General features: G+C 50.7%; 2 protein-coding genes and 1 long non-coding RNA gene across 16 annotated transcripts; 2 read left to right on the top strand and 1 right to left on the bottom strand.

Moving 5' to 3' along the window:
* The first annotated feature begins 25,226 nt into the window (after window positions 1-25,226).
* On the top strand, window positions 25,227-101,269 carry Grip2 (glutamate receptor interacting protein 2). Of its 8 annotated transcripts, none has more exons than XM_040737862.1 (24): window positions 70,477-70,553; window positions 77,007-77,087; window positions 77,330-77,465; window positions 78,095-78,240; window positions 78,860-78,946; window positions 79,545-79,620; window positions 80,561-80,706; window positions 81,452-81,599; window positions 81,684-81,853; window positions 82,268-82,390; window positions 82,711-82,854; window positions 85,231-85,417; window positions 85,831-85,976; window positions 86,554-86,634; window positions 86,861-86,927; window positions 87,039-87,184; window positions 88,252-88,396; window positions 90,212-90,351; window positions 90,861-91,040; window positions 91,784-91,955; window positions 92,917-93,022; window positions 96,599-96,742; window positions 98,139-98,285; window positions 99,133-101,269. In XM_040737862.1, exons 1-24 carry the CDS (start codon window positions 70,514-70,516, stop codon window positions 99,289-99,291), a joined length of 3,117 nt encoding a protein of 1,038 aa, XP_040593796.1. In that variant the 5' UTR covers window positions 70,477-70,513; the 3' UTR covers window positions 99,292-101,269. The 8 variants fall into 8 exon arrangements, with proteins under 8 accessions (XP_040593798.1, XP_040593797.1, XP_040593800.1 ...); XM_040737867.1 differs by adding an exon at window positions 75,175-75,523 and having other exon boundaries at window positions 70,505-70,553; window positions 98,139-99,276; XM_040737864.1 differs by lacking the exon at window positions 70,477-70,553 and adding an exon at window positions 25,227-25,455 and having other exon boundaries at window positions 98,139-99,276.
* A 2,610-nt stretch (window positions 101,270-103,879) lies between these two features.
* On the bottom strand, window positions 103,880-179,653 carry Slc6a6 (solute carrier family 6 member 6). Of its 7 annotated transcripts, none has more exons than XM_040738468.1 (16): window positions 179,447-179,653; window positions 163,829-163,872; window positions 151,401-151,517; window positions 140,100-140,339; window positions 138,699-138,833; window positions 136,904-137,138; window positions 127,822-127,954; window positions 122,893-123,027; window positions 121,969-122,072; window positions 121,723-121,847; window positions 118,097-118,209; window positions 114,554-114,691; window positions 113,523-113,625; window positions 112,957-113,057; window positions 110,729-110,899; window positions 103,880-107,937 (listed from the first exon to the last, which is right to left on the bottom strand). In XM_040738468.1, the coding sequence occupies exons 3-16, from the start codon at window positions 151,417-151,419 to the stop codon at window positions 107,791-107,793; spliced, it is 1,899 nt and encodes a 632-aa protein (XP_040594402.1). In that variant the 5' UTR covers window positions 151,420-151,517; window positions 163,829-163,872; window positions 179,447-179,653; the 3' UTR covers window positions 103,880-107,790. The 7 variants fall into 7 exon arrangements, with proteins under 7 accessions (XP_040594402.1, XP_040594404.1, XP_040594403.1 ...); XM_040738470.1 differs by lacking the exon at window positions 179,447-179,653 and adding an exon at window positions 171,943-172,203; XM_040738469.1 differs by lacking the exon at window positions 179,447-179,653 and adding an exon at window positions 165,770-165,946.
* A 35,656-nt stretch (window positions 179,654-215,309) lies between these two features.
* LOC121137096 lies at window positions 215,310-219,756 on the top strand. The gene is made up of 3 exons (XR_005874320.1): window positions 215,310-218,013; window positions 218,245-218,438; window positions 219,579-219,756. It is a non-coding gene; the product is annotated as an uncharacterized LOC121137096 (long non-coding RNA).
* The last annotated feature ends 24,921 nt before the right edge of the window (window positions 219,757-244,677 follow it).

Genomic DNA, 244,677 nt, shown 5'->3' with positions numbered 1-244,677 from the left:
AGAGAGAGAGAGAGAGAGAGAGCTTATTGGGTGCAGTGGCATGCACCTATCATTCCAGCACCTGTTGTTCCTATCCTTCAGAGGCTAAGGCAGGAGGGTTATCTTAGCGTTGTGAGTTTTTCCACTATTGTGTGCTATAAGCAAGGGGTATCTACACTCAGTGTCAGTAGTGGGACTGTGCCTGGGCTGGGAGTGGCCACCACATCCACTCTAGACAACATACCAAGACCCTGCTCTTAAAGATAAAAGGGGCAAGGATATAGCTTGGTTGACAGAGCGCTTTCTTAGCATGCACAAAAGGCTGGCACCACATAAACTAGACACGAGGATCAGGAGTTCAAGGTCATCCTTAGCTACCTAGAGAGTCCAATGCCAGCCTGTGCCATATGAGATCAAAGAAAAAGAAAGGGAAATGAAAAGGAATAAAGAGGAGAGGGAGGGGAGTTAAAGAGGGAGGGATGGGCTTTTAACTCCCCTCCCTCTCCTCCTCCCCCAGGTCTGTGTTGGGTGACACACGCCTTTACAGTGAGCACATATTTAAGCATCCCCAGGGCACACAACATCTGCTGCTGTGTGCTCGGCTTCCCTCTGCAGGTGCGTGGTTCTGAGTGGGTGAGACAAAGTGGCAAAGACACTATAAATGCCAGAGTGATATTCACACCCAACTGTCTAAGAATTAACAAGCTTGGCAGAACGGTGAGGGGCAGACGCGCCTCCTGCAGGCACCGTCATCTATGTAGCTGGCCTGGGGAACCATGATGCCATGTTGAGCCCTGTGTGAACGTGTGGTCTGTGAATGTGACAGCACACTCATTTGTAACTGACTCCCAGTGAGAACATAGGGTCCTTGCCTGGCAGAGCTGAGGGGTGAGTCATGAACAAGAAGCATGACGATGACATTGATGGGCTAATGACTTTCCTTCAGATGGGATGCTGCTGCCTACTACTTAAAGAAAAAAAATCCTTTTGCTAATTTAGAGAAGAAAACCAAAACAAAATCAAACTCTGCCTCTTCCATGCTATAGGGAGACTTATTAGTGGGAGAAGTTATTTCATCAAAGAAAATGGGCTCTCTCTGCATAGAGTCAACACAGAAAACTAACCACACCATCAATCCTGGACAACTGCTACAGTCCCAAAGACTGTGTTCCTCAAATTCATATACTGAAATTCTTACTCGCTGTGTGACAGTTCTAATCACTCCTTTTCTGTGACTGGCTTCTAAGCCACTATGTTTATGGTATTCTTCTACAGAAGCCCAAAAGACTATCACCTAGCACTAAGGCCATATGCCTTCCTACCCCAAGCCTTTGGGAGAGGCAGCTCTGATGTCCTCATTGGAGGTTCTCAACTACCCATCCACCTAGTTGTCCTGAAGTGAGACAAGATAATTAGTGTCTTCTGGGAACAGACTCAGGACAAGCCCCTGGCGGCCAGATGAAGGGGTTCTCAGTGCCCTGGCTTACTATGGGGAGCCATCACTTCCTCCTAAGCTGACAAGGTTAGGGAAGAGAAAACTTGCATTATGAAAGCTGAGGACAGGATTTGCGGACTTAAGAAGGGTCCTGCCACTTTCTAGCTCTCTAGAGACAGTACTCTAGGGATTGCCCCCATGTGTACTGTGCACTGACCACACGAAACACACAGCTGCCACTGTCTGGCTCTTCCTGGAAAACACTGAGGTTCTGCCTGCGTGGGTTTCTCCAGCTGCAGGAACACTTAGCAGACAATTCAACACACGAGGGAGAGGAAGCATGTGCGGGGTGTCACCGTGGCAGATCCTGTATTACTCCAAGCTCAGTAGCAGAGTATCTGCCCAGCACACACGAGGAGGCCCTAGATTCATTATCCAATGCCTCAGATAAGACCTCTCCCCTTCAAAGCCAATATGGACAGGACAGCGGCATCTGGATGTGTAGTCACCATGTGGCTACAATACAGTTACCCCACCTGCCTGCTGGAGAGACAGGACACTGCCTTTGTTCCACTTCTTGAAATGCACCTGTGCTAATGGGCTGGGGGAAGGCAGAGGGAAGAAGATCTGGATCATTTCTAGCTTTACTTTTAAAATGAGACTTTATTAATATTTTGACATAGCAGCTTCTCACAGTCAGTTAAAATGTGGCACACACACCTTCAGCAGATTGAATGGGTGAGGTCCTCATGTGGCGGCTTGAAAGAAAATGCTCACCAAAGGGAATGACTCTATTAGGAGGTGTGGCTTTGTTGGAGTAGATATGACCTTGTTGGTGGAAGTGTATCACTGTGGAGATGGGCTTTCAGGTCTCATATATGCTCAAGCCATGCCCAGTCACAGACCACTTCCTGTTTCCTGCATATCAAGGTGTAAAACTCTCATCTCCTTCTCCAGCACCTTGTCTGCCAGCATATCCCACCATGGTGATAATGGACTAAACCTCTGAACTGTAAGCCACAGCAATTAAATGTTATAAATGTTCCTTTAGAAGAGTTGCCACAGCCAGGCGGTGGTGGCGCATGTCTTTAATCCCAGCACTCGGGAGGCAGAGGCAGGTGGATCTCTATGAGGTTGGTTCGAGGCCAGGCTGGTCTACAGAGCGAGTTCCAGGACAGCCTCCAAAGCTACAGAGAAACCCTGTCTTGGAAAAAAAAGTTGCTGTGGTCATGGTGTCTCTTCACCTCAATAGAAATCCTAACTGAGACACCCCATGAATATGAATGGGACAGATGACCACCCCTGACCCTCTTACAAGTCCTACAAGCTACTGTGTTCACTTGTCCACACCCAGCACTCTCACTGGGACCATCCTGGACATGGAGACATGCAGCCAGAGTGTCTGTTTCTTAGCACACATGCAATGTGCCACACAAACCAGAGGGCACCTTCCATGTTACATACAATGCCTGGAGTACTTCCTCATCATGGTCAAGTACTTGCTCTCAGCTTCCAAGTAACTCACATCAGTTTTGAGTTTGGGGTCTTGATAATGTCAGGGACTACCTAGTTAGTCAAACAATTGATTCGCATTTGGGGGCATTTACCACAGGCTAATGTAGCATCCCTGAGTCCATGGAACACTGTCTGGAAGTTGCTGTCCATGTCCATTCTGCATGGGACATCCATACAGAATATTTGGGACAGTGAAGAAATAAAGGCTCTGGCACACTAATCTTCCTCCCCACTCCTCCTCCTCTCTGTGTTCAGAAACAGTTTGAAAATTGGATAAGAAATAGTGGCACTGGAGACTGGCTGTCCACTTCCATATGTCACAGAGCTATTGCATCTGTGGCTTTTCTAAGCCCATCACCCTGTGCAGTATGACCTCATGGCTCTTCTTGTTGAAAGAGGGAATAGTCACCTGAATGTGACCCGACCTCATAATTTACTTTGGTGGAAAAACAGTGTCCAGTTCTAAAGGACGGGCACATACTTCCTATCACCTTCCATGGGCTCTCCTGCTAGGGGATGTTGGGGAGAGCCCAGGAAGCCCGACTTACATCCTGAAGAGGTAGGTTCAGCTTGCAATAGCCAAGCTCTCTCTCCAGCCTGGGGAAGCACCATACACTTAAGAGTGGTTCCATATGGATGGCCTTTGTCAATCTAAACATTGTATCCTGTTAAAAGCAGTGAGAACTAGTTAACGTGTGTTGTTTCCCAACTCCCAGGAGGCTCTGGCTCCAGGCCTAGGTACCTTTATAAAAGACATAGGAAAATAGCAGAGGAGAAATCACAGTCCTGGACCTGCCATGTGACCTTGGGCCTTGAAGCTACCACAGGCCTCATAGCCTCTGCCCCTGAAATCCACCAACACTAAGCACTTGGGGTGGCTTGATTTTTCAGAATCATGCCCTCCTTTCCTAGGAAGAATGGAATGGTTCTCCCGAAGCTTGGGAGGAAAGGCCTCCCCTGCCTACCCCACCCTTAGATCCCTCAGCTTCAGCAGGCCAGAGAAGCCCTTCCATCTGGCAGAGCCTGAGGCTTCCTTCTCATTGCTAGATTTGCTGGCAAATTATCACCCCTGTGGAGCAGCTTCAACCAATGGCTGACAACAGTGAAAATACAAGCATGCCAGCGCCCTCAGCATTCAAGTAGGACAACTCATGAGTGCTTCTGCCTTGGGTCTCCCAAGTCCCTGGCCTTCTGTTCCAGTTGTTCAGGCAGCATGTGAACCCAGCGCTCTGTGCCAGCTGCTTGCTCTCTGTTCTCAAGAGTTCACTGACCGCTCCAAACCACAGCTGGACCTCCCACCTCTCAGGGTTCATCTCTGAGGAGAATCAAACTAAGAGGTACATTTCCACAAGGCTCCAAAGGGGATGTGGTAGTATAACTGAGAATGTCCCCATAGGCTGAGATGTTTGAGTTCTTGGTCTCTACTTCGTGATACTGTTTGGGTATATTTAGGAGGTGTGCTCTTGCTGTAGGAAGTACATGGCTGGTGGTGGACTTTGAAGTTTGAAAGGCCGATATCATTCCGATATATCTGTGTGGTGCTTACAGTTCAAGGTGTGAGCTCTCAGCATCTAGTTGCTGGAACCACGCCTGCTACTTGTTGTCACACTTCCTAACCATGACAGGCTCTTATCCCTCTGGAACTGGAAGCCAAAGAAACCTTCCTTCTAAAATTACCTTGGTCATAGCCTTTTATCATAGCAATAGGAAAAATACCTAACACAAGATTCTAGATTCTAGATCTTCCTCCTTGACCCTTGAAATTGAGAATACTCCTCTTTAGCAAGCCATCAAAAAGTTCCAGAACACCAGCCTCTCTACTCAACAGCACAGGGCTTCAGGAGGAGATTACGATTCTGCTGGCTCTGTCACCTGGGATAAGAGCCTTGAAGTCCTTAGCCATGTTTTCCCCACTCATCCACCCTCGAAAGAGAATCAGAGTCTATGAGACACATAGGTGCTCTTGCACTGACACTGACACTGAGCCAATCTCATCCTGTGACACTCCAAATGTCAGGACACATTCCTCAATACACGTCACACAAAAAAGATCTGTGTCACATTCTGCTGATATACTCCCCAGTTGACCTACATAGCAAGACATTTGCATTAAAAGTAGTTTAATGGTCATTTATGAAACTCCTCAACCCCTTGTCTGGAATGTTGTTCTGAAATGACAAACCAGAAAGACACATGCTCCCTTCATAGCTGGGGGAGAACCAGACACAAGCCACAGTCATGGGTAAGTTCCCTAAGTACAAGGCCCCTGAGGGCCTGGCTTCCAGAACTCAACCTCCACTTGGAGTCCCTCTGGTCCAGTAGTAGCCATATGAGCTGAGCTGTATCAGTCATGGCTGGGTATTCCCCTAGTCACAGAAATTGAAGTAAACATCAGCACATGACTCAGAGTGGACCTAAGATATTCAGTTGTAGGATTTTGCTGGGCCACTGAGGAAGTGATGACTTCTGAACTCGAATGAAGGCAAGGTGTGGAACTTGAGATACTTTCTGAGAGAGAAGAGGCAGATGAGGAGGCAGAATCCATTCTTGGAGAAGGTCCCAGAAACACAACTTAACCCTTGATCTCAACTCTGGAAACCTAGATTTCCCTGTTGTATATTAATTCTCCCTTGTTTGGTCCTAAGCTGATTGCTCCCCAGAGTGTGCACCTTATATATGGTGAGTTCAAGACACAAGGAAAACACATGATGAGGTTAGCCCTTGCAAGTAAGGGACTTGAAGACTTGTGAAACAGGTGGTCTCTGATCCAGGTTCTGAGGGATGGGGGGACACTGGTTCTGTTGGGATACCATCAGGGAACAGCACGTAAGGATGTTCCTGTTGGATCTAAAGCATCCCTCTAAGAGACTCATGTGCTGGAAGCTTGGTCCCCAGCTGGTGTACCTAATCATTGAAAAGTAGTGGGATCATGGGGGTTCTTGTGATCAATGGATCAGCCCATCAAAGGATCAAAGGACTCATAACCTGTAGCATTTCTGGGAGGTAAGAGGGTCAAAAGAAATCTTTCCTCTCTCGGGTGTTTTGACGTGGTGGCAGAAAGTTGACCAACACAGAGACAGAACAGATAACTGGACAGAGACACAGAGGTGGGATCTGGAAGTCCTTCAGCTCAGCTGCAGCCCTGAAGATGAAGCAAGGGCATTAGGAGGGGCTAGACCCTGGAAGGGTAAATGCCAGGCTGTGTAGGTGGGCAATAGGCACGTGCCTGTTCATGGTAAGTGAAAGAGAGCGAGGTTAGCTTTGCTGGGGCCCAGAGAATCAATGAATAGGTGCACCCTACCAGGTAGATATTTTATAGATTTATAATAGAAAATTTTAGCCAGAAACAGGCAGTGAGCCTGGACTGAGGCTGAAGGTTAGCAAGCTAGCTATATGGCCCACCATAGTAGCTAGCATAGTTTAGCTTTGATAGTCAACTTGGCACAGCCTAGAGTCATCTTAGAGGAAAACCTCTAATGAGCAGTTGCCTAGATCAGATTAGCATGTCTTGGGGCAGGGCAGGTCGTTATGCGCTGTATAAGAAAGCTAACTAACCCTGAATCTGTGAGTGAGCCAGCAAAGCAGTGTTCCTCCATGGTTTCTGCTTCAAGCTCCTTCCCTGACTTCCCTCGGTGAGGAACTATGACCTGGAAGTATGCGTCAGATAAACCCTTTCCTTCCACAGTTGCTTTTGGTCAGGGTGTTTTACCGGAGCAACAGAAAAGCACTAGCCAACCTATTTGAACCTGAACAGACCATTCATATGGGTGCTGAGGAAGAAAGGGTGAGGGAGGTGTGGGGATAGCCTGTGCTTCTGTGCCACATCCTGAGCAATTCTTTGGGGCAAGCTTGAGTCCTGCAGTGGTTGGACCTCACTCCTCAGCCTCAATTCCTGGGGCCACACTCCCTCTGGAAACTCCCTCTGGAACAGACTACCACAGGTCTCTTGCTTTAGTGGCCTCTCAAGATTGTCTTTCCAAAGTCATCCAATTCTCCCAGTTGTCCTGCAGTGGCACTTAGACACCTCCTGACTCTGTCCCTTTAATTTAACGAGAGCCCAACTGAGACCCCTAAGAACTAGTATTCACAGAGTGAGACAAAAGCTTTGAGTGGGTTGCCCGAGGCCACATAGCCTGGCATTGGTCTGGCTGGGCCAGGCTCACTCTGAAGTTTGAAACTGTTTGCCACATCCTGAAGCATATCAGATATACGCAGTGCTGGTGACATCCACACCCATTGAGTCACGTGTTGCATTAAAAAAATCCCTAGGGACCTGTGTGTATTTCCACATTTTGAAAGTGGCAGTGGGATCACACTGCTTGGAAGCAGCCACATGGCAAAGTACAACAAACCTAACTGCAGTGGGGGTGGGGGTGGGGAGAACGGGAACATTATAGAGAGTTACAGTTCTCTTCTGCACATTCCAAAAAGGAGTTTTATGACTTTCATAATGAAAAAACAAATACTTAAAATTGAAGAAAGTCGAAACCACAAAATTATATGGTATTATAAAGCCAGTAAATTATGAAATGCTTATTTGTATTTAAAAAGTAGGTCCATTTACAGTTTGTTATTGCTTTTTGTTTTAATTGTTCTTTCTCTGTCCTCACCCCCATCCTTTTCCTTCCCTCCCTTTCCTCTCCCGCCTCCAAAGCTTGAAGCTTGGGTGCTTTTTGAAAGCAGCTTGGGCCTTGCTCTCCTGAGCTGGTCAGAACAAGAAGACCATCTTCTGCATACACAGGGAGTACATCAGAGCATAGGTCTTACCACAACTGGATACACATGGCCGTTTCCATGTTTACTGAAACCGAAAGCAGGGACTGACTTGAGCAGTGGGTGTACTTGTGACTGGCCCCATGGTGACTGCCCACAAAGGATGAATCCAGATATTCCTGAATCCTTCACGCTTTTCAGATCCCTAAACTGCTGAGTTCACACATAGTCTCTTATCTCCTTTTTTTTTCATGCCCTTCAGTGCTCAGCATGAATGTCCCTTCTCAGGGTGGCTTCCACGACCCTTTAGTCCCTCAGCATCTGACTAAGCTCTCAATTGCAGTAGATGGGAAAAGAAATTTAGTGAGACTTAAGAAAGGGTGATTGCTGGTTCAGATAACAGAAAAGCCTGGGGGGGGGGGGGGTGTCTGACTTTGAGTATCACTGGATGTAGGATCTCAAATTTCACTGCCAGAGTCTGCATATGACAGGTCTCTCACCTCCCCTCTTGGGCTCCAGGCTTTGGTGAACTCTCCCTAGGGTCCCAGAGTGGCTCTAGATTTTTGACCTTCCAGTTTAGAACCCCCACCTGAGTGAGAGCTTCATTCTCTCTCAGTTGTCTTTACAAAAAACAGACTTAGGTCACATTGACATCTCTGACCAATCATCAGAGAGGTCAAGGAAAAAAATGCTCTGATTGGCTAAAGCCAGCGCTTACCTGAAGCTGCCCTAACTTCATCCTGCCTGGATCATGTGGGCTGATAGAAGGCAAAAGTGTCCCCAGAGGAACATCCAAAAGGGTAAGAACATGAAGCTAGGTGGATGACAACAGCAGTTTCTGGGTTTTGGATCACCCTCAATGTGCCTTGTAAGGCTGACTGACTTTGAAAGGTGCATATTAATTCAAGTGGTTATTTGATTAACATATGTCTCTCTCTAGCTAGACCAAAACGTAGCACAAAGATTCTGTGTGCCTACAGATAATGGCTGACATGCTCATCAAATATTGAGCTCTTTCCAACTGCCTTCCCTACAGCTCTGCTCACCGGCCTTTACCTGAGGTGAGCTGGGACCACTGGTGAACAGGCTTCTCGTTTTAAATCAGATATGCAGCCACACTATGCCCAGAAACATCTGTCTAATGGCCAACAGCAACTAGGAATGACTATCACATGCCAGGCCCTTGGGTGCTAACAATAGACAGGTTAGGGGGTTATAAATTCTGCAACACTGTAGGATGGGCATCCAAACTGGGCAAACTCCAGCCGCATCATCCTAAAGAACAGTTAGGTCTGCCTATTTCAGGGGAGAGTCTGAGGTTTTCATAGTGGTGCATAAGGTCAGCAGGCTCCCACTCAACAAAGCCAGTTCAAGCTGAGTCTTTATCTACTGAGCTACCTTGTCAACCTCTAAATCAAGCTTTGCTAGTCAGACAGACAGACAGGCAGACATACATACAGACACACACACACACACAGAGACAGACAGACAGAGACAGAGAGAGAAACACACACAGAGACAGACAGACAGAGACAGAGAGATAGAGAGACAGAGAGAGACAGACAGAGAGAGAGAGCCTCCTCTTTTCTGGAGTCACACTCATCCCAACATATATTAGGCAGGGAAGAATAAAGAGCAGGAATGTAAGTGGTGGTAGGAGAAGACTGGGGAGTTTTTGTTTGTTTTTAGAATTACTTACTTTGTGTATGTGTGTGGGTGTGGATATATCACAGCATGTGGATGTTAGAGAACAGTTTTCTGAAGTTGATTATTTTCTTTCCATCCTGTGTTCCGAGGATTGGATTCAGGTCATGAGGTCTGGCAGCAAGCGACCTTACCCACTGAGCCATCTTGCCAGCCCTGAAATCTCAAAGTCTGGATTTTTCATGCAATGGTTTTCAAATGATAGGACTTTAAGTGCCAATGCCATGTTTGAGGGTAAAATGCCATTTGATTTTCCTGAGTCTTGCCTTCCGATGAAGCCCTAGATCTGACCAGAGGCTCCTGTACTAGGCAGTGGGCTCAGCCAGAACAGAGAAGAGCCATGCAGAATACAGAGCAATCTTCTAGACTGAGGAAGCAGGAGGTGGGGAGGCCAGGTTAGTAGGTCTAGACAAGCTTTTTAGTGGGGGAATACTGCTTGCAAGTGACAGGAAGGACACCATGACCTGGGGTATTCATTCCTTAGCTCATGACTTTTCCTAATGACATTCCAGAGCCCTCTACTCCCTGACAGCCTCTGAGGTCAAAGTGCATCCTGGCTTTCAAGTATGCTAGGCTCCTGCACTAAGGAGGTTTTGAGCAATAGGAAGCCCAGTCACTCTATTGGACCTCCATACCCAGAACCTGTGTGTGAGCCTGTGTGTGAGAGACACACAGATTTGGAGACAGTACAGTTAATGCCTGATCTCAATTTCCCCATGTGGATGGGGTACAGTCACTGATTCATTTAACAGACAGACTGCCTGAGCCCAATCTGGGGCAAATGAGATTGCGGCAAGCTGGCCCTTGACTGGGGTAAATTGCCTTAATCCTTTATCATGTAGCTTTGTCATCCTTAAAATCTTAACGAAAGAGCCAGACAGTGGAGCCCACGCCTTTAATCCCAGGACTTGGGAGGCACAGACAGGCAAATCTCTGTGAGTTCAAGGTCAGTCAGTTCTACAGAGTGAGTTCCAGGACAATCAGAGTTGTTACACAAAGAAACCTTGTCACAAAAAAAGAAAGAAAAAAGAAAGAAGGGACAGAGGCAGGCGGATCTCTGTGAGTTTGAGGCCAGGCTGGACTGACAGCCTCCAAAACAATACAGAGAAACCCTGTCTCGAAAAACCAAAAAAAAAAAAAAAAAAAAAAAAAAAAAGGAAAGAAAGAAAACAAAAATAAATCAGGATGAAAGAAAACCTGTTTCTTAGAGTCATTTTGATGCTTAGAAGAATTAGCCTATGCTATATGTCCCTGCTTCTTGTCAGACCAGTGACAACGGGGGACAAATCCATCAGCTCCACAGGGCTACTGCCCTAATAAGAAACACTGATAGTATCAGAAGGAAGGAAGGAAGGAAGGAAGGAAGGAAGGAAGGAAGGAAGGAAGGAAGGAAGGAAGGAAGGAAGGAAGGGAGAGAGAGAGGGAGGTGAAATAGGATAAAGTTGGGCTCCTTCACTCTGGGAGCATTGGGCTGTAGTCAGTCTTTCTCTGTCCCACCTGCCAGCTCCCAAATAACCACATGGAGGTTTCTTATTAAGTATGAAAACTCGGCTGATAGCTTAGGCTTGTTTCTAACTAGCTCTTATAACTGAAATTTATCCATTTCTATTAATGTACTTTCTGCCTTATGGGTTTTTGCTTGTTTGTTTGTTTGTTTGTTTGAGAAAGGGTTTCTCTGTGTAGATTTGGAGCCTGTCATGGCATTCACTCTGTAGACCAGGCTGGCCTCAAACTCACAGAGATCCACCTGCCTCTGCCTCCCAAGTACTGGGATTAAAGGCGTGTGCCACTACTACCAAGTTTCTGCCTCCTGGTTTTATTAACTCATCTTCCTAGTACCCATCCTGCTTGCTCTGCATCCCTGACATCTTTGCCTTCTTCCCAGCATCCTCTCCGGCCCTGAAAATCCAGCCTAGCTATAGGTCATTAAGCTTTTTATTTAAACCAATCCAAGAGTCACATCTTTACAGTGTATAAAAAGATTACTCCACAACGTTGATTCCTGGTTGAATGGAGGTCCGTGGTGCTGTGTCCAGTACTGGCCTGACACTTGGCTGGCACTCATTGAACTGCTCTCCCCAGTATGCTAACATGGGACATGGGGCATGATATTTCTAGATCTTTCCATGGAATTATTTCTGAAAGATGAGCTACAACAAGCAATAAAAGTAAAGAAGTATCATGCCACCAAGGGTCCATGGTGGCAGGCCCAGGGCCAGTGAGGGAAGTAGGAATATCCACTCCTAACTCACACCTCTCTCCATCCCCCTACGTTATCTTTTAATTTTGCAGGAAATGGGATGTGAGATGTAGGCAGATGGGGCATCCTCAGAGCCCTAACATCACCATCACTTGGTCCTCCTAGTAGAAGATGTGAGCCACACAGAGCCATCCTATGCCAAGGCAAAGGAACGTAAATCAACCAACATCCAGCCACTGCCATCCAAGTCATGGGCCTGAGTACGGAGCCTGACTAGCAGAGCAGCCTTGCCAAAGACCAGCTGTTTCCCTGTCTTCTTCTTCCATTCAGATCTCAACTGAGGGGCCATGGGGCAGATCAGTTTGCCTGGAGCAGTCTCCTTCCCTGGCCACTCATTTTTCTCAAACAGTGTTCAGTCCCCCCCCCCATTCTCCTCCCTCTTTTCCTTGGGAAATGACCAGCTCAGGAGTGTAGAGATAGCTCAGATATTCTAATTCCTCATCTGTATCAGTTACTTTTCTATTGCTATGACCAAGGCAATGTGTAGAAGAAAGAATTTATTTGAGCTTACAGCTCCAGGGGAAGAGTCGGCTGCCATGGTGGAGAGGCGGCAGCAAGCAACAGGTATGGGAGTGTGAGCAAGCTGTGAGCTCGCAGCTTGAACCAAAAGCATGGAGCTGAGAGAGGGCATGGGGGAGGACAGAGAGAGAGAGAGAAAGGAAGGGAAGGCTAGAGACAGAGAGGCAAAGACAGATCCAGAGAGAGACTCATAAAGCGAGTGGGAGTGAGAACACACTGAGGATGGTACAAGGGTTTGAAACATTAAAACCCACTCCTATTTGTTAGTCTCAGGCTGTTCAATATCCAAATGAGCCCAACCTGGTCTATTGGAGGATTTTTGGTGATTAGATAAAAGCCAGGTTTCATCAGAAGCTTGTGAAACTGCCAAGAGGAGTCACTTCCCTGGCCTCTGGCTCTCCATTGATCTACACCTGTGGCTGCTCTCAAAAGCCCATGCTGGCCTCCCTCTGGGCTCCCTTAGTCCCTACTCACAAGCACTTTTATGCATTTTAAAGCCCCCATGCCAATGGCCCTTCCTTCCCCACAGCTACTCAGTCCCCTCCTTATAACCCACTGTTCTCTCTCTCTACATGTGTGTATGTGATACACACACACACACACATGCACTTGCACGCACACACACACACACACACACACACACACTTTCTCTTATTCTATTACTGTCCCCCACTGTGCCCTAGTCTCTCTCTCTACATGTGTGTATGTGATACACACACACACACACACACTTTCTCTTATTCTATTACTGTCCCCCACTGTGCCCTAGTCTCTCTCTCTACATGTGTGTATGTGATACACACACACACACACACACACACACACACACACTTTCTCTTATTCTATTACTGTCCCCCACTGTGCCCTAGTCTCTCTCTCTTGCTGTCTTTCCTTCTATCTCCACAGTTCCCTAGCCCGCCATGTCCAATCTACTGGGCATGTTCAGTCTACTTCTTTCTTTCTCTGTATGCTCTGGACTCTTCCAGGAGCCTCTGGCTGTTCTCTCCCTCACATCTACAATAAGAAGCCTAAACCGTATCATGGATGGTCATGTCGGCGGTTTCTTCACTGCGCCCCCCACAAACACCAGTGACACATTTCCTCAAGCCAGTCTCCGCTTTCCACCAAAGGTTCCTTGAACAGCGCCGCCAACTGGGGGCAAAGTGTTTAAATGCTCTTGGGGACATTTCTCATTCAAACCTCCACACCACCCTTGGAGCCCCTATCTCCAGATTTTCCTCATTGAAGACTGCCTTCCTCTCCTGCTGCGGAGGACACAGCCTTTACCCTACCCGTGCCATTCGCTGGGAGTGTGGGCTTCCCACTGCCCCAGGCTGCCCTTCACTGGAGACTGGAGGAAGTCAGGGAAGTGACACTTCTACCATGGGGTGGAGGAAGGACATTTTTAGCCCTATTCCTGTCCCAGAGCTCACTGGGGCTCAAGATGAGGCCAGACTTCTCCTGAGATCTTGTCCTGGCTCAATTCTGTTCCCCCATCATGCCTTGGATTGGGGGTGGTGGCCAGAGGACACTGGGGCAGATTCCTGGGAGTAAGGGGTTCATTAGTATAGCTTTAATGGACAGATAGGCAGAGGACCAAAAGCATGGCAGGGGCTCCGAGGATAGTTCAGGCCCCAGCACCAGTGACAGACGGCATCATGGGATCTGAAGAGCGTGTGTGGTAGAAGTGGAATCCGAAGTGGAATCCTCGGGCAGCTTCTGAACCCCAGGAAGGCAGGGAATGGGCTGGGAAGCAGGAAGTGTGGCTTTGATGCAAACTCATTTCCCAGGTAGGAGATCCTGGCACCAGATAGTCTACTGACTAGGCACTCACAAAAATGTCTCAGTAGGGTGGCTGAGAGAGGGGGCTGCTGCAGAGACTGTGGCCTGAGCAGGGGCTGGATTTTTCCCTTAGTTCTTCCACTCTGAGAGATTTCCCCTTTAATAAGCACTTACAGAGGGTCCCTGAAGCTTGGCCCCAAGGGCACCTTATCTAAGGCAATGCATTTTTATGCACTTCTCTTTTAGATGGTGTTCACTGACTCCAGGCCTGAAGTGTAAACACCCCCAAAGCCATCCTGTCTTCTGGCTCACCTCCTGTCAGCTAGCTTACATGGGTATGTTAAAACGGTGGCCACAGCATGGAGGAGGTTTGGGCCCTGAGTGGCTGCATGGAGAGGGTGACTTTAGACTTCACATGAGTAGAAACCAACTTCTGTCACTGTCTGCCATTGTGTATTTGGGGATCTGTTGGCTACAACAGCCAGCTATCCCACTGTTAGAGCACTGTTTTGTAAAGCACCTCCATTTTGGCTAAAAACGACAAAAGAAATTAGGTTTCCAGAAATAAAGCAACTTGGTTTTGTTGTTGTTTGTTTTTTGTAGGGAATTTTTTTTGAGACAGGGTCTCACTATGTAGCACTGCCTGTGCTGGAACTCACTCTATGGACCAGACTGGTCTCAAATTAGGAGAAACACCTGCCTCTGCCTTGTTTCTTCCTAGACGCTTGCCCTCACCACCCTACTGACCCCTCCCTAATGGCTGACTACAAGAGACACTTATCTGTCACCTGACATTCTTTAACTTGCAATTCACCTTCTTCCCTTAGTTACAGCGAGAGGCCAAAAAAGGGGGGAGGGCTTTGGGCCCCCTTCTCTTTTCTGCCCTGTCACTACCACACCGTGCCGGCAGGGGGCGCTGTTTGTTACACTACAGATCTCTTCCATGGGTCTCCCCTTCACAAAGCATGTGCTTTCATCAAGTCACTTGTCTGTTCTGGAAAGTGGCCACATCATACATGGTACCTGTATGCACTTGTTCCTCTCCAGCCACCTCCACTAGCCCCTAACTGTCCCTTGATTCTAGTGCTGCTGTTTCCAGTCTAACCTCCCAAAGGCCACAGAATGAGTGCTCTGCACCCCATATCAGCTGTGTTATAGTCTGTCTGAGTTTGAGTGTAATGTGTGCCTCAAAAGACTCGTGTGCTGGAATAAGTGGTTCCAAGCTGGAGGCACTGTTCTTTGAGACATGGTCTTATATAGCCCAGGCTAGCCTCAAAAATCAATATGTAGCCAAGGATGACCTTTATCTCTTGTTTCTTCCTCCCAAATTCTGGGATTACAGGTGTGTGCCACCATACCAGGCTGATAATGGCACTGTTTGGAGAAGTTGTGGATCTTTGGGGCATGGGGCCTAGCAGGCAGGTGTAGCACCTTGAGGTCGGGGCTTATAGTCTGGCTCTGCTTCCCCAGTTTTCAGCTCCTTGGTCTGCCAAGATGCGAGTGAGCATTCTTCCACTCTTGTTGCTATGAACCCAGCTCCTGCAGCCACCATGCCTTCCCCACTGTGATGGCGAATTTTTGTTGTCAATTTGACTAGACTTAGAGTTACTAGAGAAACATCTTGCTATATCAAAAGGTTTGACTGAGGTGAAAGGTTTGACTGAGGTGGGGACATGGGCTGGGATCCTGGGCTGAATAAAAAAGGAAGAAGTGAGCTGAGCACCAGTGTTCATCTTTATCTGTTTCTTTACTGTGGGTGCAGGGTGACCAGCCACTTCAAGCTCCTACTGCCGAGACTTCCTAACTGTACCCCAAACTGTAAGCTGATGAACCCATGTCTCTTAAACATTTGCTTTCATGACTTTGGAGCTGAATAATCCTATAGTCTCCATTATGCTTTTCCTTCATAATTTGCATACATAAATACACGGTTGAACCATACTCTCCATTTCCCACTGCCACTATGTCTTAGTTAAGGTTTCTATGGCTGTGAAGAGACACCATGACCATGGCACCTCTTATAAAAGAAAACATGTAATTGGAGCTGGCTTACAGTTTCAGAGGTTTAGTCCATTATCATGGTGGTGGGAAGCATGACATCCTGCAGGCAGACATGTGCTGGAGCAGAGCTGAGCATTCTACATCTTGATCTATAGACAACAGGAAGTGAACTGAGACACCCAACAAGGCCACATCTCATAATAGTGCCACTTTCTATGGGCCTATGGGGCCAATTACATTCAAACCACCACACACTACCTACAAATGAAAATCTTGTGAAAATTTCACCTGACATTAAAAGCCCAGTTCATATGCCACTTTCATCAGAAAGTCTCACTCCAAAGGCAACAGCATATTACTGAATCTCTCTCTCTCTGTCTTTGTGTGTGTGCGCACATGCGCACACACGCATGGGTCCATTTTTGTATGTATTTGGTCTGTGAACATGTGTGTACAGGTCTGCTTGTCCATGCAGGTTCATGTGAAGGCCAGAGGTTTACACTAGAATGTCTTCCTCAGTCACTCTCCACCTTATTTTTTTGAGATCCAGCCCTGCCAGAACTGGGGTTACAGGTGCATGTTGCCATGCCAAGTTTTTACGTGAGTGCTGAGGATCCCACATCAGTCCTTATGCCCACAGAGTAAGCTCTCTATCCATTGAGCTATCTCCCTAACCCCTATCTCATCTTTACATCCTTACTATTTTGCATGGCAGAAGAGACTCTGCTTTTATTACCAAGCCCACTCCTTGCTCTAAGTACTTAACATATTCTCTGAACTAATTCCATTTTACATTTACCTGCTTAATATTTGTTGGTCCTGCCTATCTTGCTTGCTTCCTCCCCTTTCCTTACTGGGGAGAAATTAAGAAATAACTGTTACTACTTTGTGTGTCTTGTGTTAGGATATTGACTACACATCACTTGCTACCTTAATTGTTACGTTAATATCACACTCTCCTGCTGATTTGAGTCCAGTGCAAATTTGTTAGAGTCCTAGACTATTTTAGTTTCATTTAAACTTTTCCCATTGTTGTCATGAGTTTGAATCCCAGAAAACATAACATTTTTTGTTTGTTTTGAGACAGAGTCACCCTGTGTATCCCTGAGTGGCCTAGAACTTGCTATGTAGACCAGGCTGACCTCAAACTCAGTGACTGGCCTGCCTCTGCCAGTCACTCTGGTGTTAAAGGTGTGTACCATGCTTGACAGGATTTTTCAAACAAATAATACATTGTTATCTATAGTCATCCTGCTGTGCAACTGAATTCCTAAATCTGTTCCTCTATTTGATTCAAATTTTGTCTCTTTAAAAAAAACTTTATGCCTGGTGTTGGTGGCCCACGCCTTTAATCCCAGCACTCGGGAAGCAGAGGCAGGCAGATCTCTGTGAGTTCGAGGCCAGCCTGGTCTACAGAATGAGTTCCAGGACAGTCTCCAAAACAACACAGAGAAACCCTGTCTTGAAAAACCAAAAAAGAAAAACTTTATTTTTATGTGCATGCGTGTTTTGCCTGCATGTCTGTGCACCATATGCTTTTAATGCCAGAGAAGGTCAGATCCCTTGGAACTGGAGTTACAGATGATTGTGAGCTGCTGTGTGGGCCCTGAGAATTGAACCTAGGTCCTCAGCAAGAGCACTAAGTGCTCTTAACTGACAAACCATCTCTTCAGCATCCATTTTGTCTCTTTTAACTAAGATTCCCCAGTCCTGACATCCCAGCCCATGGCACCTACCATTCTATTCTCTGCTTCTGTAACCTTCATTTTGCAGATTCTACACACAAGTAAGATGATGCTGTTTTGTTTTTTTATTTTGAATTTTAGGAATTTTATTCTTATATGATTAAATATGATTTCTCTTCCACATATCCCACGTAAAAGTTGATGTCTATTTTCCTCACTAATTTTGAAATTTTTTTGCCATTATGAAAAATACTGGTTCTGTTCCATTTTATTTTTTCTTCCCTCCTGCGATGAGTTACATGAATAGTAGATTTTTTTCCCCTGGTCCCCAGGTTTCATTTCTATGTTTTTTTTTGTTTTGTTTTTTGTTTTTATGAGACAGGGTTTTTCTGTATTGTTTTGGAGGCTGTCGGTCCAACCCTGTCTCGAACTCACAGAGATCCGCCTGCCTCTGCCTCCTGAGTGCTGGGATTAAAGACGTGGGCCACCACTGCCCGGCGCATTTCTATGTTTTTCATTAGTTCCTTAAATAGATCTCAGCCTATCTAATGAAGGACTGTCTTCCAATCCACTAATCTTCTGAAGATGTTTATTAATCTATCACTCATAACTCGTCCTTGATGTCAGAGGATTTGAACATTTTCTTTTTTGGGTTTTGAATCTACATTGATGACTTCTTATAGATCCTGGTTCTCCGATGAAATTCTCCATCATGTCAAAGTCTCTAGAATGCATTGTACTGGTCCATTCCAAGCCTGTGCTTGAGAACAACCAAGTTGACTTATAGATCCTGGTTCTCCAATGAAATTCTCCATCATGTCGAAGTCTCTAGAACTGCATTGTGCTGGTCCATTCCAAGCCTGTGCTTGAGAACAACCAAGTTGACTTGAGTCTGGGCTGTAACTACTATCAGTTTGGTTCCTCTTAGTTCCCCCCTGATTCCTGGATCATAAGCATCTAGTGGTCCTAACTGAAAGCCTAGACTACTCACTAGTAAGGCCTCACCTCCTTACTGGGCAGTGCCCTCCATTTTTGTCTCCCAAGTGTAATGAGATTAAAGATCATTTCCTACTGCTTTTTCAGGGGTGACAGATGTGTAACCAAGCTCAAGGCCTTTCACATGCTAGGAACCTGTCCAGCTATTGAGTCACACCCCCAGCCCTTGGTTTTCAGGACAGGGTCTCATTATTTAGTTCAGGTTGGCCTCAGATGTGCACTGCTCCTGCCTCATCACCTCCAAGGAAATTTCTGCCCCACCCCTCATCCTCTTCTCCTACAAGACTTGTGAACTGACAAACATCTGGAAGGAACAACAGTTCATCCATACATACCTTCCCCTCTCTGGGATCCTTTCTCTGTTGGCTTTGATCTTGGAAAGCAGCCCCTCAAGACTATTCAGAGCGTGTCTGGCTCCTCTGTTTTGCTCTGTACTGCTGATACCAGGCACATGGCTGAAAGGCATATCCTGTGGCAAGGCTCTCTTCTTGGATCCTGGATGCCCACCCCCGCTGCCTGCACATGCCCTGATCCTGTTGCTTTAGGCTTGGACTGCACAGCTTTTTGTGGTGGGATAGGCATGGTGGCGTGCATCTTTAATTCCAGAGCTGTGGAGGTAGAAGCAAGTGAATCTCTGTAAATTCAAGGCCAGCCTGGGCTGCAAAGCAAGTTCTGGGCCAGCCAGCCCTACACAGTGAGATCTTGTCTCAAAAACAAACAACAAAACCCCTGATTTATCAGGATGGGGCCCCGGAGGCAAGGAACTGTCCAGGAGGAGGTGAATCAGAGAGGAGGGACCATGTTCTGACATTCCCTCGGGACATGAAGGGGCATGTCCAGTGACCTGACTTCCTTCCATCAGGCCTCACCACGTAAAGGTTCTAGCACCTCCCCGCAGTTCCATGGGCTGGCAATGATGCATTTAAACACTCGGACCCTTGGGGGACACTTATTCAAACCACATTAAAAAGATCGGGACCTGGAGCCCTCTAGGAATATGCTCCCTAAACGGTCTCTAGGATGCTGAGATGGGCTTGGGCTGCAATCTGGCTGAGGGAGGTGAGCAAGAGGTAGCCAGGGCCAAACTGCAGGGCTGAGAACAGGGAAGCCAGTTTTCACTATTCTCCTCCCTTCACCCCACCCTGCATCGGGCCTGCGCTGGATAACTGCAGCCATATTGTATTCAAAGAATAAAAGTATTGGGGCTGGGAAGATGGCTCAGTCAGTAAAGTGCCCATGGCATGAGCATGAGGACCTGAGTTCGACTCCCGGTCATTCACATAGTAAAGCTGCATGTGGTGGTGTTTGCTTGTAATTCCAGCATTGGGGAGACAGAAAGAATCAGCTCTCTGGAGCCCACTGGCCAACCAGCTGAGCCCCAAGTCTCACTGAGAGACTCTACTTCCAAAACAAGGTGGACAGCTTTCAGGGAACAATACTCGAAATTGACCTCTGACCTCCACATGCTAGTGCATTTGAACACACACACACACACACACACACACACACACACACACACACACACACACTGTAAGACTTAAGTGCTGAGGCGACTGGGCCTCCAAGTCTTTGTTCCATTAGATGCCACTGTTTCTATCAGGTGCCTGGGGTCCATTTCCCCTGGTGACCATGTGATAATGAAGAGTGAGGAGAGGAGTCAGCTTCTAGCCTCTCTGGCTAGCAGGGTAAAGCAGTTTCTGGGGCTAGAGAAGCTCCCCTCGGTTCCAGAATGTCATGCGCTTCTTTATCCGTGCCTGGATAGTACAGAGAGCCTTCCACTCAAGGAGATAGTTCCTGCTCCACACACCTCACTGTATGGACTTGGAAGAACCCCTGTCCCTTCATCATCTGTACTTGTCAGCAGCTACAGAAAACAGGGTTAGAATGAGGCTCTTTGTAGCAGGTCTTTCTTTGAACTGCCAGCTCCTGAATAATAACACAGAGACTTTTTATTAATTATGAAAATTTGACCTTAGCTTAGGCTTGCTCCCAACTAGCTCTTAAAACTTAAATTAACCCATTTTATAATCTACATTCTGCATGTGCCTCTCCTCAGTACTTTATGTCTGACTTCCTCAGTGTCTGACTGGCAGATCCCCCGCCACTCAGATTCTTCATAGAGTTCCTATCTAAGCCTGGAAGTTCTGCCTATCCTCTCTTGCCTAGCTATTAGCCATTCAGCTCTTTATTAAACCAATCAGAAGGTGCCTTATGGAGGTGAGGTAAAACAAAGACACATCTTCACAAAGTGTGATCAAATATCCCACAGCAGCTCTTTCTGGAATTGGGCACAGGGAATGACTCTACAAATGCACCGCTTACCTACTTTTGTCAGAGCCACCCTGCAAGGTTGGGGAAGGGGGAGCTATGAGCTCTACTTCCAAGGTGGGTAAACCGAGGCTCAGAGAGGTGTAGTGATTTGTCTGGGGTTGTGTAGCTGGTGAGTTGATCTGTTGGCATACTAGCTCATCAGAGCAAAAACTTCGGTCCAGTCACTGATGTACTCTAGTATGGGATATGGTGGCTTGCACTTAGTAGGTGCTCAATAAGTATGCACATAGCGAACGTATGAAATGATGGTGTGGGATTTGGGCTCTGGTTATGTGACTGCAAAGTCTGTGCTCTTTTGAATGCTCAGCACTGTCTCCAGTTAGACCAACAGAAAGATCTGGATTATGTTGCAGAAGGCAAAGGGCATAAGCATGTAGAATACCAACTGTGTGGTGGCAATCATCAGGAAAGAATGAAGAACAGCCAGGAACAATGGGAAGGCCGGGCCACACTCAGTTCCGTGTGGTGCCTTGTACAGGAGCTGCAGTGAGAGCACAAAGGCTGCTGGGAGCCTGCTGGGTCCTGCAGTAATTGCAAAGCAACTGTTAGTGCTGACTGCAGGTATACTCACCCAGAAGGCTGGCCTGTACTGGGGTGATTACTTTTGCCCAGGGTTCTCTGAACTTCCGGGTCTTTTGTGGGCAAAATGGTTTGGAAGTACACACCCCAAAATGTGCACACGGTTATAAATTGAACACATGCTGCTGTCAATCCATATCAAATACAAGGAAATCTTCCTGTTCGATTTTTACATTTAAAAAGATAACTAGCAACAGTACCTTCCTCTGTCCTGGTGTTTTGTCTCAGCCCCTTCCACCCACGCCACCAGGCCTAATTCTGTCTACCACCATCAAAGGCTGACATATCCCCTAAACTGCAGTCAGTGTTTGGAGCTCTACAGTACCTGCCCCTGGCCACCCAGAGCCAAGTACCTTCCTTATCTCCCCAGAGAACCCTGACCAGAAGGCCTGGGAGCGAGTCTTGGTCTAGGGTCTGTGTCTTCTAGGAAATGACCTTGGTCTGGTCCCTGTCTGCAGCAGGTCATGCAGCTGTCACCAGCCTCTGACAGGCACATGCTGGAACCTCCCTGCTCAGAAGCCTAGGTTATACAGGATGGGCATGTGCACCATGTAGCAGGTATGCCAGCTGCATGGGCTGGGCACACTGGAGTGCCACTGAAGTAGTAACAGTCAGCTAAGCAGGCTTTTTGATCAGCTGGCTCCTGACAGCTTCTCTCAGTGGCAACTGTTCTTTGGGGGTACCTCACACTTCCATAGCACCTTCTCTGTGAGTCCGACAGCAGACACTTCATTCACGTGAACTCATTCAACCCTCATGCTAACCCCTGCAGGCAGGGATGACTCCCCCCCCCCTTTTTTTAAAGGAGGAGACAACTGAGGCCAAATTGGAAAGTCACCAGTTTAGAGGACAGGTAGAACATTGTCCCATTACTTTCCCTTCCATTTCTGTTCCTCTGAGTGCAATGTATGCCATAACCTGGAGGACTAAGATGCTTCTGGGTAATCCTGGGCTGCTGGTCTTTCTGCCCCTATAACTATGTGCATTGCAGTGGGGCTCTATTCACAGAAACTCACTGTAAGACAGAAGTACCCTGGGTTAAGAGCCTGTGGTCCATCATAGCTCAGCTGCAGCTCCATGCAGATGTCAGGTCATTGCCCTATGGCTGTCCCCAGCAAAGAGCAAAACTGATTACTCTTTTTTTTTTTTAACGAGACAGGGTTTCTCTGTATTGTTTTGGAGGCTGTCGGTCCAGCCCGGCCTCGAACTCACAGAGATCACCTGCCTCTGCCTCCCGAGTGCTGGGATAAAAGGCGTGCGCCACCACCGCCCGGCAAAACTGATTACTCTTTTTACCGAGTAATATATGTCATTTTCACAGCCTCACCAAGGCATGAAGTCCTGAGTCAGCCCATCCTATCACAAGGGCCATCTGTGTATTATCATCCTGCTGCCATTTGGATTTTGAGTGACCCCCGCAAAGACCCACATTTTAAAGCTTGGTCCCCATCGTGGCATTCATGGGAAGTAGAAAGACTTCAATGGGTGGAGTCCAGAGGTCTTCAGGTCATTAGAAGCATGCTAATCTTGTCCTGCTTCCCACCTTTCACTCTTCCTTCCTACCCCTGAGAGCTCATGCCAAGATGTGTGTGTGCCACCACAAGCCCAGAACAGCCTGGCCAGATGATCATGGCAGAACCCTCCAAAGCTGTGAATCAAAACCAGTATTTTCTCTTGTAAAGTTAAAGACTTCAGCTGTGTTGGAGTAACAGAAGGCTGACTAGCCCTTCTTCCAAATTGGGGAAGGGGCAGTCTTCTCCCAAGCCACCTTCAAGGACAGTCTCGCTCAAGTTAAAGATGCCAGGAACCAGCAAGGGAAGACTCCAGAAGATTCCAGTTGTCATCCACTCTGTACATATCCTCTATGCCCAACCATGATGAAATGTCTGTTTTATATGACACTCCGTGGCCCATTCAGCACCTATAGGTCACTGAAGACCCTTCCTATACACAGCCTGTTCCTGCACCCTGCCACTGCCAACTGGGCAGCACCCTGAGTGTCACTGGCCTTTTCTGGGGTCCCTGTCTAAGCATGGGGATCTTTACCTCTTCCATCAGCAAATCTACCCCATCCGCCTTGGCACTTTGGCACTCTAGCCGTAGAGACCGTCATCCTGGGCACAGATGGGAGAAACCGCTGTCCCACTGTGAGGAGACTCACCCTCCTGTGGGATACACAGTTATTGGGCCTAGTTCTGGAGCTCACTTTGCAAACTTGAGTCTGGCTGGCCCGCCCCTCCCTGATTCTGCCTCAGGCCTGCTGACTAAAGTGATTAATGGTTCAAAATGAATACCAGGCTGTGATGAGTTCCATCAAGGGTTGTTAGCAGCACAAGTAAATGACAAGCATACATGTCAGTCTTTGTGGGTCGTGCTTACTGGGCTGCCTTGGGGCTGGGTAGACCTGGATTTAAATGTCAGTTCTGTTAGCTCCTGGCTGTGTGGCCTTGGGCAGTGTACTTAATCTTTCTGAGCTCTAGCATCTCCATATGCTAAGTGGGCCAATTATAGCAGTCATGCACAAAGGTTGAGGCAGTACTTTTGAAGGCCAAAGTTCAAGTGGCTGGGCTGATAGGATCAAGTTCTTGGTTCTACTGTCCAGTTCCCTCTAGAACACAAACTCCTGGCTCCAGCCTAACTTGACTGCTGGGACATGACAGTGTTCTCAGATTTGTAGGTTCAGAGACTGGGGAAGCTCAGAGAGATAAGCGATTTTCCTACAGAACCACACAGTTAAGCTCTGACAGACCGGGGCTCCAGGTAGAGACTGCTTACCTTCCCATCACTTATTGGGATAGGCTGCTCTGAGCAGGCCCCCTCCCCACTGACCAGAGAGACCCTCTTGTACCCGTCATCACCTCTGAGGACGCACACCTGACTACTGACTATTCTAAGCTGTTCCTCGGAGCTGAGATCTGCTGAGCTCAATGGCTGCCAACTTGGCTGGTTGGAACCATCCCTAGGTACAAAGTCAAACCCAGCAGACACCCTCCTACTCCCCCGTCCACCCCCCAGATCCAGCCTTAGCAAGCTTCTTACAAGTCCTATCCTTCCAGAGTCTCTCAGGCCTTACCTGCAAGACACACGCCTCAGGCTTCCTGCTAGAGCGGGAGGGAGGCAGGCCTCAGGGCAGTGTTCTGGATGACTTTTGTCTGCCACAAGAAAGGCTGGAGGACATTGATTCATTTAACAGCTACTTATTCCCTTCATTAATTTCCTCATTGATTATGTTATGACCTCATTCGTCTAGTCAGTCAGTCACTTATTCGCACCCCTTCTGTCTATATTATCATAATTCCTCATTTATTCACCCATTCATTCCTTCACCCGTTCATTCATTCGTTCACCCGTTCATGCATTCATTTTTTTACTAACCCATTTATTCCTCATGCATTCATTTTTTCACACATGCATTCGTCTACTTTTATCCATTTATTCATGATGCAATCATTCTTTCATCCTAGTGTTCATCTATTCATTCCTTTACTTACTGATCTATTCATTCATTCATTCAGCCAGCCAGTCATTCATTCATTCATTTATTCATGCACATATGCATACATTCCCCCACGCATTCGTTCATTCATGAATCCTTGAGTGCAGAGCGCTGGGGCGGGAGGACGGTGCTGGCAGGTTGCGGGTGCGAGGCCCTCCTCCTCCGGGCTCCCCTCCCGCCTGACTCCCGCGCCGCGCCGCCCCGCCCCGCCCCCGCCGGGAAAGCGCGCGCTCTCGGGGAGCCGCTGCTCAGCCGCGGGCGGGCGCGGGAGTCGGAGCGGAGCCGGCGGCATCTACGGAGCCGGTCGCCCATGCCCCGCGCGCTGGGCCCGCGGCCTCCGGAGCGCTTCGCTGCGCCCGGCCCGGCGGGGGCAAGGCCGGGTGGAGCCGCCCGGTGGCTGTGGGGATGCGGGGCTGGCGCAGGAACCTGGCGCTCTGTCTGCAGCGGCTGCCGGACGAAGGTAGGACGCGGGTGCGGAGGGGCCGGACATCCGTGGGGCTGGAGGGTCACCGCGGGACGCTCGCTTTGCACAGAGCTCGATAGGACACTGGTGCGCACAGCCGCAGCGGAGCCGGGCCATTAGCCGCCACGTGCCTCCTCCTCCGCGCCGCCCGCGGGGCCGGGAGCGCAGGACCCCGATCCTTCAGAGCTCAGCGCCCAACTTTCCTGAGCACTCCCGGCCTGCGGCGCTGCGCGCACCCGGGGCCCGCAGCCGCCCAAGTTACAAAGAGACTGGTGCGATTGAGGGTCCCTGCTCGGATTCCCCTGCCGCAGCGCTGCGACGCGGCACCTCCAGACTGCCCCTCCCCTTACCTGTTGTCTGGACGGCCCACTGGGAAGAGCATGAGGGTGAGGCGGCAGTGGGAGGTCCTGCACCGGCCTGCCACCCCCAACCAAAGTTTGGGTTTGATGCTAATTAGGAATTGCTAGGACCGCAAGTCCCAGACCAAGCGAGGCAGAAGGCAGCTGCCATCCCCCACCCCCATAGCTCACATTTGAGGGCGACACTGGGTGACACCGGCACTACCTCACACCTGCCCCTGCCTTTAACCTTCACAACCACCTTTCGGGGGCGCTGTGATTCTTTCCACTTTTACAGGTGAGAACGGCCTCAGAGAGGTGAAGCCCAGTTCCCAAGGTCACACAGCCCGGAAGTGGGGATAGTTAGGATGTGAACTTAAATCTATGGGACCCAAAAGCTTTAGGTGGCTTTCGGGCCCCCAAGTTGAGTCTTCTACAATCTCATGGGGACGGATCCATTTCTGAGGCTTTTTGGGGAGGAGTGGGCCTGGGGTTCTGCCCATCCGTTCTGCTCAGACTCCCATCAAGCCTGAGTTGGTGCCTTTGAGGTTTATGGGTCTGGCATTCAGAAGCTGAACGGCAGACCTGGGCACCTTAGGGACTCAGAAGAGGCAGTTTCTTCCCTAAGGCAAAGGAGGAGGCACATAGTAGGGCAGTCAGCTAGGGGTATGAAGTACCCTCAGGGAGCCAGCAAACCAGGAATTCTAGCTCAGACAGGTAAACAATGCCCACCTTTAGACAGATAGGGACTTTCTGGAAACAGCTGCTTTGCCTAGGTTGCCCTCACTGAGGCCTCAGTCCTGACCAGACACAGCCCAGAGCCAGCTTTGCATGGAGAACTGTAATGTCCTGCTGGGGAAAGCGATGCCCTCCTGTTCAGCCCCCCTGCTGAACAAGATGTGCACACACAGGCCTGTGGCATGAATCCCATGGCAGGTGTGCATGGTACAGGGTATGTGCATGTATGTACAGGTGGGTAACACGTATGAGATACAGATGGGGTGCATATGAGGCCTGTGACAGCAGGCACCTGTGACAGTTTTGCCTGCCATGGGTGCCATCTGTTTTGACAAAGGCCACTCCCTTGGTGACAGGCAGAACTCAGCCTTGGAGTATTTCCTGGAAAATCTTAGTTGGGATGATCCGTGACCTCAACGTTCCAACAGAGAGTGGCTGGTGCAGCCATCTCGAGGCAGGAAATTACTGTTTAAATAGACAAAAAGTCTCTGGCTTTCTCTGGACTACAGGGAAATTGGTTCTTGTGGGCCTGCCACTGATGAGAGGCTCTGAGATATGGGTCCCACTGGACAAAAGACTGGGTGCTGGGAGGTCAGCTCAGCTGAGGACAGGACCCCTGGTGTCTTTCAGAGAGGGGCTTTACCCAGACAAAGGGATGCTTTGAACAAGGCTGACTCCTCTGGGTACCATTCTGGGTAATGTAAGGCCTTGGGGAAGAGGAACAGGCTTGGGGACCAGACTCAAGTCTGTCTAATACCTCTATTCTAGATTGCTTATCTATTGCTGTGACGAGCACCATAACCAAAATCATCTGGAGGAGGGAGGAGTTTGTTTTGCTTATAGTCCATTATAGTGGGAAGCCAGGGCAGGAGCTCCAGGCAGGAACTGACAGAGACCACGGAGGACTGCTGCTTCTTGGCTTGTTTCCTGGCTCATGTTTAGTTTGTCTGTTAAAATATAGTCCAGGCTGACCTGCCTAGGGATGTTATTGCTCACAGTGGGCTAGGTTCACCAATGTTAACAGTCAATAAATTCCCCACAGACATGTCCATAGAGGTGATTCCTTCATGAAGGCTCCCTTTTCCAGGTGACTTTAGGTTTGTGTCAAGTTGACAGCTGAAGCTAACTATAACAGCTTCTCTAAGTGCCAACTGTGTGACCTTGGGCATGTAATTTACCCCCTTTTTGCTTTTCCCCCTTTTAAATTTAAATTAGAAACAAGCTTGTTTTACATGCAATCCCAGTTCCCTCCCCCCATTCCCTGCCCCCCTTTCTGCTCCCCAGGGAGGGTGAGGCCTTCCATGGCGATCTTCCCCTTTTTGCAATGCTGAGCATTGAACTCATGCATGCTAGGTAGCTCTCCCCCCTGTTTTGGAACTTTAGTTTTTTCATTCTGCCCTGAAGGTGTCGTGAAGAGTCTCTGCTGTACTGTCCTCGTGTAGGGACCAGCACACAGTAGAAGGTCGTCCTTTCTGATGGGTACAACTGACCTGACCTTAGATTTGGGGAAAGAAACATGATTGGCAGAGAGCTCAGGACCCAGTGTGGATTTTGTGTTGACTAACCTCTACTAGGCTCTCCATTGCTATGATCTGGGGGGAATCCACAGGGTAGTGTCTATGGCTAATTAGTCCACTACCTTACACTCTGATGTTGACTTAAAGTGACAGACTACTCAGCACCAGTTCTAGAACCGGAAGTGGTAACCAGGTTCTTGGTTCTTGGAAGAGGGAAGCACATGGCCATGCAATTTCAGGGAGCATTATGTGATTCTTGCTTCAAGATGCTCTCTCTCTCTCTCTCTCTCTCTCTCTCTCTCTCTCTCTCTCTCTCTCTCTCTCTCTCTCTCGTGTGTGTGTGTGTGTGTGTGTGTATGAGAAAGATGAATGTGCCAGTGAACCTTCACCTTGACCTTCATGCTCCTATAGATAGTGACACATTCTCTTTCATTCATTGCAGCAAATGCTTCATGAAAGACCCCCCCCCTTCACATGCATACAGACATACACACACATGGGCCAATGACTGTGCGGTTAGAAAAATAATAGCTGGTCTTTAGCTAAAAGTTGCTCCAGTCTTCAAAACAACAGACATCCAAGGCGCCCAGTGCTTGGAGGATAGTACTGAGAGACAAGAAGAGGCCCTGTGCAACCCAACTGAGACGATGAGATGTTTGCCAGCAGCATCTTCCCAGTGTCAGCTTGATTTGGGTTGCTCCTTCCTGCTCTCTGACAGACTTTTGCAATGGTAGCTAGGGGGGTACCAGAAGTCATCATGCCCTACCCTCTCCAAAGAGATGGGGAATGAAGCAGCAGCAGTCAGTATGTTGAGAGCCCTGTTCTGAGTGTGAAAGGTCCCACCATAAACAAAGACAGGGACGGATAAAGAAGCGTCAGAGTCAGTGTGGAAAGGACAGCTTCAGAATCTTCTCTGAAATGAGCTGACTCGTGGGGGAGATGTACTGCAAAGTCCCAGGGAAAGGGATTTCTTCAGGCAGGGCGCATGCAGTCAACGAAGGTGACTTCAGGCCCGGCCAGGCCCAGAGCGGAGCAGCAGTGATTTGGGGCCAGGATCAGTATGTGCAGAGAAAAGCATGGGTGTCCAGGTGCTGTGCATGTTGGACAGTGTGACCTGAAGACAGGAGAGGAGGCAAGAGGGGCAGTGATGAACTGTAATGCTGAAGGAGCCCAGATCTCGAGATGCAAGGTGTCTAGCCCCTGTGGCAGGGACTTTCTGGTGAGAGCCTTGGGGGGACTTAACCCAGGGCTTGGGCTGGTTCCACAGATAACCAGGATCCTGAGTAGTGTGAATAGCAGCCGGGAGAAACATCCTGAACAGAGGGTTGACACAGCACCGGGCAGATGTGGGAAAGCAGTGCGAGTAGAGGCTCTTACTGTAGTCCCGCGGCTGCTCCGTGAGCTGTCCAGGGTGCTGACAGGCGCGTGCCAAGTGTCTGGAATCACAGGCTGTTAGGATGGCATGCTAGTGCTTGTGCACGCACACGCCTGTGTCCTGTGGTACCCAGCTAGCTGATGTGTCCCTGTGTCGGTTACCTAGGAGACAACGGGAAAGATGATAGGATGGAATGTGATTGGCTACTCACTCCTGCTGCTCATCTCTCTGTCAGACCCGCAGGCAGGGGTTACAAATGGCCCTTGTGGGTATGCCAAATGCCGGGGAGAGCCTCGGATGCTCACAGCCCCAGGCCCTCTGCATGAGTGTGGCTGCCAGTGCGTGCCATGCACTCAGCTTGAACAAAGCGGCATCTGGAGCTGATGGACATCCTGCTGTGAAACATCTGCTCAGGGCTTTAAATCAGGTAGCGGGGACCCGATAAATTTAAGAAGAACTAGCCAGACTCAGGAAGGGCTCTTTTGTTTGATTTTAATAACTGCAATGTCAACACACAAGCTGATTTTAAATGCCTCCTTGGGCCTCCAAAAATGCAAATAAGGCTTTGAATGGCGGAAGTTATTTCCCATGACGAGGCTGGTGATGTCAGTGAGTGGCTGCCCCGCCCCCACCCGGCCCGCTGGGTGGCGTGAAGCTGTGACTGGCCCTTTCCTTCGCTCCCCGTCTTTAGGACATTTCTTTTTCTTGTATGCTGTGAGTGAAGGGGCATAAGATCCACATTCTGCTTAGAAAGGTCAGGGGAACGAAGCTATGGGCAACCTTTCCATAGCAGTCGGGGGTGGGCAATCATTTAAGCAACCCGAACAGACAAAAGAAAACAAAACAGACTGTAAGGCCACAGAAGGTTAGCTCTGTTCATCTTTCCTCCCAGTGCATGTTTCAGACCCGGCAGGCGATGCGGCCATGAAGGAAGGCAGCAAAGTTCCCTCATGTTCCTGGCTTCTCTGTCCTAAGCTCAAGTTCTCATGTGCTCAGATAGAGATTGCGCAGCCTCTTCCTTATTTTTAGTGAGAACAATAACAAAAAGATTTCTTCCTGTAGAGCTGGCATGGTTGTGCATGCTTTTATTCCCAGCACTTGGGAGGCAAAGGGAAGCAGATCTCTGTGGTATTAAGGCCAGCCTGGTCTACATATGGAGCTCCAGACCAGCCAAGATTATATCGCATAGCGAAACCTTCCGTCCTCTGCCTTCTCCCCAGTACTCACTTCCCCTGTGGTCCTCTCAGGCTGTCTGATAGGCTCCATTTGAACAGCACACCTTGGCGACTCCCACTGTTTAAAATCATCCCTGGGGCCTGGGCTTACTCAGAGGCAAGACAAGAACCCACAGAGAGTGAAGGGAGCCCAGGGCTTCTTCCCTCTTGGTCACCTCTATCGTGCTGATCTTCCACCGTTCTCTGATCACTTCCTTGACCTGTGCAGCTGTCCCTTCCCTGCCACCAAACTAACACAGCAGCCCTTCACCTCTGCAACTTTCTCCCTGTAGCCCACTAGGGGGCTGACTTCTGTCACCCACCTTTTCCTCTGGTATGTGTCCTCCACATACGTCTGTCCTCCACTCTGTGAGGTCCTCAGCTGCTCCATTAACAACACACAAGAGGGAGGGAAGGCAGAGGAACTGCCCCCAGTGGGCACCTGTTGTGAGCTAGGGCCTGGGCACCCTGTCTCACATTCTTCCTGTGACATGATGCCCACAGGGAGGACCGGGAAGCTTGGTTCCTACTCAGACCTCTATTCCAGACTACCACATAGGACTGACCTCAGTCCCAGCAGCTGTCCCTCAGCTCTGTGGCTTCATTTGATGACTTTGCCTCTGACCTGTCTCCCCCCCCCCCGCCCCCGTCTTCTCTGTAAAGTGGGAGCGTGAGCAGCCTCCAGGCAGAGGAGTGAAAAGGTGGGAGAGGGAGAGTAGCAGAGAAATGAAGTCAGAGCCTAGTGAAGGAGAGCAGAGTAGGACCAATGTCCTCCTGAGCTCCAGGGCTACAAGTCTGAGGACCAGAGACCAAGCAATGCATGCTTCTGTATTGGAACGGGATAAAATCGTGTCCTACCACCTTTAAAACTTATAATCAAATCTTTAAAAATGGTGTGTATGTGTGTATGCACATGAGTGCTGGTGCCCATGGAGGCCAGAGGCCTGGAATCCCCCTGGAGCTGGAGTTGCAGGCAGTTGTAGGCTGCCCAATACAGGGTGTAGGAATCAAACTCTGATCTTCTGTAAGAGCAGCCAGTGCTCTTATCTGCTGAGCCATCTCTCCAGCTTTTTTTTTAAAAAAAAAGATAATTAAAAAAATCTCAGACAGAAACCCCTTTTCTTCTATGAAAAAAATGGATAAAATATTCTGAACAAAGTAAAAACATTTTTAAAAAAAGAGTGCTTCGGGCCAGACAGCACCCTATAGCTACTTGTTTAACCCATTTGGGCCCCAGTTTCCTCCTTAGGGAAAATGAGCAGATAGCGCTCCCCAAGGAAGTACGTGTGGATGCAGTGAAATAAAGCAGCAGCAGCAGCAGCAGAAGAAGAAATGGTTTGAAAATCACAGACCCATCTTGTGGGGTCTTTAGGAAGGTGGTGGGGGGATGCTGTTGGTGACCCTGGAGCAGGGACCAGGTGAGAGGAGGTCTAAGCAGCAGTGGCTCCTGAGTGTGCCGCACACCACGCTCTGTGTGCTTTCCACATTAACTATTAGTTTTCATAGCAACCCGATGAAGCAAGAACTTGTTTTGGCTCTTTTGGCAGCGCTGGGATGGAAGCCAGGGCTTTGCATACGGCAGGCAAGTGCACTACCAATTGGCAACATCCTCAGACTTTGGTTTCACGAGACAGGGTCTCATTGTGTAGCTGGCCTTGAACTCTCAATTCTCCTGCCTCGGCCTTCCTTCTGCTGAGATTATGAGAACTCGGCATCATGCCTGACTGAAGCAGACACTATTTTTCAGACGAGGAAACTGAGGCAGAGAGATTGAATGACTTCCAAGGGTGCGTACAATGAGAGGCAGGTCTAGGCCTGAACCCAGGCTGCAGGGGCCAGGGTTCGGTTTGCACTGCACCACCTTTGGATGTACACATCCTAGAGCACCTTTCCTGGCTTGGGGATGGGCTCCCCTCCCCAGGACTGTGGTCTGTAGAGCTTGATTCTAGGACAATGAGTCCTACCTTCTGGCTGGACCCTGTAAACAGAGCATGGTTCACCAGGCCAGAAGAGCAAAAAGGCAATCCTGACTACAAGGCGGGGCTTGTTTGGGTCTCTGTGGCTTGAACTATCAGTTGTTAACTGTAAACGGGAGGAGAGATTTCACACCGCTTCCCTTCAAAGACACAGTACATGTCTTTAAACTTGCACTCCCGCTCCCCACCCAGCCCTACCAGCCACCTCTCATCTGCTCAGCTAACAGCACACTAGAGGAATTTGAACTTCATTCTTCCTCAGACATTTGACAGGTGGGAGAGGGGCATCTTTAGGCAGCTTCCCCTGGCTGCTGGAGGGCTGGAGGCAAGCAGACTTAGAGAGAACCCTGAGGGACCACATTAAGAGTGGTGCTTGCAGGCGGTGGTGGCGCACGCCTTTAATCCCAGCACTTGGGAGGCAGAGGCAGGCGGATCTGTGTGAGTTCGAGGCCAGGCTGGACTGACAGCCTCCAAAACAATACAGAGAAACCCTGTCTCGTAAAACCAAAAAAAAAAAAAAAAAGAGTGGTGTTTGCAGGGTCTTATTCACATCCACAGCCTTGCCAGACTGAGTTGTCAACTTATTATCAGCTGAAGGAATAGAAACACCAAAGGCCAATTTCACAAGGCAAACAAACTGAAAAAGAAGGGGGTATATATATAACAAAAGAAACCACCTACAAGGTTCGGGCCACCGCCCCCCCACCAGGCCTGGAAGAAATGTTCATGGCGCAGGACACTGGCCGAGGATAATACCCTGTGTGCAGGAAGATCCCTCCAGTGAAGAGATAAGAAATCTGCACGGGAAGTTGTCAGCAGCAATATGGAGAAATGCGAATGGCCAGGGTGAGGAAGAAAGATGGCTGCCGCATCGTCTTTGGCGATTGTTATGGTAGCATGGGGGAGACACAGAGACAACAGCACATCACTTTTCTTTTTTCTTTTTGATTTTTCGAGACAGGTTTCTCTGTATTGTTTTGGAGGTTGTCCTGGAACTTGCTCGGTAGACCAGGCTGGTCTCAAACTCACAGAGATCCGCCTGCTTCAGCCTCCTGAGTGCTGGTATTAAAGGCATGTGCCACTAACGCCCGACAACATCACTTTTCTTAAAGGCTTCTTTAAAAAGTTTTGCTTGCAGGTCTGTCTGTGCACCATGTGCATACAGGGCCCTCAGAGACCAGAAGAGGGCATGAGATTCCCAGGAACTGAAGTTATCTACAGTTGTGAGTCACCATATGGGTGAAGGAACTGAACTTGGTGCCTCTGCAAGAGCAGCCGGTGCTTTTAGCCACCGATCAATCTCCAACTCCATAATATCATTTAAAATTTGTATTTATTATTGTGTGTGTGAGTACACATGCCAAATCACATGTGTAGGCTAGAAGACAGTTCTGGGAAGTCAGCTCTTGCCTTCTGCCTTTACATGGGTTCCAGGAGAGGAACATAGGTCATCTGGCCTGCACTATTAGGTGACAAGTACCTTTAACCACTGAGCCATCTTGATAGCCCCAGTACAATATCAGTCTTAAGAGGAAATATACAAATTCACAGCACCTTGTGTTGGCGAGACCCTGGGGGAAGCAGATATTGACATTATATTCAGCAGAACTATGTTAGAGAGGATTGGACAGTTACCTTCTAATCTAGAAAGTCCTGGCATCCTTTGGTCTTCCCTTCCTTTCCAAAGGATTCTTTCTAGAGAACTGTTGAGCACAGGGGCTGGGAGGAGGAGATCTGTTTTCATGTGTCTTAGTTACTTGTCCAGTTGCTGTGATAAAATGCTCTGCCCAGAAACATGTCCTTACCTCTCCAATGCTGGGGAACCACAGTTAACCATTTCTCACATGCCTTTCTGGAAATTTCTTTACCTCAGTAAGCCACTGTTGATACTTTCTTTCCCCATTTTTCCATCAGTACCAACATGCTATCCCATGCTTCTACATTCTGCTGTAAGATCTACTGTGCACAGGAAATGGCTAAAACAAGAGAGTGCACCTTTGGGCTGGGTGTGGTGGTGCTAGCACTCAGGAGGCAGAGGCAGGTAGATCTCTGTGAGTTTGAGGCCAGCCTGGTAGAGTGCATTCCAGGACAGCCAGAGCTACATAGTGAGACCCTGTGTTAAAACAAAGAAGAAACCCATGAGCAAGTGAACTTTCGAGAGGACGCTGGGTGACCAACTGTATCCCACCCCTGCTTAAGCAACAGAACCACCAGTACCCAGTACCACACAGTTCTCTGAAGGCTATTTGACCTTGCCCTGCCTCTTTTTATTTTGTAATTTTTACTTAAAAATTGCTTTCACGCAGTATGTTTTGATCATATTCTTTCCCCTCCACCAACTCCTAGACCCAACCCTCCTCCCTATCCACCCGATCAAACAACAAAAAAGAAAACAAACAAACAATTAAGACAAAGAATACCAAAACAAAATACAACAACACAAAATGAGCACACAAAGAACATGGAGTCTGTTCTGTGTTGGCCAATTGCTCTTTGGCCACAACTTGACCTGGAGGGTGATTGATTCATCCAGTGACAGTCCATTAGGTTGTCCTGCCTCCTGAGAGTGGTTTGTTTGGTAGGAAGAGGACTCTTCTGTTGTTCAATGTCCCTGGTTATCAGTGACTTTGGATCCCCTGTGGCTAGTTGCTCAGCAAGGTGGGAACCTCAGACCCATAACAGGGGATGCAGGCAGTGAGATGGGATTTCTCTAGTCCTGAGAGCTGGGGAATCCCATCAGGCAGAGAGCCATCCAAACAGCCACTCTTCAACCAAATGAACAACCGCTTCCCCCTTCCTGTCCTGGGAGGTAATTTATCCCAGGATGAGGAATGAATTCTCCCATGATGCCTCCCTGCCAGAGACCCTGCAGTCTGAGATTTACAGCTTGTCTTCTGTGCAGAGCTCTGGGCTCCAGATTGATATCAGAGGTACAGAGTATCTGCTTGGGGTTGGTGAAGTCTTGGACGGCAGGCAGCAGAGGCAGCAGTATTTCACTGTGAGGCTGGATCAGGCTATAAACCATCAGGCTAAGACTGTCTCCCCCCAGTGATGCAAAGGGGCCCAGGGAGATCATGCCTGAGGGCAGCACTTAAGACCACCCTCAAAAGCCACTTGCTTTGACTTGATGGGGGATGTCCTTCTGTATAGATGTTTCTCTTATTGGTTGATGAATAAGACACTGGTTGGCCAGTAGCCAGGCAGGAAGTATAGGTGGGATTATGAGATGAGAATTTTGGGGAGAGGACACAAAGAGAAGCTGCCAGAGGAGATGCCATGCAGTGGTTGGGAAGACAGGATGCCGGACGTTCTCCGGTAAGATAAGAAATGTATGGATTAGTAGTTATGGATTAATAATTAAGAGAGAGCTAGCCAATAAGCAGCCCGAGCCATCAGCCAACCGTTTGTAATTAACATAGCCTCAGTGTATTTGTTTACTTGGGGCTGAAGGGCAGTGGGACCAGGTGGGAGAGAAACTGTGTCTACAAAATGGCACCCAACGTGGAGCTCTTGGGTTCTGGTTGGGGAAGTAGGGTACTGAGGAGAGGAGCAGTGGCCAGAGGTCCTCTAAGTAGATCCTTCAACTGTTTTGTATTTTCCAAGCAGAAACCCACTGAGCTGCAGACCTCACTCAGAATAACTGCCTTTTGGTTTTTGGTGTCTTGAGACAGGGTCTCACTGTCTAGCACTAGCTGACCTGGAACTTGCTGTGAAGTCCAGGCTGTCCTCAAACTCAGAGATCATCCTGCCTCTGCTTTCCAGGTGTTGGGATTAAAGTTGGGTCACCATGTATGGCCAACTTTGGGTCAAGAGCCAGTGATTTGCTGGGACCATAGCAATGACTAAGAGCTTGGTGAACCCTGTAGGTAGGAACGCACAGGCTCAGCTAATCTACTAGGGGGTGGTAGGGACACGCCCTTGACAGGGAGGAAGGTGGAAAAAACTATCAAAAGCTTCCATTGGTATTCGATGGTTTGTTATGGTGACACACTATGAAGGGATGTGTGTCTAGTTAATAACGTAACATGTACATGGGACTGTGGAAGCATCACAGATATCTTTTACAGGTGAGGATCTGGGATGGTAGAGGGTGGAAGATGGGGCTGGCAGGAGATGGCTCAGGACTGAAGTGCATGTACTGCTCTTGCAGAGGACCTGGGTTGCGTTCCCAGCATCAGGGTCATTGTCAGGGTCAAAAGAAATAGGGCAAATGGCTGACTGTGGTGCCTATCAGCAAACTAAAGTGCATGCTGGCCTCCAGGTTTTCTCAGTACCACAACTACCCAGGCCTAAACTTCTGCAGCTCGTGAACTTGCCTTCCCCCAGCTTCTCATTACTACATAGCCCTGCCATCTCAGTCATCTTGGTTCTCCGTTTTTGTCTTCCTCTCTTGCCTCTCCCTCTTGGTCTCCTTTGCCACACTGTCTTCTCTTCTCTCTCACCCACCCCCTCCTGTGTGGACAAGGCCCGTCTGCTGGCCATGTTCAGTGTACTACTTTCCCTCTGCTCTGGACTCTCGCAGATACCTTTGGGCGTTCTCTCCCTCATATCTACAATAAAAGCCTTCCCCTCAGCCACACCTTGGGGCGTTCCTGTCCTCAGTTTATACATCTAATGTCAAAACCATCAGTTTATAGACCCATGTGATTCTTAACTGCCTATAACTACAGCTCCAGAGGATCCAATAAATACCTTCTAGTTCTGATGTCATTTGTACACATGAGCACATATTCACACATAGACACATACATACATATTTAGTTTTTAAAGTGTAAAAAAAAAAAGAAAAAGGTCATTTGGGTATTGAGTCCATGATTAAATCCTAGTGCCTTTATAGGAATGAACACACACACACATACACCTATATGTCCTAGTTGCTTAATAAGAAAGGGAATGAAAACACACACACACACACACACGTCACATGATGTTCACACATACCCATATGTCACACGATGCTCTTTGTAGCAAAAAGATAAGGCTCCTAAGACTTTATACCCAGAACTGTGAGGTGAGCTAAAATGAAGCGTGCTCTCTCTCTCTTTTGTAAATAAGGTGGGTAGCCTCAGGAATTTTATCATAGTCAGGAAAAATCAACTAATGCCCTATATTATGGCTGAGGAGCTGGAGACTCAAAAAGGAAAGAGATTCGCCTGAGTCCATCTTGCCGGCCAGCCACATGCCTCTTCCTTTTCTTCTTTTTCTGATGAGGAAGGAAATATCACCTTGCAAGGTGTTTTCTGGGCATTTAAATCTTTTAAACCATGAAAAACTGTCAGTAAACAGGCCTGAGTGCTAACACAACCATTTCCCATAAGATAGGCAGGTGCATGATTCTCTGACCTTTGGCAAACATTAAAAACAAAATATTTTGTCAAGGTGCCTTTCAGATTCAGGATTTAACTGTTGTTACTGAAGACCATCTTGATAATAAAGACCCTGCACTCCCGGGCCCTCTAGTGGATTCTCTGTCTGTCTCTGTCACGCCACATGCAACCCTCTTACTTTTGCTGTGCCTTCACAGGCTTCCCAAGGGCAGCATGTTCCTGGGTTATTAAAAACCCTTCTTCTTGTAGTGTTCCCCATCCAGTGAGCATACCAGGCATAGCTTATTTACCAGCTCCCCTACAGTTGGGCACCGAGGTTGTTTGCAGTCTTGCTTTATGAAAGCCGTGAGAACTGCCGTCGGCCTGGCACGTGGCCCCTCGAAGCTCTCCCACAGATTTCTTGTACTTGTCGTTTTTAATGGCCACATAATCTCTGGGAGCGTTGCTGTTCCTCATGTTCCAGGCCGTTTCTCCCTCCCATCCCATGTGGCCTCCCCTTCCCCTGTGGGAATGGGCCCCTCGCTCCTAGCACCATTGAGTCACCTCAAGTAGGGAGGGAAGGCTGCAGATCTGTCGCCAGGACATTTGCTGCCTCCTCCTACACTTGGGCTTCAGATGCTGTATCCCCTCCCTCCCCCACTCTCACACTGCCCAGCTAGCTTGGCCTGGGCATGGGGACAAACTAACTGAGTCTCTGCCCTTGGGGAGCAAGACAGAGGAGCTGGGCCTGGAGGGTGCCAATGAATATTTGTTCCCAGAGGGAGATCTGCTAAAAAACAGGGAAGGTGGTCCGTCACAAAGGGTGGCATTTGTGCCATCACCAGCTGAGGAAAGACTTGGAAGAAGGGTTTCCAGCAGTAGGATCACTAGTCCTGGGACAGGTGTGTGCACCCAAGTCTTTGCAAGATGGAGGAATGTGGCCACCATGTGTTCTAAGGCGCTGGAGTGTGCTCTAGGGGCTTGCCTGCCACCTCCCCCTGTTGCCCCGTCACTGGGTGGACCTTCCACTTCCTCACAGGGAACAGCAGTGTGGTCCTCGGAGGAAAGCACTGAGGGGTGGAGGCCAGCCCTGCCTTTGGTACCTGAGAGCAGCTGCAGTAACTGCCTGTGAGGGAAGTCAGGGCTGAGGTCTGTGTGTTGCGTGATGTGGCTCACAGAGCCTCCTCCGACAGGTGCCTTAGGACAGGGTGGGTTCATATACTTTCCGCCCCTTTCCCCGCTTCCCTCAGTCTAAGCAAGGTGCCCAGAACTGCACTTGTACTGACTTGACCCAGTGAGACACAGCCAGTCCTGCCTCTCATAGCTGTGGTGATGATGGGCACCTATCGGGACTCACAGGGGGTCGGACATCTTGAAAAATACTCTTACCTTGAACTCTGTCCTGTTGGCTGGGGATGTGAGTAAGCCCTGCCTCAGTCCCTGCCTGTAGGTACCCTGGAGGGAAGCAGAAAGTGGCCCCTTGAGGACAATCAAATGAAATTGCCATGGATCCCCACACTTAATTTAATGAAAAGGCAGTGCAGGGAGGCAGAGGCAGCCAGGCAGGGCCTGTGGGCTGAAGGCAGCATGATTCCAGGGAGATTTATGGGGCTTCATAAAAGATTCAGCTCTGGCTGATCTGGGACATAGCCACGCTCAGCCTCTGGCTCAGTGCCTTCAGCCTGGAAGGTGGTCTGCACTCCCGAGGGTTCCAAACGCTGTGTGACGCTGGGCCAGTAGCAACCCCTCTCTGGGCTCTGCAGTATCCGCTTCCTCTGCTAGCCCATTGTCTTTGGCTGACAAAGTGTGTTTTCAAGCGTTTCACAGCCATGAGGCCTGCTTGTTGAGAGCCTTCGTGTTTCTCCCAAGGTGCTATTCCATTTCACAGAGGAGGAAACTGAGGAAGTTCAGCATCTGGCAAGCCTGGAGCCAGTGCCGGGGTTGAGTGGTCCTTGAAGGCGGGAGGAGCCTCCACAGTGGGCTAGAAGGTCACCTGGCTCTTCACACGGCCTTGGCATCTGCTCTATCAGACTTCATTTTCCTCTTAACAGAGACATGGCCAGGGCAGCTAAGGAACTGGTGGGAACCCACAGCAGCTGGTGCTAGGGTAGTGCTGGGGCCCCGCCCTCCTCTGGCACACTGCACAGGGCTTTGGGCCTCCCTTCTCTGGGACTCATCTCCACTCACCCGCTGTGTGGCTCCAGGCAAGCGAGCTGCCTTCTCTGAGACTCTACAACGAAGATGGCAGTCCTCGGCTTTTTCAGAGCGGTGACGTGGATACCTGCATCAGGCATTGGCCAGTAGCTTCTACTTCAGAGATGCCCATTCCAGGGCTGTGCGCACCACACAAGGGGTCCCACGCTCTTCTCTCAGTCGTCAGCTCTGCTGTTGCAGTCTGCATAGCTCCCGGGGCAGAGGAGGGAGGGAACTCAGCGTGGGCTATGGTGCAGATGGCAGGCAGCTAATTTATTTACCTCTTCCTAATAAATATGCACACCACATAAATAAAATATTCCATGTGTCCCACTCCACCCGCACCCAGGCAGGCAGCAGTAGCTGGCTGTACGACACAGAGGCTGCCTCTGCCTTTGGAGGGTGGCCCAGGTAAGAGCTGGGGACTCTGCCTTAGCCTCCTTCCTGGCTCAGACTCCTGTGAGTGCCACAGATCTTCCAGTTCCTGCCTCAGATAAGTGAAGCCTTGTGTTCCCCCTGGAGTGGTGCAGGACCTGACCAGACTGTCCTGGGAGTGTCCGTGTTGGTCTGACTTTCACTGTTGGGATCAAATTCATTTTGACTCACAGGACCGGAGGCTCCAGTCCACAGTCAGCCGACCCCATTGGTTTGGGGCCTGTGAGGAGGCAACATCCTGGCTGTAGGACGTGGCGGAGCGAAACTGCTCACCTCATGACAGCCAGGGAGTGGAGAGATGGGAGGGATGGTAACCAGGCATAATCCCCAAGGGCATGCGTCCAAGGACCTAACGTCCTCCACCCAGACCCTTCCCTCCGTGTTTCCATAATACCATGGCATCAGGAGTCCACTGGTGGATGAATCCACAATTGAACCAGGGCCCTCACAAGCCGCCATCCAAAGCCCCACCAACAGCAACCAAGATATCAAACCATGAGCCTCAGATCCAAACAGCTGTTATCAAAGCCTCTGCCATCCTGTGCTTCTTTGGACTGGACTGCAAGACTGTAGGGAAACACTCCAGAGGGTCACATCAGGAGGGACCCAGGACTGCAAACTTTGACCTGTCTGCCCCGCCTCCACCTGCTCCCTCCTCCAGACAGCTCTCCTAGCTGGCTCTTTCCCTCCTCTGGCTGCTCCTCGTATCCTCATCCCGGAGCTGAGAATCAGCTCTAAGACAAGGTAACGATTCCAGGAGCTGCTACTCTAGAGCCCAAAGCAGTCTAGGAAGGGTGGGGAGCAGGCACAGGCTGTGAGCCAGAAGCCTGGCTCTCCCTCTGCTGCAGGAAAGGATTCTTGGAGTACCTGTGTCTAGAGGGGTTTGGTGAGACTTACAGTTGTTTTTCCGAGCAGCAACTGCACCAGGCTCTGCCACAATACCCTGGTGGTTCACTGGTGAATGGGGGCACACCAGGACTCTGCCCAGTGGATCAGCAGACAGATGGGCACACTCATGACAAGTTGTGAGCCGCCCCACATGGTGCTGAGAACGGCACTCAGGTCCTCTGTGGAAGCAGTGCGCACTGTTGACTGCTGAGCCATTTCTCCAGCCTGCATTTTCACTCCTCACGTCGGAACCAGACTCTGTGGTATCTGCTGACCAGCCCTTCTTTATCCTCTCCTCTGGTGATGCGCACCTAGGCTGGCTGTGGATCTTGGCTGCTAAGCAAATGCTTCCATAATGTTCTGGGACCATCTTCTGTTGGTCAGTACCAAATCACTTGTCTGTTCCTCGCTTGAAGAATGGCTTGGTTGGTTGGAGTGGATAGATTTAGCTAGTACCTTTCTTGGGAGCAAGGTCAGTCATTTGAACTGCCCATGAGCCTGAGGTAGGGAAGAGGTTGCCCCAGGACAAAATAAGGTGTGAGTACCAGGAGGTCTGGATAGTTTGTAGGCATACAACTTTTCATTTTAATGAGAGGAGTGGAGCTTGAATATGCTGCAGAACTCTACCAGTACCTGCTCTGTCTACCCATCCACCTACCCACCCACCCACTTTCTATCCATGTGTCTGTCTCTGTCTGACTATCATTTTAAAGAACTGGCTCACATGACTGTGACGTCCAGGCTGGGCTGAGGGTTTCTCTGGAGGAGACTTGTTCTTCTATTGAGGGCCCCTTGCTCTGTTATTAAGGCCATCATTTCCACATTAAGGAGAGGCGACAGGTTGTTCTCAGTGTCCGTACAGTGCATGCTCCCAGATACCATTTAATGTCTGACTAACCTGCTGGCCACTGTGGCTCGGCAGTTTCAGGATCAGAGGAGGCACAGGCTTCCTGACACCTGGAGGCAGGTTGAACATGCTGTCCTTGTCCTTCTGGGGGCTGTGAGGAACTGTTCAGGGAGGGGCAGAGGAGGCCACAGCAGAGGAAAGGGGAGGGGGAACAGAACGTTATCCAGCTATTAGTGTGTTACAACTCTGCTTGGGCTGGGTAGGAGGTCCCCAAGTGTTACAGTTCTGAGGGGAAAGGTGACCTGGTAGTTGGAGCTGAGGGATACCACAAAATCACATCACACAATAAACCTCACACAAGAGATTTACTGGGAGGGGAACCCCAGGAAGAGTGGCTGCCTCAGCTTGGGTAAGAAGCAGTGGAGAACTGGGCAAAACATAGGGTTTATATAGGGTTTCTTGGGGAGAGGGCAGAGCTTTCCAAGGTAGGGTTCGGTGGGCTTTCAAGTACTGAGCTTGGACTTTTTATTCTGTAGGATAGAGCTTAGCTGCCTGTGTCTGGAGGGGCTAGTGCTTGCTTTTAAGGCTGTTAGAGTGTTCTGTGGATGGAAGCTGGCCATTGGAGGTCCTCGTGAGTAGGGCTGAGGCAGGCTTGGAGACTGTGGATCAGTCATAAGTGAATTTTGGTGATTGCCAGCCACACCCAGTCTAGCCCTATAGGAACCCGAAGCAGGCCCTGATCCAGCTGAAGTCTGAAGCCCTGGGAGCATTCTGGCACAGGACAATTTATCCATTAGCCACTGTGCCAGAAGGCATGATGCTATGATAGTGACAAGAATCACAATGATTAATGGCAGGGGGACCACGACTTAAATGTGGAAGACAAGCTCCCTGCCTGGCAGCAAGCATGGCTCAGAGTCCTGCCCATCAACAGCCTGAAGTCAGGACACTGGACAACCTAACCAGAAGCCATGGGGAGGTACTTGCCTCTGCAGGCTAAAAGACAACTCGGCAACTAGTAAAGACCACTTGCACATTTGGTATCCAACCTAGAGCTAAGGTGAGAGGAATATACTAGAAACTGAGACTCAAGGAGAGAAGTAGAACAAATTACTAAAGTGAAAGACTGATGTGTAACCCAGGTTGGCTTGATACCAGAGCTAGAGCTGCCTCATTTTCATGGGCATTTCCATAGAACTTGTGCCTTCGGCTATGATAGTAACAGCAGTCAGTTTTCAACACAAAATATAGAAGTCACTGCAGTCCACAGAAATTCTCATAGTCTATAGAAACCGTGCTCCACAGAAATCTACACAGTCTATAGAAACCATAGTCCACAGAAATCTGCATAGTCTATAGAAACCATAGTCCATAGAAATCTGCATAATCTATAGAAACCATAGTCCACAGAAATCACTAGAGTCCATAGAAACCACCACAGTCCACAGAAATCTGCATAGTCTATAGAAGCCATAGTCCACGGAAACCACCACAGTCCATAGAAATCACTATAGACATCACCACAGTCCACAGAAACCACCTCAGCCCCTCCCATCTGTAAAGTGCTTACCACTTTAACAAAGCTCCCAGTTAGTATCCAACAACTTACTGTTACATCACAAAATACCTATGGCACTCGTGGTTTGGAAGTTGTGGCTCCTGGTATTGGCCCTGTGCTGAGGCATCAGATCATGCCGAACATGTAGCAAAGCCACTAACTTCACCTGCCAGCAAGCGGAAACCAGGGCACACAATCTCTTTGGAGTGCACACCCATGGCCTAAAGACCTCCCACTTGGCCCAGGTGTGGAGTTTCATTACTGCCCAGAGAAGTGGCTTCTAGTCTGGGCTGCTCTGAACCCCCATGAGTGCTGTGTGTTGTGTGGTATTGATAAGGGAGTTTTTGGCTGGCTTTATGGTGAAGAAGTCTAGGGACAGAGCTACAAAGCAACTGGTCCCTGGATGTGGAACAGCCAGACATATCAGAAAAGTCAGAAGAAGGCAGCCCACCCCTCCATCCTTCCCAGACCCTCCGTAGGCATACCACTCAATCCTCCTGGTGACACATAACATTGTCCCCATCTCTGTGGTGGTTTAAATGCGAATGTTCCCCACAGGCTGCGGGGAACCCAGTTGGTGGTGCTGTTTGCTGGGGGAAGCACATTGGTGGGAACGGGCTTTGGAATTAAAAAACCTTGTGCCAGTTTCTAGTTTGATCTTTCTGTTTTGTGCTTTAGACTGAACATGTAAGGTCTCAGTTTCATGCTACCACACCTACTGCTGCTGCCATGATGGATGCTTAGCTTCCTAGAACCATAAGCCCAAATAAACTTTTCTATAAGTTGCCTTGGCTATGGTGTTTTTATCACGGCAATGGAAAGTAACTAAATAGAATCTCCCTTAACCCATAGGCTCTTGGGGTGAGGATCAGGCTATTGTTTTGTTGCAAATGCAGCCAGGGCTGAGCGGCTGTACCATACTTGGCTGGCAAGTGGTTACCAGAGTAGAGGCATCTTACCTGGGGCCTACTTACCTGGGCCCCCAACCTCACATATACCCTGCAACCTTAGTCTGGGTGAGGGCTGGGGCTGGTCTAACTTGAGCCTGGGGTTTTGTTAGCTTCCTAGGTCATATTTGCTGGGACACAGGCAAAGTGAGATTTTATTTGACCTAGATACAGTTTTCCTCAGCAACTCCATGAGTTCCAGGGCAGGACCTCCTAGACTGGGGCCACAGTATGAGCAGCTGTTGGAGGTAGGGATGACCACAAAATGTCTGGAGAGGAATTGGGACAATGGGACTACTGCCATTTTATACTGCTGGGTAGTCAAGAACATAAACCATGTGTTAGTATGGTTTCTGCCACTAAAACAAAATACCCAGGGCTAGATAATTTGCAAAGAAAAAATGTTTTACCTCAGAATAGGGAGGTCCAAGACCACCAGAGCCAGCTTCTGTTCCCCTGCAGGTCTCAGAGTTGGCAGCACCATAGTAGAATTGTCATGTGTATAAGAGTATGAGTGGGTGAGTTGGGAAGCTAGACAGATTTGGGATCAGGTTTGCGCTTTTCTGATGACCCACTCCTGTAGAAACTAACTGGTTCCTCAAGACTTGCAGGAATTCTTTTTTTAAGGCCTGCCGACAGGTTCCACCTCCTAAAAGTTCCACTGCTTTTTGTTCATTCTAGACTGTGGCCCTGGCTGTCCTGGAACTCGCAATGTAGGCCTTGAACTCACAGAGATCCACTTGCCTCTGCCTTTCAAGGGCTGGGGTTAAAGGTGTGTGTCACCACACTCATCCCATTTCTCCTTTTTTTTTTTTTTTTTTTTGGTTTTTACGAGACAGGGTTTCTCTGTATTGTTTTGGAGGCTATCGGTCCAGCCCGGCCTCGAACTCACAGAGATCTGCCTGCCTCTGCCTCCCAAGTGCTGGGATTAAAGGCGTGCGCCACCACCACCCGGCTCATCCCATTTCTTCTTAATACTGTCATCCTGGGGCCTAACCTTCCTACATATAAACTTTGGGGCGCAGCCCATCCCCAAGGCATGGCAACTCTCTCTGTGTCCCTGTCTCCCCAACTCTTCCTGTCACTTTTGTCTCTAACTTTGTCTTTGGTCTCTTTTTCTGACTCATAAGCATGTTTCAATTTCTGGTGAATAAACTTGGGCCATTTGTCTCGTGTCCAATCCATCATGGTCATTGCTAGCAGAAGTAATCAACACGAAATAAAACTGACATCGGCTAAAACCACGCACAGGAGAAATAGCCATCGACTGAAAATCGACGAAAAGAGTCAAGCCTCAATGCCAGTTTTAAAGGCTGCGCAAATCTGACATGTGAGAATTAGAGCTGACAGAAATAATGGCCCGACAGGGAAACGCAGCAGTGGAAGCGGCCTGCAATCAGTAGTGAAGGATGAATCAAATCTTCATTACAAATTTTAATTAGACAAGACCTGATCGCCATGTAATAGATCTCAATAAAGCGAAAGTGGAGAGGGGAGATGTGGGGCAGCTGAACCGCGGTCTTTGGAGGATCGAGCAATGGCTTACGTACAGCTGATGAGGCTCATGCCAGCTGCCTTGGGCATCCCGGCCAGGGAAATTCAAGCTTCCTTTCTAACGATGGGGTCATAGGGACCCCGCCCCTATCTGGAGGGAAGATGCTGGTGCCTGCCGAGAAGTGTTTGTAGAGGCTGAAACAATAAGCAGGTAGCTGTGGACAGCCAGTGTCACTAGGCCGTGTGGTTGGACATTGGTCAGGCACATGCTCACAATCCCAGTGCTGGGCAGGTGAAGACAAGCCGGTCTAGCCTTACTGGTGAGCCAGGCTAACAAGAGACAAATGCAGCACATCATGTAGATAGATGCCTCTACACGAGAGTGTATGTGCACATGTACATTTGAAACAAGTCCTCTTTGTCCCCAGAACTAGTGAGGATGTGGGTTCCGAGACAGTAGCTACCCCTCTGGTGGTAGCGGGTGTTAACATGGGGGCTGCCTCTCCACATTGACGGAGAGACTGGCTTTGCTTCTAGAGTCTTGGGCTCCACACAGTCTGTGTCTGCTAAGGCTTATCACAGAGTGTGGGCCTGCAGCTTCCTTGTCTCCCACCTGCCTCCCTGGCTCTAGGGAGACGCAAAGAGCCTGGCAGATGTCTGAGCAGACGCCAGCCGCCTCCCTGATGACAGCTTCTTAATTGTTCTCTCCTTGCCTTTATTTATGTTTTTTACCTTAAAGGGTGTCCAGGCCAGTCAGAACACTTCCCTTATGAGACCTCGAGGGGCTCACAGTGCACCATCCCCTACCAACAAGCATCCACACTCCTGGCTCTGAGCATATCATTCCTTTGGTTTGCTTTATGGTGTGAACTACCCCGCAGGTATTACTCCCTAAGGTGTGGTTTCACCTCTCCTGAACCAACGCCTGCAGCTTCTCTGTGCAGCTCTTCACAGAACATCATGTGTCTGATATCCATCCATGCCGGTGAGCGAAGCAGTGCCTGCCTTTTCATCACTGTGTAGTGCTCCACTGCATGGCTGAACCACATTTTAGTTTTTTTTTATTCTGATGCTGAGTCTAGATGGTTTGCTGGTTTTTTGTTTGTTTGTTTGTGTTTTGTTTTGTTTTTTTTACTAAGGAAAGTGCTGCTGAGTCTTTCACTTCTTTTTTTTGAGACAAGGTCTTGCTGTGTGTCCCAAACAGTCTAGAACTTGATGCAATCCTCCTGCCTCAGTTTCTCAAATGCTGGGATTACAGGCATGCACTTTCTTGCCTAGCTTTGCTGTGAATATTCTTAAATATGCCTCTCCTGGTAGCCAGGTACACACGTATCCCTTGGGGCTGTGCTTTCTAGCAGGTAATTTAACATTTTTGTTGAAGTGCATTTTAGGACACACACACGCTTCAAAGTTTTGATAAATGCTGCCCGGTGTCTTAAAATGTAGTTGCCCCTCTCTACATTCCCACAGGCAGTGCATGAGGCTTCCAGTTGCTCCTCATCTTCACGCCTGGCACTGTCAGGTCTTTACTTTTTGTTTTAGGCATGAATTTACAAGCATAAACCGGGCTTCTAGGGGATTCAGATGTGTTTGGCGGGAGGCTCAGAATCATGCGGTGAGCTTTGAAAGTGCAGCTCTGAGGCCTGCTGGGTTATTCTAGGGCAAGCCCCAAGTCAGAGCTGCTGGGCAGGTGTGTTGACCCAGTGAGCTGCACTCCTGGTGTCCCTTAGCTACCCACAAGTGTGCCAGCTTCTTGTCTATTCACACTCTGTGTCCTCAGCGTAATGCCTTGGGTCCAAGGTCTTCCTCTGGCTGGAGTCTCACATCTGTGTCCCAGAGCTTGGGAAGAAGAGGGAGAGGAGGTCCAAGAGAGGGAGTGATGGGCACCAAAGGAAGCTTTACCCCAAAATGAACAGTGGTACTGAGGGTCCCCTGGTTTCCATGGCAACCTTCATGTACTGCTACTCAGTGACAGCGTGCCTACCCTATGACCTGGCTCTAAGAAAGAGAGATCTGGCAGGTATTCTAAAAGTAACGGTTGACAGCACCTGGGGGCAAACTCAGATGCCTAAAGATGCAGGGGATGTGAGGAAGGTGGGGCAGGGAATAAAACACACATAGTACACACAGAGACGCCTGTGCACACAGTACACACAGACACACACGCACACAGTACACACGGAGACGCCTGCGCACACAGTACACACACGGAGACGCCTGCGCACACAGTACACACACAGAGACGCCTGTGCACACAGTACACACGGAGACGCACACAGTACACAGAGACGCCTGCACACACAGTACACACACAGAGATGCCTGTGCACACAGTACACACAGAGATGCCTGCACACACAGTACACACGGAGACGCACACGCACACAGTACACAGAGAGACGCCTGCACACACAGTACACAGAGACGCCTGCACACACAGTACACACGGAGACGCCACAGTACACACGGAGACGCCACAGTACACAGAGAGACGCCTGCGCACACAGTACACAGAGACGCCTGTGCACACAGTACACACAGAGACACCTGCACACACAACACTTCTTAACTGGGCGGTGACTGTGCCCTAGGGGACTTTTAGTAAAAAGGCCTGGAGGCGCCTAAGATATCTTGTGGATGAAGCCCCGGAGAAGGGGTGCTGACAGCATCCTGTCAGTGGCCAGACCTGCAGCTCAGCACTCTGATGTCCAATCAGCTTCATGTTCACAGCTCTCCCACCTCAAACGCTGACAGTGCGGGGACTGGGGACTGTCTTGTCCTTTCAGAGCAGAGCACTGGCTTGGAATGCCCTTGCGGAAGTTCTGCCTTGTACTGGCCAGGGAAAGGCCAGTGTCTCCTATTTCCTATTCATTGAGCCTTGGTACATTTGAAAAACTAAACTGGCAATTATTTCTTAAAGGAAAATATAAATCCACGAGAAATACAAGCCACAAGTCAGAGGTGTGGATGCCTCCGCAGGGTCAGACTGAAGCCACAGGCTCTAGCCCACAGCTCTCCGGCTGTTGCTGCCGTGGATGACAGTACAAGTGAGTCTGGGTCTACAGCTTTGCTCCAGAACAAACTCTGCACCCCACGTGGCTCAGATGCCTGTAAAGGTCATGCATCCAACACAGCCCCCTCTCACCCTCTCACCCCTGCCCTGGACAGTACTACTGCACCTTATCTCTAGTGGCTGTCTGTCTGATGGGGTCAGATGGGGACATGTTCTGCAGGGATCGGCTGACTCAGGCAAGACACCGGCAGGAAGCAGCTGGTGGAAAGGGCTAACACTCCTGTTCCCAGCCATTCTCCCCCACCCTGACGATTTCCCCTGCACCCACTGCTCCTCTCTCCTCTCCATTAGGTTGTGAGTCAGAGATTCTGGTTTCTAATCCCAACTCAGCTCTTACCACATAGGCAGCTACCTGGGTCAGGGTGGTCACTCTGCCTTTTCCCGGCTATAGATGCAGATGAGTAATAGTCCCGGAGGCAAAGGTTTTGGGAGAAAGTCCAGTGAGGAAAGAGATTTCACAAGCATAGAGCAGGGCCTGGCTGCACTCCTTGCTTTGGCACATCCCAGCCAGGAGAACCTATGGGAGTCACTCTTGTGTGGGCCATGGCCACTCTGGCTGCTGGCAGACTCTGAGGCGAGCGCCCATGAGGAGCCAGCACAGAGCCTGACCCTGAAAGCAGCATGGAAGGTGGTGACAGCTCTACCTGGATGAAGGTCACCCCCAGTCTCATCCCCGAATGTCTCCAGGCCTCTCCTCCCCTGAATCTTCTCAGCCCACAAGATGTCCCTTTAGAGTAAGGGCGAGCTAGAGGCAGGCTATCTCACTCGCAGTGACCTGGCCCTTTGCCTGCCCCTGATGCCTTGGTTACCACATTTGGGACATGAGAGCAATCACAGTCCCCACCTCATTGGGTGTCAGAGAAAAAAAAACATATAAAGATCTAGAAATGATTTATAAATCACCAAGTCAGGATGTCACTCACTCCTAGCTCTGTTTTTTTTTTTCAGAGAAAATTCTGGAAGTGAATACTTAACCGTCATCTTGTCAGATCTGTTATCACAGGGTGCTTATGTTATTCCATAGGCAGGCCATAACGTGTGGGGAAGGGCCTGGACAATGTCATGAGTGACCTAGCATCAGAGGATCTGGGGTCTAAACTTCCTCCCCAGATGACAGGCTGCCCTCTCCTTATAACCCTTCAGGTGCTCTAGAGAGGCAAGGACACAGCAGGAAGGATTGGCTGAAGGAGGAGAAGCCCAGCCTGGCCCAGACTCTTCCAAATGGCACATGGGGTCCCTAACTACCACACGCAGGCCACCTCCTCCAAATGCCGCACACCATAATCTGCACCTTCAGTAATGGCACCTGCCCAAGTGTTCGCTCCTAATTATTGCCTATAAAGACAATGCCAGGAGTATTAACAGTCTTGCCACCTGTTTCCTGGCAGGTGGCCCTGTGGTGCACCTGTCAGCCAGCTGCCTTGGTCCCCAGTGAGAAAGGAGCTGTGTCTTTTTCATCCTGAGCTCAGGGCCCTAGCCGTCAGGTGGCTGGGTCAATTCCTGGGAAGTCTCTGCCTCCCTGGGGGCTGCTTCCTAGCTGTGGCATCAGGGGCTCTGGAGAGGGTAGAGGGCTTGGGAATTCTCTGTCCTCTGAGTGCTGTGTGATGCCGGGTTTCACTTTCTCTTTCGGATGGCCAGTGTCCAGTTCTTCCTACAGGGCACAGATAAGGTGGAGGCTCTCCAGTCCCGGGTCAGGGCCAATATCAAAACCCCTGTCTGTAGTGGTGGTGCACGCCTTTAATCCCAGCACTTGGAATGCAGAGGCAGGTGAATCTCCGGGAGTTCGAGGTCAGCTTGGTCTACAGAGCGAGTTCCAGGACAGGCTACAAAGTTACAGAGAAACCCTGCCTCAAAAAAACAAAAACAAAAACAAAAAACAAAAAAGAAAAGAAAAAAACCCTGTCTCAATTCCCCCAGGGGACCCTAGGTGACATCACTTCGTGGGTACTGTAGCCTGTAAGGTGAAGTCACTTTTTGGGTGTCATTTCCTATTAGGTAAATGATACTTCTTGAGTGTCATCGCTTGTAAGGTGACATACTCATGTGGATATCATTATATAAGTGATGTCACCTCAGGGTTCAATCATCTGTGAGGTAAGTCACCTCGTGGTGCCATTGCTTGTAAGGTGACATCACTTCCTGGGTGCCATCACCTGTGAGGTGAGCCATGGCCTGCAGTGACTCCAAAGTTCTGCCAGTGCAGGCATTCTCCGTGCCGACACTTGGTGTCTGTGTCCATGTGGGCTCCTAACTGTCCTCGTGTCAGTTGCCAATCATCTGACAGAAAGGGCTGGACTTCTGACTCAGTTTGGGGGTTCAGGACTGGCCCAAGATTCTGGCCTATGGCGACTTGGAGCATCGTGGCTACAGACATGGCTGTTCACCTCAGGACAGGAAACAGGAGACAGGAAAGGGTGGGATTGCCATCATCTGAGGATGCACCTACCTGATGTACTTCCTCCAAGGCCTCACCTCTTAAAGCCATACAACCTCTCAGTTTCTCCAAGGACATGGCATTTGAGAGACATCACCAGTGCAAGCTGTAATGACTGAATTAATGGTGTTTTATACTGTTGAGGGGGAAAGTGAGGCCCAACCTGCTAAACTCCTTGAACACTGCTCTGACCCTGTGAAAGGCGCTGCCAATCTGGCCACTCAGTCTTCCACGATCCACAGGCTCTCCTCCCTATTCCTCATTTCAGGGACTGTTAAATCACAGGGCAGTTGGGCCCCCTCTGCTGCAAGCACCACCATTTCTCCCCCGTCCCTCAGAGGACTGCCATACCTCCAACTCTCTTGCCTCTAGCCTTTCTGCTAGCCCTACTGCCCTGCCCCCTCACAGCCTGTACTCACTCAGCCTGTGTCCCTCAGCAGCCCCCCACCCCAGTGCTCCCCCATCCCAGCTGCCACCACAGCGCTCCCTCTTCTAGCCTTTCTTCAAATGCTACCATCCAGATGTGGCATTGATGACCCTCCTCTCCCCTTTCTTGTTTCCATGGCTGTAGATTTTCATTTACTTTCCAATGGCACCTATAGGGCAGGGATGTCTTAAGGCACTTTACAGGCAAATCAGAGCTAGTTGGTTGTTTGGTTTCATTTGCGTTGTTTTTGTTTTCCCATCCATATCTCTAACAGATAATAGGGTTTTTGTTTGTTTGTTTCCCATAATGATGATTACAATAATGGCATCAACCCAAAGGAATTAACTATAAATCTTAACATCATCTCAGGCTTGGACCTTGTGAAGCCCCCCAGTCACCACCCACCCCCTGCGTACACATCCTGTAGTCTTCAAAACATTTTTACACATGAGTCACTCACTTTGGGATACTGCCAAGGCCCCTGCACCTCATTTGACCCATTAGTCTCTCTAGAAAAATTCCTTCTCCCTCTTTTGTTGGGAGAAACCAGGTCATCTACCTATGAGATGTTTTCAGGGTATTTTTTTAAATGCATCCCCATGTGCTATGTGTGTTCTGCCCACTGGTCCTCAGGATTTGAGGGTTTCCCACCACTGTCTGGCATCCAGTCTGTGTCTGCCCCCACACCATTTGAGGATTGGAGGAGCTCCAACTGCAACCCCCACAAGCCTATGGAGCACCCATAAATGTTGAGGGACCTCAACTCAGGCCAACCATAATCTTTGGTTTCTGGGCGGAAAAAAAGAATTTCAGAGATAACCAGTATAGTGAGACAGAGTTGGAAACATTATTGAAGATTTTTTAATATAGACTTAAACACAAGACTTCAGAGAAAGAGAGGCACTCAAAAGAAATGAAGATAACCCAAGTGGGGGTGTGTGCTTCCCAAGGGGGAGGAGGGGAAGGCAAGACATGCCCAGGTGTGTAGGGATGTCTTGAGGGATTGAAAGCAATGAACAGTCTCAGCATCAGCCATTTATACCATTTTGGTGACTATTAAGTTGCATCTCAGAAGGTTGCAAACTCCCCTTTTCTCTTTGCTTTTATAAAAGGTTATGTGAGAGATGGCTGTGGAGATGCCTTGGACAGAATTACAATACAGGAAAACCAGAAGCTACTAGGGCCACACAAGGGATTCATAACTAGACCTTTCCCTGTAAGCTGCTGAGAATCCCAGAAAATTGCAGGCTCATGGCTGAGAAGGCAGAAAGGCCTTAAGCAGTTGTTAGCTGTGCTGGGATTTTTGCTCTGCTGCTGGCAGAGGCTCCAACCAGATCCACGATGAGGGCTCTTGTTCCCATCTCACACCCCCGAGGCTTCCCCTGCCTTCCCACCCTCCCCATCAGTCTTTGCCACACCTGTGACATCTAAAATACACCCTGCTGGGGACAAAAGTCAAGGTTGCTGCCTCATTCTACACCAGCATTTGTGACCGGGAGGGTGTGTGGCTCTTTCCCCTTCTTTGGTACATCATTATGCAAGCATACGTGGCACCTTACAATTTTCCAGTCTTTCTTCTTTGTCCAAGCTGTCCCAGACTTGGCCAGTGGGTGCCTAGTGCTGGCCTTTGGTGTCTTTTTGGCCTTCCCCACCCAGGAAAGATCTTCAGCTTGTCCTCTCTAGCCCAGCCTGAGGCCAACCCTGGGAGCCCTTTCAGCCTGTAGGAGCTGTCTCATTTCCAGGAGACAATGCAAACTGTACGGGGATACCCTTCTCCTTGCTCTATTTATTTTACCTTCCGTTACACTGCTTACTTGTTTATTATATTGTTGTTATTCTCTCTCCCCAACAGAAAGTCTTGATTTTGTTCATCACTGGGCCTCTGAGACAGCGCACAGATGATGCCTAATACATATTTGTTGAACGAGAAAGGGGATGAGACTGATGGATGTCCCACGTGCTCACCCTTCCCCAGCCTGAGGGAGTTGTGCAGAGGGTCCCTCCCCACCCCGCCTCTCTCTGCCTCCACAGACCCAGCCTTGGGTCTTATTTACAGAAGCAGAGCTTAGGCGGCAGAAATGTCACCACTGGGCCTGTGGGAAGGAAAGGCCAAGAAGATTAAAGGCATCTCTGATGAGATGCTAATTTGTTTCCGGAAGCAGGTAGGGGTGGCGGCGCCCCTGGGCCTTGGGGGCTTTGTGAGGCTGAGACAGGCCTGGGGAAGGAGGAATGGCTGGCAGAGGCTGGCCTGGATCCTGTCGTGGTCTTTCCCTTCTTTCTGCCTGTCTTTTGAGGTCTGTAAAGCGTGTGTGCTAAGGGGAGTGAGTCAGTTTTGTGTTCAAATCCTGCCCTCAACACTCTCTGGGTCCTAATGATTCACTGTGGTTTTCAACTGCCACTGTCAGCTGGTACACAGTGGGCAGGGACAGGTGTGACCTGGTTCTTAGTCAGCCATCTCACCCTGGACTCTGGTCCCAGCTCTGTTACCTGACAGTTTGTATAATCCGAGTGTGAAGCAGCCTCTTCTGCCTGTGCTGAGCTGGCAGGACACATGGCACGCAATGGGGCTTTTCTCAAAGGCCCAGTTGTGGCAGTTGACCTGGTCTTATGGCTAAGATCTGAGACCTCGTTCTACTGCTTGCATGCTGTGTGACCCTGGTGGAGTTCTGCACCTCTCGGAGCCTCAACGTCCTCATTTGTAAAAGGGGAATGCTCCTCAAACCATCCTGGTGCACCTTAAAGATTAAATGAGATAGGTTGTGAGAGGCAACAGGCTGTTCAATTTCCCACCTTGACTTCCATTGTGGTTTGCACACAGGGATGCGCTCCATGTAGAACAATTGTGCTAGCGGCTGCCACTTATTGGCTCTTGAGCTCCTTATGCCAGACTCAACTGTGCACACTGCTCCTGCAGCCCACCTCAGGCACAGTCAGATGGGAAAATGGGCTCAGAGGGATATACTGAGATGATTTGCGGTCTGATCTGCTCATCCCCGAAGACTCATGCTCGATCAAGAGCCCACCTTTAGCTCCCTGGGCTTGTGCCCACCTAGGGCTCCACCATGCCCCCCAAAGACGGAAGAACAACATCTCTCATAGAGCTGAACAAGGAACCCAGGACCCGAGCCTCCCACCCTACCCTGCTGTTGCCAGTGCTCTCGCTTCTCTTTCCTGTAAACAACAGGAATCCCCTGCCAGAGAGAACCAGGTCAGTTGAAGCCTGGTCGTGATGGTGGTCAAAGGAAGTCCTAAGAGCCAGGCAGCCCAATGGGAATGGCCTTCTGGGAGACTTCTGGGACCCTTCCTGCCTGGGCTTTTCATTCTTCACCCACTCCGTTTACCCCTCATTGCCCTCCACTCCATCTTCTCTGGCAGGAACGCAGCAGCCCTTGGGCAGACTGGGTATCCAGGCCTGGCGGGAGGGACTGCTGCAGAGCGATGGGACAGACTTCATCCTACCTGGCTCAAGGCCTCGCTGCTGCTGACTCTGCAGCAGATTTCTTCTGTTGCCTTGACTCCCGAGCAGTCCTTCGGGCTCCTCCTGAGAGTGCAGACGGGGCTCTGACCCATCCTAGGGGGCTTAGAGTTTAAAAACTGAGCCTAAGCAGCCCACTTAGGGGAGAGGGTGGGAATTCTTCTGCCACGTGCCTGCTCTGACGTAGCTGTTCCTCTGCCTCAGTCTCCCCAAGGGTAATACTGCCTGCCAAGCCAATGGGAATGAAGTATTACATGTCTACTGAGCTCTTTTCAGATTCCTGACCCTGTGAACTCCTGTGCCATCGATTTAGGTACCCACTAGGGTTTTGGGACATGTTGTCAATGATCTGTGCCATGGCATAGCAGATCAGCCCATCCAGCAGCTAGCTAGTTAGAATGAGCATCTGAGGACCAAGCAAGTAGTCTCATGCAGAGAAGTTTCACAGAGCAGTTCTAGATGGTGGGACCCACCCAACAGCTGGCAGAGGAAGAGGGGAGGAGGCTGGCAGAGCTGAGCAGAAGCTGGTGTGGGCTAGGCAACACTTTTGGCGGGAAGAGGGAATAGAGGATGGGGGTGCTCAATATAGATTCTCCACACCAGAACTTGGGAAGATAGATCTGCTCTGGCGCCCTGCTTGCTGTGGAGGAAGGGCCTTGCTGCCGGCTCTGGGGAGGATTATCTATTTTAGCAACTCGGAAAGGGAGGAGGCCTGGAGCGCCCAGCCTCCACCAGTCAGGCGGCTGGGGCGCAGCGCAGAGGCGTGCGCGGGATCTGGGCTCTGAGACTGCGGGTGGCTGCGGGGCTCCAGGCCTGGGACGTACCGGCGGGCAGTAGTGATGTTGGCGGTGTCACTCAAGTGGCGGCTGGGCGTGGTGAGGCGGAGGCCCAAAGGTACTGAACAGAGGCTGCTGAGGGAGTCACTGGGGGAGGCTCCCTTGTTACCCTTGGTCCCCCTGTCTCCTAGCTGGCTTTTGTCTGGGTGCTTGGGGTACCTCTGTGCCATCCCTCCTGGGGTCTAGAATCTGGGTCTCTCCCCTAGGCACTTGTCAGTTGTTCATCTCTCTGAATCGTCTCTGGGGCCCCATCTCCCTGTGTTCCCATCTGTCTCTCTACCCTAGCTCTCTTTGTCTGGTCCCCTGGGGATCTCTTCCTTTCCCTGGTCCTCCTCCCTGCCCTGATGGCAATCCTGTGCCTCTCCCATAATCTCTGTCCTATTTGCCCACTCCTGCCCTCTCCCTTCCTCACTGTCTTTGTTCAAGGGTCCTTTTAGTGTTTTTCTGTGTCTTCACTTTTCTGAGCTTCTCCTCCCCACCCCTCATGGGATGTGTGCTCAAAGAGCTTTTCTTCCCTCCCTATTCAGACATCATCTATGGGGCAGCCCAGGAGAGAGAGAGAGAGAGAGAGAGAGAGAGAGAGGGAGAGAGAGAGAGAGAGAGAGAGAGAGAGAGAGAGAGAGAGAGAGAGAGAGAGAGAGAGAGAGAGAGAGAGAGAGAGAGAGAGCATCCACACCTCTGCTGCAGGCTGGGGTTGAGGGTTGTGGGTGAAGCCTGGGCCTGGCTCTGGTCCAAGCTGAGTCAACTCTCTTGAGTCCTGGTTTCCACTGGTCCCATCCCTGACACAGGTGTAGCCTCTTGGAGAAGAAGAAGGACCCCAGGTGGGGACAGGTTGCAGTGGGCTGGGGAGAGCAGTGTGGAGCTGGGTTAAGAGTCTGGAGCGGGGCCTAAACATCACCTGTGACCATGCTTCCATTTTCTGCCTATAACACAGGGGATGAGGATGGCAGGGATTCGTGGTCCTGTGCTTCAGGGTGAGAACTAAGAATAACCAACCAGACCGTTAACAACAGGCCCAGACCTTATCAATGCCAGTGTGTGTAAGAAAAGGCCTCTCGCAGGGCTGTGGTGGCGCTCGCCTTTAATCCCAGCACTTGGGAGGCAGAGGCAGGCGGATCTCTGTGAGTTCGAGGCCAGGCTGGACCGACAGCCTCCAAAACAATACTGAGAAATCCTGTCTCATAACCCCCCCCCAAAAAAAGAAAGAAAGAAAAGGCCTCTCTTCATTCAGTCCCCACTGCACCCCTAAATGCCAGTCCAACCTTACCTTGCCTGTATAGCAGAAAACTGAGGTCCAGGGAGGTTAAAGGAACTTGCCCTTAGGCTACACAGCTCACCCACAGATGAACTGTTGGTGAGCATTTTGTTAACATTTGAACGACCTTTGTGAAATGGAGCTGCTCCCCTGAAAGTATCCAAGGGATAGTGGGTCCACGGGGCAGCAGAGAGCTCCAGGACCTGTACTGGCCTGTGGGCAGTTGGGTCCCTGAAGAGGCAGAGGTATCGGGAACGGGGTTATCCAGGAACTCTCTGCTGGGCTCCCAGGATCCCCTCTGCTCAATGCTGTTGCTCAGATCTGTGGGTCCTAGGGATCCTGTAGATGTGATAGGTGACCACATCTTAGGGCTGCTCTCTGTGGAGACCCTGAGATCCAGAGTGAGGATTCCCTGTATTTTTGGACATTAAGGAAGTTTTTGTATCTGCCCAGAAAGGCCTGGGTTCAAATCTCACTCTCCGTGTGGTTATGGACAGAGTCAGACATCAGTTTCTTCAGCAGTAGAGGGGGACCAAGAAAAGCCATCCTCTTCAGATTTAACTTAGAGTGTGGATCAGGGCCCAGCACATAGTAGGCTCTTTAAATGTGTGTTTTATCGTCCCACCCTCTTCCACATTACACCTCTGCCCCACAGTGGTCATGCCTTTGAATGTTAAGCTCCTCATGGGAAAAAGGTAAAGAACATTTAAAAAATGTATCCTGGCTAGCTGAGGACCTACTGTGTGAAGGCATAGCCTGACTGCTGCTGTTAGAGGTGTTCTCGGGGAGACACAGAACTGCATACCATTGCATAGAGATATTATTTGAGGGAGGATTCCTGAGACCTTGGTGGGAAGCAAGAGGTTGCCCTGGCTTCATATTCAGGGTTTCGTATTTTTAAGATTTATTTATGTTAGGTTTCGTATGTGTGCTGGTTGCATGCAGGTGCCCACAGAGGCCAGAAGAGGGCGTTGGGACCCCTGAACTGGAATTACAGGTGATTGTGAGCACCTGACATGGGTTCTGGGAACCAAACCTGGCTCCTCTGTTTCCTTCCACAGAAGCAGAGCACATGCTTAGCCACTGATCTGTGTGTCTCCAGTCTTCAAGGTTTTACTTTAATGTCTGTGGACATGTTTCCTTACCTTCAGCCAATGGTCTTGCTGTTTAATTGGTATCTATTTACGTTTTATTTAGTGTGCGTGCCCACATGGGCCAGGGTGTATGTGTGGAGGCTGGAGTAGGACTTGCAGGAGTCAGTTGTCTCTTCCCACCATGTGCGTTCTAGGAATCTAACTCATGCCAGGCTTGTTGGCAAGGCTCTTTACCCATCTTACTGGCGTTCCAACCATGTTTTCAATTGGTCTTCCTGTTTCTCTTCTTTTCTGAATAAGACCTCCAAGTGCCTCATCCTTTGAGCTCTGGAAAGTGGAAGTCACAGGCTACGTGGCCATAGGAGACCCATAGCATATTCTGTAACTTGAGTTTTTCTCTGTCTCGCCAGCCAGCTCTCAAATAATGACATGGAGACTTCTTTTTTTTTTCCAGACAGGGTTTCTCTGTATTGTTTTGGAGGCTGTCCTGGAACTCACTCAGTAGACCAGGCTTGGTCTCGAACTCACAGAGATCCACCTGCCTCTGCCTCCCGAGTGCTGGGATTAAAGGCGTGCACCACCACTGCCCGGCCAACATGGAGACTTCTTAATAATTATGGAAGCTTGGCCTTAGCTTAGGCTTGTTCCTAACTAGCTCTTATAACTTAAATTAACCAAATTATATTAATCTATGTTCTATCATGTGGCATCATCTCTCTTCCATCTTGTATCTCCTGTTTCCTCTCTGTGTCTCCTGGCATCTCCTGTGCACCTAGATTTCTCCTTCTCTTCCTTTCTCTCCCTGAAAATCCCGCCTGTACCTCCTGCCTAGCTATTGGCTGTTGTTGCTGGAGTAACTTTCCCACCTGGTCCCGCAGTTGATTTGCCCAAATAAGCACACAAAGACTTATATTAATTATAAAACTGTTGGCCAGGGGCTGGAGGGATGGCTCAGAGATTAAGAGCATTGTCTGCTCTTCCTGAGGTCCTGAGTTCAATTTCCAGCAACCACATGGTGGCTTACAACCATCCGTAATGAGATCTGATGCCCTTTTCTGGCAGTAGGCATACATGCAGGCAGAACACTGTATAATAAATATGATAATAAATCTTTTTTAAAAAATGTTGGCCGATAGCTAGGGATTCTTATTGGCTAGCTCTGTCTTAATTATTAACCCATAACTACTAATCTATGTATTTCTACATGGCCTTATCTTGCCAGAAAACGCCTGGCATGCCCTATCCTCTTGGTCCCTACATGGAGTCTCTCCTGGACTCTCTCCGCCTACCTTTCTCAGAATTCCCCTAGTTCCTCCTATCTTCCTGCCTCTATTGGCCAGTGTTTTATTAATCAACCAATAAGAGAAACTGTATATACAGAAGGACACCCCCACCAGGCTGTTCAGCTTTTTATTACATCAATCACAGCAATGCATTTTCACACAACATACAAATATCCCATAACAATGTTCCTCAACTGAAATGCAAGGGACCAGTTAGTGTCTGGAGAAGGAAACAATAGTTTTGAGAAAGGCTAGGGGGGACTCTTGGAGTAGGAATTTGCTAGATAAGTAACAGAGGGGACAACTTGTGCAATCAGGGCTCTAGAGCACAGCATCAATAGATGCTGACACAGGGTATACTGCCCCTGCCTCATTCAATGCTTGTTGAGAACCTTCTGTGTGCCAAGTACTGTCCTAAGTCTTAAGGGAGTGTGAGGTAGGATAGACATCCTCATCTGTGGGCGTGTCCACACATTATGGTGACTTCTTTCTCCCTCTTGCCCCTGAGGAAGGGACCCACCCTGGTCACTACAGCCCCTCTCACTCCACCACAGAAGCATGAGGCTTGACTCTGACCCCCAACTCAAGCTTGTTCCTTCCCTCCTGTGTTCATCCACTGGTCCCTCTCTCCTGGACTTCTGCCCTCCTCCCGGTCTGGGACACCAGGTGTCTTAGATACTGTGCCAGAGAAAAAGTCATCCTGGGATTGTTCTGGAATTGCAGAGTCCTGGCAGGCTGCTGTGAAGCTCTGCCTTGTTCTGTGTTCTTTGCTAAGTGCTTGCTGCTTGTTAGCTACCACACTGGGTACTTGACAAGTACTTCTTGTACTCTTCGAGGGCTAGGGAGCTGTGATCTAAGTTGCCCTCATTGTACCTGGGGAAACTGAGGCTCAAGGAAGAATTGATTCACAAAAGCCAGATGTGTAGGAAATGATGGAATCTGAGTCTGCCCAGGCAGGATAACTAGCCAGCCCAAGCATCTTATCAGAGTATCTCGTTCCTCAGCGGTCAGTTAGCGCATGCGTTTTCTCGGAGCAGTGTCCTTTCCAGGATGTCTCCACTTGTGACCTCACATGTACTGCTGACCTGACTTTTCCAGCATCACTGAAGTTCTCTGCCTTCTGGAGCTCTGCCTAGGGGACCTTGGCAGCCTTGATGGGCCCTGAAGCTTCTGGCTGCTTCAGCTTACTAATATTGCCCATGCCTGGCCACTGCCTCTGCCACACCCACCCCTGTCTGTGTGTGTCCCTTGTATGGAGTACAGACGCTGCTGGGACTCGGGGCTTGCAGTGCATGAGAGTCATAGAGGGGGCAGAGGCAGCCATAGCCCTCCCTCGCCTAGCACACACTGAGCGAAATGTGCCTCCGCCTACCCACCTTGCTCACGTCGCTGCCACCGGAACCTGTGCTGATCTCATCAGCTAATGCCCCGTGCTGTCTCCGTTTGTCAGCTTGAATGCTCAGTCCAGCAGGACCATCTGCCTGCTTTAATTGCCCAGATAATTGTGAAGGCCGCTGTCCCTGCCTCCTTCACTGATGGTCTGATGGGGCGGAAAGAACATCTGTCAGTCAGGAGGCCTGGACAGACCCAACCCCCAATTCCTTGCAGGTCCTTGGGCAATCCCCTTCTCTCTGGCCTCAGTTTCCCTTCTGTGTCCTGGTCCTGCCCTCTTATAAATAAAAGCTCCTTGACACAACCCCCATTTATCCATGCAGTGCCCTTGGGCTAACCTTTATCTCTGCAGCCCCCACATTCCTGTTTTGGCCGAGGTACCAGTGACTCAGAGCAGATGTGGGCAGGTGGGCGGACATGGCGGCATACAGCCAGCAAGTTCTGATTGCTGCACAACTGGGGCAGCTGGAGTCCCCCAAGAGACGACCTTGGACAAGGTCCTTATCCTTCATAGAATCTGGAGGGGGGGGTTACAGAATGAGTGTATTTGAGGCAGGGAGACAGCTGCAGATCACTTGGGATTTATAATTTAAGGATAGAGATGAAGGGACCCCAGATTGAGGCTGAGCTAAAGCTGCCCCACAGGCTACAGGTCTCCCCTTTCTCTCCTGGCCCACATGTGGACCCCATTTTACACACGGGAAGGCCAAAGCCAGTCAGAGGTGGGGGTGTGTGGGGGTTAAATTCAGAGCCCCCAGAAAGTCCCAGAATGCTCCCTTACTTGTTACCACTTGCCTTGACCCCAAGTTCTTTTGGGGGTAGCTAGGCGAGGAAGAAGAAGACCTTAGGGAGTAGGTAAGCTTCCTGGAGGACAGAACAGCAGAGTTGTGTGGACTTACAGGACAGAGAGTACTAGGGACAGGCATGTCTGGGAGACTATGGTGCGAAGGCTGGGAGCTGGGTTTTCTCTAAGTATTTGTGCCAGAGGGAGGCTGCAGGGGAGGTTGCCCAGGTTTGAACACTTCCACTCACAACACTCCTGGTGTGCCATAGCTGGAGTGTGGAACCCTCACTTGTCAGGTATCACAGGTCACCTAGAAATCCCAGACTCCAGCTCCTGCCTCACACAGTGGTTCCTACAAAGCTTCCACCTTCCAACCTCTCCAGGGATAGGTGCTCCTTGACATAGGTGTGAGGACTCCCTGGTGGTCCTTTTCATACCCTCACATAACAGTCACCCACTATCATCAACTACAGAGCTGTCTTTTCATGCCAGCCCATCCCAGGCACATCCAACTGTGACTTAGTTCAAGGTCCTTCTAGGACCTTCCCTCATCTAGTCACATGGAGCTGCTATCCAAACCTCATGAAGGCAGAGGTAGTGCCACAGAAGGTGAGGTACTGTCTGGAATATGGGGGTTGGAAGAAGCCAGCTGATGTGGCCAGTGGTGCAAGCTCGTGTGCATTCTCTCAGAGCCTCAGTTCCCCACCCCCCTTGTAAGTACTACTAGGCACTGGGTATAGATTTCGGTCTGACATGATCAATGAATGCTTTGGCTTCTTTCCTCCTCTCTCAGGGTGGAGAATCCCCCAGGAGGTCTCAGAATGGCAGGTGAGTGGCTATCACCTGGTCCAGCCATACACAGGGGCTAGTGAAACCACATCCAATTCAGAACTGTGGCCAGGCCAGAGGCTGCACTGACTCCAGTGAGGAATCGAGAGTGCCTCTCACCCACTAGACATTCCAGAGCAAGACAGGCTGTCTAGGAGGCGGTGAGCGCTCGGTGGAGGTGTCCCTCATGGCATGGAAATTCTAAAGTAACAGTGATTCTGAGACCTTGCATCTTAATTATTGATGTCTTAGTCACTCAGCCACACTGGTATGGCGCTTCCTACATGTAGAGCTCTGGGCCTGGGGTAGATTTCCCTCTGAGAGGGAAGAACAGGGTTAGCAAATGGAAAGAAAACTAGAGTCAGGGATGGCTACTGAGAGGAACAGCTGGAAGCTGGGGTGAGGATGAGAATGAGAACATTCTAGGAAGAGAGAGGAGTGTACCTTCATAGAGGACCCATTAAGGAAGCCCCTGATTCAGATCCTCAACCAGCCAAGCTGTGCATGCCGGGCCACATCTTTTCTCTCTCTGGGCCCCAATTTCTCCTCTTTTGTAAAATGGAAGCAGCAGTACTCACCTCATGAGGCTCTTGAAAGAATCCATGAGACACTGTGCATATAGTATGGCCTATACAGCAGGTGTTCAATAAATGCTGGCCCCTGGCTTCTACTTAGGGCATTTGCACTTAGAGAGTGATGCCTGATGCAGGAATGGGAGGCAGGACCCTGGCTGACCCAGATGCATGTGCTTCCCCCACAAGCACTTGTGCCTTTGCTCTCTGCACCCCACTCCAAAAGTCAGATTTGGAACGCAGATGTCCAAGGGCTGCCCTGCAAAGCAACTGCTCATGTCCTTCCTAGCACACTGGCCTCTGGAGCCTGTCCTCCCCATGCTACCTACATAGCAAATCATGCTGCCAGGAACGACACTCAGTGCCTTTTACCCCACACCCAGCTGCCCAGCACACCTGCCTGCTCCTGACCCCAGACCAGTCACGCTGGTGAGGGCTTCCCTTAGACACTCCGGGCACTTCCCACACTCTGTGCTGGCTACGTCCACTACCATCTCTGTGGGTTTACACCCTCTGTAGCCCCCTGAATGTGATCCATCCTGAGAAAGATGCTGATGCTCCAGTGTGTGTTCTGCTTTTAGCACACAGTAGGTCCTTGGTGAACTATAGCTGGACCTCAGACCTAGATCTTTCCACTCCTATCTTTTTCATGTTGACATGATTCAAGTTTTGATGTTTTGTTTGGGAGCACAGTGAACGGTCAGGGAGGGAAGGAGAATAATGATCCCAAGTTCATCTACAGGTACAAAATGGTCCCCAAGGGCAGGAAAATGGGTGGGGGTGGCATTGACTGAAGTCTTCACCTGCTCCCCAGGGACTCTGTCCATTCAGTTATTTCAAGACCCTTAGCTGGCCTCGCCCCCTCCATACTCTTATGGCTGCCCAAGTGTCCCCAGAGGTAAGTTCTTAACATGGCCCTGGAGAAGGCTATTTATTTCATCTACCCCAGGCTCCAAGGGTACAAGGTTCCTCCACTCAGAACACATGTGCTCCTGAGGCAGCTCAGCCTCTGGTCTTTACAGGGAACTGCGGGCTGGCAGGCTCTGTGGCCTTGTCAGGTCTCTTCAGGCAGAGCCTCACCCTGGGCTCTCATCGCAGAAGACTCCCGGGGCCAGGTTTGAGGAGGATGTAGACACCTTTCCCTCTAGGGTTCATATCATACCCTCCAGGGGTCTGTCCAGGTGCTGGATCATGGGGTGACAGGTTATTCCTGTAAACACTGCCTTTGTTTACTCCTCCCACACTCCAGCAGGGCTACCACTCCCATTCCCCACAGTCATACCATTTGCTGAACAGGAGAGTCAAGCAGGAGCTTGGATTTCCATCTTCCAGTGGGCTGGGCCAGTTGTCTCTCTGCTCTGTCTTCCTCTTTCTTCCTACTTAGCAGCACCCCCGCCCTTCCCCACCCCAGTCCTTTCCTTCTCTCCATCAGAGACCAGGTCTTGCTGTCTCCCCCAGGCTGCCCTTGAACTCATGCCCTTTCCAGCCTCCTAAGTTCTGGGATTATAAATGTGTGTCCCCCCCAACATCTGGTCCTATCTCTCACTTTCTAGTCTCTCCTGCCTGGCAGGTCTCCAAATAATATGCTACTGACCTTCACAAAAAAGGCTTCAATGTGCCCCAAAAAAGAGAATGAGGTGCGGAGCAGGAAGGGGCCTCGAATCCAAGTCCCTGATTCATTTTCCCAACCCGCCCTCAATCCCCAAGCCATCCATTACCTCATACCCTATGTGGCTGTCATAGGCTCCCTTCAAACTAGGACACAGTTTAGCTCTCTTCCAGGGACCCTTTAATCTGTTTCCCTGAGGCCCTGGCTCCTGTCTGCCCCCCAGCCACCATAAGCATGGCCCTCCTGCCTGTCCAGAGCCTTCTTCGTGCTTCTCATCTGTCTCAGCCTGAAGATCACCTCCTCCAAGGGGCTCTTCCTGACTACTTGCCCTGACGCTCAGCATCATTTCTGTGTATGACACAACCTCGGATGTGTATTTTCTTGATTCCTCTTTGGTCTCTCCTGGTTGGGGAGGTCTGTAAGTATTTGGCTTGAATGCTTCGCTCACTACAGAAACAGCGGATCCAGATTAGTGTCTGACAGGTACTGAATGCTTGGTAAATGTCTTCTGAGTGAAGTACTAGGTGCCTAGTAACTGTCATGAGTGGGGTACTAGGTGCTTAGTGGAGTCCTTAGTGGAAGAGGAAACTGCAGTGGGGTGGGGTAGGACTATGGATATAAAAACCTGTACCAACCATCTCTATACGCCCCGTGCCCTGAATTTCTCAAACTCTACAGGAACACACACTTCATTATCCATCAGCCTTCTCCCTCCAGGAGGGAGGAAATTACTGACATCAAGGGAGGCATGGAGCCTATAAGAGCAGGAACCTGAGGAAGCTGCCTCTACCACGGCCAGGCTCTGGCTTATGGCACCGTGACCCGCCCTGGTCTCCAGAGGCTCCTTAGGTGCAGCACGGTCTCTAAACACTAGATCCTTCTGTCTACAGTGCTGGGGCATGGGCTGCTGGGAGCACTTATGTGTGCTTCCAGGCCCTCTGGGCAGGTTAGCGCTGCCGGCAGATGGCTTGGCTTCCAGCCTTGGCTCACCCCTTAGTCCTGGGGAAGGAAAGATATGGGGTTCACTTGGTTCCCTGTCCACACATGGGGCTTCCACAGAAGATGCTGGATGGAGTAGGTCAGGTGTGGTTCCCATTCTGCCTGGGTCAGTTGTGGCTCTTCTGAATCTTCTGGAACTTTCCTCTTCCTGGTCCTTCTACACTGGCTGTTACACTTTGCCTTTTGCTTTCCTGAGACACTGAGCCAGTGACCCCTTCATGGTCTGCTGTCTGTATCACAAGGAGCAGGTGGGTCTGTAAGCAGCACTGTTCGTGAGGTACCACAGGGATTGGGAGGATGTGGACACCTTGAATAGGTGTGACATAGCCAGATAACATGCAAGGAAGCCCGTCTCAGTTCTCTTTCCCTGTGGCAGGCGGAATGGCAGGCTGGCCTCTGCTTCCCCCAGGGCCCCCACTTTCTGGAAGTGTTTAACAGGAGCAATGCAGAGGTCCCTGCCCCCCACCTGGTGAGGGAGGAGAAGGAAGCCACTGAAGCCCATAGTAATGAAGGGTTTATCTCACTGTCCTCTATTTCCATCTCAGCCTTCCTCCCCGCCAGACTTAATTTCCGCCTGTCACTTGAAGGGCCTGAGCGGGTTCATAACTTGCTTATGTCGTGGTGGACTCAGCTCTGGGTTGTGAGAAGAACGGCGAAGGGCCAGGCATAGCTCTGTGCTGAGGGGGCCTTGAAGGTCCCTTTGGGTCTCTGGTTCCCATCATAGAGTGGGTTGTCTGCTGGCTGTTGTGGTCACAGCCCCTGGATCTCTAGGGATCAGCACGAGAACACCAAGGGACATTCCACCTGCAGGGCCAGGGAGAGCCAGCCACAGCAGAACTGTCCTAGTCTGAACAGCTCTTCCAGGGTCCCACCCTCCTCCTTACAGGTGTGACATCTAGCTCCACTCGCAGCTCGTGGGTAATGAAGCTTGACCATCCTGAGGCAGAGCAGCTAGTCCATATCACAGTCTTGCTGTGAGGTGCTTGGCAGGGGGTGATGGATGGGTGTTTTCTCTGGCCATTAGTACAGGTGTCTCTGTAGTCAGCAATGGAATGAAACACCAGGGATTTGTGCAAAGGAAGAAGCCTGCTTTGGCCTCATTGTACTGGACCCCAGAGTCCAAGGTAGGTCAGCAGCTGGTGGGGTAACAGTGCAGTCCCAAGAGTAGATAAGGCTTCTGTTTCAGAACCCATACACTGCTGGCTACTGTGGTCATGGTCCCTGAGTCTCTGAGGACCCTGTGAGTCCATCACCACAAGGACACCAGGGAGCATCCCACCTGCTGCAGGGCCAAGGTGCCTGTGAGGAGCCCTGCTCCTGCCTTATCGCACCCAATGGTATTCCCAAATTTTGAGATACATCCTTATGCTACCATTCTACAACTTGGGAAGCTGAGATCAGAAAGGCTGAATGAGCAAAACCATCCCCTGATAATCACACACAGCCGCTGGGCTTGGAAACACGGAGTTTCTTGCCAGCTGAGTGGTCCAGTCACCCTCTGGGCTAACCTCACGGGCTGTCCAGTGTGTCAGAACACAGATAAGTCAGATGCTATCTCTGGGAACTGCAGGAGGCCTGGCTCCCGGCCACTGCATACACCCTGCAATCTGTCTCCCCTCTCCTCTGCCTCCCTGAGGCTGGCAGCATTGGGCTAGAGGGGTGGTCGCTGGAGCAGGTCCCAGAAGCAGCTTGGACTGCACTTGGCTCCCAGGTGGGACTTCGCAGCAGCATTCCAAGATGCCTGAGTTCCTGGCAAAGACTCCTCACCCTCTTTCCCTACAACCATCTGTGGCACTCCCATCGCCTGCAGGAGGAAAGCAAACTTAGACTTCAGAAGCATTTGTTAACAGATAGGTTTGGCCCGAGAGACCACACTTCTAGCGAGTCTCCAGTGGTGGTATGAACGATGTCCCTCAGACCTTACTTGGAGGAATGAGACTGTACAGACCTCCATCTGCAGTTTCTCCCTTATCTTCCAGGAAAACTTTGCCCACAGGTTCACATGGTAGCTGCCTTCTCATTTCTACTTCTTCAAAATCGGGCTCAAAAACTTCTTCCTAGTGGCTTTCCTTGTTCCTAGGTAGCTACACGCCATCGTCTGCACCCCCAGACCTTTTTACTAGCTCTTGAAATCCTGAGTGGTCCCAGACCTCAGACTCCTGGGATGGAGATTCAGCCACGCCCAGATCAGTTTCGTGACCTCGAGAAAGTTGCTTAGCCTTTCTGTGTCAGAGTTCACATTTAGACCCCCTTTGTTCCAAGGTCGACCAACAGTCACTTCCTCGTATATGTATGGATAAAATTAAATAAAAAATGTGTGGTGGGGTGACGGGGTAGAGCAGAGGCAGAACCTGTTTCCCTTCCTGTCTGGTTTTGTCTCCAGTCCCCAGCACAACAGGCTCTCCTGTTAATCCATGGGGTGACCTTTTCAAGGGCTTCTCAGCCACAAAAGTAAATTCCAAAGGAGCAGCAAAGGAGCCCAAGAGCTCCAGCCGAGCTTCCCACTGCCAATCAGAATCGCTCTAGAAATGCATCTGTCAAGAGAACAAATGTTTTCTTAAAGAAAGAGCAGATGTCATGCCAGACACCTGTGTATCTTTCGCCATTTTGTCCTCAAGGGGTCGCAGATGGGGGTGGGAGGGGGAGTTTCTGCTAGAGGACCTCTGGCAACTTCCTTCCCACTGGTGTGGAGTTGGGATGCCCAGGTAGCCCTCTGTGGCCCGGTGAAGGCCCATGTCTTCTTGCCGTTTCCAGTCAGGGGGACACTTGGAGCCTGTGTTCTCTCTCTCTCTCTCTCTCTCTCTCTCTCTCTCTCTCTCTCTCTCTCTCTCTCTCTCTCTCTCTCTCTCTCTCCTTGGTATGACTCATCCACTTGGGATTCAGGCCCATCTTTTCCATCCTCACTAACTCTCCCATGGCTGCACAGTGCTCCTAGTGTCCCTAGATCTTTGACCTTGGCCTCAGTGCCGATCCGGGGAATTTGCCCAGTGCTTGGATCCTCCCCCTCCCCTAAGACCCTCTATTCCCCTCCCTACTTAAGGAAGGCCTCCTAGGGTGTGAGAGCAGGGCAGAGACTTGAGCCTGCAGACAGAGAATACAGATTCATCTAAAGGTGCCACCGGAGCTGTCCTGCGGTAGCCTGTGAACATAATCTGACTTCCATAGTGACTGGGCAGCCGAGAGTTCCTTGGGAGCAAGGACCCTGTATCTAAATCTCTGCTGTATTTGTCTGGATGCCCTGTGTAGCTGCACAGGTTGTGGATAGCTCCTGTTGGTGCCTTGTGTCACTAATACTCTGCCCTTCTTCTCAGTACCTGTGTGTAGCCCTGGGAGAATGGAATAGGTTAAGAAAAATGAGTAGGTACCACTGCCCCATCTGGAGGGGTCCTGGGGCTGCATTAGGATCTTCCTGGTTGGTCTTGAGCCCTGAGTGAAGTAGGCCTATCAGAGTGCAGATTGGGACCCGGCTGGGATAGGCAAGGGGCAGCCTGCCAGCTGTGACTGCAGCCCATGACCAGCTGCCTCTGCCCATCAAGCTGAGATGTGGGAGATCCTCGGCCTGACACACTCAGTCCTCGTGTGGTGTGGACTTGTGGACACCGTGTAGGCTGTTAGGTCATGGTCCCTAAGTCCCTCCTTCCAGAAGAAAAGTGAGGCAGAGAGAAGAGGGAATCAGTGCCAGGGTCCTGGGAAGGCTGTGGGCACCGGCAGAGGTGCTGGAGGGAGGGTGTGTGTGTGTGCAATGGCCAGAGAGGCTGTATTTTGCGACTTATGGATGGAATCCCTTGCCAGTCCTGCTGAAATCTTTTGCTTACAAGAATAAAGTTTAGAAAGTCCTGTGAAAACTGAGACCCAGCGAGGACAGTCATTGGCCAAAGCCCTGGGGCACTCTAGGAGCAGAACCTTGTGTCCAGGACACTGTGTGAGGACCCACGGTCATGCTCTTCTAAGAGCCTGGGTGCTGTCATATGCCCCTGGGGCCGAGGGGGCCTCAGATACTCATCTTGGAGCCACAGTATGAAAGCCTTGTCCCCTTTAAGTAGAGAGCGGGCTGCAGTGGGTGGACTATGCCCAGCCAGTGGGAGGGAGCTCCTGAGCCCCTCCTTGGGAGGGTGAGGGAGGGACCTGGTGTGTGGCTGGGAGCTGAGGGCAGTGCAGAGACCGCAGACATGCTGTGTGGGCTCAGCCGGGACAGCCCTGCAGAAGCAGGTAGGTGGAGCATGCAGACACCACACTAGCTGAGCTCTGTAGAGGGGGCCCGGATGGTAGGAATGGGGCCGCCACTCTAGGAGACAAGGACTTTGGAAGTTGGGTGGGAAAGAAGGCATGGGATTCCTAGCCAGGCAAGTGCTGAGGGTTGTCTGCTCTGGAGCTATCCTGTCACTGGAAAGCTGCCTCCCAGGGCTGTCCCAGGGGTACGGGTCACAGGGTGTTTAGCCGGAGACCCAGGGAGGCTGCCACTCCTGCCTCAGTGGGGAGTGTAGTGTTGCCAGTCTTTGGTAGCATGGAGTTATCTACTGGGACTGAGTCTTCCCCAGACCAGGGTCGGTCAAGGTTTCTGGGAACCCTGGGCTCTGGAATTCAGAAGAGGGGTGGGGCCCAGCTGTCACATTCCTAGGTGGCAGTGGTAATGTCTGGGACTTAGGAGGAGCTGTGGGGTGAGTATAGTGATCCCTGTCTCTGTCCATCTGTCTGTTTCCTAACTTCAGCTGGTTGAGCTAGCCTGACTCCACCCCAAATAGTGTGGGTCACCCTACTCTCTGTGCGTTGGGGTCACCACCCTTCAGTGCTCCCAGTTCCTTCCATAATCTACACAGCCCTCAGGGTCTATGCCACTGAGCACCACAAGTCTCCTTCAAGAGACACCTCAGTCATAACAGTTGGAGTTGGAGACCGTGGAACTTCTGAGCTTGGCTTAAGCCTAAGCCTGCCGGGCTTTCAGCCCACTCTCTTCATGGCTTTCAGGCGTCCACCCCTGGCAGAGCCTGTGTCCCGGTCTTCAGGACTCTGGGCCCCCACCTCTAGCGAGGCCTGTGATCTGGCGCTCTGAGTTTCCAGGAGGGAGCGGCTAAGCCCGAAGTCTGATAATAGCTCCTGAGCTCTCAGAGCCTCTCTTGGGCTCTCTGGTTTCGACTCCGATACTTCCCTGACTCCCTCACCACTGCAGCCCTTGGGAATCCCCTCCTTAGGTCACAGGACCTCACAATCACACCTGCATCAGTACTGGTTGACTTCCAGGAACACAAGATCTAGGTGTTCTGTATTTCTTTATCCCTCCCCTATTCCTCTATAGGTCAGCTTTGTTTACAGTTCCTTCTTCTTGATCAGAAGAGCCTATTTCCAAGAGTTCCCCCAAAAGTCTCAGGACCCAACATGTATCCCACGCCCGTTGCTAAACCAACGACAGGACTTCTCACTGGCCAGACCTAGTTGTAGGACCTCTTCTAGGCTGGGGAAGGTGACCAACAGGTGGTCACTGGGGTGGGGGCTGAGGCCTCTGTATGAGTGGAATTGGGGTTGGGGTCTGTGGAGCCGGCATCCTGGCTCTCTTTGGCTTGGATGGACTCTGCCAGAGTGGATCTTTCCTCAGGGACTGCCCACGCTCTCTCCTGGGAGTCTCTAGGGTATCTACAGGGTGGAAGATAATATACAGTAGGTCTGACTAAAATGTCTGAGAGCCCCACCCACCACCAGTCCCAGCATGTGCATACTGCCTTCGAACTCCTGCCTGAAGGAAGGGCATGTCCTCTGACTCCCGACCACAAAGATGTCTTTGTCACCAAGGCTCGTCAGGCTTTAGTGAATACTGGCCACTCAGCCAGGCTTGGGACAATTGAGGCAGAGTGTGTGCACAATGGAGGATCCCTGCCGGCAACCCCCTTCCCAGGGGCTTCATCCGAGCCACTTCTAGTCCTGGGCTGTGGCCATCAGGGAGCCTTAGAGGCCACCCACTTGGGGCTCAGCCATGAGCCTGGAGCCAGGGAGAGGTGGGCTCCACCCAGGCTCCATCCCTTCCTATTCATGGCTTCTGGCCACTCATTTTGCTTCTTGGGTGGACGTTCTCCGCACCCACAAATGGGGACTGAGTTCAGAAGCTAGGTGCTTACAGAATACTAGAAAGTCCTACTCACCGCCATACCCCGACTGGAAGCACAGTGAGGTCTCTCTGATCGTGTTGAGTGCTGAAGAAAAGATGACAAGAGTTGATAGGGACTTTAGAGGTATTGGGATGAGTCTGTACACAGACTCATGGGCATGGTCTTCCTGACTGGGGACATTTCATCAGGTTACTGCAGGAGGTAAGACGGGATGTCTGGACGTCTAGATAGTCTTCCAGGATCGGGAGGAGTGACTTTAGTCATGGCTCCAAGGAGCTTTGCCCTACCTAGCCAGCATTCCTGCAACCTCCCTTGGTGCTCTTGTGAGGGGAATGGGTCAGGGAGGCTGCCCCCTTGCTTCTCGGTGAAGAGCAGTTTGTGTGGATGCTTGCGGTGGGTGGGCCCAGGAAGAGCCCTGCAGGGTTGCCAATCTGTGTTCTCTCTGGCCACCTTGGCACTGCACTATGAGGATTCCTGTTTGATGTGTGGCTGCTGGGCTCATGCCATTGAAAATGTCTTATCTGTCTTGTCTTATCTGTCGTCCCATGCATCTGCCTGTGGCTTCCTGGAGGCCTATTGGCTGTGGAGACCAAAGCCCACATTTCAGCTCCTTGGTGATTCAGCCCTGCAGGGGCAGGGGTGTCACTGTGGGACAATGTCTCTTTGAACAGAGAGGTCCAGGGGCTGAGGTGTTACCATGTTTAGAGGGAGGGAGCACAGGGGGCAGGACCAGATGCCCTGGGAAGCCATGTGGCCTGGGCTTGAATGCATGGAGGAGCTGAGTGTCCTTATTGTGGTTCCCTTAACTTCCCCATCTATCTCATGATAGTGACAGTGGCACTTTGGACTCAGGCATATCATGGAGACAGACTGTAGTGACTTTGAAGTTCTTAGAACCAGGCCTGGGGCAAAGGTTGCTCCATCTTTTGCCATGAGGTAATACCCTCTCTGTGCCTCAGTTTCCACCCCACTGTGCATCAGTATTACCAAGCTGGCCTGACTCCAAAGTTAATTCTTCCCTCTGCATACCAACGGTGTCTTCCGTGTCCTGGTGGTGAAATCAAGGTTGGACAGGGATATGATGCCAAGCAGTCACTCTCCAGGAATTGTCACTGAATCACCACCATCAAAGTGGGATACTAAGGGACCTGGATCCAGCTATCATGGGAACACATGGATCCCACTAAGGGGTCTTCATCTTCAGCAGATGGCAGGCCTCAGCTAAGCTTACAGCACCCCCCTGGCCCCATGCCCCCTTTCTGCCATTCTACTTGGGCGGCACCCTGGCACAGCAGCCTGGCAAGGGGCAGACTTCCTTTTCCCTTTGTCAGAGCTCCCTGGGACTGCAGAGGGAGGGAGATGTAAAGCGTATCACCAAGATTTGTCTGAGGAAAACAAGAAAAAGGGCTCCCCCACCTCCAGCAGCCTAGCTGCAGCAGCCAGGACCAGGTGTCCAGGCCTGTGCCCTGACTCCCCATGGGCCCCGGAAGTGAATTTCCCTCTGAAACAATTTCTACAGCACCAATTGACTGAAGCAGTGCTTATAATTGGCCATTGCTGGAAGGAGGAGACTAGAAAAATGCAGATAAAAATATCCCTGTTTTTTCATGCATGTTTCCAGCTGAAATTGGTGGGAAAGATGTTTTTTGAAAAGCCTTCATCTCTAAGCATGTAATTACTAGGTCCAAGAACCCCCCATCAAAAAGAAAATACAAGAGGACAGGAGGATGTGAACATATTCCCTGAGGGAGGATGCTGGGGGCCAAACTCTACAGAGGCATCTATAAATAAAGTGGTCCCCTAATTTCTCACTGTCCTCAGTGAGGGAGACACCTCCCCCACTATGGAGAATAGAAACTCAGGCATGCAGCCAGTTGGCAGTTCTGACCCTGCCTTGATTCTTGGTTTGAATTCTGCCTCAGTCTCTCCCATCCCAAGGTTGTCCTGAGTGAGGGGAGGCATGGTGTTCTTCCTGAAAATGCATCAGTAGATATCATCCATTCCTTATGGGGTTATTCTGAATGTGACTGGGAGAGGTCTTAGATTCAAAAGCCTCTTGCCCAGTAGATCTAGTCAGTATGACCTCCTGACCTCCAGTGGAGCTCCCTGGGCTCAACCTGAAATGTCTGCCCTTGCTCTGACCTCTCTCTCTCTCTCTCTCTCTCTCTCTCTCTCTCTCTCTCTCTCTCTCTCTCTCTCCACTCTCTCTGTATATTTGTATAGGTGTTTGTGTGCATACGTGTGCACATGCCTGGCTTTTTATGTGGTTTCTGGGAGACTTGAACTCGGTTCTCATGCTTGTGTGGGCAGCCCCTCTTCCCAGTTCCTGCCTATTGACTCGTGAGCTCACTGCCATTAACCTGTTTGTGACCTCGGCCCATCAAAACCTGGAATTGCATAGCTGGCAGCCAGTGCCCAAGGCTAGCAGGATTTGTATGAAGGATAAAATCGGGGCCACTCAGTGTAACAAATAGAGGACCCATGTAACTTAGCTGCCCCATGAAGTTACCATTGCTAAGTTCAGCATCGGATAAGATCTGAATATTGGGATGAAGAAAGCAGGGAGAGTCATCTTTAAAGATGGGTAGTAGGGACACTCTAGGAACAGAGTCCCCTCCTTCAGCACCTAGCTTCCCAACCTTGACTGCTGAAAGTATTAGGGGATGCCCGACCTTCAGTTCCCTGTTCTTTCTATTTCATCTTCAGTTCAAATCTCTGCCTTCAACCCACAGGTATTCAGGGCTGCATCCCAAAGGAGTCACTGCTCTGGTGTGGATAAACTTGGTCCTCAGCTTCCTTGAAACACAGGCCCCCACACCCTTCCCTGCAGACGCATAAACCTTGAAGCTTATCTCTCATCTCCCCAGCACAGCCCAAGAGGGAGGAGTCTATGAGGCGGGATCTGATTTGTCTGGATAAGACACATTTCAATTTCCGAGTCGTCCTGGTGAAATACTAGAGACATCTGCGCCACATCGTCGATGGAACGCAGCCTTTCTAATTTTATTAGCTCAGAAACGTCTTGTTGGAGATAATGAAGGACATTCGAGGGAGCAGTAACGGGAGGCATTATACTAAATGGTGTGTTGCCGGTATCGGCGACGGTTGTGAGCATGGGTCTGGAAAGGAGGGTGAACACAGAGTTGCTGGGGACCCCACTCCAGGAGTCCTAAAAATGCTGCTTACTTTAACTGCTGTTTGACTGGTTATTACCAGCTTTGGAGGAAGTAGAGGGAGCCTGGGCACTCAGCAGAGTAAATGTAACCCAGAGAGTTTCTCATGGGTTACAGCGAAGATGATGAAGGTTTTCATAGGCCTCAGCTGTGGCCCTGACCCTGGTCAAGCATTTCCCCTATGTAGGCTGAGCTTATCCCTGACCATAAACAGTGATCGTCTGTAGGGGCTGATATGGCTCCCTCAGGGAACACTTGGTAATCCTCAGAATCATCTTTACTACCTAGGGAATCTATTGGTGTCTGGAAATGGAGACCAGGGGTGTTGTGAGCCTTCCTACAATAAAGAGACCCCTTCCAAAAACAGGAAAGAAAGGAAGTAGAGTTGAGGTTGAGAAACTCACTGAGCCCTGGATAGTTCAAGCTGTCGTGACTTAGGCTGATTTGCCCAGGCTGACCCCTAATACAGCAAGACCTAATTGAAATGAGGCATGTGGCCTTTGCCACCTGCAGAGGGACTGTGACTTCTGTCTGACACCAGCCTCAAGGCTTAGGGAGAAGATTCCTCCTTACAACTGTTGAATGAAAGACAGGCACAATCTGCTTAGAAGAATAGACTTTTCTGCTCTGAGCTGGACTTGCTAAGGGAGATGTGCAGAATCAAATCAGGTCTGAGGAAGGCGTGGGAAGCCGCAGATACTCCTGGTACCTAGGAAGGATGCCCCCTCCTCAGACAGCACAGGGAACCTGCCAGCTTAATGACTGTCTGTCAGTCGGGTGCTGAGAAAAATGAACCTTGGCAGAGCCTGACGTACAGCTTGGTCAAGAGGTCCTGGGCCATGGGGTGGGGATGGGGGCACAAAGTCTGCCTTGGAACTGCCAGTCTGAGCCTCAGTTTCCTTATCTGCCAGTGGATGTGAAGGTCTCACCTCCCTCCCCCTGGTTCACAGTGAGCATCAAACGAGGGTACAGCTGGGTACAACTGTAGGCACAGGAAAGTCCAGAGAAGGAATTGTGTAAGACATAGGTCCTGTAGGAAGGGAGAGGCAGTGGCTTCACCACCGAGCAGGGGACCTGGACACCCTGCAACGTCAGAAACACAGATGCCGGTGAACCTGGGAAAGGGTGGAGGGGGTCATCCGTCAGCACACAGGGTAAGGCACAGCTCTCCCAGGCCAGCGCCCACCACTGAGCCATTTGAGCTCCCGGCTTTATGCTTTATGCAAGTGCTGCTGTGCTGGGGTTGTCCCCAAAGAGGCCCCCAGGACACTTTTAGGGGACACCAGGTGTAACTGATGAGCAGCATGAAGTACAAGAGCTCCCCGAGTGGAATGCAGATGGAAGTGGGGCCTGGGCAGTTTCTGATTCCAGTTTCTACCTTTCTCCCCCAGACGATGGTCCTTACTCAAAAGCGGGGAAGGACACAGTGGGGCCTGATGGGGCCCTGGTGTGCCGCCGACAGAGCATTCCAGGTAAGGCGGGTTGTTCTTCGCCTGGAGCTCTGCCCTGAGAATCCCAGTGACTCATGAAGTGTGGGCAGTGCCACTAACTGGCCCTGTGCCCTCCGTGTGTGACACTCATCCTCTCTGGTCCTCCCTGGTGGAGGGTGATGTCACTCAGTGTAAAGAGGCTGAGTGCCTCCCGCCCTGCCCTAACCTGCCCAGTCTCGATCCCTGAGTGGACACTGCCTGCTCAGCTTCCTGTCTGCCTACAGAGGAGTTCCGGGGCATCACCATGGTGGAGCTGATCAAGCGTGAGGGCAGCACTCTGGGCCTGACTATCTCGGGAGGAACTGACAAGGACGGGAAGCCCAGAGTCTCCAATCTGAGACCCGGGGGCCTGGCAGCCAGGTGAGAGGTGTGGCCAGTAGATAGGGCACGGGGAGTCAGAGAAGTGAGGAAGCTTGATGTCCGCCACAGGGAAGCCTCTAAGTGGCTGAGTCAAAGCCCGGTCTCTTCCCTTCTCTTCCCCTGGGGCCTAGCACCCCACCCAGGCAAGGCCATGCACCTTTCCATGCCATTCCCTCCGGGGCCCCACAGCACTCTCCTGGCAGACTCCCATTCGTTCCTCCATATGCCACACTGCTTCCAGGAAGCCCTTCAGGTTTCCAACTGTCCTGAATGTTTCCTTAGACAACAAGGGCTGGAAGTTGGCCCAAGTGTCCAGATGAACCAATCAGAAGACCGTGGGAAGAAAATAAGAGAGGAGTGATGGATGGGACACTATGGCTCTTCTTTGGGCTTATGCAGGATGGTCAGAGATATCATCATGATGCTGTCACCAGGCCAGCACAGTGGGACAGGCTGGGAAGTTCTGTGTGTCACACCAGCCTTGGTTAACCAGGTGCTCGTGTGGCCTTGGATAAAGGAAGGACCGCTCGGAGTCTCAGCTCTCTGAGGATCCTGTGGGAGGGTGGTGTGAGTTTTGGTACCCAGAGGCTAGCACTGATCCAGTGCGGGCCCTGGCTTTCTTGCTGTAGGAGTGATCTACTGAATGTAGGCGACTACATCCGCTCAGTGAATGGGATCCGTCTCACCCGGCTCCGACATGACGAGATCATCACACTCCTGAAGAACGTGGGCGAGCGCGTGGTGCTGGAGGTGGAGTATGAGCTGCCCCCGCCCGGTGGGTGCCCTTGGACGGGGAACTCTGTCCACTGCCTCAGGCATGGGGGGACACAGCTGCCTCCCTGCCCAGGCCTAGGGGGTGTTGGGGATCACCTAGACAGGGTGGGTGATGTCTGGAGGCTGGCCGCACATGCTAGGGCATGTATACAGTATGTTGTCACCAGGAGGTGGTGGGACCCTATTCATACCTGTCATTTTGCATAGTTGGATAGAAAGGGAGATCTGGGGACATGGACTCAATAAGCTCCCTGTCGCCATTGCTCCTGACCCCACTGCCCTGCACTGAGCACAGTGACCTAGGACTTCTCCCAGCTCTGAATTTTCAATGTTGGCCCAAAGGCTTAACTGGAGTGACTGGAAGCAAGCCTAGCCTAGCCCCCAGTCTCGCTGCATTCTGTGTTCTGCTGTGGCCCTCAAGAGCATGGTCAGGTCCTCTCCACTGTCTGTGGTGGACTAGGTGTGGATAGAGAAGCTCCCAGTGCCCCACCTCCTCTGCCTGTAGAGAGAGGTCAGCTGTCACTGTGATTCTGTGACTGGTCACTTAGCGAGCCTTGGGCACATCTACCAGCACAGAGGTGTGGCAGAGAGACTCAAAGGAGGCCTCCATTTCTCCATAGCTCCCGAAAACAACCCGAGGATCATTTCTAAGACGGTGGATGTCTCCCTCTACAAGGAAGGCAATAGCTTTGGCTTTGTCCTCAGAGGTCAGTGTGACAGTCATCCTTGGAGCTGAGATGACAAGTACAAGTCATTGAGACTCCATGCATGCTCTGTGTCACATTAGTGTGACATCCATTCTGCTTGGAACTTTATCCGCTTACTTAACTTTATGTCAGTGTGTATATGCAACATGACATGTGCATAAGGGTCAGAGGAAAGCTTGTAGGAGTCAGTTCCCTCATTTCAGTGTCTGTGTGGGTTCTACCTGCCAAACTCAGGTCATAAGGCTTGGCAGCAAAGATCCTTCCCTGAACTATAACTCACTGGCCCTTGCCTAGGACTTTAGAGGACCCTGGACCACTGAGTCAAACATTAAATGGACAATTGTGAGAAGCAATGAAGCCTGCATGGCTGGTGAGAGCCCAGCAGCAGGGGTGGTGAGGAAAGATTCATAGCAAAGTTTGGCGTTACTTAGTGACCAGAGCAAAAAGGAAGAGAGGATGAGGTCACAGGAGATGCACGCTGTTTGAGAAGATGTGGTTGTGTTTCCCATCCCTCATCCCACCTGTGGGGAGGGAGGCTGCCCGAGCTGGCGTCAAGGACTTTGCTTACCAGGGAAACTTCCTGTTGAATTCTGTCCAGGAGGTGCCCATGAGGACCTGCACAAATCCCGCCCATTGGTCCTGACGTACGTGCGACCTGGAGGCCCAGCGGACAGGTGAGTCTGCCTGAGGCAGAAGCATCCGCATCCCCTGGCCACTTGACAGGTGTACAAGTGGACACTGTGTGGCCATCTGAGACCCTGGGTCTTCACATCACTTCCCAGAAGGGAGACTGAGGCCAGGAGGGGACAACCTACCCAGAGTCACTCAGGGAATTAGTGGAGGTGGCCAGGGGAAACCCCAGCTTTCTTCTTCCCAAGGTCCTTGTGTGACTCAGCTTGTGTCAAAGCGCTGAGCCTTGTGACTGGCCATTGCTGGGACTGTCTGTGAAAACCTCTTACGACCCAGCACTGCCTGGCTCTGCCCACCAGGGTTGGGAGGACAGGGTGTGGGAGAGGAATATGCCCAGGCCCTGCCCCATCCCCTGACCCCTCACCCTTGACCTCTGAGCAGGAGACTCCTGACCATTTTAAGAGACGCCTGGACCAGACTTGTTGTAGATCTAAATTTGTCCTTGGTTTGAGGCCCTGAATGAGTCACTATTCATAGAACCTCCTGGAATAGCTTTGGCACCTGTCAGGGGTGACATTCCAGGGCAGGGATTGGGTCCAAACTGGAGCCTTGCTGAGTTCTTTCCCAGGCTCATTTGTCACTAGGCCAGTCACCACTGGGAAATCAGGGTGGAGACAATGGAAAGAGACTCTATAATGGGCGGCAACATGGTGCCCATAGACCACCCCCGTCTCTGATGCTGTGTGTCCCCAGCCAACTGAACACCCTCTCTGGGCTATGGTGCTCTCTTCTGCCTCTGATGCAGGAGGTGTGTGAGGAAGAACATCCCCAGCTCAGACATGCTGTGGGGTAGAAGGCATCAGAGCTGGCCCGGCACATTTTACTTTCCCTCTCTGTCTGTTCAACCCCGACTTCCTCAGGCTTCCCTTCACACTGTCCCATCCCTGTGCCCTTCAACTGACTGGGCTTTCGCCTCCCCCACAGGGAGGGCTCCTTGAAGGTGGGTGACAGGCTGCTCAGCATAGATGGGATCCCACTGCACGGGGCCAGCCACGCTACCGCAATAGCCACCCTGCAACAGTGCAGCCATGAGGCCCTTTTCCAGGTGGAGTACGACGTGGCCACCCCAGGTATGTTGGAGTCTGAGGGTAAGGGCGGGGGCAGGAGGAGGTCCCAGATGCTCAGCACTACAGAGGCTGTGTGATCTTAGGCTAGTACCTGAGCCTCTCTGTGTCTCTTGACTGTGCCAGGCATCTCCTGATTTCACTGGGGGTCTTGCAGGGACAATACAGGTGACATCTCTGGTCCTTTGGGGGAGGGAATGTCAGTTAGCATACTAGGTAAGGTAATGTGTGTTAGATGGCAGAGAAAAGGGCAAAGAGAGCACATGCCAGAGCACGTGTGTGCACACACATGCACGCACACGCAGCCTGTGCATAGCTTCTAACTAGGGCATGAAGCGAAGGAGCGAACCTTTGGGGAAGCTCTGGGCAGCATGGACTGTAAGTGCAAAGGACCTGGGGCAGGAGTATTTGACCTGAGAGTGCGGGGCCAGGCTGCCTGCAGCAGGTTAAGATGCAGGGAGAATCCAGGACATAAGGGGTGTAGGTAGAAGCCCCAGGTCTACAGGAAGTGACTAGCTGTCTCAGGGAGAGCTGGTCTGAGACCAGGATGCTTGGGGTGCAGATAGGGGGTGTTTCTAAAATATGATGGATGTCTGGCCTGATTTGCTGGTGTCTGTATGGACCTCTTCCCCTCCATGCTACCCCTTTCCTCAGTAGTAAGGGTTAAAGGGCAGCGGGCTAGTCCAGGTGGACAGTGAACATGTTTACTTTCCACGATTTTTTCTTTTATTCCCCCTCCCCATCATTCCAGACACTGTGGCCAATGCTTCAGGTCCATTGGTGGTAGAAATAGTCAAGACCCCAGGATCTGCCCTGGGAATCTCTCTCACCACTGGCTCCCACCGGAACAAACCAGCTATCACCATCGACCGCATCAAGCCGGCCAGCGTGGTGGACAGGTGAGGCAAGGCAGGGGAGTGCAGGGCAGAGGCAACCCGTGGCTCTGTCCACTGGACCTGCCCCTCTGTGCCCCTGTCCCACAGGAGTGGTGCCCTGCATGCTGGAGACCACATCCTGGCCATCGATGGCACCAGCACAGAACACTGCTCACTAGTGGAAGCCACCAAGCTCCTGGCCAGCGTGACTGAGAAAGTACGGCTGGAGATCTTGCCTGCACCCCAGAGTCATCGGCCCCTGAAGCCCCCAGAGGCAGGTAGGCACCTTAGCGGGTCTGGGGACCCAAACCTGGGATGGAATAGGGAGAATGAGAGAGGCACCAGAGTTCCAGGATGGAAGCCTGGAGCAGACAGGAGGACTGCGTGAAGCCAGTCAGCTTGGCAGGGAAACAGAAGCCGCTGTGGAGGCTTCTGTGGGCAGCACTCATCTGGAAACCTCTGGACCCATGGCCTGGCCTTCCTGCCTGTCACTGCAACTGGTACCTGGGCGCAGTGCTTGGCATATAGTGGGTGACAATGCATGTGAGCAGGGTGTTCCTTGCCTCACTGGCTTGGGCAGTACAAAGATCTTAGATCTCACCATCAGTGGGAGGGAGGTGGGGGGGGGGACGGGACACTAGTCTGCTGATGGCTCCAGACATCTGTGACATTTTCCTCTTCCCATGCCGCAGTGAGGGTACAGAGGAGTGAGCAGCCGCACCGCTGGGACCCATGTGGCCCCTCTTGCAACAGCCCAAGGCCAAGCCACTGCAGGGCCCCGACCTGGGCACCCGGAGGCCAGGAGCAGAGCCGATGTAATGTACCCGCTGCTGCAGCATTGCTGTCATGCCTGCATCCCTTCGGTGGGCGGCGTCTGTTGTACGGGGAGGAACTGACACTGGAGCAGAGGAGGGCTGCCCCTTGCCACTCAGCCTGTCCCTAGAAGCCTGTGGAAATCCTAGTCAGGGAGTCCTAGAGCAGGAGAGAGACCCGTCCAAGGTCACACAGTAAGGGGCTTTGGTGAAGAGGAGAGGGGATGCCTGTCTCTGTCTATGTGACTGCATGGTTCTCCAACCCCACCCCTGCAGACCAGGGCCCTGCTGTGGCTCACAGGGCTGTGCTCTGGTCTCCCCAGCCTTGTCCTCAACTCCCTTCTCCTCACCAACCGTGAACCCCGCCTTTCCCTGTGCTAACGCCAGCACCCTGCCCCGAGGACCCGTGAGCCCCAGGACCACAGCAGGGCGGAGGAGGCAGCGAAGGAAAGAACACAGGAGCTCTTGTAAGCTGGGTGCTGTCCCCTTGGGACACCAGTGTGGCTGAGGATGGGGCTGGGGTGAGACCTGGGGAAGTGTGCCAAGTAGGGTGAAGGATGGATTAAACATACAGGGCTTACCTTGGTCTCCTGGGTGTGGGCCACACATTGGAGAGTCCCAGCTGTGACAGGAAGGAGCCTCTGAAGCTGCTGTGTTCAGTGTCTGAGGTCTGTCACCAAGAACCTCATCAGATCATTCCCGTGATGTGTCCAGGGAAACCTGCAGGGACAGAAATAGGTCGAGGATAGATTGCCTGTGGCAAGATGTAGGTTCTGGGGCAATGGGTGAGGAGATGGTGATCCCTTTCTTTTTCTGGTTTGAGACAAAGTCTCACTGTGTGGCCCAGTCTGGCCTAGAATTCAGTCTCCCTTCCTCAACCTCCTAAGTGCTGTGATTTCAGCCATGCACCACCAGACATGGCTAGGGGTTCCTTTGGGAGGGAATGACAATGCTCCAAGACATCAAATTATACACTGAATGGGTGGCAACTATTGTGTGGGGACTGCATATTAATAAAGCTGTTACTAGGAACTGGAGAGATGTCTCAGTGGTTAAGAATGTTTACTGCTCTTGCAAAGATCCCAAGTTCAGTTTCCAGCACTCATGACAGGCAGGCAGCTCACAACCACCTGTAACTTTACTTCCAGGGGGAGCTGACAGCTGATACCCCCTTCTGGCCTCTGCAGACACCTACACACACACACACACACACACACAAGGACATACACATGCACACAAAGACATACACATACTTAAAAACAATAGAATAAATCTTAAAAAATAAAACTATTACCAAAGCAAAGAGTCATGTAGAATATAGAACACAAAATATACCGCCACCCCAATCTGTGGTGATATTTTTGTTTATAAAATAAAACTTGCCTGAAGATCAGAGTGCAAAGCTAGCCCTACTAGTTAGCCATAGAGACCAGGCAGTGATGGCACACATCTTTAATCCCGGCACTCAGGAGGCAGATGCAGACGGATCTCTGTTAGTTTAAGGCCACCCTGAAATACACAAAATTGATCCAGTCTCATAGAGAAACAGCTCACACAAAGGTGATCTCAGCTCTTGGTATCCCACACCTCTAATTCCAGCACTAGAGAGGAATATAAGGCGGGGCGGGGGAAGACAAGAGAGAGATGCAGTCTAGGGAGAAGGAAGTCTGAGGTTTGGTGGAGAGCAGAGCCGTCTGGGGTTCTGTGGATCACCCCTTCAGTCTGAGCATTGGTAGAGATGCGAACTCTCTAGTGGCTGGCCGCTTGGCTTCTCTGATCTTCAGCTTTAATCCCATATCTGTTTCTGGGATTTTATTATTAATACCAATTAGAATTTGTGCTACACCAATCCAGTTTTATTCTCCAAGTGCTAGTTACCCACAGTCAACCACAATCTGAAAATACTAAATAGGCAGATCTGGAAATAGACCATGTGTTTTAAATTGTATACTGTTCTGAGTAGCACAGGAAAAGCTTATGTCTGCACCACTTGGTACATCCTGGGATGTGAAGAGCATGTTCACCCAGCACATCTATCATGTATGTGCTACTCAGCTGTCAGTCACTCTATATCATCTCTGTTGGCCAGGTTGGCAGGTGTCTGCTGCTCAGGCAACACTTAGTGTACTGAATAATGCCCAAAGAGCAATAGCCATAGGGCTAGGGATGTATCTCAGGCAGTAGATTGCTTTCCTAGCATGTATGAAGTCCTGAGTTTTACTCATGCAAAGTGGTGCATGCCTGTAATCCCAGCATCCAGGATGGGAAGGTCAGAAGGTCAGAAGGTCAGAGGCACGCTCAACCACACAGAAAGATCAAAGTTAGTCTGAGCTGCGTGAGATCCTGTTTAAACACAAAACAAAAGATGCTATAGTAGTGATTCTGGTAATTTTCTGAGAACATACTGGTATAATAATTATATTTTATCATTAGCTATAATCTCTCTCTTCCTGAGACTTGTGTGTAGGTGAAACATCATCATGGGTGTAGGGGTGTCTATGTAGACTTCAGGGTTATCCACAGTTTCGGCATTTCCTGGGGTCGGGGAACACATGCCCTGTGGATATAGGGGGTTCTGTAATATATAATAAATAATACAGGCTTCTAGAACCTCTGTCTTACAAAATCATAGTCCCTAACACTATCTCTCTTAGCCACTGGTCATGCAGGGTAAATGCCATAATGCCCCTGCCCAGACAGAGAAACCCAGGTCCATCCCAGGTGGCCCCGGGACTCCTGCACCCCTGCCTCTCTGGCTCCCAGACCGCCTGAGGACTCTCAGCGGGCAGCTCCAGAAGGCCTCATCAGTGTTCATCTGAGAACCAAACCCTCCTTTCCCACAGTGTCACTGGCCTCCAGCACGGTAGGGCCAGGCGGCCAGATTGTTCATACGGAGACCACAGAAGTTGTGCTCTGTGGAGACCCTCTCAGTGGCTTCGGCCTCCAGCTCCAGGGAGGCATCTTCGCCACCGAGACCCTGTCCTCTCCGCCGTTGGTGCGCTTTATTGAACCGGACAGCCCCGCTGAGAGGTGAGTCTACTGCCTCTATGGGCCTGCAATTTGGGGAGCGCACGCCCAGTCGTGAAGCTGAGTCACATCTATGGGTCCCAGCTTCACAAATATACCTTTCTTAGTCACCATATTGTCCCCACCACCAGCCCCATTTTACAGTTAAGGAAGGGGAGGCTCAGAGAGGTGGGTACTTTCCTAGAGTAACTCAGTACCTAAGCCCTGTCTGCCTGTCTGCCTCTGGGACTCTGTTTATCTTGTAAGAACAATGGAACCATCCCCAGTGGACAGGCAGAGAAACTGAGGCCCAGCAAGCTTAAACCCTTAGCTGGGATGCTGAATAACAGAGACCAGGAGCTGAGAGTGGGCCCCCACCTTGTACCACAGCTGGGGTGCAAGTCATTGGCTTCTTCCCACTGGGCTCTGGGGGTTAGGTGTGGTCTGCTGCAGGTGGGGGACCGTGTCCTGGCCATCAATGGCATTGCCACTGAGGATGGAACTATGGAAGAGGCCAACCAACTGTTGCGGGACGCGGCACTGGCCCGCAAAGTTGTTTTGGAGATCGAGTTTGATGTGGCAGGTGAGTAGGCCACTTGGCTACACACACCCTGGGACCCTGCCCCTCTCCCCTTTATGCACAGTAAATGCCTAAGCCCTGCACAGGGAGACACGAGTACCACACAGGAGTCAGAAGGACATGGTGGATTACATGCAGCAGGGACACAGAGTGAGCTGAGGGTCTCCAGGCAGCTAAGTCAGGGTGTTGGTCCTGGGAGTTCTACACTATGCGGATGGGACACTGCCTCCCTCTGCCCTCTGTTTCCCCATCTGTCAAATAGCAGAAGACGGGGTATGGTGTGAATTAGTGACAAGCTGTGAAAATGCCTGGATCCAAATGGGCCAAGTTTTGTTTCAGGCCCCACACTGGCTAGCAGACCCCTGTCTGGCCTCTGGCCTGTCTCTGTTCTGAAGACAGCACTCATCTGTTTGGAGGCTGGCTCTCAGTCCTCTAGGCCTCAGCTTCCTCCTCCACCAGGCTAGAACGGTCACTTTCTGAGATCGCCCCCTCCCAATCCGTGAGAAGCCAGAGTGGGTGCAAGGTGCAGATCTCTGAGCCCTTCTGGAGTCTCTCGTCACCCTTGGCTGTTGGTTCACAGAGTCTGTCATCCCAAGCAGCGGGACCTTCCACGTGAAGTTACCCAAGAGGCGTGGCGTGGAGCTGGGCATTACCATCAGCTGTGAGTCCTCTCACCACCTTTCTGGTTTACCCCACCACATCTCCACAATAGACTGCAGCCCCATTTTATAGAAGGGAAACTGGGGCACACGGAGGTGAGCTGATTTGCTCACAGCCACCCAGACAGGAAGTAACGAGATCAGGAGTCAACAGCATCCTCTCGCAACCCCACCTTAAACAGAGGCCCTTCAAGATTCAATTCACAGCCTGTCTCCCCTGCTCCACAGCGGCCAGCAGAAAGCGAGGGGAACCTCTGATCATCTCTGACATCAAGAAGGGCAGTGTGGCGCACAGGTGGGGCCCCACACGGGCAGGGGTGCGGCCATGAGGGTGGGGCAGTGCCCATCTGCACCAGGCTCCTCCCATCCGCACCAGGCTCCTCCCATCCACACCCCACTCACACAGGACTGGCACCCTGGAGCCAGGCGACAAGCTGCTGGCCATTGACAATATCCGCCTGGACCACTGTCCCATGGAGGACGCTGTGCAGATCCTGCGCCAGTGCGAGGACGTGGTCAAGCTGAAGATCCGGAAAGATGAGGACAACTCAGGTATGTGCCTAGGAGACCCCGTCTGCAGGCCACCGGCTCAGGAGGGCTGGGAAGGCTTGTGCAGGGATCCCTGCTACCCACATTCCCCTGCTCCAGGGCCCTCAGGAGCCACTGCAGAGCTCCCCAGAGTGTGAGATATTGACAGGACGGATGTGCAGGGCTGATGTCTGAGTGGCTTGCAGGTTGCAGGGTTGGCCCTGGCGTAACAGAGGCAGGCCTGAACTGGTAGACGGGGAAAGAAAAGAGGAAAGAGGCGGGAGAGGCATAAGGGGGTGGTGAGGGGTGCGGTAAACGGAATGTGAGCCCCACAGTCAGAGAGGCAGTGAGTATGGGCCCTCACCCTGGAGAAGAAGCCGTTGGTGGCCAGTCTTGTTTTCACTCTGCCCGCCTCCCCCCACCGTCTCCTGTTCTTATTTCTTTCCTGCTTCTTTTTTTAAATTATCTTTTTATTCATTATTTTTGTTTATTTTGTTTTTATGTGTATGGGTGTTTTGTCTGCATGTGTATCAGTGCACCACCTGCATGCCTGTTGCCCAGGGAGACCAGAAGAGGGAGTCAGAGCCCCTGGAACTGGAGTTACAGGTGGTTGTGAGCAGACATGTGGGTATTGGCAGTTGAACCCCAGTCCTCTGGAAGGGCAGCCAGTGCTCTCAGCTCTTGAGCTATCTCCAGCCCCTCCTTTCATTTCTTCCCCCGTTCCTTCTCTTTGCCTTCACCCTCCTCTGTCCTTCCTCCATAGTTCCTCCCTCTTTCCTTCCTCCTCCCTCTCTCCTTCCCTCACTTCTCTTTGCTGTAACTCTTGAGTTGCTGTGGGTGGCCTGTGAATCTGTGTTTTCAAATCTTGGTTCCATGTCCCTGTAGGTTTTTCTTTTCTTCCCTTCATGGCACCTGGGCAGCAGGCTGGGGGCCTGAGGTGACCGCCAGGTCCCCAGGTTGTACCCCTGAAGGCCTGAGCAGGTGTGTGAGGGGTGAAGTCGTAGGTGGTTGGAGAGGGCTGAGACTGGGGAGGGGTGGGTCCCCGCCCTCCCCTTCCTGGTCCTCACCCTCAGGAGTCTGTCCACTTGCAGATGAGCAGGAGAGTACAGGTGCTGTTAGCTACACTGTGGAGCTGAAACGCTATGGTGGACCCCTGGGCATTACCATCTCTGGCACTGAGGAACCTTTTGACCCCATCATCATCTCTGGCCTCACAAAGCGTGGTCTGGCTGAAAGGTAAGCTCTGTGGTGACATAGGGAAGACCAGGGAACACCCAGGGAGCAGAAGGTGGGCTTGGGGACCAGCCAATTGAGATTCTTACTTCTGCTCCAGCATCAAACAACTCAAGGATAATCACTTCCTCTCTGAGCACCAGCTCCCCATCCTTCAGAGGAATTTCGGTCCAGTGCAGAAACCAGGGCAGAGGAAATGATGGCAGAGGGGACCAGGGGGACCACAGCTAAAGGGTCCAGCAGGGCAGGGCTGGACTCACTCTCAGCTGCCTCCAAGACTGTGTTCTCTTAATGTCAGCACCACGAGGCCTCTATGTGTCTGAATATCAGGGGTAGTGCCCCATTGCTAGAGCCCCTGTGAGGCTTATCCTGAGGCCCTGGGGCTTCTAGACTGTCTGCCACTCAAAGTGTCTCTGTGGCTGTGCCAGGGAAGGAGCCTTGGGAGGAAGGTATCCTGACTGCCCTCAGTGGGGTGGGTAGAGGTGAAGTGGACCCCAGGCCAGCGAGTCCCATCTCTCTGCCTCAGCTTTGCAAGGGCGAGTCACCAGGAAGTGTGAGTTGCCCTGCACAGCAGGGCGATGCGCTGGTGTGACGGGGTGAACTTCATAGGGCGCAGCTGCTAGCCAGGGTCCAGACTCAGGCTGGACTGCTCCTGGAGCACCCTCTACCGGACTCTAGAGAGACTTGCAAGGGTCTGGTGGGCCATGCTGACTCCAGACGGCTGGCTTGAATGGTGGGTGGTTCACAGCTTTCTAGGCAAGGCAGGGTAGCCCAGAGTAGCTGCAGGCTTGCACTCCAAATCAGCTTTCTAGCAGCCACATTTAAAAAATCCAAGTGAGAAGAAATTACTCTTTATTTGTTTAATAAATAAAATTTCAACATGTAACAATATGCATTTTTTAAAGCTATTGTGCAAAGTAATGGATTTCATCATGACATTTTCATATGTATATGCAATCATTTGTTCTTACTCCTCCCCTTCCCCCACTGCCAAACCCCTATCCCTCTGCCCCCCTCCTCCTGATCTCCTTCCTTCCCATACAAAGACCCCCTCCTGTTCAGGTCCTAAGTATCCACCCATTATCCTCTATTTTCCCGTGTCCCTGCTCCTTTAAAACCTGGTCCCTGTCATGGTCCTCTTATAATCTTCATAACCCCTCCCTATATATAATATTAAATCCAGCTTCCACATTATGAGAGAAGACACACATGATTTGTCTTTCTGAGTCTGGCTTATTTTTCTCAACTTAATTATTTCCTACAAATTTTGTTTTACCCTTTAAAGAACTGTTATCTCGAACTCACAGAGGTCTGCCTGCCTCTGCCTGCCCCCCAGGGCTGGGATTAAAGGTATGCACCACCACATTGGACATCTATTGTCAGTTTTTTGAGAAGCATCAACATTGATGCCCTTAGAGAGCTCCAGGCCAGCCTGGGCTACAAAGGCCTAAGACCTGTCTCATAATAAAAGAGGAGGAAGAGGGTGACCTTGGGCTGAACTAACAGAGGTACACAGCCTAGAATCTGGGGGAGAATTGTGCAGCAGAAGCTCTGAGGATGACTTGGATCCCTAACCCTGTCTTCCACTCTCCTATCCCTTCATTCTCTCTCTCCGCATCTCTCTGAGGATCCCCCTCTGTCTCTGGAACACTGAGAATACCAGAGTGTGCCACTCTGCCCAACTATCCTTCCTCCTACACAGCGGGGGCTGGCCAGGCCAGTGCCTTGGGGTCTCTGTGGGGCATTTGGAGTCAGGACCAACATGCTCTGAGGCCCTGAGCATCTGGATCTAATGTGTGCTCTGTGTCCACTCCTCAGGACTGGTGCCATCCACGTGGGGGACCGCATCCTGGCCATCAACAGTGTAAGCCTCAAAGGCCGGCCCCTGAGCGAGGCCATCCACCTTCTGCAGGTGGCAGGGGAGACTGTCACACTGAAGATCAAGAAGCAACTAGACCGTGAGCCTTGCTGCTTCCTGGGGACTTCCTGGCCTACAGGGGAAGGGCAATCCTGGACCAGGCTGTGTGCCACCAATCTGGAGAGGGGATGGGGTCCTTGGACAAGCTGATGAGGAGGCTTAGAGAGAGGGGCCCTTTGTCATGATGGCACAGTGCAGTATGGGGTACACTCTGGGTCTAAATCATGCTCCTCATTGCTTCATATCTCTTCAGTTCTCTACATGTTCCTGTATCCTAGTTCTATGTTCCTATGTTCTATGTATGCCACAGCTTACCTGAGTGTTGGGGTCTTCTTTTTAATCTGGCTTCCATTGTCATTCACCAGATGGCCTATTGTTCATCCTCACAAGCCTCAGTTTTTCCATCTTTGTGATGGATTCACTTACCAGTATGTCCCATCCATGTGGCATCAGTTGGATTGTCAGGTGCCTGGGAATTCTGAAATGGGGAAACTGAGGCATACAGGACATCTGTGTCTCTGAGGTCACAGGTGATACTCCTCTTCCCAGGTCCCTTCCTCCCCCGCCAGTCAGGCAGCCTCAGTGAGGCCAGTGATGTGGATGAGGACCCCCCCGAGGCTCTCAAGGGAGGCCTGTTGTCAGCCCGCTTCTCACCTGCTGTACCCAGTGTGGACAGTGCTGTGGAGTCCTGGGGCAGCTCTGCCACAGAGGGCGGCTTTGGGGGCCCAGGTAACGAGCCTGGGACCTTGGACAGGCTTTTGTGGAGGTGATCCTGCTGCCTGCCCCTCTGGCACCTCCAAGGAAGCTCCCGAGGGTAACCTGACTTACTCCACCCTGCCCCTGCCCCTCAGAGGGATCTGCAGGCCCATCTTTCCTCGCCATGAGCTGGGGACAGAGCAGCTTCTGTTCTGTCTCTCTCCTTATCAGCATGCCTCGCACGTGACAGGTGTCAGTTCATGTCCATTGCACCTTGCTGAAGGTGAGAAGGCAGACAATGCCCTCATTGCCCATGTGGCTGGTGCTGCCCTCTGGCCTGTGGTTGAGGCTTAGGGAATTAGCAGAGAAGCATCTGGGGGGTTCTTGGTGGATCCCCACTCGGTTTCAGTTAGGGCATTTCGCTCTCCCTGAGTGTTCCCATCCCAAACTCCAGGGAGCTCACTCTCAGGGCTTCCAATTCATCTTCAGGGCTCCCGCAGGTCTGGGAGTGTGGTCCAATCAGAAACTCTCTTTCAAGGAGTCCCTTGAGCAGTCCATGCCTGTGGAGCTGACCATGGTGCTGGAACTTCAGTGTCAACGGCTGGATGGCTGGATGTTCCAGGGGCTTGCTAGGGTGACAGGGACTCCTGGGTCTCTCAGTGGTCACTTGGGCCCAAGAAGGGTACAGATCTGCCCAGTGGTATCCAATTACTGGGAATGAGGGAGGGCTGGACAAGGATAGAGAGAAGGCCCACATCCCTCTCTCCACCCGCCAGGCTCCTACAGTCCGCAGGTGGCAGTTCGGAGTGTGACTCCCCAGGAGTGGCGTCCCAGCAGACTGAAGAGCAGCCCCCCACCCATTGAGCCCCGGAGGACAAGCTACACACCTGGCCCTGCTGACAAGAGCTTCCCAGAGGAAGAGGAGGGGGACTGGGATCCACCGATGAGGTCTGTGATGGGAACACTAAGATTGGGGGTAGCCAGAGGGTAACGACACTGGGTCGGGGTAGCTAGGAGGACAGAAAAGTATCCCTAGCCTGAGGAACAGATCTGGGATGGAAAGGGTGTCCTGTGGAGAGACAGCAAACATGTCTTAGTGAGGCAGCAGCCCTGCTTGTTCCACCTGGGTCTGTGAATAGCTGTGTTAACTGCAACGCCAGACTCAGAATTTGAACCCAGACTCCTCCTCCTATCAGGCTGCACGGGGCACGACCCTCAGTTCACAGCCACCAGCCCTGGACTGTGCATGTTGTCCCCATGCCTCCTCTGCCTGGGCTCACCTCTGTATCTGTGCTAACATTGTTCTCCTTAAAAGCAAAGCCAGGCCTTTGAGAAATGAGGACTTTGTAAATCACAGTGTGGCAAATGGCTAAGGGCTCTGAGAGCTGTCAGGGGTCCTACAAGCTAGGTGTTGGCTGTAGATGGGCCACCAGGATAGGTGCCGCCCACCCCTCCCTGAGCACAAATATCCCACCTTCTCCATCCATCTGTGTCCTGGCTGGTTCTGGCTCTGTCCTGTCACTGTCCCGTGGTGCCATGTGTCTGGGTGGGATCAGAGGCTGTCTTCTGGGGCTATCCCATGGATCTTTCTGTCTGTCTCTGTCTTCTGTCTGTCCGTCTGTCTTTCTTCCCAGGCGTCCTGTGTCACCGCTCTCCACCCCGTCTCATCTGCCCCTGTTCTAATTGGCCACCAACAGTCTTGGTCACCCCTAACTGCGTCTCCCCCCATTCTGTGTCACCAACCACTGCCCTGGGGCCCCAGCACTGCCACCGAGGACACCCGCCTGCCTGCCTGCACGCCCTATGGCCCCTGGAACCCAGCACTGGGCCCTGGGCAACGAAGACTCCTCAGGCCCAGACCGCCCACCCTCCTGCCTGCCAGGAGTTGACGCTGTGGTTCCTGTTGCAGCCCAACCCCTGGCCCCGCCCGAGAGGAGGGCTTCTGGAGAGTGTTTGGAGAGGCCCTTGAAGACCTGGAGTCCTGCGGTCAGTCGGAACTACTAAGGGAGCTGGAGGTACTGTCACCTGGCCAAAGGGCCTGCGGGGCACCATGTCTGGACACACTGGAGGGTTGGGGAAGGCTACACATCCATAGGGTCAGGCTTCTGTGTCACCTGGGGATTATATAACACCCATATGTCTTGTTGCTGTGACAAAAGCCACTTTAAAAAGGAAGGGTTGGGGCTGAAGATGGCTCAGTGGTTAAGGCACTTATTCAGATCCCAGGAAATCCATGTAAATGCAGAGTGGACATGACAGCCTGCTTGCAAATCCCAGCCTCTGGAAGGAGAAGTCAGGGAATCCCCAGACCAAGCTAGATAGCAAGCTTAGCTATTATTGACGATTGAGAGAGAGATCCTGCTGCAATGAATAAGATGAAAGCAATTAGGGAGGGGTAATTCTAGACGTCAACCTCGGACCTCCACATGCGTGCAGACACACATGCCTGTGTGCTCCCATACACGTGCACATATACCCATGCAAATATGCACACCCACATATGCATCTCACATACACATATGTGATGAATTGAAACGGGGAGGTTTGTTTTGGTCCACACTTCCAGGACACAGTCCATCATGACAGCACATGAAGCCACAGCACCAGGAGCATGGGAGAGCTGGTCACTGTATCTGCATCAAGGAAGCAGAGCCTTGGATGCCATTCTTGGTTCTATTTTCCCTTTTGTTCAGTCCAGAGCTCCAGCCCACGGGACGGTGCCGCTCACATTCAGAGTGAATCTTCCCACCTCGATGAACCCATCTTTTTATTTATTTATTTATTTATTTTGGTTTTACGAGTCAGGGTTTCTCTGTATTGTTTTGGAGGCTGTCGGTCCAGCCTGGCCTCGAGCTCACAGAGATCCGCCTGCCTCTGCCTCCCAAGTGCTGGGCTCAATGAACCCATCTTAATGGGCATGTCTCCTGGTTCACCTCCTCACTGGTTCTGAGTCCTGACTGGTTAGCAATAGGTATTAACTGTATGTGTGCTCGCTCTCACCTGGGCACCCTGGCTGTAAGGAGTCTTTATACACAGACAGCTGTGAGGGACTTGCACACACGTGCATATATCTAGGGCATGGGTGTCTGAGTGTGTGCATGGAGGCGCCCTGAGGCCATCCTGCTGTCTTTGTGGATGTGTGGCATGTGCACACATGGCATGGGTGATGAGGGCTATAGGGGCCAGCTTTGGGTGAGACACATGAGACAGGAGGATCTGGCAAAGCCATTCTGTGCTCAGTTTGGAAACAACTGAAAACTCTGTTTCATCTGCTACCCCCCCCCATTTTACTCTAGCGTTGTTGACTGGGGGCACTCCAGTCTTAGTCAGGGTTTCTATTGCTGTGATAAACACCAGGACCGAGAGCCACTTGAGGAGGAAAGGGTTTATTCCACATCATAGTGCATCATCCAGGGGAGTCAGGCCAGGAACGCAAGGCAGGAACCTGGAAGCAGCAACAGATGTGGAGGCCTTGGAGCAGGGCTGCTATTGGCTTACTCCTCATGGTTTGCTCAGCTTGGTTTCTTACACAGCCCAGGGGTGGCACCTTCCACAGTGAGCTGAGCCCTCCTCCATCAGTCTTCAAACAAGAAAATGCCCTGTAGGCTTGCCCGCAGTCCAATCTGATGGAGACATTTTCTCAGCTGGGGGTCCGTCTTCCCACATGACTCTAGCTTGTGTCAGATTGACATAAAAGTAGCTGGCACGTGGGGTTTTAACTGCTAATTCCCTTCTTTAATCTCACTCCCAACCCACCACGCCTCTCCTTGGCTGTATTTATCCCAATATTTAACCCAGTTCCTAGAAATTGTTTCAATTTCTGTATTTTTTTATTTCCCTAACATCTCTGCTTTTCACATCTTGAGATTTCCTTTATTAACATCTTTTTAGCTTCTTACTTTTCTGTACATTTTAGACAGACTTAAACTTTCTCTTACATTTTCTATTAGTTCTAGCCACCAGATTCAGGTTCACCTGTCTGTTGTGTCTACAGTCAGAGAGTGCGTTTCAACTTCATTGTTGCGGTGGCTTTAGCTGCCATTGCCCATGCACTCTATTCTCTGTTGTGGTGGAGTGTCTCTAAGGTCTCAAGTCTTTGAACTTCACTAGTTCCAAACTAGGTCCCACAAAGGCTGGAAAAGGGCATCAGACCTCCCGTAACTGGTTATATAGACTGTGAGTGCCACGAAGCTGCTGGGAACTGAATCCAGGTTCTCTGCAAGAGCAGCCTGTGCTCTTGACCACTGAACCATCTCTCCAGCCCCCTCACCTTCTATTTTGAGACAGGGTCTCTTATTGAACCTGGAGCATAGCATTTTGGCTAGACTATCTGGCCAGTGAGCCCCCTATATCCCTAGGATCACAGATGCACACTGACATGCCTCTGCAAGGCTCTCGGCACCTTGACCCAGGTCCTTACGCTTATGCAGTAAGCACTCTCCAAATTGAGCTACCTCTTAAGCTCTCTACTCTCTAAGGACCCTTATCCCAAGATCCCAAGTCTCTGGTCTTGCCTGGTGGACACCAGCTCCCCAGGAGGTGAGGACTAATCGTAAGAAATGTGCAAAAGTCACCTACATCCACTCCACCAAGGTTCTCCCCATCTCCTCCATGACAGTTTGCTTGGCTGGCCCTAAAACAGTCACTTTCTCGGTCTTACTGGCACTTGGACATCAGTGCCAGACAGAATTATCCACCAGAGTGGAAACTCAGATACAATGATGGACACAAATAGAGAAATGTCTGGGCTGGGGAGATACCTGTGTGCCTAGGAAGCCGAGTGTCACCGTGGGAGAGGGTCCCCCTGCTCATGTGGCCTGTGGAAGTCCCTTTCTGATGCTCTCAGCTCGCACTCACATGCTGGGCACTTCTGACTCTGCTCACTGCCGCATCCTATGGCACAGCTCTGCTCCTTTCTCGTCTCCATCCTTGCCCAGATGACCCCTTTCCTTTGACTTTTGCTTGGCAACTCCATGGTCCCACCATGTCCTTCCTGACCACCATTCCCTCCTAAATACACGCATCTGTTCATGTTACCTTCTTCACTAATTACTTGCTCCAGAGTCACCCTCGTGTCACCGTGGGATACAGAGTCACATACTTACTGTAGGTTGCAGGGTACTGGAAGACCTTACCCTCCAGGCTTTCCCACAGCCCAGCTTTGCAGTGTTCCCTTTGCCAGGGGTGCTCATGTCTCCCCTTTCTGTTGGAGACAGCAGCTCTGGAGGTATCGCTGACTCCTCCCTCTGGCCTAGACTCTCACTTCCCATGTGGCTTGATAATATGAACTGAGGCACGGAACCCCAACTGTGGAGTCAGATTCTGAGTTCAAATTCTCTCACTAAACATATTTGTCTGTAAAATGGCTCGGTACTACAGAACGTAAGATGAGTTAAACTTGTAATTGCTGAGAACCGAGCCTGGCACAGAGTAGACGTTAGTCTGTCGTTAATTCCCAGAAGTTCTCGTTTCTGATCCTATGATTGGTTAATGACCCTCCTCTTCTGTGTTCACCCTGTGACCAAGCGCCTGCCCAACAGAGCCAGATGGAGTAAGTATATGGTGTCTGAGTGACAACCGTGTCCCCACAGGCTTCCATCATGACAGGCACTGTACAGACTGTGGCTGTGGATGGCAGGCCTGGTCCTCGGCCCTGGCGCCGGAGCCGGGAGGTCCGAACATCCTCAGAAGACCTGCAGGAGCTGCTGTTGCCAACGCCCCTGGAGATGCACAGGGTGGGCACTGGGGTTGGGGGCTGCAAGCAGGCACAGAATATGGGCACTGGGGGCCTGGCACCAGAAGGAGCTTGCTTGCTTTGGATGCTTAGGGCCTCTATGCCTTGTTGAGCGCCTCCCTGCCTGGTTGAGCTTTATTCTCCCTCACTGACAAATAGGGACTTAGGAGCTGGAATGATGAATTAGCAGCTAAGAGCACTGACTGCTCTTTGAGGGACCCAGGTTTGCTTCCCAACAGCAGCTAGAAACCATCTGTAACACTAGTTTCAGGGAATATGATGCCCCCCTCTGGCCTCCAAGGGCACCAGGCACACAACGGGCACACAGACACAAATACAGGCAAAATGTCAACACATAAAATAATAAAAACTTTAAAACCCAAACCAACCAATCACCACCAACAAAAACACCCAAGGGTTTTTATTAGGTTTTCTATAACCCTCACCATTTGCATAATTACACCCCACACCTGCATACAGACATACCTGTGAACTACTCATTTTTTCAGCAAACTTTTTCCCTATATGCATGTACACATATACAAATATGCATGTTGCATGCATACATACACACACACATTAAGGTTACATTACATATATGTATATGTGTGTATATACAGTTAGTCCTCCATACCTACAGGTTCTGAATTCAGTCTACCAACCACAGATCAAAAGTATTCAGGGAAAAGCTGGGCATGGTGGTTATAGGTCATTAATCCCAGCACTTTGGAGGCAGAGGCCAGCAGACCTCTGCGAGTTTAAGGCCTGCCTAGTCTACATAGCAAGTTCCAGGCTAGCCAGAACTACATAGCAAGATTCTATCTAAAATAATAATAGTAGTAGTAAGTATTCGCAGAAAAAGGTCTGTACTGAACATGGACTGACTTTGGATCTCATTCCCAGAGCAGTGCAGCACCCACGGTGAACTAGGTCTCAGAAGCCCTCTGTAGAGGATTCGAGCACTGGGTAGGCAGGCACTGGTTCAATTCAAGTCCTACGCCATTGAGCATCTGCGGATTGGGGGATCCTCATAGGGGCCAGGAGCTGGTACTCTGCAGACACCAAGAGACAACTTTGCATGCCACCGTAGGCAAATGACTGACATCACCTTCCCACACCGCCTGCGTCTCTTAGATCACCTGTGTGTATATATAGAGGAGCCAAGACATCAGAGCACCCTGGGTTTGTTCAGGGTGATGAAAACACTAAGATCCCCTACTCCACTTTCTAAGGGACCCCTGAGCACTGGGACCTGAGGGTTGCACATGGCAAGGTCATAGGGCACAGGCTCAACAGGCTGCTGAGGGCAGCCTGGAGTATGGCCAACCAGTAGGCTGGGCCTGGATCCCAGAGACATCATGGGGGTTAGAGCAAAGGTCACCTCCTCCTCCCCCCAGGTGACCCTGCACAAGGACCCAGTGCGGAACGACTTTGGCTTCAGTGTCTCAGACGGCCTCCTGGAGAAGGGTGTCTATGTCCACACTGTGCGCGTGGATGGGCCAGCCCAGCATGGAGGCCTGCAGCCCTTTGATCGGCTTCTGCAGGTAACTGGGGGGCGGGGCCCAGCACTGGCCCAGGGACAGAGCCTGATTCCCACTGTGAAAGCGCATGGAAAGGCCAGTAGGATGAGTCCAGAGAGGCTGCTCACACAAGAGCTGAGGGTCCACTCACTGCTGACTCCCTGTTCCTCTGAGATTCATGACCTCCTTAGACTTCATGGTGTAGGATGTCACTTTCATTTCTTTTCCTGCTTTCAATCCTAACCATTATGTGACAGGTCTCTTCCCAACCTATGGCCGGAACCAGCCACATGATCTCACAGAAAAGGAGTCTGGGAACAAAGCTGTTCCTAACCCAACCTCCAACACTGCCCTTTCCTTGCTCTGGCTACTTTTGTTCCCTTGCTGACTTGGTTGTATTTGTTCTAGGTGTACTTAATGTGTGTTTTCTCCTAAATCTTGGTGGGAGCAGGACTTCATTTCAGGAAAGTCGAACAGTTTTGATCTATCAATGAAAAAGCACAGTTCTCGCCTCAAAGGGGATGAGAGAGTTTACTCTGGAGCCATGAGTGATCAAAGCAATACAATTTTAAAAATATTGGTGGAAATGTCAGGTAGGCTGGTTACGGCAAGCCAGAAATCCATGCTTTAGGCCTCTGATGCCATTCTTGGGAAGTTGGTGGAACTTAGTGGTCCCTTGATCATTGAAAGGATGTTAGGTCAGACATAGGTGGACAAGCTATTCAGTGGGAGCTGAGATAGCTCAAGGTAAGTTTTAGGCGTTGGTCCTGCCATGTTCCACCATCTCTCCAGCTCATCAGTCTTATAGGTACAGGTTCTTTCTAGAACTTTCCTTTCCGGGGACTCTGTCCCTCGGCTGTGCACTGTGCAGGTCAACCATGTTCGCACTCGGGACTTCGACTGCTGTCTGGCGGTTCCTCTCCTGGCAGAGGCTGGGGACATCCTGGAGCTGGTCATCAGCCGTAACCCACTGGCACAGAGCCGCCGGACACCCCGGGCACCAGGCCCCAGCAGTCCCCAGATGCTCTGAGGTCATCGTGTAGCTCCGCTGGAGGAGTGGCCCTACTCATCCACTTGTAGGTCTGCAGATTCCACACCCGGTAGAGTGGCGTCATCAAGCTGGATCTTCAAGATGCTCAGAGAACCCCACCTAAAAGGGGTCAGCCCTGCTGCTCATCCAGGAGAGAGCTGGGGTTCCTCCAGATCCCTGCATGGTCACCTCAGAGCAGTGACAGGAGTGGGGACAGCCCAGCTCAGTGTAGTAACTGGAATGCGCTGCCAGTGTTTCCCATCATGGAAGGCAAATAAACAGGAGGACAGTCCTGGACTCCAGCAAGAAGTGTTCGGTGATCCAGCTGTACAGGTGGTACCCAGTCACACAGGGACCCTGCCATCAGGAAGGATGTGGCACAAGGAGAATAGGACCCTCCCTTGTTCTGAGAGCCTCCAGCATCCAATGGCCACACTGGGAAACCCCAATTAGGGACATCTGTGGTACCAGGGAATGCTAGCCCCTTCCTTCAGGTGGATGGCTCAGTCATTTCAGCTTCCTGAGTGGTTCTGAACCCCAAAGCAGAGGTGTGGCCATCACCCCTCCTGCTCCACAAAACCTTAGCCCAAGTCACTACTTGGTGTGGAAAGGTCCAGGAGCATCCACTCACCTGCTATTCCAGCAGATATGGAAACAAGGCTGAGTCACAGCTCTGCCATCAACCCTATCCACGGAAGGGAGAAGAAAGAGGAAGAGGGAAGAGAGAAGCTGACTGAGATGGAGAGGAAATGGCTGAAGGACAGAGCATGGCGAGAGGGAGCAACGTCCAAAGAGCCTATTCAAGGAGGTCCCACTTCACAGATGGGGACACCAGCATCCCTTAACTCGGGCTCCCTCCATCTCTGCCAAGCAGAACCCTTTCAGCTTCAAGAAGGACATTAGCCACCTCCCAGTGGTCTGGGTTAGTCTGCGGATTGGCTTTGTGTTTGCCCGGATCAGGTCTCAAGGACCCAGGGGTCTCCAATCCAACCCCATCTCCCCTTCTCTGCCCTTGAAACTCATTGCCAGAAAGACTCTGTTCAAGAGGACAGATGGGGACTCAAGAAGCCATTCTTTACCCCTGGTTCCCTTCTTGGGTGAACCTGGGCAGACACAGGGCCATCTCCATCTACCCACTGAGACCCCCTGGCTCTCTGCTCCTCCATGGCTTCCCCCATACCTTGCCCTTTGTGATGGCCTCCCCAGGGTCCCTCATGCCTGGGTCCAGGTAACCCAGAGCCTCTGCTTTCACTGCCCTGGAGTGAAAAGATACTGCCCACCCATCACGGCAACAAACAAATCAAGACCTTCAGCTTTGAGGGCAGGTAAATGACACAGCAGAGAGGTGACTCCTGGCCACCAGCACCTGATACTGTGTGACCCTGGGCAGATGGCTCAGTCTCTGGGTTTCTGGTATGTGGCATGACTGACTGTACTCTAAGGGCCTTTTGGCTTAGGAAATCTGTATTCCACTCAAAGACTCCAGGCTCTGAAGAAACAACTACTCGACCCCTGCCCTCCCCTCGGGCTGAGGCTCTCCCACCCTCCCAGACATATGCAACTAGGCCAAGCGGGTGGACCTCCTGGCCATGGCCTGAGGCCTTCTCATATGCAATATCCCCCCTGGCTTCTTTCTCACAGGGGTGTTCACCCCACACAACATCCCTAGCTCCCTCCCCAGTGAGCATCCTGCCTGCCTATGCATTTTGGGTACCTCTCCTGTGACACCCCCACCCCACCCCCAGAGCTGTATTTTTCTCTGGCTAAATTAGAACATAGTCCTTGTAAAGTATTTTTCTATGTGGGTTTTCTTAGGGCTCCCAGGAAGCACCCAGCACATCCGTGGCTCCATTGCACAGGCTGGTCTGTCTGGTCTGTCTGGGGTCTATGAATAAATCTTTGTCCCACCAGGTATCACAGTGACTTGGGGGAGGTGAGTGCTATTGGGACGAATTTTTAATAAAATCAGTTAAATGCACGTAGTAGGTTGTTTGCTTTATTAAAAAAAATAACAGGTTGGCAAGGTTCAGCTGCTGTGTGACTCTTGACGGTCCTCAACTTCTTTTCATTCATTCATAAAGTGGTCCATGGAGCTGAAGAGATGGCTCACGGGTTAAGAGCTCTTGGTTCTCTTGCAGAGGACTGGGCTCTGGTTCCCAGAGTCCACGAGGCAGCTCACAACCATCTGTAACTCCACTTCCAGGGGATCTGACACCCTCTTCTGACCTCTGCAGGCATCAGGCACACACGTGGTATATGTACATACACAGACAAAACACTCATACACATAAAATGATATCTTTAAACAAAAAATACCAGGCTATTTTGGGGGTTGGAGAAATGGCCTAGTGGTTAAGAACATTTACTGCTCTTCCAGAAGAACTAGGTTCAGTTCCCAGCACTTGTATTAGACAACTCACAACCCCCCCATAACTCCAGCTCCAGGGGATTGACGCTCTCTTCTGGCCTCCATTAACACTGCACTCACATGCACATACCCACCACACACACACACACTGAATAAAAACTTTTAAAAAAGTGGCCGTACATCCTTGTGAAGAGGTCATAGAGTCTTTTTAGAAGGCAAAAAGAACAGTAAAGAAAACACAACCTATTGGAACAGAGTGGCCAGCAATTGATAGTCATGGTAAGAACTGCAGGACAGAAGCCAGCCAGTAAGACCTGGAGGAAGTATCCCAGGTATGTGTGGTGTGGGGGGGGGGGGCAGCAAGTGCAGAGGACCTGTGCTATGAATGAGTCTGGCAGGTTCTGTGGCCCAGAGGCATGGTGGTACTGGAAACTAGACCGAGAGATGGGATGTGTCAGTCCGTTCATCCAAAGAATCTTTGGCATTGCAGGAGGGAGGTGCCAGGTGGGTAGCCTGGTGGTCTGGCTATTGCTCATAAGTCTTGAGGACCTGGGGCAAAGTAGGCTCACTGATTCTGGGGTCTAGAGCACAGGGCCAGGCCTGTGATGGGGGGGCGTGCTTGCAGAAATAAGGGCAGAGAGAAGCTGTTCCCTTGGAGTGTCAGTGAGCTCACTGTCTGGGGAGGTGGTAGGAGCGTGGGCCACCACCATCCACACAGCTCAGAGCACTCAATGGGTAAAATCCTCCTAGCAGCCTCAGGGAAGGACTCTGACACAGTACAGAGGGACCACCAGATCTGATCGGGTAAGTGACCTGCCTAGAGGCACACAGGATCCAAACACAAGCCAGCTGGCTGAGAGAGATGAAGGGAGGGAGGTGGACACCGAGAAGGCCATCAAAAAAGGCAACGGGAACACAGTGGCGAGGTGCTCTTTTATTCGGTCACGTCTATGAAACCAGCCAGAGCAGAGCCATAGTCCCCACCCACCCAAGATCTGGCTGGGAAGTCTTGTACCCTGGAGCAAACCTGGTCTGGGAACTTCCTGTCAGGGGTTTTTACCTCTGCTAATAGAGGGGACATCCCTTGTATGAAATAAAATCAGAAACTGGAAGCATCAACACCCATTCCACACCTGATGTCATGCAGCAACTAAGCTAAGACAAAGGTGTTGTTAGACCTAGGGGTGGAGTGTGTGCAGTTCCAGGACAGTCTGACTAAAGCAAGCTGTGCTTAGAACTGGCCAGTCGACTGCCTCTCCCAAAGCTGGAATTACAGAGAGCAGCCCCTCACTGGTTTTTGAGGTTCCTTGTACAGGGAAGGGTTAGGGTTGATAGAAAACAGTGATTGAGAAAATTGGCTGTTGGCACCTGGACAGAAGAGTCGGGACTCAGGGTTCAAGGCTGCCTGTGAGGTAGATAAGTGCCAGAACCCACCCCATGGAAGGGGAGGCATCAGGGCAAAAGGGCAAAAGGGCAGTCATATACCACAGGTTCAGGTGTTTAGCAAGGCAAAAGGGGTAGGTATGCATCATGGGGTTACAAGTTCTGGGTAGGTTAAAAACATAGTTTGGAGGAAACAGACACTTACTCTTCTAAGGTATGGAGACTTAATAACAATGTGTAATAATGTGGCTCTTGCTTTGGCTTTACAGTGCCAGGCTAGGGCCTGGGGGTGGCTCAGCACAGGTGATGTTCTCGGCTTTCAAGCATGATTCAACTTTGATAAAAACAAAACAAAACAAAAACAATTGAACTTGCCATGCATGGGCTAGGGAACAATTTAGGGTTGAGAGCTCTTAGGCTTTCCGAGACCAGGTTTGGTTCCCAGCACCTACATGGCAGTTCATAACCACCTGTGACTTCATCTTCCCGTGGCTCTGATGCCCTCTTCTAGCCTCTGTGGGCACTGTACTCACATGCACATACCAGCCCACCACATCAACTCCCCCACCCCCAATTGTTTTTTTTTTTTAATGCCAGTTCTTGCAATCCCCTAGATGGAGAGGAGAGATCGGTGAATCCCTGAGGCGCACAAGCCAGCATATTCTAATTAGCCAGTCCCAAGCTAGTGAGAAACCCTGTCTCAAAAACCAAAGTCAGCAAATGCTCTTAACAGCAGAGCTATCTCTTCAGCCCCAGTGAAATCCCTTTATAAACTATACAGTGCCTGCCAAAATGTAGAGGTGAATATACCACTCCAAAACACACCACCACACGTTCTTGGATTTTAAAAAGGAAATGTTTATTGTTGTGTTACAAGGTGATTATAAACTCCTCTAAAAAAAGCAGAGATGGATTTAAAATATCAATATACATATTCATCTAAAAAGCAAAAGAGGAAAAAAAAACGAAACCCTGCAAAATGCAGGGGCGTCATCATTAAACACCAATACACAGAGCTTATACACTGCAAGACAGGTCACACACCACGGATCCTTCAAACACGAACGCTCCTCCCCTTGTTGGTTGGTTTCAGGTTTTTCTGTGTGTGTGTGTTTGTTTTTTTGTTTTTTATTTTTTACAAAAGTTTAAAATATCTTAAAAATATTTTGAAGTTATTAAAAAATGTCCTGATGAGCTAGACATATTTCTGAAGGAGGCGAAACCCACGTTCTCAGCTTTCTCTTGTGCTAAATACAGAGTCACAGTTGTTAGAGATTGGAAGGATTAATTGGGTTTAAAAAAAAATGGAGCTACCATCTCATTTTGAAGCCAAATATATAACAAGATGCTCTGCCCTTCAGGGAACATGCCAGAACATGCCTGTAACGACACCACAGCCCTCCTAAAGAACATGGAAAACCAGCTTCCTGTGAAGACCCAACGACTGGGAGGTCAGCGTGGAGGAGGGGAGGCAGGAGCACTCCTGGCTTCCGGGACGCCCCTCTCTATCTTGGTGTATCTGGGGTGTGTGTGTGTGTGTGTGTGTGTGTGTGTGTGTGTGTGTGTGTGTGTGTGTGTGTGTGTGTGTGTGTGGTTTTAGACTTGATGAAGGAGGGGTGTGCACACAGAGGTATTTACAGTGTCCATAGAGACAGGGGTCTCGGGATTGCATGGGACTGAGAGGGGCCTTCTCTAAGGGGCCTTCCTGGCTTGTGTCTGCGTCTTGGAGAGAGGAACGCGACCGGTGCCTATTTAGACTGGTTGCCTAGAGCATTGCCCCGTCCATCCAGAGGAGCAGGGCTGGAATGCTGTCGGCCAGGGTAGTGACACCCTGCGATACAGAAAGCCCTTCCTGTGCAGAGGGAAAACATGCTGCTTTCTCCTCATGCTTTGCCTTGGTCTGCATGGTCTTCCAGGGTGTTAGGATATGAGGACTGGGGCCAGAAGCACAGAGGGAACCTTCCCCACCAACTCCTTAGGCTACTTCCTGCATAGCCTTGGGCTGCATGGAGGCCGAAGGCCTGCCATTACATCCTACCTAAGGCTCTTCACACTGGTGTGTCTTTGGCCCTTAGTTTCCTGGATGGGGTGTATGATCAATTCCTAGCTCCTAAAGGCTTTGGGGGGACAGAGGGTAGCATGGGGCTGGGGTGAGCAGGAGACTGAGGATGGGCAGAAGTGGGTGCCGCTCTCTGCTCCGTGAGCATGGGCAGAAAGCCCTTATCAGTCTGGCCTTTGGCTGTCAGGGTAGGCCTGACAGTAACTCAACAATGCCCAGGTCCTACTTTCCTTCTGCCCAGACCTTGGAGAGCCTAGAGCAACAAACGACTCAATTATCCAGGCCACTCAGCTCCCAATGCAGGTCTCTTCTACTCCAGGCCTCAGTTTTCCTGTTTACAAAAGTGCCTTGGATTGGGAGACCTTTGGGACTGTCCACCGTGCCTACCAGGGATCCTCCACTTGGGGACTAACATACCTCTTGGGACCAAATAACATCCCCCAGTTGAGTCCTCCCGGGCCCACCCTGGTCCTCATCTAAAACTGACATTGTACCTTGCTTCCTGCCCACATCTAACAGGCAGGCAGGGCGCAGTCTGACCTGTTCCGGGCAAGGGCTGGCTGGTTGGCGGACCGCTTAGCCCTCTCTCCAAGAGGCAGGTGGACCAGAGTCACAAGCTCTACTTCAAAATGTTACTTACATGCAGACATAGAAACACAAGCATCACAGCAAGGGCCATCAGGGCCAGGGGCTGGGTGAGAGTGGTAGGCATTGAAGACAAGTACAGGGACACTTTTGGGGAGTGGGTTCTGGAGGTGACGGGCCTTCCACCCAGGCGGGGCCTGGGGACTTGGCCGGCTGCGTCTTTGGTCTAGAACTTGATCTGGGAATGATAAAAAGGCCTTCTCAGGCCATTTCCAGAATGGTGCCATTTGTCCGCCAACCCAAAATACTGAAGGCTCACCAGAGTGGCGTGCCTGGTGGAGGGGAAGCGTAGACAGGCATGACCGTAGATGCTGCCGCAGCCGGATGAGCCCCCTTCCCCTTACACGTTACCTGTCTTCAATCACCCACAGTGGTTACTTTCAAGGTTCCATAAAACAAAAGAAAAACGGGGCACATTACAAGTTGGTAAAATCGGGGAAGAAAAACTCCAACAGTCACAATAACACAAGAGCAACCAGAAATACACAGGACAATAGGAACACGGTAGTATCCACGGGTGGCTGACTCAACAACCACTGGAAGAGGACTAGAGGGTCACTTGGCAGAGTACATTGCTTTGGAGACAGAAAAATGTGTACATTTGTCAAAAAAGAGGTTCTGGATGGCACAGTTGGGCCCAGTGGAGGCTGGGGTGAAGGTGTAGCGCCCTCTACTGGTTCAGAAGGAAACAGCCCTGTCTGGGGCACTGGTCTCTGTGGAGACAACCTCAACCTACAAATTTCCCTTTGTCTTCTCTCTTCAGTTCCCTGGGGGAGAGGAGGCAAACACCTGTCCAGCAGCCACTGTGGTGGCTTGGAAACAATATCTAAGGTCACTACCAAGTTGGCTCTTCACTTTAGGTTAAATCCTACATCTACAGCCACTCTGAGCATTTTGTGCTGGGAGCTGGATGGCCCTCGGGTGGCATCTTTAACGAGAGCTTGTTGAGAGACAAGGAAGGAAAGTGCCCTCCTGGGGTACACTTGCCAGTCTGGGGTACACTCAACTCCCTGGGCTGCTAATATCCTTTGGTCCACTGGCTTCCCCCTCCTGGCCCTCACCAAAATGCATTCTGCTTGGGGAATGCCCTGATCCCTACCCGCCATGACGCCATTCAAATACAACAGCCCCTTCTTGTGTGTGATCCTCACCCCAAAGCCCTGGCAGCTCCTGGGGACGGCCGAGGTTTCTGCCTAAGCCAGCCGAGGCTCCCAGCCCCCAGGCCCATTCTCATCTGCCTTCTAGACTTCCCATTCCTGCCCCTAAGACCAGCGGTGATTCAGACAAGCCCACTGAGTCCCCACCCTCTACTTCAAAACAAAAGGGAGGGGGTTTGGCCCTGGTACAATAGCTTCGGCTACTCTTAAAATCAATCCTTCATGCTGAGGGTGGGATTGTTGTTTTGGCATCTTTCTTGTTGGCAGGGAAAGAGCGAGGGTTCTCCCCACAGCCCTATTCTCTCCTGCTCCTCAGGTCTGTTCAGCTAGCGGGGCTCCCTCTCCTCAGCTGCATTCTTCCTCCTGAACCAGCCCAGAGGGGACTAGACCTTTCTTGAAGATATATCCACCATCATAGGAAAATTCCACCCAGCATTTAGTATTTTTTATCTCTTTCTCTTTTTGTTTGTTTTTGGGCAGAACTTTCTGCCAGCTATATAAGCACCGAAGAATTGCTTTTGAAAATCGCTGGCATGACCAATTCAAGTGGTAAAGTGTATAACAGACTGTAAGTATATATAATTATATGTTAAAAAAATACAAAGAAAAGTTTACCAAGTTCCCATAAAATACATCAAAATCAATAAGAAAGCCCATCCTCTCCCCAGGACATAGGCCTGTAGGTTCTTTTTGTACAAAATATCCCCCAAATCAAAACAAAGTACACTTATACAGACACATGATACACACACATACACATAGAGTAACATTTTCTGTGACAATTAAAAAAAATCCTAGTACAAATATAAAGCTCTGTAAACCTGGTCCTATGAGAATCTAATGTTAGTAAACAGCAGGAAAGTGGCGCCTGTCATATGGCCAGGACCTCACATCATGGTCTCCACGATGACGTGACTGGGTTTCATGAGTGCGCCGTTCCTGACAAGGTTTGCGCGGGAGTTGAAAGGTGTGGCCCCCTCACGCTCCACAGCCCAGCGGTTGGGCTCCCTGGGGGTTATCAGGTATTTGATTCTCTGTAGAAAAAGAGGAGGAGGGGTCAAGAGGGAACCAAAAGGGTTCCTCCTGGTGCACCTCCTGAACGCCCTAGCGTATTCAGGTATGCTTGCTATGTGGCACCCGGCCAACTGCCACCCATTCTGGGCCTTTGGAGATTTTTGAAAATGGAGGGGAAAAAGCCTGATATCCTACAGTGGTTTCCACAGCCAACTCCTGTGCATGTGCTTAAGACAGGGCCTACGCATAGCCTCCACACGCAGGAGCTTTTCCTGAGGAGCCAGGTCCTGTCTCCCTGTGGTTTATTCACTCTGGTTGCTCCAACTCTCTGCTTCTATGGCAAGTCTTCCGGTTGGGTAACTAACCTAAGCCCCCCCCCCCTTCTCCAAGGAGACATTTGTACTCCTTGGCCTCCCAGAGCCTCTGTTTCCTGCCTTCGTGAGGCAGTTCCTCACAGGCAGCTTCTTCTCCTGCAGGGTTGGGAGCTCATTGCACGGAGGGTCCTGCCCTTCCAGACAGGAGACAGTGGGAGAATCCTCAGACCCTCTAGGCATGGAGCCCAGACTTCCCAGGAATTGGTGAGAGACAAGCCCTCTCCAGGGACTCCTGGAAGTCACCAGCAGAGCTAGGAATGGAACTTGGCTCTCACTTCCCGCCTCCTGCCCACTTCCTGCCAAGTGCCTGATGAGACTGAAATGGGCCAGCAAGGAAAAAAAAAATCAAGAAGGGAGCAAAAAAGGCCCTCATAGGTATTTACATTCAACTATGGCGTATTACAGCTGGAAAAACTGCTCAAAGCCTGCACGTGTGGCCTTGAGTTTTCCCTGGCACTGCCAAGGGGCTGGGGCGAAGCACCTTATTTAAAAAAGACATTATTTCACTTGAGGATCTACACTCTTGGAAGAGCCCACAAAACCTGGTAACCCCAGCTGTGTGGTTCCTAAGCAGGTTAGCAGACCTGCAATCCTCCCCAGAGACCTAGCCTGCCTCTCCTACATCGGGACATTGGGTTCCACGTGCAAAGTGGGGAGCTGGCCCCCATCACTGGTGGCCACCAGCCACCAGGGCTGTCCACATGGGAAGTCTGGAACCCTGGTCCGGTTAGAGATCCAGGTGTGCCACTAGATACCTTGCAATGGGGAGGCCACCTGGACATCTTGTGCTGCCGGAGGGGCTTTGACTTGATCTGGCTGAGGGGAGATGTCTTTGCCCCCACTGCTCCTCCCTCCCCCCAGCAGCTCACTCGGAATGAACCTGTCTGCATATGGGCCAGGCCAGCCTCTTAAAATCAGGCCTTGTGTCGGGCAGTGGGGCTTCCTGCACTAGGGAGGCTGAGGCAGAGTATTGAGTGTTTGGGCCAACTTGGGCTATATAAGAGGATGAGTTTCAGGCCAGCTCAACCTATAGATTCAGACACTGTCTCAAAAAAACAGTTGGGTTTTCAAGAGACCCTGCCCCAGCTTTAGCTACTGCTACAGAAGCTGTCTAACCTGAGCAGATGTCTAGAAACCCCTAGGATGGTAACCCAGGTTGGCTCAGGGCACCAGGAGCCACCTGAAGGGCTCAAAGCGGAAGCCTGTCTGTCCTGGGATCCAGTGTTCCCATACAAACAACAGAGAGACTTAGACTCTGGCTTAAGGTGGGGGAGCTGGGCTCCTAGCCCCAATCCTCTATACTCCAGGAGAGCCTCAGGGCCCCAGGCCAGTATGTGCCCCCGGCTCCTTCCCTGTCTGTCTCTCCTCTCCTCTCCTCTCCCAGCCAACACAGCCCCCTCCAAGGGAGGAAGCCTGGGCCAGCTCAGGGGGGAGGCAGAGCCCCAGGACATCCTGGCTCCAGATTCTTTTTGTAAGAGAATAAAAACAGCCCAGAATAAAACTGGGGCCTTGGAGCCGGCCCAGGCACAAAGGTTAAAGTAGATTCTAAGAAAGGGATTTCGTGGAAAGAGCAGGGGACTGCCAGGCCTGGAGGCTCCTGCCTTGTGGGAAGAATTCCTGGGGAGGCTGGGAAGGGAGGGGGAGGTGCCAGGAGGAGACAAGCAGCCCTAGAGGCTGGGAGCAGGGCAGAGGGGCAGCACACCCCAGCACAGAGGGGCAGCACACCCCAGCACAGAGGGGCAGCACACCCCAGCACAGAGGGGCAGCACACCCCAGCACAGAGGGGCAGCACACCCCAGCACAGAGGGGCAGCACACCCCAGCACAGAGGGGCAGCACACCCCAGCACAGAGGGGCAGCACACCCCAGCACAGAGGGGCAGCACACCCCAGCACAGAGGGGCAGCGCACCCCAGCACAGAGGGGCAGCACACCCCAGCACAGAGGGGCAGCACACCCCAGCACAGAGGGGCAGCACACCCCAGCACAGAGGGGCAGCACACCCCAGCACAGAGGGGCAGCACACCCCAGCACAGAGGGGCAGCACACCCCAGCACAGAGGGTAGCCCCGTGGGGTGGTGCTGGGTTTCCTCTCCAGAGCCCATCTCCTGTCCTGACTCAGAACACAGTTCCCACACCCTTTAGCTTGGCACGTGAGGCCACTGTCCCCTCTCTAGCCTGGCCATCAGCACTTTGTATCCAACACCAAGGCCACATTCTACCTCATACTCTGTTGGACACCTCCTCTTAAGCCACTTTAAATGTCATCACAAAGCCTTTTCCCCTGTGAATGGCGCCTGTCCCTGTTCACCCACAGCGTACTCCTGCTTTGGATCTCCTGGGTTTTGTGCAGTGACAGAAGACCTGGGACTTGGAGAGGGTCCCGTAGGAACTGGCACTGGCTCTCCTCCACCCCCACTGCCCATGTCTCATACTCACCACGCGGAACGGTCCCTCCGTCCGGCAGAGGAGGATGCCAATGACCAAGGGGATACACACCATGGAGGAAAGGGCCAGGCCCCAGCCCAGCCCAATTGCCCAATCCGGGTACACGTAGACTTTGTTGTAGGTCAGGGGTACATACTTGACAAGAGAGAAGACGAAACATCCCTGTGGAGACACGCACAGGGCAATCAGGGGATCCCTAGGCATTTGAGAGCAGGGTGGGCATTATCTGGGGCAGGGCCTCTCCCTTATCCTTACTACAGAGATGGGATGGTATTATGCTTTATAGGTCGCTCCAGGGTAAATCACCTGTTCAACACCCTTCCATGGCTCCCCAGGTCCTTTGGAATACCAACCACATCAGCCCATAGCTATGACCTCCTTTGTCATCTGCCCCCACCCCTCAGGACTCTTACTAGCTCTTTAGTGTGTGCTCAGGGCCTTCCCACAGGCTGTCCCCCTGTCTGTCCCCTCCCTCCCTCCCTTTCTTTCTTTCTTTCTTTCTTTCTTTCTTTCCTTCTTTTTCTTTTTCTTTTTCTCTCTCTCTCCTCTCTCTCTCCTCTCTCTCTCTCCTCTCTCTCTCTCCTCTCTCTCTCTCTCTCTCTCTCTCTCTCTCTCTCTCTCTCTCTCTCTCTCTCTCTCTCTCTCTCTCTCTCTCTCTCCTTTCTTTCTTTTCTCCCTGCTTCCAATCCAGTGCACTGGCTTGCCTAGGTTCCATCTCTTCTTTGCAGAAGTCATGCGACTCTGATACCCAAAGCTCAGCACTTTCCCTCCCTCTAGAGCAGTGGTTCTCAGCCCCTTTGGGGAGAGGGGGGCATCAAACGACCCTTTCCCATCGGGAAACACAGATATTATTTACATTACAACTCCTAACAGTAGCAAAATTACAGTTATGAAGTAACAGTGAAAATAATTTTAAGGTTGGGGGTCCCACAGCACGAGGAAGTAACTGTATTAAAGGTTCACAGCATTAGGAGGGTTGAGAAGCGATATTCTAGAGCGTCTCTCTTTAACACCAAATACAGTTCTAGGCTCAATAAATGTCTAAGGCATGGCTGAGAGCCAGATAGCCAGCACCCTCAATGCCATAGCCTCTTGGCACACTGGCCACCAGATCTGGTTCCAGGGACAGAGTGTGGACCTGGCCTTGGTTCTGGAGAGTAGGTTCAGGGGTGAACCCTGAACCCTAAAGCTGCGCAGAGTCCACCTTTGCCTTTGAGGGAACCTCTTGGGGGACTGCCCCAGACCCTTCTCCTTAGAAAGAGGTGCCCCGGGGAGGGTCACATGTGCGATCCATCAGCTACTCACTGCCTAGCAACAGGTCTGATGGGAAGTAGCAGTGCAGGTGAGGATAGGTGGTCCACACGGCCTACCTTTCTCTGATGCTTTCTGCCTAGAAAGCCATGGCTTGGGTGACGGGAACCCCACTGGTGGTGGCTGTGGGCTCTACCTAGCCTGTCCAGCAGGGAACCTCTTTCTGTCTCAGAGTACAGTCCGCCTCTGGTCTGGGCAACTCTCCAGAGAGGAGAGAGAAGGAAGCCGGGCTCGGTGTGAGAGGGACCCCAAGCACAGCCTGGTGTGAGGGAAAATGGGCGTGCTGGCCTGAGCCCCGGCTGACCTCATCTCTGTGTGGGCTGGGCCTCCTATTGGTGATCTCCTGACTTTGTTGGAAGATGTGTGTATCAAGAGCCACGATCACACTCATCAGACTCTAAACTGTCACCTGCCACTGAAGTCCCACATCAGGATGTCCTTGTCACAGAGGTGGGGAGACTGAGGCCCAGATAGGGAAGTGAGTTAGTGTCTACTTGGTCTGGCCTGGGAGTAGAGGTCACAGGAAAGGGGACACACTAATCCCTAATCACTGGTTCTAAAGTGAAGCACATATGGACTCAAGGTGCTGGCCAGGATGACAGTGTAGGTGGGACTCCCACACACCAGGATGCTCAATGGTGCTCACAGCAGAGTCTTAGGGAAGGACCCTGCTGAAGGTACCCATGCAAGCATAAGGCCAGCTCCAAGATGGCCTGGCCTACTGTCCCTGGAACTGCCCTTCCTGTTTCCTCTTTTTCACAAACTCCTATTGGTCCTACAAAACCCTACTCAACCTGCCCCCCCACCCACTCTCCCAGGTATAGCTGAAGTTGACTTGGTCACAGTCCACACCCAGGAAATGCTAATCAGGCTCACAAGGTGAGAGTGTCAGGCTGGGTGAGACTTACAACACAGAGAACTGGAGTGATGACAGCCCAGCTGTACTTCATCCAGGGCCCAGGCCGATAGCCAATCATGTCCTCAATACCGTCATATAAGTTATCACCGCCTATGAAAGACAACAGTGGGCCCCTGGTGACATGGTGGCCAAAGCCAGAATAGCCCTGGGAACAGTGCAACAGGGGTCAGCTGGGGGCCTCTAACCACCAGGCCTGTGTCTCCACACCAAGCATGGCTGTGTGTGTCTAAGGTAGCTTGACACTCAAATGTGGCTGGGTATCTGCATTTTGCTGGAAGTTTCAGACAGAGCCAACATCTCAGTGTGGCCAACCTCAGTTCTCTGAGAGGTCAAAATGGACCATTTCTAGGCCAAAGGGTAGGTCACCATGGGTTCTTGTGTGACAGGGTTATATTTATAGCCACATATGTTCACACCTTGTGCTTTCAGTTGGATTATCTGTGATATGCTCAAGGGACATCCCAGAGTGAACATTTCAGGCAAGGGAAGTTTTTCCATTAGAGTCTCTGACCAAATGAACAGCTTGAAAAAGGTTGTGTAAACATGTACACTCACCATATATCCAGGCAATAACAAAACATTCAAAGAATGCAACCCACAAAAGGCATACACCACTAGCTGCATAGTAGTCAAAGAGTTGAAACACATACATGCCACCCTGTGGAGGAAGAAAAACAAAGATAAAGTTATTTTGCTATATGGTCCCCAATTCCCTTCCCTGTGACAAATCAATACTTTCTTCTTCTTTTTTTTCATTCTAAAGAGAAGGAGAAGAAGAGAGGAGGAAGATAATATTCAGGGCCAAGTGTGGTGGTTCATGTAACCTACAACAAATACTCTTAAAGGCCAAGATAAGTGAATTGCTGTAAGCTCGAGGCCAGTTAGGGCTATATAACAAATTCAACTTCATGTTTGACAAAACACACAGGGTTAGGGACGAGTATAACATGTCTTAACAACACAAAGAGTCACAGAAGTCTACACAGACAGATGGTCTTAAACCCAAGCGTGGCCAAGTCCAGGGAACCCACTGCTTGGTGGGTAGATGCTATCTGACTTTAAGAGGGGTGTTCCTACAAGCACTTCCCTAAGTTTCTCCTTCTGGTAAAGAAGAGTGGTGAAGGCCTGAACAGGGTTTGGGGTAATGATTGGCAACCTTCTAGAGAACTCAGGCAGGTTGGTGTCCTGGGGCTCATCCCCTCGTGTCTTTCCCTTCTTCAGCTGCTGCCACCTCTAGCCTTCAACCCTGTGTTCCCTTCCTCTCAGTGTCATTTCTTCCTATTTAAAGTATGGGCCCTGCCCTCTGGCCATAGCGGGTGTTCTCCTCAGCAGACACCCACACAAACGACTTGCAACACCAAGTGCCAGGGCCTTGATTGACCACAGCATCTCAAAAGAGAGTGTGGGGGAAGCTGCAAGGTCCTTGAGAGCTGGACAGATTAAGGATTGGGGAGCCAAGCCCAAGGAGGTATGCTAAGTACTCCCCTCGCAGCTGCCTCCCCTGTACCCTTGAGAAGGAGGCAGGGTATCAAATCCAAACGTAGGAAGGGAAATCCCTCATGCCGTCCAGAGTAACAGCCACCTACCTCCGTCACCATCGACAGCCCCAGCAGGTAGCTGATGCTACACAGGATGGCGATGAAGATTTCCCGATGATAACCCTTCCTTAGGAAGGACGGGTAAAGATCAACCAAGGATGTGATCTGTCCTTCGACTTCAACAAACTAAGGGATGAGAAGAGAGAAGGGTCGTGAGGAAGCTCAGCACTGGCCTGGAACTCAGAAGGAAGGTTGGGCACATCCGACAAAAGATAGGAGCAGGAGCCCTGTCCTGTGTCCTGGGCAACATCTCACGAGACCTACCTGGAAATCCACGTAGCCAGACTCTGGGCTGTGCAGGCAGCCACTGTGGTCTGTAGTCCAAAAAACTGGAGACATACGGCTCTGCTCAGGTCATACCTGCCCTCATCACTGCAGCAGCTTCTCTAGGAAGCCAGGGTTGGCTCTTGGTCCTGACACACTTGAGGGTGAGTGTGTGGCCATGACAGCATTCTCCATGGTCAGTCAAGCCCAGTGCCACACACATCAAGGCAATGAAATGCTTAGCCTAGCTAGCCTCGCCCTTCACACGGCCACTCAACCACAGCATGCCAAGCAGGTCAGCCTCTGTACTAACCAACTGGGAGACTCTGAGCAAACCCTGGCCTCAGTTTCCCATCCACAACACAGAAGGCACTTCAAGTCTGACTCACAGGGTGGCTTAAACACACTGGAAATCATGGTCTAGAGGATGCTTATCCGTCTTTCCACATCTTTCCCTCCTTTTGGTACCAAATGATTTATCTCGGAGACTGCTATGATCCTATACAAAGAGCCACTCTGCTTTTAATAGCAGCATAAAACTGCACCCTCTGGACACATCACCCTTCACCCAATCAATGACATTGGCAACAACATTCCTTGTCATCAGTCTTTGGGCATGAATATACAAGTCTGTAACAAGGTCTTAGCAGTAACTTAGAGGAGCTGTACCCAGACTGCACTGAGTCATTGAGGCTGAGATGCTAAAGGCTGGGGACATAAACACCTGGCAGCATGCTCACCTCGCATGCAAAGGCCCTGGGTTTGATCAGCAGCATGGCATTAACCAGGCATGGTAGTGCACACCTGTAATCCCAGCACTCAGGAGGTAGAGGCAGGAGGATCAGTTCAAAGTCAGACCTGACTACACAGTGAATTTGAGGCCAGCCTGGTCTACGTGAAATGCTGTCTTGAAAAGACAAAAAGGTTGGGAAGCTCCCCCAGCATTCCTACGAGAAAGATCCAATCATGGAGGCCTTTGGGAGGTGGTAAGGGAGAACATAGAATGGGCACAGAGAGAAACGGGCCTTTCATGTGCCAGAAGGAGTGGCACTCTGCAGCCCCGATTCATGGATAAGATGACCAAGAGGTTCCTAAGCTCAGAGAGAGAGGTGAACTTTATGATCTGACTGATGTGCCCAAAGGGGATTTGAACCTGAAAAACAACTGAGTTATGGTGAGCCGGTAGCCCCGATGCCAAGCTACAAAAAAAGTTAAGATGAAAGGCTGTGACCCAGAGCCAAGATGGGCACCTCTCAGCCTCGCTATCTCCTGTTACAGAAAGGGCAACAGTGACACCCAGGTCAGGGCACTGCAGGGACAGGAGCTAATGTATAAAAATCTGAGTGCAGTGCCCATGTGTTTAGCACGGGCAAAGCCCTACATCCCATTGCTGGCACTACAAAGAAAGAAAACTGTTGGTGCAAAGCTTGGGGAACAACCTCAATTTGGGAGGATAGAAAAGATTCCAGGACAAAGCCTGACATTAGACGTGCTCAGTGCCAACAGCTGCACATGGAAAAACCGGCCATGTGACTTCTGGCACTTGGTGGTATCTTGCACAGTGGACTCTCTGCACTGCCATGGAAGGCTGGCTTCTCCAAAGCCCTCCTATTTCTCCAGGTTCTGTAAGCCAGTGTCTGGAAGGCCAGCGGTCTATTTCCTTGCTCACCTGTGCCTGAGTGAGTGATGATGCCATCAAGTCACTTAAGCACCAAGCCTTGGGAGACCTGCTCTGCAAGGCAGGGTAAAGAGGAACATCCCAAGGCCAGCTTCCACAGTCCCTCAAGATTCCCCGCTTAGCCCGTGGCTCAGCTGAGAGTCACACATCCTGCACTGAGCCCCACTCCCCCAGGGGAAAACACCCGTGGCACCTCCGGCTGGGAAGGTTGTGAGCCTGCAAGGCCTCTTTGGAGCCATGGTGATGTCACGCTCAGCCACTTATTAACTTGTGTTTTTGTTTTCCTCTTCCCCTCTGAGCCCTGGAAGATGTTCTAAAAGCCTCTAAAAGGCACTGCATGGGGTCTGCTCCCAGGGCAAGCTCTCAGAGCAGGAATGATTAACAGAATCTTGCTTGTTTACAACAGCAGCTGCCCATCACCAACTGCACAACGATTTGCTTTTCTGACTCCGAAAAGTTTTCACTGTCTTCTCTGCTAATCTGACCCCCTTGGCTGCCAAGTCTTGTACTGTGTTCTTGACCTTGCTTGCTGTCTCCTCTGGACTTACTCAACCTCTGCTTGGTTCTGAATCCCCCAGGACCCATCCTGACAGTGCTTTCCAATGCTATACCCTTGAGAAGGGCGAGGAGTCAGTATCCAGACCTGATCCCATAGCCTATTTTCAGTTTGACAGACTTCTCCTGAAGCAGCTGGATCCCCAAATCCAGGCCACACAGGAGTTTCTCCTGCCTTTCCTGTCTCTCTCTAGCTGGCCTGAGCTCACGACCTCCTGCCCTGCACACTCCACAGTCTCTCTTCCTGGAGTCTCAAAAATACCCTCACAAAAAGACACCCTCTTCAGGGAAAGAGACCCATAATCTCCCATGGATCTCTCGGGCACCTGAATTCTCTATGCCTGGCGCTGAGCCTCATGCTTCACAAACTATACCCATTAGCAGGATTAGGCAACTGAGGCTCAGAGGGAGGATGATGGATGTGGCCATCGTCACACACAACAATGCTACCTCTCCTGAGCTAGATGCAGCAGATGGCTGACACCAACATTTCCTGGTAGTGAACTGCCTCCTATGGAGCCTTAGCAGGGGCTGAGGCAGGATGTAGGGTTTAGAGCACAGGAAAATGGCTGGGATAGGGGGTATGGCTTAGGGCAGAGTCCATGCTTTAGTGCATGTGAAGCCTGGTTTTATTAAAAAAGCAAAAACATGCAGATAAGGCAGACGTTAAAGCAGCCAGAGGATGGGGAACAGGCTGGCCTCAGTCAGGAGCAGTATGTCAAATGTGACTCAGTTTTTCAGTCATACTTGGGACTGTGGTGGCCTGGACAATAATTGACACATACATTGACATTTGTACCTCTGGGTCCTGATCTTCTATTTCTCATTTATGGCTTGACTTTAGCCACACGCCCCAGTCACCCTCATCTCCTGGAGCAATAGGGTGGAGGGTCTCTTCCCACTACTGGACTGAGGCCTTTCTCAGACTGGCTGAAACCGCTGAGGGGAAGGGTCTGAATATCCCCCAGCTTCTCTAAGGATGGGTTTCACAGTGAGGCTGCCCACATGAGCACCAGAGCCCCACATCCACGTACCTGGCTGTCCAGTCCAAGCAAGAGGAGCATAATAAAAAACAGAATGGACCAAAAGGTGGGCAGCGGCATCATAGTCACAGCTTTTGGGTAGGCAATGAAGGCCAAGCCAGGACCTAAGGGAGAGAAACGGGGAGGGGGCACAGGAGGACATACAATCAGCACCATGTCACTTAGAACCCTGGGCCTCACAGATCACTCTTGTCTGAGTGAGGAGAGGGTCACCTAAGCCCAAAGTGCAGGAGGAGCCAGGGAAAGAGACTGGTGGGGCGTGGGAGGGGCCCCAGGCAAGCATCTGTCTCCTACCCAGTACATGGCCTCCTCTTGGGTGAATCTAAACCCAGACAGACACAGGATCCTAGGGGCAGGGAGCAGGACTGAGCCTGGGGCTCAGGCGGCCAGAGACTGAGGAAAGGAGGACCCACCCCTCACACAACCAAAGCCGCACACTGACGCTGGCTAGAAGGAAAGCCGTGGTTATGTGACTCGTGACTCCCTCCTTTGCAAAGAACGGCTTCTATTTTTGGGTTAATGGCTAAAACACTCTTTAAATGGAAAGGAAAAACAAAAAAAAATTTAGAAGCATGCCCAGTGGGGCAAATGACTTTTCAGGGGGCATGCCTATGGAGCCTCCTGCCCCCACAGGTACCCAAGGTCACACTAGGCAAGGTAGAACGGCCAGGCCTGGCACTGAAGGAGGCAGCATGGGGTGGGACAAACCCCACCCCAGTCCTCACCCACCCACCACGTCCTCTCTATCTTTTTCCAGGCTTCAGTTTCCTCTACCCGAAACATGAGGGTCAGCTGGCCCCAGGATCCTTCTGTTTCCATCTTCAGAGGTGGATACCACTGCCCAGAAAAGGGCTACGGATTCTTACCAGCAGGAAGCTCTGGCCCTCCCAGAGGCAAAGGGGGACAAGAGCCCCGCCCACTCAGAGTGGCTCACAGAGTCATTTGAACACAAACATCTGCTTGTAAAAGCCCCCAAGAAGATGCTTGGAGGGGGGGCACATTATCTAGCTAGTACTTCTGGGCTGAAAAGCTAAAATGAAATCAACTACTAGAAACAAAACAAACCAATCAAGAAGAAATACAGGCCAGACTGCAGGAGACTTGGAAGACGCTCTGTACTTTAAAGCAACCATCAAAACCGAGTGAATAGCTTAAGAAGAAAAAAAAATCCACAAAAACAAACCAATTTTGAAAAACAAAAACAAAAAACTGGAGCCAGAATTCACTTAGTAAAGCATCAACAGCCATATCTGCAGCAGGGAGGCCTGAGAGACCTTACTGGAACAGTGACGGGGGTGGGGGCAGCCGCTGAGTGGTTGGTAGAAAGATTCTAGAAGATTCTTTAAGGTGGGGCCGCTTACCAAGGCGGAATGAGCAAGAACGAGGAGAGAGGGCTAGGTGCAGAGCAGCAGCCTCCCACTCGGAACATCATGAAACACACTTAGGATCAAGTCAAAACTGAAAGCATTCTGGTCCCCTGAAATTTCAAAGCTCCAGCCCTGCCTGGTCCATCCCAAAAATGAGGAATCAGGACTAGCTAATTACAAGACAGATGTAAACTGTGGTACCCCACCCCAACACCTCTGCACCAGACACTGTGAGCAGACTCAGTTCACTTATTTCCTCTGTCTTTCACTTAAAGTTTTCTCAGGCCAGCCTCAGGAGAGGGGCTGAGGACCCTTCTCTAAGGCGACAGTGAGCTTGGGAGAACAGAAGCCGAGAATGCTTAGGCCATTCCGATGCCCTGCCAGTACAGCATGCCACGTCCTGGCTGGGCGTCCCTTAGCTCGTTCAAAAGGTGCTTTTCTTTGCTGTAGCGCTTGCTAAAAATCTTATGGGATCACTGTCGTCCTCGCTGTGCTGGCTGGCAGACATGACTGTGCGGAAGGCTTTTGAAGTAGATGGAAGAAGAAACAACTGTGACTGAGGACACATATGCATGAAAATACCCATTGTGCACAAAGGTCCCCTCGATGGGCCTCATCTTCCTCCCCTAATCAGCTTCCTCCGTGCCCTTGGTGACACCCAGTTACTGGTTTGGAGTCTCCTTGCGTGTGCAAGTGGAAAGAGGGCCATTTGCAGAGAGGCTGGAAGTAGGGCTAGGCACCTTGCTATACAACTTCCAGCACAGGAGGCTGTGGTACAAACTCCTGGGCCCCCAGCCCCTGCCTTGGAGCCCTTGAGGACGGGCAAACAGTTCTCGCGAGTGACCAACTGGGACATAGTGTAATAGATGTGCGTACAGTGTGGAGTTCATACTGGGGGGGGGACGTATCTGAGTTAGAGCCCAGCAGCCAACAGAGGACGGAGGGTGCCTGAGGTCAGAGGAGCCAGTGAGAAGGGAAACGGCTACAGTAGAGGGCTCCACGGACATGCAGTGGGTGGAGACTCAGTGTCCAGCTACACTGCCTGTGGCCCTAGCCTGCCCCAACCCACTCAAGCAAGGGTCCCGAGTTGGGCCCTTGGTCTCATGTGCGACATGAATATCTAGACACACCGTGTGGAAGTACCCTGTGACGTTCCAACACCAGGGCTCAGGACTGGGGAACTGGGACATGACCTTGAGTTTCAAACATAAGGAGGTCCAAGGACAGAGAATGACAGGGACTTAGGGTCCCTGCCCCTGGTCTGCAAAAATCCCTAGAATAATGATGCATAGTCTGCCCCCCATCCCACCCTATCCCGGTGGCCTGAAGGGAACTCCAGCCCAAAGCCCTTGGCAGCCTCCAGAAGGCAAATTCGGTTAAGTTTAGACAATACCACTCTACAAGAGAACTGGGTGGTGAGGAGGTGGCCCCTGGGGATCTCTACCCCAGAACCCCAGCCACTACAAGGCTAAGCTGCAGGGTTAGGCCAAGGCCCAGTCCACAAACCCAGACTCCTAAACACTGTGATGAGATGGTAGGATTCTAGTCCATGTTCCAGAACCATCTTTACTGAACTCGGGGTCCCATGTTGCTAAGGAAGGACACATTCCTGAGACTGACCAACCATCTTGTGACCTCAGGTGTCTTGAGTAGCAACATGGGACCAACTGGCCCCCGTTCCCTAAGGGTAACAGAGTCCTCCTATCCTACTCCCAAATCGGCTCTGTCATGGTCCCTGGGTGGTGTTCCTCCCTGCCCTCTCACTCCTGGTGACTGTAGGGATGAGACTTGGCAAACAGACATAGGAAGGACTGAAGAGTGGATCGGCCTGGTGGTGGGGCTCGCCAGGAGCAGAGTGCAAACCTCAGAAATGGAGGCTAAGATGTCAGCAGCGCTGGCGATAGTGTGCTAGCTGTGGCTGACCTGGGTCTCAGTTGGAAAGCAACTTCCATGGCTACAGCCAGCGGTTGCTGGAGAAGGATTAGGGGCTGGAAGACCACGACTAAAACAGCCACCAATTCCCTTCTCAACCGCCCTTGTTCCTCCCACCTTCAGTGGGCCAGGATGCACTGGAAACCTTTAAATGTAGTTTTTGTACTCAGGTATGGGGGCACATCTTGAGGGGAGAGGGGATGTCTATGTAAAAGGCAGGCTCCCTCCATCCCCCTGGGGTCTGGCTCCATGCCTGCAGTACTCATCTTACACACTAGGTGGCAGTGCCCACCACCACTGCCACCGACACCACCGTACCTGACTCAGCCACATCAGCAATGTTCACCCCTTGCTCTTGTGCCATGAAGCCCAGGATGGAAAAAATTGCGAAGCCAGACACAAAACTGGTACCACTGTTCAGGCATCCCAGCAGCATACAGTCCCTAAGTTACACACACGTCAGGGGGTAAGTTAATCACAACACAAGGAAGCCACGCTCCCTACTTCTCTTTTTCTTTAATCATCATTTCTAACATTCACCGGGCCCGCCAGCGCAACACTTGCCTGTACGAGTTATACTTGTACTTGTTGTAACTTCCCAGTGAGGTCATGGCCCCCAGGCAGATGGCATAGGAAAAGAATATCTGGGTTCCGGCATCGATCCACACCTGAGAGGGAGGGGAAGAGCATTAGGGTGTGCAGGGGGGCCTGACAATGTGAGGATTTTTGACCAACCATAGGGATCCTCGGTGTTGATGAGCCGCAAGGAGCCCCAGAAGGCATAGCCTCCTCTTTGTGAATCAGTTACGAGACTAGACCACTAGAACCACTCTGGGAGCCTTGGTTTTCATGTCTACAGAATGTACCCCCTACCCTGCCCTTCAACGTGACTTCCCACACGCAGTAAACAGTGGTCTTTACTCTGTCTACTCTGAGGTCACTGTGGTCAACTCCCAGGTCAAGACAACTTTGATGGCTAAGTCCAGGGACCTGAGTTAGAACACAAGGCATTGTTTACCTCTCCAGGCACTATCTCCCATAGCTCTAGAAGACAGCAAGCCTACCTTCCTAGTTCATAGCTCAGGCTGGCCACCAACCCTGCCCTACAAGAAACCCAGAAATGCTGGCCCCTGGGAGGCAACTGAACAGCGTGGGATCCTGGGACAAGGGCCTCAAAGGGTATACAAAAGTCCCCTGGGTCTCACAAACTCCCAACGCCCCTCACAGCTATGTGCTGGGATTGACCCCCTTAACCTTCAGGGCTGCCAATCAATCCTAAATCCCTCCCTCATCTGAGGATGCCTTCCTGAATACTGAGTCCCTGCTCCTGGCATGGCCTTAGCCAGTGCCATGCCTGAGGCAGGCTCTGGAGCTTGGAAGGGCCACAAGCCACCACGGGCCCAGTGGAGAAGTACCAGGCATCAACGCCCGGCATGAAGAGCCACAGAAAACACAGCCATCTGCACCCTGCGCACCACCCTGCCATACCTGTGGGTCCTCGAGGCGGCTGATGTCAGGGTACAGGTAGAATTTGATGCCTTCGCCAGCACCCGGCAGGGTGAGTCCACGGATCAGCAGCACCAGAAGCATGGCAAACGGGAAAGTGGCGGTGAAGTAGACGACCTGTAGGGGTTAGAGGGGGTCAGGCGGGCCTGGGAGCGTCCTCGCTGCAGTGAAGTACAGATATCCTCTTCTCTCAAAGGCAGCAGGGCACACTGGGAGCAGCAAGGACGCTGCAGACATGCTGTGTGACCTTCAGCATGTTACTTAACCCCTCTGAGCCTCTGTCACCTTTCCTAAATAGGACATAAGGATCTAGCTTAGAGCTGAAAAAAAATTTAACTCCTAGGCTAATTTACATAGCTCTTCTAAACATGGAATTTAAAAAAGCAGGCAAGATGGAAAACAAATCCTCCCTGCTTTGAAGAGCTGATCACTAGGGGGGAAAAATACAGACAACACACAACTGAGCATCACCTACCAAGGGTGTATGCAACAGCTCAGCGCGGTATCTGTCACATGGCGCTCAGCACATACCGGCTGCTATTACACTGTCAGTGTGACGCTGGGGTAAACAATCAGAGGGCTGGAGAGAGTACTCAGTGGTTGAAAGAACTAGCTGCTTTTACAGAGACCTGAGATCAGCTCCCAGCATCCACTGGGCAGCTCGGGACTATTTGAAACTCTGGATCCAAAGGATGTCATGCTCTCTTCTGTCTAACGCAGGCACCAGGCACACACACACATGTAGGAAAATACCCACACGCATTAAAAAAAAGTCAGAACCAGGTGTGAGTGCACATCTGTACTGCCAGTACTCAGGAGGCTGAGGAGGGAGCGTTCAGGGCCTGCCTGGGGACACACAGAGAAGTTCCTCAGCTCCAGTTCTGGGCCTTCTCTTGCTGAGAGATATGGACACAGTGAGGACTCTCTCTGGGCCTGGCTTCCTCCTCCTATGAAACGAGGACAAGGGTCACCGCAGCCCTTGTCAGGGGATGCGTGAGGCTCAATACACTCAGACGACAGCAAATGGTTGTCAAGGCACACACAGCCTGATTGAGGGTGACTTGAGAGGAGGTGGGTGGGAACTTCTCTAAGGTCATGGCCAGAATGGTGAAGGCCCAGCTTATGGGTGATCCACGAGACACTGTGTGTCCCAAAGGCCAGAGTCGGGGGTAAGGAAGGAACTGGTAGCAGTGCCCTCTGCCTAGTCCCATGAGCTGTTAGGTCACAGCACTGCTGGGCAGTTGGCCTTTACAAAGGGTGGCAGACCCAAGCAAGGGAGGCCATCACTTTCTAGGGAGTAAAGCTCCTTAGAGGGGAACTCAAGCACAGTGCCTAGCAGCTGGGGCCACTGTCCCTCTATAGACTTGGTCTCTACCGATAGATGAGAGCCTTCAACTGGATAGGCTTAGGTACCCAGCACTGAGGCTACAGAGCAAGGAGGTGTTTGGCCCAGAGAGTCAGCTGGAGTTGTCAGTCATCTGTCCTACCTCCCAGTTGGCAACTGTGGCTGAGGCTTCAAGGGGGACTCTGACCTCGCCCTCTGTCAAGGTCTACAGGGAGTGTCTGGAGATACTTAACAACCCAAACAGTGGTGGCATTCCACAAGGCGGAAGGAGGGAGGGCCTCTCCTGTCGGACACCCCTCCCTGGCTGCCTTTCTTCCTCCAGGCCTTTGTGTCCCTGGCACTCTTGTTTCTTTTCCCTTGATGGACAGATGGACACCCAGGACAAAGGCCAGTCAGGAAGCCATTGAAAGGGTAAAAGAAAGAAAATCTGTCTGTCCCCTCCCTTCCTGTGGATGGGCAGGCAGGCACCCCTTGCCAGGTTCCCTCTCTGAGGCCCTGCAAGGCCACACCCAAGCTGGTAAACAATAGCCACACACAGGAGCCCTTTGGAGGTCCCCAGAGGGCTAAGGCTTCAAAGCAAGTAGATTGTAGCCAGAATCACTGGACTCATGGGGCAGGGGGCTCTCCCTGGCTTGTCTCTTTAATAAGCATTTACACGATGCCTGCTATGTGCCCAGCATGGTGCTGTGAACGTACTCAATACTCAGCATACCTGAATGAGCTCAGGGCCATTACAACCTGCCCCTTCCCTTTTGAGAAAAGCAGGCCCATGCTGGCCAATGTCACCTGCCTGGAGTCCCCAAGTAGTAGTATGTTGTCAGTGGTGAGATATGATCTAGGCCAAATACTTCCAGGGCTCCTGGGTCTTCAGGAGTGCTACTGTGTTGACACCTGAGTCATGCTGCTCCAGCCATTATTCCAGAAAGCCAGCTTTACTGTTCCTTGTGTTTTGTAGCTTTACTGTTCCTTGGACGAGCCTGGGAGCCCTTCTCAACTTTTCCGTGACTGTCCCTTGGGATCCTCCAGGGAGAGGCTGGTGCCAGGCGCCACCATGGGCCCCTGTCGGTGGCCCAGTAGGCCTTGCTGTGGGACGCGGTATTTTTCCACTCCTGTTTCTGATCCTCCATTACTCCCCTGAGCTCAGGGCCAGAGGCCGTATAGAAAATGTAGGCTTACAGGACACCTCACTCCCAGTCCTCTGGAGGTTGGTGGGCAGCAAGAGGGAACTAGCTTCCAGCCCCCTGTTACTCACTCAGCCTTACTTGAGAACAGATGGCCTGGGCAGCAAGAGTCGTTCAATCACTGACTGCACACCAGGGGAAACTGAGGCTGAGCAGGTGAGAGGGACTTGTAGTCATTCTATTTGTAGGGGCAGAGGTAAGTTGTAGAGAGCCTAAGTCCAAACCCAGGTCTGCCCTGGAGTGTGACCATAGGTCCAGCCAGCACATGTCCAGGCCCTTCCTGGGGAAGCAATGGCAGTCTGTCTCCTTGAGAGAGCAAGCAGGAACATGCCCGACTTCTGCCTCACTGCACCTACAGCCCAGCACAGGGGTGAGACTGAGAGCGAGCTTGGCCACTGATGAGCTGGGTAGCACCGGGAAAGTTAGTTAAGCTCTCTGAACCTCAGTTTCAATTATACAGGATCAAAGAACTTCCTGAGGATTAAATGAGCTACAACCCAGCACTGAGAGGCCATGTCAACACCCCAGCTACCTGGCTTGTTGGAGGAGTGAAACTGATACTGAATTTGGAACCTACTTCAGATCCTCGCAGAGTTGGAAAGGCCAAAACCAAGAGCCTGAACTCTGGAGCCCAGGCCTCCATCCATCACCCTCCTTTCTCCTGGACTAAGTTAGCCACAGAAGCAGGCTTGGCCAAGAGGGCTCAGCCCCCACGGCTGGAAGCCTGGTCTGCAGCCAGGGCTGGAAGCTGAAGCCAGCCCGGGTGGGCCTCTGGATGGGTAAGCAAGCAGGCGAACGGCCTCTAAGGGCCTCTCAGCACTGAGTTGGAGGAAGTCCACAGAGCTGTTTGTCTTGGCTTCTCTGACCCATCAGGCGGCTATTGTTCTAGGAATCACAGCGTGCCCCACAGAGCAGGGTGTAGCTCAGTGTAGGTTGGGGGCAGTGGGGCTCTCACCAGTCACGTTTTCACATGAGCCACAGATGCAGCCTGGCACCCTCTCTTTGACCTTGGCTCTGTCCCCTGTGTGGTGTGCTGTGTCCTAAATATTGCTGACTGTGCCTGATAGACATCAACCTCCTCCATCAGACTGGGGACTCCCTACTTCCAAGCCAAAGGCCTTTACACTGGCCATTGCCTCTGCTGGCAACACTCCCCTCAGATACTCAAACTCTCCACTCTTAGTCAGGGTTTCTCTGTGGCTTTGGAGCCTGTCCTGGAACTTGCTCTATAGACCAGGCTAGCCTCGAACTCACAGAGATCCACCTGCCTCTGCCTCCCGAGTGCTGGGATTAAAGGTGTGAGCCACCACTGCCTGGCTTCCACTCCTTTCTCCTCTACACTCAATCACTTCAGTAACCCTTGCCTGGCTACCCTACAGAAGACAGCCCACACTCCTCTCTTCTCTCCTATAACTCAACTCTCTTCCCAGGCAGCCACAGATGCCGAACACTATGTATGGATCCCCTCGCTGTTTCTAAGACAGGATCCACACACAAGAGGTTCAAAGGACATCAGTGTACCCCAAATATGACTGACACTCTCTCCAGCATGCTCAGCACCAAAGCTCTCTGGACATTCCCTGACAGATTCGCTTCCATGTGAGGAAGCTGGGGCAGAGGACAGAAGGTAATTGCTGCTTCCTCAAGAGTGTGGGTCAGGTCTATTGGTGCTCACACCTGAGGTACTTAATATGCCTCATTTCAACTCCCACGTTCACCGTTTGACAGCAGAGGGGACAGGCTTGGGTGGCAGGGAACTGCTCTAGGACAAGTTGCCTGATCTCTTCTGAACCTCTGTGTTCTCACTGTTTCGAGGAAAGCAACATGCATGCTCCCAGGAAGGACTGCAGGGAAGTGGGGAGCATAGTGTACAGGGTCCCTAAGGAGATAGGCAACAGCCATGCTCCTTCTTTCTGCTTGCCCTGTGGGGTAATTCTAGTACATTGTGGTCCAGGCCTGGTTGGCTTCCCTTCAGACTGAGGTTCAGTATAGCAGTGAGCTCTGCAGCCCAGACAAGGACGCAGGGTAGCCGGGCAGCCCCGCTTCACCATCTGTTCTAAACCCCAGGTGGCTGCCAGCCTGCTATGCAAAAGTTTGGGTCCACACTGCAGGCTGATGGCCACAGCCAGCAGCAGGACTTGCCACCTGGCCTCTGGCTCAGCGAGCCTAGCTCATCACACCAACACTGCACATCAGGGACAGTGGGGCAATGGCTAGTGACACCAGCTCAGTGGTGGCTGTCCACCAGTCACGGGGTCACTAAGCCTGTCCTGTCAGAGCACTCTCCTGTCCCGACATGGACCCTCCTCCTAGGGTAGAGCTCTGTGAGGAAAAGGCTGGCCACAGTATGGCTGTATCTGAGGCAGGAGACAGGAGTCCACTCACCTTGCCCGTGGATCGAACACCCTTCCAGATGCAGAAAAAACAGACAAGCCAGACTAAGAGGAGGCAGAGTGCAAGGTCCCATTTCAGAGCACCTGGTTCATCGATTCCAGAGGACAGGCTGAGCACATTGCGCCTTTGGAGAAAGAGAACAAGGAGGTCAGAGGCTGGGGGCCACTGGACAGCAAGGCTGGCACAGGCAAAGTCCTGGGTTCCGCCTCTGGCACCATGACAAAATAAAATACAAAATGTTCATTTTCATTCCAGCATCTGGGAGGCGGAGGCAGGACTGCCTTGAGTTTGAGGAATGCCTGGGCTACACAGTGAATTCCAGGCCGGGCCAGCCTGGACTACAGCATGCGAACAAACAAATAAACAAACACACAAATAAATAGATAATCAACACCTACAAGTGTGAATGAATGAATAAATAAATAAATAAGTAATCAACATCTACCCCCATTTCCACAGAGATGCCTCAGTGGCAGCCCCGACCCCTGGCACTACATGTGCATAAGCCTTGGGACCCATTTGTCAGGAAGACAATGGAGAGGAACTAGGGTAGCAGGGTAGTCAAGAAGCTGCAGAATCCTTATCAGGTGACCTCAGGATCAACCCAGCCAGGCTGTGGGCAAGTTAAGTTCCCCAAGCCTCCATTTCCTCGTTTGTAAAATGGATACTGATTTGGGTGGTAAGATGGCCCCACATGTGAAGGTGCTTGCTGCTGAGCCTGTGACCTGAACAGTGGAAGTAAAGGACCGACTCTTTCAAGTTGTTCTGACTGCGCACACGCACGCACGCACGCACGCACGCACACACGCACACACACACGCACACACACAAATGTTTTTAAACGGGGACTGGTTATCTGCAGGATCCCATGAACAACCTTCAATTTTAACTGTAGGTCAAACACAGGATTCAAATCTCTGCTTCTGTCTAAATGCTAACCATGGGCAAGCTACCCACCCACCCAGACCACTGTCTCAGTATGTAAAATGGGGGTGGACCCCCCCTTCCCAGTACCCTTTGTCCTAACTTCCTTGACCTAACTCGACTGTTATCTGGGAATGGTGGTTTACACCTGTAATCTCAGGCTGAGGCAGGAGGATTATGAGCTCTAGGTCACCCAGGGCTACATAGTCAGATCCTGTCTCAAAAGAACAAATTCAATCAACAGGGAAGAAAAAAAAAGGCCTAACCCTGAATGTTATCTAGATCTTTTCCAAGGTATAAGCCTCAGAAAGGCAAAGTGGGCCCTGTTGGGCACAGGGTACCCATCTTGCAGCAGTAGCTTGTGAAGAGAACACCACAGAAATATCTAGTACCTTGCCAGGGTCTGGAGGTGGCTGACTTCTGACATACCTGATCTCATGACTGCAGGATGAAAGCATTACCCAAAGAAGCTACTGGCATATAGCTAGTGTTTACATAGTGCTGGCTTCCTCCCTCCTTCCCTGCCAGGGTTTTGAAGCTCTCTGGAGAAGGCAGGTCCACAGCTTTCAGGACAATTCCCAGGGAGAAGAGGCTGCTAGCCCTGCTCAGAACCACACAGCAGAGCTGGGGTCTGTGGAGTCAGACACCTCCAGTCACCTTTGCTAGTCTCTGCTGTTTACACACATGCACCTTCACCCAGCACCTCCCTGCAGGGAAGGAACCATAGGAGCCAGCACAGGGTGCTCACAGCCCAGATGGCCACGAAACCTACTGCCCCGGTACCCCGTGCCCTGCAACCCACAGACCTCTTTCCCAGACACTGGGTCTCCAGGTCTTTAAGCTGTCAACCACAACAGAAAGGACACAGGGCCCCCACACTCCAGGAGAGTCCCAGACAAAGACAGTCCTTAGAGCTGCAGGCAGGCCCCTGTCCCAGGCCACCCTATGAACAGGAATGGAGACTATGAGCCTCGGTTTGTCCTTTGGCAAACTGGTAGTGCCAGCTCGTGCCCAGGGTACCCTCTGGACCAGGACCTTTGACTTTTTCCCCCTTCAGAAAAGCCTCATCATAGGAATTTTGAATAAACCCAAGAGTTCTTCTAAATGGTTTTCAAGCAACATGCTTGGTCCACTGTCATTGCTCTCAGGACCCAGGATGACACCTGGCACACAGCAGGATTCAGCAAACACCCACTGAGTGAATGAACCACCTAGGAGAATCAAACCTCACAATACTAGGTCAATGTAAGAGGTACCCCAAGCCTAAATGGGGGGCAACTTGGTTCTTACCCTGCTGCTCACAGTGACATCAGTGCCCCTACCATGTTGCTAAGAGTGCCTGACCAACACACAAGCGACAAAAGCCAGCACAACCTGCCTATGTGCCTTTCCCACTGATCTCATTCCACCCAAGGGGTAGAGCCCATTCGCCACACTTCACAGGTGGGAAAACCAAGGTTTGGAGAGTTCATTTGCCCACACTCGAAAAGCCACGAAAACTGCCTGGGTCCCAAGGCTCCCAACTCCACCACAACATAGTCTGATTTTAAAGGAAAATAGCACCTGCTGGAAAGCTGGCTCAAAGGGTAAGCATATTGTCTGCTCTTCCAGAGGATCTGGGTTCAATTCCTAACACCTACATGGCAGCTCACAACCACGTGTAACTCCAGTTCTAGGGGATATTACACCCCCTTCTGGCTTCTGTGGCATTAGACACACTAGTGGTGCATGTATACGTATACACACACACAGGCAAAACACCTATAGACATAAAATATAATAAAAAAAACTTAAACAATAAGTTAAAGAGCCCTCCAGTCCTCCATTATGATCTGGGATCATCTGGTGTCTCGGGACAGCATCGTGGGGTACCTTCACAAAGCAGGCTAACAGCCAACCACATGCAGCTGGGCCCCTGCCAAGCTGAGACCTGGCAGCACCACAGAACAAAAAGCCCTTCCCATTCAACATTCAGCACTTGGGTGCCAGCCATGGAAGCTCAGCACACAGGGAGAAACAGCCCACGCTCCTGTGAATGGGCCACATGGGGGAGAAGAGCGTGGCCCTATTCTACACTCGCAGCCTTTCCCCTGGCCTGCCCTCCGCAAGTGTGCCCTCAGCAGCCGACGCTCCAAGTGACTTCCTGTAGAACCCATCTAGCCTGCCTGCCTTCCCACTGGTGCTGACCACCTCATGGACAGCATGCTGACGTAGTCTACTTAGTCAATGATCAGCCATGAGACGACCACGTCTCTTCGTTTTTGGGGCAATCCATCAAGCTCAGAACTCCAAAGCCAGATCTTGCTGGTCCTGAGAGCCCCATCCAGGTCATGACTCCCTCTCTGCCCATTCCCACCACCCTGTTAGGGCAAAGCCAACTGCTCAACAGTGCCCACTGCCCACTGCCACCAGGCACTGCCAAGTAGAGTTGCTCTGGGTAGCTGAGACAAACTGAGTCCTTTCATCCCTCTGCTGCTGGGGACAGTCCCTGCAGTGGGACACCCAGTGACATTTTAAGGTGGATTTTCCCTGACCCAGTAGCTCCATTCCCAAGACCATCTCCTATTTTCTACCAGCATGCCCCCCCATAAAGCATTCACCAAGAGGTGACCCGAGTGCCCCTTTAGGGTACAGTAAGCCTTGGGGCGGGCACAGTGGAATACCGCCAGTGTCAAGTTCTTGATGTTCTGATGAAGCAGCATAACACCCTGAGGGACAGAGTGAGCCAGCAGAGCAGGAGGCATCCGCACAAGACCAGGCGCTGCCTGGGGACAGGGACTCAACAATAAATGCAGTCCTTTTGCAGGTGAGTATTCACATATATACTCTATAGACTTGGGCAGGGGGGGGGGGTGTGTGAGACAGGGTTTCTCTGTGTAGTCTTAGCTGTCCTAGAAGTCGCCTTGTAGACCAGGCTAGTCTCTATCTCAGAGTTCCACCTGCCTCAGTCTCCTGAGTGCTGGGATTAAAGTTTTGTTTTGTTTTTTTGAGACAGGGTCTCACATAGCCCGGGCTGGTCTTAAACGGTTGACCTTCTTGCCTCTACCTGAGATTACACAGTACTGAAATTATACAGGTCTGTCATCCAGCTTCATATAGCTTGCCAGGGCCACAAAATGCCTTAGAAATGGAAGGAGTAAGTCTGTCAATCAGGCTCTGACAACCCCAGACAGGCCTGAGCTGGAAAACAGCCATCTGAATCCCAGCAGGGACCCCCTCCACTAATCCTCTCAGTGTCCTCCATCCAAGGGGGATCCCCTGGGGCTTCTCACTGGTCTGAGTGGAGCTCAGTAAAATGCAAGGTGCATGAGACACAATGTCACTTGTGGGTAACTTGTGGGTGCCTCCTAAACCCCTACGTCCCCGCCACGATGCCCTGCTCAGGCCCTACTGCACCCCTAAGCCACTACAGTAACCTTTTCCCAGCTTCCCTACATCACCCCGCACTTGTCAGGGGGGCGCCACGGTATCTGCCATGCCAGCTCTCATCCGTGGCTCCAGCGTCTCTCTCACCTTCCATTCAAATGTTGGTGCTTTTCAAGAGTACGGGGAGTACCTAACAAGAAGACTAGGGGAGCAAACAGGCCGGAAGCCAGACACCATGGGTGTATAGCTGCCCCCTCTACCTCCCTCCCTCACCAGCCCCTTGACTACTACTTGCTCAGGAGTTGAGTGTGGTCCCTGAACTGTTGAACTAGCTGCTTCCTGACTACAGTTTCACCATTCACAGACGGTCGCTTTCCAGGTCTCTGTACTGATGCGCTTTTCCCAAGGGCAACCATTATTCCTGGATACCCTCCATCAAGAGCGCCCCAGCCCTCTCCTTCCCCAGCACTGGTTCTGCGGTCGGCATTTTCTCATTATATTCTTACTTTCTGACCAGTTGAGGTGTCTGTCTACTAGCAAGTCAGATCTGTGCACATGGGGCCTGCATCTGTCTGAATCACAACACCCAGCACATGAAGGCGCTCACCTGACATTAGCTGAGGGAATTCGTTACAGCCATTTGGTAGATGGGGAAACTGAGGCTCAGCCTCCCATTGACCCTAGGTAGTAAGCAAGCCTGGGGCTGATTCTTTTTTTTCTGGAGCACATCAGTGTGTCTCTGGCCATGGCTCCCAGCCTTAAGCTTCCCAGTCTCTTCCAGAGGTAAGCTGCAGATCTTTTCCAAGAAAAGGGCTACTTCTTGCCAGGATGGGAACTAAAAAAGAGAGGCCAGCCTGGACGTGTGTTTGCAGCCGGCTGCCCTGCTGCCGTCCAGTCAGCACTTGGAGATGTAAATTCATCCTCAGAGTGGGCCAAATCGTTTCCTTTTGACTGTAGGCCAGCCGTTTATTGGCCGCAGCAGTCCCCTGGAGACTGGCAGAGGCAACAATTATAAAAAGGGCCGCCCGCCGGAGCATGGGGCCCCCACACGGCCCTTCCCACACCACCTCCTCCTTCCGACAGCTACGGAGGAAGATCGGCTGAGCACGGCTTGTTTGCAAATATGACTCATTTCTTTGATTCTAATAGAATCTAATGATCCATGCTGGGCTCCCAGGGGGCTCTGCAGGAGCCTCGGAGGAAGGCCTGGCTCCAGCCTGCTGAAGGGCATTAGGCCAGACCTGGCCCCGCCTGTCGTCCAAGGCCTATGTTTGGGGACAGAGGTGACCTCAGAGGTGAAGACCAGCAGGATGAGGCCATAGGGGCAAAAGCTCTGTGGCCCCACCATGCAGCCACTAAACATACCCTAATGCCAGTGTAAAATGTTGGTCTCTGGGGCCTAGCGGCTTCTCACAGGAGCTGCTGAGGCTAAGAAGGTGCCTAGCTTTGCAGACAGGGTAAGTGTGGCAGGAACGCGGTGACAGAGGAGTCCACGCCTGACCAGAGACTGGAGAAATATAGATGTGCTCGCACACAAACAGTGCACCATGTGGCCTGTGATCAAAGGCCTGGCTCCAAGGCCTGCCTTGTGTCACAGGGATGGGAGGTGGACTGGAACACAGACGGAAAGTTAACTGAGGGTGGACCTGTGTCCATGCTGGGTCCTCAGAACCCTACGCACATAGCCTGGTCCAGGTTCCAGGTTCCTTACTCTCAGAGAGCAGATGTGAGCACTGGGGCCAGGCTAACTCTGGCTCAGAGCATAGAAGGGGGAGTCAGGCTTGGTGTTCCAACTGCCCTGACCCCAGAGGGTTGGGACACGTGGGAGCTACACTTAGGCCACATTGGGAGGGGAGTTCCCCTCTGAATCCTCCTGCCTCCATGGTAACCAGCAGAAGGGAGGGGCTGACAGAGTCCTCTAGTTCCCACCATGACTGTTACCTTTGGCTCCCAGACCTCCAGATCTGGTTCAGGTAAAGAAACAAGGAAATTGCCTGGGCCTGGGCCAGTGCTCGGTGAGCATTGCTGTGCTCGCCCACTCCTTTCTGGCAGGTCAGATCACAGTGTGGGAAAAGCAAGAGAGCTCTGAGCCAGGGATGGACCAAAGGCTTTGAGGAAAAGGCAGGAGCGAGCAAGGAGCCAAGTGTCCCTAAGCTGCACACAGGAGGCCCTTGAAGGGCCCGGTGTGCACAGGAGGGCAGCTGGATTCTGAATGCATGATGGAGGGTCAGAGAACTGCACGTGAAATGTGAAGAAGTGCCTTAGCTCTTCCCCACAGTGCCTTAGCTCTTCCTCACTTAAGAAATCTCAGGGTCGGGGGCTGGAGAGATGGCTCAGAGGTTAAGTGTGCTGACTGTTCTTCCAGAGGGCAATTCCCAGCAACCACATGGTAGCTCACAACCATCTGTAGTGGGATCTGGTGCCCTCTTCTGGCCTGCAGGCACACAGGAAGACAGAGTGCTATATACATAATTAGTAAATCAATCTTTTTAAAAAGAAACCTCAGGGTCAGCAAGAGGCTGGACACTGGAACTCACGTAAAAGCATAAGGAAAAAAACTGAGTCTGCATAGCTGTCCTTTGACCTCCACACGTGTCATGATGTGCAGAACTCAACTCCCCTACAGTCAATCAAATGAAGGAGGAGGAGGAGACGACGACTTTACATGGAAATAGCTCACAGTGCCCACCCTTTCACCTCTCTTTCCACTGTTTCAAGCCCAAGACAAGGAGAAGTTCTTGGAACCACCTCACCTCTGCACACAGGCTCAGCAGAAGGCTGCTGGGGAAGGGGAGGCTCCGCTCACCTCTGCCTGCTTTGCAGCTCTGCTCAGTGAACCCCAGACTAAGGTGCTGTGAATGCTAAGGTATTTTCAGAGGTTCTAGAAAACAAAGTCAGGTCAAGAGCCTGTGCAGGCCAGTGTCAGCAGAAGCTGGCACTCCTTGGGCACAGCATATCCCTGGACACTGCGGAAGAACCTGCAATAAGGCCTGAGGGACCAGGCGTTTTCCTAACGCTTTGTGCCAAGTGCTTTGCGCAAGGTTTCTAGAATACAAGGGTGCTGGAATAGACTCAGGCAGAGAATGTCTGAGGAGAGGGCAAGGGCACCGAGCAGAGATCTTCCAAGGTGCCAGGCAAAGGCAACAAGAGCATGACTCCCTTGCCACTAAAGCCTGTGGACATTTGAGGGGGGTCACATTCAGATTCTAGCCCCTCCCCACCAAAAAGGAAGCTTAACCATAATGAAGACACAACACCGAACAGTACCCTGAAGTGAGGGAGCAGTTTTCAGTGGTCATGCAGGGGTTCATCATCTAGGGCTGTGATATAGCCCCTACAACAGTATGAGGATCATCCCAGGGATGGACACTGAGGCCAGAGAGGAGACCACATCTGTCTAAGACAGAAGTAGCAGAATGCAGGTTTAACCCTGGAAGGTAGACACCTCAGAGGCTGGCAAGGTACCAGAAGCCTGGGAGAGTTAGGTAGCCATGGCGTCCAAGCAATGCCAAGAACAGCACAGAAAGGTTAGGGCTTGTGGTCTTGAGCCCCTTCAAAGAAGAGAGTGAAATGCCAGCTCTTTGAAGGGTGGAGAACATGCTTTTAATACCCTTCCCATTGTTTGCTAGTGGAAAATATACATATTAGGAGACCCCATGTCCCCAAAGCCTAGGGCCCTGCCTGTGAATGTAGTATAGAGGCCCAGGCATGGCACAGGCCACCCAAGGAAGACCACTTCCTGCAAGTAAGAACAGCTGACGGATCTTGTAGGAAATATAACACAGCTCTCGCTCCTGATGGTCCCTAGTTTAGGGCAACACCTCAAAGGCAGCCACTGCCCACCAATGAGAGAGAGTCTCATCTCATGGTAGTCTGGGACAGGCCTTCCGCTGCCTTGACTCTCCACTGCACATGAGGCCAAGAGGCATCCTGAGTTAAGGTGCACACTTAAGGGAACTGACGCACTCAGGGTTTCTAATCAGCTTCCATGAACTGTTAGGATGTCCTGGAATGCATGCACACTCATGAGAGTTCCCCAAATGCTATTAACACAAGGACATATCTTCATGCTGTTCACATGCTGGGGTTTGCCTGCCTGTTGCTCTTGAGCTGCCTATGAAAAGCCAAAGGGGAAATACTGGGCGATGAGATCACACAAGCCATTCACTCCTAACACCCTCTTCATTGTGAGGCCAGCCACAAAAGAGCCACCCACAGACACATGAAGGAGCCCAACAGAAGACCTACCAAGGTGAGCACAACTCAAACTGGCACCCAGTAGTCATGAGCTCAACAATAGCGCTTGGTTAAAACCACCAGGCTTGGGAATGATTGTAATACAGCAAGAGCTAACTAACTGATATAAAGCTTTACTATCATCAACTCACCTCTTCATTTGAATAACTACATAAATGCGTTTTTCTCTGTGATAATAGAATGCTTTTCCCAAAATATATTAAGAAAATTATAATTTTCAAACACATGTACACCTATATTTGGAGAAAATTCTTTCACAGAAATCCCATGGAATAACAATGATACATCTTCTTCATTTGACAGTTAAACTAAGACTCAAAAGGGGTGATTGCCTAAAACAATCAAATAGCCATAATTTGTAAACCGGGATTCAAATCCATCTTGTATGAGACAGAGGCATGGATGGAGTTGTCTCCAGCTGTGTCTCTTCCTACCCTCCAGAGACAGGGCCTGTTACAATCAGGATGAAGACACTGTCCCCTCTAGACTGCCCATGCCCTTCCTCCTTCCCATGATGTGGCCTTACTCCCAGAACTCGATGACAGGCGAAGTGAAGTTGGTAGTGCTAAGGGAGGCCCAGAGACTCTCGTTCCTACGCAGGGTGTCCTCCATGCAATGTGGTGTGTTCCAGCTGTGGTTGCAGTGGGCCCAGGGGAGCTCCTGCTGGAAGGAATGGAATAGGTAGTATGTGGCCCAGGCCAGGATGACAATGTAGTACACATTCAGGAGGGACACGATGACGATGGATGCGTAGCCAATGCCTGTGGGCAAGAAAAGCAAAATGGACACATGTCAAAAAGGAGGCACAGTCAACGGGGAGGCACTGGTGTGCCTAGGCTGTGAGCCAAAGGGGCCCCCTCAACAATAAGCACAAAATAGTCACAGGATGAAGGAATAACCAGATGAAAGGACGTGTGAATGAGTGGTCAAAGAAATGGTGGCCAGAGGAATCACAGGAATGAAAGAAGTAGGACAAGACGATGACTGTGCAGTTGGATGGCCGGATGGGTGGCCAGAAACATAGATGAACAGAGGGATGGGTTTTTCTAGAAAAATGGATGAACAGAAATAGTTAGATGGACGGATGGTAGATGGATAGAAATATGGATGAATGAATAGAAACATGGATGGATAGATAAAATATGTGAGAATAGGTAGATGAATAGAGGGATGGATGGATAGATAGATGGGTGAATAGAGATAAATGAAAATATGGAGGGGGCAGGGCAGTGGTGGTGCACACCTTTAATCCCAGCACCTGGGAGGCAGAGGCAGGTGGATCTCTGTGAGTTCGAGGCCAGCCTGGTTTACAGAGTGAGTTCTAGGACAGACTCCAAAACAATACAGAGAAACCCTTTCTCAAAGAAACCAAACCAAAAGAAAGGAAGGAAGGAAATATGGAGGGAAACATGGGTGGGTGGATAGAAATATAGGATTGGTAGATGAATAGAGGATGGATGGATGGAAACATGGATAGGGAGACAAATATGGAAGGATGAGTAGACAGATGGAAGGATAGATTGATAGATACATGGATGGATGGATGGATGGATGGATGGATGGATGGATGGATGGATGGATGGATAGATGGATGGATAGATGCAGAGAGCTAAACGAACAGACTTTATATTCACACTTTAACATCTGTTGTAAATATAGTCTAATTCTTATATATGTACATATGGTGGTTGGTTGGAAGGCTGGATAATAGGTGGAAGAAAAGGAGATGGATGGCCTAACTATTGAGTGATGGCATAATGGAAGAAATAGTAGGTAAATATTTATGTAGGTGACTGAAAGAAGGGGCTAATATTCCCATTCCTTCCTCCCCATCACAGCAGTGATTACTCCAGGTAAACACTAAGTACCGAGCACATAATGGAGCCACCATCAATAGAGTGCTGACCACACATACAAAACTCAGACATGACTATCTTTCTGTCTTCCCAGTAACTCTATAGGGTGAGAATATTGTTTCCTAGATGAAGAAATTGAGGCTCAATGACTTTCCTAAAGCCACCCCAACAAGAGGATTAAGTGAGGCCTAAACCCAGTGCCCCAGATTCCTGCATTTTGAGAGAGCTGCGCTCGCTTATCCAAACACCCACAGAGGTGGCCCCAAGGTGGACTTTCTGAGTAGCCAGGAACATGCAGTATGTATGTCCCTTCTCCTTGCCTCTTGGTGACATTACAACATGCTGCTGCCCTGCATCCAGCACTGATACATGTGAGATGTGATAAACCCAGAAGATAGAAGGTGTCACTAAAAACCTGGTAGATTTAATACATACAGACCGAAGTGATGCCAGCTACATACTCACCAGAGAACAAGGGGCAGATCTTCTCCCAGCAGGTGATGCCCCCTTCTGAGGTGTACTGGCCTATGATGACCTCCAGGAAAAACACAGGCAGGCCGCTCCCAAACAGGAAAATAAAATACGGTATGAGGAAAGCACCTGCCAAGTGAGCAGAGGGGAAAGAGTGAAGCTAGGGCTGTCACAGCATGGCTGGTAAGCTGCTCACTCCCAAGACCTCCCAACCAAAGGCATCAGGAGTGCGGGATGTAAGTAAGCGTGGAGACCAAACTCGGACTCCCCGGAAGATTCTCCAGGCCTGCCTACCCATCCCACCCACTAACCTGCAAATCTACCAGGTTCTTCAAGCCATTAGGCTGGTGCCTGCCTGCCTTTTCCACAGTATCCTTCCCATAAAGGCTGCTTGATCTGCTAGACCTGGGAACATACAGCACTACCTCCTTCAGGAGCTATACCCATCTGCCACAGGCCAGCCTGGGTCAGCGTCCAGGAAGGCCCAGAATCGGGGTGGGGGTTGGAAGGCAGGAGGTGGTGGGTGCCAGGGGGAGGCAGGGAACAAAGTATCTAAAGGGGTGGTCCTACCTGCATATACTAATGGCTTTAGTGGGCCCATAAAATTGTGTAAAATTGTGAGCACCTTGGGTCTACGCTTTGTTCTAGGGAGCATCTAGGATACCTATCAGAGCTGCCAGGGAATCTGAGACCTATGAGGTCAAGAAACCAGGTGCTAAGAGGAGGTTCCCCCAAAAGTGGCTCTCTTACCACGGGAGCAGACAGTACGCCCACCTTTACAGTCACATGGCAAGTGGTTGCAACCTACATTCTTCTTCGGTCCCCGTCTGCGCCAGTGAGAACATCTCTAAGCTGGTGCTGCCTAACCTTGACATCCGAGGGAAATCTCTCAGAGACCTCAGCAGGAGGAGAGACAGCCCACACAAAACTCCAAACCCAACCCCACCAACTCAACCACCATAGCTAGGATACCTTCATGGATGTCCTCTGCCCCCAATCCCCTTGCATTATGGCAAATAATGCTGGTTTGCCATCCACAGAAAGAGACAACAGGCTTTTGGGAAGTTTTAGGGTGAAGTTAAAAAGCAAAATCAGTGCCAAAGATGCTAAAAGAGAAGGCTGTAAGCCCAGAGGTGGTGGAATGTAGGGACAAAGGGCATGAATGTTTAAGGTTGATGCCATGGGTCAGACAGGGCAAACCAGAGGATCATAGAGACTGAGGGTCCTCCAGAAGGTTACCTAGCCAAGGGGTTACACAACACCACCCTGTCTGTCCTCAGGCATGCTGACTCTGTGTGTGAGATGCAGGTGGGTAGACCTGACCTGGAGAAGGTCAGAGAATAGAAAAAGATCTCTCACACCCTGACCCCAGTCTTGCATTTGATCCAGACTTACCTCCACCATTTTTGTAGCAGAGGTATGGGAAGCGCCAGACGTTGCCCAAACCCACAAAGCCTCCGGCCACAGATAGCACAAAGTCAATCTTGCTGGACCACTTCTCCCTCTGAGGGGGCTTCCCCTCGGCCTCATCCTCAGGCCGTGTGCCTGGGCTCTTTCCTGGAGAAGGCTTCAGGATGTCTTTGTGGAAGTCTTTCAGACATTGCAGCTTCTCCTTGGTGGCCATTTCCTCGTTTTCTATGGGAGGCAGAATCAAGGTGGATGATGAGACCTACCCAGTAACACTTAGGACCAGTTCCTACCTCCCCAGGCTGCAGAAGGAGCTCCCACACCATGAGTCCCCATCATAGAAGCCACATAGACTTCAAAGATCTCAAAAGCTCAGGTCTGAATCACTTGCAACCTATAGAAGCAACAGGCTCCATTTCCCAGGCACCAGCTAAACAGAAGTACTGGTGGCCCAAGATTGCCCCCCAAACATCAAATTTCATTCAGTTTGTGTATCCTATGCACTTCCAAACATCTTCCAAAGGAGAGTCTGCCTGTGGCTCTCCACTCCAGACACTTCTAATTGAGGTCTATACAGAAAAAAAAATAGCAACTCACATCTCAGTTACACCTTCGTGCAGAGCCTAGTGAGGGGCCTGGCCTACAGGAGGTGCCTGCTCTCAGTGAAGAAGCAGGGAGATAGTGTTGACCACACAGGACACTATACTAGGAAACAGGCTTCACCATCAGGGTATATAAAATGGACAGTAACAGAATAGGTTTGTAGCAGAAGAAAATAAGGCTTTCTTATACAGAATTATACAAGGATGCTTGTGGCAGCTGAGGATATGATGCCAGGGCAGGTATGGAAAATAAGCTAGGAAAGCCTGGCCCATCCCCAGACTGGGAACCAGGGCTTGCTACTTACTATCCATTCTTTAGTCCTGCCAACTCCAGGCTAAACTCACAGACCCTAGCAAGCAGGGGTCTTGCCCTCTGTTTTCCAGCTGGGCTTGGACATAAGGAGGCTTCCTAAGCCTGGCACAGTTCAGGGTCACCTCCCTGCTTGGACTCTACCCTGGGTAGGGGCTTGTACCAGCTAATGTTCATCATCTTCCCCTAGCATCTCCTCGTGTCTCTGGAGCTTAGCTGAGAGGCACTGTCACATCCTGTGGTAGTCACCATCCATGTCATCAAAGGACACATAGCAAGTCCTATGAAAAGCAAGTAACCAAGCACATCTAGAGACCCTGTCAACCCTGGGTCCTGTGTGCAATTGTTCACATACAGGATGGCAGAGAGTCACAGGGTGGGGATGAGTTGGGGGGAACCCAGAGCTAATAGCCCTCCCTGCTCTTTTCTGAGTCTCAGTTTCCCTATCTGCAGATTAAAATGAGTGACAACAAAGGTAGTCACAAGGCGGGTGGTGGCGGCACACACCTTTAACTCCAGCACTCAGGAGGCAGAGGCAGGCAGATCTCTTTGAGTTCGAGGCCAGCCTGGTCTACAGAGCTAGTTTCAGGACAGCCTCCAAAGCTACAGAGAAACCCTGTTGTCTTGAGAAGAGAGAAAGAAAGAATGAATGAATGAATGAAATCACCCGCTGAAGTAGATACAGAGTGTGCTGTTCCCAGCTCTTGCCGCTGAGAGAGCACCTTCATCTGGCTTCCCACAGCCAACCCCTACCTGAGCTCCAACTTCCCACACTTCCCAGCTGGTGGTCTTCTCCACGACCTGGCCAGAGGTTTGTGGAGAGAAGAACCTGTCCTGTTTAGCGCTCTGAAGCCCAGCATACAGTAGGGCATCAGGTTAAGTGCTGTACCAACAGAAACTCAGTGCCAAGGGGAACATGGTGAGACCTCGCACTAAGGTCCAGAGTGGCTGCCAGAGACATTAGGGTATACAGAAGTAACATGCCAGGTCCCTGGAGGGACTCTGCAAGGCCCAGAGGCCCAGAGGCTCAATAACCCCACTTCCTCCACACCTCCTTCCTCTCACTGGCTGGCTTGGGGTGGAGGACCCCAATTGTTTTGCTATCTGGCAGTGAGCAGACCAAGAAAGGCTTCCTGGAGCCACTGGGCAGCCCCCAAGCCCTTCCTCTGTCTGGGGGAGCATCCGCATGGCCTTTCTCTGCGGCTCCCCCGGGGCCCCACATGGCTCAGCAAGCCTGTGGCCACTGTGAAAACAGCTCAGGCAGCCAGCATTGTTCCTGCAGCAGGTCAGCAGCCCCCGATGGTTATCTGACCAGCTCATTGTGGCCTGCGGTGGGCGCATAATTGGAGGATGTGGGACTCCACTCCCTCCAAGGGAAGGGTCTGCTCGAGAATGACCTGGAGCCTCCAACAGAGAAGGGCTGATCCACCCTTTGGACACGTCTCAATGCTTGGGGCTGGGAAGACTTCTAGCTTTTAAACTTAAGAGGAGGACAAGGGCCAGCCTCCAGCATCGGGAGGGATGGAAGAGAGACAAGGGTCTCCTCGCCCCACAGGGAGCTACTGGCCAAGGCCAGTTCTAATAAGGAGCCAGACTCTAATGCCCTATGGCTTGCTGCCCTGACAGCCCTGGTTCCACATTCTGGACTCCCAGACCCATTAATGACCCTGTACTCAGAGAACCCTCTAGAAATACGGGAAGGGAGCAACAACTGGGGTTCCAAAAAACCCGTGTCTAGACTCTGCTTTGCTACATACTCTAAGGATTCCATCTGTCATCATGCTGCCTGAGGCTGGACCATGATGGCTAGGGGCCTGAGGGAGGCAGTGCAGTGCCTGTCCTGTGACTGGCACTATGGAGTCTCTGTGGGTCTCTTCGGTCACTCAGGTCCACCCAGAAGTATGATCCTCCTTCACTGTCACCCTCCTTCCTATGGGAGCATGGTACAAGAGCTAAATGGTTCTCCATTTGCCTTTGGAAAACCCAGGGCCCAGTGAACCTGCCTCAGCATCACCTCCAAGCCTCAGGCTAGCTGCTTATCACAGGACTACCATCAGGGGAGGACATTCCCCCTGGCCTCAACTTCCCTAGGTCCAGAGACACAGGCACTCTGTCCTTCTTCCAAGCCCCTTGTGTGTGCCTGACCAGCAGCCCTGCAATATACCATTCCAGCAAGACCTGCAGATCTGCTCTGCACATTCTTGGCATCCACCCCCACGTCCCTGTCACCATGGCAACCTCCTCTCAGCCAGCAGCCCCTACTGCAGGCATCTACAACAGCCTCCCTATAGGTCTCCTTGCTGCTCTGCTGCCCCCAGCCTATTCTCATGCAGCTGCTGACAACGGCAGCTTAAAAAAAAATCACATTCATAATGAACACCAGCTCCCAGTTCACTGCTAGAGGAAAACACAAGGCCTGCTCCAATCCTTGGCCCTCCCAGATCCCAAGCAAGACCCTTATAAGCCCTTATCTCCCACCCATGTGGGACAGCCCCACAGGAATGTTGTAGCTTCTCCCACTCCCTATGCCGGCTGTTCCAGGCCCTGTGGTAGCAGCTTGGTGATGTGAGCCCTGACTGAGGAGCTGAGAGCCACTTAAAGTGGCTGAAGGACCTTAGGCAATGTACTAAGCCTCTCTGGTCTTCAGGGTTCTCATCTGTAGAACAGTAGTGCCCATCAGGGGAGTAGAGAGAGAGAAAGGGGGAGGGGAGGGCGGGTGGTGAACAGAATAGCTCAGAGCAGCACGTTGGTACGTGGTAAGCACTCCCTAAAATAATAGCTGGTGCCACGACCAACCCCAGGGTGGACAAGGCCTTCATCCCACTCAGCAAGAGATGAACAAGGCCCAAACGACTCTGAGATCACTGGAAGGAGGCAGTATCACAGAAACCCTGGGACTTTGCCTCAGCCTTTGATCTCTCTGTCTCTGATAGGCCTCCACTGGCCCAGTCTGACTTCTCAGGACACCCACTAGGGTCCACCTCCAGGCTCCCAGCTAGGCCAGCCCACACTCACGGTGGTCAAGGGGCTACAGTACAGCACAGTGAGTCCCTTCACACCACCTGCCGGCAGCCTGCTTCCCCAAGAGAGGGGCTGTTTCTCTTGGCTCAGGGCCCACGGCTGTTTGCAGCAGTGAAGATGCTTGATTCTCATGCTAGGAGCTGCCTCGTGGTTACCGCAGCTACAGGTGATTACAATGCATGGAGTTACAGGCTCCAGGAAGTGTCCCTCACCACACAGCTGAAATCACTGTCCCTTTTCCAGGGGCAGCAGCTAGATCCCAGGCTGGCTTTGAACTCACAAGTAGGTGGGATGACCTTGAACTTCTGATCCTCCTGCCTCTACCTTCCCTTCTGCAGTGCTGGGATTACAGGCCAGCACCATCACACAAGTCTAATGTAGCTCTGGGGTTTGAACCCAAGACCTTGCCCACGCCTGGCAAATACTCTACAGCCCAGAGACTTCTTACATGCCCTCACATAAGAGAAGCAGAGGAGGGGAATCCTGCCTCGGGCCACCACACACAGGGGCCAGGACAGGTGGAGCCAGCATCCCCACCTTGCTTTATACTTACAGTAGAGCACAGAAGAGTCTATCGTGCACAGACACAGCGGCTGGGTCAGAGAAGCGGCCTGCCCAGTGCAGAGCCCAGACTGGAGACCCAAAGACATGGCTGCCTGCCTGCCTGCCTGCCTGCCTTCCTCCCAAGGCCTGACTAGCCCGCCCTGGCCTTCAGACATCCATGCCAGGCAGGTCTTGAAGTTGATTTAAGCTGCCACTGCCTCCCCAACATTTGCCTCTGTACTCTAAGACAAGCAGGCACCAAGTTCCAGCTCTCAGTGCTAACATCCACCTTCAGAACCTTAGCTGGAATCAACAGCCCCTACTAGAAAGGATTAAAATCTCTTACTGTTGCTGCCTTCACCGTTGAGGATCTCTTATCAAGGAGGCAGGCATATGTCTGCTTCCTCTTGGGCTTGTCCCCAGCCTACCCCAGTGCCTAGAACACAGCACGTCCTCACAGAGTGCTTGGTGAGAGACTGGATGTCTCTCAGGGTGTCTCTGCAGGAGGAAGAAGCTGTTCTGTATACAGTATGAGAAGCTCTCAAAACCTGGGTCACATACCCATTGCACATGTGGAGACACCGAGGCCTGAAGGCCCTTGCAGAGGAAGGAGAGTCCATGGCTGGACCCCTCTGTACTGTTGTCTACAGAAGAGTCTCCCTCCTGCCCTTTCCCTGTTCACTGAAGAGCCAGTAGGCGTGAGCTCCATGAGGAGGCCATAATGATGCTTCGTGACCCAGGGCAAGTGACAACCTCTCAGTGCCTCAGCTCCCTCATTGGAACACACCTGAGAGCTCTCACCACACTATGGTGAATAATAACATAAAATAAATATTTGAAAACTGTCAAGAGAATGACAGGTTTTTCAGTGTTCTCTCCACAATGTAAGTCTAAGACAGTTGGTTTGATACAGCCATCTCATAACAAATATGTATCTAAAAGCCTCGTGTTGGGGCTGGATAGATGGTTCGGTAGTTAAAAGCACTGGTTGCAGCTGGGCATGGTAGCACACACCTTTAATCCCATTACTTGAGAGGCAGAGGCAGGCAGATCTCTGGGAGTTCTGAGGCCAGCCTGGTCTACAGAGTGAGTTCCAGGACAGTCAGGGCTACACAGAGAAATCCTGTTTGAAAAAACAAAAAAAGAATGTTTACTGCTATTCCAAAGGAAACAGTTTAGCTCCCAGCACCTTGGTGGTGGCTCACAACCATCGGTAAGCCCCAGTTCTGCAGGGTCTGATGCCCTCTCTAGCCTTCTTGACACTGTACACATGTGGTACACTGACATATTCAGTCAAAACACTCATAAAGATAAATTAAAACTTCATGTTGTATATGCAATAAATATGCAATTATTGCCAATTAAAAAAATTATGTCAGGTGGTAGCAGTGCACACCTTTAATCCCAGCACTTGGGAGGCAGAGGCAGGTGGATCTCTGGGAGCTTGAGGCCAGCCTGATCTACAGAGCAAGTTCCAGGATAGCCAGGGCTACACACAAAGAAATCTGGTCTTAAGAAACAAAACCAAAACAAACTAAACATATTTATGCACATATATGTACACACGTGCGCGCGCACACACACACACACACACACACACCATGCATAGTGGCACACACCTGTAACCCCACCATTTGGGAGGTTGAAGCAGTAGGATTGCCAACAATTTGAGACTAGCTTGGGCCGCATAGTGAGTAAACTGAACTACAAAGCATGAACCTTTGTTAAAAATAAATACAGAAGCTGGAGAAACGGCTCGATGGTTAAGGGCACTGACTGCTTGCTCTTCCAGAAGACCCAGGTTCAGTTCCCAGCACCCACACGGTGGCTCACAACCATGTGTAACTTCAGCTCCAGGGAATCTCATGCCATCCTCTGGCCTCTGTTGGCATCAGGCACACATGCAGTACACATACCGACAGACATGCTGGCAAAACACCCATTCTCATTAAAAAAATTATGATAATGGGTAATTTTAAAGCAAAAGAAAAAGAGCTATATTTAACAGTACCCACATTTTTTCCCTAGCACTATTCGAAGTTTCCCCAGGCAGCCTTTTAATTAGCTTCCTCCAAAGGTGCCTTATCATCTTGCTTTCGATGATGACACGGCCCAGAGAGGTGAAGGTCATTTGACCACACCACACAATGCATACTGCAGTGTGAGCAGCTCCAAAGCCCACGTTCTCAACCACCCGTACAGTCAGGGATGCCATCTCTCCAGCTTCACAAGCAAACTAGGTCCTGGGGCCTTTAAGCAACCAGCTACGGGCTGATGAGAAGGCTCAGTGGGCAAAAAGGGCTTTGCCACAGTGCCTAGATGTGTCGCCCACAGGATGGGAGGAACAAACTGGCTCCCGCAGGCTGTCCTCTGACCTGCTTCTGAGTAGTGTAACCAGTGCACACACAAACCCACTCACTCTGGACAGATGTAATTTTAAAAAGCTAAAAACCAGCTGCAAGCCACTGAGCCAGCTGACAAATTAGGGAACCAAGCTCAAGGCAAACAGGGAAGTGAAGGGCCACATGACGTGACAGGCTGAACCAGGGGTCACGGGACTGTGATGGGGGCCCTGTGCACGGGGCCTGTCTCTAGGACTTCTCACAGCTCAAAGGGGTTCACTGGAGCAAAGTCTCCATAGACTAAGAGCAAATGTACAGGTGCAAGGAGCGAAGGGCTGGGATCCATCAGTAATGCCTGAGTGGGAAGGCTGGGATCCATCAGTAATGCCTGAGTGGGAAGGCTGGGATCCATCAGTAATGCCTGAGTGCAAGGGCTGGGATCCATCAGTAATGCCTGAGTAGGAGGGCTGGGACCCACTAGAATTGTCTGCCAAGAGTTCTACCCAGGTTCCATCTTTGGCCCTAAGAGGTGTGTAAAGTGCATCACTGGATTAAGTGAGCTGGGTTAACAATGTTCTCTGCCCTCTAAGCAGGGTAGATGTTTCTGTAAAGAAAACACAAGAGTCAGAGTGGTGGTACTGGCCAGTAACCTCAGCTTTTGGGAGGAGGCACCAGGATCAGGAGTTTAAGATCACACATATCTACATAGAAAGTTTGAGATTAGCCAGGGCTACATGAGACTGGCTCCAAAAATTTTAAAGGAGAAATTACTTTTTAAAAAAAGCCTTTAAGCAATTTAATCATTTAATTGGATCACATGGTCTTCATCATCGTTTGGTAATCTATTTCCGCAAACAGGCTAAGTCAAGTGTGACAACTGAACCGTCTCCTGGAGTCTGGCAGGCAAAGGCAGAACAGAAGAGCAGGGACCAGGGAGGATGGGCAGCTCTAGGCTCCTGCCACCAAAGGTGCCCCTTGGACTGGGATCCCCTGGGACCATATCCTCCATGGCGTCTACCTACACTAGTACATCTTCCAACTTCTTTAACACCTGTGCCCCAAACCCACAGGAAAAGGGGCGTGGCTAGGGCAGACTCACTTTGGTCAGACCACTGGCCCAGCTCAGTCAACACAGCCACAGTGAAGGGCAAGTCAAGGCTTGTAAGGGTATACTGGCAAGATCAAGACAGATCCGTTGGCCTGTCCCCATGATGCCAACTGGGAAGCTAGTGGTTCCACTGTACAGGAACAGAGCACAGAACAAATGAATGAGCAGCAGCACTCTCAAAGTGAAAGTGAGCATTAGCTCAGCTCTCTGTCTCCGGCCAGGGTGCCTGTCTACCTGGGGGTCAGCATCCTACTCCTGGATCTAGCTACAACCCCATCCTCTGGAGCACTGGATGGAGGCTGAGGCTCAGAGCAGGAATGCTCTTGTTGCACAGCCTCCCCCAGAGCAGAGGACCTCCAGATGGGGCCTGCCAAACCGAACAATGAGCTTTACCAGCTTACAGGGGCAAGCAGACAGAGTGAGGTGGGTTCTATTTGCAGCCACACACACAGCTGGGATTTATATCCAGACAATTCGTGCTTCTCACCATACTGCCATCAAGCCAAGTTCTATCTAAAAGATCTGGGGGAACCGAGTTCCGAGGGGAGGGGAAAGTACACACAAAGACAGCCATACTAGACCTGGAAGGATGACTTTGCAGTTAAGAGCACCAGCTGCTCTTCCAGAGGACCTAGGTTCCGTTCCCAGCACACACATGGTGTGCTCAACCTGACGCACTCCTCTGGCCTTTGCAGGCACTGTATGCACATGGTGCAGACATGAACTCAAGCAACCCACCCATAAAACAAAGATAAACCCTTAAAAAAAAGATAAGCCGGGCATGATGGCGTATGCCTTTAGTCCCAGCACTAAGAAGGCAGAGGTAGGTGGATCTCTGAGTTTGAGACCAACCTGGTCTACATAGTGAGTTCCAGTCCAGCCAGAGCTACATAGCCTTGAAAACACAAAATTTAAAAGATAGCGGCATTAGACTCGGCAAATAGACAGTGGCCAGAGGATGCCAATGCCTACGGGAATAGGACCTCCAGGCCAGGTTTAAACCTAGATTTATAACGAGTTCCCACTGTTCTACTGACAGCTAAAACCCTTTTGTTTACAAGCTCCAGCTTTCCCTGAGTGGCTAGTCCTCCTTCCAGCTCAGGAAGAGGGTCTCAAGGGCCTTGCTTAGAGTGTTCTGTGACTTTCTGGTCATTTAACCCCCACACCTTGGAGCTACCTACTGCCCTTCTGAGCAGAGTCACTCATGGGATGGATGGGTTGAAGGAAGCTGCCTTTGTGTGCAAAGAAGGACCAGTGCGTAGTGGACCTCCTTCCTATTGTCTGAAGGTCCGCCACTGGTGATAAGGAGAAGGCGTGTCTCTAAGCACAGGGCTTGCACCAGACTACAGAGGTGAAGCCAAGTTCTGCAAAGCACAGGGTTCCCCTTCTACAAAAGGCGACTCCAGGCCTGGCAGTTCTCCCTGGTGGCAGAAGGTGGCTGTGTGGAAACAAAGCCCCATCTGTCACCTGCCTGTCATCTACCTGTTTGGTCTGGTTACAGGGTCATCCTATTGTTCCCTAAAATCAGAGACAGTGGAAACGCACGTTTTATTAAAACACAAAAGTTCTGGGAAGTTCAGAGGAAAGGCAGGAGGGCTTCCAAAGTAGGAAGAGACTGCAAAGAAGGGGTACAGGGAAGATCCCTCCCCTCTGAGCTGGACACCCAAAGTCTAGGTTGGGTCTGGGGGTCAGGGGAGTAACCTAGTTACCAGATGCCATTCAGTGGACCTCCAACTTTTAGTTACAAAGTTAGGCAGGAGAAGGAGGTGAGGGAGAAAGGGGGAGGGGAGGTAAGAATGAGGGGAGAGGCAGAAGAGGGAGGGAAGAAGAGAGGGGGAAGGGAGAGGAGGGGAAGGGAGAAGGAGGAAGTAGGGAGGCCTGACCACACCGTGGTGTCTCCAGGGTGCTCCGGGCCAGGGAGTGTGCACCTGGAGATTTTATACACAAAAAGCTTCAGGACACCTGGCTCCTGACCTTGCCAGCCACCTGTCTCCTTTAGCTCCTAGGTGGACCAAGCTCTTGGCTCTGAAGGGACAGCTCTGCTCCTCCCCACAGGGGAGGTGAGTCAGCAGGCATGGGCTCCAGGCACTGACTCACCCAGCCACAGGGCTGCCATTCACCTCCAGCAGCGTCATTTCCCCAGCGTCAGGGCCTCTTGTGGTGGGGGTGGGGTGCCAGGGTCCTGAGGCAGGCATGTGGAGCCCAGGATTATTTCTGGAGGCCTCTGCGGTTTCCACAAACCTCCCCACTTTCAAGCTACAGGGACCCAAGGCGGCACCCTGTGTCCTTCTGTGAAAGGGAAGCAGAACCCTTCTCTCACTCCGCAGAAATGCAAGAGAAGCCCCAAGAGTTAGGCCACCTTGTGACCCCTCCACAATTGTCATGTGACTTCATAGAGAGCAGGCAGCATACTCGGCTAGGTGGCCTTAGGCAAGTCACTGCCCTTGAGCCTCAGCCTTACCATCTGTGCAATGGGTGTGATGTCTGGGCAATGTGTGATACTTGTAAATCACCCCCCTCCCCCAGGGTTACTCTTTCAACGCTTCATTTTCGCCATACAGAAAGGGCATCCTTCCTTCCTGGCACCAAAGCCCAATCAGACTATGACTTAAAAGCATGGCAGGAGCAGTCACCTACCCAGAGCCACCCTCGGTTCTGAGCAAAGGAGAAGCCATGCCTGCTTCCCCACCCCCACTCCCAGGAGCTGAAGACCTCCCTAGGATGCTTTCTCACACCCCACACCTTGACCAGGGATCACCCAAGAGTAATGGACACAACCCTCACCAGGCAGTGACAGTCAACCTCCAGGGCCCCACATCACCAGCCTGTGCTCCTCTGTCTGTCACCCCTCCCACCACGCGTCCCAGCTGCTGCCTGACAGAGTGCCGAGAACCCTAAGGGTGCCTTGATGCCTGCAGAGCCGCAGGACAAAGTGCAGCAACATCAGGAAAGAGCGACCTGAAGCCTGTTCATAGACTCAGAGTACAACTTCCCCAAGAAGGAGATTCTGTTGCTGTTGTTTTGGAGAGTCCCGAATCTTAGCTTCAATTTCTATCATGCAGCACATTCCCCGAGCATTTCCCCAAGCGACCCCAAAGGCTCGTTGAGTACCAGGGGATTCCCTTGGCAGCTGCATGATAGGGCCTCAGAAGCCCTGGCATGTCCATACGCAATCCCACTCTGTAGGAGAAAGCAGAGTCCTGGCCCCACAGCACTCTGCCATGGTGGCCCAGCATGGATGGCAGCAGCAGATGTGCTCCAGAGAAGGAACTGCAGAGAGGTGGGGAGTAGAGACACTCCTAACACCCCTACCCTGTGGATATAATAGGTGCCAGAGGCAGAGAATAAACTCCTATTGCAAACCTGGGTGCACGGGATTCATATCTAACTCTGTCAGGCTGACGGACGTTGGTGCAGCGTGTGGCGGTGGCAGCGGCTTCCAGGGCTACAAGATGGTGCCTAACACCAGCTACTGCTTGGCTAGAAGAAAAACTCAGCGTTAAAATCCATGTGGGGAGTATCCCGAGGTTGACACAAATCAGCTGTGTCTTCCTCTGTGCACAGGGCATCTCCCAGGGCAACACCAGCACTTGTCTCTCCACTGCTAGCCCAGGTAAGCTCTAGTGAAAGGCACCCAGGGCACAGCACTGCCTTCTCATGACCTGCCCCCAGCTGCTGGAAACCCATCAGAAGCAAGCCCCGCAGCTCACTTCTAGCAAACTCTGCCTGGCAGCCAGATCATCCCCAGCCCGAGAACTAATAGTGCCTCCCAGCTGCCTGCAGAGCTCTCTGTGAACTTCACCTGGAATCCAAGCTTCACCAACCCTTTCTGCCCTATCCTGGGTGGGTGATCCCCTTTACATCCCAGGATGGCCATATTCTCCTGGTATTCCTCTTTCTGGTTCTAAACTCTCAGAACACCCATGTTTAATTCACCCACTGCAAGTCTTCTTAGTCATCCCAGATCTTGCCACATCACACCTGCCATTCACCTGGGACTGGGCTCTGGTTCAGAATTGGGAAATTTCGGGCAAAGTTTCAAGATCAGCTTAAGAAACCAGATCTTCATTTTGTCTTCATTTTGTTTTGACACAGGGTCTAACTGTGTAGTCCTGGCAGACCTAAAACTCATCATATGAACCAGGCTGACCTCAAACTCATAGAGATTCATCTGTTTCTGCTTCCCAATTAAAAGTGTATGCTACCTATTACTCCCAGCTGGCCGGGCTTTGGTCCGATAGACTGTAGAACCTTGGGGAATAAGCTAGGGTGTGCGTACCAGGACCCATCTGTACCTATTGACTCAATCTTAAAGGTGGATCCCAGAAATCTCACCTGCTATGTCTGCTTCCCAGAAGTCTTGGAAGAGTGGGGTTGTAAACTGGGAGGCACTGGATAAAATGTCAAATAAAATTGACCATCAGCCATTGTTTAGCTGATGCAGTGCACATGTGCCAAGCTTATATGGGGGTGGGGGGTGGAAGGCCTAGCAAAGCTGAAGGCCTTTCAGTCCCTTCTGTGGCAGCTCTTCCAACTCTGGACAGGGCCACCCTGAGAGACAAAGGCGAGGGCCTTTGGGGCCTCTGGGGCTGGGTGGTTAAGTAGGGCCTTCCTGTCTGATCCAAGAAGAAAGTGTCGGAGGCGGCACCCAACCACAGTGGGCAGCCTGGGCCACAGACAGAGGCTCCTCCTCAGCTCAGCATCCCAGCAAGGGCGAGAGATAGCTGGGCTAGCCTCTCATAGATGCCTCCATACCACAAGGGCACATCTTGGATTTGTGAGAGGGGACACCATCTCCTATAGTGGTGGAAACAGAATATTCTCAGCCAGAGAAACACCTGCTATGGAATGCCAACAACAGGGCAGACTCCTCCACTGCTGCAAACAGAAGACTGCCCCTCACTAAGTGAGATTAAACCAGCTGACTGAGGAACCCTACACCTGGAACCCCACTGCCCCTCCCAACAGGCGCAGGCACACTGGTCTCTCTCGGGAGAGAGAGTACTCACAAAGCAGTCTCCAGAGAATGGGCCCTGTTTAGTAGCACTGTTGGGATTAGGTGAGCTCACAGAGGCCCTTGGAGTGGCACCTGACAAAAGCCACCAACATTCTCCCTAAACCTCTACCACCAGGACTTGGGCACAGCACAGCCCTGCTGAGTGTTTGATTGGCTCCCTCACTGCCAGAACTCAAACATGGGATGTCACCCCAACACCCAGCCTCCCCCACTGCCCTTCCCCCTGAGGGGAGGTGCCCCTCGGGTGGAGGGCTGAGAGCAGCAGCCATCACTGCTTCAGATTCATGTCTTCCCAAAGAGCTTTGCCCCCATGACTGAGTAGACTCACATGGCCTGTGTCTATCTGGAACAAAGCCTTCACCAGCTGGTATTATTGGGGAGACAGGGTCCCTTGTATTATTACAGTTCTTTGTCTTTTTCTACAGTGTTGGGAATGTGGCTCAGAGCTTCAAATGCTAGGCAAGTGTTTTGCCAACCAGATGCACCCCAGCCGGTTCCCTTTTTTTCCCCCTATTAAAAATGTTTTCTTGGGGTTGGAGAGATGGCTCAGCAGTTAAAGCGCACTGGCTGCTCTTCCAGAGGATCCAGGATCAATTTCCAGTGCCTACATGGCAACTCACAATTGTCTGTAACTCCTGTTCAGGGGGGATCTGATATCCTCACACCAATGCACAGGAAATAAGATTTAAAATATTTTCTCTTTTACATCATGGGGAAAAAACCTGTCATCTTTTAAAAGTCTCCATGGGACTGGAGAGATGGGTTAGTAGTTAAGAGCACTTACTTCTCTTTTGCAGAGGAGTAACTAGAGTTTGGTGGCTCCCAACCATCTGTAACTCTAGTTCCAGGGGACCCAATGCCCTCTTCTGACCATTGTGAACACTGCACCCAGGTGGTGCACATATATATATATATATATATACAGACATACATTCATGCACGTAAAATAAACAAACCTTTAAAAAATCCCCATAAGGGGCTTAGGGCATGTGGTTCAATGGCAGAGCTTTGCCTAGAATACCGAGCCCCCGGTTCTACCCTCAGCACCATGGGGGATGGGAGGACTCTAACCACCCTAAGAAATTCACAGTGGGGTGTGCTCCGAGATACCCCAATGTATTTTTGGCTCTCCGTCTCCTCAATGCTACCTCAGATTCCTTGCTCAGCCTACACCCATCTCTCAGCAGTGTGGCTCTGGTTCCCCAGCAGTAATCCTGTACCTTCTCTGGTGGCCTCAGATTGCTTTGTGTTCCAGGGCAGGGACTGGGCCTGCCCCAGGTGCACTGAGAAGGACCTGGGTTTGCCGTAGTCATAGCAACCCTTTGTTCCTCTAATTCCAACTGTTTTCCTATGGTTGAAATAATAACTGCAGCTGACATGTGGCCACACAGCTCTGGGTGCTTTATATAATTCCACCTAATAACAGTTTTTTTTTTTAATCAGGCTAAATATTTCCCTTCTTCCTTTAAATCCTTCTCCAATGATTGCTGCCGCTCACTTATCTCCTAATTAGTCCAAAGGTAATGGGCCTCCAGAGCATCTTAGCCAGCAGGGACAAAAGCACTCTGGAAATGTCCTGTGCATGTGGAGAGATACCCACCAGCTCAGGCAGTGCATTCCAGGCTGTCTCTCGGTATCCAGCCCTTACTAGCCATCGAGATGAGAGCCATCACCCCACTTTGTGGAGGCCCAACCAACACTCAGGTGGTTGAGCCACCTGACTGCGGTTTACACAGCCAGGAAGAAGCACACTTCCAAGTCTGATCCTTAACTGCTGAGCTCAGGGTTATTTCCATTTAACACCTTTAACAACCCAAAGTCCTACCCCTTCAGCTTGGCACAGGAGACTATTGACAGTGGCTAAAGGTAGAGGGGCCACTTTGCAAACTAACCCCTCCAAATTAAGACTCTGAATCTCCAAACCACAGTTGCTTTCACAGGCCAGATGCAGCCACGTGGCACGGTGACTATGTGGCAGGTGGCAGCGACCGCAGCAGTAGACACCCACATGCCACACAGGCCTTGCTAACTGTTTTCTCACTTAATTATACTCAGGACAGGTGAGAGTCAGCAATACCAGCTCTAATTGCTAAATACCGACCCTCCGGCTAAGAAAGAGGGCTTGTTTTCAACCGTTAGGATCAACCAGGTTGAAACAATCAGGAGGACAAAGTCCAGGGAATGGCTACTCTCCATGGCTAATACTGGGGACAGCCATTTCCGTAATCGTAATCGGACTGCCTCTCCCCATCCCCTGCCTGCCCCAGCAGTGCCCTGCCCCCTCACTTTCCCTGGGCTGTCACTCTGAGCTCTCAGTCACTCAGACTCTTTCCAGTATCCCACCCTCCACAGCCTAGGGCTTAATCAGCTTAGTCATGTATACAGCTTGGGACACCCAAAAAAAGGTCTCCTTTTCCTCCTTGGGGGCAAGGATACCTGTGATTTAGGCCATAGCTATAAATAGCCCCTAACTCCATCCTTTTTAATTGACTCATCTATTTATTTGGTCAAGGAGTTCCTTCTGACCCCTCCCCCACCATGGCCGAGTTCTACATTACTACCTCTTCCTAACACACGCCTGATGCCGGGAAAGGAGGGTCCCTCCCCCTGGCTTCTGCAGCTTTGCTCCCAAGTCCATGGCAGGCCATGCCTCCTTCTGAGAATCTGGTCCAGCCTCCTCCACTGCCTCACCTAGAATTTAATTGGAATCTAATGGGTCACTGGCCATCTGAGTGGTGACCTCAGGACCCTGGCTTCTCCCTGAGGGCCTCAGTAGCATCATTGCTAAATGGACCATCTCAAATTACATAAGGCGAGGCTGGAGGAAGGGCCTCAGCACAGATCAGATTTGCTCTGGGAGACAAAATACACCCTCTGCCCTGGAAGATCACTGGCTTTTATTTTAGGAACTTTTCAAACAAGTTCTGACTTCGACCAGACCCTTCTCAAGCCTGTGAAAGGAAGAAACAAACCCACCAGGCAAATATTCTGGTTCTCCATCACACTGGGTGACAGACAAGGAGCTTTGGCAGGGTGGCTCTCTATGGTCCACCCCCAAAACCCTGTGAAATGTCTAACTAGGTTCCTCCCTGAAGCTCAAGCCAAGGTGACTCGTAGGCTGAGCTGGGGTGAGTTGTGCTTTTCCATCTTAAATGCCCCTCATCAAAACAGTGTTAAAGTCACGAATACGGCCACTGGTCTGTCTCCACAGTCTGGTTCCCCCAAAGTGGAGCAAGACTAACCCCTGGACACAACATCCAGCATTGAGATCACGAGGTGAGAGTCCCCTCCCCTGCCCAGAAGATAAGCCAGGCCAAGACACGCCTTTCTCGGCTTCCTGAAAGTTACTCTTGGCTTTCACTCTGAGCCACACCATGCATTTACACACGCTGCTTCCTCTAAGGGCAATGCCCTTCCGGTCTTCCTCCCACCTGTTGCTTAAAACCTCCGGAAATAGTTTGTGTGTCCAGAGCATCCTTACCAGGTAAGGCTCGGTGCTGGAGTGTTTGCCTGCTTGGCTGTGAGAAGCCCTGGTTTCCATGCACACAGGGACACAAAGCCAAGACAGCTTCAAACTTCCATTGCCCTGGCAATCTCCAGACTGAGCAGTCTGTCACTCACCTGAGTGCACAGGACACAGGAGAGACTAAACCACAGAGAGGTCCACTACATTTGTATTTTAAGACAGTCTCATGTAGCTGAGGCTGACCTCAGACTTCACTGTGTAGCTAAGGATAGCCACCAGCTCCTGATCCTCCATCTCTACCTCCCAGAGACTGGGATTTCAAACATACACGCCCACACCAGAAAAGCCCAAGGCTTTTGATGACTGACAATCAGACTTTCCATTCTCACTTTTCATATACTTCAGAGAGTTTCCCCAAACTTGCCCTGCCGTCAAGCACTCTTGCCAGCCCTGGTCTTCTGCAGGATGGCAAAGCTAGACACAGATAAAAAGGCAAACCTGCTGGACAACTGGAAAGGTCAAAGGGATGGGAAGGTCAAGATCTTGCCCCAAGCAGAGTAGGTAAGAAGCTGAGGTGACATCTCTCCTTGGCCATAGGATCCAGGCATCAGTCAGCCTGGAGAAGGCCACTGTTGGACCTGGGTGTGATGGCTCACACCTATAATCCCGGCAGTCAGGAAGCTGAGGCAGGAGGATCACTGTTAGATTCCAAGACAGCCAGAGATATATACAGCAGAACCCGTCTCAAAAGCCGAGAACAAAGACCACTCTGGTTCTGCCTCTTTTAGCAAGACAGATGTCTCTGAATGTCTCTGAGAGCAATTCTCTGTGACCATGGTTAGAAAGAGGCACCGATAAGAGACACGAGTTCTTAAAAATACCCAAACTCTGGGGAGAAGGCTCAGTGGTTAAGAGCATTTGTTACTCTTGCAGAGGAACCACAGAAAGGCTCACAGAATGGTGCCTGGGAATGCTCACTGAGTCAGTGCCCTGTATTTTACCTGGCAATTCTATCCTGTGTCCCAGGGGATCCCTGCCTTATCCACACCCCAGCACAAAACGCAAAGCCCACTACTGGCTGCCCCAGGCCCCTCCTACTCTTTTCCCCACCCCACGAAGCCTCTTTCCTGCTAGCTATGGAGCCCTTTTGAGGTCCTCTGGGCTCTCCCTCTTCAGGTATACATCACTGAGGGGATGGCATACACATGATATACAATCCACCTTCTGCTAGCCGGACAGCCTTCTCCCCGACAGACATTGCGAATCAATTGTGGCACTGTTCCCACTGATCCGGCACCAGCCTTAGATAAGAGGCGAGAGAAGGCCCTGTAAGAGGAAGGATCAAGAGCTCTAGCTAACAATCACAAGACAACTCACGCAGGAGGGCAGGGATGAGTGAGGATGGAGGGATAGGACAGAGGCAAAGAGAGTCAGCCCGGGAAACGATGGGCAGAGGGATGCCAGACAAAATGACCCCACGGAGATGTCCCACCAAGCTGCCAAGCTGGGGCTGAGACTAGACGGGATCAGTGCCTCCTTGTGCTCCAAACAAGTCTTGTACAGACAAGAGAATTGGCAGCAAGAGGGGAGTCCCCTTGTTCCAGGGAACCCAGACCCTCCCTAAGTGACAGAGGGGCTTCACATTTGGTCATTCCTACACAAAAACCTTATCTGGAAACAAGTGACCCCCTCCTGTTTTCATGTGAGAAAGTAGCCCAGAGAGGTAGAGCAGCTGTCCTTGTGGGTGGGAAACAGGTCAAGAGTGTGTGGAAGTTCTCCTTCTGGGAACCCTGAAGCCAGCCCCCTCCGCAGAGCGGGCAGCCAGGGACTGGCTGGTAACAGGTGAACAACTGGAAAGACCTTCCAGAAACTTCTCTCAAGTGTGGTGAGCACCTCTGATCTTTCCGAGACTGTTTCCAAGGAGACCCTCTCCTTGACAGATTTCTCACTTGGCCCCTGCTGGAAGCAAGAGCCTGAACAAAAAGTTGTCCTTGGGGCACTGTCACAGAGGCCCGAGCTTTCTGGCCACAAGTGTGACCAGAAGAGAGGCACCAGCATGCTGGCCTTGGCATTTGTGGGAAAGCCCATGTCTCAGCCAGATATGGGATGGGAAATAAAAGCCAGACTGTCCAGACTGCCTTCTGGAGCCTCAATATTCCCACCTGCGACATGGGTCAATAGTAACTATCTTAGATGACTGTGGCAGTGCCCATATAGAGAAGCACTGTGAAAACTGCAGCTCTGTCCCTGTCTGTGCACCATGACTTCTCCAAAACAGCAGGGCCCAATCACACCAGCGGCGGGAAGGTGTTGCAAGGACAGCTACTGTTTATTGAGCAATTATTATATGCCCGTCACTGTACCAGAAACTTTTGGTTTTTCTTTCCTTTCCCTCTGAGAAGGCTGCAATGCATGACTTCATAGCCATTTTGACAAAGGCCACAGGAGGCAGGGTTACCAGAGAGTGGAGCTTATTTTTAACTTCCTAGTATGGATAGGTTTTGTTTTTGTTTCTGGGTTTGTCTTGTCTTCTCCGAGTGAGGAGGGACTGGGTAGGGACCGCTCTGGGGTAGGATATGTTAAATCCTCTCCTCTCCAAGGCCCAAAGGCAGAAGTGTCACTGAAGTGGGGCTGCCACTTCTTCCCAGTGTCCCGATTTCTGGCAGGAGTGTCAAAGAAGTTGGTTTCTCAGGGACTTGACACTGGGGGGTCTGCACATCCTTAAAATGGGTATCCCAAGATAGAAGTGTGCCCCAGTGGCAGAATTCAAGGCAAGCATGTGCCCTGGGTTCCATCCCATGTAGGGGGAGGGGAGGACTTCTACGCTGCATCAAGGTATAAGATATGCTCATGTGCAACCACAGTCGGGGCATCAGGCAGACAAGCTCAGAGCTGGCCCCTGCATCAGGGTCGGTACTGTCACCCTTTGGGAGCCCTGAAGGCAGGGTGTCTACAGTGGGACTCAGTGCAGCTCGGAGGCACTTGCCTAGCCCGCTGAGGCCCTGAGTTCCACCCCCAGCACTCAGCCCCCTTTCCCAAAAGGGATGATCAGTTACATTATAAATATAGCCATCACAATTAAAATAGAAGCGGCCCTTGTTCCGCTGCGGAGTGTCCTATCAGAATGAGTAACTGAACAATTTCTCATTGGCTTCCAATTTTCAGCTATCCTCCTGCCTCGGGCTCCCGAGTCTGGGATCACAAGACATGCATCAACACTCCTGGATCAAATGGACTCTTTTTATTCTTTTTTCCCCTTAATTCAAAGAGGACAGTTTTATTAGAGTTTAGAGAAAATCCCCAGGGCAGGCAAGCTGTAAATCAGAGCAACTGCTCAGAGGACAGGAATGGAAAAGTGCAGGGGGAAAGCCAGGCTGCTTGAGGTAAGTTGGAATGGGAGTCAAACACAGACAAGCAGCCCCACGCCAGGGAGGGGGGCTTTACAGAAAGAGTGGCGAAGCATGGGGTCGAGCCAGCATCCAAAGGATGTGGGGTCTAGAGGCAGAAAAAGAGGCCTGTACCTCATGGGGGCTTGTCAGGCCTGGGTCTCGTATTTTTTTAAGAATGGGTTGTCAGGGGCTGGAGAGATGACTCAGCGGTTTAAAGCACTGGCTGCTCTTCCAGAGGTCCTGGGTTCAATTCCCAGCACCTGTCTGTAACTTCAGTTTCAGAGCTTCTGGCATCCTTACACAGACATGTGTGCAGGTAGAACACCAATGAACATAACAATTTTTTTTAAAAATTAAAGAATAGTTTGCCAGCCGGGCGTTGGTGGCACGCCCTTTAATCCCAGCACTTGGGAGGCAGAGGCAGGCGGATCTCTGTGAGTTTGAGGCCAGCCTGGTCTACAGAACAAGTTCCAGGACAGCCTCCAATACAGAGAAACCCTGTCTTGAAAAGCAAAAAACAAAACAAAACAAAAAAAGAATAGTTTGCCATGCCCACCATAGCTATGCCATACCTGTGATCTCAGCTACTGGGAGGGGATGGCTAAGGCATGAGAGTTTCAGACCAGTCCATACAACACAGCAGGACTCCAGATCTTTTGTTTCCACCCACCCTGCAAGACAGGGTTTCTCTGTGTAACATTCCTGGCAGCCCTGGAACTCTGTAAACCAGGCTGGCCTTGAATTCCCAGAGATCCTCCTGGCTCTGTCTCCAGGGTACATGTTCCACTATGGGCAGCTTATAGACACGTGTGTGTGCACACACACACACACACACACACACACACACACCACTCCACTATACTGTGGTCACCTCTGCATGGTGGGAAAAGGGTGACTTTCCCCCTTCTTTTAGTGTTTTCTGTGTCCAAAACATGACTTTTATAGTCAGGGTAAATACAATAAATGCCATTTTCTCACTGACAAGGCCTCTAGGGAGCAGGAGCTGAGGCTTACGCTTAGCATGGCTGAGGTGGCACTTTGTAAAGGACACAGAGTCCACAGACACAGGAGGCATGCCCTGCTCACAGTGTCCTCCCTAGAACACCTAGCCCTGCAGAGGACAAGCACCCAGAAGTGGGCATCCCAGAGGGCAGCACCCTGGAAGGAGGACTTACCTCTTCAATCGAGGGGTGCAGCTGCTCCAAGGACTCCTTTGATGAGGAAATTCTATGTGCGATGTTTGGCACGAATTTTGTTACACTGGCTGAGCCCATTAAACACCCCTGGGCTCACCAAGACTCCATGTCACCTGTTCTGCCAACCCCCATCCTTCAGTGGACTGCAGTTCTCTTGGCTTGACATGACTACTCCATTTTATAGTGGGGAGTCTGAGACTCAAGAGATGTTTAGTGATTTCCTTCCCTTCAAGGTCACACACATCAGGCACAGGCTGGGGCTAGACTGAGAGCTTTGTAGTTTGTTGTTTGTTGTATAGGATTCCCTGGGCTACATCCCAGCCCTGGAGCTAGAATGAACCTGGACCTGCCTGACACCTCAGCTCTGTTCTCTCCACCACAAAGCTGAAAAGACATCATCTCACCCTTCTGAGATGAAAACCAAAGGCTAGGGTCCCCAAGAGATGAGTGGGGTGGGCCACACCCAGAACTTGGTGTGTATCATAAGCTCCCTTCAAATCCTCCTGACTACCAGGTGGAGGGTGGAAGGGAGCCCATGAGCTTTTTCAGACAGAGCAAGTCAGGAGGGCCACAGAGTAGTGGAGAAGGTCAGCCTGAGGGCCAAAGTGTCCCACAGCATGGTCTGCATCTAGGATTAGCTCTGAGGAGGAGCAGGCCTGCCTTCATCTGCTCTCAGCCTAGGAGGCTGTCAGGCCCCAAGAGGCCAGCCACTAGCACAAGACTCTTTATCTAGAAACAGAATTCACATTCCAGTCTTGGCTTCCACTATCCTTGGCTGCTCATTAACCAGCAGCAGGAAGGCCTTGGGAAGGGGAAGGAAGGGGAAGGGGAGTCCCTGGAGGGGACTTCTTGCCTATAGGGAAGACAGTAGGGACAGCAGTGACACCAAGTGGGCACCAGAGTTGGACAAGTGGGTTCATAGTTGTGGGAACTTGGGAGGTGCCCCTTTACCCCTGAGTCTCAGCTTCCCAATCTGCACAAAGGAGATATGAGTACCTAGGAGACATTACTACTGAAAGTCTATACCCAACTTGCTGAGGGGTGTGGCCACGCCTGGCACTCAGTAAGCATTCCACCTGTTCATCTGCCATTTTTACAGGAAGAACAAGAACTCCTACGTCCTATGGCTCTTGGGGTTGTAACAAGGTAATGTGTTACAACTCCAGGCAAGTCCAGTACCCACAGGCCATAAGAGTCCCTGACACCTGATCACAACAGAGCAGGTTATCCGCCCATCAACAGTTGCTCAGGGAGGTCTTCTGAGCCTCTGCGGACAGGCACATCTGACATCAGAGGATGCCTGGTCTCCAGTTGACTGTGATTGACACAGGAGCACATTTGGCTAGGGAGAGTTAACAAAGTGCAGTTGGATCCTGCCACAAGTGGCAGTTACCAGGGGACTTATGAGAGCTCCACAGATGACCCAAAGTTGGCCAGGCCCCAGTCCTGTGCCAGAGAGAGAGACCTGTCTTGGAAACTGAGAGTGTGGCTCAGGATAGAGCATGGTTTACATCACAGGGCTCCATCCCCAGAGCCTCGAGAAAGAAAAGAGGCAGAAAGAGAAAGGGAGTGAGGGTGGGAGGGGAGAAGATTAGATATTAAGAAATCTCTACCCAGGAAGGTGGAGTTCTCCAATTTGAGAGCAGGGTCCACAGGTGGGTCCTAAGATCAACAACGTGTCAGGAAAGAGGCGTGGCTGGCAGATGGCAGAGCATGGACTTAGAACATTGCCGAGTGTGTGTACACCCTCAGTGTTTCTTAGTAGATGTCAAGATTAAAAGAACTTTGAAGTCCCAAGCTTAATATCAGCTAAATCAGTCTGAAAAACAACATCAAAATCCTTCCTATGGACACTATTACAATTCTGAACTAGAAGAAAGGGGGGAAAATTAAAGAGAAGAAAAAGCAAGCTGTAGTAAGTACCAAGACAACCAGCAGATTAGATATGAGAACTATGTCAATGTTAAATGTCCCGGGCTGATAATTGGGCTGTGGTTACATAAGACAAAGGCCTTGCTCTTATGAAATATGTGAAGGACTAGGGGAAGGGGCACTCCATTTGTGACTTATTCCCCAATGATTCAGCAAAAATATTATTAATGTGACTCTTCATAGAACAGACAGTAGTGGGTATAGATAAAACACCCTAGCCAGCATCAACACCAAGACCATAAGAGAGAAGGGCATCAGAAACTCACTGAGATGTCACAACTTGCTGAACATTTCCAGTTTTGTTCTAATAGAAACTTCAGTGAAGCTGGGGCCATCGCTCAGTGGTAGAGCTCAGAATTAGCAGCTTTCCATCCCCAGCAGCGCTTGCACACAGGCGCACATGCACGAACACACTCTCGAGAGCACACACACAAGTGGGAGAGATTAGAAGGGAGGCTTGTGATCAAAATCCGGAGCATCCTGTCTGGAGCCAGGCCACCTGTGAAGGTGGGTCTCAGGCTCAGTTCATCCAAGCTCCCACGCCCTATTTGACATCTGCCACATTGCCACATCTACCCCCAGGCACAGCACGGGTACAGGCAGTCCAGTTGACCCTCCATCCAGAGGTGCCAAGGACTAGGTGACAAGGCCACCTCAGGGATCTTGTCTTCTCCTAGAGCCTGGAGGGCACTTTAAACTGGAGACTCCCCACCTCACGGTCCTACAGAGGGTAGTGTTGGTGAGCCTGTACGGGAGCTGAAGAACTAATTACAAGCTGAAAAACTACTTACGCTTGAGAGGCTCCTCTGAAGAGGGTGTGCGGCTGGCTCTGCACCTGTTGCAAAGAGGAAGCAAAAAGGTGTGGTCAGAGCCTGCATGCCCAGAGTGACCAGGTCTGACCGTGGGTGACTCGCAACACACACATGCTAGAGAGGGGCCCCTTTAGACCGGTGGGACCAGGGACCTGACAGGGGAGATGCTGAGTCCCAAGCATGCATATACACACACAGACCTGCACACTCACACGTGTGCTAATGCAGGCCCATGTGGTCAGTCAGACACAAACATGTTCTCTCTCTTCCTCCCTCCCTTCCTCTCCCTCCCTCCCTCCCTCCCTCCCTCCCTCCCCCTCTCTCTCTCCTCCCTCCTTTCTTCCTCTCACTCAGTCTGAATCCTTCCTCTGGCTTCAGTGCTCTTGAACCCAGACAGCCCAAGTCCCAATGAATCACCCAACTGCCTTTGCACACTGTGAGGAGATGCTGGAAGCCCTGTGGGTTTGATGTACAAGGTCCCTTTTGGGTCAGGGAGATGGCTCAGCAGGTGAAGGTGCTTGCTGCCATGCCAGATAACCTGAGTTTGATTTCCCGGACCCACATGGTGGAAGAAGAGAACTTACTCCTGCAAGCTCTCCCTTGAGCTCTGCATCTACACTGCGCCATGCTCAGACACATATACACATATCATGCTCATGTAATACAAACAGCAATTTTTTAGAGAGGTTCTTTTTGCTGGTATACATTGGTAAGCCACTCACTAGACCAGATCAAAAAACCCACACTACTACCTGCTCTGTAACCTGCCCAGCCAGGTCTGTCACTGACAATCCCTATGGACAAGGCTAGACAAGAGGGGAGGAGAGAATTCTTTTTATTATTATTATCATTATTATTATTATTACATCTCTGTGTGTTGGGGGAGTGTCATGTGGAGGTCCAAGGACAACTTGCAGGAAGGCTCTTCCTACCATGTGGATCCTGGGGGTTGAATTCAGGTCAACAGGCTTAGCAAGTGCCTTCAGTAGCCCAGCCCCAGGAGTCTCAGAAGGCAGAGCCCACCGATTACCGCACTGAGAACCTTCATGCCCAGAAAACCTGCTGAACTCCACTGCGCAGCAGCAGCTCTCCCCTGGGGATAGCCCAGAGGCCATCTCATGGATTCTGATTTATTTGTTCATGCTACAGTGTTGGGGTGAACCCCAGAGCCCTGTGCATGATCAGTGGGAGCCCCACAACGGGGATGCAATCCAGATGCAAGAAAGAAGGAAGGAAAGAAGGGAGGGAGGGAGGGAGAGAGAGGCAGAAAGACAGACAGAAAGAAAGAAGGAAAGAAGGGAGGGAGGGAGGGAGGGAGGGAGAGAGAGAGAGAGAGAGAGAGAGAGAGAGAGAGAGAGAGAGAGAGAGAGAGAGAGAGAGAGAGAGAAAGAAAGAAAGAAAGAAAGAAGGCAGGAAAGAAAGAAAGAAAGAAGGCAGGAAAGAAGGAAGAAGGAAAGAAGGAAGAAGGAAAGAAGGAAAGGGAGTCTTTAGGACTAGATTTGGGAAACAGACAAGCGGGGGCAGAGCTCTGGGCCTGGAGTCCCGGGCCACCCACAGTGCTGCTGGCCCAGACACAGAAGGTCTTTCAGCTTTCCTGGAATATAAAAACGTGTAGAATCAGGAAAGGCATTCTTATTGTTGGAGATCTAAGATTTCAAGGACACTTAAGCCAGGATTAATGGTGATGCACAGGGGTGCGGGAGGAAGGTGGGCAAGGGCACCTGTCCCCCTGAAGCCCCCTTCTCCTTCTCCCTGGCAGCTCTACCTTCCAGCTTCTTCCACAGCCTGAGCAAAGTTATAACTGTCCTGTCGGTGTGTACCAGCCTTCCTCCTCGGATCTGTCACTGCTGCATCAATCAGGGCACACTCAATGAGTCCAACAAAGCACATAGTAGGAATAGTCAGCCATTTCTTAAGTACCTCTTATGTGCAAGGCACTGTACAGGGAAAGGTCACAGCGGGGCCCGAGAAGCTGAGGTCCCTGCTCTCAAGGAGTCCAGAATCCTGGGCTGAGACCGAGACATGAGTAGGAAGCCACCGGGGCTTCTGCCACTTCCCGGCTGGACACAGCCCTACAGAAGCAGTAGACTGGTAATACCTGCAATGGTCAAGGCACAGAAGTGGAAAATGGCAACATGTACGCGACTCCCCTGGGCTGTGCCAAAGGAAGAAAGAAAGAAGACTGAGTCAGCATGTTTAAAGCACAATTCTCAACACAGAGCTCAAGGAACCAGGGATGTCACTCTGTGGAACCATGAAGAATGTCACTCTGTCTGGGGTGAATCCTAACCAGAAAGAGGCCAGCTCACCTCAGAAAGGTAAGAGTGGCTTTCTGTGTCACTGGGTCTATCTGGCTTGCTGGCACTTACACCCTACAAGGGAAAAGCCTGAACTGGTTTGATCTGGAGATGCACATGTATTGATCTCATTCTATGGGGTATCTAGGAACTGACCTCACCTCCTACTTCCTGGGGAGCATGTGAACAAGACCTGGCCAATCAGAGGGGTCAGTCATGGTTGGCTCACTCATGGACTTGGCTATGCCTGGACACTTAGAATGACAGTCAGAACTCTTGTTTAAAAAAAGAAAAAAAACCCTGGGGCTTGAGGAGCTGGCGAGACAGCTCTATGGGTTAAAGACATTTGCCATATAAACCTGGAGACCTGAGTTCTACCCCAGAACCCATACAAAGATGGAAGGAAAGAACAGACTCCACAGTTTTCCTCCGACACACAACACATACATGCCATGCTGCGTGCATTGCCGCCAACACACACAGACACACACCATGCACATACACACAATCCTAAAATTAATTTTTTAAAAAGAAGGATCCTTGTAAGTTCTGATGGCTTGTGGGGGTGGGTTTCACTGGGGCAGCTAAGGTACCCCCAGGGAGAAAGGAATAAGTCACTGAGGAACCCAAGACCCAGAAATGCAACAGACTAATGTCAGCTCAGCACCTGGATATAGCCACCCCAAAAGCACACCTAACCTGGCCTCTCTAGTTCTATTTATTCTAAAGTTAATTTAAACTGATTTCTGCCAACTACAACCATAGAATCCAGTCTCATTAGGGAATGGAGGTACATTCATTTAATCCCAGCACTAGAGGGGCTGAAATGGGAAGATCATGACCTGAGTTGCAAAGTAAGCTTGAGGCTAGTTTGAGCTAAATAAAAAAATCTTGTCTCAAAAACTAAATAAATGCAGGGCTGGAGAGATGGCTCAGCAGACAAGAGCTCTTGCTATTCTTGCAGAGGACTAGAGTTCATTTCCCAACACCCACATTAGAGGCTCATAACCAACTGTTACTCTATTTTCAGGGACCTGAAGCCCTCTTCTGGCCTCCTAGGATACTTGTATACACTTGTACATACACACACACACACACCAGTAAAAATTAATTAACAAAATGTCTAAAGATGTGGCTCGGGGTAGAGTGCAGAGTGCTTGCCTAGTATGAGCAAGGTCCTGTGTCCATCCTCACCAATATATATGTATATTATATAGCTCATGGTGTGTGGGGGGAGGAAGGGAGAGAGAGAGAGAGAGAGAGAGAGAGAGAGAGAGAGAGAGAGAGAGAGAGAGAGAGAGAGAGAGAGAGAGATGTCCTGGCTTGAACTGCTGTGTCATTTTATACTCCGCCCATTAGTACCAAGGTGGAGGATGCAGGTGACATCTGAGGTCCCCTACAGTCTGACATTCTATCATCATGTGTCTGTTGCAAAGCTTAGGCCTCACCCTCACCCTCAGCTCTCACCTCAGGGCACACAGAAAGACATGTTTAAATCATTCCTCACAGACAGGCCTGTGAAACATATGGAGGACTCTTCACAACAGATTGTGAACCCTGCTTCCAGCTCTAAATGCCAGATGTGGATGAAGCCACCTACTCTCTCCACTTTTCTGTGATAACTGACACTTCTGGTCCAGGGACCACCATGCTCTAAGAACGCAAACCCAACCTGTCCCTCTCCTCCAGTTGCTGATGCCAGGTAACCCATGTAAACACATGGCTCAGGAGACCAGACCACAGGGCCCCTCTCCATTCTCAAAGCAGAGCCCAATTTGAGACAATTCCAAGTGGTCGCAACTTTCCACAAGCAGAGCACCAGTCCCGGGTCAAGGGGGCAGCCTCTGGCATAGCCCCTGCTTCTGCTGGCCCCCATGCTGGAATGTATCTAGATAACAGGAGGTCATTTGAGGGGTGTCCCAGAGGGCCCTGTGTTGTCTTCCAGGAGCCAAGAGTCTCTCTCTAAGAGTCCCCTAACACCACCACCACCCCAGCAGGCAACACGCCAGATCTCAAGCTGTGGGCCTTGTCCTGACACACTGCCTAGAGCCACCAGGCCTGTCTGCAAGGCCTGGCTGGCCCTAGGCTCTCCCCTGACTTAACATCCGACTTGGCTGCCTGCAAAAGTCTCCTGCAGCTTTTTGGATCGCCAACACTGCAGAGTAAGTAGCAAACGGCTTCCCCATAGCATCCTTTCCAAGGTGGCACGGACCCAAGGCTGGCTCAGCCCGCTCCCAGCCCTATGACCTTGAGTCAGTCACCTGCATTCAGGGAGGCCTTGGGGTTTTCCTATGCAAAATGTCAAGACTAAGGAAATAGAATTTATCATCTAATTAATTTTCAGTTTGGGGGTAAGAAAGATCTACAGCCTGGGTCTCCCTCTGTGGCTCCAGGGGCTAAGTCACCCCAACTCCTGGGCTCTGGCCACACTCCCTCCTCATCCTCCCAAATAACTAGAAAACAGGTGCAGCTATCTCAGCTAGGCTTTTAAAGTCTACTGGATGCGAGGTCCCAACTTGGAGACTCCAGCTTGACCTGGAGTATGGCGAGGGTAAGAGCCTGGTGTGGTGGTGGACACCTGTAATCCCAGCTATGCAGGAGCCTGAAGCAGGAGGGTCGTGAGTCTGTGGCCAGCCTGGGCTGTAAAAAAGTAAGAACTCACATCTAAAAACAAATTCTGAGCAGAGCTGCTCTGCTGTTATGTCCCCACAACAAGCCAAGCCCAGCAGCTCCAGACCCCTCGTCCTCAAGAAGGTGAGCACGGGTGGTAGTTATCCTAACTGCCTGAGACAAGGAGGGTGGCTTCCCTGGTGGCAGGTTTGGGGCTTTCCGAGGATACTGGCAGAAGGCTAAACTCTTTATATTCAAAGGAAGCAAATTAGCCTCTGGCTGGAGCCTGTGGGCCAGAATTGAAAGTAGGAGTCAGCACTAAGAAGGCGTGACTCTCTCCTAGTAAGGAGACCATGTTGGCTTCCCCCCAGTTTTTCAGCCAACAAAATACTGCCAAGAGGGGTGCTAAATCCCCAGCCAGTGGGGCTTGGGGACATGAAGAAACATAAAGGGTCATCACAGACCCCCACTCCCCAAAACAGTCCACTGTGCCATACCTTCCTTACTGTGTCTTAATCAGTTAAAGGAAAAAAAAGTCCCACAAAGAAACAATACCAGTGTTTCATAATGCTTCCAAGGGCTGGAGCAGAGGCCCTTACCTCCTTACCTACCATTCTGGGTTCCATCCTCAGAACCAACCAACAAAAAAAAAAAAAAAAAAAGCACAAAACACCTGGTATGGCTGAAAACTGACCTAGGGCAATATTTGGAAGGGCTGACACATTTTTTCAGTCTCACAACAGGATAACTTTAAGAAAAGCCCACCTTCTACCTGTGAGAAATTTTAATTTTCTCTCCCTCCTCTCTCTCTCTCTCTCTCTCTCTCTCTCTCTCTCTCTCTCTCTCTCTCTCTCTCTCTCTCTCTCTCTCTCTCTCGGTTTGTTCTAATCTACATTCTCCCACTAATAGTTTAAGCAAACCCACATTGTTCCCAAGGAAATAATCCCTACTAAACGCCAGTTGCCACAACTCTGCTCAGGACCACTCTGGAACTCTAGTCTCCAAATCAGGATGAACCCTTTCGGAGCAAGGTGACGCCATCTGGAAAATCAGCAAGAGGACAAGTGCGTGGCACCCCAGGCCATGACAGCACAGACACTGGACCTTTCCTCGTTATCCACCAAGTGGTCTCCACAAACCCAAGGACATGAGGGGGATTAGGACTCACCTAGATCACACAGCAAACCAGAGGCTAAAGACACCAGCCCTGGCTCACCCTGCCTGACTTTGACTGTAGAAGTTCACCTGAGTCACTTGTTTGTTGGGACATCTATCACTGTTTCCAAACACACAGCCCCAGGAGGGCATACTTCAGACTGCCCTATTCACTGGCCACGTCTGCACAACTTAGGATGAATAAATACCTGCTAGGTGGGTGGATGGGTGGCTCCCAGCCTGGACAAGATGTTCAAAGTATAGGCTCTCATTTCAGGATGGGGGTCCACTTCTGTGAGCTATGCCCCTCTGCTAGATGCTGGAATCTCTCCCCCTCCTCTTGGTGTGTTCCCCAGTCAAGCGGATATAAGGCAAACTCACAGAGGTCCAAGCTCAGGACTCAGGCCTAGAGTCCAACAGAACTCTAGGGGCTGAGGTGGGCAAGTTTAAATCCACTTTGACTGTCCTGATCTTGGGCTACCTTTATGTTAACCACCACCCAGGGTCAAGGGTCAGAAAGCTTCATAGACCAGGAAGCTTCAAGATGTCCCTTACCAGAAGAAAAAGATGGGGAATAAAGGACCAGGCTCAGCTGAGAACCTCAGACTACAAAGACAGGTGAGCCAGATCCAGGAAAGATTCTAACATCAAATTCTTCTTTAAAGTCAGTCTGATTTCATAGAGCATGGGGAAGCCTCTGGAAGACTCTTGAGCAGGAGACTAGCCCAGCATTACCACCTAGATGGTACAGAGAGGTACCTAGGAGGCATGGTGGCTGGTCAGGAGGCTGTGGACGCCAGGTGCCATCTGGTGATGGATTGAAGGTCCTTGAAATCATGACTAGTCTTCCATTGAGGCTGTTTAGCCCTGGAGCAGGGGCAGAGTCCCCAGAACAGCCCTGTTCCAGTGCCCTTCACCCACTAGGCAGGACTGCACAGACCCACACGCCAGCCACACTTCTCCACCCCCTGCCAAGCATCTAGCAACCTCAGCTTACGGCCTTTCTGCAGGAGGGGTTGGTGGAGCATGGTAACCAGTCAGATTCTACATCTACCCTGTTACAAACACCATGGAAACAGGACACTCAGAATGTCCCAGCTAGACCTAGAGTTCCACTTAATGGTGATACTGAGGCTCAGGGGGGGATGGGGAGGGGACAAGGTGAATAGATTGACCAGCCCAGGACAAGTGTAGGTTCAGTTAACAGATGTCTCCTATCTACTGGATGCCCAACAAGTGTGGGCAGAATGTCCTTCCCACCCTTCCCCCATACATCTCTCAGGCCTGGGCTGTCCAGAGCAGCTCGTCAGTGCCAGGCTCCAGGCTCTTCTCCAAGCTTTCCGAGAGCTGGGTCCTGGATTACGGGTATGTCTTAAGCAGCCTGCCCTTGGGGTACTTCCTTCACACCCTGTTCCCAATAATTGAGACTATGAACACCACCATGGAAACACCGAGGTAAGGGGCTGGGGTTATGACTCAGTGGTACAGTACCTGTCTAACTGTGGAAAACCCTCCCTGGGTTCCAACCCAAAAAAAGTCAGTTGCACCAGATCTTGCCAGTGTCCCTAATCTACCTCCCAGAAGGGGAGTTTTATATAATCAGAATGGTGGGCGCAGCAGGGGCCGGGGAAACTGAACACTAGGTGGTTTGAAAGGTGGATCTCTCCCACTGATACCCTTCACCCACACCTCACCAGAACTCCTAGTCTCCGAGGTGAGTGGGTGGGGCAGGTTAGCTGGATGATCCCAAAGTCCACAGCACCTGAACTCCACAGTCAATGGACCACTCTTCCGCACACCTGCAACCTATCCCCAAGTGCCTGGCCTCAGCACAAGGACCTGGGATTGTACATTAACCTCCAGATACTCATCTTCCCCCCCTCCCTATGCTGGTCTCACCCTCTGGAGGGACTGAGAGCCGCCCAACACCAGAGACTGGTTTATTCACTGCTGCCATTCCTACCTCTGGGATAGTGCCTGACACAGTGTGGGTGCTCAATACGCATCTGCCGTGCAAGCAGCGGTACACACACCTGCAGTTTCAGCCACCGGGGAAGTTGAGGCAGGAGGGTTGAATGGGTGGGATCCTGTATCAAGAAAGAAATGTGTTCCTCCTGTCAGTAGAGAGGCCTCAGGCTGCTGTTCACCTTCAGGGCAAGTTGGAAGCCACTGGGTGGGGTGACTCCCTCACTGAGCTGCAGTCTGGGTGGTCAGCTAGGACAGGTCAGTGGATCACAAGCCAAGGATGTTCACAGTGGGCTGGTGGGCTTGTACGTTCTGCGACGTGTTCTGCAGTGTGTTCTCTAATGTGTTCTGCAGGGCATTCTACTGGGTGCCAGGTCATAATGGGCCATTGTTTGTATAGACCAAGTGGCAGAACCTGAAACAGTATGATGCTGTTTTTGTTAAAACAAAACCAAACCACAGCTGGCTAGCACTGGCTGCCTGGCTGCCTGGCTGCCTGGCCCCCTGAGCAAATCTTTACACCCACAAGGAAATGAAAACGGACCCTGAAAGTGATAAAAAGCAGTCTGAGTTCCTACAGACACTTCAGGTACTACACAGCTAAAACTGCATGTAAGGGCAATAGACAGCCTTAAGGTCCTTGTTTACTCATTTTGCAGTGTTGGGGATGGAACTGGGGCCCCAGAGCACACACCCCCCACTTATACCTTATGTATGTATATTTTGTAATGATCTAAAACGAATATATTTTAGCTTATAATGGTCCTGTATTGTTTGGGGTATATGACTTATAACTTAAAACTGGATCACTTGGCAGTTTCTCATTTCTTTTTTTTTTTTTTTCCTGAGACAGGGTTTCTCTATGTAGCTTTGTAGACCAGGCTGGCCTCGAACTCCCAGAGATCATCCTGCCTCTGCCTCCCGAATACCGGGTCTTAAAGACTTGCAAAACCACCACCTGACTCAGTTTATCATTTCTGTGTATATGAAATGACAGGTCCATAAAAAAGCTTGCACACAATGCCCATTGGAAGAGTCTATCATAACCCATACCTACAGACAAAGTAACTGTAAGACAGATGGACAGGCTGTTATATGGTCATCAAGCCTCTTGCCCTCGGAGCACACTACAGGACCCAAATGCAGAAATCAATGACCTCCAGTTCATACAGCTTCCCCTTACACATAACTAAGATAGAATATAATTTATAAATTAGTCACTCAGAACAATAACTCATAATAAACTATGATTTTAACCCTATACTGTCACAAAATATATTCAACAACTCATGAACTGCTCATATCTAGAATCTTCCAGTTAATATGTCTGGGCTACAGTTAGCCATACATCATATATGCATACATACATGCATGCATACATACATACATACATACATACATACATGTATGCATACAGTGCTGGAATTACCAGGGTGATTCATCATGCCTGGCACAAATCCACTGACATGAGATGGTGACTTGGCAAAAACACATTCACGGTGACAGACATCTAAAAGTGCTATCTTGGGGGGTGGAGAGAGCTGGAGATGTGGCTCACTGCTACAGTGTCTGTCTCGAAAGTGTGAAGTCCTGGTCCATCCTCAAGCACACAGAAAAGCAAGGAGCCAGGAAAGTCAGAGATGCCTTAGCAGGTGTGACAGCTGGCTGTACAAGCGTGAAAACCTGAGTTCAGGTCCCGAGCACCCACTCAAAAAGGCAGATGTGGCCATGCACTCATGTAAACCCACTGTTGGAGGGGGAACAAAGGTGGGAGGTTGAGGTGTCGGCCACCGTCCTAGCTCCAAGCTCAGTAAGAGAGCCTGCCTCAAAAAATAACACGGAAAAGTGATGGGGTAAGGAACCTGATGCTGAACTCTGGCCTCTACACACATGTGTACACATGAACACACACACACACACACACACACACACACACACACACGGTAGAGAGTGACTGAGAAGACATGTCCACACATGCACATTTACACTCACACTCCCCACATGCACCAACACACCAACACACTTAAGTTCATTCACAAGCATGTGCATACGTAAGAGATATTTATCTTGATCTGGGGGTTAGTTACACTGATATCTAAAAATCCATTAAAGAACAAAGCATCTCTGCATTTTGGTACACTATACTTCAATTTTAATTTAATTGGAAGGAGGGGTTACCAGAGATCAAACTCAGAACCTGAGGTTAACCGCATACTGTACTGCTGACCTATAGTCCTAGACACTTAAAAATGTCTTTTTCCTTTAAAAATGTTATTTATTATTATTGTGTGTATCTTATGTGGCATGCCAGGGTCTCAGTATGGAGGTTAAAGGACATCTTCGTGGAGCCCTCTCCTTCCACCATAGTACCTGTTGATTTCACACATTTTCAGGTTTGCCTGGCAAATGACTTTACCTGTTAAACTGTATCTCGGGCCCTAGATGCTTTTTGTTGTTGTTGGGGGAGGGGGTTCCAGACAGGGTTTCTTGTGTAGTCTTGGCTATCCATCGCTCTTTAAAACACCAGCCTGACCCCAACTCAAAAGATTTACCTGCCTCGCCGGGCGTTGGTGGCGCACGCCTTTAATCCCAGCACTCGGGAGGCAGAGGCAGGTGGATCTTTGTGAGTTCGAGACCAGCCTGGTCTACAGAGCGAGTTCCAGGACAGCCTCCAAAGCCACAGAGAAACCCTGTCTCGAAAAACCAAAAAAAAAAAAAACAAACAAACAAAAAAAAAGATTTACCTGCCTCTGAGTGCTGGGATCAATGATGTGTGCTACCACTACCTATTCCAAATGCTTTTTAAAAGATCCCAGGGAAAGTTAGGCACAGTAGCTCACACCGAGGAAGGTGGATTGTGGCAAATTCCAGGCCAGAATGGGCAACACAGTAAATTCCAGGCCTCTAAAAAAAATCCTATCTTCCTGACTCTCTGACCCCATCCCCCTAAGTGGAGCCTCAGCTCAGGTTTCCAAAAGAAACCTCTAACCCATAGAGGTGGGAAGGGAACAACAGCCACACACACACACACACAACACACACACACACACACACACACAACAACAACAACAGCAACAACAGCACCACACACACACAACAACAGCACCAGCACCACACACACACACACACACACACATAACAACAGCACCACACACACACAATAACAACAGCACCACACACACACACAACAGCACCAGCACCACACACACACACAACAACAACAGCACCACACACACACAATAACAACAGCACACACACACACAATAACAACAGCACCACACACACACACACACACAACAACAGCACCACACACACACACAATAACAACAGCACCATACACACACACACAACAACAGCACCACACACACACACCACAACAACAGCACCACACACACAACAACAACACACACACACACACAACAACAACACCACACACACACACAACAACAGCACCACACACACACAACAACAGCACCACACACACACACAACAACAACACCACACACACACACACAATAACAGCACCACACACACACACACACAATAACAACAGCACCACACACACACACACAACAACAGCACACACACACACACACACACACACAATAACAACAGCACCATACACACACACACAACAACAGCACCACACACACACACACACAACAGCACCAGCACCACACACACACACACACAATAACAACAACAGCACCACACACACACAATAACAACAGCACCACACACACACACACAACAACAGCACCACACACACACACAATAACAACAGCACCACACACACACACACAACAACAGCACCACACACACACACACAATAACAACAGCACCACACACACACACACACACACACACACACACACACACACACACGGCCCTGCCCATAACTTTCCCTAAAGATGCCAGATCTGCATGCTCCAGAGGCAGGAACCAGCAAATTAATGGTCTGGTACCTGTTAACCAGAGCGTCCGGACTTCACCTGGTGTTTACAGAAAGAGCATGAGATTGGTACAGATTCATTGGTACAGAAAATGCTTTGTACCCTGCCCAATGGTAGACCAGCGAGCAGCCACCCTTGGTCTCTGGAACCCAGCCCAACTCCTTGATCACCATCAGGGTTCTTTCCCAGGCTGCAGGTTAGATTGACTCCTGCTACTGTCCCCAGACCCTACTCTCCCCGCTACACTCCCGATAAAACCTCATAACTATATGCCTCATAGTCCTCCACCACCTGGCTCCGGTCAAATCTATTCATGGTCTCTGGTCCTCTCTGTAACTGGGACCCTGTGGCCATGTTCTACATACATGCGTGGCTATTTCATGTCACAGTACCTTTAAACCCTCTTGTGTCCCTGCCTCCCAGACCAGCTCACCCTGCTTCTCTGTCCATCAGAAGCACCGACTCTGGCATCATCTCCAACTCTACTTCACCAAGCATACACACTCTCAAGTCAACCAGTGGGAACAGTGATCACTGCAGCATCCACTCTAGAAAACCAAGGTTTCTTAACCAACAAAATGAGAAACATAAAGAATGAGCTCCAGGCAGGGCAGTGGTGGTACACACCTTTAATCCCAGCACTTGGGAGGCAGAGGCAGGCGGATCTAAGCAAATTTGAGGCCAGTCTGGTCTACAGAGCAAGTGCCAGGACAGGCTCCAAAAACAAAAAAAGAAAAAATGAGCTCTAGGGCTTGGAAAAATGGCTCAGAGGTTAAGAGCACTGGCTACTCTTCCAGAGGACCTGGGTTCGATTCCCAGGACCCACATGACAGCTCAGGGCTGTCTGTAACTCTAGTTCCGGGGGAACCAACACTTTCACACAGACATACATGCAGGCAAAAATGCCAATGAACATAAAATAAATTTTTAAAAATGAACTCTAGTTCTCACTCAGGACATGGAATTTCTAGGACTGTAGCGGCTCGTAGATTTAAACACCGAGTTTAGTTGGGGTAAGTTGACAAACACTAGGAAGCAGACCACAGCCCCAAAGAGCCTGACTTTTGCCCATGACCACTAGACGTGGAGATCAGTTCACGGCCTGGGGTTCCAGGACAGCCCTCTATTCCCACCGAGATCCCCTAGTGGCTGTGGCTGGGCAGCATTCCAGGGAGGCCTTGTGATTGACAGCTCTTTCCTGTGTCCAGGAATGTGCTCAGTGACTCATGGCACCTTATCGCTGAGACCTTTGGAAACTTTCAGAAAACTAAACCTTTGACAAGTTGAGGTTAGAAACAGGGTCCCCAGAGTCCAGGCTGCCTCTGGGTGGGTTGGGGGGGCAACACCTGTTGCAGAAATAGCAGTAGAGCCCCACAAAAGAAGGTGCGGAGAAGAAGGAATATGAGGCACTAAGGACCCCTCCCCACACCCTCTAGCTCTAAGGACCAGAATACCTTTGTATCCACTTTTCTCCAGTCCTAACTCCACCTTCATGTCCCCAACAAATTGGTGGCTCAGGCTCTCTGAAGCCAAAATGCACAGCTGGCCATGGCAAAGCTTTTGGAAACCCAATTCTGTACAGTCCAAGCAAGGCAGGCTCCTAGGTAGCTCTCAATTAGCCCATCTGTGGAATGGGCTCTTTCCCCATTGCCTGAGACTCCACATTCTACCGAGCAGATGCGGCCCACAGCACGGTACAGAGGGGTACAGGGAGGCTGACCACAACAGAGCTACAGGCAGTAAGTACCAGGGTATCTCCCAAGGGACAAAAACTCACTCTGGACTGTGCCATGGCCCTTGCCACATACCAGTAACCCAAGACCTCGTGACACCGTTTAATCAGCAGCTCTAGAGCCGAGCCCGGCTTTACAGCTTACCGCAAGCTTATTCAGCCTCATCTCCCTCAATCCCCTCAAGGACAAGGCAAGGCTGGCCTTGTTGTCCTTGTCGCCTGAACAGCCAAGCTCCAAGCTAAGAGAACTACCCAAGGTCACCATTAAGAGGGACACCACTATGAGGACAAGCACTGGCTCTTCGATGCCTGATTGACATACCCAATGAGTAGTATGCCCCACCCATTTTACAGGTGAAGAAACTGAGGACAAGAAACATTACCGAAGGTTAAAACTGGATGACTGAGCCAAAGTCTAAGACAGCCTCCAACAACCTGCTAATATCATCTTATTGAGGGTTCTCAGCTGATGCCTAGGTCTCCCTCCAGCCACCCACCATCATCTTGCTAAAACACCTCCCCTTCACCCCTCATTCCCCGATGACTCCCTGGTAGAGAGGGAGGCAGGCAGGCGGTTGCTAAGCGCTCACCCGCTCTCTCATAAAAATAAACTCCTTCTGGCTTAGAGACTCTGGGTGAGATCCCCTCCCTACCAGCCAAAAAAAATTTAATTCAAAAAAGATCTCCATGACATTTACTTGAAATCCAGCTGTGCCAAATCAGAGGCCAATTTACTGACATCCAAATGGAGCCACGTGCTATCAAACCGCAGTCCGAAGACCCTCTGGGTCAAGCTCCTGGCCAGTCCTTGAGATGATTTATCTCCCCAGGCAGGAAACGGGGGCCCAGGCTGTCTCCCAAGCCTTTGGGGCTGGTCCTTGGGGAGGCAGGGATCTGGCAGAAGCCCGGCCGTGACCAAAATAGCCAGGTCCGTGGCCCTGTGGAGCACACGCCTCCCTTGCGGCCAGGCTAGTCTATAGCCTAGGCTGAGGCTTTGGGGCTGTAGGACCTGTTTCTGAGACTGGCTCCTTGTGTGGCTTCCCCACTGGGAGCGGACCAGAACCTCCCACCCAAAAGAGGAACCTGCAAAGGGAAGGGGTGAAATCTAGAGGAAGATGTGCCCAGCTGAGCAACTGGCCATTGCCCGTGGCTGTTCCGCCCAGCCTCAGTCCTGCTACTCAAGCCTGGGGGCGGTTGTCACTGCTACCTGCATGCCACACCCAGGCAGCACCTGGAGCCATACCTCCCTCTCACCTCTCCTAAACACCACGAAGAGCTAAAGATGACCATTGGGCCCACCGGGCACAAGTGATGCCCTCTCAGGTACAGCTGAAAGACACCAGACTTGTCCACAACCAGGGACCCAGAGATACAGCTACATTCAGGACACACACGTGCCTACGGCTAGGGTTCCGGAGACAGGAGACACAACCACAGGTACAGGTTCATATAGGCAAGACATATATAGAGACACACAAGAGCGCACATCAGAAGACAGAGCCACACGGCCACACTACACGCAGGTATAAGAGCCCAGGACACTGGGAGCATCACAAACCCTGGGGCGCACATGTGCACGGCCGCCTGGGGTGGAGAAACAGCCACCCTCAGAGACAGAAAGAATCAGGGACAAGGAGACATCCTGTGGGACACACACACACACACACACCAAACCACACCTGCCGCCGCACCAGCCGCCCCAGCCCCTTCGCCAGGGAAACAATAACTCCCTCTTCAGCAGGGCTGAGCAGGAGACCCTCGGTTCCTCCCTCGGTGGTGAAAGGGATGGCTGAGCGCGGGGAGGCCAGACCTGCAGGGACTCGGGGAGGGGGCGGAACGCGACCCGGAGAGGGGGCTGCAGTCGAGGCCCGCGCGCCCTGGATACCTGGGTGGCTAAAACCTCGGCGGATGGTCCGGGACTGGCGGGATTGGCGGGGCTGGCGGCGATCTCGGCGTTGGCGGTTGGGCACGGGAGCTCGACTGCAGCCAGGTCCCGGAGCACGACGCTGGCGACGGCGCGGAGGAAGCAGTAATTTATAAGCGGCTTCTCCCTGACCTCGCGTGTCTGTTGTCTGAACAGGCAGCACTCCGCATCACCCATCCTGCTGGGTGGAAAAATACCAGCTTGGCCGGGCCTGGGGCGGGGCCTGAGGCGGGGCCTGGACTCTCGGTCACGCCCACACGCGGGACACTCACACTCTCACACACACACACACACACACACACACACACACGCATGCACGCACGCGCGCACGAGCTCGGACACACAAAGAGCCCGGGCTCGCCTCGTCGAGCGCGCGCACCCATCCTCATGCGCTATCGAAACGCTGGTAGCATGGCCCTGCCTGCGGGCGATGAGGAGCTAGAGACCCAGACCCCTGGCTCATCTCCTGTCCTGATAGCCACTACCACACCACACGCTCTGTAGCACATCCACCTAGCTCTGGGGATGAGGCCTGGAGCTGCTACAGCTGCTAAGTCTGTGCCAGAATCTTCCTCCTCCCCTGCGACCTCCTGGCCAGTGTGCACTCTGCGAGCCTGGCTGAGCTGCTATGGAAATGATCACCAGAGCCAAGTCCCCCGGCCCACATGAAGCTGTGCTTTCGAAGCGCTCCTGGCTTCTTCCAGGCTGTGTGACCTCAGGCAAGTTCCTCAGACCTTCTGTGTCTTGGTTTCCTCATCTGTAAAACGGAAATAAAAATAGTGGAACTCATCACTTTTGGCTGCTGGGAGGATTCAAGGTTAACAGTGTGAAGAGCCCGAACAGGGCACCAGGCACCTAGGAAGTGCCAAACGAGTGTCAGCAAATGTGACTATTTTTAAATGGAGATGGGGAGTGTGCCATTATTCTTGCCCTTATTTGAATGAGCAGGTCCTCTTTCTGATTGTACACACCCACAGCCTAGCTTAGCCTGAGCTGGCGCTGTGTGACCAGCAGTAAGGCCTTCCCCTCTCTGAGTGCCCACTTCCTTGTCTGTCCTCTCCACTCTCTCTGCACACAAGTGGCTGTTATGTAGAGTGCCTAGCCTTTTGCCTCTTAAACTGAGAATCAAGGCCCGGACCTGAGCCCATTGACCTAGGCTGGCACAGGACAACAGGAAGCAAATAACAGAGGGGCACTTCCTCTCTAGCAGGCCTCATCCAGTCCCCCTGCTATTGGGCTCTAGCTTGTCCTCCCACCACGTGCCCCCCAAGACCACCTCCAGACAATCTACATATGGGTTCCTCCTGTCTGTAAGACAGGAGTACACACAAAAGACCCCAGGTAGCTTCTGCTGCTGCTTTCCTTGAACGCACCCATTTTAAAGGAGAAAACCCAAAGCTAAAAAGAGAAGGGACTCCAGGCAGTGGGTTTGGTGACACACTCCTGTAATCTCAGCACTCAGAAGCATCAAGTAAGTGTTCAAGGTGAGCCTGGACTACATAGTAAAACCTAAACTTAAAAAAATTGTTTTTAGATGGGCAGTGGTGGCACACACCTTTAATCCCAGCACTCAGGAGACAGAGGCAGTCGAATCTCTGAGTCTGAGGCCAGCCTGGTCTACACAGTGACTTCTAGGACAGCCAGAGCTACACAGAGAAACCTTGTCTTGAAAAATGAAAAGGAACAAAAACTCATCTACAACTTTCCAGACTCACAGAACAAAGGGCTAAGGCCAAGGGGCAGGTCAGACAGTAGGGAGGTGGCTGAAATTTAAACCCAGAGCACACTTTGGGCAGGCAGAGGAGCCTGGGGTGGAGGTGGAGGGAGCAGAGGAAGCCAGGGCTGCAGGGCTGCAAAGGCCTCCAGGCATGGTGTCACAGTACTTGCAGAGTCAGAACAGTGGAGGCCACAGTGCCGCAGCAGGCCCAGGGATGCAATCTGCAAAGTCTCCTGGGGTGACCTGACCCTCAGAATGATCCACGCAGTACCTCACAAGTGATGGCTATGAAGAATGGTAGGATGCGGCTCAGGTACCCATCCCCCTTTCCCCTGGGTAATGTCAGCTCTGGGAGCCCTGAGATCTGGTCCTTGGCCTCATTGAGTATGCAATGCTTCACAGGCATGGTACACAGGCAGCGTTCATATTTATTTAGTTAATTGTATTCTGAAGTAGGGATACCACTTCATTGCCTAGCCTGACCCTGAATTGTTGTCATCCTGCTGCAGAGCCCTTGGGTAGCTGGGGCCACGGCTGAATGCCCCTTGGGTCACTACACTTACTATATTTGTTTGGTTTAGCTTCCTTTCTCTAGCACTTTCATGGCCAGCAGAATTCACTTCTTGTAAACAGGGTCAGTTTCCCTCCCCCTCGACCCAGCATCCCAGTGAGCTAGCTCAGCACCTTTATTTGTCCCATTTTACAGAAGGGGAAAACTGAGCCACAGAGAACATAACTGGCCTGGGGATGCTTGGCCAGTGAATCACAGAGCTGGAATCTAAACTTAGACATCTGTTTCCAGGGGGCTTTGGGAGAACCCAGCCCCAGGCTGTGGGTGCAGTGGGTTAGTCAGGCATGGAGTGTGAGCTCTGCGTGTGAGAGGCCGTGGACTGTCAGAACAGTCAGAAGTCGCCACCAGGGCAGGTGCAATGAGTCCGGCTCCAGATGCTTTGCTGTGAGTTCATTGCCGTGACTCAGAATTGAGGTGATCTTACATACGTGAACACCCGTACTCCCTAGCTTTTCAGATGCTTGGGCAGCACTGCTGGGCTCAGGAGTTTGGAGCTGGCCTGACAACATAGGAACACTGTGTCTCTTTAAAACAATTTCAGGCTGTAGGATGGTGGTGCATTCCTTGAATCCCAGCACTTGAGAGGTAGAGGCAAATGGATCTCTGAGTTCGAGGATAGCCCAGTCTACAGAATAAGTTCCAAGACAGGGCTACAAAGAGAAACCCAGTCTCAAAAAAAAAAAAATCAATCCAGGAATGGTGTCGAATATCCTTAAGCCCAGTACTCAGAGGACAAAGGAATGTGAATCTCTGAGTTTCAAGGCCTTCCTGATGATGCAGCCAGTTTCAGGCCAGCCAGAACTACATAGTAAGACCCTGTCTCAAATAATTTGTCCAGACACGATGCTACACACATGTAATCCCTACATATAGGAGGCAGAGAATCAGGAGTTCGAGTCAGGCCTTGGCTACACAAAACCCTGGGTCAAACAATTTAAAAACCAAATAAAATAAATAGGAGGCCGGATCAGCAGAGCTTGAACTGCTCTTGCAGAGGACCAGAGTTTAGCCAGCGGTGGTGGTGCATATCTTTAGGCCCAACTCAGGAGGCAGAGGCAGGCAGATCTCTGTGAGTTCGAGACCAGCCTGGTCTGCAAGAGCTAGTTCCAGGATAGCCTCCAAAGCCACAGAGAAACCCTGTCTCAGAAAAAAAAAAAAAAAAAAAAAAAACCAGAAAAAAGACCAGAGTTTAGTTCCTATCACCCACATCAGACAGTTCACAAACACCTTTAACTCCAACCCCAGGGGATCTGATGCCTTCTTCTGGATTCTGAGGACACTGCCCTCCTGTGTATATGCACATACCTGCGCGCGCGCACACACACACACACAATTTAAAAATAAATAAATAAACTTATAATTCCAGCACTCAAAAGACTGAGGTGGAGCATTGGCTGCAGTTTAATAAGATCTTATCTCCAAGAACAAAGCAGGAGAGCCAGTGAGTTGGCTCAACAGGTAAAGGCAATTGCTGCAAAAGAGATCCAACCTGAGTTGCATCTCCAGAACCTATATGGTAGAAGGAGAGTGCCAATCATACAAGTTGTTCTCTGACCTCTACACAGTTGTGGGGACCACGCACACATTAAATGAATAAATAAATAGAAAGTTTTAAAAAAAGGAAGCTTGGATTCTCTTGAAAATTGTCAGAATGGGCTACCTGCTAACCGGTCACCTACCTGTCCATAGCTATCTGGCACTGAAGGACATGCTCACACACTAGACATGAACACCCCCCCCCCCAGATATCACAGTCACCCCCTATCTTGTAAACATCTCCATGTCACCAGCTGATCCTGCAGGAGGAGACTCAGACCCAGGCCAGAGGTGGGAGCCGGGGGATTCAAAGAGAGCTATTGTGCACACAAGGCACCCAAACCCTGGCGCTTAGGAGGCCCTTCAAAGAAAGCCTGGCAGAAGTTCCTTCCATGAGCCAAACCCTGGCTGGCATTCCAATGGGACCAACTCGTTTCAAGAATGAAAAATCGATGCTCAGGCAAGCTCCTGGGGATGTGTGCAGGGCGACGGCCAGGTTTTGGGTTTTTGGTCCATTCACAGGGCAGTGAATGCGGTTTGTAAGAAGCCACTGGGAGTACATTACAGCAACTCTCAATAGTGACATCAAATCGATTTAGGACTTTGAATAAAACCTCCTGACCCTGCCAGAGGAGCTCCGGTCCTATCAGTCAGGTCATTAAGAGTAGTCACAATGCTGAGGGAGGCACAGAGCATGCTGGGCCATCTGGCCAGCTCAGGAAGACCATTTGGCACCAGCTCTGCAGAGGTTGGAGGATCATCTTGACCAGTCTCACAGGACTCAGATCGCTGTTCCCCACTATAGCCCTGAAGAGATAAACAGGGCCGTTAGGTGGTGGGTGGTCATTTTCCCCTAGGCACCCCCTCTCCAGAGTATCCATATGTCTAGCAATGTACCACACCATAGAACCTGATCACAGTACCCTGCCTCTCAGGAATCTGCATCCTGCCACCCTCTTGCCTGCTTGCAAATCCCAGAACCCATCGAGGGCTGTGTGACCTACAGTGAAGCATAGACCTCTCTGTGCTTCGCTGTCCTGATCTGTATAGCCATACGAAACAAAACACCTTCCCCACCCCCAGCACAGCTGTGAGAACCAAGCAGAGAGGATTCTAATTCGTGGCAAGCACTGAGCAGGGTCTCTGGCACTGTCCACTACTGGGCATGTGGAAGTGCTCCTCCTACCCATATGCCCATGAGCCTGGGACCTTCCCTTGTCTGATCCTTCAATCATGCTCTTTCTTCCCTACCCAAAGCATGTTGTCCACTGGCCTCCTGCAGCCTGGGACTCAGCCAAATCTGGAGCTCCAAGCAGGAAGCACCCAGGAGCCCAACATGCGGCCAGCGCAGAGGAGCATGGGAAACCATTGCCGGATGTGGTCTTGGGGAGGTAAGTCCCTGAGCCCCACTTCCTCCTCTCTCTGAGGCAGCTCCAGAGCCAGAAAAGGAAGGTATCAGCGAGAGGCATAGCTGCGAGGCACCAGAGACATGCAGGCAAGCAAGTGCACATTGCTGCATGGCGGTGCTAGCTCCCTGGGAGTGACGGCAGGGCCTTCTTCCCTTAGCCCATCTCCACTCTCTCCACTGAGAACATAGGAGGGCACCACCGCCCTGGAAAACAGCTTGGCGTTTTAGATAAGGCTGGACACTTCGTGTAAGGCTGAACTCTTGGCCTGTGAGCGAGTAGCCCCCACGCCCAAGTATTGAGACTCAGAATCCTTTGTGCGAGAATGTGAATGGCCGCACATTCATAGCAGCTAAAAATGGAAACAGCCTGGTTGTCTCAACAGGAAAAGAGAAGCAGAATGATTGCAGCTCTAGAAAAAGGACTCCTGGGATGCGCACAACCACGAGGGAGCTCAGAACACCCCGGGTGAGAGAAGCCAGACTCCCTGTGGTTTCATTTATATGGAAAACTCACACTGGGAATCCGAGGGCAAGGGCTGCCTGAGGGGAGGGGAGGGGCAGCAGTGGGACGGGAGGAGTACCCTGGGGACGTAGACTCGGCAGCCTGGCCCGAGGAGGCCACACTGTGCTAGATGTGTGCATCTGAATGCTTTTTGCAGTGGGCACTACACAGGCCTTTGATTCTGCAGTCCCCACCCCACCCCATCCTTCCTCCCATCCAGCGGAGGATCCGAATAGTAAGCCAGGGGGCTGAAGAGACGGCCCCAAGGGACCACATACACCTCAGTAAAATCCTAAAAGAAAGGCTCCCAGACCCACTCAGGCCTCCTTCTGGCTTTGAGCCACCCTCTGTGCAATCTCATGCTCGTAGAGGCCTGTGAGACAGAGCCCCCACACACACACTCACACTCACACACACACAGAGGCACTCAGGACACTGGCTTCAGAGCCTTTGTACCACTGCTCCCTCCCTATGCAGGGCAATTTCCCCTTAGCCCTTCTCTATGGCCCTGGCTACAGAACACCCTCAGATTTCAGCTCCTGCTGGGTTCCTCAGATAGCCTCCTGCCCCATTGTCCCACCCCGGGGGCCCTAACCTGTGCCCTGTTTTATTTTCAGTCTAACTTGGATACCAGGTGACCGCTTCCCACCCTTTGCCACTGGCCTGTTTATATGCTCCCACTGGTCAGCTGCCTGCTCCGTGTGGACAGGGGTGTGGACCCAGTGTGGTTCCCAGAGCCTGCAGCAGTTCGAGCCTTCATGGCTCATTGGATGGAGCTACCCTGCCTGCAGCTGTCCCCACACAACCTGTCCGTTTGTGTTCTAGGGGGAAGGGGCCCACCTTCAGCAAGGTGCTTACAAGTCCATCCACAGAGCCTCCTCCTCTCCTACCTTCCCTGGAGGCCTCTGAATTCGTGTCCTGAGCAGATTTCGGTCGCCTCACTTTTCCCCATCTGTGGCAAGGTCCATTCCCCAAGGTGGCCTAGTCCTACCCCCTCACAAACTGAAAATCCAAAGATGTCAGTTACACTCTAGGGTCATTAACACAGAGATTTGACTAGGTGGGCAGTGGTTCCCTATTTTCTCTCCATCTCGGGGTGCAGGGGACCCATGCCAAGACTTCTCAGGCCACTTGCAGGAAGGGGTTCTCAGAGGCCAGCCTCAAGCTGAGAATGGGGGAGCTGGGATGAAAAGCAGGATCCCAGGTTCCACCCAGACCACCTGACTCTGAACCCAGCGTGCATGTGGAGGGGCGGATCCCACTAATCAGTCTTCAGGGTTCCCCGGCTGTTCAAGCGTGAGAGCCATTGCTTTGGGAGGTAGATTGGTACTATTTTTTTCTTTCTTATTTTATTTTATTTTATTTTGTTTTGTTTTACGAGACAGGGTTTCTCTGTATTGTTTTGGAGGCTGTCGGTCCAGCCTGGCCTCGAACTCACAGAGATCCGCCTGCCTCTGCCTCCCGAGTGCTGGGATTAAAGGCATGTGCCACCACTGCCCAGCCTTTCTTATTTTATTTTTATCTGTGAGTATTTTGCCTGCATGTACATGTTTGCATTGTGTGTGTTCTTGGTGCCGAGGACAGAAGCACCATGCGGGTGCTGGAAATCAAATCCCATTATGAGTACGTCTGTCTGTGTGAGGGTATCAGAAACAGAAACCCTTAAGACAGGTGGGAGCTGCCATGTGGGTGATGGGAATTGAACCCAGGTCCCCTGGAAGAGCAGCAAGCGCTCTTAACTGCTGAGGCATCTCTCTAGGCCCTCTGCAGGTGCTCTTTAGCTTGGCAGCTCATAGCAGCAGTCACTTGAATAGTTTAAGAACCGCTGACACAGGGCTGGCATAGAGTTCAATGGCAGAATGCTTGTCAGAGGCTCTGGGTTCCATCCTCAGAACCACAGAGAAAAAGAAAAACACAAAAAACCTAATGCTGGCCAGGTATGGTGGTGCAAACCTTTTAGTCCCAGTTCTTGGGAAGCAGAGGCAGGCAGGATCTTATGGAGTTCAAGGCCAGCCTGGTCTACATAGAGAGATACAGGATAGTCAAGACTACAAAGAAACAAAAAACAAAACACAAACCAAAAAGAAAAACAAATGCTGATGTCTATTTCTCCTCCTCACCAGAAATTCCAGTTTAATTGAGTGTGAAACTATTTCTTTTTACATATTTAGACAGGGCCTCATGCATCCCAGGCTAACCTCAAACCCACAGCAATCCTCCTGCCTCCTAAGTGTTTGGTTTACGTAATTGTTAAATAAGCTCTCCAAATAATGTGAATGACTCCTCAGGACCCAGAAGCCTTGGCTCTCGGGTGCTGGGCACCCTAAAACATCACAACTGCCCAGACATACCCAGGCAGGCCCACTTCCTCTGCCCTAATTCCTCCACATTCTTGCTGGAGCCTCTCTGAAGCTGCCTTCTTATATTTGGGTATTTCCCCTCCCTTCCTAAACACAACAATTCAAAATATTCCTAGCCTCCAGACAATAAACAAAGCCAGGGAGGCAGCTCTCCTCTTTGTGCCCACTTATGGCCTGATCCAAGGCCTCCCTGATTGGGTACTCAGGCCATTGGGACTGGTCATCTGAGCCTGGGTGGAGTGGGCCAACTCCCATTGCTATAATCCCAGAATCCCTTGACATTTAGGTGACCCCCCCCAGGCACACCCCCAACACCACTTTCCCAAGGAAACAGACTCAGCAAGGGTGAGTGATTTATGCTAAGACACACAGCAAGGCTGATAAGGCCCCTCTGGCCTGAGGTTTCCAGCTTTGGGGCAGATGTGTGTGAGCTCTGGAATCAGATACAGCTGTAAGGTCTGGCACTCTGTCCCTTATCAGGTGTTACCTTAGACAGCAAATCAGCTCCAGGCTAAACCTGGGAGCCCTCATTTGCAAATGAAGATGGCTGCGGAGCCCCTAGCTGAGGTCTCAGTGAAGGCCCAGTCTGCTTAGGGCCAATGTTCAGAATTATCACTGTCATTCCTGAGTATTTTTGCCGTGATGGCAAAACTAGCAGGAATGAACAAAGGCCCCAGGGGATGACAGCGAGATGGGGGAAATGGGAGGCATGATGTCCAGGTGCATGCCTGTGATCCCAGTGGTGGTGGAAGCCAAAGAATCAGAAGGTCAAGGTCAGCACCAGCTACATAGTAAATTTGAAGCATGGACTCACTGGGTTAATAGAAAAAGAAGAGGGTGCTGGAGAGAGGAGCAGGCGAGGGGAAGAGGCAAAAGGAAAAGTCTGTCATCTAGAAGGATGGAGCTGGCCGGGCGGCGGTGGCGCACGCCTTTAATCCCAGCACTCGGGAGGCAGAGGCAGGCGGATCTCTGTGAGTTGGAGGCCGGGCTGGACCGACAGCCTCCAAAACAATACTGCTGGGAATGGAGCCTGGGCCTTCGGTGAGCTGGGCAGCAAGTGCTCTACCACCAACCTCCATCCCCAGCTATTTGAAGCCTTTAAGCTTATTATTTTCTGCCAGTGCACTGAAAATCTGGGAGTCCAGCCTTTACCCCACACATGGCCCTCTGTGTATCAGTGGTAGAGAAATAGGGGTGACACAAGACACACGTTACCCCTAACACAGCACAGACAGGACAGGGATTCAGGGCTTCTGGATAAGCTCTGACTGGTCACTGGATGTGTGATCAATGTATGAATGGCTCCCTGCGCAGAAACTGGATCTCTCGCAAGTGGTTCGGCCAGACAAGACATGAAAATCTCAATGTGTTCCTTAGGTTGTGGTCTTCTACCTGAGGCAGCTTTGCCCAGGTCCCAAGCTTTGCAGATATATCACCTTCCACAATCTACCCGGCTGCCACCATCACTGGTTAGAACACAGGACAATCTGTTACTTTGGCCTTTAGAGTTTATGGCCTTTACTCTGTGTGCCCAGCCACCAGTGCACAAGGAAGATACCCAAGAGCTGTTCCACTTATGCTGTGTGACAGTGGACAGACTGCCTAGCCTTTCTGGGTCTGAATTTCCAGAGATGTAATAACAAAGGGGCGAGAGAGGAGATGGCCACCCATGAAATGTCCAATCACTAGAGTGAGTTCCAGGACAGCCAGGGCTACGCAGAGAAGCTGAAATAGCAAAAAGCAAGCAAACAGAAAAAAAACAACCAAAACAAAGCAAAAATTTTAAAAACAAAAACTAATTTAGGGGCTAGGAACGTGGATCAGTTGGTAGAATGCTTGCCTAGCACCCAGGAGGTCGGGGGATCGATCCCCAGCACTGTATAAACCAGATGTGGTGGTGCATACCTGTAACCCAGCACTTGGGAGGTGGAGGCAGGAAGATCAGAAGGTGAAAGTCATCCTTAGCTGTCAGATGAGTTCTAGTCAGTATTGTCTTAAAACAAAAACAAACAGCTCAACCGAGCTGTTAGGAAGGCTGGAGTCTGGAGGCAGGCAGGCAGGCAGGCAGGCAGGCAGGCCGGGAAGGGTCTGCTGCTGCAGGTTCGCTCTGACCCCCACAGCATCCTCCTTTCTCTGCTTTCCAGTCAGATCCTCACAATGGCCGAAGGGCAGGTGCTGTTAGCCTGCAGTCTCTCTAACAAGGAGTAAAGCCAGTGATACCTGGGAGAGGATCACACAAGCAGGAATGGAATTCTGGCTCCTTGGCCCCAGGGCACTCATGAAAAGGGACAGTTCCTGGGTTCAATAATTTGTGACTGACACCCATGCCCCAACGCTTTTTCAGACCTGTCATGGGTTCCCCATTCGGGCCTTGTCATCCGGTCAGCACGTGCTGAACCAGGTTGGGCCAGGCATTTCATAGTTGCACAGGGCCTGCTCTCTTGCCTTCTGACAGCTCCTCTTAAGGCTTAAATGTCCCTTTGTGATCAAAGCTTTCTCAGTCCCTCAGGCCCAGAGCACGCCTGGGAGAGAGCATGCAAGTCCAGTGCTCTGTGAGCTGCGCCCCAGCCCCAGCTTCACTTGCTGTTCTGAGTCCTTAAGAAGCAACTGCTCATGCACAGAAGCTGACCAACATGATGCAAAGACTCGTGGTTATAAGAATCTTCTCGAATTTTCTTCTGAAAGTGTTGGACAAATTTAAAATAAGAATATATTGCTGGGCATGGTGGTGCACGCCTTTAATTCCAGCACTCAAGAGGCAGAGGCAGGATTCCTGAGCTTATGGTCAGCCTGGTCTACAGATCGAGTTCCAGGACAGACAGGGATACATAGAGAAACCTTATCCCAGAAAGAAAAAAAAAGTATTTTTGCCAGGCCATGGTGGTGCATGCCTTCAATCCCAGCACTCAGGAGGTGGATCTCTGTGAGTTCGAGACCAGCCTAGTCTTCAAAGAGAGTTCCAGGGCAATATCCAAACCTACAGAGAAACCCTGTCTCGAAAAACCAAAACAACAATAACAATAAAAAGTATTTTAAAATAATCATATGATAATTCAGGTTCTAGCCTTCCAAGCAGCCCAAAGTATTCCTGCTCAGGTGAGCTGTTTGTTTTTATTGCTTGAGGCAATACTGACTCACCAGACAGCTAAGGATGACTTTCCCTTTCTGATCCTCCTGCCTCCACCTCCCAAGTGCTGCATTATGGATGTGCACCACCACACCTGGTTTATACAGTGCTGGGGATCAAACCCAGGACCTCCTGGATGCAAGGCAAGCAATCTACCAACTGATCCACATTCCCAGCCCCTAAATGAGTTTTTGTTTTTAAAGAAGATTCAGTTTTAAGCCTTATTTTAAATCTGCACAGCGCCTGCGGAAGATTCTGGAGGATTCTCACAATCCCCAGTCATTGCCTGAGTCAGCGCCGAGCTGACTTCAGAAGGAGGATCTCCTTTAGGGACCCAGGCAAGGCAGGAAGGAGCAGGGCCTCCCCAGGCAAAGCTGCAGCCCTGAGTTGCAGCTCCCTGACTCTCCTGCCATAGAGCCTTTCCTGAAGATGCCTAAGGCTCCCTCTTCAGCCCCTGTGAACATTTGCCATAGCTGAGGCCCATCCCTGCCTCTGTCCACACACTATTCTACCTTTGACACATTTCATTTCCAGGACAACCTCAGGAACAGCTGTTCCCCTTCTCCCCACTGTGATGAGTCCTGCTAGCCAATGGACTGTCCCATGTCACAATACTTGTGTTCAGCTTAGATGTGCCACAAGAGCCAGGGAGTGAAAGTGTGGGGATGATGTAATGATGAGCGCAGAGAAAGACACTTTGCTGTCAGAGTGCAGCTTGCTCAGTACTTAAAGCACTGTTAGTGTCTCCTGGGCAGGATTCAGTAATCGAGTGTGTCACGTGTACATATACAGAAGGAAACACTGCAGGCTAGAGAGATGGCTCAGTAGTTAAGAGCACTGACTGCTCTTCCAGAGGTTCTGAGTTGGATTCCCATCACCCACATTAGAGTGCACAACCATCTGTAAAACTAGTTTCAAAGGATCTGATGCCCTCTCCTGGCATCATTGGGCACTGCACACAGGTTTCACTGCTAAACAAACGAGTTTTTTGTTTTTCAGTTTTTCCTGGCCCTGAAAAACAGTTACCTCTATTTTTCTTTTTTTTTTTTTTTCTGTTTTAAGCTACAGCACCCAGTATTCCCAGGTGGTCTCCCATCCAGGTTGTAACAGGACCCACCCTGTTTAGCTTCCGAGATCAGGGTCTGTTTATTTTCTACTGGGAACTGGAGGATACACAAACGTTTATATACATAAAATAAACTAAACAAATATTTAAGAAAAGAAAGCCTAAAGTTCTAAAAAAGAAAAGGTATGAAACATTGTAGCTGTGTTCTCTGACCTTAGAGAATTGTGGTTGCTGAGATACTACTATTGCTACAGTGTCTCAATTTCTCAGACAGGGAAAGGGCTTCAAAGGTTGTGTTGTTACTTTTTATGTTGCTATGATAAAATACCAGGATAAAATCAATTTTAGGGCTCATTTTGGCTCATAGTTCCCACATTGTGGTAGGGAGCCATGGATGGAGCAGCCTGAGGCAGCTGGTCACATTGTATCCACAGTCCGGGAGCAGAGAGAGGTGAATGTTGGTGCTTGGCTCGGGTCCTTTCTATTCAGTCTGGGACACCAAGCCCATGAAATGGTGCCACCCATAGCCAAGTGACTCTTTGCACCTCACTTAACGTAATCTAGAGAACCTCTCACAGGCATGCCTGAAGGCTTCTCTCCTAGGTCACTCTAGATCCTATCAAATTAACAGTTTAAACCAACAGGAAGTCTCCGTCACAGCTAGCCTGGGCAGAGTCCAAGGGTATTCTGGCTCCAGAACCCTGGCTCAACTTCCCCTTGATTATGTTTTCTTTTACTTATAATTGTCTGATTGGCTCTGTATGATAGCTGTGGAGGTGAGGACTGAGAGTGGAACTGTGAAATGCTGAAGGGGGTCACATGGAATGAAAGACACCTTTGCCCTTGGTAAACGATTCAACAAGTCCCCTGGGCCACCCGATTTCTCCTCTGTCCATTCTACAGCTCTGTTTCTTTTCCATTTTAACTTTTCTCCTCCTCCTCCTCCTCCTCCTCCTCCTCCTCCTCCTCCTCCTCCTCCTCCTCCTCCTCCTCCTCCTTTTTTAGACAGAGTCACCTCTATGCCCTGGCTGGCTCAGATTCACAATGTAGTCAAGAGTTAAGCCTGCACCTCCCAAGTGCTGGGAATTACAGCATGTACCATCGTGAATCCTCCTTGGTCTCCACCTTCTGTGGTCTCTACCCCACCCTTCTTGTTCTTTTTCATCTCATTCTTCTGTCTCCCTAGAACTTTCAGTGGCTCCCCATTCCCGGCCCTGATATGGTGGTGGTCCTAGGACCCACTGCACCCTGCTTTCCAGCTCTCTGCCTCCCTGCTTGTCCAAATGTACCCAGCACTCTGCGCTTGCACCCCACCTGTCCCCACTTGACTCTTTCCTTAGCCTCTACTCAGATCCCCTCTCTTCCCCAGGCACCACCCAGTATCACCCATCTACCACCTTGCTGCCTCTCCAGGGTGTCCCACCCACCCCTGCAGTTCTCTCCTGACAACACTGTGGAGTCATTTCTCTCATTCCACAAATTCTAGAGTTAGAACTTGGGTCATCGGGCTCTCCAGGCCAGCACCTTAAAACAATCTCCAGGGCTTTGAAAGCCCAACTCTTGGCCTTGAACATACTAGCTAGATAAGCATTCTCTGTCCCCACCCCAGACACTCCCCAACCTTTTTTTTTTCCAGAAGGAAAACTTTGCACCAAGGCCCCCAAGCAGCAGGTTCTGTCATGTGTGCTTGGCCAGAACCAGCCTTACACCATTTTAGATGGTTTGCACCACCAGTCAGCCATGGGTCAAGATCTCTGAAACCATAATCCAAAGCAACTCTTTCTCTAAATTGACTCTCTAGGTGTCTCCTTGCAGGGAGAACTCCGAGGCTCTCATCTCTTGTGGGAGTGCTCTTTGCCTTCTTTCTGGGGAAACCCTGGTCCCACTGAGGTAGTCCCAGATGCGTTTGTGCACCCACACACTGGCCAGGCTGTTTTTAACTTCATGTGACAGGGTCACACAGTGTGTTTGATCTCTTTCCCTAAGCAGGAGGGCACAAGATGGAGATACTAGTTTAGGGGTGTGTGTTTGTATGTGTGTGGGGGTGGGTAGCAGTCCAGCCTTTGGCTGCTAAGCAGTAAATGTCTGCTCTATGGATGAGCCAAGTTCTGCTTATGCTGTTGAGGGACACTTGGGGTGTGGTCTGCTCATCAGCTCCAGGGCTGGGGGGTAGTTACTAGAGCAGGGCTGACCTTGGGCTGGAATCCTCTGGGCCTCTGATTCCAAGGTGCTGGGATTGTAGTCTACCCAGGACACCTGAGTTAACAAGAATCCTAAGGAAATAAGAGGATCACCAAAAGGTCAAGGCTAGCCTGCTCTACATTGAGAGTTCCAGGCTAGCCAGGACTATATAGCAATAGCCTGTCTGAGGTTTTATTTATTTTTTTTAATTTTATGTGCATTGGTGTTTTGTCTATATGTGTATCTGTGTGAGAGTGTCAGATCCCCTGGAACTGGAGTTACACAGTTGTGAGATGCCATGTGGGTGCTGGGAATTGAACCCAGGACTCTGGAGGAGCAGCTAATGCTCATAGCCACTGAGTCATCTCTCCAGCCCCCTGTCTAAAGTTTTAAAAGCTAAATAATGGGGTTGGAGAGATGTCTCAGCAGTTACAAGCACTGGCTACTATTGCAGAGAATGAGAGTTCTATTCCTGGCATCTACATAGGACCTCACAGCCATCTGTAACTTCAGTTCCAGGAGATCTGATTCCCTCTTCTGTCCTCTGCCAGCACCAAGCGCCAAGCTCCAAGACTTAAATGCAGACAAAACACATAAAAATAAAAAAATTTTTAATTAAAAATAACTTATGATTCGAGCGGGGCATTGGTGGTACATGCCTTTAATCCCAGCACTTGGGAGGCAGAGGCAGGCAGATCTCTGTGAGTTCGAGACCAGCCTGGTCTAGAGAGAGAGTTCCAGGACAGACTCCAAAGCAATACAGAGAAACCCTGTCTTGGAAAAACAAACAAACAAAACAAAAAACTTATGATTCAAGTAATAAATGTACAAAATTTTTAAAATAAAAATTACAATAGAACAAAAAATGATTTCATAAATAGATCTGTGTTTCTTTCATCCCTTCCCAATATCATTTGATCTGGTTTTTTTTTTTTTTTTTTTTTTTTGGTTTTTCGAGACAGGGTTTCTCTATGGCTTTGGAGGCTGTCCTGGAACTAGCTCTTGTAGACCAGGCTGGTCTCGAACTCACAGAGATCCGCCTGCCTCTGCCTCCCGAGTGCTGGGATTAAAGGCGTGAGCCACCAACGCCCGGCTTGATCTGGTTATTATAATCTTAAGTTAGTCAAGTTATGACCCCCAATACAAGTCTGAGGTTAAACTGTGCTATGTACCAAGATCTTGTCTCCAAAGGGGGGCAGAAGAAAATGAAAAGGGGATGGGTGGGTAGTGGTAGGGAACGCCTTTAATCCCAGTACTCGGGAGTCACAGGCAGGCAGATCTCTGGTACAGAGCTAGTTTCAGGACAACCTCCAAAGCACAGAGAAACACTGTCTCAAAGGGGGGGGGCAGAAAAGGCCAAGTGAGGTGGTGCACACCTCTAATCCCAGCACTTGGGAGGCAGAGGCAGGAGGATCTCTGTGAGTTTAAGTCCAACCTGTTCTACATCGTGTGTTCCAGAAAAGCCAAAGCTACATTGAGAGAGAGAGAGAGAGAGAGAGAGAGAGAGAGAGAGAGAGAGAGAGAGAGAGAGAGAGAGAGAGAGGATGCTGTTTTTGTTTTACAATACTGGGGATGGAGCTTGGGTTCTTCAACATGTCAGGCAAGTATCTACCCTTGAGCTTAATCTCATTCAAGACTTTGTTTTGTTTAAATTATATGCATGTGTGTATGTCTGTACACATGAGTGAAATGACCAAAGAGGCCAGAAGGGGGCACTGGAGTTACAGGCAGCTCTTGGCTGCCTGATGTTGGTGCTGAGAACTGAGCTTCGGCCCTCTACAAGAGCAGTACACACAACAGCTGAGACATCTCTCCAGTCGTTTGTTTTAAAACAGACTCTCACTCAGTTACCCAGGCAGGCCTACAACTCACTATGTAGTTCAGGCTGGTCTTAAACTTGAAGCAATCCTCATGTCTCAGACCCCCCAAATGCTAGCAGTAGTTTCAAGTTATACTTGGATTCAAGTCATGGGTTCTGTGGGAGAGTCAATGCTAAGTTTTGAGCAGTAAAGCAACAAGATGTGACTTACTGATTGGGACAAAACCACATGGCACTTACTGGGGAACTGCAATGTCACCATGGGCCAAGGGCAAATATGGGAGCCCCGAGAGAAGCTGTGTCACTTGTTAGATCACCATGTGGTAGACATGTGATGGGCTCTTGCGCATGGTTGCACCACCCCTGGAGAGCTCAGTCCATGTTAGCTGCTGGTGCAGCACATCCAGATGGCTGGTCTTAAACTTGAAGCAATCCTCGATACACAGCTGGGACCACAGAGGGGAGGGGCTCATCTGCTTGGGTGTGTCTGAATTCTGGGAAAGGGAAAAGCTTCCAGGTTGGATGCTGCAATAAAAAGAATAATTTAACCTGTTTCCCAGCAGCTCTTGCACCAACCTCTGATGAAGAGTGTGCCAAGGATGGGTGTACAACTCAATGGTAGAGGGTCTGGGGGGGGGGTGATTCCCAGCACAGCAAAGAACACAAAACAAAACAAAACACCTTCTCCTGGAACAGCGCTGTATGGAAGTAGCTTGACATGGCTGCAGCCATCTTGAGTCATGGGAAGCACTTGGCTACCCTTTTCTGCATAACCTCCCACAGAAAACCATAAACGGATAAAGCAATTCCAGTCCAGGTCTTAATCAGTGACTTTTCCAGATCCTCAGATAAGCAGATAAGATTCCAGCCAGTGGAAGTCCCTTAAGTCCACTCCAGTTTCTGACCAGGCAACCAGTTGGTCACGATGCTGCTGGGACCATCTGTCAGTAAATTTCTAATAAACCACAGCATGCAGTCCCAGGTCTGTCTGCCTCTCTTGGTTTCCTAGTAGTGTACTGGGGTGGTTCTCACACCAGGCAGGACGGCGTAGTTCTGGAAAACCTATGAATCACCAGGGAGGCTTAGCTCTCTCCTCTGCCTTCAGGGAGCACAGTGCACATTGCCTTTGAGTGGTAAACAAACGTTGAGAACATTTATGTCTACTTCCTGGGAACATGAAGTCCCCATCCTGGGACTGGGGTGCCACACCTCCTCATCTTGATCTAAGGGATGCAAGGCCTCTGCATGTCATGGGTACATAATGAGAGACCATTCCCTGACAACCTGGGGTTAGCTTGGACCTGAAATCCTGCCATCTCAGGTTGTCTGCGTTGGTTACCTATCAGATCACCCCGGAAGAGTGGTTCAAACAATAAACACGTGCTGTTTGCTGTGGCTGGAATTCCGGTGAAGATCTGTCAGAGGGTCACTGTCATGGTGTCTCCTTGGGCAGCTGTCATCAGATGACTGGGTGCACTCTCTTGGGGCTGGTGCACTCACTGTTGGTGGGTTGACTCAGGTCTCTGTGGATGTCTCCCCCACTGATGTAATCCCAGAAAACAGGGTGAAAGTGGCAGTGTCCTGTGACCCAACCTCAGAAGTCATCCATCATCTCTGCATTATCTTTTGGGTTAGTGAGATCGTGCTGTTTGCTGGGAAGGGACAGAAGGGATGTGAGACTCTTTGTCACCTGGTCACCAGATCGCAAGGATGAGGATGGAGCCTGGGCTACTCTCTGGGTGTCAGGTGCTGTGCTGGGCCTGTGATTGGACTCGCAGAGGTCCTGGAAAGCGCTCCATGTGTCAGAGTAGGCCTTAGATCACAGCAACAGAAGCCACCACAGCCAGGACTACTGAGCTGGTGGGTGGCAGGGCCTGGGAGGGAATCGAGCTTCAGGTGACTTGGATATCCAGAACAACTTAGGCCTGGAGAGGGAGGGACAATGTCACACCACATGCATAGTCATGGCAGATGAGGAAATCAGACCCATGATCCGGTCCTCAGAGACACTGCTCTCCCCACCTCCTATCTGACACAGAAACACTGGTCATGTGCTGTGCTCTGTTCAAGAGGCTATGATCTATCTGTGGGCAACAGGGACACACCTCTGTTCACAAAGGCCTTAATACTGTGGTACTGGATAGGGACAGGGCTTTACCAAAATAAAGGGTAGTTCTGTTTTAGCCAAGCTACACGCACATACCACCTGCATAGGACACCGTCATGTACCCATGTGACAGAGGTGAAAACTGAGGCTTGATGCTCACAGCGCCTGCCTCCCAGAACACATGAAGTCTCTTTGGCACTGACCAGAGACCTCCCAGGCCCAGGGCTTCCCACGTTGGGAGGAGGCAGCCTGGACTCCTGTGTGGATCAGCTTCTGTGCTCAAGGTCAGTCACGTGACTGATTAGTAGGGCCTGCGAGTCCCACAGGAGGGATTTTCAGGGATGGCTGAGGAGTGAGGATTGCCTGACCTCCCTCTCTCCTCCCTCCCTCCTTCTCCAGAGGTGAGAAGTGATGCAGTAGCTGGTAAGGATTCTGGGACCCCAAGTCTCAGGATCCCTATATAGTCTGTCACCTCATCTACACCCCAAGTTTGGAATAATTACCATCACTGGCAGAGCCTTCAGAGTGCCAGGCACAGAGCTTCATTGCCCAGAATCTGTGAGATACTTCATGCATGTTGGTGTGTATGTGTGTGCCCATTTCACATGTGAGGAAACAAAATGGCAGAGTGACGGCTGTTGCCCCGATAAATGCACAAGCACAGAATGGCCAGCTTGGGTTACATGAGACCCTGTCTCAAAAGAAACCACAAAACCCTCTGCTTTGATCAGCTATGTGGTAACTTCTTCTTGGTTACCATGCTAGCCCCAGCCACCGTTATAACTGATCAATGTAGCTGGACAAGCGGGGATGAGTGGCCAGTGCTGGAGGTCAGTTACGGCAGACCTTGACCTTGGACAGTTCTCCCTCCTTGGCCCCACTTTGTGCTTGGCATTTCTCAATCTGATCCTATTCATTTTTAAATTTACATATATCTACCTACAAAGAGTAAAGGCCAGGGTCCGTAGTTTTCATATTTATATATTTGGGGGTATTTTTTCTTTTGTTGCTGTACTGGGTTGTTTTGAGATAAGATCTTGCTATTGGCTAACCTAGTACTTGCTATGTGTACAGACTAGCCTTACTCATGGTCATCCACTTGCCTCAGCTTCCCAGGTGCTGGAATTATAGGCACAAGTCTCTACACCTGGTTTGGGCCATCCAAGTGCTAATCAAGCATGGTCTCGCTGAGTTACGACCTTCACTTACACTAGAACAGTGTCATGAGGGGTGAGGGGTGGGAACTTGTCTTTTCTCTGTCTCCACAGACTCCTCTGTTGTGGCACCGTGGTACGTGTCAATCCACATGCCAATCGGGTTCACTCATTCTTGTTACTGTATAGTACTCTACTGATCGAGCCCAGGTGGTGTGATTTTTGTTTTCCTGTTATAGATGAGAAAACGGGGGTTCAAGAGAGGTTAAAAGCCTGTGTGGGAGCTGGGAATTGGTGGCGCACGCCTTTAATCTCAGCACTCCGGAGGCAGAGGCAGGCGGATCTCTGTGAGTTCGAGACCAGCCTGGTCTACAAGAGCTAGTTCCAGGACAGCCTCCAAAGCCAGAGAGAAACCCTGTCTCAAAAAACCAAAAAAAAAAAAAAAAAAAAAAAAAAGCCTGTGTGGGGTCAGCCAGCTTCTAAGCAACAGAAAATCACAAGCTGGTTTCCACATGACATGACTCCCACAATCCTTTATACTGAATTATACGAACAATAAGAAGAGGCCAGTAAATTGGAAGAGAGCCCTGGGAACCATCTCATCCTTGGGAGCTGGTTAGGAATGGGACCTGGTTGACCAGGAGGTTGTTCAAGGTCAGAGAGCACCCTCAGTTCTAGAGAACATGGCTCAGCAGTTACCAGTACATATTGCTGTTGCAGAATATCTGAATTCAGTTCCCAGTACCCATACTGAGGGCCTCATAACTGCCTCCAACTCCAACACCAGGGAATCTGACACCTTCCCACGGCCCTCTGTGGGCATCTGCACTCACGTACATACCACACACATATGCACATCCACACACACATATGCACATACCCCCCACATGTACATACCCCCACATATGTGTGCACATCCATACATACATGCACATACCCACATGCATGTGTACATGCTTATATACAGAGATGTAAGTAATAAAAATAAATATTTTTGTATGTTGTGATTTTTTTGGTTTTGTTTTGTTTTGTTTTTCCAAGACAAGGTATCTCTGTACAGTCTTGGCTGTCCTGGAACTCACTCTGGAGACCAGGCTAGCCTCAAACTCAGAGGCCTGCCTGCCCCTGTCTCCTGAGTGCTTGGACTAAAGGTGTGTGTCACCACCTGACATAAAAATTAAATCTTAAGAACAAACAAACAACAAACAAAAACCTACCCTCAGTCCATATCCACCTGTAATAGGAGTGAATTGAGGACACAGCATATAGATTTCAGGGGTGGGGGTGGGGGACACTCAGGTTCTGCAAAACACCTCTTCAGCTGGGTATGGTGGCATATGCTTATAATTCTAGCACCGAAGGCAAGGGGATTTGCTATGAGTTCAGGGTCAGCCTGGCCTATACAGTGAGTTCTAAGCCACCCTGTAATATAGTGTGAGACCCTGTCTTTAAAACCAGAAGACTCCTTCTGCACACACACACTTGTTAAAAAAGACAGCTCTTCCTCTAAACAGTGAATTGGAACAGCTTGAGCCAGACTCAACTTTAAGCTTCAGTTTCCTTGTTGGTAACATGGGATTGAGCATTCCTGCTTAGAACATCTGAGGTTTTGTTAAAAATGATGGAGGGACCAGAGATGTGGTTTGGTTGGTGGGATGCTTACCTAGCACAAACAAAGCCCTGGTTCCATCCCCAACATCACTTAAAGCCAATGTGATGAGGCACACCCAGGACCTCTGCTTTAGAGAAGTGAAGACCAGAGGGTAAGGAATTCAAGGTCATCATCAACTGTATAGTGACTTAAAGCCAATGTGATGAGGCACACCCAGGACCTCTGCTTTAGAGAAGTGAAGACCAGAGGGTGAGGAATTCAAGGTCATCATCAACTGTATAGTGACTTTGAGGCTAGCCTGAACTATATGAGACTCAAAAAGTAGAAACAAACAAACAAACAAAAATCCAGGGTGTTGAACTGGAGAGATGGCTCAGTGGTTAAGAGCACTGGCTGCTCTTTCAGAGCACCTGAGTTCAATTCCCAGCACCCACATGCCAGCTTACAACTGTCTGTGACTCCAGTTCCAGGGGATCTAACACTCTCACACCAATGCACATGAAATAAAATTATAAAACAAACAAGCAAAAAAAAAATCCAGGGTGACCCGATCAGCAGGCCAGGCTCTCACACAGGCAGTAAACCAGCTAGTATCCTGGGATGCCTGCCTATCTCTCTTCTCTGGTGGGATGGGCTTTATAGGTGTGCCTTGATCTCACACTCGGTTTCAGGAAGAGGGGCTACCTTTTCCCCATGATCTGGGTAAGGTGCAGCCCATGCTCTAATCGCAAGAGGCATCCAAAGACCCACTGAGCAACTTGGAGTTTAGAGTCAAGGCTGCCGGCCTGTGCCCAAGTTATCAAGCCCCTGACTGTAGCTGTGGACACAATCCAGCTGTCAGTTCTTGCCCCAGGCATGAGCATGTCACCCAGTACAGGAGGAAACCCTCCTCCATCCGCCCCACCCTTCTCCCTCCCTGTCTCTGAGGAGCAACAGCTGCTTCTCTCAGAGTTTCCACAGCCTCCACACCCCTTCGACCCTCCACCCTCTGTGCCTGGCACAGGCCCTGTCCTCCCTGCCAGGGGCAGCTGTTGCCGGGGGAGCTGCCCAGCCTCACATCACTCTGGCACCAGATTGGCATAAACAGGAGCCCACAGACAGAACCAACCTAGGCCACCCTCAGAAAGTGACCCAGCTGGGATAGAACAGGGTTGAGCAAAGCCTCATATGGGTGTCTAAGTGCGAAGGGCTGGCTTCTGCCAACCTTTGCTGCTTGATCTATTCAGAAACACCTTCGGCGGGAGGTAGCTGAGGCCAAACAGCACCGCCCTAGGTGGAGAGGTGGGAGGTGCATTCAGGAACTTGGGTGTTGCTCCGGTACAGAGTGGCTTTGGGTTCCAGGCCCAATTTATGACTCAGAGCAGAAGGCAGGGGTCGTAGGTGGGCTAGGGAGCTTGGGTGTAGCACAGGGAGGATATGTGGTCCTAGGTTCATTCTCCAGCTTAGGACTCAGAATAGTCCATCGACATGTTGGTCTTGGTGCCCCTGTGAGATACTGAGCATGTGGCCTCAGCTGAGCTGCAGCATTCTGATCTGCCCCTGCTTTGGGTGGTGACAGGATGATGAGGAAGGCAGTACCACCCAGACAGAGTAGGATAAAAGTTTAGGGTTAGGATGGTGAGTGTACCATAGGCTGAAACATCATGACAATAGGGGACACTGACAGCAGGCTGGGCTGGTCCAGTGTATGTGCAAGTTGACAGTCCTGGTAATCGTCTATGGCCTTCAAGGGAAAGGAGCCCGAGAGACAGGGATGAAGCCATAGACCTAGCCATCCCCCTCTTTTAAATTAAAATTAAAAATTTGAAACAGTGTTTCTCTAATTTGCTGAGGCTGACCTTGACCTCACTCTGTAGCTCAAGCAGACCTTGAATTTGTGGTGTTCCTGTCTCAACACTATATTATAACACAGAAAAGCAGGGTACTCTGAGTTGAATACCTGGCACACTGGTTGCCAAGCCTCCCTTTCAAAGAGGGCCAAGTGCATCTGGGTTCTCAGTCCTCAAACCAGCAGGTATAGGAAGGCTCTGAGGAGGGACCAGGCTCCATCCACACCCCTCCAAGGCTGTTAGGACCATGGAAGCAGGAGAGACAGGCAGAGACACTGAGACACATGTGTGCAGGGTCTCTCTCCCAAACAGCCTCCTCCTGGGTGCTCAAGGAGCCCTTTCCAGGAGTTAATGCTCCAGACCGAGTCCTTTGGTGCCTCCTGCAAACTCCAAGCCTGACTACTGTGTCTGGACCTAGCAGTGGAGTCTTGGGGTGTGTGAAGTAGAAGGAGGGGGGTCTCCTGTGTGGAGTGGGAGACATTTACTGTCCCCTCTTACTTGCCAAATGGTCTTTGGCAAGTTCACATGTCACATCTGTTAGAAACTTCATGGTGGCCTTGGTAGTTTCTGGTGGACTTTCTTGTGTTTGGATGCTCTAACGTGTGGGTAGTGAAGAGATACTTAAATGTGTATTGCTTATCTCGAAAGTGAAGACAGAGAAAGGAAGAGAGACAAAAAGAGAGGGAGAGGAGAGGAGAGGAAAGGAGGGGAGGGGAGAGGAAAGGAGGGGAGGGGAGGGGAGAGGAGAAAGAGAGACTATGAACCAATGAAAGTGTAGGCAGACAGGGCATAGGATCAAGAGACATGGAAACACTAACCAGGGATAGCTGGGCTCAGCAGCTAGACTGACCCTGGTTTAGCAGGCTCTCTTCACTGCTTATCACATTCAGCTGAGGAGTAGCAGACCTCTGGTGTGGGATGAGGGATGGAGGGATGGTGCCAGCTGGCTGCAGGCTGCCTGGTCTCAAACCTGCCTGGGATGACAAAACTCACCCATCATGTCCCTAACTGGCATCCTGCAGCAGGCAGGAACTAAGCAGTCCCACTTCCTCCCAGCCTTATGGACCTGCACCAGTCATTCCAGATATTAGGATCTCAGGCCCCTCAGCCGAAATGAGTCTACCTAGCAAGTGCAGCCATGCATGCTTGTACTCCCAGCACTCAAGACATTGAGGCAGGAGGATTGCCACGAGTTCCATGCTAGCCTGAGCTATGTAGTGAGACCCTGTCTCAGAAAATAAAAAGACATGGAGATGGCTCAGCAGGGTTTGTCATGCAAACCTGGTGACCCGAGTTTGCTCCCTGGAATTCCCATAAAAGTTAGGAGAAAAGTGACGCCTTAGAGTTGTCATGTGACCTCCAAGGCATGAGCGCTGACATGTCACAAACACACTAATAATAATGTTATAAAGAAATTTACAATAAAATGACTTGTACCAATGGTGGTGTGTGTATGTGTGTTCTGTATGTGTGTATGTGCTGTCTATATGTGTATGTGTTTGCATATGTATGTGTACATGTGTATGTGTTGTATGTGTGTATATATGTTTATGTTTGTGTTTTTATGTATGTGTCTGCGGGGTATGCACTTGTATGAACTCCCATGGTATGAACCATAGTCATTTGCTATGGTGTGGCCGCTCTGTGCCTCAGTTTCCCTGTACAGAAGATAGAAGCATGGCTGTCATCATCCCGTGGAAGGCTAAATGAGGGGTGTTAATGCTGTAGTGACCACGAGCACAACCCAGCCTTACCCTGTCCCCACTCTGATGATGGCAAACTGAACTGGTCATACCTGCGTCTGGATACCTGGGTAGGAACTGCCCAGTGCTGTGCACCATTCTTGGTCTTCAAATGCTTCCAGAGAAGAGGCGCTGGGCAGACTGTGGCCTGGATATTGCAGAGGTAAAAAGAACAGAATAAGGGTGCTGACTGTGAGGCAAGCTAGGGGCCTACCAAGGGATGAATGAGTGAGTGACTGAGTGAGTGAATGAGTGAGTAATTTTTACCATACACACTAAGATCAAATTTGGTGCTAGAAACCATCCTATAGGTCAGGGATCTGACCTCACAAAATTTGTATGTAATAGAAGCAGGTACACGGTTTATGAAGTCATTACAATAACCTCACAAGGAAACAACTGTTACACACACACCTTTCTTTCTTTCTTTCTTTCTTTTTTTTTTTTGCATTTACTTTTTTAAGTGCATGCTCGTGTGGGTACGTGTATACCATGGTGCTCCTGTGGAGGTTAGAGAACAATCTTGAGGGTCAGTTCTCTCAGAGTTCAGAGATTGATCTCACGTTATCAGACTCGGTGGCAAGCCCCTTTACACACTGAGCCGTCTTGTTGGTCCTGCTATATCCCTTACTCTGGTCCCAACACGCTGGGGTGTCCCGAAAGATGAGGACGCAGGATTCTCTGGGTTAGGGTCCCAGTTGAGAAAGCCAGGGGCCAAGAATGGGTGGAGAGGAAGCAGGGAATGGTGGGGCCATCCAGAGCAAGACAGGCTGCAAGCCAAGTCCTTGAATCACACACTGAAAATAACAGAGTCCAGCCGGGTGTTGGTGGCACCCACCTTTAGTCCCAGCACTCTGGAGGCAGAGGCAGGTGAATCTCTGTGAGTTCGGGGCCAGCCTGGTCTACAGAGGGAGTCCAGGACAGCCAAAGCTACACAGAGAAACTCTGTCTCAGAAAAAAGAAAAGAAAAAAGAAAAGAAAACAAAACAAAAAACAGACAAGCAAAAAGAAAATAACAGAATACGGAGGTGCTGCCGATAAAAAGTGTCCAGTGCAGCCCTCCTCTGCCCATTTCAAGGGAAGGAGACTGAGACCCAGGTCAAGCACAGTACTAGGCCGAGCACTGGTTTGAGGCACCTGTGGTGGTCAGGATTGCTAGCGGGAGGAGGCCTGAGAGAGGACAAAGTCTGGAAACCTAAGCTTGTTTACATCTGGGGATTAAGGCAGAGCATGTGGCGGGTGGAACTGCCAGAGAGGCAGGCAGGTAGTAGCAGGCCTAGGGGCAGAACTCTAGGGCAAGGGGGTGGGCCAGTCTAGCCTTGCCCAGGTCGGGTGTCTGTGTGCCAACAGGCCGCCCATAGGTCAAACGTTTTTCTTTTTCTTTTCTTTTTTTTTTTAAAGATAGGGTATCACAACACATGCAGCCCAGAGGGACCTTGTATATTCCTCAGGCTAGAGAGTGTCCTGGGCTAGCCTTACACTGAGGTCATTCAGCTACAAATAGGCAGAGCAGGGACTCCAACCCAGAACCTGGCTGTGGAGTTCCTCAGATTGGCTCCTCCGCTGCTTGCTACTATTGCCCACATTAAAATGCTTCATTCACGATGAAGCTGAGAGAAGACTCACTCTCCAAACCACAGGTGCCATAGAAGCAAATGTAAAGGCACAGTTGGTTTTGACATTTTCCCCTGGGTGCTGTTCACTTGTTCAGGACCAGAGACCTGCTTTTTGTCTATTGATCCAACAGAGCAGCATATGACAGGGAAACTCGTGTTGAGCCCTCCTACTCAAAGACAGCCTCTTTGACCTGTGACCAACCTAAGGCCATTGCCAAAGGCTCCTGGCTGGGTGGAGGAGTTTAGCTGGGCTGAGCAGCCTGCAGGCTCCCAGGGCTACTTCAGGACTGTCACTTGCCAGATAATGACAGAGCCAGGACTAACAATCTATCCTGGATGCCTGCAGAGAAAGGGCTGGCCCCAGGGTCAGGCCAGTGAAGCAGGACTGTGGGGACACCAGACCTTGAGCCTGTGCGGCACAGGACAGGGGCCCATGCAGAAAGCCACCCCTTTGGGGTCTTCACTTCAAGATGAGTTGACTTGAAGCAATGGTAATTGGCCCAGCCAGAATAAAGTAGAGCCAGAATCTATTTGTTTTTAATGACCTTAATCATCCAGATTTATGGAGTACAGCATGATAGACACATGTATGTGGGTATAGTGTTCAAACCAGGATAGTTAAGATCTTAAGACACCCATGGCCATGCATGCCTATAATCCCAACACTTGAAGGATCTCGGCTATCTGGAGAGTTCAAGGTTAGCCTGAATTACATAAGATTCTGTCTCAAAAATAAAGAAAAATTTAGACTGAAGATGACTCAGTGGTTAAAGCACTCACTGCTCTTGAAGATTGGGCAGCTCACAGACTGTAACTTCAGCTGCTGGGGATCTGATGCCCTCTTCTGGCTTCCTGAGGCACCTCTGTGCATTTGATGCACATATACTCATATAGGTGCAATACACATGTTAAAATAAATAAATACAAACACATAAATTAATCTTTAAAAAAAAGCAAATCCTTGTTTATTTTGAGACAGAGACTTGTATCTCCAGGCTGGTTTTTTTGTTTGTTTGTTTTCTAAGATTTATTTTATTTATTATGTATACAATGTTCTGTCTGCATGTGTGCCTACATGCCAGAAGAGGGCGCCAGATCTCATTATAGATGGTTGTGAGCCACCACGTGGTTGCTGGGAATTGAACTCAGGACCTATGGAAGAGCAGTCAATTCTCTTAACCTTTGAGCCATCTCTCCAGCCCCTCCAGGCTGTTTTTGAACTGTATATGTATCAGAATGACCCTGAAGCTGTGGTCCTCCTGCCTCTACTTTCCACCTGCTGAGATTTTACTACCATTCCTGTTTGTTTTTTTTTGTTGTTGTTGTTTTGTTTTTGTTTTTTCTAGCCTGGGTCTCAGTATATATCTCTGGCTGTCCTGGAACTCATTTTGTAGACCAGGCTGGCCTCAAACTCACCTACCTCTGCCTCCTGAGTGCTGGGATTAAAGACATGGGCCACCACATCTGGCTTCTACTCCTGGTTTTATTTGGTTGTTTGACGTGAACCCAGGGCTTCACGATGGACAGTCACTCTGCCAAGCAAGGTACTCCCAGCCTTCCTTAAACTCCCTTCCTTCCTTTCTTCCATCCATCCATCCATCCATCCATCCATCCATTCATCCATTGTTCCTCTTCTCCTCCTCTTCTTCCTCTTTTTCTTTTAAAATAGTGTTTTCTTTGTGGTCTAATTTAACCTTGATGTCATGGCAATCCTCCAGTCTCAGCCTTACCAGGATTACAACCATGAGCAGTCACTGTGGGCCTCCTTAAATGTCTTTAACCATTCCTTTTTGCTTCACAGTGACAGTAGTTACTGCTTATAAAATACAGTGTAATTTTTCAATAGAGAGCACCAAATCAAGGTCCTTAAGCATCTAACTCCCTGGATTACATTGTTTCAAGTCTCCAAGTCCCACTCAGATTATTCCGGTCAGAATCCCTAAAGCTAAGCCTATCTACCCTTTCTCTTCCTGGCCCTTCCTTTCCAGCAGACTGTCTGGGTCCCTTTCTCCCCAAGGCTGGGACCTCAGATCCTCTCCCCTCATTCATTCCACTCTCCACCTATCAGTCAAGACTCCCTGAAGTCACCCCAGGCTCTGACATCACAGAGAATGGGGTGGGAGGGAACAGAGGATATAGCCAGACCATGACGTAGAGAGGAATGGACACTGAGGAGGCTGCAGAGAGAGCTGCCTCACCTGAGTCAAGAAAGCCTTCCTGGGGACCTGACCTCCACAGGACATAGTTTAGTCCCGAGTGCAACTAGAGGCACCCATGCATACAGCAATACTCAGTTTCATCCTAGGAAAGCAAGCATCCCATTGAGGAACTGGATTGGGAGGGTTCCAGGCCCCTCCAAATCTGATACCAGGTTTTCATCAAGTACCTGGCCCAAGGCTGGTCTCTGCCCCCCACCCATAGTCTTGTCATAGAGCAGCAGAATGGGGAGTGCCTTCATAAAAATGGGTGAAGGACATGGTGGACCATGGAAGGCATTGGACCTGTCATAGTTCACATATCCAGTGGGAGCCTTAAGTGGATGGCACTAATTCCTTTCCCTTCTCATCCTTATATTCTCATTATCTCCCACAGTTCTATCCCCAGGAGGATGTCCATCACTGGTCCTCCATGGAATCATTGGGCCCCAGCTCGGCATGAGGGCTTGGGAATGAACATCAACAATGCTAGGTGTCATTCTTGTTGAGACAGGCTCATACATAGCCAGGACAGCCTCGAACCTGGAGCTTCTGCCTGTCTCCTGAATACTGGGATTACAGGTGTGTGTCACCAGGCCCAGGGGACAACACTAGTGGTGACAGCTTACCTCCCCAAGCTCTTAGAGCACTTGTGTTCCTCATAGTTTACCCCCAAACTGGAAGAAGTCCATTCTATAAATGCCTCCTCTCTTTCTGGACAGAGGCGCAGAGAAGTCAAGTAACTGGCCCCCAGATTCACAGCAGATAGATGCTGAACAGGTACCCATGCTCAGGACAGCCAGGGAAGGAGAGTGTGCTCGGTGATGGTGGATGCTCTACCTGAATGGAGTCACTCCCAGGTGTGGGTAGTGACATGATTTGGGTGGTGTTTCCATTTGTAACTCTTGGCCCTGAACTGGGTGTCTCAGAGAGAAGAGGCTAACTTGAACTTAGCTGAGCTCAACCTTGGCTGAGCTAATGGAGTAGCCTGGGGACTGGGCAGGGCCAGCCTCCAACCAAAGCTGGCTCCCAACACTTGCACACACCTCTCTGCATCACCCTACCCTGTCACACGGCCTGGGGACTGGCAGGCAATGTCCTTGAGCTCCAGGCGCTCTCTGCCCGTACCTGCCTCTACCTGCCTGTTGGAATGTGGAGCCCTGGCAGCCAGGAGGCTCAGCTGAAGGGTGAGGAGTAACAGAGAGAAAAGGGGGGTCTCTCTTCGGAGTAGGGTACCCCTGAAACAAACAAATAGTGCTTGCATCTGGGCTCTAAGCTTCCTAGCCTGAAAATTTCCCAGGCACTTTAGAACAGGTCAGGACCTCAGCAGCCTTGCTTGTGAAATGGGGTTTTTGGGAGGATTCAGTCATTTCTTTTTTTGTTTGTTTGTTTTGTTTTGTTTGTTTTTTGTTTTTACGAGACAGGGTTTCTCTGTATTGTTTTGATTCAGTCATTTCTTAATGACCCTAAGTGTCACAGCACTGAGGCTGCTACCAGGAGTGGCCCAGAGAGGTAGGTGAAGGTGCTTTCTGCAGATTACACAGCTTTGCCTCTGTAACAAGTATGTATATAGTGCAGGCCTGGCTAATGAAGCAGTTCAGTGCTGGTGTCCCTATAACTGTGACTGATGAGAGGGAATCAGAGGTTCTGTATGTGTGCCTCTGTGTATGTGTGTGTGTGTGTGTGTGTGTGTGTGTGTGTGTGTGTGTGTGTCCATGTCTGTGTGTATGCATGTGAGAACTCTTGTGGCAGGGGGTGGAGTGGGATGAGAGTCTTAAACCATTACAACTGAAGGATTCTTCTAGAACATTTGTCTTTTTTTTTTGAAAGACAAGGTCACATGTAGCCAGTTATGACCTTCAACTTCTGATTATCCTGTTTACCAAATGCTGGGATTAAAAGCGTGTCCCACCGCGCCTGGTTTATGCCCTGCTGGGGCTGGAGGCCAGGGCCTTGGGTATGCTAGTAGGCACCCCGACAAGCTACAGCCCCAGTCCCACAGTCTAGAAAATGGAATGACTTGTCCTTGCTTAGCTAGAAGAAAACAGGTGAGAGCAATGAGAGAGCTAGCCCGTGTCAGGTCTGCTTGGCCTGCACCTCCACATTCCGTTCCAGTCTGAGAAGGAGAAGCAGAAGGTGGGTTTTCCACTCCTCATGGTTTCCAGAGCCTCCTTGGGGTGGGAGGGATGGATGCCAGGCAGATACATTCTCTTGATAGTCTTTAGAGACAGGGCAGGCTCTGTGGGCGATGGGAGGGCTGCAAGCAGGTGACTGTCATAGCTCCCAAGTGGCAGAGTATACATCTGGGGTCTAACCTGAAGCAAGGGTGTGAGATAGCAGACACCTGGGGGCCTGGGCTAGGGTGGAGGCTGCTATGATGGTGCACGAAAGGGCTTCTGCATGGAGACTTCAGATGAGGGCACCCAGTGGCTTCCCCAGCCTCAGGCAACTGTGTGCTATGACCTGGGTGGAGTGGACAGGACAGACACACAGGGTGTGCCATAGGACAGTTATGGCAGCTGGATTGTGACTTGGTGGCCTGGAGGGATATGGACAAGCAACGGGACTGGACTTCTGTAGATTGGAAAGGAGTTTTAGGAGAACAGCATTGTTCTTATGGGGAAGACATGAGCTAACAGACATTTTGTCAGGATGAGAGGGATGCAGTCAAGGTGCGGACCATCTGAATTCTTAAGATGCTTGAAGAAAGGGTGCCTTGCTAAGACGATGAAGGTCAGGAAAGGCTGAGCTGGTGGGGGTGGGGAGGAACTTATCCGGACCGGGCCTTGATGGAGGATGGGGCTGAGTCTTGGAGTCTCCAGCCCAGATGATTTGAGGTCAGAGGAGGCTCTTCGAGAGCCGGGGATGTGGTGCAGCTGGCAGAATGTTGGCCTAGCTGCACGAGGTCCTGGGTTTGGTCCTCAGCATCACATACACCAGACATAGTGGTGTATGCCTGGGATCCTAGCCCTGGGGAGACAGAGGCAGGAGGATCAGAAATGCCAGGCTATAAAGTGAGTGTGAGCTCAGCCTTGCTTATGAGACCCTGCCTCAAGGAGAAACAAAACAGGTCCCAGAGAAAATTCTTTCCCAATGTCTGTTGCTTCCTGGCTGACTATGGAGCAGCAACTTTCTGGAAGTTTTGAGCCTGAGACTGGTTGTGGTCTGGGTCCTGACTAGTTGAACTGATTCTGGGGGGATCCAGACCCCTCAGACACTTGCTAGGTTACTTCATTTCAAGGCCAAGCAGGTGGTAGAATAGTGGGAACCTCAGTCTCTCTTGTAGATGGTCTGCCCTGGACCTGTTCCCTAAGTCTTTGCGACTTACTCTGTAAGGGGCCTGATGCCTTCCTTCTGGTCCCCTAAATGTGTCATCTGCCCCCCAGAGACTTGAACACGGAGTTCTCAACAACTGATGTGGTCTGGGTTGAGCATACCCAGCTGTCTAGCCACACCCACCACCACTGCATCCTCATTGCTGAAGGTAAAACAGGAGGATACCAAGGCCCAGCCATTGCGGGCTATGATTTTAGTGCTTGGGAGACAAAGCGGTGTTTTGCTTTGTGTTTTGTTTGGTTTTTGTTTGTCAAGATTGGGTTTCACTGTGTAGTCCTAGCTGTCCTGGGACTCGCTCTGAAGACCAGACTGTCCTCAGACTCAAGGAGATTCACCTGCCTGCTCTGCCTCTCAAGTGCTGGGATTAACATAGCCCAGCTATGTTTTGTTTTTCCAGCCAGGGTTTCTCTGTGTAGCCCTGGCTGTCTGGGAACTCTCCCCGTAAACCTGTCTGGTTTCAAACTTGGAGGTTTGCCTGCCTCTGCCTCCTGAGTGCTGGAACAGTGTTTTCAAGCTGTGTCACTCAGCCTCCGGCTCAGCTACAATGAGGTGTTGAACAACTCCCAGGCAATGCAGATTAGGGTAGGAGAGGGGTCTGACAAGGAATGGATGGATCAATCCTGCTTGGGGGGAGGACAGGGTTAGTAAACTGATCATATCTCTCTCTTAAGACACTTCCTCTCCAAGTTGTCCCTGTCCCCTGCACCTTCCCTGCACATCTTGAGGCCAGCGGACTCTCTTGAGAAGTCCCCCAATTAGCATCTCAGAGGCAGCCCCCTGTCTCAGGGTTTTTCAAAGGACGTTGCCAGTGTAGAGACCAATGTTTAAGAACACCGCCTTAGGGCTGAAGAGATGGCTCAGAGGTTAAGGGCACCGACTGCTCTTCCAGAGGACCTGGGTTCAATTCCCAGCATCCACATAGCAGTTGTTTGTAACTCCAAGATCTGACACCTTTACACTGACATACATGTGGGTAAAACACCAATGCATAAAACACCAGTGTACATAAAATAAAGATAAATAAGTTACTGTTAAAAAGGAAGAACACCTAAAAAAAAAAAAAAAAAAAAAAAAAAAGGAAGAACACCTCCTTAGGAGCCAGGCTTGAGCAGGCTCATGCTGCTGGGTGGCCCCTGCTTGTTCAACAACCTCTCTGAGGCTCAGTGTTCTCCTTCAACTAGAACAATCATTTCCTACCAGGGCTACAAGGATTAAATTACATAATTTGGGCAAATTACTCAATATGGAAAAACAGCAACTGACATAATTATGCTTACAATATCAATCTTGACGAGCGGAAGGAACACTTTGTTTAGGACTTAATAGGGGTTGTTTAAAAGGTGCAGAGGCAACTGTGGAGCATGGCTCAGGGGCTAAAAACCATTAAGCCGAAATCCTCTCTCAGCATGACGGCTTCAGACCGCTTCATACTGCCTCCTCCGCGGAAGTTCCAAAATGAATGTCATTACCATTGGCGTGGGAGGTTAATTCCAGGTCTGTGTGGGGCTTCTGCTCAGGAACGCAGTGGGGCTGGCACCTTTTGGCCCACTTATGCTTCCAGAGAGGCTGCACGCCTGTAATCCCAGGGAGGTGAAGGCAGGGGGATCAGAAGTTCAAGGCCACCCTGCAAATTGAGTTTGAGGCCAGCCCACTGGATGAGGAGAGGGTGAGGACAAACACGCTGTGATGGAGAGTCTGGATAAAATGTCGGTGCATCTGCTAATTGTCACATTTGTTTTCTCACTACAGCCTCAGAACAGCGAGAATAGTGTTCTCTCCATTTTATAGATGGGGAAATGGATGCACGGTGCAATCAAGTAACAGGGCTTCACTGCTGCCCAAGGCAGGATTTGAACCCAGGTCAGTTGACCGTGCACACTCTCTCTCCCTCTCTCTCTCTCTCTCTCTCTCTCTCTCTCTCTCTCTCTCTCTCTCTCTCTCTCTCTCTGTGTGTGTGTGTGTGTGTGTGTGTGTGTGTCTGTTTCTGTTTCTCTGTGTGTGTGTCTCTGTCTCTGTGTGTGTGTTTGTCTGTCTCTGTTTCTATGTGTGTGTCTGTCTGTCTCTCTCTGTCTCTGTGTGTATGTGTATGTGTATGTGTGTGTGTCTGTCTCTTTCTGTCTCTGTTTCTGAGTGTGTGTCTGTCTCTCTCTGTCTCTGTCTCTGTGTGTACATGTGTGTCTCTCTCTCCCCTGCTCTACTGTGCCACATGTCATGATGCAGGCCACATGGCTGTCAGCAGTCTGCAGAAGATGATATGGAGATTTAGGGGGCTGCTGTCCCCACAGCAAGAGGTATAGCTAAGGGCTGGCTGGCTCAGGCTGGCTTAAGAACAGAAAGAAGAACAAACCACTTTGGCCAGGGAAGCAGATCAACAGCCATCATCAGAGAAGCTTCCTCCTGAAGCAGATGGGAACAAATACAGACAAGGTGAAGAGAGTGAGGGACCTTGGAACACTCAGCCCTAAATGGCAGGTCTCCATCAAATCCTTCCCCAGGGCTCAGGGAACCCCACAGAAGAGGAGGCAGAAAGAGTGTAAGAACAGGGGATGGAGGACACCAGGGCCCCTAAATCAGCAGGATCAACACACACACACACACACACACACACACACACACACGAACTCACAGAGACTGAGACAGCGTGCACAGGGCCTACAGCAGACAGGGTTCTGGAGCTGAAAAGAGAAGTGGACACAGGCCCCCATCTCTAACCCAGAAGCTATGTCCTATTGATCACCACTTGCAAATGAAAGGATTCCTCCAAGGGAATCTCACTGGGGAAACAAATTTTTCTTACGGGTAGGCTGCATGCCTACAGAAAACGATCTCAGTGATATCCATCTTTGGAGGTTCCCTGTCTCATGATGTCCTGTCAGGGCTATTTTTAAATTTTTTATTTAAAAATTTATTTTATTTTATTTATATTTTTTCTCTTTTTACTCCATAGGTCCTTTTCATGTATAGTATAACTTCCAGTTTAGTGTTTTTACGGGATTCCTGAGTGTGAGAATGTGTGGGTCTTGTTTCTTGTACCTTTTCTTGGGCTCCTTTCCTTCTGTTGGTTTGTTTTGTCCAATTCTGATGTGTTGGTTTTTCTTTTTTCTTTCTTTTTTTTTTTTTTTGGTTTTTCCAGACAGGGTTTCTCTGTGACTTTAGAGGCTGTCCTGGAACTAGCTCTTGTAGACCAGGCTGGTCCCGAACTCACAGGGATCCACTTCTCTCTGCCTCCCAAGTGCTGGGATTAAAGGCGTGCGCCACCAACGCCTGGCTTGGTTTTTCTTTTCTCTTTTTTCTTTTCTTATTATCGCTTAGGAGCCTGTTTGTTTTATAATGAGACAGAAACATGGTCGATTAGGAAGGGAGGGGAGGTGGGGAGGATCTGGGAGTGGACAGAGGGAAAATCATGATATAATATTTGAGGGAAAAAACTATTTTCAACAAAAGGAAAAATGGGAGAAGAGGAGGAGGAGGAAGAAGAGGAAGAAGAAGAAGAGGAAGAAGAAGGAGAAGAAGAAGCACAAGTCAAACATACATAAAGGTTCTCCAAAGCCATGGCCCTGGGAAAGTTTGCTATCTGGAGATACCAAATGGCTTAGTATCTCAAGATACTGGCACAAAGTGGGTGCTGGATGTATTGTGCCGCTTGTGGAGTGAGCTGCTCTGGAGTCTGGATAACCTAGATGGAGCCTGAGCCAGGGCAAAGGTGGAGTGCTTCAAGGGAGGGGTCGATGCAGATTATGTCAAGGTGGGAAGGGAGGTTGATCCTGAGTATTCCCAGATAATATCAGTGGAGTGGAGGGGAGAGTTAGGAATTCAAGTGGGGATTCATTAAAGGGCTGATGGGAGAAAGGGGGGTGGGGTAGACATGGGCCACCTCCACCCAGTGCCAGATTGAAGAATATAAGTCCCTTGAAAATCCAGCCTGCAGGAGCCTAGGGTGGGACTAGACCCAGGTGGATGCCATAGGGAAAAAATGGAGCGGGATTTTTATTCCACCACCTCATTACCCACTAGGAAGATCATTTTGGGAACTACTAAGCTTCCTCTTCTACAGGCTAGACCGTGTCTGCCACTCTTCTACAGGATTCTGTGGCCAGTTGGGGATCTAGCCCTGTCAGTTGGTTTGTCCCCTGGAAGGACTCAGACATCACCTGAACCTTCATTCCAACTTTCCTCGATCTCTCTGTTTTACCTGTCCACGCCACTGGTTACTCCTGGAAGGCATCTCTGATTCTGACACTTGGCTACTCAACTCCTTACACAAGCCCTTGATGCTCAGGGCCTCCAAGAAGCCAGACATGCCTGTCTTCCTGTCTCACATTGCTCCCCCACACAGCAAGAGCTTCATGCAATGACTGAAGAGCATGTGCACCTTCTCCAAGGAAGACATGGCATGCCTCTAGGCCGTAACCCATGCTGCTCTCGCTGCCTAGGATGCTTGTCCTTGTGTCTGTTGAGTGATTGCTATCTATGCAGCCGAATCATGAGAGGAGGGCAAAGGAGACTTGGTATATGGCCAGCACATCTTGCCACAAACATGGTTCTCATCCAAGCTGGCAATCAGACCCCAGAGCCTCAGGGGTGGGCACCAGGCCACCATGAGGAGGCGAAGTGGCCAGGCAGGACTCACAGCACTGTTTCCCAAGCTGCCAGAATTCTGGAATGTGTGGTCCCGTCCTGTCTCGTCTGTGGTTAGGGAAATATTCAGCTGAAAATAAGCACTCCTCATTCCTAATGAGGAATGACATCAGGGACCCTCTGACCCGCACAAAAGAAACCCAAGCATCAGCCTGGTCGCATCTACCTCCAGAGGTCCACCTGCACCATGCTGTGTGACACCTCATTAACCTCTCTGCCAATTTGCTTCCACTTAGGAGAGAGTGGCTCCTGCCGGCTCAGACACACAGATCCCATGGGGACCCAGCCCAGGGTGCTCTGCCCTGCCTCATCTCACTGTCTGCCCTTTGAGCACACCTCCTGTGGCTGGCTGTTCTTCCTATGTACTGGTCTATAGCTCTGATCTCGCCTGGCTAGAACTGAATCCTCTAAGCAAGTCCAGCTGCCACTGTCCCCAGGTTCTGTGCCTTCCCCATCCCTCCCAGAGAGAGCCCTGCAGAGGCCTGGGGGCCAGCTGTGGGCGGGCTCCCTGCCACGGTCCTCTAGTGAGGGTGTCCACTGTTGTCACCCATCCCCCGAGGACATTGGTAGTTTTCCTCTCTTGCTTGCTTTTGGGGATGGCACTAAGTAGCTGACAGGGCAGGTTTACACCTGGGAAGGGACTAGAGCAAGGACTCAATAGATGGCCAGGGTCAGGAGCCATCCAAGGGTCACATTAGGGCTCGGTGCTTTGGTCTATAATGGGCAGGGCTCACCAGGGTTAAGGTTTGGGTTCAGTCAGGGACAAGGCTGAGGTCTGCATACAATCAGGATCAGGGGTTAGTTTATTATATGAGCCAGGAGCAGGGATTAGTATATATGCTTAGTGTTCAGACTCCAAGACCAGAGTCCAGTATAAGTTTATAGCCAGAACTAATTTCAGCCTGTGAGCATCAATTCTTACCTGCTACCTAGTCTCCATTCTGACTAGGATCAGGGCTCAGCTAAGCACAAGGGTCAGGGCCGACCCTCCTACCAAATCAGAAGTCTGTGAGAAGGGCTGAGTCCTAGGTCAAACTCAGCCTTAGGTTCTAACTAGGGGGAAACCTGAAGCCAGGGTTGGTCCACGCTTATAACCCAGTATAGCCCAGGCACGGGAGGGATGAAGGCTCAATGTGAAACAGGATGGAGGCTCAACCCACATTTGTTTACCAATTCCTCTTATGCACATAACAGAGCAGACGGGGCTTCAGAAACACGTAACTCCTAAAATGTGGGTACCTACTATCAACTGACATCTATTTGTCACACCAGCTTTCTCTAGGGAGCCACCTCCGGGAATCCAGGGCACTACCAGCCTCCTGCAGGGGAGACTCCTGGCTCCAGGGTGGTTAAGGAAGAATCTGTGGGAAGAAGAGGAGGGATGGGGTGCGTGCCCAGTCCCCTGCCCAGGCTCTGCAGCCCCCTTGGAGCGGGCGTGTTGACAGGAGACTTAATGAGACCCAGAGGGAGGTGCTCTCTCAGGGCCACCTGGAAGCAAGCCCGGGTTGGGAATTAAATTAAATGTTGGTGTATGTCCCAACAAGCACAAAGGCGCGAGCCCGGGCCAGGGCCCAGTCACTGCGGGAGTTTGCCATAATTACAGGGCAAAATAAGTTTCGGAACTTGCATAACTCCACTAAGTGGGCCCTGAGGCTTAGGCCGAGTCACTCTCCTCCAGAAAACACTTGCTCCGCGAGGCTGCACCTGTGAGCCACCGTCAGTTCCTCAGGTGACAGGGTGGGAATGGGTACAGAGCAGGACCTTGGCTCTTGTCCCTGTCTTGTAGAGGGGCCAATAAGCAAAGGTCACTTGTGTAAGACATGATAAGCACCAGGCTCCATGCTCTAGTCCTATCTCCTGCTCTGGGAAGAGCAGCAGTACCTCCCCCCATACTCCAGGGGAAGGGGACCCACACACCGGGCAGAGAAGTCTACAGAAGGATGCTGGCTGGACAGGACACAGCAGGAGAAAAGGAGGGGTCCAATGCTGAGTACTTACACAGGGCTGGGGAGGTAAGGGATGGGGGGTGAGGGTTCACCGGGGCTGGGAAGGTAAGGGATGGGGTGAGGGCTCACTGGAGCTGGGGAGGTAAGGGATGGGGGGTGAGGGCTCACCAGGGCTGGGGAGGTAAGGGATGGGGTAAGGGCTCACTGGGGCTGGGGAGACAGGGGACAGGCATGAAGTCTCACCACTGAGGCACCGGGAAAAGGCTTCTGCAGCTTGACTCCATTTCATCCTCACAGCATCTTCAAGATCTTTCAGGTGGTAAACAGAGGCTCCGGGAACTGCAGTCGCCCGCCCAAAGCAACAGCCCAGAAGTGGCCCTAAGATTAGACCCTAGGCTGCATTCTGCTTCCTGCCTCTTAAAAACAAAACCAAAAACCTATCACACTGATGCTCTGCCTTTCTCAGAACATTTGGCAAGACAACGAACAAGGTAAGTGATAGAAGACTGTTACTTCTCCCCCCACTTCACAGGTGGGGAAACTGAGGCAGAGAACAGCAATGTAATCTAATTCATTCTCAATACTCCTCCACTCACCCTTGTTTTAGGTAGGTCCCAAATTTGCCGTGTGGCCAAAATAACCTTGAAGATCTGATTCTCCGGTCTCTGCTTTGCAAGTGCTGGGATTATTGGCATGTAGCACCATACCTGGCTTATGTGGTCCTAGGAGTGAACACTGGGCTTTGTGTATACTAGGGAAGCAGTCTAGCAGCTGAACCATATCCCCAGCCCTGGCAAATGTCTGCAAACTCAGGGCTTGGGATGTGGAAACAGGATGATCAGGGGCTCAGGCTCAAGGTCATCCTCAGCTACATAGAGCTAGCCTGGGCTACATGAGACAAGTCTAAAAAAAAAGCAGCAGCAGACACACACACACACACATACAAAGATATTGCAAAACAGAAGAGCCAGGCATGTTAGGTATAAGTGGCACATGCCTTTACTTCTAACTCTTGGGAAGCAGAGGGAATCGGTAGATCTTGGCGAGTTTGAGGCCAGCCTGGTTTACATAATGAGACCAGGTCACCAAAAAGAAGGACAGTTTGGAGGAGGGAGAAGGGGAGGCAGCTAGGGGATGGCTGGCAGACGTAGCGTCACTAATCACAGGCACGCTTCCTACCTGGTCCTCCTGCCTCCACTTCCTGTACACCAGGATCACAGGCGTGTGACACCATACTCAGTTTTACACAGTTCTGGGGACTGAACCCAGAGCTTCATGTATGCTAGGAAGATCCCCTGTGCCCTGGTTCCTCACAGCATTTCTTTTGTCTGGTTTTAAATCGAGTGGATTGTTGATATTTATTTTTAGATAGGTCTCACTGTGTAGCTTAGGCTGTCCCAGAACTTACTTTGGTAGATCAGACTGACTTTGAACTCAGAGATCCACCTGCTTCTGCCGCCTGAGTGCTGAGATTAAAAGTGCGGCGGCATCATGCCTAGTATTTGTTTGTTTTTCAGATATGCCTTTCTCTGGCTGAGATTTTCACTCCCAATTAATGTCTTTCTTAAAGAAAGGGTTTACTTATGTATTTCATGTGTACGCCTGAGTATGTGTATATGTGTATTATGCAGATGCTAATGGATGCCAGAAGAAGGCATTGGATCCCCTGGAACTGGAGTTCCTGATGGTTTGTGAGTCACTTGATGTGGGTGCTGAGAACTGAACCCCAGTCTTCTGCAAAGGAACAAGCACTATTGCTGAGCTACCTCTCCAGTGCCCCGATTAATAAACACAATTGCTTCTTTCCCAGCATGGGTGGTTGTTGATGCCCTGGTTACTCCATGGTATCGTAGCCAGGTCAGAGGCAGCTGGACAGAGAATGGGAAACAGGCTTCTGGATGAGGGCTGGATGAGGGCTCAAAGTGTAGGAATGTTCTCACCCCTGGCACATGGGTCACTCTGGGTCAAGTGTAGGAAGGTTCCCTTCCCACGGTAACAGCTGGTTATGGATAAGAAAAGATAGCAGTGTGTCCAGCTGGGGCTCATGGGAAGGTCAAAGGGCAAGGCAGAGCAGCTGCTTGCTTGGACCAACCAAGGAGACAGTTCCAGGGCCCAGGAGCCAGTCACACTTATGCCAGGAAGCCTGTGACACACTCCTTTCTGTGACTCCCCAGGATCCAGGAGTCCCCTCCCCCTTCACAGATCTCTGTCCTCCTGGAAGCAGTGACTGGCCCTGTCCCCACTTAGGTTCACTGCTACCAACCTTTGCACCTGTAGGATCCGGTGCCAGGAATGAACATCCTACCCTTTCCCCAACAGACCTTCTTCAGCCCTTGTTGGAAATGCCAAGTTTCCTTTGAGAATATTTTTAAGGAATCTTGATGGCATCTGAGCTCTGTGGTTGCAAATAGGATGTGACTCATTCTGAAGCCAAGGCTAGAGCCAGAGCCCAGCCTGGGTCTCCATGTGTGAATGAATGAGAGCAAACATGTGGGGGACGGAGGGGAGGGTTAGGGGGAGGGCAGGAGTGGTTCGTAAACCTTGATAGCTCAGGAGGCTGTGCCATTGCTTCCCATCTCTGCTGACACCTGGATCCTAGTCCTGGGATGGAAGTGGTCCCTGCAGCATCCCAGCTTCTGCAGCATCCCAGCTTCTGCAGCATCCCAGCTTCTGCTCCCTGCACATGGCTGCAGCCTCTTGCCCCAGAGCTACAGAAGACCACACCAACCCCAGGAGGGTCACGATGGAGCGCTCTGCCCTACATGATGGGGCATCCTGGCTGGAGACACGCTTGTGACCTCCAGTCTGGGGACACAAGAACAGCAACATGTGCTGCAGGGCCCAAGCACCAAGTCCCCAGCCTTATACATTTCAGCCCAAGCCTTGAACTCCCGAATTTGCTGTATCACCCAGTAGGAGTCATTAGGCTCACATCAGCTCCTCTTAAGTAGCTATGTGAACTGGTCCATGAGGGACTGGCTGTCTGGCAGCCTCTGTCATTTCCCTGTCAGCCTAGGATACACTGGCTCTTTCCTACCTCAGGCAACTGCATTGCCTTGAATACTGTTATCCTAGGTCTTGGTTCCTTCCCTTCTTAGGGACTCAGCTCAAACTCACCTCCTTCAGACCTTTCTGACCACCCCAGACACGGGGGGGGGGGGACACAAGTTCAGGTGACGGTCCCTTTGTAACTGCTGTGACAGAAAAGAAGATGTTCCAAAGAGACACTTGTGTTTCTTAGTCCATCAGGCAACTGAAACAATGGGCACCCCCAACATGGGGTTTTCCCCAGAAAAGGAGAAGAAAAAGGAGCCAGCTAGAGGGGAATTTGTCTCCTAGAGATTCCCCACAGTTCTAACAGCTTGCCAGATGTCTTATAGGATGAGACTGAGGCCCAGACAGTGATGGGTCAGTGGTGGGCGGGGCCACCCCTTGAGCAGGTTATCCATGGCTTCTATTTAAACTATCTTGTTGCTTCAGCACCCTGAAGACAGACTTAGGGTCTCGATCTCTCTGTCCCTCTTCGCAATGTGGACATGTTGAATAAATCTCCCTTTCTGCTTTACGCAATTAATTTGGCTCTTTTAATTGGCTTATTAAAGATGGGTGGCTGAACCCAGCTTAGACCACAGGTTGTGACCTCCAAATTCCTATCACCTTCACTACTTAAGGTGGCCTGGGAAGGGGATATCTGTCCTTTGTCTGGCTGAGAGTATCACACTCTGAGTGTGTGAGAGAAGGCCGGGTGTTATGCTGTGGGTTTTGGGCCCTCCATCTGCTGGCTTCTGGTTCTCACCACAGTGCAACCTGATGTTGATTGATGGCCTTGAGAAAATGGCACCGCAAGCCTGATTTTGCAGTAGGAGAAACTAGGACCCAGTGCTGTGGGTGGCTTGTCCAAAGCCACCCTAAACAAAAGAGACAGATTGCAAATCCTGGCTATGTTTCCCCCCTCTGCTTTCTTCCTGCTCAATTCTCCCCCAAGACTGGCTCTGATTCACAAAGCCCTGCCACGGGCCCAGAGGAGAGTGTCTGTGCCCAGGAGGGAGGTCCTGGGACTGTGGACCTTAGGGTGAATTACTGTGTCCTGCCGAAGCTCAAAGGGAGCAGGGAGACTAAAGCAGGGTGACCGACTGGCCCTATTTGTCCTTGGTGGTCTTGTTCTGAGCATTGAAAGGCCTGTTCCCTGGGGTGCCCTCAGCGCTGGGCAGGTTGGGGTGTCAGCTGTGTTCCGGGGAAGGGAAGTTGGGGTGAAAGCAGAGAGGTGGGGGTGAGGGGAGTAAGTGATCAAGAGAAAAGCCTGGGCATGGGGACTAGACCTGGGAGAGGGAGTCGTCAATGCTGAGTATAAGACTAAAGAACCAGGAATCCATGAGATTCATTGGGAGTTGCCACTGGAGGAAGGAGACATTAGAGGAAGAAGACAGCCTGGGAGTGTTCTCCAGAAAAATCTGTGCACACTCCAAATTCACTTGCCCTTGCTTGGCTTGAAGCTCACTAATCTGAGCTATGTGCTGAGGCCCACACCCACAATCCTGCGCTCACGAGGCTGAGGCAGATTGCCAACTGCGCTATGGAGTGAGATTTTTGTCTCAAAACAAAACAAACAAACAAACAAAAAAAACGAAAAATAAGCTGGATGTGGCAGAGTACTATCTTAATCCCGTACTCAAGAGGCAGAGGCAGGAAGATCTCTGAGTTCAAGACCAGCCTGAACAGAGCAAGTTCCAGGACATCCAGGGCTATTACACAGAGAAACCCTGCCTCAAAAAACCAAATGGAGAAAAAAGTATTTCCTGCTCTTGCAGAGGACCCAGGTTTGGTTCCCAGCATCCACATGGTGGCTCACAAGTGTCTGTGACCCAAGTTCCAGATTTGATGCCCTCTCTGAACTCTGTGAGGTCCTACTCACATGTGGTGTACATGCATACACTCAGGCACACACACACACACACACACACACACTAAAAAAATATTTTAAAAGAGGAGGGGTGGGCAAGAAGGCTCAGTGTTTAAGAGCTTGCATTGCAGCCGGGGGTTGGTGGCGAACACCTTTAATCCCAGCACTCAGGAGGCAGGCAGATCTCTGTGAGTTCGAGGCCAGCCTGGTCTACAGAGCAAGTTCCAGGATAGGCCTCAAAACAATACAGAGAAACCCTGTCTCCAAAAACAAAAAACAAAAAACAAAAAACAAAAAACAAACAAACAAAAAAAAACTTGCTTTGCTCTTCCAGACTCAGTTCCAGCACCCATGGCAGGAGGCTCACACCCTTGGTACCTCCAACTCTAGGAGATCCAGCACCTTCTTCTGGACTTCATGGGCACCTGAATTCATACTTGCACATACCCACACACACACATACACATATTAACATAATTAAAAGTAATATAAATCTTTTAAAAAGAAAATAATGAAGTAAATGCATAGTAAAATAAAAATTAGCCAACCAGTCAACCACTGATCTGAAGTGCCCACTGCACCCAGATGGGCAGGACTTTAGTCCCCCACTGGCCTTTCTGCCATGGGTTTTATGGTAACAGTTGTCTAGTCCTGACAATGCTGACTCTTCCCTCAGGCCTGCAGACATCATGGGAAACTGCAGTGGGGTCATGTGGCTTGCCGTTGCTGTCCTGATTTTGTGCCAGGTCCTTTTGGGTCAGCTCCCACTCAGCTTTGCATATAGGCATGTGGAGCTTTTGATAAAGTCTAGTACAGAACTTTAATGCTAGATCCACAGGACCCGGCCTTGCCTAGTCTCAGTCTCCTTCAAGGCTTAATAACGATACCTATCAGCCTTCATTGTGGGAAACTCCAGACCGCAGCAGAAAGGAACAGGGGAGGCACTCAGGTTCCTGGAAGACCCCAGACTGTTCCCAGAAAACCCTAAAGTATTCCTTCTGGATTCTAAGCCCTTCTCTCTCCCTCATGGTTTCTTCCTATAGAGATAAGGCAGCCTTCCAACCCCTGGAGAGGGAAGCTGATTTCTGTGCATAACTCTTTCTTCTCCATTTTTTGGCCAGCAAAGCCTTTCTTTGTCTCCTGACCCTCCCCTGTGTGTCTCTCAGTGGGATCAGCTTCTGAGCCTGGGTTTGGTGTCAGACGTGGGTGCAGTCTCTTCTACCGTCAAGCTGGAGAGCAGAGATGGGGCCAACTCTCAGGCTCGCACGGCCTCAGGCTCCTGACACAGTGGGTTCTTTCTTAGAGTCTTAGAAAGAATTTGGTAAGAAAACACCAACAGTCACCCGTGACTCAGACTCAACCCTGCCGGAGGGGCTTTGTGAGGGGCAGGCGGGCCAGAGGGAGAGAAGCCCAGGCTCTAGTTTTGTTTTTCTTTGTTTTTGGCAGTGCAGTCATAGAACCCAGGCCTGATGCATGCTGGGCAAACACACCCCACACTGAGCTGCACCCCAGCCCCAACCCCCAGGTATGGGGGCAGGTTAGCCAGGAGGTGCTCCCTCCAGGCAAGCCTGCAATTTAGGGGCATTGAAGGAAGATTCTAGCTGGGTTCTTGACCTACTCAGCAGCTTTGTGTCAGGGAGGGGGGTAGGGTAGGGGTGAGGTAATAGGGAAGTCCTAATTGGAAGTACTCAGAGAGCCTTATGCCTCCATCAGTCTTTCCAGTAGCCCATTTTTTCTTATCTTTTGTTTTTCTGAGACAGGATTTCTCTGTGTAACAGCCCTGGCTGTTCTGGAATCCCCTCTGTAGACCAGGCTAGCCTCTAACTCACTTGTCTCTAGTAGCCATTTTTCTAACCAGAGTGCAAGGTCCAGGGAACTTACACAGTCAACCATGTCTTAACTCTTTCAAAAGTCAGATGTGGTGGGCCATGGGTATGATTCTAGCAATCAGGATGTGGAGGCAGGAGGATTGCAAGTTGAAAGTCATTCTCAGATACATAGTAAATTAGAGGCCAGCCTGAGCTACATGAGACCCTGACTCAAAAACACCAAACCAACCAAAGAAGCAAATAACTAGATGAGAGCCTGGGCCAGCCCAGAGCTGGCTCAGTCTGAGGCTTTGAATGAAGAATGGAGAGTAAACCAGGTGAAGACACATGCCCACTAGGTGGCCAGAGTCCTGTGCTGTACCTCCAGGTCCCCTGTGGTGTTTCATGAAGACAGGAGAGCTGTCTCCAGCCCAGAGCTGAGTGTGAGCCAGGCAAGGAAGAGGACGAGGCAGACTTCAGCCTTGCTTATGGCATGGAGAGCCAGTCTAAGACGTGCACAGGAACTCTCTAATCCCATAGGGTACAGCTCGGCTGTCACGTGGTATTTAAGCACCTCATTCTAACCCCAGCCAGGGGAAGAGATTAAACTTGATGGAGCAGCCCCAGGGTGGGCACCAAGTGCTCTGTTCGGCTTCCTCCCTCCCCCCACCGGGTGTTCCCACCCATCAGCTGCAGAGTCCCTGCCTCTGACTCCTCCTAGTACCCATCCAACCCCAGACATGTCCATCCCAATGCCAACAACCCCTTCCCTGAGCCCAGTGCTGTCCAGGACACAGAACACTTAGCTTGGCACTCGAGGCTCTTGGCAATCTGACAAGTATGAACTCAGTATCTCTCCCTCCATTTTCCTCCAGCACCTCATGTGAGTCCTTTGATCATGTCCTTCCTTCAGACACATCTTCCAAGGTCCCCGGGATCTGCAAGGGATGAGATGGTCACCCTTACTTCCCTGGACTGGCCATTGTATTAATAATTCTTTTCACAAAAAATTCCATCCTATAATACTCTCATGACACCTCAACTCTGATGATTGGGGGACAACAATAGTGACGTTAAAGAAAACAAACTCACAAACCAAGATGATGATCTCAGCTCTCGGGATCACAAACTGGAAGGGGTGACCCAGGTTGTACAATCCCAGAGGTTTCCTGGAGGAGGTGAGAGCAAGATTGAATGGGTTCCAAACAGAGGGAGCAGCATGGTGGAGGCCAGCAAGTTGGAGGCAGCAGGACAAAGCCAAATTGAAATTCATGATAGTCTATGGGTCTGTTGTTGGTTTGTTTTTCCTTTTCTTTTCAGGTAGAATCTCACTGTGTAGCCCAGGCTAGCCTGGAACTCACTATGTAGACCAAGCTGGAAATCACAGAGATCCACCTGCCCCTTCCTCCTATGTGCTGGGATTAAACATGTGGCTTTTTCTTTTGCAACCTGAGTCTATGTGCATGATGTCTCTGGAGGCCAGAGATAGTTTTGGTTTTGACTCCTCACTTGTAAGTGGCATTTCATGGGCCCGAAGAGCATACCTGGATACTTGGAGTCTTTTCTGTGTCCTGGCATCCCTGCCTCCACCAAGTGACCTCTGCTGTCTTCTGTCAGGGGCTAGACTGATATGCAGATGCCTGGGGGAGATTGGCTTGCCCTTGCCCCAAGATGGTAGCAATGAAAACATTTTGGGAAGGCTACCCTGGCAGTGGCAAGGTTTCTAGTTTGAGTGCCTTGCCTGCATAGCTAGTCTGCTATCTTGTCTTGGGTCATCTAGTCATGGCAGGTTGGCAAGATGCCAAATATAACTTTCTATCTTATCTAGAGATTGACCTTTTTCAGGTAGCTGTTGCAACAGAGGACCCAGTAACAAGTGGATACAAGCTCTGGGTGGCTGGATAGGTCTCCAAGCCCCTGTGAGGATTTCCCATGAATGTTCCTGTGTATAAGGCTGACATTTGATGTCAAGTCCATGATAGGCTGGAGAGAGACAGAGTGAGAATGTTTATTGTCTTTGCTCCAGCTCCCCCCTCCTGTTTTTTTTTTTTTTTCTTTCCAGACATGAGCTCATGTATTCCAGGCTGGCCTTAAACTCACTACATAGTCAGGGATGGCCTTGAACTTCTGACCCACCTGCCTCCAACTCCCAAGTGCTGGGTTTGCAGGTGTTTTTGTGGTGGTGCTGAGGCTCAAACCCAGGGCCTCCCTGAGAGAGCTAGGTGAGCACTCTGCACGCTGAGTCACACTATTTCCCATGCAGTGTCAATCCTGCCTTCCACAAAGCCCTGTTCCTTCAGCACCAGGCCCTGAGGATCATAACACTGTCCTGGGATGGACGTGCGCACACTGAAGAGTCTGTGACAGGCAGTGCAGCTGGACAGAGGCGAACTGCGAACTGGGGGGAGGGAAGATAGGAAGACCTTCCCCAGGCCAGAGTAAACAGGGAGACTTGATCCCCATTTGAAGGCAGGAGGGAAATGGGGGCTCTCTGAGGACAGGGCCTCTTTCCTTCAGGTGAAGCTGCTATCCCATTGGAACTACAGCTGGCTGGGCCTTTCCTGAATGGCAGTGGGTGCAGGCAGGGCTGGGGAGTGCTCTTTGTCATGAGGTCTCAGTGGGGCAGTGGTGAATGGGAAGGTGGCATGGAAAGATTGGATTCTGGAGCCTGCCGTGGCCTTGGATGTCGGTCTCACTGCAGAGAGCCCAGCCTCAGATTCTGAGTAACTCTTGGAGCTTGCCCATCAGATAAAGTGATCTTACATCACACTTCTCCTGGCACCTGGCAATGCCAGGGCCATTTCTTAGCCAATGTCAAGGCTGTTTAAAAACAACAGAAGAAGGAGGGTGCTGAAGAGGCACCCGGAAGTCCACCCCAAGGGCCCTGGCTCTTCAGTCCCCCGCTGAGTACAGTGTCTTATGACAGACAGTACCTCTCCCGGGGATAACAGGCTCAACAAAGGACCAGGGCAAACGGAATTTCAACTGTCCAAGGAGGGAGCCTCCAGCCAAAGTCTATCCCAAATGTTAAAAAAACTTCTATTTGGCACCAGAAGCTTCAGGGGGACAGGATTAAGAACACTATTTTTGCCAGGCTGTAGTGGTGCAGGCTTTTAATCCCAACACTTGGGACACAGAGGCAAATGAGTTCGAGGTCAGCCTGGTCTACAGAGTGAGTTCCAAGACAGGCTCCAAAGTTACACAGAGAAACTCTGTCTTGAAAAACCATACACACACACACACACACACACACACACACACACACACACACACACACACACAGGAGCTCTTCATTTTTATGTTTTCATTGGTTAATCTGACAGCTATACCCATTGAGCCTACGAGCTTCACTCCCCAGAGAGAAATCCCCAAACCATCTTAGGAACCCCCACATTCGAAGTCTAGGTATACATCTTCAAAGAGCTGCAAATGCTGTATGGAGGTGTGGTTAGGTGGCGGAACCTCTGCTGACCTGGCATGAACTCCTGGGTTCCAGCCCAGCACTGCGAAACTTCAGCTGAGAATGGCGGAGACATTGTATTTCCTCACCTGAGACCTAAGGTGCAGAGAGTGGAAGGCTTTGTCTTGTGTCACGCAGCCAGGAGCGTCCACAATGCCCAATGCTGTACCTTGCTCCCTGGGTCATGGGTGAGGTGGCTTGGTATTCTCAGTCCAGCTTTTCAGAGAGGACAGCTGGGGCCCTGGGAGGGAGGGGAATCCCTGGGGCACTCGGAAAGTGTGATTCTAACTAAAATAAGCCTTGACTGTTCCTAACCCAAAGCACCTGCCTGAGCAGTCATGACAACCTGACTAGGAACATGGCGTTTGGGAAAAGTGACTGTGCTGTGACCCTCAGAACTTCTTCCTGGTTCAGAACCCAGCTAGGTGTATTTGTCTCCTTGAGCCTCAGTTTCCCCATCAGTGAGATGTGCTGCCCATAAGGGAGATGTGCTGACATTGGGGCAGCAGTCAGGAGGAGGGAAGATACCCTGTCAGTGATAGCTCCTACTCTCCTGGCTCCTTAGCAGCCAGCTTCCATCCGACCTTTCCCGTGCCTACTGACCCGGTCACCTGTGCTGGCTGTAGGACCTCTCTGGATGCTCTGCCTATAAGGAGGCTATGGACTCTGGTGCAAGAGGCCATGTTTCTGTCCCTCAAAGCAAACTGGCATAGGCCTGGGACAGAGAACTCTTTTGTGTATCTACCCTAGAGGGGGGCTCTGCCCAGGTCTCAGCCCTTCTCGGCCCTGTGCCTAGGAGTTGGGTATCTCCTTAAGGCAGGAAGCCCTTAGTGCTCCTGACCTCCCCCAGATGGCTTTTATCTAGTGGAACCGGCATTCACTGATGGCTCATGGGCTCTAGCAGGCCTCAGTGGGGACCACACTCCTCTAAACACCCCATACAGAATGGGATCGTGTCATTGGAGCGCTAGCCCTGCAATGCACACTCTTTTTGAACCCCACAGCAGAGTGAGGGAAGGGTCCCACTGAGATCCACACGGTCAGGGGCAGGTCTGGATCCCTGCATGTCAACTGCTGCCTGCACCCCAAGTTACAGCTCTGCTGCTTCTCAGCCCCAAGTATGGGCTTGGCACATGGTAGACGCTTGACAAAGAGCTGTCACTTTGTGGTGTATATGCATGTATGTATGTGTTCATGAGCAGGAGTGTGTGCCTGCATATGCACATACCTGTGAGTGGGGGGACCAGAGGGTCGACACTGCATGTCTTTTCCAATCATTCTCCTTATTTTCTGAGACAGGATCTCTCGCTGAACCTAGAGCTCACTGCTTTGGTTGGGCTAGCAAAGCCTCAGCAAACCCAAGAGCCTCCTGTCCCTGCCTCCCAGGTGCTGGGATTGCTGCTGTGCACTGCCTGGCATTCCACGGTTGCTGTGAGCTCCATGCTCCTATGCTATGTCAATAGGGGCTCCCAAGTCTGCCTCCTGCTTTCCTGGGGAAGCGGCTACTCTTTCCAGGTCAGAACAGGACCACATTGGTCTCACAACCAGAATGGCACCTGGCAAATCCAATCTTCTCCTTACCTGGAAAGAGAGAACACTATCCAGGTGCACATAATCTTTTTCAAATAATTAAAAGCTACATCCCAACCACAAGCATTCCGGTAGCTTCTACTCAGTTTGGGCTGAGTGTCAATGAAAAGAGTCCTTAAGAGGCTTATCACACATCCTTTGAGTTCCAGCCCCACCTTTGTCACCTGCTGTGTGACTTTGCCTAGGTATCTCTACCTCTCTGGATGTCATTGTTCTTAGCTACAAAAGGGAAAAAAATTTTTTTAAACATGAAAGTGTCAGGGAATCTATTAGGATGAAATGAGATATCTAAGGACCTTGTGGCATGCTGGCAGCGGCTCAGGTCAAAACTGCAGCTATCATTCAATACAGCAAACTCATGTTTGTGCCCAGTGTTGGATAAGACTCTTTTAAGCTGGGGAGACTGAAGTGTGCGTAGTGTGGCTGAGAGGAGGCGTCCATGGCATACACAGCAGAAGGCCGCTGAGCCTGGTCTAGCATTTAGTTGACAGAACACTTCCCTCCAGCTATTTGGAAGTATGCATTGAAGGCGGGGAACACTGCAAAGTAAAATAATACTGTTTTGAAAGATTGAAAATCCAGGCACATCTGTGATACGGAATAGCCCTCAGCTGGTAAGAACTCAGCGAGTGGAACCACGGTGCCCACCTGGCTTGTGGGAACATGGAACTGAGCCGACTGGTTGGCAAACATTGGCAGAGTTGAAGCTGGGCATGCACATGCTAGTGACCCAGCCTTCCCACTCTAGCTGTTTACACAGAAGACATGTGTACTTACCGGCACCCAAAGACCTGTTCGGGAATGTGTGGCGCATCGTGAACCGCACCAGGCACTAAGATGGGAAATACAGTGAGTTCAACAGTAGGAGAAATGAGTAGATGTGGGGGTGAGGGGTGGGTTGGGGTGGGTGGGGCTGAGATGGCTCAGCAGGTGAGAGCACTGGCTGCTCTTCTCAAGAACCAGGGTTCAAGCCGGGCGTTGGTGGCGCACGCCTTTAATCCCAGCACTCGGGAGGCAGAGGCAGGCGGATCTCTGTGAGTTCGAGACCAGCGTGGACTACCAAGTGAGTTCCAGGACAGCCTCCAAAGCCACAGAGAAACCCTGTCTCGAAAAACCAAAAAAAAAAAAAAAAAAAAAAAAAAAGAACCAGGGTTTAGTTCCCAGCACCCACATGGAGGCTCACAACACCTGTAACTCCATTTCCAGGGAATCTAATGCCCTCTTCTCGCCTCTGGGGGTACTATGTGCATGTGATTCACAGACACACACTCAGGCAAACACTCAGACACATGCAATAAAATAAATAAAACTAAATAAAAAGCAGAGAAATGAGCAAATAGATATCCACAGGGAATAGCAGAAGGAGTGAGTGGTGGAAAAGCCTGGCCAGCCTCAGGGATGGAGCTCACCACGCAGCAGGTACGGGTTCCATGTCTCTGTTCCTAGCAAGCTCAAGAGCTGCCATGTTCAGGCTCCTGAGCTGGAAGCCAGAGCTGGACCCTGAGCTCCCTCAGTGTTTAATGGTTAAACTGGAGCCCAGGCTCCTGCTGCAGGGCTACTGAACTTGAGCCCACACACACTTTGCTTTGCATTTCTCTTCCTTCCTTCCTTCCTTCCTTCCTTCCTTCCTTCCTTCCTTCCTTCCTTCCTTCCTTCCTTCCTGAAGGGCTCCCCACATGTCATCCTTTGAAAAGTTGGTTGAGTAGTCTATGACCATAGCTCTCTGCATGCAGCTCATCTAGTCTGAAAAGTTGACTGAAAAATACAAGTACATGCTGCAAGGCAAAAGGGAGTAGAGATGAGTAACAGGGACATGGCCTAGGGGTGAGGCTGGCCCTGAACGAGGCTGGTCTGGGGGTGTGTCAGGCCTGGGGGTGAGGCTGGCCTAGGGGTGAGGCTGGCCTGGGGGCAAGGCTGGCCTAGGGGTGAGGCTGGCCCTGAACCGGGCTGGTCTGGGGTTGTGTCAGGCCTGGGGGTGAGGCTGGCCTGGGGGTAAGGCTGGCCTAGGGGTGAGGCTGGCCCAGGGGTGTGTCAGGCCTAGGGGTGAGGCTGGGGGGGGTGAGGCTGGCCTGGAGGTGTGGCTTGCCAGGAAAGGAAGGTCATGTGCTCAGCCCTGAGGAGGAGTTGGGGGGGGGGTAAGAGTAAGTGGGAGGCTAATCAGAGCTCAGCCAATGAGGCCCTGGGCCTAGAGGAATGAATTCACAAGAAGACTTGAGGGCTTCCTAAAGGAGGAGGTAAGACTTGGCTGCACACACACCCTCCTGTGTTGAGTGTCAAAGGTCATTTGACAGGGAAGCAACTTGCCAGAGGCCGCATAATGAACAAGGCAGTGCTGGGATTTGAACCCAAGGCTACCAGAGCCTGTGTTTCCAACACAGTGGATTTGAAGAGAGGATGTGCCCTCAGTCTAGAAGCTGTAGGAGGAACAATCGTGAACATATATGAACATTAGCAGTCTGCCCAAAGTGTGTGTGTGTGTGTGTGTGTGTGTGTGTGTGTGTGTGTGTGCCTGCGCACTCACGTGCACGCATACATGGACCATGGCAGACTCCAGCCTATGAAGCGACAGGCTTCCTATTCCTCAGCCACCCCCAGTTAGCCAGGGCTGCAGGTTCCCTGCAGTAACAGGAAGCTGTGATATTTGGGGCATACGGAATAAACTTTCTAGACTAATCGTAGTGATGTTTTCTGCCTGGCTGGCTCCAGGCAGATCCTTGGTACACCCAGCCCCAGCTCAGGGGAGACCATTGTCTTCCCAAGGTGAGGACAGTGCTGAATTGGGGCTCTGTGGGCCCCCCACAAATCAGGTTTTAACCCACCTGACCTCTATCAGCTGCCAAGACATTCTGAGCCTGTTCTTCCTGTGGTACCCAGCTGGTACTTACAGTCCCAACCTCCTTCTGGGGGCAGTCAACTACATAACACAGTGTCCCTACTCGTACAGTGGGGAGACCTGGGCAGAGGCCACACTGGCCTCCACCCCGTAGAATCTCTCACCTCTGCAGTTTATAAACAGGAGGTTTGCCACCTCTTGTGCTGGCCTTAATGTTGCTTTCCAGGGCTCTGGAGTGGGTCTGAGTGATCTTCCCCAGAGCACAGCACAGCTGTTATTAACTCCCAGGGTTAGGAATTAGACATACTGGGGCTTCAAGGCCTGTGCTGGCTAGTTTTATGTCAACTTGACACAAGCTAGAGTCATCAGTGAAGGACACTCAATTGAGAAAATGCATCTTTAAATTCCAGCTGTATTTAATCCCAGCACTCGGGAGGCAGAGGCAGGCGGATCTCTGTGAGTTCGAGACCAGCCTGGACTACCAAGCGAGTTCCAGGACAGCCTCCAAAGCCACAGAGAAACCCTGTCTTGAAAAACCAAAAATAAATAAATAAACAAATAAATAAGTTCCAGCTGTAGGCAAGCCTGTAGGGCATTTTCTTAATTAGTGATTGATGGGGGAGGGCTTAGACCATTGTGGGAGGAGCCACCCCTATGCTGGTAATCCTGGAATCTGTAAGACAGCAGACTGAGCAAGCCATAGGGAGCAAGCCAGCAAGCAGCATCCCTCTATGGCCTCTGTATCAGCTCCTACCTTCAGGATTCTACCTGTTTGAGTTCCTGACCTCACTGCTTTTGATGATGAACAATTTGGGACTGTGAGTGAAATTAACACTTTCTTCCCCAAATTGCTTTTGGTCATGGTGTTTCATCACAGCAGTGAAAACCCTAACTAGGACAAGCACTGCTCTCTCTTCTTTCTCTCTCTTCTTTAGTTCCTGAGTCGTCCAATGGGGAGAAAATATATCTGAAGTTGTGGCCCTCTGAGCAACCCTCTTCATCCGACCCTGGCCCCGGAGCAAATTCTCTGTTAGTTGCTATGGTAGCTGCTGTGAACATTATCATGTTATCACCATTCTAATTCAGCTGCTCACCGCTTGTGTCCCCACCTCTCAGACCTCTCAGACCCTCAGAACCTTCCTCTGAAGACAGAAGGAATCACTCTGCCTGCCTGACAGGGTCATGGGGCTCAGAGAGGCTAAATCTTGTATGTGGAAATGATCTCACTGCACCCCACATAGAACTGATGCTCTGTGTCCTCACCCTGGGGCCTGGGTCATTCGATCCAGTGTCCTTCTGTGGATGTGGGACCCTGGACAGCTTACTTAGCCTCTCTGGATTCTGACTTCCTCTTGGCATGGGGACATGACAAGACTCTGTAACTGGATCTTTTCCTTACTTTCTCAGGAGTGTCTTCCCCACAGCCCCTCAATACCAGAGTAATGAAGAAGCCAGGGACCTGCAGACGTAGGCCCCAGTTAAGAGAGCGAGGAGGCACTGATCTCAGCATATGCTGAGTAGGAAGCAACACCAGAGTCCAGGACAGAGAGATTGGTTGGGATGAGGAGACCAGGAAGGCTTCCTGGAGGAGGTGGAGCTTCTGTTCACATTGGACAGGGGCTCCACAAACACCCTGTGTGGCCTGGCTAGCAGAGGCTTCCTAGGGACAAGCACCTCAGTCTCCCCAAGGAAAGCCTGTGGGTATTTGGTTACATCTCAGCTCCATGGTGGAAACCCTTCTGGTATCTGAGGGAGGGTACGTTAAGTCCCCTCTGAGGACCTGGAGCCCAGTGGTAGAGCACTTGGATAGCATGAATAGGCCCTGGGTTCTGTCTCCAGCAACAGGAGATTTTTAAAAATCCCAGTGCCAGTGCACACCTTTAATCCCGGCACTGGGGAGGCAGAGGCAGGTGGATCTCCATGAGTTAGTTCCAGGCTAGCCTGGTCTACAAAGTGAGTTCCGGGGTTTCCAGGAATGTTACGAAGAGAAACCTTGTCTTGAACCCCCCCCCAAAAAAGCCCCAGTGGTATCAGAGGGACCCAGTCAGCAGGGAGTAGGAGCCAAGGGAGTGGGTGAGGAGTGGGACATGGTCACCAGTGGAAGGGTGCAGGCTGTGAGCAGACACCAGGCTGACTGGGCATGCTGAGCCTTTCCTGCACAGTTGGCATCTCTTGCTGCAGATTGTCCTCCTGTGACAGCTCTGCCCCTCTGCCTCTCTGTCTAGGTGATGGACCCCTTGAGGTCTGGCCCTGTGTGGATTCCATAAGCAGCAGGCACCTCACATACCTGCCGTCATTCAAAAAGATCTCATGGGCAAGGCTCTGTCCCAGACACAGGAGTTCAAAAATCAGGCCCACAGCATCTTTGTGGGAAGAGACAACTAGAGGGTAATCAGTTATTTAAAACACAGGCTCAGGGCTGGAGAGATGGCTCAGAGGTTAAGAGCACTGACTGCTCTTCCAGAGGTCCTGAGTTCAATTCCCAGCAACCACATGGTGGCTTGCAACCATCTACAATTCAATCTGGTGCCCTCTTCTGGCATGTAGACATATCATAAATAAATAAATTAAAAAAAAAATAAAACACAGGCTTTTTTTTTTTTGGTTTTACGAGACAGGGTTTTTGTGTATTGTTTTTGAGGCTGTCGGTCCAGCCCTGCCTCGAACTCACAGAGATCTGCCTGCCTTTGCCTCCCAAGTGCTGGGATTAAAGGCGTGCGCCACCACTGCCCAGCTAAAACACAGGCTCTTAATATAGGTGACAATGGTACAGCTGAGGCAATATATGAAGCCACTGGTAGTGGGTCCAAGATCTAACTCTAATGTACGGAGTAGACACAGGGGTGTGGGGGGTGGAGAGGGGCCTTGGTCCTGCCTCAATGAGATGATGAGACAGACTTCATAGACTTCCTAGGAGGCCTTTCTCTCTCTGAGGAGCAGATGGGGTGTGGGGGGAGCAGGAGGAAAGGAGGGAGGGGGAAGCTGGGATTGGAATGTAAAAAATAAATTAATAAAAAAATACATACGAAAAAAAAACCCACACAGGCTCAGAGGAGGCCTTCCTAGGGGGCTGGCATGAATGTCAGACTCAGAGGCAAGATGGAGCTGTCACTGGGAAGATCAGAGAGAAGATGGTCAGGGAGTCGCAGGATGATGGACATTCATAAGCCCTCTAGTGAGGCTGACTGTGGGGTGTCGGGCAGGCCTCCAGGAGGCAACAGGACCTGTGTGACAGAGATACAGCAATGGGCCCCTGGGTCTAGAGCGTGTGCACTGTGTCTTCAGGGTAGGGACTGGATTATCAGACAAATGCTCAGTGTGTGATGTTCCCAGAGCCCAGGAGACTTGGCTCCACTGGGACCCACAGCAGCCCTTTATTTCCCTCACTCTGGAATCCCTAGGCGCCGTGTGAATAACAAAGCCCAAAGAACTGCCAGCCAGCACCTGGCTCCTGGAAGGAGAGGAGACAGCCTAGAATGCAAAGCTGGCCAGAGGTCATGGAGCACTAAGGAGTCCCACCCAGTGGACGGAATTCCAGTTTGCGCTGTTGGTGTGGGCACCATTGTGATGTGCATCGCAGCCATTGGCATCCCCCTTGTCAGATCATTACCATACCTCCATTATCCCCTCATCAGCACAAGTCCGCTCACTGGTCCTGGGTAGGCCTCCATCGCATCCTGTCGAGTCTTCTTCACTGTGGCAGGTGGGTGTTTTACCCTGTCACTGTCCATCTGCAGTTATTAAGGTGTTCTGGTAACAGGCCAAACAGCCTGTGGTGGTACATGCCAGTTATCCCAGCCCTGGGGAGCCAGAGGCTGGTGTGGCCTACAGTGTGACCCCGTCTCAAAAAAAAATCCTCCATCATGCACAAACCTGCACAGCCACCTGAAGTATGAGTTAATAGTGTAATGATGGCATTTTTCCCTGACAGAAAATTTGGATTTGGATGAGTGAAATTGGCCCCCTTTTTTGGGGGGAAGTAGTACTTTTTGTGTTCTGATCAAGAAACTTGTTTCCTTACGTGTGTGCACACACATGCACAAACACACACTCACAGAGGCCAGAAGAGGGCATCGGAGCTGCTGGAGCTGCTGTTAGAAGTGGTTGAGACCTGCCCAAGAAGAGCAGTCAGTGTTCCTGAGTGTTCCTGACAGGTGAGCCATCTCTCCAGCGCCACCATTTTGGAAGCCCAGGCTGGCCTTGAACTCCTAAGTGCTGGGTTTGCAGGAATGCATCAGAGTGTGTGTGCTTTGTTGTTTCATCATTTGTTACAAGGACTTTCTTGGGTCTGGAGAGATGGCTCAGTGGTTAAGAGTTCTTGCTGAACCGGAAGAGGACCCAGGTTCAGTTCCCAGAATCCATATGGTGACTCACAACCGTCTATAACTACAGTTTAGGGGATCCAACACCCTCTCTGGCTTCCACGGGCATCAGGCAAACATATACACAGGAAAAACACTTATCCACATAAAAATATAAATCTAAAGAAACTTTAAAAATCTTTTTTAGCCAGGTGTTGGTGGCACACGCCTTTAATCCCAGCACTCGGGAGGCAGAGGCAGGCAGATCTCTGTGAGTTCGAGGCCATCCTGGTCTACAAAGCAAGTTCCAGGAGAGCCTCCAAAACAATACCCTGTCTCGAAAAACCCAAAAAAAAAAAACTTTTTTAAAGAGTACTTTCTTAACTTTTTTGGTTTATATTCTCTCCTCTCTCTCTCTCTCTCTCTCTCTCTCTCTCTCTCTCTCTCTCTCTCTCTCTCTCTCTCTCTCTCTCTCTCTCTCTGTGTGTGTGTGTGTTCCCCCACCCTCTACCCCCCTGACAGCCTAGCTCAGGCTGGCCTAGTACTCGCAATGTTTTCCACACTGACCCAGTCCTCCTGCCTATGAGCGCTGAGTGCTGGGCTACATTTCCCTGTTCTCTGTATGTCTGCTTCATATTTAACAAAGGGCTGCCACTCGCTGTGAGTCCCGTGTCCAGTGCCAAGCGTACAGTGCAGCAGCTCCTTGGAGATGATGGGCAGTTGTGAGACGGGCAGCTGGCCAAAGCGGTGAGTTGTGGACTCTTTCTGCCAGGTGGAGGAGATTGATTAGACCCAGCTGTCAGATGCAGACTAGGCAAGGCCTTCCTGGGAATGAACAAGATTTAGAGACTTGGATCTTCAGAGATGACTTAGGGTTAAGAACACTGACTGCAATCCCAGAGGATCCTGTGTTCAATTCCCAGCAACCACATGGTGATTCACAACCATCTATATAATGGGATCTGATGCTCTGTCTGTCTGATGCCCTCTTGTGTCATGCAGGCACGCATGCAAGTAGAGCAAATAAACCTTAAAAGAAAAATCTAGAGACCTTAATAGACCACAAGCTCAACCCACATCAACAATTCATTACCTTTAGTCAGGCAGTGGTAGCACACACCTTTAATCCCAGCACTCAGGAGGCAGAGGCAAGCAGATCTCTGAATTTTTTTGGTTTTTTTTTTTTTTGTTTTTTCGAGACAGGGTTTCTCTGTGGCTTTGGAGGCTGTCCTGGAACTCGCTTGGTAGTCCAGGCTGGTCTCGAACTCACAGAGATCCACCTGCCTCTGCCTCCCGAGTGCTGGGATTAAAGGCGTGCGCCACCAACGCCCGGCTCAGATCTCTGAATTTGAGGTCAATGAGTTTCAGGACAGCCAGGGTATCACAGAGAAAACCTGTCTCAGAAAACAAACAAACAAAATAATTAAGTACGATAAGACAACTTCCTTTGGGATCTCCACAGTTTATATAGAGTGTATGCTCTGTTCAGAAGAGAGAAAGGGGACTCCCTCCTGTCTATGTGGGACATTCTGCTGTGTTCAGTCCTACTTAAGGGTCTTTGGTTCATCTGTTGAGGAGGGACAGAACAGACAGGGGAAATCTTGGGGGATTAGGAGCAGAGAGGGATCCAGAGCTCTTACTGTAAGGAAGACAGGGGAGCTGGGACAGTCTCATCTCTAGATAGGCATGGAGTGGACCTCCACTCCAAGCAAGGACGTTTGATCTTGGGTGTGGTTCGTTGGCCGCATCCATGGATTTACTGGGAGAGAACAGATTGCCTAGGAAGACTGATTCTCCAAGGTGGCTTTGCACTGTGATGCAGAAGCGTGGCTCCCATCCCTCCACTTGTGACCCTCAGACCATGTGGGGACACCTCTGTCTTGGCTTCTGTGACCAGTGGTCTGAAGTCCTGAAGGGGGATCTAGCCCTTCCAGTCTGTTTACTGAAAGGTCTCTGGGACCCCATTCACACTCTTGGGTGGGAGGGCCTGAGAAGGCCCCCAAGAATGTGTCACTAACCTCTTGGCTTTGTCTGGAATTTCACAGTGACATTCAGCAGTCACTAAACTTAGCACCAAAGCCTGTGGCCTCTGGGTTGCCCAGGCATGCCAGGGGCTGAGCATGAATCACGGTGAGCTGACAGAAAAGAATGGCATAGGCTGAGGGGCACCCTGGGCAGCAGGCAAGGTCTGGAGGGGCAGTCCTGAACCACTGGGACCCACTGGGACCCTGCTGTGTTCCCCAGGGCCCAGAGAAGCAGTCTTGTGCTGAAAGGTAGAGTAGTTGGTTGGTCACTTACTCTACATATATTTATTGAACATCTGCTATGCACCAGGCGTCTGATCCCTTGGGGCACAGAGGGCCAGTTACCTGCAACGAATTCATCCTCTGGAATTTAGACCCCTCTGGGGGAGCCCCCTGGAAGAAAAGCTGTGTGGGAGCTGACAAGTGGAGCCCCTGGAATAGGAGGTGCCTGCTGAGGGCTTAAGAGGAAGATGGGGAGGCCCAGTTTAGAAGAGGGAGGGCAGTGTAACCTCCAGGCCAGATGAAAGGTACTCTGGGAAAAGAGCCCCCCTCTCCACGCTTTCCTGCTTACATTTTGACGGTTTGCTTAGTTCTTGGAGACTAAGTTACAACATAGAGGTAAGAGGCCAGCCACTTTTGGAGGTTGGACAGATTTGGGATAGAATCCCATCTGGCTCCTGCTGTGTGATGATGGCAAGACAGACCACCTCTCTGATCCTTCATTTTCTCCTCTGTAGAGTAGAGATAAATTAGAGTTTGCTGAGAGGGTAATGAGCAGAAAAGCTGGGTGCCAGCATGAGCAGCTGGCTCACAGGCCACATAGATCCCTTACCAAGGGAGTGAGTCCCACGGGGCCTGTCCGCTTACGTCTGTGAGCCTGGGCCCACCTCCAGCATCTTCACCCAGAGACTGCTCTGATGTGACAATGCACCTGCTGGGCCAGGAGGCTTTGGTACAGCCTGTGGTTTGTAGCCGGGGAGGTGGCAGGGGTGGGGTGGGAGGTGGCAGGGGCGGGGAGACTTGAATGCCAAGATGGAACAAACCATCCTCCCCTGTCCAGCTCTCCAGGGGACAAAGAAAAGGTCGTTCCATTGAGAGGAGCAGCTGTCAGTGACAGGGCCCAAGTGCTAGCCTGGTACTCTCTTTCCCACGTGGGTGTGGTCCTGCTGGCTGCCAATGTGATGGACAGGGCTGGCTCTCTGTGCCCTCCTCCTGGGGACTGGCCTGTACCACTGTCCCACATTGCCAGTCCACTCCATGAGCTGGCAGGCTGGAATCTGTGCTCCCAGAGACCCTCTGCTGTCCCACTGGATGTTCCTCTTTGGGGGCTGGGGGTGGTGTTGACTCCACATGCCTGCGTCCTCCTGTGTCACTAGGCTCTGGAATCCCTGCCTGAGATTCGTCACACATTCCCGTGGGCCACTGCATTTTTATTTTTAGGATTTATTGAGCACTTCCATGTGGCTTAGGGTCTTCTCAAGTGTCCTCCTCTCCAGCAATCTGGGTGGTTTGATGTCTCTTGGGGTTGGGGGCGGGGGAGACAGACACGTGAAGTGGCTGCCTGAGGCCACAGGGCCGGAAGGGGTGGGTTAGCAATGGAATCTGCCCCTTGGCTCTAAAGCTCCCTCAAGTCAGGGACGACTCAGACCTGCTGCCAGGTCCCTGTCTGGCAGAGGCAGAGACAGCTGCATGGAAAGACAGTCACCAGCCAGTAAGAGGCAGAGCCCAGGTTTGACCCATGCCTGTAAACTGAGTCTCCAGGCTGTGTGGAGAGTTAGCTCAGTTGTCTTTAGATCCTGGCAAACCTTGACAACCTGGTTATTAGGGCTACCTACAAGCAAGTCCAAATGGGCCCATTCACCCTCTCCCCTCACCGTTGATTGGCACGAACTGGCCAATCGCAGCCCACTCTCCTTGGCCACAGGAATCTACATAGTCTAAATCAGGCTCACTAGTCCCAACACCAGAATTTTCCTTTTTTAAATCTGGGATTTGAAGGTTGAGTTCTGGGACTAAAAATGGGAAGTTAAGACCAAAGGTAAAAAGGCCTCCATTTTTTGAAAATGTAATGAAAACAACAGCAACTGCCTTCATTAAGGCTGCTTTCACCAAGTCTGGGATCCTAATGACTGGGAGGCTAAGGCAGAGTTCCAGACCAGCCTGGGCTATGTATTGAGACCCTGCCTCAGAGAGGGAAAAGGTGGCATTTATTGTGAGTTCCAATAAATCTGACCATCAACAGTTTAGTAAAGTGAAGATGGTCACAGACATTGCTTTGTCACCCAAGGAGGACAGAGTTGGAATTTGGTGATTTTCTTCCTTTCCCTCAAGGCTATAAGATGGCTGCCTCAGCTCTAGCCATCATATCTACATTGAAGGGAGGATGAAAGGGAGGCAGGCCTAAGCCAGCTGTGTTTGTCTTTAATATAATTTTTTTTTTCGAGACAGGGTTTCTCTGTATTGCTTTGGAGGCTGTCCTGGAACTCTCTCTGCAGACCAGGCTGGCCTCAAACTCACAGAGATCTGCCTGCCTCTGCCTCCCGAGTGCTGGGATTAAAGGCGTGTGCCACCAACGTCCGGCTTTAATATAATTTTTAAAGTTTTATCTATTTTATTTTTATGTGGATGAATGTTTTGCATACATGTGTATATATGCACCTCCATGTATGTATCTGGTGCCTCTGGAACTGGAGTTATAAATGATTATGAGTTACCGTATGGGTGCTGGGACTGAATTTAGATACAGTGCAAGAGCATCAAGTGCTTGCAACCACTGAGCTGTCTTTCTCTTTTAATCATGAAAACAAAACATTCAGTAGAACTCTTAGCACAAGTCTATTTGTAGTTTCTTGACCCAATCTGTATCTCAAGGGATGATGGGGGCATGAACCTATGACAAGGTCACAGGGACACAGGGGTGAATTGCCTTATTCCAGTTTGAGCCTTAACTTGCTCTTCATTCTGTGGTGCCTCAAACCCTGTGTGGGACTTACCTGTTCAGATAGACTTGCAGAATATCCCAGGCAGGTGGCCTACTTCCGAGGATAGTGACTGCTTGATACTCTGTGCCCATCAGGGACCCCAGTTTAGTCTGCATGATATGGCTACAAGGCAGCAGAACATGGCCCAGTAATCTAGGCTCCAGGTCCTGGTACCATGACAATCTCAGAGGATGGTGTGTATCTTAGTCAATGTTCTATTGGTGTGAAAAGACATCATGACCAATGCAACTTTTATAAATGAAAGCATTTAATTGGGCCTTGCTTGCTGTTTCAGGTTTAGTCCATTATCATTATGGTGGGAAGTGTGGCAATTCACAGGCAGACATGGTGCTGGAGAAGGGGCTTGAAGCATTTACTTATATTGTTCTATTATTAAATAAACTCACGAGTCAGGTGTCATGATAAAAACTTGATTGATAGGGGAAGCAGTGGAGAAGCGACCAGTGACCTCCCCCCTCTCTCCTTCTCCATTCTTCTTGGGTCTGTGATAGGGTTAAAGAATAGATAGTTACAGTTTTGCAGTTTTCCTTGCTACCAAATTCAGAAAAAAACTTACAAAAGAGATGTGAAGTTTATAAGGTGAGAAACATAAAAGCTTAAGTTGTTTAAGAAAATAGTTTAAGGTCTAAAAAGATGTTTTTAGGTTTGTAATACAAGTTGTGATAGAAAGTAAATTAGGTATAAAACTTTGGACTCACCAAGATAGGATAGATAATGGAATATTTTCTCTGAATTTGTCAAATTCTAATGGACTGGACATTGTGAATGCAATTCTTACTTGATAATTGTTCCTATTATACATAGTTTTACTATGGTAAATTTAAAAACCTTTCCTTTTATTTAGACAAAAAGGGGGAAATGTTGTGGGTAATTTGTTTGCACTGACATCCCAAGACTGCTAATAAAGGTAAACCTTGAATCAGAGGTCAGAGTCAACATTCAGCTGTCCAGAATTAGCCATAGATGTTTTGGAGGATTGATATAGAAGAGCACAGGAAGTAGTAGGGAGGGATTTAGAAAGATGCATGGTTTTTTGATCTGGAAATATGGAGAGGCAGGGTCAGCTGATGGTTCCCATGTCACTCTTTGGATCTATCAGGTTTTTACCCTGATATCTGACTCCCAAGTTTTGCCTAATAATAGAACAATATAAGTAAACACTTCAGGAGTTGTGAGTTCTACATCTGGATCTGAAGGAAGCAGGAAGAGAGAGGCATTGAGCTTGACTTGGGCTTTAGAAAAAATCTCAAAGCCCAATGACACACATCCTTCAACAAGGCCACACCTCCTAATCCTTTCAAACAATGCCACTCCCTGGTGACCAAGCATTCAAATCTATGAGCCTATGGGGACCATTCTCATTCAAACCACCATGAGGTGAAAGGTGGCTTTCTGAAGACTGAGGATACATCTTGTGCTGGGACTTGAGGCCCAGATGCCACTCTGGGAGAAGGCAGGAGACAGGCCTGCTCAGTTTGGTGAGACCGTGTAGCTTCTGTACAAGGCAGCTGGCTTTCTGATTGCCATGGTGGCACTCTAGAATTTGATAACTTGGGATAAAGTTCTGACCAATAATCACTTCTCTCCCTGTAGATTCAAGATCATGTGAAGTCACATGGTAATATGCTTGGTACTGGGTCTGGAATGGGAGAAATATATAATCAATAGTTTTATTTTAAATTCTACATTTATTTATTTATTTTGATTTTTCGAGACAGGATTTCTCTGTGGCTTTGGAGGCTGTCCTGGAACTAGCTCTTGTAGACCAGGCTGGCCTTAAACTCACAGAGATCCACCTGCCTCTGCCTCCCGAGTGCTGGGATTAAAGGTGTGCACCACGACTACCAGGGTTAAATTCTACATTTATTATTTTGTGCATGTGTATGAATGCATGCCATGGTGCATGCATGGAGGTCAGAGGAAAACTTTCGGGAGTCGGTTTTGTTCCACAGTATGGACTGTGGGGAACAAACCCAGTTCATAAGGTTTGGTGGCAAGCTTCTTCACTGTCTGAGCCATCTCCCCACCCCCCCACCCCCGCCCTTTTACTTTTGTTCATTTTTAAATCATGTGCTTCGAGGAAACAAAACACAAGAAGCAAAGAACAAAGTGATCTGGCCACCGACTGCTCGACTGGATGTTAACGTCTAGATGCCACACACATATTAATTGTTCCATTGAGTTAACAGACTGGGCTTCCCCACACAGTGACTGTTCATCAACTCCAAACCCCATGTTACAGGACTGTTTTGATGACCAAGAGTATACCAGGTCATTTCCAATAAGATAGTCATTTAATGTTATTGTCATCTCAGGAAATGTTGGCAAAAAGATTAAAAAAAAAAAAGCAGAATCCCTCAGGCCTAACACTGGCCCTGCTTCCTCCATGTCACAGGCCAGACACCCCAGGCCTCGGGGTAAGGGCTCCACAGACAGATATACTTTGTGTTTTCTCCCCACTAAGACAGGTGGCCCTCACCACTGTGAATGACGGTTCCCAGAAATGCTGCAGGGCTGCCCAAGATTGCCCAAGCCTAGCTAAGGGCCTCCTGACATTCCTTTCCAGTGTCACAACTATCCAACTCAAGCCCAAGGTCCCCCAGTGCTCACCCTGCCAGTAGAGTCCTCTCTGCCAGTCAGAGACGTGGGCAATGCCCTCAATGACCCCTTTTCTCTCACTCTGCACCTGGGCTGTCATCATCCGGTGACCCCCATCCCAGACACCTATCTCAGATTCATCTGCTTGCGTCAGTCAGGCAGGTTGACTACTGTCATGAACCCCAGATCTCAGGGCTTAACACAAGTCCAGTGA

Source organism: Mesocricetus auratus, unplaced genomic scaffold, assembly GCF_017639785.1.
Source record: "Mesocricetus auratus isolate SY011 unplaced genomic scaffold, BCM_Maur_2.0 Super-Scaffold_100676, whole genome shotgun sequence".
In the NCBI taxonomy this organism is placed as follows: Eukaryota; Metazoa; Chordata; class Mammalia; order Rodentia; family Cricetidae; genus Mesocricetus; species Mesocricetus auratus.
This window is presented reverse-complemented; position numbering and strand designations above follow the sequence as displayed.

Excerpts from the sequence above, each read along its gene's own strand:
- Grip2 (XM_040737864.1), top strand. The coding sequence starts at position 25,401 with ATGCGGGGCTGGCGCAGGAACCTGGCGCTCTGTCTGCAGCGGCTGCCG. Across the intron at positions 25,456-77,006 it reads GCAGCGGCTGCCGGACGAAG|ACGATGGTCCTTACTCAAAA; the intron begins GTAGGACGCGGG and ends TTTCTCCCCCAG. Across the intron at positions 88,397-90,211 it reads AAGCGTGGTCTGGCTGAAAG|GACTGGTGCCATCCACGTGG; the intron begins GTAAGCTCTGTG and ends TCCACTCCTCAG.
- Slc6a6 (XM_040738468.1), bottom strand. Across the intron at positions 118,210-121,722 it reads TGCTGATGTGGCTGAGTCAG|GTCCTGGCTTGGCCTTCATT; the intron begins GTACGGTGGTGT and ends TCTCTCCCTTAG. Across the intron at positions 113,058-113,522 it reads TGTTATTGCCTGGATATATG|GCGGTGATAACTTATATGAC; the intron begins GTGAGTGTACAT and ends TGTCTTTCATAG.